The 225,603-nt window shown below is 43.6% G+C and overlaps 2 protein-coding genes across 2 annotated transcripts; one reads left to right on the top strand and one right to left on the bottom strand.

Moving 5' to 3' along the window:
- Positions 1-3,980: 3,980 nt before the first annotated feature.
- Positions 3,981-38,728, top strand: GTF2B (general transcription factor IIB). Its single transcript, XM_075002522.1, has 7 exons — positions 3,981-4,354; positions 11,344-11,450; positions 30,941-31,074; positions 35,493-35,639; positions 35,777-35,906; positions 36,592-36,873; positions 38,266-38,728. The coding sequence occupies exons 1-7, from the start codon at positions 4,338-4,340 to the stop codon at positions 38,397-38,399; spliced, it is 951 nt and encodes a 316-aa protein (XP_074858623.1). The 5' UTR covers positions 3,981-4,337; the 3' UTR covers positions 38,400-38,728.
- Positions 38,729-41,857: 3,129 nt separating this feature from the next.
- PKN2 (protein kinase N2) lies at positions 41,858-134,150 on the bottom strand. Its single transcript, XM_075003220.1, has 22 exons — positions 133,724-134,150; positions 98,705-99,005; positions 89,287-89,438; positions 79,666-79,783; positions 77,701-77,846; positions 77,390-77,603; positions 71,806-71,991; positions 71,142-71,251; positions 59,917-60,060; positions 59,697-59,772; positions 59,198-59,372; positions 58,808-58,937; positions 58,190-58,326; positions 58,034-58,106; positions 57,862-57,953; positions 52,404-52,580; positions 51,690-51,752; positions 51,267-51,343; positions 49,487-49,629; positions 47,505-47,612; positions 44,167-44,247; positions 41,858-44,086 (listed from the first exon to the last, which is right to left on the bottom strand). The coding sequence occupies exons 1-22, from the start codon at positions 133,931-133,933 to the stop codon at positions 43,883-43,885; spliced, it is 3,117 nt and encodes a 1,038-aa protein (XP_074859321.1). The 5' UTR covers positions 133,934-134,150; the 3' UTR covers positions 41,858-43,882.
- Positions 134,151-225,603: the final 91,453 nt, after the last annotated feature.

Genomic DNA, 225,603 nt, shown 5'->3' with positions numbered 1-225,603 from the left:
AGGGTGAGTGAGCTCGCGGCAGTGATGGCAACACCGCACTGCACAGTATTCTCAAAGGAGGCGGTAACCATAAGGCTGCGCTCAGCCTTTGTTCCAAAAGTCTCTTCGGAGTCCAATCTTCACGAGCCAATAGTTTTACCCTCGTTTTACCCGAAGTCTCACAGCTCCGGCAAGGAGGCACGCCTGCATCTCCTAGATGTGAGGAGGGCGTTGGCCTTCTACACAGACAGAGCTACGTCCTTCAGGAAAACGGACAGGCTTCTAGTCTCTCTTGCTCCCGGGTCAAAAGGAGAAGGTCTCTCTTCCCGGAGAATCTCAAAGCACATTGTGTCCTGTATAAAAATGTGCTTCGAACTTTGAAAGACTCCTTTGCTGGCCCCACCCAGGGCTCACTCCACCAGGGCGGTAGCAGCATCAACAGCCTTCTTCAAGGGCATCGCGTTAACAGACATCTGTAGAGCGGTGACCTGGTCATCCTATGACACCTTCGCCAAGCATTATGCCCTGCCTCGGGTATTCTAAGAGGATACCCATCTGTCGACAGCAGTCCTCTCGGGGGCAAGCTGCACATAAACCAATTACCCACCTCCTTACTTGGGTTACTGCTGGGTAGTCACCTATTGTGGAGCACCGACGGGGACCACTCGAAGAAGAAAGAGAAGTTACTCACCTGTAGTAACGATGGTTCTTCGAGATGTGTCCCCGTGGGTGCTCCACCACCCGCCCATCCTCCCCGCTTCGGATCTCTGTCTAGTGTTTTTCAGGAGCATCCAAGGCGGTTGGTCAAGGAACTGGCAGGGACCAGATTGTGCATGCGGCTGGGGGCACGCAGGGGGGCGGCCGGCGCATGCGTGATCCAGGAGAAACTGCTGGAAGATTTCCGATCTGCGGCGCCGGGCAAGCCCGACACCTATTTGTGGAGTGCCCACGGGGACACATCGCGAAGAACCATCCTTACTACAGGTGAGTAACTTCTCTTCTCTGGAAAACAGGAATGGGCTGTGCTATGAAAGTTGTTAAACTTAGGTTATTTCACGCTGAGAGGATAAGGGAATTGAGTCCTAAAGAAGAGGCTCTTATAGAGCATACTCTGTCAGCTGTATCATCGAGGTTCTGTGTGGTCTTACCAACCTCAAATTGATTTTCCTGTGGCTTTCATCCTTGTGGTCTTGCATTGTAGAGTTGGAACAAACAGACAACAGTTCTAGAAATGTTCCATGTCATGTTCTGGAATTAGAGTCAGTGCTGGCTTTCTCAGGTCTTGAGAACAATTTGGGATAGGTCTGCTCTGCAGTCAGAGGTACAATTGCAGCATGAGGCATACTCTGCTATTCCTACTACTTAACCCTTGTACTCCACATGGAGCATAGGTCATCTACAAGTTTCCTCCACTTCACTCTGTCTTGGAACAAAACTAGCTGGCTCCAGGAGTATCCCAGTTGCTGTCATTCAATCTCAGTAGACCTTCTGCATGTTGTCCATGTCTTTGTATTGCGTTTTCCTTGTGGGTTCCATGTTGGAGCTTGATGGACTATGCTACTCACGCTAACTTTAATTTGGCTAGCACAGTTAAAATAGAAATATAGCGACAGCACTGTCTTCAGCATGGGTTAGCAACATGAGCAGAGGGTTCCTGACAGATTTCCATACCCTGTGCTGATACTTGTGCCAAAGCCTGTGTCACCACATCTTTGCTAGTTGTATGTCGGCCCTTGTTGGAGTTGCACTGCAAACTGCCATTAAGCTTACTCTAAATCTGATGAAGTGGGTCTTTGCCCACTTCACGTAAAAGACAGTTACTTCCATAACTTGGTGTTCTTCGAGATGTGGTGTTCATGACCATTCAAACGTTGGTGTGCATGCATGCACATGTCCAGTTAAATGTGATGCCCCCCGCAGACCTCCTTTAACTTTTCCAGCTTTATTATGTGTCAAATGTTGGTTAGGCCACATCAGCATGACTGACCTTGGGTGCCTTGCTCAGGCACTCGGCTTGTGACCTTGGCTAAAGAAAATGGGGAAGTGTCTCAGAAAAGACAAGAAAAAAGGGAAGTAGGGGGGCCTCTTTGACTGCATGCAATAAGCATGGAGCCTGGAGGAGCAGGAGCGGTTATTAACACATGACTTAATGAATATGATAATCAAGCTAAGGCTGGTGGGTCCTCCCCATTCCACATCCCAAGTAAGGGACCAAGTGAAGTGTGTTGAAATACCACTCCCCGTTCCACATCCCATAAAAAGGACCAAGTGAAATGTGTTGTAAAATGATCAGGGTACAGACATACATAAGGGACCAAGTGAAATGTGTTGTAAAATGATTGGTGTATAGGCATACATCACCCCAGGAATTAGTGACATCAAAAATTCTGTAAAGGAGCATAACAGCAACCTCCAAGGGGGGCAGTCCCGATGCCCTGGAGAAGCTGAGTGTCGCTTGTGCCGAGCACTGATCACCTTATCCTCCCCCCAGCCTGCTCACAAGATAGATAAGAGTAGTGCACGAATACCTATCAGCATTGCGAAGAAACCTATATAAGTATAGCTCTAGCAAAATAATGCAACAGTTTATTGTTTTATCTTTGTACGTGCTCAATTGCATAAGTAAAAACTATTGCTTGTGTTAAATTTGTCTGTCTTGTTATTTGTTCGTCACCCATATCCATTCTTTTACCCAGTACCCTGACCAGTGGTCAGAGGAAAATGTACCCTTAACTGTGTATCGTGGTGTGTTATGTCTTAGTTCGTGAGCCTATAAGGGCCACTTGTAAGGCTGAGGCAAAGGTGCCCCAGGACCCCTGAAAGGGCTCTGGCCTAATGACCGGGAAGTTCTGAAAGCAAGTTGCCTCAGCTGGGAAGCATGCCCTGCTGATCCTCCGTGTTCTACAGGACAGAGTGTTGTGTGTTTGTATGTCAGTACTGACACGTGGGCTGTGGGCAGACCCACTATTGAGGCCCCTTTTTAGATAACCCCCTTTGTTTTATTAACCTTTTTCTATTAACCCCTTATTCCAACCAAACTCAGTTAGAGCACTAGACGAACCTGGGAGTCTGTGCGTGACAGTAGAACCCTACAAACTGCATGCAGTCAACTCAGTGGTGGTGTTCTATATCCGGTTTCAGATATTTGCATTAACTTGTGCACTGAACTCTGCTGGAAACTTTCATGCATACAGCAGGAGACGATTTAGAGATGGTTGATGGGGGTAGGCTTAGGGCATCCCGTAATATAGCATTAGATGGCATTAAGTGCAAGGTCTAACATATTTTGTGTGAGAGGATTGTGCGCAGGATGCTGCACAGGGTCTGTTCAGCAGAGGGCCAATGCCAGGGTGGCGTTATATGAGCCTCCCGTGCCTGCGCACCAGAAGTATTCCTGGCCCAGGAGCTCTGCTCCAGCCAAGTTAGGGGGGCGGGTCTTTCCTCCAGTCTCGCCTGCCCATCCCATGCGCTACTGCTTGGGGCGTCCTCTGCCGTGCCTGCACCCTCCAGGCCATTTAAAATGCCCTGGAGGCCCTGGCCGCCGCCATCAGCAGCGCCGCAACGCTTGCGGCTTCCGCGGCCGCGCACCTGCAGGCACATCCTCACCGCCCAGGTTGCGTGTCTCCCAATGCAGAGCCGGCTCCGAGCACCCCTGCGGCCAATAGGAACCTGGGGGGCGGTGCCTGCAGGCAACAGCACATGGCGATTCGGGCGGGGGGCGCTCAGGCAAGCGCTACAGTCCCACCTCCCCGCCCTTTGCCAACGCCAAACTCTCTCCCAGAGCCTGAACCCCTCCCCCCATTCCCTCCCAGCGCCTGAGGCGGGTGGGGGAGGAACTGGGACGGTGGTCTGGGCATCACCGGGTATTCCACAAGCGGCGGCCCGGGCGCACGCGCGCTGGGGGGAGAAGGGGCGCGGCGTCCGCAGGCCGGTCGGACTCGTTCCGGGCAGGGGCGGGGCGATCTTTGCCTGGGGAACTCGGGCGCGGGGCTACAATACTAAACGCGAGTGCCCTGGTTCCCGGCTTGGCCTGGCCGGCGGCTCCCCATAGGCGCTGGGCTGAAAGGGGAACCTGCCCCAGGCTCTGGACGCGCGGAGTGTTAGGCTCGGAGCCTGGCGGAGACCGCGCGTCGCCCGCCGGTGCCCAGCCCCTCGCATTGCTCCGAGCTTGAGGCAGCTGAACGCGAACCCTTCCGGTTTGTCCCTTTGCGCGGCCCGTACAACAGCCTGGCAGAGCCCCGCCCCACAGTGGCGGAGGAGATATAAGGGAGTGCGCTGCATGCGGCTGACCCGGCCCCGGACTGAGACAGCTGCGACTGGGACGGGACGGGAGGGAAGGAAGGAAGTGCCGAACGAACATGGCGTCTACCAGCCGGTGAGGGGAACGGGCGGCCGGAGGGTGGCGGGAGGCGATAGAGTCTCCGGCTGGAGCCCGAGCCGGGCGTGGGCGGGAGCCGGCGCTGTTAGCCAGGAGAGAAAATGGCCGCGTCTTCCTCTGCTTCAGCTCCTGGGACAGTAGCGCCGTTCCCTTCCCCCGCCAGCTGCCCGTCAGTCCCGTACCCCTTCCCCACCTCGGCCCCCTTCGCTCCTCCCAAGCCGGCTCGGCCTCGGTCCCTTTCTCCGCTCCCGCGGGGGGAGGGGGGCTTTGAGTTCCCTCTCGTAATGGGCCGCCTCCCTCCTTTCGCGGGGTAGCGATGTGCGTTCGCTCCCAAAGGCTCGGGCCCGCTGCGTGCAGCGTGTGTAGGGCGACGGGTTCTGCCCGAGCGCCCCTTTCCCGGGGGCTGGTGGCCGGGGCTGCTGCTGTCAACTTGCAGACATTGGCCTGGGAGGTCGGAGGTTTCTAAGGACGGGGGTTCGCAAACTTCAGTGCGCTCCGGCTACCTTCGGACAACAGAAATGACCGCACAGCCCCAACCTCTGCCTGCACCTGACCAGTGAAAGCGGTAATTCCCGGTGGGAGGGACACGGCCTGACTCCTGTCCTTGGGGAGGGTGGGGCTGAAACCCAGATCTTTAGCCACAGGTGGGGGCCTGCAATCTGAGTCTCTCAGCGCTGCCTGATGCCCTTGGGCTTTGGCTTCACCCCGAGGAGTGGGGCTCAGACATTGGTCCTGGAGCCCAGTAAGTTTAACACTGTTAAAAAGGTGTTGCAAAACACGTGGGGGTCCTGACCCTCAGTTTCAGAACTGCTACTGGAGGAAATTGGATGACTTGAAAATAGTGATTTTTCCAAGACATTTTTTGAGCTGAGCCCTTCTCCTTATTTAGCTTATATTTTTGGTTGTGATCCCTGGTCAGGTTTTCAGAAGCAGGAAGACACGTGAGTATTGTAGGGGCTAAGATAGCAGTAAGCACTGGGGTTAACATGGACCTGCAGGCTGGGTGGCTGCAGTGGTGCGTCAGTATGCAGGTGGCACTTCTTACCAGAGACCTTACATTCTGTGCTTGCCCCCTGAAAGTGCTTCTGTGCACATCCCACCCACAGTTAGATAATCTCTGCTTTACATTTTAATTTACATAATTGATCTTTGACTAAAGATGCGTTCTGGTCCAAAGATCTGCTAGAAATCGTATAGTCTGTTTTCACCATATTGTTTGTATATAAGTCTTGTTCAGGTTAAATCAGGCCTTTCCATGGATCTTATATTTTAATGTGAACGGAAGAGCTGCCATGTTTGCTTGTACATCCTGTTTCCTCTAAATTTTCCTAGTGAAAAGCCCCTTCCAAACTTTGTCGGGGTTACTACAGAAAGATTCGTACAGCCCCTTTCTTTTTAAAAAATATATATTTCACAGTGTTTAGTGGAACTCATTGCCATGGATGCTGTGAAGACCAAAAGTATAGATGGCTTCAAAAAGAATTACGTAAAGTAACTGGGGGTGGTTCTATCAATGGCTATTAGCCAAGAAAGGTCATGGACATAATCCTGTGCTGTGGGTGTCCCTAAAGCTCTAACTGCCCAGAAGCTAAGCCTGGGTAACTGGGTGGATCACTTGCTAATTGCCCTGTTTGTTCCCTCTGGAGCATAGGTTCCCAAAATGGGGATCGTGACCCCCTGGGGGGGATGAAGAAGAAATTCAAGGGGGGGGCATGAGGTGACCCAGCCCCCGCCCCAGTCAGTCCCTTCCACCCCAAGAAAGAGCCCACGCTGGCGTTCTCTTGCAAAAATGGAGGTAGCGCTGGCGTTCTGCAGCATGGGGAAGTTCCACAGCTGCATGCCAGAGCCAGCATCTCAGGAAGGAAGTGCACAGCTTCTTCTCCCCAAACAGCTGGTCTCTTTCCTAAAAAGCTGGCTCTGTTGCTCACCAGAAACTTCCTACCACCTGCTGCCTTCCTGGGGGACAGGGGAGGGATGGGAGACAGGGTGCCCAGACACCCACAAATACCCTGCCCAGATCCCTCCACCAGCACCCTGCCCCTTACTGCCTGGCCTGATACGTACCCCCAGCTTGCTTCTGTACCCTATATTCCACCCAGATGCTGCACCCCATCCTTACTCCACTCACTGGAAGCCCTGTCCTGCACACTGGATCCCTCAGTTTTGGATACACATGAGTGTAGAAGGGTCCCCAAACGCAGCTAACTGTGGAACCCCAGAAGATTTAATTTGGCCTGAGGCCTTGAACCTCAGTCCCACCTACCCTTCCCCCATGGGGCTGGGATGCCAGGGGAGGGAGGAGAAGGTGACCAGTCTTGTGTGGTTACTGGTGGTGGGGTTTACGTAAGGCAGCACGCTTAAGTACGTAATAGTAGTAACTAAATGTTTGTGATAACTTATCCAAGTAACTTGTATCTATTAAATTTATTCTAATCACGAAATATATTAATTAAAAAATCTATAAAAATAATTTATGGCAGTTACTAAGAAGAGGAAGTATGATGAAGAGTATATTAAGTATAGCTTCACTGTCATAGAAAAAAACAGGATTGATCATCCTCAGTGTGTAGTGTGCCACACAGTTCTCAGCAATGATTCCTTGAGACCTAGCCGTCTTTTGCAACACTTGATGAAGAACCACAGTTCTTTGACAGACAAACCGAAAGAGTGTTTTGCTGCTGAACTTCAAAATTTGAAATGCATAAAGCTGGACACTACTGGAGCTTTTCCTCAAGCATTGGCCAAAGTGGTAGAAGTATCTCAGGAACTGGCATTGCTCATCACTAATGCTACGAGAGTGCACATAATGGGAGAAACTCTTATGCGGCCTTGCTTGTTGAAAGCAGCAGATAATTGTGCTTGATGTCGAAAGCAAGACAAGACTATTGGAAATTTCACTTTCTGACAGTTTTGTGAAACGTTGCATCGATGACTTGGCGAAGATCTAAAACTTCAAGTTGTGGAGGCAGTGTTGGCTTCTTTTTTCGTGGTTCATTGTGGTGATACCACAGATGTAGCACAATGCTGTCAGTTGCTTGTCTGTTTGATTCATTAACAATGGACTTGTGAAAGAAGAATGGCTTTTTTCGAAGGAATTGCTGACCACACCAAAGGCTTCTGATGTTATGAAAATGATTGCCTTTTTTGAAGAAAATAGACTTTCACAGGAAAAACTGGTTGGTGTATGCACGGATAGGGCTCCAGTGACGCTTGGCTCTTGCTCTGGATTTGTGACATTGGTGAAAGAAAAAAATCCAGACATAATCACAACTCACTTCATGAGTCACAGACAAGCGTTGGCTGCTGAAACCCTTTCAGATGACCTATGTGACTTGTTGAATTTGGCCATCAAAGTTGTCAATTTTGTGAAGAGCAGTGCTTTAGCTGGGAGACTTTTTGCTGCTCTTTGCATGGTTTTGGGAGCGTATCATAAAACTCTTGTTTCACATGGAGGTATGATGGCTTTCCAAAGGTAACATGCTTTTGAGATTATTCAGACTGAAAGACAAAGTGGAAATATTCGTCAAGCAGCAGAAGAAAGTGTTATATCATACATTTATGGACTGAACGTTTCAACTTTCACTGGCATGCCTTGTGGACGCTTTTGAATCTTTGAACAACCTCAGTTTGAAGCTACAAGGAAACAATGCTGCGAACATTATAGTGCACCAGGATGCCAGCAGAACATTTGCAGAAAAAAAAAATCCAGCTTTGGAAACATCAAACATGAGCTCAGAAGCCTAACCTTTCGGCTTTTCCAACATTTTCATCACTTGCTGAAAATGAAGGTTTCCAAGAACTTTAAAGAGGATGTGAAGAACAAAATTGAATTCATCAGCAAGGCAGTCCAGATGAAACATCTGCTGTTTTGCAGACAACTTTTCTGGCAGCCCCATTCATAAATTATTAGTACGCAATCCATTCATTGTTGATGTCGATTCATTGCCAGAAGTATTACAAGAACAAGCACTCTCAATAAAACAAAATGATTCAAGTGTGAAAGATAATTTGAAAACTCAAGATTGGAGGAATTTTGAATAAAACATTTCCCAGTGTACTTGAAAGTTGTAGCAGTGCTACATGTTGTTTTTTCATTTTTGTCAACTTACCTCTGTGGGGAAAAAAGCTTTTCAAGTTGAGTCACATTAAAAATGAAACAAAGAAATCGCCTGGATGTTGAAATTATTTGTGTTGTACACTTTTTATCTTTCAAACCTAGGATTTCCCAACTTGTGAAGAAAATGCAGCATCATCTTTCACGTTAAACTTTTCATTTTTGCTATTTCTGATGTAAAATTACATTTTTATTAAATTTTTGGATGAAGGAAAAACTATTTGTGCTTATTTTTAATTTTAAATAAAATTTTTATACCAAGTTTTTCTGTTTATTTTAAATTTAATTGAATATTTTGTTAAAAGGGGGGTTGGATGATAGTAAAGAAAAGTGTGTGTGTGTGTGTGAGAGAGAGAGAGAGAGAGAGATTGGTGCTGCAAAATCAAAAAGGGGGCATGATGCAGAAAAGTTTGGGAAACCACTGCTCTGGAGTATCTGGTACAGGCTACTATCTTAAAAACAGGATACTGGGCTAGGTGGACCATTGGTCTGACCCAGCATGGCCGTTCTTTTGTTCAAAGTTCTTCTATTCCACACCCATTTAAATTCATTGTTAGGCAATACTCCATCATTCCCAGTTTTCCTCCTTGTCATGGTCCTGTGGTATAGGTAGGCTCCTCACATGGTCCACATTAGCAGCACTAAAAGCTACATTTGATTATTTTTTGGGTTCTTGCCACAGTTTTTCCTTTTAGACATTTATCATCAGAGATTAGTGATTGAATGGTCCTAGTGCCTGAAGTATCTTCTTTCTTCATTATGGGTGGAAAGTGTGTTCTTTCAAATCAGGACAGAAGGGTACAGTAAACCCTCAAAATGAGCGATTTCAAGGTGCACTTAACTTGCATTAACATGAGTTGAGTGCATCTCAATCCCACTCGCTCTGGCTCAACACCTCAGCCCTGCGTGGCCCTAAGCTCCTCCCACACCCCCACTCACCACCCATGCAGGGCTTCAGCTCATCACCCCTCATGCATGGCTCTGGCTCAGCCCCCCGGCCTCGGTTCAAATCCTGCTCTGGCTTACAGCCCCTGCATGTGGCTGTAGCTCAACCATCCCCCCCCCACGCGGCTCCAGCTCACCAACCCTGCCCTGGTTCAAACCCCCGGCCCCGACTAAGCGCTCAAGTATAGCTCCCACTCACCACCCTTATGCGTGGCTCTAGTTCAACTCCCCCTCTACCCCCCATTTCAAATACCTCTGCAAGGGTCCAGCTGAACTCCACCCCGCTGCAGCCCCAACCCACTGTCAGGCTTATCCCTTCCCAGCTGCCCCCACAACCCCAGGACTTACCTTTCAAAAGGAGCTCCAGGTGCACCTGCTGCTTCCCTGGCTGCAGAACGTGCATTCTGCCAGGGAAAAAGCCACACCCTGACTAGTGCGAAACTTGAGTTACACAAGGGTGCATGGGACCACAACCCTTGTGTAAATCAAAGCACTCTACTGTATGGTGAGAGACAATAGTCAATTTACTTCACTTGCTGCATGTGATCTAAAGTCAGTGGACGTTTTCGAGTGTTATTGCAACTTGTAGCAGCAGCAAAGTGAATGCCAAATTTTAGTAAATATGACAATGAATTTATCGAAGCGCTCCATTGTACAGCACTCTACCGATAGACGATCCTGTGAGAGACCTCACTTCTGCTTTGCGGCTCTGGATTCGGTTAGCTTTTTTATTTAATACGCAGTCGACCATTTGAACATGGGATGCCTATTTAAATGCTCCATATGGCAGAGTTATTGCTTACGGATCACTATCCTTTTTGTGAATCCTGAAACTATTTCTTCATAAATCTTTTTTGTTTTGTACTAAAAATGTGATGCAGCTCCAATCTGTTGAATGTATTCAATAAATGTATTGTTTTAGTTCTAAACTAATATGCTTTTATGAATCACTACTGCTTTATCTTACTAAAATTTTTAAATGTTAAGATTGCCTTACTAGAAGTTATGCTTCAATTTTATGTTATTTCAATCTAGCAAAAACTGTGGTTTCAAAAATTTTTTTAGCAAAATGATAAATTGTTGGTACAAATTGAATCTTTCTAGCCCCGCACTCTGGGGTCCTTACTGGAGCCAAACCAGAGAATTTGCTGAACCATGGGAGGTCAACATTATCTAGCAGCATTACCAGCACTTTTACTGCTTACTGGGCTCTTAAAAAAACATTTTGGGGTAAAATAAAGCTAAATAACAGCGCAGAACATTGAGAGCCAGGACTGCTGGCTGTAAGAAGCTTTGCGACTGCAGGAAACTTGGTCACACCATGGTAATTGGCTATTCAGCTAACTAAAAGCATGGCAGACCAGGATGTTTGTGTACTAGTGAGTGCCGGACTAGCGAGGTTCAGTCTGTACTTTATGAGAGTTGGTTTCTGAAACAGTAAAGAATGCACTGTTAACTAAAGGAATAGCCTAATTGGATTTTTAAAAATGGCTACCAAATGCAGGAGTGAATATTTAGATTGATATAGTTGCCACTAACATCTGGTAGGCATTTATTTAGAAGGAATGGATTTTCAGGTATACCAGTAATTTATCATATATTTTTATTATTAAAGCACCATACTCAAAGGAGGTAGCCTTGTGGATTTTAGATTACAAACTGTTTCAGAATTTTAATATATAAATCCTGTTTTAACAAATTGTGTTCTGTGCAGAAATCCCATGTAGTGCTCCACACAGTTTGCATATTGTTTGTAAATAACTCAGCTCATTTGTGCTATATGTTAAAAATAGCACTCAGTGTGGCTTGAAGTTTCCTTGCATATTGTACTTTTTGAATTGCTTTCGTCTAATGTGAAATCTTTTTCTTGAAATACACTTTGAACATAGCATTCAAAATAACGAAACAAAATCTCTCTCTCTCTTAGTTTGGATGTTCTTCCCAGAGTGACATGTCCAAATCATCCAGATTCCATTTTAGTGGAGGATTACAGAGCTGGAGACATGATTTGTCCTGAATGTGGACTAGTAGTGGGTAAGCAGTTATTCAAGTTATTGTGACGCGTACTCAAAATGGAGATCATCTAGCCGAAGAAATAATTTGCCTCTTCTCAAGGAGATGTGTGTGAAGAGTTAGTGTTTTAAGCCTTGCTGAGTAGATATTTTCCTTCAGCTTAAAAAAAGATTACCATTTAGAAGAGGCTGTGTTCTGGTGATGTATGGCACTTTCAAACAAAGGAACTGTATAAAGTTCCGTAGTTCTGCAGCGGATACTCATGTTATTGAGAATATAATCAACCACTGCTGCTTGATAGAAGGAAAGTCACTAGCTCTAAGGCAATCAGCTTGACAAGTTCAGGCTGAAAATGGGGTACTGGGACTATAAACAGCTATTTTAAATACCTCATGTTTCTCACAAGATTCAGCTGTGTCTCAATTATACATTGGAAGAAAGTTCTGTGCAGTGTTAAGCTTCTGTTTCATTTCAAGCTGGCATGCTTCATATAACATGGACACATGAAGATTTCGCTGTATTCTAGTTCATGGCCACTATAATGGTCACATACCTGTAAATTGGGGTACATATTTAACATTAAGCATAAAAAAACTGATTTCAGATGTGATCACCATCTAGTTAGAAGACCTAACCAAAGGCATTAGACTGATGTTTTCAAAATATTTTGAAAATGTCAGTACAAAGGAAAGCAGTATTTGCTGTGTTTGGTCTGAACAGTGTATATTCTAATTGAATAGTCTGTCTCCGATAGTGACCAGTATCACTTGTTAGAGAAAAGGCAAGAAATCCTGAAGGTAGTTATGGAATAATATGCTCCTAAGTAGTTTTACTGATCCCCATTTTAGGTTGGCTTCTGCCCTGAATGATGAAATTTTTTTACATTCCTTTGTGTTTTAACTTTGGTTATTCAAACAAATTCCCAGGCCCTTTTTTAAAATCCTGTGCCAGGCTTTGCCTTAGTTGATACTTTGTAACAATAATTTCCACAGGTTAATATTTTATGTTGTATGAGAAAATGTTTTATCAGTTTTGGAAGTGCCATTAGTCACTTTCAGTGATTTTTTTTTTTTTTTTTTTTTTAAATTGTTGTGAAATGTTCTGGAAATACCTAAGGTATATCTCTTGTTACCCTGTAAATTGTTATCATGTCCCTTCTTACACCTCTCTTCTGTAAGGCAAGTGAAACCACGCTCTCTTTCTGTGCCTTTTAATCATTGTCTTAGCCTGTCTCTGAATCCCCAGTATTTCATCTACATCTTTGAAAGAGAGTGACCAAGCACCTCACCATTCCAGGACAAGACATGTAACTCACTTACACAGTGTCATTCAGTTTTCCATAGTCTTATCCCATGCTTTCTGTATCATAACATTTTAATTTTTGACTGCTGTCACACATTGAGTTAAAGGTCTTTATTAATTATGCCAATGTTTCTTTCCTGAGTTACAACTAAATCAGAAATGGGGGCTGACGCACTTGCTGGGCCTTAGCTAAGGTGTGTGGGGTCTGCTCCATGCTCTCTGAAGGAGTGGGTCTGGGATCAGCCAGCCCTCAATGCGGCCCAGAGTGTACCATACTGTGCTCTCATGCCCTGCAGCGAGCCACCAAAGCCAGCTAGAGCACCCCACATGGGATCCCTGTGCTTTTTTGAATCACTGGGCCCTGAGGTAGCTGCCTTATTAACTCGTCCTGTCTGATCAGAAATAACGCTTTCAGGGAAGTGTCATAAACAGAACGTACTGAACTATCTTCTAACACAAAAAACCCCCCCTCAAATTACAGTGGAAAATATTTTAAGTCCACTGTGTATATTGACTGATCTACAGACCCTTTTAAAACATCTTTAATACTTTCATATCTCAATAAACACTGCTTTAATTAAATAGGTGTAGCTTGTTATGCTATTTCTGAAGTTTTGAGTGTAACTCTTGGCTAACTTGGTGTTGAAAAGGTTGAATAGTGTGAACTACGATGTAGCTGTTGCTTAGAATAATCCAAGAAACAAGTCACAAAATGCAATTGTAGTTGTGTAACTTTTGTTAGAGGTACGGCAGCCATCTTGTTCCTGTCTGTAGAAAAATTAGGAGTGCAGCTGACATGGTATATTTTTATTTATGAAACTGAAAGTTTCAAATTTATTAGAGTATTGAAAGATTTCCCCATGTCCAAAGTCATCCTGTACTGGCTTGTGGTTTTACAGATGTCCAGCTAAATTAACATCAGAATGTTGAAAATGACCATTCTCTGAGCTCAGGTCAGGTTCTTACCAAGTAACAAAGGCACCAAGTTTTGCAGACTGTTGGAGAAAGAAGTAGGTCTAAAGATTAAACCCGTTTCCAAAAATAGTCTTATTTTTGTGCCCTCTAGAGTCCCATTAGTAAGATGTATTTGCTTTTGGCCTGCTTTCATTTTAAATTAAATTTGAGGGTTTTTTCTTTTTAAATTCTTAAGCAACAAGTTATTTTTGTATCCAGAGATTTAACAAAACGCTATCTTAATAGAAGCTTGACTACTGGCTGAGTCATGTTGTGTGTCTGTGTTTCTGGCATGAACTTAAGTTCTCTAGGCTCCTGTTCTTGAGGAAACAGTCATCCTTTTTTCTTCACAGAGAGAGTTCTAAGCTTTCAACAGTGTTTAGATTTTTTTGTCAATTGAGTGTTTAAAGGATTTAACATGTATATTTATTGCGCAAAAAATGTACTTTGTTTTAAATTATGAATTGAATTTTTTGTTTAAAGGGGTTGGATGATTGTAAAGAAGACGTGGGGGTGTGTGAGTGTTTCAAAAATCAAAAGCGGGGCATGATGCTGACAGGTTTGAGAACCACTGTTCTGGTTTGAGTCCAAATAGCTACATCACAATTTAAATAATCCCGTAGCATGAATAAGCAGGTATAGATCAGCTGTGGGTTTTTAATTGCAGTGTAGACACACCCTCCATCATAGCTTTTCATCTGCAGTCAGTTGGCTCAAAGACAGTTGTCAGAAAGGCAAACATTTAATTGTTCTAATTAGATAAAGGTGCCATTGTAGCAACTTTTAGAGTCTTAGTCTGGGGTGTCCAATATTTGACTTGAAGGCCAGAATCTGGCCTGCGGAGCCTTTTTTCTTCGGCCTGCTTATCAGAGTGGTGCCATTTTTAAGTGGTGGCTGGGTGGCTCTGAGTCATGTGGCTCTTTAAGGAGCTATTTGTGGCTCCCATCTGTGCCACGGCTCCACCTCTGGCTCATGAACAGCATGGTGGGGAAGCTCCCAGCACTCTGCCATGCTGAAAGAATCCAGCTCTGGCAGTGGCCACAGTGGATGGGGTGTTGCCAGTAGCCCAAGGCTTTGTTGGGGCTCTGGTGGTGGCCCTGTGGGGGGCAGAGTTTTCCTGGCCACCAAAGGCCAGGGAGCAGAGCTCCAGAGGGGCTAGGAGAATCTGACAGCCCCAGGGCTGAGAGCTGGTAGCCCCATACAATGAAACCTGGCAGTCCCAGGGCAGAAGAAGCCTGGGAGCCGTCATGGGATGGTAGCACGTGGAGCTCCTGGCTAAGTTAATCCTAGACTGGGGGCGCAGTTTGGTGATGGGAGGGGAGGGGAGGGTTAAGCCTGGGGGTGGTTTGAGGCTGCCAGGTGTTTAAGGCTGGGGGGCGGTTTGGGGCTATTTTGTGTTTGGCCTCTAGAATATTTAAAAAAAATTGCTGTGTAGCCTCTGATGGGGGAGAAAAAGGTTGGACGCTCCTGTCTTAGGCTTCGTGTTAAGGAAACTAGCATTCCCATTAACTGATATTGTGAGTTAAAAATTGTGGTGATTTTCCTAATCTTGATCAATTTTTAATTCTTACATTTCAGTGCCTGTTCCCATTGCACAGTTATTCAGTTTGCCATAAAGAAGAGAAAAATGTAGTAATTTAATACCTTTCTCCTAGTTCTGTAATAGAATTAAATTAGAAATGACGCGAGATGAGTGTTGAAAGTGTCGGTTATAGTGAGGTCCTTAACTGGCAAGTTCTTCATGCCAGCTCTCTAAAGAAGCATCATTGCTCAGGTGGACGGAAGACACCAGAGTCCAGTTAAAATTAATCATCTTTGCTTTCTCCTATTTGAACCCGTACGCTGAGTGGAACATAGGTCATCTACACGTCTTCTCCACTTCACTCTGTCTTGGGACAAAACTTCTACCTTCTCTGTATCACCTCTGAAGGAAGGTGCTGTTTTTTTTTCCTGTGACCTAAATATCATTACTTTCCCTTTTTAAACTTACCCGGTTGGTTCATTAGACGTAATCATAGAAGAGTAGGACTGGAAGGGACCTCGAGAGGCCATCAAGTCCAACCCCCTGCCCCCATGGCAGGACCAAGCACTTTCTAGACCATCCCTGAAAGCCATCTATCTAACCTGTTCTTAAATATCTCCAGTGATGGAGATTCTACCACCTCCCTTGGCAATTCGTTCCAGTGTTTGATCACTCTGACAGTTAGGAACTTTTTCCTAATGTCCAACCTGAACCTCCCCTGCTGCAATTTAAGTCCATTGCCTCTTGTTCTATCCTCAGAGGCAAGGAAGAACAGGTTCCCTCCCTCTGCCTTATGACACCCTTTTAGATACCTGAAAACTGCTATCATGTCTTCCCCCTCAATCTTCTCTTTTCCAAACTAAACAAGCCCAATTTTTTCAGCCTTTCTTCATAGGTCATGTTCTCTAGACCTTTGATCATTCTCGTTGCTCTCCTCTGGACCCTCTCCAATTTCTCCACATCCTTTCCGAACTGCGGTGCCCAGAACTGGACACAATACTCCAGCTGAGGCCTAACCAGCTCAGAGTAGAGCGGGAGAATGACTTCTCGTGTTTTGTTCACAACACACTTGTTTATGCATCCTAGAATCATGTTTGCTTTTTTTGCAACAGCATCACACTGTTGACTCATGTTTAACTTGTGGTCCACTATAACCCCTAGATCCCTTTCTGCTGTACTCATTCCTAGGCAGTCCTTTCCCATTCTGTATGTGTGACACTGATTGTTCCTTCCTAAGTGGAGCACTTTGCATTTGTCCTTATTAAACTTCATCCTGTTTACCTCAGCCCATTTCTCCAGTTTATCCAGATCCTTTTGAATTATGACCCTATCCTCCAAAGAAGTTGCAACCCCTCCCAGCTTGGTATCCTCTGCAAACTTAATATGTATACTTTCTATGTCAATATCTAAATTGTTAATGAAGATATTGAACAGAACTGGTCCTAAAACAGACCCCTGTGGAACCCCACTAGTTATACTTTTCCAGCAGGATCGAAAGCCATTAATAACTACTATCTGGGTATGGCTATCCAGCCAGTTGTTCACCCACCTTATAGTAGCCCCATCTAAGTTGTATTTGAGTAGTTTATTGATAAGTATATTATGTGAGACCGTGTCAAATGCTTTACTGAAGTCTAGGTATATCACATCCACCGCTTCTCCCTTATCCACAAGGCTCATTATTCTATCAAAGAAAGCTATTAGATTGGTTTGACATGATCTGTTTTTAACAAAACCATGCTGGCCGTTCCCCATCACCTTACCACCTTCCAATTGCTTGCAGATAAGTTCTTTAATGACCTGCTCCATTATCTTTCCTGGCACAGAAGTTAAGCTGACTGGCCTGTAGTTTCCCGGGTTATTCTTGTTCCCCTTTTTATAAATGGGCACTATATTTGCCCTTTTCCAGTCTTCTGGAATCTCTCCCGTCTCCCATGATTTTCCAAAAATGATTGCTCAAGGCTCAGATACCTCTTCTATCAGCTCTTTGAGGATTCTAGGATGCATTTCATCAGGCCCTGGTGATTTGCAGGCATCTAATTTTTCTAAGTAAATTTTAATTTGTTCTTTTCGTATTTCAACTTCTAAACCTACCCCTTTTTCACTAGCATTCTTTGTCGCGCATTCCTTCAGATTTCTCAGTGAAGACCGAAACAGAGAAATCATTAAACATCTCTGCCATTTCCAAATTCCCTGTTACTGTTTCTCCCTCGTCACTGACCAATGGTCCTACCCTCTCCTTGGTCTTCCTCTTGTTACCAATGTATTTGTAAAAAGCCTTCTTGTTTCCCTTTATGCTTGTAGCTAGCTTGAGCTCATTGTGTGCCTTAGCCTTTCTAATCTTGCTCCTGCACGCTCGTGTTTGCCTATATTCATCCTTTGTAATTTGTCCTAGTTTCCATTTCTTATACGATTCCTTTTTTTAGTTTGAGATCATGCAAAATCTCGTGGTTAAGCCAAGGCAGTCTTTTGCCATGTTTTCTATCTTTCCTACGCAGCGGGATAGCTTGCTTTTGGGCCTTTAGTCCTAGTGTTATAGTCCCTAATAGCTTCAGCTGTCATCATTATGCTTGATATACAATTCATGTCTTCCTTGAATTCATCACACCAGCTTATCCTTTTTTTAACAACTGCAACGAACGTGCAAGGCCAAAAGACAGAAGGCGAAAAGAATTTCCTTGTTTAGCCTCTTTGGATAAAGGAGGAGAAAAGTCTTATTCTTCAAGTAGTAACATAGATTCCTGAGGCATTTAACCTGGTTCCAAAGCTTCAGAGTTGAGAACTGCGCATATAAATTGGAGGTGTGTATTAATAGCTATATCGGGTCAGTTTAGGCTCTACTATTTTGTGCAGTTTTCACTTGTGTAGGTTTTCTGCTTTCATATGATCTGTAAGTGGCTTATTGTCTTCATTTAGATGATTTCTATGCTTTTAATCTTGGGTTTGATTAACATTAGCACATCTTTTTTGCATGAAATATAACAAATCTGTAGCACTACAGGACTTCATGGTCATAGTTTCAAAGACGGTCTGATAGAATTCAGATCCTCGTGTGTGGAACTCAGGTCCCTATACTAAGAGAGAAGGAAAACTCTTTTAGCTATTGGCGATATAATCTGTGCATGAGAAGCATTTGAGCAAATATGATTTTTGTTTAGTAGAAGGCAGTTATAAGCACTTCACTTGGATGTTCATTGAATGGGTGTTACACCACATGAAAAATCTGTTCTTCTACAAGTGTCCCCGTGGGTGCTCCACAATAGGTGTCGGGCTCGCCCCAGCGCCACAGATCGGAAACTTTCCAGCAGTTTCTCCCGGACCGCGCATGCGCCGGTGTGCGCCGCTCCCTTGCGCGCCCCCGGCCACGTGCGCGATCCGGTCCCCGCCATTCCTTTTTAACCGCCATTGGCTGCAGACGGAATCCGCTCAGGCTGCGGCCAGAGTCAGCGTAGTTAGAGTTTTTAGTTTAGACTGTTGATTTCTTTTCTTGCAAAAAAAAATATATATAGAAAGTTTTAGTGAAAGAGAGAGAGGAGCGGAGACAACGCGGGGCCGTGAAGGCCTGTAGGCCTCCTGCCGCGGCAGGCTGGGGTCCATGAGAGGGGAACAGGCACAGAGACAGTGCTAAGTACCCTATTAACAGCTCAAAAGACTCGCCGCAATGTCCTCTTCAGGATTCAAAAAGTGTGAGTCCTGCCGCGAAGCTATGCCGGCCTCTGATGGGCATAGTCAATGCATTAGGTGCCTGGGGGAATCACACGTTACCCAGAAGTGTTCCTTTTGTGCAAAGCTCACAGCCAGAGCCAGAAAGGATAGAGAAATGTGGCTGAAAATGCTGTTTGATAAGGCCCTCCAGCCAGATGTGCTGGAGAGGCCTCAATCGGAGGGGACCCACAGGGCTCCATAAAAGGAAGGCGGCTTCCCTCACCCCCTCGGTGCAGAAACGGAGGAAGCTCTCTCCAGCCCAATCCCTGCCGGCGGTCACAGTGAGCGGGACGGGCGTAGCACATAGCCCCCAGCCTCATACTCAGACAAGCGGCTGCGCACATGGCAGAGGCTGAGCCTCCGATTACTAAACAGCCAGCACGCACAGCCTTCAGAGCGGCAGCCAGGCAAGCGCCGGAACCGGTGGCACAGATCTCCACGGTGCCAACGGTGCAGGGCCAACAGGCACACAGCCTGCAGGCACCGGAGGAGGCTGTCCGCGCGGCACCGACAGCGGGGCCGAGATCCCCGGCACGGGAGGGGGCGGTGCCAGCCCCACAGGGGAGGGGAAAGGCAGCAGCAAAAACCCGGCACCGCAGCCCTTCTCCGGACAGGGCTGCAGTGCTCCTTTCAACAAGCCCTCCCCTTATGCTGCGCATGCCAACCAGAAGGCATGGGTCTCCTCCAGCCTACCCAGAGCCGCCTCCTCCGTTCCTCCAACCAGCGTCACCGTGGCTCGGGCCACCTTCGCCTTTTCTGGGATTGGATCCCCTGGAGTACGATCACAAACCAGTTTCACCGTCTCAGTCATCAAGAAGATCTCACTCTCCCAGACATCGGGGGTATGCACCTCGAGAGTGGTCCAGGTCTCCATCCCAGGAACCGTGCCCGTGCTGCCATGGTCGCCCTTACCATGCTGGGCATAGACAGCACAGGCATACACCCAGGGGCAGGTCCCCCTCGACCGTCCAATACCCCCACGGGCACTCACGGACGGGGTCGGAAACACAGTGGTCTCGGGGGAGTTGATATTGGAACCCCGAGATTTTCCCTCGCAAGCCTCTATCGAGAGGGTGCACCACCGACAGCAGGACCCTGAGAGTTCGAGGGAGGCTTACCCTAGTGGTTCCTCCTTGTCCTCCCCCGACGAGGCTACGGCACCCAGGGATGTTGCTCCCCCGGACGACCTCAAACAGTTTCAGGAGCTGTTTAAAAGGGTGGCTTTCACGCAAGGCATCGAAACAGCAGAGGTGCAGGAGAAGCACCACAAGCTCCTCAAAAATCTGAGACCTCTGGCCTCATCCAAAATTGCTGTTCCGCTCGACGAAGCAATCATGGAGTCAGCCACCACCATATGGCAGACCCCGGCTTCCACTCCACCCATAAACAAGAGATCGGATAAGAAATACTTCGTCCCGGCGAAGGGCATGGAGTTTCTGTTTAGTCACCCACAACCAAATTCACTGGTGGTAGAATTGTCTCAGCAGAGATCAAAGACTTCCCAGTACAAAGCAGGGGGCACAGACAGAGATGCCAAGAAGCTAGAGCTATTCGGCAGGAAGGTATACTCCTCCTCTACACTGCTGTTGAGAATGGCAAATTATGCAGCACATCTAGCAAACCATAATTTCGACAATTACTCCAGGCTTACTTCTCTCATGGATTCGCTTCCGGAAGATAAGAAGCCAGTGCCGAAGGCCATCGTGCAAGAGGGCTATGCAGCTTCGAGGACGGGAGTCCAGATCGCCCTGGACGTGGTGGGACACGGTGGCACGCTCAACGGCTATGGCAGTGGTCATGGGCAGGGAATCCTGGCTTCAGACTTCGGGTATCCCGAGGGATCTGCAGGTGAAAATTGTTGATCTCCCCTTCGACACGCAGAAGCTGTTTGCAGAGTCAACCGATTCAGTCCTTCATTCCAGTAAGGACTCAAGAGCTACGCTCAGAACCCTGGGTATTTATACCCCTCCATACAGAAAGGAAAAAGTATTACCCTCAACAAAGGCGATACCCGTACCAACCTCAGCGTGCTCAGTACCAACGGGGCTACGACCAAGGGCGACATCAACAGCAGCAACAGTATAGAGCTCCTAGGCAACATTCGCAACAGAGCCGTGCATCCTCGGGGCAGGCCCAAAGGCAACAAGTTTGACGGACAGGTCGAGGGCTGCACTATTACCACCATCGCGCAATGCCACCCCCAGCTAATGTTCCATCATCGCCTCCGACCGTTCCACTCACAATGGCAAAAGATCACCACAGACAAATGGGTACTGGAGATCATAGCCACGGGTTACACGATCCCCTTCCAGTCGCTCCCACCGCCGAAACCTCCGCCCAGGCCTCATCTCAGGGATGCTTCCCACGAGGCGAAACTCAAGCAGGAGGTGGACCATCTTATGTTCATAGGGGCGGTGGAAAGAGTGCCGGAGCGACTCCAGGGGAAAGGGTTTTATTCACGATACTTCCTCACAGAGAAGAAAACAGGAGGCTGGAGGCCCATCTTAGATCTTCGAGGGCTCAACAGGTACTTGCGCAAACAATGTTTTCGGATGATCACAGTCGCCTCTATACTCACGGCACTGGATGATGGAGATTGGTTTGCAGCCCTCGACTTGCAAGATGCGTATTTTCATATAACGATCCACCTGGCACACGGACGCTTTCTCCGTTTTATGGTCGGCAAAGAACATTTCCAATACAAGGTCCTTCCGTTCGGCCTCTCCTCAGCCCCCAGAGTCTTTACCAAAACCCTGGCAGTGGTGTCAGCCTACCTGCACAGACCGGGTATTTATATTCCCATATCTGGACGACTGCCTACTGAAAGGGGCCTCGAAGGCAGAGGTACTATGCATGATACGCGTCACAGCGAACACGTTTTCGTCGCTGGGCCTGGTCATCAACCTCGCGAAGTCCAAAGACTGACCCCACACAAGACATAGAGTTCATAGGGGCTCGTATAAACTCTATTACAGCAAGGGTCTATCTACCCGACGCTCGCTTTCGCACCATCGGTCATTACATACAGCCCCATGGTGCTGGTCTTAACGTGCTTGCAGCTGCTAGGCCACATGGCAGCGGCAACGTTTGTGGTGCAGAACGCCAGATTGCATATGCGCAGCCTGCAACATTGGCTGGCAAGCGTCTACAAGCCGGCGTCCCACACTGTCCGTAGGGTGGTGTCGCCCACGACAGAGGTGCGCAGATCCTTGCAATGGTGGGTAAACCCCAAGAACATGCTAACGGGTACCCTTTCACCAACCACAAATCTCTATTTTTCTTACTACCGATGCTTCCCACATAGGGTGGGGAGCACACATCGACGACAAGGTGACGCAAGGACTGTGGTCCCCTACGGAACAGTCACTGCACATAAATATACTGGAGCTCAGAGCAGTGTTCAACGCCTGCAAACACTTTCGAGACCACATACAAGGCAAAGTAGTCGGGATCAATACAGACAATACCTCCACCATGTTTTATATAAATCGACAAGGAGGAGCTCGATCCCGTGCCCTATGTGCAGAAGCAGTCCGGCTGTGGAACTGGTGCATCGCCAACAATATAACGTTGAAAGCCTCGTACTTACCAGGGGCTCACAATGTGAAAGCAGATCAGCTGAGCAGGTGCTTTGCACTCACGCACGAATGGCAGATCCGCTCCGATCTGCTACGACCGATCTTTCATACATGGGGGTTTCCCCAGATAGACCTGTTCGCCACTCAGCACAACAGAAGTGCCCCCAGTACTGCTCCAGGGCAGGATTGGGGCGGTGGTCCCTGGGGGACGCATTTGCGATTTCGTGGAAGGGCCCCTTGCTTTACATGTTTCCCCCCCACAGTGCTCATCCACAAGGTCTTGCAGAAAGCCAGAAGGGAGAGAGCCCGCATGATCCTAGTAGTCCCAACGTGGGATCGACAGCAATGGTTCCACTTGCTTCTGCGCATGTCGGACTGCCCACCACTTCCCCTTCCAGTGGCGCTGGACCTGCTCACGCAGGCCCAGGGGTCCATAGTGCACCCACACCCTCAAGGCCTGCACCTACAAGCATGGCTAATCCATGGCTCAGCTCCCCAGAGAGTACATGTACAGAGGGAGTACAACAAGTCCTGGAGAGTAGCCTAAGGACCTCCACCAGGAAGACTTACAAGCAGAAATGGACTCGATTCACTGCATGGTGTTCTGCCAAGCAGTTAGCTCCCCTTGATGTTCCTATACCTGTAATACTAGAATACTTACTGGACCTCAAAAGAGGCGGGCTCTCCCTATCCTCGCTAAAGGTCCATCTCGCCGCTATATCGGCTTTTCGGCATGAAGAGGAAGGGCCCACGGTGTTTGCCTATCCTATTGTTACCAGGTTCCTGAAGGGGCTGGTAAACCTGTACCCCCCTCAGAAACCACTTCCACTATCGTGGAACTTGGACCTGGTGCTCAGCGCGCTAACGGGCCCACCTTTTGAACCCTTAGCCCCAATTCCCCTACGTCTACTTACGATAAAAACGACCTTCCTTCTTGCAATCACGTCAGCTCTCAGGGTGAGCGAGCTCGCAGCAGTTATGGCAACGCCGCCCTGCACAGTATCCTCAAAGGAGGCGGTAACCTTACGGCTGCACCCAGCCTTTGTTCCGAAAGTTTCTTCAGAGTTCCACCTTAACGAACCTATAGTTTTATCCTCGTTTTACCCGAAGCCTCACAGCTCCGACAAGGAGGCACGCCTACATCTCCTGGACGTGAGGAGGGCGTTGGCCTTCTACATAGACAGAACTAAGTCCTTCCGGAAAACAGACAGGCTTCTAGTCTCTCTTGCTCCCAGGTCGAAAGGGGAGGGTCTCTCTTCACAGAGAATCTCAAAGCACATTGTGTCCTGTATAAAAATGTGCTACAAACTTCAAAAGACTCCTTTGCTGGCCCCGCCGAGGACCAACTCCACCAGGGCGGTGGCGGCGTCAACAGCCTTTTTCAAGGGCATCGCATTAAAAGACATCTGTAGAGCGGCGACCTGGTCATCCTATGACACCTTCGCCAAACATTATGCTCTGCACTGGGTATTTGAAGAGGATACTCATCTGTCGACAGCTGTCCTTTCAAGGGCAAGCTGCACGTAAACTTAGTACCCACCTCCTTACTTGGGTTACTGCTGGGTAGTCACCTATTGTGGAGCACCCACGGGGACACTTGTAGAAGAAAGAGAAGTTACTCACTGTAGTAACGATGGTTCTTCGAGATGTGTCCCCGTGGGTGCTCCACCACCCGCCCATCCTCCCTGCTTCGGATCTCTGTTTAGTGTTTTTCAGGAGCATCCAAGGCGGTTGGTCAAGGAACTGGCGGGGACCGGATCGCGCACGTGGCCGGGGGCACGCAAGGGAGCGGCGCGCGCCGGCACATGCGCGGTCCAGGAGAAACTGCTGGAAAGTTTCCGATCTGCGGCGCCGGGCGAGCCCGACGCCTATTGTGGAGCACCCACGGGGACACATCTCGAAGAACCATCATCACTACGGTGAGTAACTTCTCTTTTCCCTTTAAAGAGTTCCTTGTCAAAACTGCAGACATCAAAAATATGAAAAGCGCCATTTTGGTATGTAATATTTTACTTAGCGGTGATGGAGAACTGAATGTTAGTGATCAACTATTGACTCTTAGGATTTTAACCAAAGATTTTTTTCCTGGCCAAACCATTAACAAAGGAAGGGTTCCTTGGCAAAAATGCATAATTGAAAACTGAATTTCTGCATCTGTCACGGAACTGTGCATTCATTATGAAGAACAATGGTGCTTCTGAACATACTAAACAAAGTTAATCTTTTCATGAGTGTGTGGCCATTAGGATTTGGAACTAGCAATCCCTTTTGGTGTAGGCACTTTGGTCGTCATTTCAGAAATATTTAATGTTTAAAGTCTGATAACTGAAAGGGGAAAAAGACTGGTTTTCCCCAACTTAAAAGAAGTTGGAATTATCACAGAATGAGTGCCAAATAGTTTTTTGATTCCAGGTTACACTGTGTGTGACAGAAGGGAAATAAGGCTTAAAGTGGAAATCTGGAGAGACTACCGGCAGGGGACATGGGGTCTCCATAGCTTTGTTCTTTTTAATTTAAAATTTCTGTGTCATTTAATATTTTGAAGACTTGCCTGATGAGAGTGAATCAGGAGTCATTTTTAACATACTCACTCCTGAAAGAAATGGAGTCTAATAGCTTGACATGTGTATGTCCCAAATGTCTGAGTGTGGATAAAATAGTTTTAACATATGGGGGGTTGTTTTAATAAAAATTAAATGCATGTTTGTAAAATCGATTTAAAACTAAATTTGAAATTTAGAACACACTGTTCAGGCCTAAACGTACTATCATCTGTTAAAATTTAATTTGAATAAAAACAATTAAGCAATACATTTGTTCCAAAGTGTTTAGAGAGTCAAGCCACTGAATACAACTTACTGGCTAAGCACTTGCGACTAGATTAAAGTGCAAAACTAGCTATTGATGGCAATAGACTCCTCTGTAGCTGTGTAGAGAGAGCATGGAGAGAGAATTTGTTTATTCTATTTAATGACTAGGTCATTCAAATCTGAGAAAATCAGGAATTAAAAAGTTAGGGAGGTTTGTTCCCATCTGCAGCTAAAAGCGGTGTGAGAATGAGATCATCTGTCTGTTTTTAAAATCTTGAAAGACATAATGGCCAGATATGATCAGTTCAGTTAATTAATACTTTGAACACACATGAGTTTTCCTTCACTAATAAAACAGTAGATGCTGCTTTTGCACACTCATAATGGAATTCCACATTTCCATCCAAAAAAAGCTTGACACAGATCCCAGGTAAAAATTAATCAGCTTGTAATTAACAAATGCATCCTTTAATGTTTTCTGATATAATAAAAAATATGTGGAAAATTTGTATTAAGCTACATAATCACATAATATATCTATAATAGTTTATTTTTCTAGCTGCCAAAAGGTACCAGATTTAGTGTAAAAACTATTTTCAGTTTCAGATTAACCTGTTTTAATGGTTACCAACCAATAAGAATTAATCTTCCTTTAGAAAGGTAAAGTACAAATGCAAACTGTATTTAAGTTAACTGTTAATCAAGGTTTCCTGCTTGATTTAAATAACTGTTAAAATCTCAGTGAAATAGTTTTTAAAAAAAAAAAAGCAGCTGTTTCAGGATGGAATGACTTAAAATGAAACCTATTTATTATATATATGTACAATGTGCTTGTATATTTCTAAAAGTATTTTAGGTTTTGAATATGTAAAGTTGTATTTTTAGAGGTAATCATTTTGCACATTTGAAATTACTGAAGTTTCTAATTGATCTTTCAGTGATGTTAGTTACTGTTGGTAGAGCCTGTATTAACAGGGACTACCAATTAACATGCTTGCTCTAAAGGAGTGCCATCATGTAAAAGATTACCATAATCTATATTGATGTGTTCTGAAAGTACTGGTTGGCTTTTTTTTTTCACTTTATGCATTGTTCCTGATGCTGCAAGGTTATTTAAAAAAAACAAAACACCCAATTTCAGTGATCACTAGATGGCAGCACATTCCTTAACCTTAGGAACAAAAATTAACTGTTAACTGAATTTTAAAATGGGTCTGTACTCTATTTACAGTGTTCATGTACAGTAGAACAGTAAATTTTACTGATAATTAAACACACTTGTAAGACCAAAGTTCTGAAGTCCATAACACCTAATTTCTGATGAAAATTTATAGCTAATCTTAAAGCACGTAAAAAGTGAATATGCACCTGAAAACAGATTATAGTATTTCCATGAAAGGAAATTTTAGGGACGATTTCAAGGTGCAATATGACTAATAAACTGCAAATCTATTATTATGCATTCTAATTTGAATCCTGGCAATCCTTATTTTGTTTAAACATCTCCAGCTTTTTGTATGCTAAATAAGATTTCAGAAAGTTTGCCAAGTGGAAAACAATCAATAAACATGCATACCATTTCATATAAGGTGTTGTAAATAGAGCGTACATTGTAAACTAGTTGATAGTGTTCCTTTAATATGTATACTTGCAGATAAAATGTTTCCAACACTATGTTTTGTTGCCACAAGATTAGTTCCTTCATTGAGAAGTCATATTTGCTCTGTTTGTTAGAACACAGTATACATGTTTTATGTAATGGTTAAACATTTCTTAAACAAATCCTAAAGAAATGTGAACTGGCATTTTAACTTTAGATGCTGATTGAAAAGGATGCTAGATTTCCTTTAGAATTTCCTGGAGTATATTTGTCAATTGCAGAAAAGGCACATGTTGGTTTGAAGTCTTCTGTTTTGAATTCTACTAAATGAGCTTTTTGTATGTTGGGTAACATCAGCTCACTGTCTGTATTTCTCTAATTATCTTCAACAATATCTTAGACAATACTTTTAAAAAGTAGCCTCATACTGAAGATCTGTTTTACAGAATGGAGAAAAGGAAATGTTCAGGTGAACAGTGTATTCACATATCCTGTGAGATGCCTCATCAGATTAGTCTAGAAATGGCTTTTCTTGAGAATGGATCCTTATATACTGAGGATTTCCTCTGAGAACAGGGAGGAAAGTACTTAAGATTCAATTGTCTTTTCTCCAAAAATTAAATGGAGTGCCTAACAAAACTGCCTCCAACTGGCGTTGCAGAAGTGTATCTTACTGATTTGGAGATTCTGCATAAAATGGGCGACTTGGAAATAGAATTGTAGACGTATATCCTCCAACATAATGTGCACTTTCCATCTCTGCTTATGAAAAAAAATAGTAATAAATAGCTAAACCAAGTTTAAATCTTCACTATGCAGAAACTAAATTTCAAAAACACTGTTCCAAAACAGTGACTGGTATTGGTGCTTGTAATGAGGTGCCCTTTTTCAGATGCTTCCAAACAAGGAAGTCATTTTGGTTGGGATTAGACTCAGGAACTTGAGCTCAGTATTTGGACACATACCTCAGCCTTGAAAATTCAGTTATTCTAAGATGTGTTGCTCTACACTGTTTTTATTCAACATGCATTAAAACTTTGAAGTTGTCTGTTTTTATCATTAATTCATTCAAGGGTCATGCTTAATTTTGTGGGCCTAAGTCTTGTATTTAAAATAGGCTTTGTTCATTTACAAAATGTTTTTAGTGACTTGTTGCACTTAGATTGGTAATTACTTGTAAGAGTATGTATTTTTCTTACTAATGTAAAATGTAAGAAACATTTGCATAGTGTATCTAAATATGTATAATACCTTTTTATATTCAGTGGTTTGTGTCCGTTAATTCTTTCTCATTTCATTGGCATAGTAGTGTTGATCTTCTGTTTTGAATATTTGGTAAATGAAGGCAGTGATATAATACTTTTTTCATTAGCATAGGAATGGCTCATAATTCACAAGAGGCAGATCTTTGAGTGAGTCATTTACGCCATTCCCATTCGTGTGGAAAATTTATTACATCATTGCCCTGTACTCAGTATTCTATTTATACCTTGCCAATACTTTAAGTACATGTTGCTTTTTTTAGATTCTGTAAACGGAATTGGCGGGGCGGGGAAGGAGGTTTGTCTTGAAGTTATTACAAGGCAATAGAAGGAGCGCTACTTAAATATTTACACAGTTCAGGAGCCAGAGGAACATGCTGTCTGCCACTTTGAATTTTGGGGTGCGTGGGGGGGAGTGAGATTTGTGTAGTGGAAGGAATGGATATCTGCTTTCCTTGCACCACGCGTGATATATTCTCTCACCCTTCTACTGTACTTTTGAATGCAGTGCTGGTTCATGCTGATGCTTTTATACTCTTTGGTTTATTTTAAAGCAATTAAGCATCAAGGTAATGCATAAATATGAATATAGTTGAAAGCTATCTGTTGGGTTGAACTCCTTCATAGGCATATGGTGTGTTGGTGAGAAAAAATCTCGGAAAAAGTGTTTAGCTTAATACACTGCAGACGTGCTCCTCAGTCTACGTGAAAAAAAGTTCTTTGCAGAATCTGTGAATTTTGCAGTTGCATACAGTGTTTCTTCCCTCTAATCTTTTGCCATCCATATGCAGAATAATTTTTTGTGCATGGAGAAGTTTGTGAATGTGCTCCACTAGAAATAAAATATCTAGCTGTGTGTGCTCTGCTAATCATCTTGGTGGCATTTGAATCTCTCCTGAGTAGCTGCAGAAGTGCACAGGCAACCAGTGTTGCCTGTAACATCTATATCCACTGTTCATATATTTTTTTTTTTCAAAAAGTCTCTGTGAGGGACGGTTATGCTTCATAATTTGGCTAACTAATATAACCTCAGTGTCTTTCTCACTATTTATTATGGTTATTACCATTCTATTTGGATCCTTGCCTAATGACAAAATTATATTTCCTTATGCAACTCTTGATAACAGCCCTGCTTTCAAGGGTCCTGAGCTCTGTTCATCAGGGCTACTTCTACGCGGGCAGCCTATCTCAACAGAGACATCGCTGTCAATGGAGAAACCTCGGCAGTACATCTGTTGACTGATTGCATCCACACATAAAAGTGGCTCGAAAGAGCGAGCCGCTGTGTGGACAGAGAGCAGCCGGACTGCCCTGCCCTCTCATTGACAGAACAGATGGCTGGAAGCTCTCCAAACAGGGCTGCTTGGGGAACTGGAAGCCCCCTCTGTTGACAGAGGTGTCTACGTGGGCACTCAGTCGACAAAACACTGTTGACAGGTGTTACATCTGATTGGTGAGAGGTATAACGCTGCGGGCTGAACAGCTGAGTTCTGTAGGCAAACTCTCGACAGCACGCTTCAACTGTGTAGACGCTCAGCGAGTTTTGTCAGAGGCTGCCCATGTAGACATAGCCCCAAAGTAAAAAAATCTCAGATTCCAATTTTTACCAAGTAGGTTTCCATAATTTATCATACAGTCCCACTGATGTATTCTAGATAATAATTAGCACTGCCTCAGGGCAAGGGGCTCGACTAGATGATCTGTTAAGTTTTCTTCCATTCCTACAGTTTGATTCTATTCATATTTTTGCAGAATGTCCCTTGACTTGGACATCAGTGTAGTTTGGAAGGACAGTGTTCTAGAATCTTTCCTCAGATGTAGTTGTTTGCTAGGTGCAGTGTTACTGCATCAACTCAATTATAATCTTAAAACAGAAGAATGAGAACTGTGCTACTTTATACCAGGTCTTATTGGGGTATATCTGATGAACTTCTCCTTTCTTATCTACTGGTGTTTTCAAATGTGGCTATGTGAAAACTAGTCCAGGAGGTGTTTGTGACAGGCCAGTGTGGAGCAACAGCAGTGGGAAAAGGGGGCAAGCGTGATGTTCCTCAAGCTACTGCCATTTGCTCCCTTAACATAGTATGTTTATAGAAACCTCAGAGTGCATCTGAGGCAGACAGTCCAGTTACAGAACGTGGCTTTGGCTTCTTTCTTCTTAGTCTGAATTAACAATGATAAAGCGCAGTAATTTAATAATTAAGAGGAAAAAGGTGACTTAAGCATATATAAATGTTCATATATGCATGCCATGTGATGCTGGCAGATGTTAGATTACGCAGGGTTAGAGTGGGTCAGGACTTAGGTGAGAGAATAGTAAGGAACATAACTAACTGCTGCAGGAAGTGGTGCTGATGTAGTAGATGGCGCACTTTCAAGCTAGGATCAATGCTTTAGAAAGCCCTCAGGCAATAGTATGCTTCTGGAGCAGACTTCTTGAAGCTCAGATTTTAATTCCTTTTGTCCATTAAAAGTCTCATGGCACTCTGTAGCAGTAGGAAGGTTAATCTGTGTAGCCTGGCTAAATTCCTAATTAGATAATTAAATTCCTCCTGCCCCCACCTTTTTAAAAAAAAACAACAAAACCTGCCCATCTTGTGTTTTGCAGAGTTAAACAGCTACTGCGCACTATCCCAGAGAAGTCACCCACCATTGGAATATGATTCCTAGTTATAGCTAATAGCTCAGAGGTGTGCAGAGCAAGGCTTAATGTTAGCAAACTCCTGTGAGGTGGTAATATGTTGTAATAATGCAGATCGTTACTTTTTATGAATTTAGGTGACCGGGTCATTGATGTAGGGTCAGAGTGGAGAACTTTCAGCAATGATAAAGCCACAAAAGACCCCTCTCGAGTCGGAGATACCCAGAATCCTCTCTTGAGTGATGGGGATTTGACTACAATGATTGGCAAGGTAATATTTGTAAAAACAAAATTTTATTAAACATGTTACAGTTGCATGTTAAGTACATATTTATATGGCAACAGGAAACCTATGAAGAGAATTGAATGTCAAAAATGTTGGTACGGTAAACTCTTTCTTTGATATCCGGCATTCTATCATCCAGAACTCTCAAATAACCAGCATTTTAACTATAAGTAAATTTTAGTTACATTTTCCATAAATACAGTATAGTGAAAGTAAATGCAAATACAGTATAAGTTTATAGTGCACAATACTACTGTTGGTAACTAAAGTATTCTGCATACATTTTTGTTTGTTTCTCAGTATCTAATCTTGGTTTTTCTCTAGTTTTATGCACTAGGTATACCTCTCTATTATCCAGAATATTTGAATATCCAGCAATCTCCTGGTCTTGGGGCTGCCTGATATGAGAGTTTACTGTATGAACTGGTTTGATCACAGTAACTCCTTGTTCTAGTTAGAAACTTGTGAAATGTATTAAGTGTTCTGGAGGAACTAACAATGTGGAAAATTTTTCATTGTGTAAAATGGGATTTCACAGTGTAAGATGCTCTTTGGGTCATGAAGCAGAGAAGATTTTTGTTTACAATGTCAAATACACAGCTTCTATGTGGGCCGTGCAATTTTGTCAAACTGGTACTAACTCTCCCTCTAACTTGTTCTTATAATTCTACACTTGTACAACACAGTAGGAAAATTATACACTAAACCAGTCATATATAACATACATTACAAAAACAAATGCTGTTGGTATAGTCAAGAACTAGGAAAGAATTCCGAATTTGTATTTTTAATAGTTAGACCAAAACCGATAGGTCACGTTCCTGATGAACATGTATGCTATTTTTCTTCTCATTATGAAGACTAATTTGGTACAGAATCTCTCATGAAATACAGCCTAGTTTGAATACAGAATTAATCTGATGCCTATAAGTTGTTAGGATTTTTTAAATGCATTTCAAATGTGAAAAAGTCTAAATCAGTATGATTCCTTAGGGTTATATAGTCATTTTTCCAACTGCTTTTCCCTTAGCAACAGCAATGGAAAGACAATGTAAGTAGCCTTGCAACACTGTCAGTGACCTTCACGTCTTACTTACAAAGGTTCGATTAGTCCAGTATGACGTCTTAATACCCACTTCTCCATACAGAAACTAGTTGCCAAATCTGGACCATGACCATTAGTTTCAGTTCAAGATACTTTTTTTTTTTTTTTTTTTTTTTTTTCCAAAAAAGCTAATACTTAATGGTGTGATGGGTGAGCAGCTTACTAGGAAAGATTTGCCATAAAAGGTTGAATTGGGAAAATAATTTTTTATTTTTGATCAACAATCAGTTGTGATTATCGTTACTAAAGAAAACCTAAGCTGTAAAAACCTAACAACTTCTGTAGCTCAAGCTTGGAATCTGAGTCCAGAGAGAAAGTTAATTCCAGGCTCTTGTCACAGGAGTGGTGTCTTACAGTGATAACGTCAGTGCTACAGAATCCAAGAGCACCTCGGATGAGGGGTGGTTGGTCCACTAATTTCTCTTGTATGGCTCATAGAAAATAGTTCTGCCCTGAGTCTGTAGTTTCCTCAGATGTTTGAGTTGCAGATGTTTCTTGATTGACTCCTAAGATACCTAAACATCAGAAACAAAGGGTAGTAAGTTTCTTCTTGAACATGAGAAGATAAAATTCCTATTTTTTTATTATTTCTGCCTTGTTGTGAACAGAATACACTTGTTTTCTCCCTGGAGTGATAGTTTTGCTTAAGCATTCAAAGATCTCTGTGAGGAAGTTGTGTGCCACCTGCAAAGGTGTTAGCAAGGGGAGATTGCTAACCATTAAGGAAAACCTGCACTTTTGTCCATAATTTAAAGTAGTGCTAGTTCTTTTCTTTGGGAGTCATCTCATTTCAGTGTGAAAGGAGTTAATGGTGAAGGGGACTCATCGCACAGACATACAAAGTCAAAATGTACTGAATGTTCTGCAATGAAATTTGCAATAACAACTGGTTTTCAGGAGTTTTCTTAGTAGTGAGAGTTTGGCATTGTGATGTAGAGATGGTAAAAACAGGCACTAGGTGCAACATTTTGGATTTGTGCAACTAAACCACTGTTCTTCCCTGACATTCTGTATGAACTGTGCACATTGAAATAAATGGCTCCCATTTGAAGATGGAAAGTTTTGACTGCTTCTTAAAATGTCCCAAATAAGTATTCATCTGCTACACATCTAAGCACAGTTGCTTCTTAAGAGTCATTCAGAATAAGCTGTGTGACACCAGAGATACTAGTTAACTTAAGAAGAATTAAGTAGTCCTTTTTCTTTTATTTAGAAAGCAGTTGTTCTTGCTTAAGTCATATAATTTAATGTGAGGAGATACTGTTGACAAAAGTGCTATTTTCAGTTTGCTTTAAGTCCTTTAGTTATTGAAACCACCTCTATTGGGGAGGAATGATACATTTTTCACAATGAAAAGCACCTTACCCCTCTATAACTTAGAGACATTGTGGGGAAATGCACACAGGGAGTTTGTATTGACATAGCAGTTGAGTGATTGGGTTGTCTTAATCTTAAAACCTCAGAATATTTTTTGGGGTGAGGATGGGAAGGAATCCATAGGTTTTTTTTTTTCAGACATAGCCATTTAGTTTCTGAATATGGGCAGCACACACCTCTGCTAATCAAGCAGCGATCCAAGCATGCCACAGATTGGATTTGGATCAGTCAGTGTGAATTGATTCAGCATTTGACTTTTTCCCACATTTTTGTGTTAGCTATCATTGGAACAATTTTTCTCCATCCTAGCTTTTTTTTTAAAACAAACAAACAAAAAAACAAAAACTTCATTTTTCTAAATCACCATTCAGCCAAAAAATGAACTGCAACACAGACAGAATGAGACTCGGACATTGGTTTGGTTGGCTTAACAGTGTCCTTGGGCTTTAGCAATTAAAATGGACACATCTACTGTTACAGTTCAGGAGTACAGCCTGTGTGTTGGTTGCACCTAATGGTATTATTAGGTTCTGGTCTGGCTGTGGTCTGAAGAAGTGGGTCTGTCCCACGAAAGCTCACCTAATAAACTATTTTGCTAGTCTTTAAAGTGCTACTTGTCTGCTTTTTGTTTTGCTAATGGTATAATGGATGTTTTGTGTAAGGTATCCGCACATGCTCACAAAGGTGTCGGCCAGTGATTAACCTGAGGTGATGCCTTTTCGGGGGCGGGGGCGGTGCGAGACATGCAGGATTTTTTTAGAAGGTAAATCATTGAAAACACAAATTGAACACAGGCACATAAGTACAACTACTTTTTCATCAAACCTATGTATTTAATGTTATACATTTAATGATTATTGTAATATACAAACAGTTTTTTTATAGTTGAGCTAATTTTAGTGAAATTCTTGCTACAAATACTATGTACTGCCATGTTGCAGGGTATTTCCTGATGCATGCACATATGACGTGGCAGCGCAGCAGCTTTGTTTGAATTCAGTTAGCTGTTAACTGTTAGCGTGTTGGTTAGTTTACTTCCACGCTAAAACTTTGCAGCATCTCTGGGTAGTACTTGTGTATTTTTGTATGCCTACTGTACTATTTGTGGTGAGTAATAACAAAAAATTATATAAATCCTTAATAGCATTTAAAAGTATATATGCCCCCTCATTTCCATTTTTGATAAGGGTGCAAGAACATGTTTTGAGAACCAAAGGGGTGCAGGCTGCAGTAAAGGTTAAGAACCCCTGGTCTAGTCTTAATAATATATTATTAGCAGAGGCTCTAACAACTTTTTCTAGTCTACAATGAATCAGTGGTGGTGTCAACCTTCAGTGGTAAGTTTGACATAAGTTAATTTGTCCTTTTAAACCAATGTCTGTGTTTCCTTTTAGATTGAGGTAATTTTGTCAAGATCACCTGATAATCCCTCTCACAAATTCTTATTTTTCCTGGGGAAAAACTGATTTACAGTTTATATAACCTTCCTGTGAAGAATGCTGGTACAGGCTGAACCAGTCTAATTTGGGACTCCCTGGACCAGAGCTGGGAGCAGGGGTTAGCTGGGAGTCTGGGAACAGAGTTGGGCTGGCAGCTGGGGGCAGGGGGGGAGAGTTCACTCACTGAGGGAGGGGAAAGAGAACCTGAGGGTAGAAACAGAGGTGCCAGTGTTGACCTCCCCTGGTCTGTCAAACTTCCCTTGTTCAGGCCTGGTCAGCTCCTGAGGGTGCTGGACCAGGGAGGTCCAACCTGTAGTATAGATAGTACAGGTGCTATTTGGAATACTATGAGATTTGCACTTGTTTGTCATTATTCCAACCAAAAGACTTGAATTAGAATTCTATAAACTTGGAAAATTTGTGCTTGAAATATGAAGTATGAAATCAAATTCAAGTTTTAACAATAAAATCCTACTTTACAGGGCACAGGTGCAGCAAGTTTTGATGAATTTGGAAATTCAAAGTACCAGAATCGCAGGACCATGAGCAGCTCTGATCGAGCAATGATGAATGCTTTTAGAGAAATTACTAACATGGCAGACAGAATCAACCTTCCCAGAAATATAGTTGTACGTTCACGTCTACCTTCCTTTAAATTGTTCTGGCATTGACTTAGTTAGCATAATATAATGAGCACATGAATTTTTGATATTGCTGCTAATTAAATGGCCTAGAGTTAATTAAATTTAGTCTTCTTGCTTTGAAGGATCGAACAAATAATTTATTCAAGCAAGTGTATGAGCAGAAGAGCCTAAAGGGAAGAAGTAATGATGCCATTGCTTCCGCTTGTCTCTATATAGCCTGTAGACAAGAGGGTGTTCCTAGAACATTTAAAGGTAAGCTTTCAGATATGCAGATTAAATGTATCAAAATAAACATCTTGAGCTGGTATTGCAGTAGTTTATTGTTAGTATCTAGAAATGGGGCTGAAGTGAATAACCTAATTTCAGCAGCAGCCTACATTTGATTTGCCTACTTTAATCACTTAATAGTACTAATTAGGATTTTTCTATATGCAGCCCCTTACCCTTAAATGGACAATTGGGCTTAGACATCTTGGGAGTTAATTGCATTAAGGGTATTCCTGAGTTACTATTTAAATTCCTCAGAATATGAAATCTGAATACCACTAGTGGTTTCCAAAAGGAGTTGCCTCATGATATGAGCATTGCAGGGGGTGGTCCATCTAAATTTGAACCAAACGGTTTGGACAAGCATGTTGTTTTTCTGCCTGTTCTGAATGCAGCAGTTTTTTTGTGCATCACATTCTCCTCTGAGAACAGGGTCAGTGATTATTTGCAGAACGCTAATCATGGATTTGCATGATTTCAAAATTGCCTGTTAACGTTAATACTTGTACCACATTTTAAATTTAGTGTTAACTGTTGATGGAGGTGGTTTGCTTATTGTGACAATTGTTTTATAGTGAGGGGCTGAAAAATACCTCTTACAGGCAAATTTACTTGCTTGAGTTGGAAAACAGACATGGCTAAGCTTACATATATTTTTTTCTGTGTTTAGAAATATGTGCAGTGTCCAGGATTTCAAAAAAAGAAATAGGTCGGTGTTTTAAACTTATTTTGAAAGCTCTAGAAACCAGTGTGGATTTGATCACAACTGGAGATTTCATGTCAAGATTTTGTTCAAATCTGGGTCTTCCTAAACAAGTACAGATGGCAGCAACACACATAGCCCGTAAAGCAGTAGAATTAGACTTGGTTCCTGGGAGGAGTCCGATCTCTGTAGCAGCTGCAGCTATTTATATGGCATCACAAGCCTCAGCAGAGAAAAGGACCCAAAAAGGTAAAATCTTCAGTCCATCTTTCCTACATTACTTCCTGTTGGAATACTGAATAAACTTTAGAGCAAAAAACAGTGTATTTCACTGAAGTCTGAGGGCTTCATCAGTCACCAGTTCATGGGTGGACAATGTGAGACCCATAGTAAACTGGCACTTCTCTCATGAAGCTTGAAATACAAAAGTTAGGCACCATTTAGGGGAGCTCCCCAAATGGACTTCCCATTTGTATAGTTTAATGATCAGACTGTTTAAAGATTATGCTAGTTTGAGTGGCTAGCCCATTTGCCCAAGCAAGAATTTTTTTACACTTACATCCTACATTTTTAAATATGCAGAATGTAAACTTGGCACTGGTTATAAATCATTCTGGCAGCTGGGAAGGGCTGGAGAATGCATCTTGGCTGTACTGTTTCCTCTATCCCAAATCATCTGTTCTCTTCTGGAACTTCGAGAGGATGGCACTTGGCTGGTCCTAAGGCACCCTGGGATTCCTTGGGGAGCTAAAATAGCTTTGCACAAGGAAGCCTTTGCAGAACCAGAATCTTGCCTTTGGTATACACTGTGCTCTGTTAAGAGCAGTGAAGTTGTAAACAAAGAGCGCAGATTTGAGATTCTGAAATATCTTTAGATTATGAATATTCCTAATTTAGAACTAACCATTAGGTGTAATAAAACTGCAATTGGAGTTATTAATAGGTTGTAGAGTCCTACAGTTCAGAACTGAGTTTTCAGAACTGAAATGGAGTTGGTGCAAGGCCAGTTCCTAGTAAGAGCTTTCTTGGGTAAAGAAATCTCAGCGTGTTTCTCTGACCCTTTGTTGGCCTAAAACTCTTCATCCCCACCCTGCATGCCTGCAAATCTTTCTTCAGCTCTGCCACAGTTCCTGTATCTGCCACTGCCTATGCTCCAGCTCTGCCTTCATCTCTCACCTTGACTTGCACAACTTGTGATCTTTTCAGACACTCTAGAATGCAGCTTGTTTTTCATATATGTACAGATTTTAACAGTTCCCAGAACTTTATGTTGTGATAAAGTTCCAAATTATCATCCTTGTTTGTTGTTTTTTTTTTTTTTTTAAATCATGTGAATTAATTCCTGGTTATCTCAAATGGTTTCCTTCCCTTACTTCCTCTGCTTGTCTTAACACTAGCTGAGTCTCTGCTCTTCTGTATTGAACAGTTTCTCTTTATCTTTTACAGTCATTTCAGATTTCAGCCTAAAAAAGTGTTGTCTTCCACACCTTTACCTCCATTTGCTTTTGTATTTAACTCTTAATTGTTGTTGTTTTAAATGCATAATTCAAACTTGTAAGTCATTTTGTTCAAGTGTTTTGAGTAAAACAAAGCAAGAGGACTATTATTCCATACTTAATTTGCTTCTGTTCATTTTCCTAGAAATAGGAGATATTGCTGGTGTTGCTGATGTTACAATCCGACAATCTTATAGACTTATCTATCCACGAGCTCCAGATCTCTTCCCAGCAGACTTCAAATTTGACACCCCTGTGGACAAACTTCCCCAGCTGTAAAATTTGCAAAGGTTGCATTTAAATTCTAAAGAACATTTGATTTTTTTTGCCTATAATAAAGGATGTACAAAGTGTTGCTACTGAGCCTTGATATTGTGGAACTGGAGAAGGATCTGAAAATCAAACTGCTGGCATACAACACACATTCCAATGGTAAACAGTAAGTGTGTGGCATTTTGTATGTATATATTAGTGGAAGTAAATATTTAATGACTGGAACAAGTTAAATTTCATATTATACTTTAGCTTTCTTTTGTAGAGAATCTAGTAAAATGTATTTTGGAAAACAGCTTAAATTATGTAATTCCCAAATAAACTTTTCCAAAACATTTGAGATGTATATTTTGCTAGACAAGAAAACTTAACAATCTGGCAGATCTTCATCATAATATGGACCCTGTTGCAAGGATATTTTCACATTCACTTTCTTGGCAATTTTTAATCTCCAGTGTAGCTTTAATATTTGTAGTTTACAGTATGGTAGATTTAATCCAAGAGCAAACAGTTGCCCAAAAGCAGCTTGAATATTTGTACAACTGCTGCTGAAGGTTTCTGAACTGGTTATGAAAAGATTAGTCATTGTTGGCACAGCCTTCTTGATTCTCAATGAGGTCTCACCCTCTCTGCGAATTTCATTTAACTATGAAGAAACTGACAGAAACAAAGACTGACTTATTTGAATTCTTGGCAACTTTGTGACATCTGGCATTCCACAAAAGATAAAGTATTTCAAAATACTGATACTGACTTATCACTTTATATTGTTTGTCTAGACAATAGTTATTTTGACACTGATGCATTTCTAAATTAGCACCTACTATTTGAAATGAAAGTCCAGGTACTGAGGAGTTAAGCCAGAAGTTTGTCTCCCCTCCCCCAGACTAACTGCGTCCAACAGTGGATGCCTCTTGACAGTGTCCCTTTGTGTTGAAAGCAACAAATGTACTTTGGGTTTGAGCTAATTTTGCATCACAGGTGCAAGATTTACTTTAATTATCAAAATGAACAGCTGAGGGGGTCAGGCTGTTACACATCTGGTCTTAATCCATCTGAAGGGGGGCTCTGTGCCCAGTGCTAACATTATTAATTGTCAGTACTGCTGTTTTTCTTCCTGCTTGTTTTAATCCCTTTCTCTCACTGAAGACTATTTAAATGCGGCAGCTCTACATTTTTTTCTTCTCTGAAACACTGCAGTACTTCCGGTGCCACTGGAGCCCTGACTAAAAGTTCCCATTGCATAGGAGTAAAAGGTAATCTCCCCAGTATCTTCACCCAGTAGTTTGGATAAATTGCATTCAAGCATCAATTCTCCCTCAATTGTCCAATAGGTAATAATCTTCCTCTAAACTACTGTTGTGCTGTCAGTTCGTTGCCTGAGGAAAACCAAGGCCTTTCCCTTGAAGGTCAACCTCTACAGTGCTAAACAATTAAGGTTCTGAACATGTTGATTTGTGTTGTGCCCTGTATCTTCGCAGAACATGTATTGTGCTTGAGCTAAAAGATTCACTGTACCCTAATGTACAATTTTTAAAACCCCTGAGGACTGAAGGTGATGTCTGAGGGGGATGGACCTGTTCAAACTAGAAGTATTAGAGGGGGTGTCACCCTTCAAAGTAATCAATTTTAATTTCAGACCCAAAAAAAACTGTTATAAAATTTGTGAATGAGGGATATGTTGTCCTGTAAGCTGAGCATTGGACAGCCACACAGGAGAGATTTAAATGCTACTCAGCTGATTAACAGGTGGCCTGATAAAAGAATGGAGCCCAGAGGGAAGAAAAAGATTGCTGTAGTGGTAGTTAAGCAACTAAAATGATGGAACAGTTTGAAGGGGACTGAGCTAAGGTAAAGCAGAACAGGTTGATTGACTTATTTCTTCACCTCTAGAGTGCAGAAGAGAAGTGGTAAGATTAATCTGAAGCCTTTGTATGAATTTTAATAACTAAAGCAAAGTGGTTCAGTTGCTCTCCTTTTTATACTTCAGCTTAGTCTTATGTATTCCTATTTAGCTAAAAATCTAGTGCAAAGATGTCTTACCCTTACCTGTATGCCCTGCCATATACAGCAAAAGCACAGAGGGAAGGGAGTTTATGCCACACACAAGCCTATTTTCTGAAAAACTAAGGGTAATGTTTAGTAAAATAGGAAATATAGTGGAATAATCGTCTAGCTTAATGTCACAGGTGCTGCAGAAGAAGTTGTTTTCTGAAGTAAGAGATACTTCAGGTGTTCTAGAGATGGGAAGCTTGAAAGATTACTTTCCTATTCAGGAAAAGGGGATGCATTTAGAAGAGCTGTCCAGGGGAGTCTCTGAGAGAGATCACACAAGTGTCCAAGGCACAAGAAGCTGAAACTGGTGCCTCACTTGTGGTGGTATTTTTTTAGACCCTGATATCTCAAAACTAAGGGAGTAAGTGGGTTAGCTGTAGTTTTTATTCCACTTTGCCCTGGGGATTGTATGCAAGTATCAGTTTCAGCTTAGGTACTGATGTCCAATAAAAGCTCTTACTGCACCTTGGTATTTGTGAAAAATTATTCATCACCCTGTGTTCCATACCTCATCCTCTTGTTCAGAGGTTTGTTTGTTTTTTTTAAAAAGAGCAGCCTGCCCCTCTTCTCCTGAATGGCCCTATAGTAATTCAGAATACACCCTTTTACTGGCCAGTGCATGCCATTACATTTACAGCATCCTTTCCTATAGCAGTTGTGGGCAACCTAGTGCTTAGTAGTACTCAGCAACATCCTAATATAACCTTAAATTCCTGTGAAAGTAGGGACATGCTGGATTGAGTGATGCTGAAGAATGGTCCCAACTATTTTATGGATGGTGGAACTGGTCACTTTAAAAAAACCAAACATTCCCTCCTACCTTCTCACTGAATAAAGGAAATAAGATTTCTAGTCATCAAGCTAACCTATTCTTGTCTCAGGAAAGGGGAAGGGGCTCTTTAGGTTCAGCATGTTGCCCATGCTCAGAAGACTCAGTCCACCTTATAGAGCAGTAGCAAAGGAGGCACCTGTTCAGGAAAGACAGCCTTGCATCATGGGATGTATCCGCTAAGTGAGTACTGGGGCAGGGTTTCTCTACAGTAGCACGGTCTTTGTACTAATTACAATGTGACATTGCTACAAGTTATTAAAATAAACGGTAAAATTTGGCTTTGCTTAATCAGAAATTAGCCATATGAACACTAATTCTTAGCTTCTTGCCTGTTAACACTGATAAGTGAAAGATGGGAGAAAGGTATACAATTTTTTTAAGGTTATTAAACAGTGTTCTTAGCCTCCCTAGGACCAGTGTAAAAGCAGCAGATGACAGATTATACCAAAAAAAAAAACCCCACACCCCAGAGTTAAGTAACCCTTCTCTTATGATTAAATATAAAAACAGAGGCATGTAGGGGGGGGAAGTCAGTCATGACCCAACCAGTAAAATCATCCTTAGACACCAATTACAAACTATTTAAACTTTAATTTGTGATATTAATGACTGCAAAACACTTTGAATTACATTATTAAAGGCACATTTGATTTTAATGCATAGTGTACCATTCTAAAATATCCTAATTTCCTTACAAAGTGCTTGAGCAGCCACATACAGATAAAGTATAGCAAAATATTTACAATCTAGAGTTTAAAATCTTAATTTGCCTAAAAATTTTAAAAAACTACAGAGATAAAATTAGTGCTCTTTCAGCTTAACTGTGTGAACATACCCTGCCCTAATTTTTTTTAGTGATTTACTCATGGAAACAATTCTGTACAAGATGTAGTTACAAAAAGTATTTCTCAGGGTGCTTTTTAAAATGCTAAGCATCCTCCTTTAGACACTTTACTATACATACATGTGGGAGCCCAAAATGATAAACAAGACTGTACCTCAAAAGTATTTAGTGTTCAAATTTAAGTCTCTCCTCTGCCCCCTCAATCAGCATCTTGCAACCAGTTAGTGTATTATTCTCACTTTAAGACCTTCATTTAATAAACCACAACATGACTTCTATGTATTTTCTTTCCCTCAGCTTTTTTAGTGTTTTAATGAGCAGTCATTTAAATATTCACTTTGCACAAGTAACACCTAGGTATTCCACCATTCCATTCCTCAGATAAACATGGCTTAAATGTTTACATTTTATTTGGAATGTTTGATTCCAAGATCTGCACTCATTTGACTTTTCCAACAATGTGCTCCAAGGGCCCGGATGAACCTACAAGACTAAGCATGCAATCAAATGCAAATGTTGTTAGTAAATTAAAACACTGGACAGTTGTTTTCCACTGGTACCTGTTCACATATAGAACACTGACCACCAAAAATAAATTTCTAAAGGTGGTCAGAAGCACACACAGTATTTTCACTTTTGAGGTACAGTTTAGTGTTGAGGTTTATAAAATATACACTTATCAAAATATTTATACATTCGTTACAACCATATTGCTTTTACCCTTAGTAATGGCCAATCTACGTTCTGGAATTCAGTGGCCCAAATTGTATACAAATGATGTGTTCACATAGCCACTGTGCAAAATCAATGAAGTGGTACAATTAAATTACACACCTACAACTAAGAATGCATTACAACCTCCAAATATACATGTTCACAGCATGTATACATAATCTTTTTCTACAGCTATGATAATACAGTAGACAGGATGAACTAGATAGCTAAATATGGTCTGGTTAACTTGATCTGTCCATTCAAGTGGTGGAAAAGAGTTTTGATTTCAACAGTATAGAAGCAGATGGACCTGAACACACACTATGTGTGGTTAAGACTGAACTGACATTCTTCATATCTGCTGGATTTTTTTCCCCAAGGCAACAACTGGTTGGCAAGTGGCTTTGGTAAATGTTCAGGACCTGGTCTTGTTTTTATGGAAGCACTTCTACTGATATCTCCCAAAGGCAAGGCATCTAACACTTTCTAATAAATACCATAAAAAATTTACAAAACAAGGCATTCATACTTAATTTCCATGATTTTAAAACAAGCTGAAAGTGTGCATAAGTCTAAAATTAAACTTTTGGACATTTAGTATTTTTAAAAAAACTGACCCTTTGCCTTCTCTAGAGAGAATCATTCTGCATGAATGTCAATAGCACCCTAAACTTCAATTTTAACATGGCTGAATAAAGTTTTCAAGGGTTCTCAATCCAGCTCCATCCTCTTTTCCCTTATTTAAGGCATGTATTTTACAATGTTATCTGCTGTAGAAGTAAAATTTACAGTACAGATACAAGTGTGCCCATGTGTGAGAGCTTAACAGGGCCTGCATTCACCCACTCAGCTTAGACTCCATAGAACTGCTTTCCAGTGCTCTGATGAGGAGGCCACTCTTAAGCATATAAAAACAGTACTTTAAGGAATCTTCATGTGATTAAAAATCAGAAGCTACAGGTGGCACAGAGAGCAAACCAAGGGCCATTCTTCTGAGAGCTGTTCTTGTGAGCCAGTTAACTATGATTTCACAGTGTCTAGAAATTAACACCAATCAGCAATGTAGTCAAAATCTCTGAATGTTTCCTGCTCTTCTTCTGAAAGTATCCTTGGTTCCCGAGGTGGAGTGAGAATAGGTGCTTCTGAGGTAAATTCATCATCAAAATTACTAACATCTTCTCTTCCTCTAATGGTAGGTACAAAAGGGGGCTTCATCTTCTTTGCCAGCAAAGCATTCCAATCTATTAGCTGTAAAACAATTAATTTGTAGGTTAGTTCCTGCCCCTGAGGATTAAAGTTTTTATAAACTGCCACAGCTTGATACCCACCCGAAAGAAGTGATGCTTTTTTACATCCTCAGCATCTTTCTCACCAGCTCCAAGGCGCCGCTCTGGATTTCTTCGTAGCAGCTATCAAAACATTTTGAAGAGCTTAGCATTCAGAATTGAGGGGAAAAATATATATAGAACATGTAACTAGGGCTACAGACCAAAGGAGCGAAGAGACTGTTTACTGGAAAAGCAGCATTCACATACGCTATCGCTGTGGAAATGGCTAGGTAGCGGAGCACTTTCGAATTGTGCTTAGTTTCTGTATAAATTGTACAATGTATGTAAGCTTGTCGTCTTTCCCCTCATTTAACCTGGGAGAGAAAGTGGTTCATTACAGCATCCACCTTTCCCACCTCCCTATGCCCAATTTCACAGCCCTCAGTTTTGTCACAGAAGATTGAAAACTACTTAATGCTTTGTTACAAAATGACATTTTAAAGAAATGAGCTATTCCCAGTCAACGTTTTTTTCAAATCAACAAGGATAACTGATTTGAAACTTCACCAAGGAAAGTGTTAGATTCCCCATTTTGATTCTGGAAAGACACCTAATTGCGATTTAAAGACATAAGAAGGTGCACTAGTTCAACTAGAAGTTATTGGGCTTGACAAAGGAATTCTTAGGTGAAGTCCTAAGGCCTGCGTTATTCAGGAAGTTGACTAAATTATCACAATGGTCCTTTCTGGCTTTAAAATCTATGAAGGACTGGGAACTTCTTGGATGTATGTTATTGCCCTAACATGGCAGGAGAGTAGCCAAGCCTCCTGGGAATGTCACTGTCTGGTTTAGATGGAAGGGATGAAGTACCCAGTTTCAGCTTAAAAGATCTTGCAATGTCATCTTAAATAGTCATCTTCGTTTACTGCTCTGTTGGGCTGGAGTTCTCTTATTACAAGATTATCTGAGTGGGTTCATTTTAAATCTCTAGTACAGTTGGATAAGATTTAAATTGAGAAGTAGTTTTAGGTTTAGTCTTATGACTCTGTCCAGTACACTTTATCTAGCACTTGAAACATTTTCACTGAAAGATTTAAAGGAACAAAGCTTATTCATCAGATAATTGACAGGTGCTTTTCAGCTGGTGCACACTTTTCACCTTTAAGATTAAACAATTTTTCTAACACGTATCTTCTGTCCCACTTAAGCAGTGAAATAATTTAGCATCTCAGAAGGAAGTTAAATAACCCAGTTCACCAGAGGGGGTGATCTAATGACCTAAGTGTTCTGTTTGAAACATGCAAATGCATGAGGGGGGGACAGGGGGAGTTCCTTAACGGTTTGCCCTGGTGTTTCCATCCACATTTCTTATGTTATTGGAAAACAGACTCTCAGTTTAGCAGGCGGCTGCACCCATTACCCCCAGGTATTTCATTTATGCTGTACAATTGTGCCTGCTCTCCCATTCTTACCCACTCTACACATTGCGTCAAAAGTCTCTTCTCATATCTCCAACCCTTGATGTAATGAAATGTGAAAATCCTGAAGTCTCTTCTTAGCAGAGAACATTCATGTGGTAGTAGGATCTCTACATTGCAGCCTTATTTTGAAATAAACTATACTGGAAGAGCTATTCTAGAATAGTTTATTTCAAAATAACATTGCTACAAACAAATGCCTTTCAAAATAGCACTCAGCTATTTTGAAATACAGCATCTACACACACAGACTATGGCAAAATACAGCCATTGGATGCAGGATGGCTTATTTGAAAACAGGTTCTATTCCCTATCTGAACAGCACCTATAATGAAATGGTTCTCAGTCCCGCTGGAAAAGTATAACAAGTGGGGGCTCCACAGGGGTCTGTTTTAGGACCGGTTCTGTTCAATATCATCTTCAACGGTTTAGATACTGGCATAGAAAGTACGCTTATTATGTTTGCAGATGATACCAAGCTGGGAGGGATTGCAGCTGCTTTGGAGGATAGGGTCATATTTCAAAATGATCTAGATAAATTGGAGAAATGGTCTGAGGTAAAAACAGGATGAAGTTTAATAAGGACAAATGCAAAGTGCTCCACTTGGGAAGGAACAATCAGTTTCACACATACAGAATGGGGAGAGACTGTCTAAGAATGACTACAGCAGAAAGGGATCTAGGGATTATAGTGGACCACAAGCTAAATATGACTCAGTGTGATGCTGTTGTAAAATAAGCAAACACGATTCTGTGATGTATGAACAGGTGTGTTGTGAACAAGACACGAGAAGTCATTCTTCCGCTCTACTCTGCACTGGTTAGGCCTCAGCTGGAGTATTGTGTCCAGTTCTGGGCACCACAGTGCAAGAAAGATGTGGAGAAATTAGACAGGGTCCAGAAAAGAGTGACAAGAATGATTAAAGGTCTAGAGAATGTGACCTATGAAGGAAGGCTGAAAGAACTGGGCTTGTTTAGTTTGGAAAAGAGAAGATTGAGGGGGAAGACATGATAGCGGTTTTCAGGTACCAAAGAGGGTGTCATAAGGAGGAATACGAAAACTTGTTCTATCCTCAGAGGCCAAAAAGAACAAGAGGCAATGGACTTAAACTGCAGCAAGGGAGGTTTAGGTTGGACATTAGGAAAAAGTTCCTAACTGTCAGGGTGGTCACACAGTGGAATAAATTGCCAAGGGAGGTTGTGGAATCTCCATCACTGGAGATATTTAAAAACAGGTTAGACAGATATCTATCAGGGATGGTTTAGACAGTACTTGGGCCTGCCATTAGGGCAGGGGGCTGGACTTGATGGCCTCTCGAGGTCCCTTCCAGTCCCAGTACTCCGATATAGCTATTTCAAAATAGGCACTATTCCTCACCGAATGAAGTTTTCTAATACTGAAATAAGCCAACCACTATTGTGAAATTATTTCAAAATAGTGGTTGTGTTGTGTAGACACTAGGATAGTTATTTAATGGCTTATTTCATAGCAACTTTGCTGTGTAGACCTACACGTACTGAGCTATGGCTGAAAGGTGTTTTGTTACAAAATGAACCTGAAGAATTTCCCTTTGGATATGGATGAGAGAGAATGGCTGTAGAAAAATTTGGGACAGTGCTGAGAGATCAACAAAGAGTTTTGAACAATTATAAAAATATAATGCAAGTATAAACAAATAATCGAATTAAAAGTTTTTTTTTTTTTTTTTTTACTTGCCACAGAATGTAAACAGTCAAACACTTAATTTTCCATTTTAGACCAATAGTGATTTTAAAAAGTAGAATTAGTGAAGCAGTTCTGAAACTCATCTGCTAAAAATGTCAAATGTTACACAGGCACTTAAATTTCCCTCTTTACAGAAAACAGAATAATTAAATAACAAAGCCTTGAAAGTATTTTACTGTTTACTACAACCTTACCCTTCTCATTATAGAGATGGCTTCAGTAGAAAGAAACCGTGGATATCTTACTTCATCATTTACAATACTGTCAAAAACCTCTTCTTCATCATCTCCAGGGAAGGGTGACTATGAAAGTAGTTTGGGAAGGGGGGTGGGGGGGGGGACAGAAAAACAGATCTCATTTTTGGAAGCTACATTTTAAAAATCAGAATAGTGTTTATAAATAAACTAAAGCACGTTGTTGCTGTATTTAAGGAAGACAAAAAAAGAGCAAATAGTTTATTTCACTTTCAGCTGCCAGTTTAGAATTAGATGTCTTAAAATATCAAATTATTTTCCCTCTCTCTGTAATAACTAATGTAGCTTTCTACAGAGGAAAATGAGAATACTTTGTATAGACAGACAAGGTAGGCCACAAGATATTGTCTTAATCATTTTTAAATGTTTGGTTTTTCTGTGCACTGTAGCATAAATAATCAGCTACCTAGTGTGGTAAAGCATTTATTAGTACTTGTTTTGGGTGGCTGTCACTCCAAGGTAATGTGGACAAGATCACTTTAAGTGCAGTCCGGGATATACCTCAAAGTCCTGTCCCTATGCCGCCCCTTCTCTACGGCTTGGCCCTGCTCCATCCACCCCCTCTCCTCACTCATTTGCGCCAGTCTGGGCCATGGTCTTGGGGTTGCAGGCTCTGGTCTTCAGCTGAGGGCTTTGGAGTGTGGGTTGGGCTCAGCTCAGGGGATTGGGGTGCAAGTGGGGGAGTTCAGGATGTAGGCTCAGAGGGAGTCTGTGAGCTCTGTCTGGACTCTCCTTACCTCAGACAGCTCCCCTACAGGCGTGCAGTGGAGCTAAGGCACGCTTACCTTCACCCCGCACCACTCCTGAATGTAGCTGGCATGTTCTGCAGCAGTTCCTCGGGGGGGGGGAAGGGGCAGGTGACTATGCGCTGCCCCCCATCCCCATGTACCACTTCCACACCTCCCACTGGCCTGGCTCTCTGCTGCTGGCCAATGGGAGCTGCAGGGGCAGTGCATGCAAGCAGGAGCAGCCTGTGGAGACCCCCTACTTCACTTCCCTCAGGGGTGTGCCAGCCTTTAGGAGTTGCACAGAGCCAGGGCAGGGGGAGTCTGACTTGCTCGGATGTGCTGCTGGATTGTTAGTGATCAAGCTCCTGTGGTGGTTGTAGGAGCTTCCAAGAGACTTGCGGCCAGTGCTTTGCACATGGAGGGAAAGATTTGTTTTGTGCACCACCCATAGAAACTGACAGTTTCTCTAAATTATCATAAAGATAATTAGTTCAGCCACAACAGGTTGGGCATTTCAGAACTCACTACTAAACAAATTTTAAGCAGAAGAGAAATAAAAATTGTTAAGTACACACACCAGTCAAAACACCCGAAAATAATGTGTTGAAAGAAGTACCACCACCCCGAGGCAGGAGCTAACTGATTCACACTGCCTCTAAGTGTGCTGAGCCATTCAGACAGGGGAGCTTGCTCCTTCCATCCCAGGCCCTGTTGTGTTTCTCTCCCCCACTCACTTCTGTGGAGATGAGATATGGTGTGGAGGGAGCAGACACCCTGACATCAGCATCCCCATCTCTGCCTGCCATACCCTGCACAGCAGCAGGCGCGGCGGGGGGAGAGCTGAAGTGCTGGCACTTGATAGCCTCCTGGTCAAACCAGTGAGGATTATCTGTTAGAAGCTCCAAGATCAACCAGTCGATCCTGCTCTACAGCATTTTTTCCCCCTTGTTAAAGCATACTACCCTTAAAGCTACAACTTCAAGTTTTCTTATTAAGCTACCCCATAAAAATCCATATTAAATATAAGATAAGGAACCAGGTCTTTGTGATATAATAGTTGTAAGATTAAAAACTGTTAGTTTAGAACTGGAGATACCAAGCTTATTTTTGTAATCATGCTAATTTTTTAAAACTTGCTTATCTCCTCTCCTTAGATGTCTAATTTTTTTTTTTTTGCTATAAAACTGTGCTTACCTCTCCAACCAACATCTCATAGATGAGTACACCAAGACCCCACCAGTCCACAGCTCTTGTGTAGGACGTTTCTGTCAACACCTCTGGTGCAAGAAATTCTGGAGTGCCACAGAATGTGCTTGTTCTATCTCCAAATCCCATTCCTGCGGGGGGGGGAGGGGGGAGAATGATTTTCATAAGGAACAAGCTGTATTCTTACTACTTCCCTTCCAAGTAAACAACGGTTTGTCAATAATATTCTTCAAAGCAACTATGTAAAGGAAAAAAAGATTGTTGTGCTCCACCTTTGTGCTGACAACTTCAACAAATGAGCTCTGTTTACAACTGATCATGCCCCCATTTGCCACCTGTGCAAACACCACCTTAACCCTGAGCATCACACTGGATTCTCTTTCTGTAGATGACAACCAGCCGTGATAGTTCTGCAAGCCAAATTAGGCCCACAGATAGACCTTGGTCTTCACACTGAAGATAATGTATTTGGAGATGTGCAAAAAGAGAGAAACACCCTAAACAATTATTTTAGCACACAAGAAGAAACAAAACTGTGTCAATCTCAGCACTACAACCAAAGAAGATAACAGAAGTAAAAAAAAGAAGCATGCTTATTTCTGACACTCCAAGGTGCAAATAAAATTGATATATACAGGAGTGAAGCTATTGAGTAAGGTTTCATTCTACTTAATCATTGTTCTGCTCCGCAAAATTCTTTAAATTATTAGGGTTTCTTCTACCACATTCTTACCTATGACCTCAGTCAGAGTCTTACACAGGATTTAGATGAAAGTACACGAAGTATGTAAATAAGACAACAAAACACATCTCTATTTAAGCGGCCATGATTATTATTAGCGTCACCATCATGATAGAGGCCCTAGCCATCTATAGACCAGGCCCCCATTTCGACAACTGTTTTCTGTTGCCCCAAGCCTAACGGCACTACTGTAGACATTACTGTCAGCCAGTGGGATTGTGAAAGTGTATTACCCTTTAAGGGACAGAACAGAGCTGACAGCTTTGGGATAAACTAGGAAGCTCTGCGACTTCCTGCAGCTGCACTATTTAAACACAGGGAAATTGCAAGGAACAGAAGCCATGCTGGCTGCAGTGGGTGGTGCTTTCTTTCTCCAGTACTTGGAGAGAAAGTTAAGTGACTCAAAGACATTGGTATGGACTGTAAGTTGGGGAGTTTTGAATAATGGTCCCGAGGAACTCTTGGTGGTGATGATTGCTGCCTGAAACCTGATTAAAATGTGTCATGGCATTTGGTTAACATACATTTTTGCCTTGGGTGGTTAAAGTGCATCTACTGCTGCTCTGCTTGGGGAAATTAAGGTACACTTCTCCGCAACACTATACTGGACCCCATGGGGTCATGCACGTATTGCCAATACTTTTAGAGCAGAGGTGTCCAATATGTGGCCTGCAGGCCAGAATCTGGCCAGCGGAGCTGGCAGCCGTGCCATTCTGAAAGTTGGTTGGGCTGCTCTGAGTTGCATATGGCTCTTTAAAGAGCCATTTGTGGCTCCTGCCACTCACTCCTCCTGCTCCCTGCCCTGCCAAGCTGAAAGGATTTAATTGGTTTAATGGCCAGCAGGAGGCATCCTGTCAATTAAAGTGAGTCATTATTTCAGCATGGCAGTGCAAAGAAGTGCATGTGCTGCAGGTGGGGGAGGGAGATCCCCTAGATAATTTTCTATGACAACAGACACAGCAGTTAAGCATTCCTACAGATAACAGTTATATGTACTCACTGAAAATCATTAAAAAACGTAGTTACCTTCTTTGCAAAGGCCAAAGTCGGCTATTTTCACAAAGCCTTCTGTATCCAACAATAAGTTATCCAACTTCAAATCTCTAAAAAACCATATTTGAAAGTAAAATGGAATTACTGTAACACCTACAGGGGTTCTCAATGACAATCATTCACACTAAGGTACAAAAGCCATTTAAAAATAAAAGCAGTGCAATGCCCCTCTTAAAGTTTAGCTGTCCCTTTCTTGATTTTAGACATCTATCAATAACTTAGGGCTTCCATTCACAAGTATGTCAGAACAAACATTTTCTGTTAGCATAGAAATAAATACACTTTAAATAGAACAATATTGCTTTAGACAAGGAAATTAGGGTAGAGCTGAAGAAAACAGCATTGAGAAGGAGAAATTGTTAAAATAGCAGTTTTGTGAAAGTATCTATTACTTACCTATAAACTATTTTGTGCTCATGTAAATACTGGAGCCCAAGAACCACACATGCTGCATAAAACCTGTTTGAATTAAATAAAGCTAAAATTTCAGTGCATTTTAGTACTCTTTAGTTAATCAATGTTTTTATTAATAGCCTTCTGCAAAGTTAAGATGGTCTACATAAAGGAACATCTATTAATAGAATTTTTAATATGTGATACACATGGAACTTTATAAAATAAGTTGAAGCTTTAAAATTTACCAGGTACAACTTCTGAGAAAAGTGGCCTGAACCAGTAACATATTTTGTCTGCCAATATTGTAGTTTCCTATAGCACCCACTGCTGAGGCATCCAAACAGTGCCCACAGAGACTGGTACTTATACCTCATTTAACTTCATCTACCTTTTTAAACAAACTACCAATTCTTCAAAACACCATTTAAAATATTAAAATATTATATTTAAGGCAACTTTTACTTATAATATAAGCTTGCATTAATGACAGCTTACAAAATATTCTGAACATTCTAACCAAAATTGAATATTTATTTTCTCTAACCAAACTGGACTAAATGTATTTTAACAAGACTTCTTCACTCCATTTATTACTGTACTAAATAAAGTGATGCAATACAAAACCATGCAAAGGTAAGAAAACTTGAACACACATTTTTTTTTTCAGCTCACTCAAACAGCAAAAATAGTATAATTAAAAGTGTGAACACTTACACTGCTCTTGGTTCAGAAAATACATCAGTATGAATGTGCATCATTAGGTCTCCACCAGCAGCATATTCCATTACAAAACACACATGATCTTTGGTTTGGAAACAAGCAAAAAGGTTCACCAAAAAGGGATGCCGTACACTATTCACAGTTTCAAAAATTCGCTTTTCACACATAAGGCTGCCAACAGAAAATATTTTTATAGCAAAATTTAATACTGAATGTTATATTACAAATTTCAACACCAAGTATAGTACAATTAGTTAAGACCTCCCTCTAGCATCCCTCAAAACACTTTCAAAATACCTAACCTTTTTCTGATTTGATATTCTTTAAAGACTATTATCCTGCATTGTATTTTGATGTTTTAACTATACAACTCTACTGATGTCTCAAGAAACTCTACTATGAGAGCTCATCCAATACAAATTCCATTTCTGTCTAGTCTCACAGGATGTGTCTAGATTCATTCTGGCTGCTGGCAGCATGATGCAAATGAGGGTTCATGAAATTGCTGCTCATTTGCGTATTCACACAGCTCATTTGCAGTAGGAAACAAGTAGTATAGACATGGTTCTGCTGGCAAAAAAACCCTCTATCACCAGCTCTTTATCCCTGAAAAAAGTCAGTGCTAAGAGGCTTGTGACAGAAGGGATTTTTGCCAGCAGAACCACGTCTACACTATTTGTTCTCTGTTGCGAATATGTAAATGTGTGTGTCTACTTTTGCAATTTCATGAACCTTCATTTGCATCATGCTCTCAGCAGCTGGACTAAACCTATACATAGACATAATATTTAAACAAGTGGTAAAACAATTCCAGTGTATTAGATACGTGTACAGATTTTGGGAACAAACAGTCAAAGTATGACTTCCGAGATTTGCTATGAAAACCAGTCCATAAATGTATAGCCTTGTAATTCAGTTGTATGTCTTGTTTTGCATATCCTAACCACACATGCACATATTCTCTCAGTGCAAAGCACCACAGACTCAAATCACAGTGACAAGTAAATGCACACAAGTCACTGGCCAGCAATCTTCCTCCATGTTTTGCAGTCTTCACGTAGCCTTGAGCAGCATAGCATACTGTATGCCATCCAGCCAACTACACAGTTGAGAAACACTATGGGCACCTTTTGCCTCGGCACGTGTCTCTGCAAATTTTATTCAGCAATCTTCCTCCACTCATCCACCCTACGTGTCCTGCAAAACAACTTTTCTTTGTCTAATCATCTCAATGATATCTATCATCACACCAATTATGATTGTAAATCTGGGTGACTGTCTCCTTGCTAGTCATGTACAAAGTTGCAATAATGTGCACTAATCCCCTATAATATTGAATTCAAAGGCAGAAAGCTTCTTAATCTCCTGTTTCCTTAAACTCTATGTTTCCCACACATATAATATGCAGAAGACAAGAATCTGCACTAATTTGGTTTTACACTTCATGGGTATACCTTTACTCCTCCAACTGCGGCCAAGTGCCACTACAGCCATAGTTGTGAATTCAGTTGTATGTCAGATCTATGTAGTTTTTAGCACCCCCTAAAAACACACTACACAGGCATTTGAAGTGCTCAATGTACTTTAATGGGACCTCAGATTTGGGCAGGAATATTTTCACCTTTTCAAACAGATGTTACCATCGTCTTGGAATGTGATACCTTTAGCTCTAACATTTGTTTCCACTGCCACTTTCACCTCTTCTTGTGACAATCCAATTGGCTCAATACTACTGGTGAAACACAGATGACTAATTTTTTATTTTTAATCCACCAACAGACACATCTCCTCTCAGTGGCTTTACTAATATTTCTTCAAGATAAAGGTTGAAGAGGTGTCACGATAGCCAACACCTATAACCGGCACCAATCCTCGAGTCAAACCAACTACTTTGCTTCATGTTCCACAAACATATAAGACATCATGCTTTCCTGGAGGTTTATCTTCAGCCTTATTATATTTTCACCAGTTCTGACCAGACATAGAATTTGCCCAATTGGTTTGCCACATATGCTGTCAAAGACCTTAAAATAAAAAGTCCATTATTTTCCAGCGCTTTCTCACGTAGCACATGCAGGTACAATGGAATATTTGCTCCAAGGTACCTGTTTTGGGTCTGAGCACCCTCATTCTTCAGGTAGAAAGTTTTCTACCTTGGCTGCAATTCTCTTCAGGGTGATATACAGCAGTATTTTTTTTTTTTTTTTTTTTTTTTTTGCTAGAGTGTGTCAATGACAGTTCATCAAAACAGTTGAGTCTCTCCTTTTATGAGCAGGAACCATCAAGGTCTGTGTCCAACTCTTGGGGCATCTTTCAGACTCCAAAATCACAGTGATAACCTTATGGTATGCCAGGATCTCTCTCCTCCACAGTTGTTTAATTCTGCTTGTACTTGTGCGCTATGCATTCCAGAGGCTTCGCTGTTTTTCACTATCTACACCACATCCTCAGCTTTTTCACGTGTAGGTGCACCGAAGCTATATCTACACTAGACAAAGTAAACTGACTGCAGATACGCAACTAGCAATGGCAACTGAGTAGCTAGAATCAACATATCTGCGTTCAGCTTACTTGGCCATCCCTACTGAAGTGGGCAGATGGGAGAATTTCTCCCATCAACCTCTCTCACGTCTCTCAAAGAGTACAGGGGTTGTTTGCGACCCATGAGAGTCAATTTCATGCCTCCCTACCAGATGTGCAAAATCAAACCCCAGATGATAAACCCTGAGTGGGTCCATCTTCTGGGCTAGCCTAGCCTAGACATAGCCTAACATAAGTTGAGCTTTCTTGTATAGATCCCTTCTGAATCTCGATTTCCAATTTATAATTTGTTTAACTTGTACTAAAGAATTCTTGGCAATATCCACCTCAAGTATCGGGTGAAGATATTTTTCCTGCCAAGAATTCTTCCACAAAAGAGCTTTACTGATTTGATAGGCCTTTCTTGTAGCATCTGCCACTAAAGGATTCTGTATATAGATGTACTGTTCTCCAAGCCAGGTTTCTTGTGACACTTGAATTGGTGATGAAGTGAATCTTTTGCCACATTAAACATTAGATAGGAAATATTGCTCTCATTGGTTTTTCTTTTTTTCTCTTACCCTGTGTATACACATGCCCCTTCCTTTGAAAGGGGCATGTTAATGAGCATGTTTGCAAGATGCTAATGAGGTGCTGCAATGAATATGCAGCACCTCTTTAGCATAACGGTGGCCACAGCAACTTGAAGGTGTGGCTTTTCGAATTGCATGCTGCCCGTGGAGATGGGACCTTCCGAAAGGATCCCCCCCACTTTTCGAAAGCCCTTCTTCCGATCACCAGGAAGAAGGGCTTTCGAAAACTGGGGTGGGGGGCTGTGTTCTTTTGGAAGGTCCCGTCTCCACAGGTGGCGTGTGATTTGAAAAGCCACACCTTTGAATCGCTGCAGCCGCCATTATGCTTAAGAGCTGCTGCATATTCATTGCAGCGCCTCATTAGCATCTTTCGAACCCGCTCATTAACATGCCCCTTTTGAAAGGAAGGGGCAAGTGTAGACCCAGCCTTAGTTTCTTTTCATGATCCCACAATTCAATAACCTCTGGTGATTTAGCTTTCATCTTCTGGATTTGAATTCCTGGGGAAACGTCTGTGGTCTCTAATGAAGCAGGAAATGCTGCATTCTGTCTGATGAATGCTACCAAAGCAGGTGTCATTTTTTTATTATCTTCCTGAATTCCACATATTTTGTGAACTTTCACTTTCCCAATATTGTAACAGACTCTGAAGATACTTGTTTCAGGAAGACCTGAAGAAGAGCGCTGTATAGCTTGAAAGCTTGTCTCTTTCACCAACAGAAGTTGGTCTAAAAAATTTATCACCCTATCTCTACGAATACACAGATCAGCTTTGGCAGAGAACTGCCAGTGTAATGCACCAGTTGGTTTATGACATTCTAGAACCTCAACATGTATGTATGTATGTATGTAACAGTTAATTCCCCACTTTTTGTATATTATATGAGAGACTTCTAAAACTCCACAGCTGGGGCCACATGGTATGGAGAGTTCAGTCACCTACTGAACTAACTCCTTGAAGTTGGACAGAAATCCCCAGTTTGTATTTAAAAAGCAGGAATGTCCTCAAGTACATCCCCAACCTTTGCCAAAAGTTTCAGACTATTATGCTGCATGTACAACCATCTCCTTTTGAAGGCCCAAGGGGTAAATATCAGGGGAATCCATGCCGACTCAAAACCACATTATCAAATTTCTTAGAGCTACATATAAACGATTAAGTCAAAGTGACTGTCCCTCCGAACAACCTCAACTCAGTATTCCAAGAACTGATAGAAGCTCCCCTTCATCCCCTACACTCTACTCACATTTTTTCATCTCTAAAACAGAGAGTGGCTGTAATTACTGTATACTGTTTACAACAAGCCTGGAGCATGCTGGAAGTTTTGTCCATCAAAGAAGTTTTCACACATTTCAAAACATAGATGTCCAATGTTTCCAAGTAACTCAGGAATTAATATTTAAGTTTTGAGAGTATTTTCAAATTTTACTATAAACCTCAACATTGCAATAGAATGCGATCACATCATTTATTTTGAAATAGGAAAATAATTTGCAGATCCAGTAAAACTGTGGTTTAGTTAGCGGTCCTAAGAAAGGAATGAGTTTCTAAAGTTCATGAGTTTATTACATTGCCTGTACTAAAGAAATAGCTGACCCTTGATTTTAGCTATATTTCTTGTTCTACTAGATTTTATTCTTCTCAAGGTCATCTTTGTTTCTTGGGCTCTGAAATTACAGGCTTTTTAAAAACATAGGAGTAATGACCTGGAATTCAGGGCTTTTTTAACGGATCATTTGGATGCTTGGTCAATAACAACAATGAAAGTAACATTCCTCAGGAAGGTAAACTCAAGAAATCCTATCACAGTGGTCCATCCCACTATTTTGTGTTCTCACTCAAAAACAGAGATTAGTTACACTCAGAAGGAAGAAGATGTACAGCATAACATGAAAGCCTCTACAGGAACTGATTGTATGTTATGTTTCCCTTTACCTGCCAATATAAACATAAACTTAATTGTTCTTGACTGATGATAAAACTCATGGAACTCAAACTGCAGCTCAAAATTTTGGGGAGTACAGGCACTTTGAAGCAGCGCAGGGGAGAATTAACCTAATGAAGTGCTGCATATTCACTGCAGCACTTCATTAGTAATCTTCCATCACCCTGATTAACATGCCCCCTTCAAAGTTGGGAGCAAGTGTGGACAAGCCCCTAGTGAATTAAAAACAACTGAACTAAGAAATGCCTTACATGAGAATTTCTCTGCTAAATGTAACCTGAACTCTCACTCTGGACTCAGTAATATTACTTCATTCAAATCTAGGATAATTTACAACCAATCAGAATTTTCTACAGGAGAAAAAGCATACATGTATTTTTTTTTTAAACTGACCTGTCTACTTCATCACGAGCAACAATGTCTCCTTTCTTTAATGCTTTAATAGCAAACATCTCATTTGTGTTTTTGTATTCAGCCAGCAGCACCTAAAGGAGAAGATAAGTGATTTATTCAAACAGGTGAGGTTTTGTTCTTTGAATACAATTGTAGTCCTTAAAAAGTTTACCTTTCCAAAATGTCCTCTACCCAGTACAGCACAACACCTAAAATCTTGCAGACTAAACTGAAATCTTTGCATTCTGTAAAAGAGCAATAAATATAAAAAGTTACAGAAAACTTCAAGTTGGGTTAACAGAACAGTCAAAAACAGTTATTTTTTTACCTTCTATCTTCTGGCTCTCGTATATTGGTACCCTTTATATCTGTATGTGGAATTTCCGGCTCACAAATTACTTCAGGTTGGAGTTTTGGAACAGCTCTCTCTCTCTCATTTTCAAAATCAAAAGTATTTTCTGCATCCTGTGAATATTTAGAAGAAATAGAAATCTGGAGATTTAGGAAATCAGGCCGCTGAAGAACCAAGAAATATATTGTATTTAAGAAAAATGAAGTGAAAAATAAAATATAGATTAGTCTGAAATGCTATTTTACTGATAGCCCCTGTTAAATACTATTCTTTGAAAGATATTCCACCCTTTGTGAATACTATTACACACACTTTGCTCTCAATTGCAGCAGTGTGGTTTTTTGGGCATATAAAAGCAACCAACAGGAAAACAGTATGACAAACACTAAAAAAACCACAGAGACCAATCATCATAACCAGTATGAAAACAGACCACGTGCAATTATGTACAATTTCAGACACACAAATTGTAGTGTTTGCTGTATAAAATAAAAGGAAATAAATTCATTTTAATTACACGATGTTGTAACATAAATATTTGATTAAAAATATGACATGCTATGCAACACATTATGACTAGTTTAAATGTCCTGCCTGAATGGGTATATCCGGTGCCTTTATTTCAGATGAAGATTCACATATTTCTCCAAGGGACGATGCACGGGGTGGAGCAGGCGGAGGTTCAGGTTCAAGTTCAAAGTCCAATTTAGTTACAGGAGAATCACTTACATAAAAACAAAACACGGAACAATGAAGACTGTTTTATTAACATTAAAAAAACCTTAAAAATGGTTTAATATGTTATTAGAAAAATCTTATCTTCCCTTTAAAAAAAAAAACGCCAGCAAAATAGATGTCCAATTAGAAAATGTCAAGGTTTTAAATTTCAGACTACATAAGGAAGTTTTTTCATTTACATGAGTAAATAAGACTTGCACTATTACTTTTGTATGTAAATTTGGCTTCAAAAATTAGACAGTTTACCTCGCTGGCTGTGCTAGTTCAGGAATGCACGTATCAACCACTGGCACTGTAGCAGGCACAGGAGCTTGAGGACTGAAGGTACCAGAATGATTTACTGTAGGAATCGCTCTTCTCACCAGCCTTCCCCAAGTGGCAATATTAATATTCATTTGAGGAGCTCTGAGAAATGTTTTGCCTGTAGATATTGTGAATAAAGAAAACAGAGTGCAAGTAATTTCTTTACGTATTACCAAAAGCTATAATTAAAATTCATCAGCTTATAATTTATGGGGAACAAAGTGAATTTGTCATATTCTTTAGCAATTTTCAACTATTCACGATTAAATGCTAGTTGCACAATAAAGGATTCTAAACAAAGATTTTTGAATGTGATATTAAGGATTTAACTATCAGCAACTTAATTTGCAATCACATTTTAGGACTCTGTATATTAAAACATGGCAAAGCTGTACTAAATTTTAGCTTTATAATTTAATTTTAATGCCTAATAAATTGTTACCTTGTTGTTTTGAAAAAATTTTCTTTTGTCTCTGGAGTTTTGGTCTTCTTTCAATAACTGGATTAAAAAATGTAACCTGCAGTTCAGATAATTTGTATATTACAATTCCAATTCCAGAATATAATACATTCTTAAGAGTTTATTAAAAGTCATTTAAAATATTCTGCAATCTAATTATTTCAAATGTGGTTGACTTTTTGCCTCAAGTAAGTGCTCTTACCTCTGCAAACAGAGTACCCTGTGGTTCAAGATACAGACACATGCCATGTCGCTGGTTGTCTAAGAAATCTTCTAACCTCAGAAACTTCACTGCACACAGAGACCGCCAATCACGCCAATAAACTGAAATTTCTAATTCACGTGACTGCAATAGCAAACAAACAAAAAGACAAATTACTTTCTAGTTGCCTCTGTGAAGTCACATTTGTGAAGTCATAGTCCAGGGCTGAGATGGTGATCTTTATACAAAAGTTGGAGCTATAAGAGCATGCTCACATTAGGATGACGTAATAAGTACAGTCTATATAAGGGAGTGCACTCTTCCATCCCGACATACCTCTGTTTCTCCTTCTTAGCCTCTGGGGCAGAGGTAAAACTGGGTGCACAGTATGACTGTAAGGGCAGCTCTTGAATAACAGTTACCATTAAACAACATCCTTTGCTTTTTAGTGTGTCTGTGCACTCCCACTTGTGGATGGTTAGCAAGCAGCATCTGCATCAGAAGATGGTGGGTCAGGAGATTTTGGCAGAAATGGACTGCTCTATCACCTGGCCGGACTGAGCACTGGACTGCAATGCCAAGGCCTTTTTTTTTAAAATATTAAACACTGCTCATTCACCAATACTTACCAAAGCCAAATGGGAAGAAGGGGCTTTCGAAGTCTGGGGGTCCTTTCAAAAGACTCCCGCCTACACCAGCAGCATGCGTTTCGATAGCAGCAGTTTCAAAATGCGCGCAGTCAACATTATGCTAATGAGGCACTGCATATGCATGACAGCCCCTCATTAGCATCTGCCGAAGTGGCTCATTAGCATCCTCCTTTCAAAAGGCGGGTGCTAGTGTAGCTGTGGCCTCTATGTTACTGATTTGCAAATCTTTGCAGCAGGCATCTGCCTCAGACAAGCTACAAAAGAAAGGTGTCACCCTACAGAGCATCTTCAAGCCAAGAGGCCCTGGCTACCTGGCAAAGGAGTAATAATACTCCATATACCTTTTAATCTAACCTAAAAAAAATTGTTTATTAATAGGTTTCCCCTTTCTTCTGATGTAAAGAATCTGAATTTTGCAGAAAGTTTAATCCTCTCAACGTAGTAGCACACTACTCTTTTTGTGTGATAAGGGATGCAAATTACACTTGCCTAGTGAAAATAGGATCTAGGGAAGAAAACAGAGCGCACCATCACCTTTCTCGTGGTGAGCCAGGAGTGGTTAGGGACAGCAGGAAGGCCAATGACTTGGTCAAGATGCAGTCCCCATGTGACAGCTCAAAGCCTGTCTTGAGCCACTGGCACAGCATTGCTGCACGCAAAGCTCAGTGAATGTCAGCGGGGGGTGGAAGTGGGGAATTCTAGGGGTCCATGGGCAGAAGTGCTGGTTATGCTGTCTCAAAAGATTGGGATCAGTGACACCAGTTGGAAACCACCTTCCATGATGCTTGGGGTGCCAGTTTAATAACACTGTGTAAGTCCCCATAAATCCTGAGGATGGACCGAGAGGAAGAAAAAGAGGAAGCACTCGGCTTCTGAAAAGGAGCCTAAGGAGAAGAGGAGACTATCTTTTTCCTTCTAATCCACTGTTGCACGCATCCCTTTTAGGGATTCCTTACCTATCTTGTCGATGCCCTTGGCACCACAACCCTCCATGTAAGGCCCTGGTGCCAAATGAGCTGGATGATGATCAATGATGCCTATATCTCAACATTGTCAACTTTCCCTCTAGTTACAAGTGGCGTCTGTCAAAGCTTTTGGCTATGCCTCTGCTGCCTGACTCTACAGACCTATATTCCTTGCTGGTATACCTCCCTTCCGCAGAAGATTGCCAGTCGCTCAGTCTCCTGTGATTTGCTCCAGAAAGCCTGTTTGGCTTTATTTACTGGAAGCCCTACATTCCTTGAAAGAGGGCACTCTTCATATCATGACAACATTGCTTGATAGCACCAAACAGGGCTGGCACCCACTTTGGCACAGGCAGTCACACTGACATGGATACCTTTCCTCTCAAAGGAGCAGGCTGTTTTCCCAGGCTTTGCCTCACCTCTGGCACCACTGCCTGTGAAGACCAACATGTCTGAGCTGGAATAGCTCTGAGCAGCAAATGTCAGCGCCAGCATCTCTGCTGCCTCAAGAAGAGTGGCATATTTATGGTGACTGGGAAGAAGCTCCTTCAGGGACAGTGGAGGAGACTCATTAAGAAACTACACCAACTGTGCATCCCCAGATGGAAGGATAAATTGGGACTTTGTTCCCCAGGAGCAAAGATGGACAAAGGAAGTTTTAAGAGCTGATAGGGAGAATGGCTGACACCCTAATTTCACATGGCTGATGCCCTAATTTCAGACAAGGATTTCAGCACCAGATGAAGATGATTCCCTTTTTGATGTCATGGATCAACAGACAAAAGACAATGTCTATTCTTCATGACTCCTCAATCCAGCAAAGGAAATTTGGCTCTCTGTCCTCAGACCCTGTATTAAAATGAGCTACATAAAGTTACACAGACTCAGGTAAAAAGTAAAGCCTCAATAACATTAATGGACAAAAAGGAAGAGTAAGGAAATGGGAAGCATTCAGTCCTGTTCTAGGCTTGTTTCCTAAGAATTACATACAAGATAAAGTTTTTCTGAAACCTTCCGAGTTTCCACATATGCAAAAGAGAAGTTACTCACCTGTGTAGTAACGATGGTTCTTCGAGATGTGTCCCCGTGGGTGCTCCACCGTAGGTGTCGGGCTCGCCCCGGCACCGCAGCTCGGAAATTCTTCAGCAGTCTCCGTCGGGTCGTGCATGCGCCGATGCGCGTCAGCTCTTCGCGCACTTACGGTCACGTGCGCGATCCGGTCCCTGCCAGTTCCTGATCAACCGCTCCGGACGTCTCTGAAAAACACAAACAGAGCTCCGAAGTGGGGAGGAACGGGTGGGTAATGGAGCACCCACGGGGACACATCTCGAAGAACCATCGTTACTACACAGGTGAGTAACTTCTCTTTCTTCGAGTGGTCCCCGTGGGTGCTCCACCGTATGTGACTACCCAGCAGTAACCCGCCCCCCCCGAAAAAGGAGGTGGGTACCCGATTTATGCGCAGCTTGCCCTTGAAAGGACTGCTGCCGACACGCATGTAAACTCATCAAGCATCCTGTGCATGGCGTAGTGCTTGGCGAAGGTGTCATAGGAAGACCACGTCGCCGCTCTGCAGATGTGTCTCAGCGCGATTCCCTTGAAGAAGGCCGTCGACACCGCCATCGCCCTAGTGGAGTGGGCCCTGGGTGGAACTGGCAGAGGAGTCTTGCGAAGCTCGTAACACAGTCTTATGCATGACACGATGTGATTTGAAATCCTCTGCGAAGATAGTGCTTCCCCTTTTGACCTGGATGCAATGGACACCAGGAGTCTGTCCGTTTTCCGGAAAAATTTAGTTCTTATCGATGTAGAAAGCCAGTGCCCTTCTTACGTCCAGTAAGTGCAACCGTGCCTCTTCGCTCGAGTTGTGAGGCTTAGGGTAGAACGAGGGCAATACTATTGGTTCGTTGATATGAAAATCTGAAGAGACCTTTGGAACGAGGCTGGGTGCAAACGTAAGACCACCGCCTCCTTTGACAATATTGTGCAGGGTGGTGTGGACATTATGGCTGTGAGCTCGCTCACTCTGCGAGCTGACGTGATTGCCAGGAGGAAGGTCGTTTTAATGGTAAGTAGTCGAAGGGGGACCGTAGCCAATGGTTCAAAGGGCGGTCCCGAGAGCGTGTGTAGAACTAAGTCTAAACTCCATGACGGCGGTATTGGTTTCCGAGGGGGGTACAGATTTACCAACCCCTTTAGGAAGCGTGAGACAACAGGATGGGCAAATATGGTTGATCCATCCTCTTTATGTCGAAAAGCTGATATAGCCGCCAGATGAACCTTTAAAGAGGATAGAGAGAGTCCCTTTTGTTTGAGTTGTAGCAGGTAGTCCAGAATCATAGGTATAGTGGTGTCCCGAGGTGTCAGTTGCTTGGAAGAGCACCAATCAGAAAAACGCGACCATTTGTGTTGATAAGTCTTTCTGGTGGAAGTCCGCCAACTACATTCCAGGACTTGCTGCACTCCCTATGAGCATGTAGTCTCTAGGGCACCGAGCCACGGATTAACCATGCTTGTAGCCGGAGTCTTTGCGGGTGCGGGTGCAGTATTGACCCCCAAGCCTGTGTGAGAATGTCCAGCACTGTTGGTAGGGGAAACGGCCGATGCTGTGCCATGCATAGAAGCAATGGGAACCATTGTTGCTGATCCCAGGTCGGGACTATGAGTATCATGCGTGCTCTCTCCCTTTTGGCTTTCTCCAAGACCTTGTGTATGAGTGTTGTGGGAGGAAACGCATAAAGTAGAGGGCCCTTCCATGGGATCATGAAGGCGTCCCCCAAAGACCCCTGTCCCATGCCCACTCTGGAGCAGTATCGGGGACATTTCTTGTTGTCGCGAGTGGCGAACAAGTCGATTTGGGGAAAACCCCATCTGCGGAACACTTGGTGAAGCACGTCTGAACGGATCTGCCACTCGTGTGTGGGTGCAAAGTGTCTGCTGAGTTGGTCCGCCTTTACGTTGTGGACACCCGGTAAGTATGAAGCTTTTATGGTTATATTGTTGGCAATGCACCAGTTCCACAGTTGGACCGCCTCCGCACAGAGTGTACGAGACCTGGCCCCCACCTGTCGGTTTATATAAAACATAGTGGTGTTGTCGGTATTTACGCCGACTATTTTTCCGCGCAGATAATTCCGAAAATGCCTGCATGCATTGAACACTGCTCTGAGTTCTAATATGTTTATATGCAGTGTCTTCTCTGCGGGGGACCATAAACCTTGAGTGGTTTTGTTGTCCATGTGTGCCCCCCATCCCGTATGGGAAGCATCTGCTGTAATGAAAACAGTAATTTGTGGTTGGTGGAAGGGCACCCCTGTTAGTAGATTCTTGGGGTCTACCCACCATGTTCGTGACCTTCGTGCCTCCGTTGTGAGTGACACCATCTTGTGAACGGTATGGATTGATGGTTTGTATACGGTTGCCAACCAATGCTGTAATCCTTGCATGTGCAGCCTGGCGTTTTGTACCACAAACATGGTGGTCGCCATATGCCCCAGTAGTTGTAAGCACGTTAGGACTGAGACAGTGGGGCTGTATGTTATTAGTTGTACTAGAGACTCGATGGCGCGAAAACGGGCATCGGGCAAATATACCCTTGACATGACAGAATCTATCCGAGCCCCTATAAATTCTACATTTTGCGTGGGGTCAGCCTTTGACTTTGAGAAGTTGATGATGAGGCCCAGTGAGGTAAATGTGTTTGTGGTAATGTGTATCATCCGTAATACCTCTGCCTGGGAAGCTCCCTTTAGCAGGCAATCGTCCAGGTACGGGAAGATGAAAACGCCCTGTCTGTGCAGGTATGCTGACACGACCGCTAGGGTCTTGGTGAAGACTCTGGGCGCTGAAGAGAGGCCGAATGGAAGGACTCTGTACTGAAAATGATCTGTGCCGACAATAAACTGGAGGAAGCGCCTGTGCGCTGGATGAATTGCGATATGAAAATACGCATCCTGTAAGTCGAGGGCTGCAAACCAATCTCCGTCGTCTAATGCCGTGATTACTGAAGCCATCGTAGTCATCTTGAAGTGCTGTTTGCGCAGATATTGGTTGAGTGCCTGTAGATCCAAAATGGGTCTCCACCCTCCTGTCTTCTTGTCTGTCAGGAAGTACCTGGAGTAGAAACCTTTGCCTTGAAATTGCTCCAGTACTCTCTCCACTGCCCCTATGAGTAGGAGGTGGTCTACCTCCTGCCTTAGTTCTGGTAGGTGAGAGGGGTATCTGAGAAGGGGTGCAGTGGGAGGATTTGGTGGAGGTAATGATTGGAAGGGGATCGTATATCCTGTGTTTATAATCTCCAATACCCACTCGTCCGAAGTGATGCTTTTCCATTGTGGGTAGAATGGCTTGAGTCGGTGATGGAACATGTACTGAGATTGGCACTGAGATACGGTCTTGGTTTCGCGACCCTCGACGTACCCGTCAAACCTGCTGTCTTATATTTTGCCCTGAGGAGGCGTTGCCTTGTTGAGGTCAACGTCTAGGGGCCTTGTAATGTGGCTGTTGATGACGTCCCTGATCATACCCCTGTTGAAAATGGGTACGTTGCGGTTGGTAAGCATAATGGCGTTGTTGAGGATAAAACTTTTTCCTTCTGTATGGTGGGGTGTATATCCCCAAAGTCTGAAGTGTCGCTCTGGAGTCTTTACTAGAGTGTAAGACTGAGTCGGTTGATTCAGCAAATAATTTCATTTTGTCAAAGGGAAGGTCTGCTATTTTTACTTGTAGTTCCTTGGGAATGCCGGAGGTGTGGAGCCATGACTCCCTGCGCATTACAACCACAGTGGCTACGGCACGAGCCACTGTGTCCGCTACATCTAATGCGATCTGGACGCCTGCTCGAGAAGCCGCGTAGCCTTCCTGTACAATTGCCTTAAGGATCGGCTTCTTATCCTCCGGGAGGAAGTCCATGAGGGCGGTAAGTTTGGAGTAGTTGTCGAAATTGTGGTTCGACAAATGGGCAGCATCGTTAGCCATGCGAAGCAACAGGGTAGATGATGAGTAGGCCTTTCTGCCGAGGAGATCCAGTTGCTTCATATCCTTGTCCAGTCCCCCAGATTTATACTGGGATGTTTTGGATATATGTTGAGAGGATTCGACCACTAGCGAATTTGGCTGTGGATGACTAAACAAGAATTCCATACCTTTAGCAGGGACGAAGTACTTTTTGTCTGCCCTTTTGTTGGGAGGAGGAGCGGAGGCTGGAGTTTGCCATATGTTAATGGGTGCCTCCAAAATTGCATCGTCCAATGGTATAGCTATTTTTAGAAGAGGACGGGGGCCTGAGGTTTTTAAGAAGCTTGTGGTGCTTTTCCTGCACTTCCACCACCTGAATGTCCTGAGATTGAGCTACCCTTTTGAACAGCTCCTGGAATTGTTTTAGGTCATCTGTGGGGGAAATGTCCTCAGGAACCACCGCTTCGTCTGGAGAGGATGAGGAGGCATCACTGTGGTATCTCTCCTCCAGTTCCTCAGGATCCTGGCTGTATTCATATGGTTGCCCTTTTGAAGCTTTGAGGTGAGGCTCAAAAATCTTTTGATCCAGCCTCTGATTGGGAAACTGGCGGTGTTCCCCCAGGTGGAAGCTGTGCACTGTGGCGTTGAGGAGGAGTTGACGGAGATCTATGATGAGATGCAGACCTCCTATGTTGATGTCCCGTATAATGGTGGCGGTCATAGCAACAGGGACAGGGTCCCAGTGAGGGGGACCTGGACCACAACCCAAAGATGTAAGGGTGATGCAAGGAATGCCATGACCGTCGAGATGACAGCAACGTATGGGGAGAGCCTCTGTGAGAATACTCATAGGGGTCTCTGCTAGATGATGGTGAGAAGCGTGCAACTTCATGAGATGGACTTTGGAGAAAGGGAGATGGACGTCCGTGGCAGGCTGAAGGTGTTGCTGCTCGTCGAATCTCCGGTGGGGATCACGGCGATAATGGCAGCGCAATTACCTCAGGGGAGGGACTGCGGTGCCAGGTCTTTGCTTTAGCTTTTGCTCTTTCAGGCATCACTGGTGGTCTGATCGATGCCGGAGGGCTCGGCACCGTAGCGGGTGCCATGCTAGTTTCCGCTGCCCCCGGTGCCATTGGTCCCGGTGCCGTCGTTCCCAGTGCCGCTCGGGGTGCTTCGCTCGGCCCCGTAGGGCTTCGTGCCGAGTGTTGCTCTGGTGCCGTCGGAGCCGAAACTTTTGGTGCCGCAGTAGCCGGTGCCGGTCTGTCCAGTGCCTGCACGGCCCTCGGTGCCATTTCCTTAAGAACCGTGGGCCCCTGCGTGGGTGCACACACCACGGCTTTCTCAGCAGAAGAAGCCAACGTGCCCGGGCCCTTTGTTTCGCTCGTCCCGCTCCCAGAGGTAATGGGCAGGGATTGAGCTGGAGAAGCTTTTCTCTTCTTCTGCACAGAGGAGGTCAAAGAGGCAGCCTTCCTCTTGTGCAATCCTGAAGAGCCCTCCTTATGGGGCTTCTCTGATGAGGCAGGTTGAAGTGCTTTGTCAAACAGCAGCATTTTTAGCCTCATCTCTCTATCTTTCCTAGCTCTATTCGTTAATTTAGAACAATGGGAGCACTTCTGGGGAACGTGGGTCTTCTCTAGGCACCAGATGCATCTGCTGTAGCCATCCGAAGCAGGCATGGCCTCCCGGCAAGATTCACACTTCTTAAAACCGGGGGACAACATTGTTAGAATTTAACTCTGAGTCCTTAAGTGCTAACAGCACACTTAACAGTCTATTTGCCAAACAATAGCAACTGTTGGCCTTTGAAGGCTTGACAAAACTAGCGGGCCCACCCGGAGGCGGCCGCTCCAATGCTTAAAACAGTCTTGTACTTCTAAAACCAACTATAAACGTGGTAAACTAATACTATAATAACTATATAACTGCTAACTATTATTATTATAACTATTAACACCAATAAAATGAGTTTATCTGTCTCGGGCATTGGAGCCGGAGAGGATTCCATCTGCAGCCGTTGGCGGTTGAGAAGGAACTGGCGGGACCGGATCGCACACGTGACCGTAAGCGCGCGAAGAGCCGACGTGCATCGGCGCATGTGCGACCCGATGGAGACTGCTGAAGAATTTCCGAGCTGCAGCGCCGGGGTGAGCCCGACACCTACGGTGGAGCACCCACGGGGACCACTCGAAGAAGAACAATGGTTACCTGCCTTCTGTAACTCTAGTTCTTTGAGATGTGCTGCTCATGTCCATTCCAATGGGAGGGGGGGGGGGGGTGTGTGCCGTGCACACAACTGGAGAATTTTCCCTTAACAATACGTGTCAGATCAGCTGTTCAGCCTCCCGCAGGGTACCTTTAAGGTGTGGTATATGGGATACTGCTGCCCTGCCCCACTCTCTCAGTTCCTTCTTGCCCAACTATTGTGACGTGGGGCGTGGGGAAGATTGGGACTGAACATGAAGAACACATCTTGACGAACAAGTTTCAGAAGGTAGGTAATCTTATTCTTTGAGTGATTGCTCATGTGCATTCCAACAGGTGACTCACCAGCAGCCGATGTGACGGTGTGGATGGATGACCAATGTGCCTACCCTACAGATGTACTGGATAGGGACCCGCACGAGGAATGTTGCAGGAGAAAAATGGACTGTTATTGTCAGTGCCAGGACTTCAGTGAGGTCGTAACAGACCCTGATACAGGATGTAATCCATGATGAGAAGTGTTCAGCTGATTTACGAAATGGTTGGGAGTCTGCAGAAAGGAGGTTCCCCCCACCATGAGCTAATGGCTTGCTGATTAGCTACCCTCAGTTGCAGACCCTGTTATGAAGAAGGCCTTGTAACCAAGGAGGTCTAGCTTTTTGGTCCTTCAATTTGGGCAGAGATCCAAGTTGCCCTCACTGCTCCTTGGGGTTCACCCACCGTCACTGACGGGTGAAGATCGATGCTGGCACATCCCATGGGCTCTGGTACTGATCAGACTCCTGGCACTGCCTAGACACTGAGGACTTCTCTAGAGTCTGGTGAGCAGTCAGATGCTCGTCATGGAGGAGCAGAGGCCAAGTGTGCCAGGGAACAAGATCCTGGTGATAGCAAGCAGCGCCAGCCCACTTGCCTTGCAGGCAATGCTGAGAAGGCTGCTAGGGATGGGTTCCATTGAAGGCCGTGCCAGTGGTGGGTCCTGAACTGGCGCCAACTGTTTCCAGGCCAACTCCTGTCTAGCAGGGGATGGCATAGTCATGGCAACAAGGTCCCTGGTGTGCCCAAAGATATCAGGAGTGGAGGGAAGATCCAATTACTCTGCTGATTCCACCTAACCAGGAGAGATGAGAAGCACCAGACTTGGTAAACCCCATGGTGGGGCTGGAGCCAATGGAAATGCCCAATCTTACAGGGCACCCTCCTACTGTCCTTATGAGGACACCTGCCGTGAAATCATCTGTCTGTCCTCTTCTTCACACGCAGCATCAGGGAGAGGAAGAATGATTTGAGCCTGAATCCATCTGCAGTGAGCAGCAGTGCCAGTGATCCTTCAAGGCCTTCTTATGTGGCATGAGAGGGCCTGCACTAAGGCCAGTGTGCTGCCCACTCCTGGAGCCAATACAGACTCTGGTGTGAATTGATGACAAAGAGCTGCCCCATAAGTAGGTAATGGTGTTGCTCCTTTTTAGTGCAAAGCCTAAAGGTTGTACAAATATGCCACTTGCCCTTCTGAGGGCCCTCACCAAGGCACTTAAGGCAGGAAGAATGTAGTTCACTCTTAGGCATAGATTTTCTGCAGTCCTCACATGCTTGAAACTCCTGAGACCAAGGCATGCCCCACCAAGGGAACTGGAAGGTGGTGGGGGAAACCCTTCTAGTAAGCAACTGAACTAGTCTAATAACTAGGCTAAACAATAGACACCAAAAAGCATGCAATGCAAGAGGCTGAAGAGCTCCAATGGCTGTCACGGAAGTAAGAAGGAACTGAGAAGCAGGGGGAGGGGTGGTAGCAGCAGTCTTCCCTCTAATATTGCTATGTGCACCAACTCGTGTGGATGTGTGCCACCAACAGAAACACACACAGCCCACTATGGTGGTTGTGGGTGCTCTGCTAATCAGCTGGGCAGTAGCTGAATCAATCCTGGGCAGCTGCCCAAGAGCTCAGTTTACAGGGAACACTGGTTAGCAGTGTCTTATCTACCATGCCTTGAAGGCGCCACACAAGGGGGCTCCACAGGGTACCACTAAAGGGAAAAATTCTCCATCAGTAATGTATGTAGTGTGCACGTGCACATGCACCCACTCCTATTAGGAGGCACAAGAGCAATCACTTGAAGAACACCTGCATTACAATCTCAGACATGCCAAACAAAATTGTCAGACTTGTTCAGTTTTCCCAAACTGTGTAAAATCTAACCAAAACATTCATTATGTGGGGCTAGGATGAGACTAAATATTTTTCACAAGTAGATTTAAGCTATATCAGAACTGAGAGTGCTTGAACATTAATGTTATTTAACACTTCATACTGCTTCGCTGAAGAACAGAAATACATACATACATGGAATCTGACAAAACAAAACAAAAACGACCTGACCGAGAGGAGTAAGAAATTAATCTATGAGAAACTGACTGACTATCTCCATCAATGGGAACAGCACAGTATCCTTACCCTGTCTAGTTCCAGAGTAAACTTCTGGTCCCATGACTGATTGGAAATAGGTTTCCAGCTAGTCTGACCAACCACAGTGTTGTCCAGCTTCAGTACAGCACAGACTTCATCTGTAAGTAAGTTACACAAACTCAGCTTAAAAGTCTAAGAGGATTTTCCACAAAACAAAACAAAAAAACCCTTCAGCATTAATGCCTAATTTAAAAAAATAGCATTTTGTTCACATGAGCTGATTAAATTTAGCATTATGAATTTCTGATCCATCGCCAGACGAAGAACTAGAGTATTTTTAAAATCTGAAATCAATTTCTTAGTTAAAAAAGCCACAGTATTCACATTAAAAACAAAACAGCCCTTCTCTCAAAAACGTGTATGCAGTTAGTAAATCTGATGAAGTTTTGAAACCTCTTACTCTCTTCCCTTCCTTCATTTTCTTTTACAAAATCATCAGCCCCACCAAATATCCCTCCTAACTCTTCAGTAAGATTTAAAACAATGTAGTTATTTTTACTGGGATCCTTCTTACTGAGGACTATGCCTAACAGTACAAGTAGAGATTGATGAGGTTTAGCTTATCACGTTTTACACTGCAGATTTTTTTTTAAACAATTAATTTTTTCTGAGAGTATAATTTGGACGGTTTAAAAAATAAAAGGATACTAACTGGACAAGTCATCTGTTTTCAGAAGGTTTCGGCTACTCCCACTTTTACTTTTGCTTGTTCTGCTCATGAAAGATGATCTGGCTTCACTTGGACTCCAGCCAGGCAGAGTAATTGAAGTGGCTTTTGATCGACCTGGGACATTTTCCAGAATATCTTGGCAGCCCATGAGCCTTACTTCTAAAGTACCTGAAACAAGTTAAAACCATTGCTTTTGTCACATGCTAAGTTCTTATGTGTATACACTACAATGACTAGTGAATGATTTCATACTAGAAACTTACATCCTGATATATACAGAGCTTACCGAGTAATAAAATGCACCGATATATGCTTCAGTTAAGTGATGAAAGACTCAAGATAAATAAAACTTAGTTTTTAAGGTGCTACCAGACTGCAGGATCTGAACAGAAGGACTATCTTAATCATTTAGTCTGACCTACCGCACATCACAGGCCACAGAACCTCATCCACCCACTCCTGGAACAGACTCGTATCCTCTCACTGAGTCCTTAAATCATGTTTTAAAGATTTCAAGTTATACAGACTCCATCATTTAAACCTAACCTAGTTTAAGCTTGTTAGTGACCCAGGCACCCACACACACACTTTCAGCCACCCAATATGGCAGTCAGCGAGACCCTGGGCATTAGGACAAGACCTAGACATTGAGAAGAGAATTCTACGTATTTATTCAGAGCCCTCACAATTTAGTACCTCAACCCCAAAGACTGGTGATTTTTGCTACGAGCACTTGCAGATCAGATGTGCGCCATTGTACGCAACCCAATCATACCCTCCCCTCCCCCTTTACTTTATCAGACTCAGTCTTGAAGCTACTTAAGTTTTTTGCCCCCACTGCTCAGGGAGTGTGTGTCCAATTACATGAGACATGTCAGCATTTAATGCATTATTTCATGTTTGATACAATAAAAACATTTTTTCTTTATATTAAGATTTAGATTCTTGTAGCGTATCAAAGGATATCATTAACTAATAAGCATATTAGCCTGAAAAGTTAACTATATTTGAATTACACTAGTCTAAATAAATGCTGAAACTAGGGGTACTGCCTTGAAGTAGTTTCCATTACATGCAGGGCTTATAGCTTTATTCAAGGGCTCTCAGCACCCCTGCCATGTAAATTGTTCCAGCAGCCCTGCTACTCTGCAGCCTTCCACCTGCAGCTGCCAAGAACAGGAACTCTTTCATATCCGACAGCCCCGGAACCGAGAGGTTACTGGATATTCTGGACAACAGAGAGGTATACCTAGCAGTGCATAACACTACAGAAAAACAAGATTAGATATTAAGAAACAAAATGTATGCAGAGTACTTTATTTACCAATACCAATAGTATTGTTCACTGTACACATATGGTAATTGCTGTATCTATTTGTATTTACTTGCACTATACTGTACTTAAGGAAAATGAATCTAAAATTTACTTACGGTTAAAATGCTGGTTATGTGAAAGTTCCGGATGATAGAATACTGGATATGAGAGAGTTTACTGTAATGTGGTATTTGGTAAGCATCTGTGCTTAAGTACCCTGCTTTATTTTGTCTGTTCTGAATGGCTGTGCATAAGAAGAGCTTCTCAGCACTCTGCCCAGGCTTTTACTAGGATGCTCAGCTTTTAAAAGCATAGTCCCCAGTACCACAAAGAGCTAGTGGTACTTGTCTCCCCCTCAGCACACTGATAGCAACCAACCAGTGATGTCACATCCTCTTGAGGCTGACATACCATTGTCTGGGAGCAAATAAACCCCAACAAACTGTCCACTTAACCAAGTCATGTTGTTTGGAAACATTCTGACTGTTTGGGAAATGAACAAATATCCTACTACATGAGTATGCTCCTGTAGTGATCAAAACATATGCATGGTCATTCACAGCCCTAATGTTGTAGCTTCCTTTAAAAAACAAAAAGGAACCATTCAATACCCTTTGCACTTCAGTGTCTTGCATTTTAAAAATGTTTTTGTGAAGACATCAGCTTTCAGATAAAAGCTGGGGCGAGTCATCCAAAAAAAAAAAAAAAAAAAAACCCCACCAGCCCACAAGACAGCAACCGCTAATGCCTAGCCCAGGCCACAAAGGATGACATTTCAACTCTGTAAGAGATGAAATGGGCATCTTAAAAACTTAACCTGACACCAAAATGAGTCAGCAAAAGAACCCAAAATCTCATTATTACACTTTAGTAAGCATAACATTCACTATTTAAAAATACAGAACAAAAATAAAAAGCCCACAAACTCTGGTCTGAGCAGAACAGTACTGCTGATGAATGTTAGATGAAGTGATGATGGTGAAAAGTTTTGGTATTCAGCCAATTTAAGCCAAGTAAATCTTTCACTTTTCCAATAGCTCCATTAAGAGCTCTGGTTCTGAGCTATTAAGCAATTTTACAAGCACATTCTTATTGATTTTTATATTAAAGATGTGCCCCTACATATCAAGATAGTTTCATTAATTATCAATAAGCAATATCTAAACATTAATTATTTTGCTACCTGTTTTGAGACAAGATTATAAATCAAAAGTAAAATGATTTTTCAAATCAAGGGTCAAGACATTAATTATTCACAGACACTGATATCATAAGTGCTATAGTAAAAATTCCTAGTGAAATCACACTAATTTGGAAATAGACTTTGCTGAGTCTATAAAAAACTCCACACAGATAGCAGGAGGAATTTGTAGAACTTTATATCTCCTCTTTTTGTCCAGCTGCTATATTTTTATTTGCTCTATATGTAAGACAAAAAGAATCATTCCAAGTGGTCATTAACACAGCCTGGCACACAAAGAAAAGTTTGTTGTTGCCTTTTTTTCAAAAAACAAGTTCAACAACAGAGCCATGCCTACTGGTGCCCCATGGAGGCCACCACCGGTAGCCCCCCGAGGGATGTGGGGGGAGAAGCTGAAGCTGTTCAGTAAAAGGCTTTTCCAACTCTCCCAGACCAGATGCCATTTACTATAGTGATGTCTAGTCCAGGAGAGTTGGCAACATGAAATAGGACTGGGAGGGAGGCATGGGCTAGATGAGCAGCAGTCAGACGCTCCACTGGCCTGAGAGAAACAGTGCTTTTAAAAGGAAAGCGACATCTCTACAGACACCTGCTGCACCACTGCCCCCTGCTCAGCCCTCCAGCCTGCAAGAGCCACTTGCCTCTGCCTGGTCAGTTGGGGTGGACGTTGAGATGCGGGGAGCAGGAAGGGAGGGGGTCGGCCAGAGCCCATGGGCAGTATTCAGCTGCACAGGGCTCCATGAAATTTGGGGCCATTTGGGGCCCCAAATTTCATGGTGCCCTACATGACTGCGTGTTTTGCCTAATTGGTAGGGACAACCTTGCTCTTAAGGCCAAACTTCGTCCTCAGATGCACCCAGATAGTCCCTCTGTCAGAAAAACAGAATTTGACTTCCTGTATTTTAGACTTTTGGTAACAAACTTCCTCTGGTACAGTTCAGCTTACCAGTTAAAAGTCAAGTCATGTTGGGGGAAAACAGCTACACTAGTATTTCTAATTTGGTACAGGTTGCACTTCTCAGGTACAGAACACTCAGGGCCTGAGTGGTCCCAAACAAGGGAAGGTCTCTGCTCCCTGGCATTGCCAACCCCTGCTGCCGGCTCCCCAGCCTCTGACACGGCTCTGGCTTCCAGCCACTGGAGCACACTGATGCTTCAGGAGCTCCCCAGCTCTGGTGTTCACTGGCTTCCTTCTCCAGCTGCGGCTGACCAGCCCTGGCCAGGGAACTCGGCTGGTGCCCATTCTTTCACCGGGAGTCTCTGGTCCAGCAACATCTATAATCTTCCTGGGCCATGGATGTTGCCAGATCAGAGTGTCCTGGATTTCAGAGGACGAACCTATGGTTTAATAATTTGACAAGCTCGACATAATATGAATACAGTTTTATTCAAGACATGATTTAAGTAAATGAAGTACAACCTAGAGGGCTGTATTTGAGATCTTCATTAAAAACATACCAGATTGAAACGTCTTTCCTTTATGAGGTTCCACAATTCACGATGAACAGCATCTCTGAGACACTGATTAACTAGTCTTGACTTTCATAACCCACTATTTAGACAATTTCTCCTGTGAATACTAACACAATTCCTCATATGTAACCTAGGAAAGCCGTTAGCACAAATAAATTGGGAACTTAATATTTTGTGCATTTCCATTACAGAACATTTGAAGTGTTCTCTTCCTTTAAAAAAGTACTGAAGCTATTTATAAACATATATCTTGCCTTCCAGAGAGCCAGTGTGACCCAGTGGATAAGGTACAAGGCTGGGAGGAGACCAGGGCTCTTTTCCCCTTTCTGCCACTGACCTGGTGTGTAACTTCTCTGTCAAACGCGGACAATCATACTTATCCACCTTTATAATGCACTTGATAATCTGAAGATGAAAAGTAGTAGCACTATTCTAGAGCAGGGATGGGCAATAATTTTTGACAGCGGGGGGACGCCAAGATTTTGAAAACTGGTCAAGGGCCGCACTCTTCCATGATACTAACAGAGAATGTGTGCAGCCTGGGATGCAGGTTGGGTACAGAAGGGAGCTTGGGGCAAGAGACTGGAGTACAGCAGGGGGCATGCGGTCTGGGATGGCGTTTGGATGAAGGAGGCAGTTATGACCTGGGGCAGGGGACCGGGTGCGACTTAAGGCAGGAGAGGGTTTTGACCTGGGTTAGCAGACTAGAGTGCAGAGTCTGTGAAGGGGTATGGGGGTAGGGGAGGTAGAGGGGTTGGTTATGTGGGGTAAGGTGACAGGAAGTGCAGGGAGAGGCAGCTGGGGTGCCAGAAGCAGGCTCTGGCCAGGAGACTTTCCTGGGCAACTCCGGGCCTGCAGCCCAGCAAGTTTTGTTGACAGGTTTCCTGTCTGCCCAGCCATGGCAGAAGCCATGGGCCTCTGAATAGCTGTAGGCCTAAGGGGAGGGGGAGGGGTTTTTCCACTCATACCTTGTGCTTCAAAACAGACAGCTCCCATTGGCCAGAAACCAGCCAATGGGATTATGAAGGGGGCAGAAGCAGCACGAGGCCTCCTCCCCCCACTCCCCTTTGGGTTCACAGCTGCTCTAAAGACAAATAGGGCCCTGAAGCCACTTTTCTGAGTAGTGTGCAGGGGCAGGGTAAGATTCCCCGCTGAATCTGCAAGCCAGATCCAGTGACTTGGCAGGCTGGATCCAGCCCACAGGCCGTATTTTGTCCAACCCAGTTCTAGGAGATCTACCTAAAGACCCATTTTTCTCTTAACTGAAGTTTGTACACATCAAATTTATTTAAGAAACCTCATAACCACTTGTAGTTGCACCCTTATAGGCATTCTATCAACTACTACAAATAAAAAAATAAAATAAATTATGTAACACCTTTACTAGATCAATCAATTTTTTTACTGTGTGTGTTTTGGTCAGATATTCTACAATTACTTTGTCTAACAGAAGTATGTAAGAAGAAGGTATTTCCACATTACTTTTACAAACAAAATAGAATAATATATGGATGAATCACATGAGTTTTCAAGTAAGTTTGAACAAAATGAGTAACAAATTATACAAAACCACATACCTGTTAAAGCTGCTGGTTTGGATAGTGTACTATACTGGTTCTGTGTAGAAATTATACTTTGACGTGGACTGAGTGTTGGTGAAGAGACCAATGAAAGCTCCTCTATAATAATACTGCTTTTGGGATGGTTTTTAGGAAGTTCATTCAATCTTTGTTCTAATGAATACTTTAAGAGGTCCAACTTCTGACTGGATTCATTAAATCTTGCTTGAGCCTTATTTGATGTAAATTAAAAAAGATTTTTAGAACGATCAACATTCTTCAAACAAAGTATTTAAAATAAAATTCCATAAAATATATTTAAAAGTTACTTCTGAAAGTGCTTTCCTGTCGGTAACTTTTCCAGAGCCAAGCAATTTCATCACGTTCTTTGCACCTTCTGCTACTGCATATTCTATCCTAAAATGATGGCGCAGCTCTTCCATTCGAAGCTCAAGTGGGCTTATCACAGGTTTTGCTACAAAACAAACAACATTTAATCTTCATTTGAATACCATCTATGGGTTTTGTTCCTAATATTTAGCAATTACAATAAGAATTTTACAGCAGAGGAAAAACAGATGCAGCTTTGTTAGACTGGAAAAGTAGATCATATCCACGTGTTATAGAAGCAACAATGAAATTCAAATTAACAGAAGTAAATAATTACGTTCTGAATTTGATAAACCCATTAGAGTGATACAAATCAAAGCACTAAACTTACTAGCTAGAGAATACAGAAGGCAGTGGTCCTCTCCAGGGAGATTAAGAGACAAAAACCTTTGCCACAAACTAAGTCTCCCACACAGTCCTATCTACTGGATGGAATAAGCTTTTGAGTTTCTCTTACAGATTTCTGCCTTTGAGCCAAAATTGCAGGCTTCATCTTTCATATCAGTCTCTGACAAGATGATGTCTGATTGATTTAAAGCTCTAATTGCTGCTTTATTCCACATCACACTTAGGCCTTCAAGCTGCTGCAAGAATGGGGTGTGAGAAGTCTCACACCATGACTTTCCAAAATTGTTTTTGATCAGAAACTCTAGAGTCTCCTTCTGCTGGTACACCCCAAACAGCTTCAGAGAATTTCTTGACAGTTTGACAACAGTAACAATGTGACCAGAGCTGTGTTACTGAGGTGTATGGTGGTGTTGTATACCATCGTGTTGTTTTTGGGACACTACAGAGAGAGAGGGTTAAGTAATATCCTGAATAAGAACTGTGTACTTAAAAGCTTCTCTCTCCCCCTCACCAACAGAACTTAGTTGGGCCAGTAAAATACATTACGTTACCCACCTTCATTCTCAGTATGATTGATGTATTACTAAAGCTGTTTGGCAAATCTAAGCACCACAATGGAGCTACTGCAGTCCTGTCTGTATACCAACAAGATAACACTGCATTGGTTTAAATTCAGTAGGTTCTCTTTGCTACCATAAGATTTAGAAACGTAGTTTGACAAAATGAGATCTTCAGTTTCATTAATTTACAACACTTCCCAGTAAAAAAGGCTTCCAACTTATCACTAGCAAATTTGTATTTCAGTAATTCATAAGATACTATATGCAAGGTTTAAACACTAGAGAGATATACCATTATCCTTGTAATTTAAAATTTTCAGAGCCTTCAACTTCTCTGTAAAATTTCGCTGTGTACTGAAAAATAGCAGACAGGTTCTCATAGTCTGCAAAGGAACTTTCCAAAGACCACACAACTCAATTCTGAAATGTTGTGCTTGAGCAATGATGTGGTCTGAGATAATTTTGTGCTTTGGTTTGTAAAAATTCATTTATTCCCTAGCCTAAAATTTCCAGATGTTGGTCCAAATCCTGCTACCTTACTCTCTTGCATGTTCTCATTAGAACTTGGTCGTTAATCTAAACTGAACTTCTTTTGAAAAATTAAAAATCTGAAAATTTCTGAAAGGAGTTACTATCTACACACAGCAGCTATTTTCACCACAGCCATGGAGAAAAAAAAATTAAGAACATATGAAATGCATTAAAGAAAAGCCAAAATTGAAAAGATGAGGTCTGAAAAAAAGAGTAATGGCAAAGCAAACCAGAAGCTATGAATAAGGGAAATCACTTTTTCTTTAGCAAAATCATAGTCAGGTCTGAAAATGCAGTGTGACATCTTTAATATTCTCTACTATTTAAAGTTCACTAAAAACAAAGCCCGTCTTCTATCTGACCTCCTGTCTACCAAAAATTTCCTGTAGTCATAAATACATTAGTACATCCCTATGTAAAAGTCTAACATTAGTAAGCACATTTCTGTCTTCTCTACTTCATCACCATTATCAAAAGCCAATTCATTGGTCTGGACTGCCTGAAGAATCTGCATCCTTATGACTTCTATTTTCGTCTTGCTGTCCTGGAGCATCTGTTGAGCTGTAGCAAGAAGTTTTCGATCCTATTAAAAAAGAAGGAAGTTTTAAAACAAACACACACACACACACACACACACACAAGACGACAAAGTGAAGAAGAAATCCAGTTAGCAGCTACTGGTACCTGTTCTCAAAGCATGAAATACTTGAGGTTTGCAAAGTAGATCAACTAGGGCCTCCTATCAAATTCACAGTCCATTTTGGTTAATTACACAACCAAAGAGTGTAAAAAATTGTTCAATTTCACGTTTTCACATATTTACATCTGAAATTTCATGGTACTGTAACTGTGGAGAAGTGGTTCGGGGGGGGCGCCCATCACAAAGCAGTTGTAGGGCATGATCATGGGATGGCAGCCCTCACTTCTTCGCAGCCCTCAGAGCTCGAGGAGGTTTCCAGAGATGGAGATGGGTAACAAGCAGCCGTGCAAGGGAAGATAAGCTCTGTCCCTCCCCAGCCCAGCCGCTGGAGCCCAGTTAACCGTATGACCCAAGAGCTGGGGTGCCCCAGCTCTATCCATCTCCTGCCTGCCAACAGCTGAATATCACAGGAAAGGTCTGAGTTCCTGGTCTGTGATGTTTTTCATGACTGTGAATTTGGTAGGGCCCTACAGACCAAATAATATAACAGACCATTTCACCAAACTACTCTAGGACATTTATGAAAAGTAAATGAGGGTGGTGATGTATTTTTATTTCATGCTAGATAAACCAGGAATGGTTTAGAACATTAAATTTGTAAGAGCATAGCTCTATCTACCTGGCTAATCTTTTTTTACCTTATTACTATAGATTTCTATTTTATTTATTGGTAACACTTCTACAAGTGGATGCTTCTCCCCATTTTTTTCATATAGTACACACATAACTAAACAATTCTCACCATAAGGTAGTAGGGCAGCTAGTGACACTCAGCTTTGAACTAGCAGCCCTTCTGCCTTGAATGAAGGGCTGCCAGGCTAAATTTCAGTGAGTGATACTGCAACCCAGTGAATGGTACCATAGAATCAAGAAGGTCTGCAGACCAGAGGAAAATTCCCCTTTCACTACCCATGCTGGGAGGCACTACTCCCATCAGTGTTATGAACGGTGTATAATGTGCATACAGCTCACAGCACCACAGCTCCTATGTGAGAGAAAATGCAGGTGATCTATGATAAGAGACATCATGTATTTTGAACAAAAAGGTACAAACCCAGCCTCAGAGTCAGAACTGAGCGCTTGTTGTAACATACATTGTGCTTAGATATTTTAATGCCTGAATCTCAATGAATGTAGTATGCTTCAGAGCACCCACATCAGCCCTGAAGGGGTTAAGATGATCCACAAGAGGAAAATTAACCTTCATAAACTGCACATTGAAGGAGGCCCAGGGATTACTCATGGATGATGAAGTCCAGCTCAGGGAGAACTAGGTAAGGAATGCAAGGAGGAAATTTGAAGTGGCAGGGAGCTGCCGTGGGAGCTGAGAGGCAGGGAGAAGGAAAGCTAGAGGTTTAATAAGCCTTGGGATCCTACCCTTGGAAGAAAGGCCAAACCAAGGAGTTGTGAAGAAGGAAAACCTGAAAAAGCAGCAGCAGAAGCAGCCCAGAGACTGCAGACCTTAGCAATTACTGATCATAAGGCCCCTGGGATAGAACCCTGTGTCGCAGGAAGCTCTGGATTCCACTGCTACGCATTGGCAGGACTGTTGGTTCATTGAGACTAACATCCCATACAGGGAGACCACATAATGACCCAGTAGGAGGGCTGAGTGCCAAGAAAGAACACAATGTTCTATGAAGAGAGACCACAACAGTGACTCAGGCCAGGTCTACACTGAACCTTAAAGTTGACAGTAGATATGCAATTGTAGAATTGACTTATCTACAGTCGACTTACCTGGCCATCCTCACAGAGGGAGGTTGATGAAAGAGTTTCTCCCACTGACGTCCCTTACTACTCCATGATAGTGAGGAGTAGTCAACTGTTGATCAGATAGTTTGATTTCACACATTCCCTACTTGATGCGGGAAACTGAATCCTGAAAGATGGACCCGCTCAGGTTGATCAACCTGACCAGGCTGATCATCTCTGGGTAGTGAAGACATACCCCGAGTTACAGAAACCCATTATGATAATTGCTGAACTACTGAGATGAGAGATTAAGCCATGTGATGTCTCAGGTGATTAATTTCCTCAGACACCCATGGAAAGAAAATAAGCCTTTCAAAAGGATATTGTGCACTAGCAATAAGTCACAAATACATACATTACTGACGAACATGGGACATGCTGCGAAGCACACTGTTGGTGGCTTTCCCAGTTTTGGTGTGTCTTATTACTATTAGAAGGCTGCTTTTTAATATTTAAAAGTAAGGGAAAGGGTTTGGTGGGAGACCCTTAGTTGTGCTCATTAACTAGAAATGCTGGTTAATAAACACTACTATGTCTACTTGGCTTTGCAGAGACTTGGCCTGTGTCTACATGACAAAAATAACTTCAAAGTTGCTTACTTCGAAGCACTACGTCGAAGTAAGCAGCTTCAAAGTTGAGTGTCTACACACATCCCCTACTTCGAAGTTAAACTTGGAAGTAGGGAACTACTCCCTTCCAGGGAATGTAGTAAGGACTTCAAAGATGGGCTTCCTACTTAACTTTGAAGTAAGGGAAAATGTGTGCAGACTCTCCGCTGGCTACTTTGAAGTAGTGCCTAACTTGGAAGTTAACTTCAAAGTTAGCTCCTAGTGTAGACACACCCTTGGTGGGACAATGCACATGGCTGGAATACTGGCATAGAAGGGTACAGCTTGACAGATGGGGAACAGAGGAGGATATATATTGCCTTATATATGGAAAATGTACACACAGTTCAGGCTGAGATGGAAATAGACTACTTGAAAGTCTCTGGGTAGGTTAAAAGGAATTTAAAAAAACCAGAAGAGTGATGTCATGGTAGAGATTTATTACAGACCACCCAACCAGGAAAAAGGAGGAGAACGAGACTTTTTTTTTTTTTTTTTTTAAATTAAAAAAAATTTATCCAGAGCATAGGACTTGGTGGTGATGGGGGACTTCAGCCACTCAAGCATCTGTTGGGAAAATAACACAGCAGGGCACAGACTATCCAACAATGTCTTTAAATGTATTAGAGACAATTTTTATTTCTTGAGGTGGAGAAAGTTACTTGGGGAGAATCCATTCTAGATTTGATTTTGATAAACAGTGAGGAACTGGTTAACAATTTCAAAGTGAAAGGCAGTATGGGCGAAAGTGATCATGAAATCAGAGTTCATGATTCTAAGTAAATGTAAAAGGGAAAACAGCACAATAAAGATAATGGATTTCAAGAAGGACAGCTGCAGAAAATTCAGGAAGCTTGTATTCACAGAAAGCAAATCTAAGAGGAAAAAATAGTTCAAGAGAGTTGGCAGCTTTTCAAAGACATAGTACTAGGGGCACAAGCACAAACTAACCTACAACAGTAAACTCTCTCATATCGGGCATTCTATCATCCAGAACTTTCAAATAACTGGCATTTTAACAATAAGTAAATTTTAGTTACTTTTCCATAAGTACAATATAGTGAAAGTAAACACAAATAAATACAGCACAAGTTTACAGTGTACTTGTGTACATAATACTCCTGTTGTTGGTAAATAAAATACTCTGCATACATTTGTTTGTTTCTTAATATCTACTCTTGTTTTTCTTTAGTTTTATGCATTGCTACATATACCTCTCTATTATCCAGAATATTTGAATATCCAGCACCATCCTGGTCCTGGAGCTGACAGATATGAAGGAGTTTACCGTACATAGGAAAGACAGGAAGTTTGACAAGGGATAACCCTGGTTTGTGATATGAATGCAGTTATTAGTGGCTCAATTTTGCAGATATGGATTTTGTATCCCAATTTTTCATCCAGAACCCTGCAGGATTTGCTGACATCAGCTTTATACCTGAGAGTACCCACACCTGCTGATGTGGATGCAGATCTCTGCAGTTCATTTCTGCAGATACGGATGTGCATACGGACACAAATTTTGTATCCACACAGGACTATTATTGGAGATTTTTAAGGGCTGGTTAGACAAATACCTGTCAAAGTTCATCTAGGTAATACTTAATTCTGCCTTGAGTGTATGGGAATGACAAGAAGATCCATTGAGGTCCCCTGCAGTCCTAAGATTACTTCCAATCAAATAGAATTGGAGTAATATGGAAAGGATGATATAGTCTGTTTTTTGAGCAGCTTGAGCACTACTAACTGCTTTTCAAAGACCTGATGGATCACTGGGAGGAGGCTGAAATTGCTAGTCCTCCCTTCAGCACTCTACTGCCCTGCCCTCCCCACACAATCCCAGCTGTGTCACTTGCAGGTACTTGGATTCTTTTAAATTTTTTATTTGATACACTAACCAACATCCACATCTTTATGTTTGTATGCTAAAGCAGTTCAGCTGTTTAAGTCACACCTGAGAGCTATGCAGCAGACAAAAATGGATACACAACATTTCATTTTAAGTTTGTTGCAAAAAACACTGGGGATAGTGCTTCAGAAGAAGCACTGTCCCTTTGCTAACCCAGCCACCACATATGAAACTGGACTGATTTAAACATTTATCAATTGGCAAGTAAATTATACAGTGATTGATTATAATTGCCCGCTTCAGCTACAGGCCACTCTGCCCCCATATGCCACATGGGTACTGTGCACAAAGTCTCTTTCATACATACACAATGGTATGAATCGAAACAGGAAATGGCTGTGTACACAATATAACTGTGGCTTAGGTACTGAACCCCAGCTCGGAGTGCAATTAAATGCCCCGTTTCACAAAGACAAGCCCAAAGTTTATCCTTCCTCTTTCCCTCTTGATTTAATCAGCCCATCAAATCCTCCCATGCTGCTCAACAGAGGACAATTTCTGATTAGAAGAATTAGATGCTTTTAGAGATTTGGCAAAAATACTGCATCTAATTCTACTTCTATAGCTTATCAAAAACTCAAAATTTCCATGAAAACATAGATGACAAATTTCAAAACAAAACCAAATCCTAATTTTATTCTGATTGTTGAAAAATAATAATTCCATTCATCACTTTTTTTAAAAAAATTCTTCTACTTCTCTCTCCCCAACCACTATTCTATTGAAAAAGGACAGGAAAAGCCAAAAAAGACATGAAAAAAAGCCAACCCGCAATGAAAAAAAAATAAAGGTTTTGAAAAGCAAACAAAACTAATGTTTTAATTTAACACAGAACAAAAATTTGCGTCTAATATTTTTCCTTACATAAAATTTTAAACGTATTTTAGGAAACAGTTGAATTACAATTAAACTTCATTGATTTAACTGAATGAAAATGCATGTTTTATAACATGCAAAGTTGGTAAAAATTAATCAACTATAATTTTAAGTTATTGAAGATAATGGATGTAAATATTTTAACTTTTGACACAAAAGGGACCTTACAGCACTATCAAAACCAAAGAAATCCAATTCAGCTGATCATAATACATAAATGTCTGAAGTTATAACTTAGATAGATATTCATAGAACATTATCAAAGTAGCCTAAAAGAAACTGACTGTCAGAAGGCAGAATAGAAACATTTATGAAAGGCTACACTGGTACATTTCTGATGATGTTTAAGGCTAAGATTTTGTCATGGATATTTTTAGCAAAAGTCACTAACAATAAAGTAAAAGTTCATGGCAGCTTGTAACCTGTGCCTGATTTCTACTGAAAACATCAATGCTACTCTGGGAAGCAGCTAGGCAGATCCAGGGCTCTCCCACCACCTACAAGGGTTTGTTTGGAGCTGCAGGGTTCCCCCGATGCCCCTGGTGGCAGGGAGCTGCAGAGTACCCTCCCTGTTGCCTATGGTGGCTCAGAACTTGGTGACCACGTTGCCTTGAGATGTAGGGATACCTCACACCTCCCTGCCACTGTAGGAAGCAGCAGGATCCTGCAGCTTCCAATTAGTGGGGCTGAAACGACAGAGGGAGCTGAACAGTCATGGATTCCCTAACTTCCACAATCTCTGTGATGAAATTATAGCCTTAATCATGATCTAGTGAGATCATCTGAATATTTAGAGTACCCAAAGCTGAGCTAGAAAGATTGGTCACATGATCTCACAAGGCTATAAATGACCTGGAAGTCAGGGAACAAGATATAAGCAGGTAGATGGCCAACAACCTAAGCCTGTATGGACTTTGGTCAATGGTACACTTTTTGGCAGCTCTTCCAGTGGCCTCATCACTATTTCTTGCTCAATCTAACAAAACAAACCAGCAGTCATGTTGCACTTTAAAGACTCTTCAGAAGTGGGTCTGTCCCACAAAAGCTCGTCACCTAATAAATTATTTTGTTAGTTTTTAAAAGTGCTATGTGACTGCTGGTTTGTTTTGTTAGAATAAAGACTAACACAGCTACCTCTCTGTTACTTGCTCAATATAGTACTTCACAAGTGGAAGACAGAGACGTTTTGGATGAGAACCCCAAAGCACAAGCCAACTATAGATGCCTTCAGAAACTAAGAATTAACCCAATAATAGAATGTTTTGTGTCGGAAATGAAATCGGTTTTGAATTTGGCACGCCAGTTTCACTGACCGGGCCCTTATTCTCGAGTTATGAGGCAAAAGAGAGGCATTTTATCTACCATCTGCATACCATTCATTATTTTATATGCTCTTAGTATATTCTGTTATCATTTTCTGCAGGTACAGCTGGAGAATCAATGCACTTCCCCATCAATGGGCATTCCATTCATTCACTCAGTTACATTCAAAACAGGTACCACAAGGAAGGCTGTAGTAAGAGTTCTTACATAAGAAAGCATTATTTTTGGTGCTGTCTGATTTTGCTCATTTGCATACCGAGACTTTTTATATCCATGAACAAATAAATATTTCCATGTTTTGTTTCAAAAAGCCTAGAACAAATATACATCATAAAAATGTTAACTATGTCAACCATAAAATTTAACAGAACCCATTTAGTTTTCTTGAACACGTTTTTTCTTGAACATCTTTTGATTCTACTACCTATGTGTATTATATATACAAATTCACATCTATAATTTATTTAGCTCTGTTGTAACTGTCTGAAAGATTTCAGAACTACTACTATATAGAATATGGTGGCACAGCTACAAAAAATGACTTAAGTTTTCTCTTTAGCTTTCTTTCAAGAATAATCAGAGAAATCACCCTTCAATATTAATACAGATATATACAAAGATAAATAAGACTCATAAAATCATGATAGTTTCCCTATAAAATGAGAGGAAAAGACTAGAAGTTTGTCTTTGTTAAAGAATCTTACTGTTAACTAAAACTGATGTATGGATGTATGTCACATATGTGTATGAAAGACAGACATTCTGCTTGAGTGGCATGAACACTAAAGCATGGCATGGTCAAATAATCTTAAAACAATGGATTAAATGATGCCCCACTCTAATGTGCACAAGAATGTCCATACTAGGTCAGACCAGTGGCCCATCTAGCTCAGAATCCAATCTTCTGACAGAAGCCACTGCCCGATGTTTCAGAAAGAAGAAACAGCAATTTTGAATGATCCATCCCTTAGTGCAGCGGTTAGCAACCCCCAGCACAGGCGCCAAGAGTAGCATGAGAGCAGATTTTCACTGGCACACAACAGAGCTCAGTCCCACCCCTCCTATCTCATGCAGCTGGGAGCTTCCTCAAAGCCATGCTGCCTGTGGATTAACAAAAGACTAACACGACCAAACATCACCTGAACTTGGTAAAGCTCTGCATTTTAATTCATTAATGAAGCTGTTGTAAGTAGGACTATTAGTTATTTTTAAAAAGTATCACCAACAGAGGTCAAAAGGTTGGATTTCAGCACTCTGCATCAGAAAGGCAGCTGACCCCTGCTCTAGTGCCTAGGCTCAGCTTCTTGCAATAAGCTTAGAGCCACCCTTTGCTGCCCTCAAGCATGAGGTCACATCCCTTACCATCTTTACTAATAGCTATTGATAGACCAATGCTCAATAAAGTAAGCAAATTGTTTTTTGAACAGGTGCTCTTCTGCCTTCACAACATCCTCTAGCAATGAGTTCCACAGGCTGATTGCATTACATGAATAAGTACTTCTGACTGATTGTTTTCAACATACCGACTAGTAATTTCATTGAGTGACCTCTGGTTTATGTTATGTGAAGGACTAAATAATACTTTCCTATTCACTTTCTTGATAGCGTTTGTGATTTTATAGACATCAAATCCTTCTAGACTGAACAGTCCCAGAGTTTTTACTCTCCCCATATGGAAGCTACTCCATACCACTGATCATTTTTTGTTACCTTTCTCTGTGCTTTTTCCAATTTTACTATCTCTTTTTTGGAGATGGGACAACCATAACTGCATGCTCTATTTAAGGTGTCTGTATACCATAGAGTTAGAGTGTGACATTTTGATGTTTTCCTGTTTCATTATCTCTCCCTTTCTGAATAGTTCCAAACATTGGTAGTTCTTTTTGTTGTTGTTTTTCCCCACAATTGAGCAGATGTTTTCAGAAAACTATCCACAATGACTTCAAGCTCTCTGAGGTGTAACAGCTAATTTAGATCACAATTTTATCTGTATAGTTGAGCTTATGTTTTCCAGCATGTAATACTCTGAATTTAGCAACACTGAATTTCATGTACCCAGTCACCCAGTTTTACAAGATACCTTTGTAACTCAGTTTTGGACTAAACTATCTTGAACCATTCTGCATCATTTGTACATTTTCCCATTTAATTTTTAAGTATGTTAAATATAACATGTTCCATTACAGAGCTATTGGGAACCCTTCTATTCATCTCTCCCCCCTGTGAAAGCTGATCATTCATTCCTACTCTTCGTTTCCATTCCTTTAATCAGATTCTGATCCACCAAGCATCCTCCCTCTTTTCCAACGACCACCTCCTTTGCTTACAAGCCTTTGATAAGGGTCCTTGTCATAGACTTTCAGAAAAAGTCCAAGTACACTTCATCTGCCTTGTCCATATGTTTGCTGACCCTCCCAGAATATGCTAATAGATGCAAGAGACATGATTTCTTTTTGTAAAAGCCATAACACCCAGAATAAGTATCACAAAGTCCTATATGTCACACCATGCAGAACACTAAACAGCATGCCCTGCTTTTTAAAGTGAATCACGATGAATTGAAACTTAATAGGTGCTAGATTTCATAAACTGGATTGGTCTTTGCCCACAAAAACTTATGCTCCAAATTGTCTGTTAGTCTATACGGTGCCACAGGACTTCTTGTTGTTTTTGGATTTATTGTATAGGTTGATACCCATGGGGATAAAATTGATGAAAACTAAACTACTACCAGTGAACACCTTCAGTGGGATAAAACCACACGTTAGCAGTGAAGAGCGTAACATTAACTGTCTCACTTTATTTCATGAAACTATACAGTCACATAGAACTTAACACATCATTCATATAGTCAAACTACACAATTTTCATATTTTTGGTTATTTCATTGCTCTTTAAGTATTCCAAAGCCTTACCTTTGAAGAGCCATTTGAATACATTTGTATCATATTCTCTGCTCCTTGCTTTACCTTCAGTTCTATATCCAATTGCTTTTTTAAAACCATTAATCTGTTGTTAGTAGAAAAACGAGGGTCACTGTTTGGCGTATCAGGTGTTTTGGGACATTCTGTGAATTAAAATAAGATGTAATTTTCATAACAAACCAATAAAGCTTATTCTAATACACGTCAAGTGTTTAATAAAGAAAAAATTTAGCATTTAAATATTAAAATTGTGCAGAGATACTACGTGACAATATTGCAAACACGCTATACTGCAAAAAGCTCAGTGATTCCTGCACATACGCTAATACACATGAATCACTGAGTGGGCTGGTAAAAGGTACCTCCCTCCCTTTGTTTATTTGTCCCCATGGAGACTGTCTTTTTTCAGATGTCTAACCTTTAAAGTGCAAAGTGCAGTTTACCATTAAGCTTTCCCAAACCCAGCAATCCAACTTTAAACTTGAAAAAGAAGAAAAGATTTCTGGATGACCATATTATTCAAAAGTGATTCATATGGACAAAAAAACAAACAGTCATATTAAATACATTACATCTCTTTATTTCAACCATTAGAAACATCATGGGTGCAGTTTACAGCAACATAAACTGATAACATGAATTCTCCTTACAGTGTATGTACACACACACTCTCTCTCGGTCTGCTGAGTGATTGCTGATTCCAGAGAACTAATGGAACAACAGGTATCCGGATAATTAAGTGAGCAGCCACAATACTGAGAAAGGTATGATTTGGGAAAGGTAAATAATATATTCTTGTCTAGAAATTCTGTGTTAGTCCCTTATTCCTTTTAATTTTAACAGAATTTGCTGCAGCTTTTGTTAACCAAGTTACACAGTCATCAATAAGTTCCAGGACTGCCATCTACTTCCTTTTCTAGATTAGAAGCATGTGAATCACTGGTACAAATTCCATCTGGAGTACAAACTATTAACCTCTTTCCATTCAGAGAATCAGTGTTCACTTGATTATTTCCTGTTGCTTAACCAATTTTTAATCCCCCGGAAGAGTCTGTCCTTCAACCTGTGGCTAATAGGGCCCCTACTGAAAGCTTTCTGAAAAGACAAGTAAAAAAAATACATTTCTTCCTTTTAAGCAGAAAAAAATTGAGAGAAGCACTATCAGAGAAACTGTCTTGGTTTTTTCCCTTAGAAGGTTATATATAACTGAGTGCTACGAAATTCTATTCTTATTTTAAATTTTTCAATTAATTTCCTTCAAACTAAAGTGAGACTTACCAATCAACATCAGAACTTTACTTGTTTTTTCTCTCTGTATGTGTACATAATATACAGATGCACTACATACAGCAAATTCCAGATTTCAAAATGCCAGTTGTTTTTTTAGCATCTGTTATTTCAATTGGTTCTACCAAACTTGTCTTCAACACTTGGGTGAGCAAACTTTTGACATAAGGGTCCAATTTTCATCTCAGTCATTTACAGGTGCCCCCAACCTGCCTAATGTAATCCAAATAACGGAAATTTCAGTTATGTTCATATGAAAAAAAAAAAACCACTTTCAGCATCTAGCCCAGTATCCTGTCTTTCAATAGTGGTCAATGTCAGATGTCCCAGAGGGAGTGGACAGAACAGGTAATCATCAAGTGATCCCTCTCCTATGATCTGTTTCCAGCCTCTGGCAAACAGAGACCAAGGACACCATTCCTACACATCCTGGCTAACAGCTACTGATGGACCTAACCTCCACAAATTCATCTAGTCCTTTCCTGAACCCTGTTGAAGTCCCAATCTTCACACCATGCTCTAGGAAAGAGTTTCACAGGCATACCATGCACTGTATGAAGAAAAACTTACTTTTGTTAGTCTTAAACCTGCTACCCATTAATTTCGTTTAGTGACATCTAGTTCGTATATTATGGGAATAAATAACTTTCCTGACTCACTTTTTGCATACTGGTCTTGATTTTACAGACCTCTATTACATTCCTCTCTCCTCTCTCCAAATTAGTATATTATTTCCTAAGATGAAGAGTCCCAGTCTTTTCAACCTTTCATCATATGGCACCTGTTCCAAGCTGCTAATATTTTTGTTGCCCTGTTCTGAACCATTTCCAGTGCCAATGTATCTTTTTTGAGATGAGGTGACCACATTTGTACAGTTTTCAAGATATGGGCGTACCATGAATTTATATAGAGGCAGTAAAATATTCTCTATCGCATTTTTAATGATTGCTAACGTTGTTTTTGAACTTCTCTGTTGTCTTCTGAATAGTCTCAGAGCTTCCGCCTTCACTGCTCTTGTTTTGCTGCTGTTGATGGCTGCTTTTCTGTCCTTTCGTTCCTTCACTTTTCTCAGAACCCAACCCGCATTCCACTCTTGCCCCCAGCTTTTCCTGCGCGATTCTGCTACCTCCTCAGTGTGCCGCATCCTCACCCCCCCACCCCATCTTATGAATGATGTGAAACAAACAGCTATTCATGCCATGTGAGAGGTACAAGTAGGAGGTGGGGGGCATTGATTTGCAGGACCTGCTGGTGGGTGGGAGGTACAGGGGAAGGGGCTGCCCAGTTGGTGCTCAGCACTTACTTTTCCTCACTGGCTGATCCAGCCCTGAAGTGCCCACAAAGTCAGTGCCTATGATAATATATTGACTGAGATTCTTCTTTTAAGTTCTCCCATATGTAACTAACATCCCTGGGTGGCCAAAACATCCATGACTCTCCTCTCCCACTGATTAACCTTTCTCTCACTGCCTGAACAGATGTATCTGAGCTGCAGAGGGAAGTGACTGAATATTTAAGCAGCATCTCTTTGTTTCCCCACAGAAGACATTTTCAGTGAGGAAGGAAAGGGAATCTGCAAAGGTAGAAGGGGACATTTTGTGCCACAGTAGAAAGAACCTCTCCCTGAAGTCCTGAGTTACTGTTCTATGTAAATTCCAGTGTTACGAAAAAGGAAATAGGAAAGCAAAGTACTAAGGTAACTTGAGAAACATTTCTACACACATGCACAGGCAATTACAAAAAATAAACATGCCTTGTAATGGGGTACAGTGGCCCTTCCGTGACTCAGAGACAAAGGAAGCCTCCCAGAGGCCTTGGTGAGCAGGCCTAGAGCACCCACACCCCATCCTGCAGCGAGTGACACCTGTGGTAGGAAGTGCCAGAGGTGGAGTCTGGGGCTCATTAAAAGGACAGTCTCAGAGCTGATCGGAGGCTGCTGGCTGGGCTCCTGAAAATAGGAGCCAAAGAGCCGAGGCCAGACTGGCCAGAGCAGTCGGCCAGCCGCTCTGACCAAACCCCAGAGGCACAGCCAGGCCTACCACTGGCCCACTACCCTGACTTCCAGACCTATTGGGGCCCCTCTGGCTTGCTGCGAGCTCCAGGATCAAGACCCACCTGAGCTTGCAAGCCTACCAGCTGCCAACTACCACAAGAGCCAGGACCTGCCAGTTGCCCGCCACCCAGAGGTCCAGGACCTGCCCAAGCTTAGTCTTCCCTCCTGGCCACTTGGGCATGCACGTGTCATTGGGGCAGTGGGCTGACCTGCCTGTGACTATGTATCTGGAGGACACTGCCCTACTTGATCTCTGGGAGGACTTGGAGTGGGACCCTGTGCCAAATGAAGCAGAGATAGGAAGAAGCCTAGGGAATGCTCTACCAGAGCCCATGTTTCAGCCTGGATTCCCACTGACCAGCCTCCAGCATGAGGTGTGGTTAGGGCCCCCAGCTGGGGTGCAGTGGAGTGGGTGGCCTGTGCTCCCCTCCCCCTGGAGAGGTAGCCCCTTGCCTCTCCAAACGTATACTGCCTTGGTGGTGTGCCTGCTACTCTATCCTGAGCAAGAGGGAAACCACAGCTATTGTTGGACTATTCAGCAATGTTGCAAGGGACTGAATCTCATTAACTGCTGCCCCACCCTGACCCAGGCCAGGGTTCATACACTGTTGTACTTACTCAGCCCTCCTGCAAGGTGCTGGGCCTCAGTAACTGCTCCCCTGCCTTGCCCCAGGCTTATAAACTTTGCCACCCAACCCTGACATAAGGTGCTGAGCTTCTTGACTGCTGCCCTGCCCTGCCCTAGGGCCAAGGCTTAAAAGCCTGTGCAGCTCAGCCCTGACAGAAGGCACTAAGCTTACTGGATGTAAGATTTTAGCAGGGTGCCGTGCCCTTTCCAGACCCTCGGGGGCAAACCTCCTGGCACAGCCTGCTACACACCTATTTTAGATTAGAATCAACCATTCAGATTTTCAGTACTAATGGCCACCAAACATTCAGTCTTGTTTGACAATGAAACAATCATATTTAATACAGTCTAATACTTTGTCTTTTAATAGTACCACATTGACTTATCTACACTTCAGCCTCTCACTTTGAATAAGGCAACATTCTGAAAGGAGATCTAGATACAAGGTCTTCTTCTGAAACAAGGCTAGATTCCCCAGCAACTACATAACAAAGGAATAGAACTTTTTTATGTTGTGGCAAAAACTTTTAACTTTGAAACACCAGAGAAATTGTGCTGAACCAAGTGGTAGATTCAATAGCACAGCTTTTTGAGTAACCTGTGCTTAATGACTGAGGTTTAATTCCAACTCTTCATCTAGTACTCCTCTTGAAGTGGTTGCTGACAATTTCTTATGGCATTAAGACGTGTGTCTACAACACCAAAACAAATTTTATAATTCATATACATTTCTCTAAATTAGATTTATTGGTGATTTCATTTGTAACAGTTATGGCAAGTATTTACATGTGTAAAAAATAAAGTATATACCTGATGTTCATAAAAACATGGCTTCAGCTGGATGCTGTTGCAGAATAAGAGTCCACAGTAACATTTGCACAGCATCTTCCTTTAAATCGTAAAGTGCTTCACAAAGATTATCTTTATACCCATTTTATGGATAACAAAACATGCAAAGATGTAAATGACTCTTCCACTGACTTGCTATGGTAATTTAGGAGAGAAAGAACGAACCCAGGCTCTCCAAATTTGCAGTCCCAGCCATAACAATTGGATCACACTGCACTTACATACTGCGTAGTCTTCTCTATATCTTTTTATTGACATGCCCTAATTCTGACACACAAAAACCCAGCTTTTATTCCTAAACAGGACTGTGAAACTTGTCTAGAATTCTGGACCCAGCAAGTCGAGGAGAGGTTGTCATTATTGCTGTCCGCAAACACGACTGAAGATCCAAAGAGGCCATGGACCAGAGCAAATGCTATTTTCACAGCAGTTCTTCTCTCAAATCCAGCCAGATACCATGTCCCCAAGATTTAGGGCATCTTCTCCCATATTTTGAAATGTAGGGAACAAATGTCCACCAAATGCATTGCCACTGGGCAGGAAAAAGTTATAATCTGTAGTCTCATCTATAAACTAAGCAATTACTGGGATATCCCTACCACCTGTGTTGGGTGGGATGTCTTGACAATCTCTAGCAAATGATTATTGTAGATTACAGTGGCTCAAGATTTTGTGCTACGAATAAGTTTCCATATAACCATGCAGTCTAACATGTACTAACAACAGGAGAGTTTTACCATCTAATAGAATTTGGCAGGCATTCCCAACAACCTCAAGGATTATGAATATTTGGGTTGGTACTGAGCATCTTTAAAGAGGCCAGATGTGAAAGTGGACAATTCACATTCCCTAAAACTCCAATAAGAACACATCTGATCAAGGATAAAGAGTGAGTCAACTCTTCGAATATGAAAATATGGTGATCTTCATGGTCTGACTACTTCCCCTTAGATTTTAAAGCTCAGACATCTGAGCCTTTCAAATAAAGATTACTAGTTTAATTTTGTGGACAGATGCTCACCACACAAAAGTTTATGATCAAAGCCAAAAGTTTTACCATTAACCCAGCATCCCATTGAGATCAATGATGGGCAACCTAGGTTAGTGAGTGGGCTGCATGAGTCACTCTCCAACTCAGCAGGCTTCTAGGTAGTCATAAGAGTTTTCTGGGATATGACAGTTTTGCTAACTGTCCTGGTGTATCTAGAAATTGTGGGCTGTGTTGACTGAACCACAGCAGTGCTTTGACTGGACACAGAGGGAGGGCATGGCTCTCATAGTCTATGCTTTGTGTAATCAAAACATACCTCACTTCACATATCCTTGTTTTACAAGCGTGTCATGTGTGATACCTGTAGAAAAAAAACTGAGGACCGAAACCAGCAAAATGAGTGCATGGGCAACCATAAACAAAATGAGTCATGGCCCACAATAGATAAAGCCCTGCAAAAACCGTGGCTATCCATTTTGTCCACAGGTCTCCATGGCTCATTTTTGCAGATATGGAAGCGGATAAAAATATTGTATCTAGAACCCAGCAAATTTGCAGACATCTGCTTTGTAACTGCAGGTATCCACATCTATGGATGTACACATGGATACAGATATAAGGCTCTTAAACACAGAACCTCGATGGGCCTCATCTGACCCACCACCGATTTAGTCCACGTGCATTCACTATCAAAAGAGGTTGTATCAGTATATCCAAAATCTCAGTATTGAGGAAGGCAGGAAATTTATGGATAGTAAATTTTTCCTGCAAATTAACAGCTATGTTAATGCAGAAAAAGCTCAGAGAGAAAATAAATTTAAATTACAAGGACAAATGGTGTACAAGAAAAACAAACATCTCAGTGTTATAACAAACTTCTTCTTCAAATGATCAGTTTAAAACATTCCTAAAGTTTCTGGTCTTCAGGCAGATTGTGAAATATGTTCTGTTAAAGAATTTAAGGCTTCCATAGGAATAACTGATATGAATTAGAGCTATTAATAAGACGACAACATATAAATTCAACACAAGAAACTTGGTTTTCATTCCCTCCCTCCTCAAAGAGACTTAACTGTGCACACATACCCCTAGATGAAAGGAATTTGTGTAATTGTCAAAATAGCAAAGTGATAATATAATTTGATAGGACAGCACTGAAATAATAACTGAAATAATAGAAGAAAGACCATAAAAGCTTTGTATGGACTTGACTTAGCAGCAATTTGACAAAAATCAGAAATAGCATTGAGTGAATAGTGAGATTAAACACCACATAAAAGCAAACACCTATTAGTCTTGCGGGGACAGTACGCTGAAAGTAACTTCAGAGCAGCAGCCACCTGAAGATACAGTCTCCCTTCTGTCCGTGTTGGAAAAGAGTCATCTGCTCTTGTATGGAAGATGAAGTGGACCAAAAGGTTTTGGGAACTGCCAGTAAGCAAGAATGATGGGGTGACCTTTTCAGGGAGAAATGAAAAGAAGAATCATGCTCCTTCCTCTATTTCTTCTCATGTAGCTCATGAGTTACACTGTCCTTTCTGATGGTCAGTTACACCTCGTGAATCATACAGTAGTAAACATAATTGGTGAACTTCTCATGGTAGAGCTGTATACACATTCTTCCCCAGGTCCTGTAGAAGATACTTACTATTTACTTACTGAAAGCTATTTGGTCCTAGAGAAGCTGCAACTAAGTCCAAACTAGCAGGCAGAGTGCCAAGAGAGAAACCAAGGGCATGGCGTGACAAAAGGACTGGTCCCACTTTGTTTAGTGCTGTTGCTCTTGGATATGAAAAACACCTCCCCCAGACCTTGTTGAACAGCAGCAAAGAAGCAGAAAAAATAAAAAGGAAGACCTTCTGAATTCAAAACATACTATTTAAATGGAGCACTATCAAAACCTTTTGAAAACTGAGTGTGCGCGCCCTTCAAATAAATACCATTGCAGAGGAAGACCTCTGGGAGCTGACTTGTGTACAGCATCCAAAAAAATGACAACCCAATCCTGGATGCGATTCTAGAGTAATTCTTCCTGGGGAAAAATAGCCCTGTAAATCTCAAAATCGTGACCCTTTTTTAAAAAAAGGGTTTCACTTGCGAGAGAGCGTGAGATGTGACAAATATCTCCCCTCACCCACACCACTATTTAAAAAAGCCTCAATTTATGTTTGTACAGCTTTTTAAATAAGAGTCCACCTGCAGCCTAGGTGTCTCCTATTTCTTCACATCAGCAACTTTAGTCCCTTGGAATGCTCTGTTACTCGACTGTTGCAAGTCTTAATTCATGAGAAAAATTATGTACCAGTTTTTATAATATATTCAACATGTAGAAGACATTCATAAAATGCACAAAATGTACACATTTACATTTCATCTGAAAGCATACTTGTAACCACCCTATAGCAATCCCTCTACCGCACAAGTTCAAAATAGTCTTCCTCCTGCCTTCTTTGGTCAGAGTGTAATTGGCAGGAAGACCAATGACAAAATGCATAGAATTCTGTGCAAGCCAAACAAGAGTAACAGCATTTTGGCAGCACACGATGCTGCAAGATACCATGAGTTACTGACTTCACTTGCCAGCCATATTCCCTCTAATATGCACTGATGCATATGCGAGGGTACTCTGCTAAATAGCTGGACGGCATCGGAACCTTGCTTAAGTTGTTACACAAGTTCAAACTTACAGCGAACACTGCCTGCCAGTATTTTTCATAATACTCACCATACCCTTTACTGTAAAACAAGATTGATATGATGTTCTTATTCTGTTGCCCAAACTTCTCAGAGTTGACTGTCACTTAACAGACACTATCAATGGCCTATGTATATTTTTTCTGAAACTGACGTTAGCAACATTTTAATGTCAAATCACCATTCCGTCCTTATCCCAGTCGTTTAACAGTACTAAAAAAAGCTACTAACTATTTACTTGGAAAAATATCAAAATTAGTACCAACTCTCTGCACTTGGACAGAAATTCAAGTTAGAGTATAATGTAGTTTAAAACATTTAATGGCAGTCTCCACATATGGAAAATCCTTAAGTGTTATTCAGCTGATTATGCTATACAGCCATTTTACTGTAAATTAGCCATTGAGCAGTTAACTAAACCATACATCAGTAAAAAAAGGCTAGTATTTTAGTTTCAAAACTATTAAGGCAAGACTTTCTCTAACTTTTTTTTACAGAGTAAATCACTAATATCCCTCATACAGCACTGGCCCACACATTTGCGGTCACATAACATCCTTTCTGGAAAGTACATGGAAAAGCATTATTAGAAAATTATTTTTGTAATTCTGACAGGCTTCTTAAACATTTTAATAAGTGGAAATAACTGCAAGGACCACGACTAGCCTGTAGTCTCCAGAACACCAGCAAATGCTCTGAAGTACCAGTGATCTGCAGAATTACAGTTTGGAAGTTACTTCAATAATCCAAAGTATTCCAATAATTATCTGAGTCAAATATAAATGTATGAGGGCAATTCGTTAAACCCACTTATAAAAGCAACTATTTTACAATAAATCTATGTAAACAAAGGTACAAATATCTAAGCTATGAGAAACAAATTAATAATTTTAGACTAATATTTTACCTGTAACATCTTCTGGATCTGTTACAACAATGTGCGCATTTAATTCCTGTAATTTATGATGCAATTCTTCCAATTTTTTGTTTGACTTTTTCAAAATGTTGTCCACGTAAGCCAAGTTTTTTTTATCTGTTGTGACTTTTCTCAGATTCTCTGCTCCTTCTTTGATTTTAAGTTCCTTCCTTATTTCACGTTTGATTTGGTCCTTTATTTCATCCAACTTCTGTTGTACCATTGTATCAGAGAAGTCCAATTTTTGGCCAATGCTTATGTTTTCAGAAACAAGAAGACCTCGGGCATCACCCTATAGCAAAAAACAAAAGCATAATCAGAGGTTAACTTCTTTTGTGACTACAAATACTGGGTTTACATCGAGACACAGTTGGCCCACCAACAGGACAAACTGGGATGGCTGCCCTAGACCCTGTACTTTTGGGGTTCCCTGCAGTAGCTGCCCACAATGGACTTACGGGTGTGAGGGATGGGGGGCGTTATCGTGGACCAAGGATCAGGCAGCAGATACAGCAAGGGTCACCTCGTCTCCCTTCCACCCTCACCACATGGGTGGCAGAAGTGGCAGCCTGCCCAGCCCTGCTGCACTATGCCACCCTCCCAACCTGCTGCGCCTTGCTTCTCTGCAGAGGTGAGAAGTGGAGTGCTCCTCTGGTTCCAGCTGCCTGAGGAGAAGTGAAGTGCAACGGGCTGTCGGGGTTATCCCCACCCTTGCTCTGGTTTATTTATACCTGGCCCTGCAGATTTCCAAGACCAGCATCTGATGAAGTGAGTCTGTGCTCACGAAAGCTCATGCTCAAAACTTTTCTGTTAGTCTATAAGGTGCCACAGGACCCTTCATTGCTGTTAACATTTTATGTTTGCTGAAGTTATGCTTTCCAAGCCACAAATTTAAGCTTAGTGACACCTTTACTATGCTTACTTTTTAACATGAGGAGACAAATACCTCTGGATTTGTCATGCATATACACCTTGCCTTACAGCCATACTGTTTTTCTTTTCCCAGATGTGTTTCAGTATACTAGGTCAATCTAAGTAATTACACTTAAGTCTTACAGTTACTAGCAAAGAAGAATTCCTACACATTGATCTAGAAGTTCAGTACTCAACTGATTCAAAACTTTTTTTAAACAGACTAACCCTTTCACAGGCTTAAAGGAATACGTCAGTGTTTACAGCAGGGGCGGCCAAGCTGTGGCTCTCGAACCGCATACAGCTCTTTGATCAATGAAATGAGGCTTCTGCCTGGAGCTGCACACCTGGACTGCTCATTGCCACTCACCATGCGCCCCAGCTCCTGGAGGGAGAAGTGTGTGGTGGTGGCTCTAATGAGTCCCAGGCATTGAGTTAGAGAGTCGGGGCAGAGGGGAGGCTGAGGGGCTCTGAGTGGTGCAGTTGGTTATAACAGGAGGACTGGGTATGCCTGGCTATGGGAAAGGGGCATTATGTTAGAGCAGGGAGGCCTAGCTCTGGGGGATGGGCGAGGGGGAGTGCATTGGGTTAGAGCAGGGAGGCTGGGGATGGCCTGGCTCTGGGGGAGGTTTCCTGTATCTCCCTACAGAGCCTCAGTGTCCATCACAAGGAGGCTCAGGGTGAATATGCAGGAGAAGCTGACACTGATAAAGACATTCTGAAAGTCTCAGCAGCATTTACACCTGAAGTGGTGTACCCACAAGGAAACTACTCTGAAAAGAAACACACAATATTTCAATCCGTAGCCAGACTGGAATTTTGTTGACATAGTAAGCCCTCAAAGATCACAAACAAAATAATGCTACTTTAAGAACTAACACAGAAAATCACAGATCTAGCTATTTTACTGCCATGGCTTAATGGGCTCAGCCTCAGGTAAGCTGCTGGCTTAAAAACTGACTATTTAAAACACTGACAGTAGGCCTTCAGTCTCACATACCAGGCAAAAGCTTTTCAGGTATGCTTACTGAAAGTAATAGCACTCTTGGTATTGTGATGGGGTCAGGCCAGATCGCTACAAGAAAGTTATAGATACATTAGTCTGAAATTAAACAAGTCCCTGTTTCTCTGGTAACCAAACAAGGTTCACCCCAGTTTAATTAAGACACCTAGGCTGCCTCTACACTACAAGATAAATTCGAATTTAAGGCAGTTAGCTCAATTTTACCAGGTGACTATCTTCACTGAAAATACCATTAGCTCGATTCACGGAGCACTAATCTCAAGATTTCAAAATCACACAGCTACCTGGATGGCTATAGCATCAAGCTGTAATTCAGACGTTCAATTAAAGGCCAGTGTGGAAGCGCCACGTCCTAAAAAAAATTGAATTTATTAGCCTCCATAGGCGTCTCCTGCCTATGTCACAAAGCTGTGCATGCGGCTCACAACTCCCCGCTACTAGCCAAAGCTGGGAAACTGACCAGGCTGCTGGACGCCTTTGGTGGGGGTCAGGCACCCCTGGGCTGGCACCCACCCAAGAGGCACCCTTGGCCGCCTGCAACCAGGCACCCCCAGCCAATGGGTTCCAGCAGCTTTTCCACCAGGGTGGGTGGGTCTGTCTGTCTAAGAGTGTTTTTTGGGGGGGGTTGTTTTCAGGAGGTTGGTTTTCTGGAAGAAGTTGGCATGGGACTGGGGTTGGGGGAGCCTGTGGAGAGGCAGAGTAAACCCTCACATTTAAGGGACTATGGGGAAGAACAGACAGCCCTATTACTCCATTAAATGGAGGATTTACTGTACTAGCAGAAGCTGGGAAATTGGCCAGGGCTGCTGCACTGTCAGCTTCCTGGGTCCCCTGAGCTGCAGGGGGAACATCCCCAGAAGTCCAAGGGAGACAAACCCCTCATGAATGAGAAACTGAGCTAAGAAATCTAATCTGTTGCCTCCACCTCCAGAGAGGCTACTGGAGACAGATTTTTCCACCCCCATTTCCCCATACTATGCCAATGATTAGGGTGGCTTAATCAGATTATGGCTTGTCCCTGAATTAAAGGGGTTAGACTGAGAGCTGTCATGAGGTTCTGAGGTGAACATTTAGGCTGGGAGTTGCCACCTTCCCCAGACACGGGGAGAGAATACTCATCCTACCACTACTCAGAAGCACAGGACCTACTATGTGAAATCAGCAGCTGTCACAGTATGCCTTCTAGTATTGCTGTATTTTATAGCCGTTATTGGGTCTACAAGTGTGTGGAGAACTGATTACTGACACCAACCTATGAAACTCAAATTCCTAACCCCTTTCTCAGTTACTTTTCAACCAAGCAATCCATTCTTGAGCAAAATGAATTTACTATCTAACCTGCAACTTAAGAATGCTTGAGGCAAAAAACCTCTCTAACTGGTGCAAGATGGAAACTTTATGCCATTTCCTCTGCTTGAATTGAAGGTATCAGGGTATCATCGCTGCTTACCTTTGCTTGGTTGCAATTTCCATTTAAAATGAGATTCTGCAATTTCCATCTGCTAGCAGGAAAGGATAGCCCTACAGTCCTGGATTCCTACAGAAGAATGTTGTAGCAATATTTTTGATCACGTGATATATGTGCAACATTTTACTCAGTTTATATACCATAAGGAACATGGAGTTATAAATTATTTCTGAACTAGCTGCAACAGGTGGAGACAAGAAGAGTTTTCCAGTCTGATATGTTCGAAGCCTTTAGTTTGCACAAAAATAACATCTTAGTCTATTCACAAGGTGTTGCTTAGAGCAGTGTTTCTCAAATGTGCCCACACTCAACTACCACAGATTTTTCTTGCCTCCACAGCCTTTGGGGGGGGGGGGGGGGAAGACGCACAGGAGTGCCCTCGTACCCCAGGGCTGCCCTTCCCCCCATGAAACCATAACTGCCAGAGGAGCGTCAGCTGATGAGTTCTCCACCTCCCTACGCAGTAGTATCCAGGCTCTTGGTTTCACCCCTGGAATGGCAGGCAGCAGGTTCTGATCCTGCAGCCAGGGATGGAATCCAGCCACAGGGCTTGGGTTCAACTCACCACTGCCCTAAGTCCCTGCTGTCACTTCAGGTGCACAAGCTTGGTATTCATATCTTATAGAGTGAAAAGATCAATTATCATAAAATGTGTAGAAACACGCTCTAGAGCATGTAGTTCTTTAGCACTTTAAAGCCGTGTTTCCTAATTTTATTTGGACACAGAACCCCTTTAAACGCAAAAGAATTTTGCGGAACCCCATTCCCACGCTCTGCCCCCTGACAACCCCCGCCCCCTCCAAGCTTTACCCACCTCAGCTCTCACTCCCCCAAATCCACCCCCTATCTCCAAGCTTTATCCCCAACCCTGAAAGTCTGCCCCAGCTGCAGGCTCACCACCTCTAAGCCAAAAACTTGCCCCCTCCTTCCCCAGGCTTATACACTCTCAGCTTCAAGCCCCCTCTCCCCCAGCCCCAGGCTTAACCCCTCAGTCCCAAACCTGCCCCAACGCCCGGGATTAACTTGCCTCAGCCCCAAACTGGCTCCCAGGACTAACCCATCTGTAACACTGGGTGAGAAGCCTATGGTGGGCAGCCACTTGTGCCCAATAGAAGGCAGGCTGGCATGGAGGTGTTCCACTGGCGGGGATGAGCTAGGCCTGAAGGATGTGGCCACTTGGGTACTGAGGGGCTCTCTATGGCTCCCAGTCCTGCTACCGTTGAAATAATGGAACTAAATTCAGTTAGTTTAAATGGCCAGATCCCTTCTGCTGTCCTGCTGGACATTAAACCAATTAAATTTAGTTCTGCTCTTTCAGCAGCTGCAGGACAGGCAGCCACAGAGGACTCAGATATTGTAATGGAATTTTCTTGTGGAACCCTTATTTTCACTTTTGAGGAACCCAGGGTTCTGCGGAACACCATTTGGGAAACGCTGCTTTAAAGCACACTGTAAGGTTGTGTATGCTTCAGATATTATGTATCTTTAAATCCCTGTAACTGAGAGAACATCTGCCAATCCTATAATATTTTATTTAGGATATACTCTTCCATTACAAAAGAGAAATCACTAATTATTCAAAATTAAAGATGCAGCAAACAACAGCAGGAAAAAAATTTCAGTCCTGTTTCTAGAGCTGTACTTTACAAAAAAAATTGCATATCTTTCAAACAGTATCAAACAACAGGCACAGCCACATTCATTTCTGCCCTACAAAAATGGTGAACGGAAATTAATATTTTCCAAATGGAGAAGAGTGTAGGGGAAAATTTACAAATTTCTCACTTTAAAAAAAAAATCAAATTGTACCTAAATGGGTATCTCCAGAACATTGTACACTTAGGTTCAAATATCAGTTCTGGAAATTGCATTTAAAATCTTCACTAGATAGATTTAAGTATTCACTGATTTTCCATTCCCCTTCTCCCACGTCTGGTCATTCTTTCGGCTGCCCTTATTGTACCGAAGTTTATAAGAATCAAAATGTCAGTCAGTTATGATATCTATTATAATTATTTTATTTGTTGACTATTCTCACAGTGTAGATACCTTTAACAAAATAAAATAATTATAATGGCAGATACCATAACTGACTGACATTTTACACTCATGTAGAAATGTTTCTATTTCAATAATATACCATAATTAGAGGATATTCTCAACAACTAAGCTTACATCTCCAGCTTCCACTCCAGCATTAACTCCATACATTTGGCTGTATTCATCCCCGATGTGATGGAGTGGGGGGAGTGCATGTGTGAGTCAGGCTGGATGTCTGAGGCAAGCAGCAGCTCCCAGTGGCTAAGGATGACCCTGGGGCTACAACTGGCAGGTAACACCTCGGCCTGAACAAAGAGGAGGGAGGAGCTGAGCTGGGTTTTGAATCGGGGGCGGCAGTTAGAGGCTAGGAAAAGGGAGAGCTGGAAGGCAGCCAGCCTGAGCAGGGGGAAACCTACACCCCAGAGGGGCACCCCTCGGGGTCTTCTCCCCAGGACGGGTTGGAAGGACTGTCTCTGGCTGCTGTACTGTCGCTTTTGTGAGAAACTGGGCTTTTGTTGCCTAATAAACCTTCTGTTGTACCTGGCAGGAGTGACTCTCACTCAGCAGCGGACGGGGTGCAGTGCAGGGGGACCCCTGAACCCCATCACACTGGTGTCAGAAGTGGGATGCACTGCACCCACGGATGAGCTCCCAGCAGTGGCTGACTGAGCACAAGAGAAGGAAGGAAGGAGTCTCACAAGAGCCAGAGGGGGAACAGAGCCATTCCTGCAGCTGCTGCTGGTGAGTGGATACCCCGGGAGATAGCGGGGAGATGGATTATACCCGACTCCTGAAGGCAGAGTTAGCAGGGCTGTGCAGAGAGAGGGGCCTGACCGTGGGGAAGGCGACCAAGTCTCAGCTGATTGCCCAGCTGGAAGAGAATGACCGATCTAGGGGGGCAGAGCCTGTCCCGGCAGAAAGTGGCTGGTCAGCCTCGGGAAGCGTTTCAGATTCTCCGACAGGAGCAGGGGCTCGACGCCGTCAGACACACGCGGTACCCGCCAGGTCGCGCTCAGCTAGCGGTGGTCCATCGCGGGCAGAGTCCCCCGCCGCAGAGCTGCGACGGCTGGAACTCGAGGTGAAATTAAAGGAACTGGAAGCCCAGGAACGGCAGAGGGAACACGAGCACCAGAAACGGCAGAGGGAACACGAGCGCCAGAAACGGGAAAGAGAGCGTGAGCACGAGCGCCAGCTACAAGAGAGACAGCGGGAGGAGAGAGAGAGCGAGAGCGGGAAGAGAAAGAACGAGAACGGAAGGAGAGCGAGCGAGAGCGGGAGCCTGAGCAAACCATGGCAGAGGCGAGACGCCAAGAGGCCCCAGCTGCGGTAAGCGGGGAGAGGGCCAGACGGCTCGGGGTGGCCAGTCACTTGGAGACGCGTGTGCTGGCCCAGTGTCAGGACCCAAGGGACATGGACGAGTTCCTTACCGCCTTTGAGCGAGCCTGTGAGTTGCATGAGGTTCCCCCAGATGAGTGGCTCCGACACCTCACCCCCTTGCTGGGCCAGAAGGCCGCAGCGATGCTCAGCCAGCTGGAGGGGCTGCAGCCTGGGGACTATGAACAGTTCAAACATGCCCTGCTGCATAAGTTCGGGCTGACTCCGGAGATGTACAAAAAGAAGTTCCAGGAAGCGCAGAAGAGGCCAGAGGAAACCCATGTAGATACAACCGCCCGCCTGAAGCAATACTACCAGAAGTGGGCGTTCGGAATGGGAGTCCAGTCCGTAGAGGACCTGATTGAGCTGGCGGTCGTGAAGCGATTCTACAAGATGTGCACACCTGACCTGAGGGTGTGGCTCGTGGACCGGAAGCCAGGGGACTCACATGATGCAGGGAAACTGGCAGATGACTTCACAAACAGCCAGGCCAGGTTTGAAAGTGAGCCCCACAAAGAGAGGGAGTCCCGGAGAGACCGAGAATCTCAGAGAGACCGGTCCCTAACTGTACGACAGAGGGGACCACCTCTTGGGCAAGCCCAGGAAAGAGGGGCCAGCCACCCACCCCCCAGAGAGCCAAACAGAGCTCGGACAGAGCAGCCGGCCCGAGGGACACAACAAGACCCAGGCTGTTATCGCTGTGGGCGAAAGGGGCATAGAGCAGCCCAGTGCCCCAGGCTCCCAGACAGGTTGAGCAGTCCGGGGGGTCATGGAGTCAACTGGGTGGGGTCCCAGAAGCCAGAGGGGCTGGCGGCCAAGGCAGGTGGTGCTGACAATGGGCACTCGGATTGGGCCGAGTCCGCCCCACAGACCAGCTCCTCAGGGGGACCAAATGCTTAGAGGTCAGTTTACAGAGTGGGGGCGGCACTACCTCTGTGGAGCAAGTGTCTCAAACACCTCGAAGTAGACGGGAAAAAGGTCACGGGGTTCTGGGACACAGGCGCTGAAGTGACGCTGGCCCGACCCGGGGTGGTGGCACCGGGCTGCATGATACCCAATTCCCACCTGACGATAACAGGAATTGATGGGACCCCTTTCAAGGTGCCCATGGCGAGGGTGCACCTGAAATGGGGGAAGAAGGAAGGCCCCAAGGAAGTGGGCGTGCACAGCCATTTGCCGGCAGATGTACTGATGGGGGCTGACCTGGAGAACTGGCAAGGTGAACGCCCTCGTGCCCTGGTCCTGACCCGTAGCCGAAGAAAACAAGGGGTGCGCTCCCCAGATTCAGGGGTACAGGCCCAGCCAAAGTCACAGGAGCCACAGGGGCCAACCCTGAGAGAAAGGGGGCCCCCAAAAACCAGATCTCACAGGCCAGGGGTGCTGGAGCCAGGCAGGGATGGGGAAGTAGCATCCGCCCCTGCCCCAGCGGAAGAATTCCAGGCAGAGCAGCAGAGAGACCCCTCCTTGCAGAAGCTGAGGGAACTGGCCAGTCTCAACCCAGCTCCACAGCTGGGGGAGGGCTGCAGGGAGAGATTCCTGTGGGAAAAAGGATTCCTGTACCGGGAGTGGGCTCCCAGATGCAAAGCGGAGCCATGGAAGGTCCAGAGGCAACTGGTGGTCCCCCAAAAGTACCGGCGCAGGTTGCTGTACCTAGCCCATGATGTCCCGCTCGCAGGACACCAGGGGATCCACCGCACCAGGAGAAGGTTGTTACAGAACTTTTTCTGGCCAGGGATCTTTGCAGCTGTCCGTCTGTATTGCCTGTCCTGCGATCCCTGCCAGAGGGTGGGGAAGACCCGGGACAAGGGGAAAGCTGCCCTGAGGCCACTGCCCATCATAGAGGAGCCTTTCCAGAAAGTGGCTATAGACATAGTGGGCCCCTTCAGCAAGGCAACGTGTTCGGGGAAGAAATATATTTTGGTAGTGGTAGATTTTGCCACGCGATACCCAGAAGCTGTGGCCTTGACCTCTACCGACGCTGACACCGTGGCGGATGCACTGCTGTCCATTTTCAGCAGAGTGGGGTTCCCCAAGGAGGTCCTCACAGATCAGGGGTCCAACTTCATGTCGGCCCTACTACAAAGCTTGTGGGACAAGTGTAGGGTCTGGCACACCTGGGCCACAGCCTACCACCCGCAGACCAATGGGCTGGTGGAGAGGTTCAATGGGACTCTGAAGCAGATGCTGAGAACCTTCATGAATCAATAACCCCATGACTGGGACAAGTACTTACCCCACCTGCTGTTTGCATACAGGGAGGTGCCCCAGGAATCCATGGGGTTCTCCCCGTTTGAGCTGCTGTATGGAAGGAGGGTACGGGGACCCTTGGACTTGCTCAGAGAAGAGTGGGAGGGGACGGCCTCTCCTGAAGGGGAGTCAGTGGTACAGTATGTACGGACCTTCTGGGAAAAACTCACCGAGCTCATGGGCCTGGCCAGGGAGAACCTCTCCATGGCCCAAAGGAAGCAAAAGGTCTGGTATGACCGTAATGCCAGGGCCCGAGCCTATGCCACCGGGGATCAAGTGATGGTCCTTGTACCTGTGCGGCGGAACAAGCTGCAAGCGGCCTGGGATGGGCCCTTCAAGGTTGTCAAACAGCTAAATGACGTGAATTATGTGGTGGAACTGTCAAACCGGGCCCACAGCCACCGGGTCTATCATGTGAACATGATGAAACCTTACTGGGACAGACAGAACTTGGTGCTGGCTGTGTGCAGACACTGGGAGGGGCAGGGGGATGATCCCTTGGTGGATTTACTCACAAGGAGTGGAGCCAGCTCCTTGCTGGAGTCTATTCCCCTCTCAGACCAGCTGACCCCTGCCCAGCAGACGGAGATCAAGGAGGTGCTGCATTCGCATCAACAGCTGTTGTCGGACAGACCCGGACGCACTGACCTGGCTGTCCACCGAATAGAGACAGGTACCCACGCCCCTATCAAGTGTGTGCCATTCAGAGCCACAGGGAGGACAGCTCAGGACATAGAGGGGGAGGTTGAAGACATGCTGGCTCTGGGGGTGATCCAACCCTCGTCCAGCCCCTGGGCCTCCCCCGTGGTGTTAGTCCCTAAAAAAGATGGGTCTGTTCGGTTTTGTGTGGACTATCGCAAGCTTAACGCCATCACTGTATCGGATGCCTACCCCATGCCCAGGCCTGATGACCTTTTAGACAAGCTGGGGGGAGCCCGTTACCTCACCCCCACAGACCTCACCAAGGGGTACTGGCAAGTGCCATTAGACCAAGATGCCCGGCTCAAGTCGGCTTTCATCACCCCCGTGGGGCTCTACGAGTTCCTGGTCCTGCCCTTTGGCCTCAAGAGGGCACCCGCTACCTTCCAGCGTCTGGTGGACCAGCTACTGAAAGGGATGGAGAGCTTTGCCCTGGCTTACATGGACGACATTTGCATCTTCAGCCAGACGTGGGAGGACCACGTGTGCCAAGTCAAGCAGGTGCTGGACCAACTCCAGAAGGCTGGTCTGACTATCAAGGCAGGGAAGTGCAAGGTGGGAATGGCTGAGGTGACCTACCTGGGCCACAAGGTGGGCAGCGGCTGCTTAAAGCCAGAGCCAGCTAAAGTGGAGGCTGTCAGAGATTGGCCAACACCCCAGACTAATAAACAGGTCCAGGCCTTCATTGGGATGGCGGGGTACTACCGGAGGTTTGTGCCCCACTTTAGCTCCATCGCAGCCCCCCTCACAGAGCTATGTAAAAAGGGAAAGCCTGACAAGGTGGTCTGGACCGAGCAGTGCCAAGAGGCCCTCTGCACGCTGAAGGAGGCTCTAGTCAGGGCCCCAGTGCTGGCAAATCCAGACTTCAACAAGCCCTTCCTGGTGTTCACCAATGCCTCAGACGTGGGGCTGGGGGCGGTGCTAATGCAAGTGAATGACAAAGGGGAGAAACACCCCATCGTGTACCTGAGTAAGAAGCTGCTGCCCCGGGAGCAGAACTACGCAGCTATAGAGAAGGAATGTCTGGCCATGGTGTGGGCGCTGGGGAAGCTGCAGCCATACCTGTTTGGACGGCGTTTCACCGTGTACACCGATCACTCACCCCTGACCTGGCTGCATCACATGAAAGGGGCCAATGCCAAGCTCCTGCGGTGGAGTCTGCTCCTGCAGGACTACGACATGGAGGTGGTCCACGTCAAGGGGAACAACAACACCATAGCCGATGCCCTGTCACGCAAGGAGGGCCCCGAACTTCCCCAGGTCACTGGCTAAGTGACCCCGCTCAGTTCGGTCTGGAAGGGGGGAGAGATGTGATGGAGTGGGGGGAGGCATGTGTGAGTCAGGCTGGATGTCTGAGGCAAGCAGCAGCTCCCAGTGGCTAAGGATGACCCTGGGGCTACAACTGGCAGGTAACACCTCGGCCTGAACAAAGAGGAGGGAGGAGCTGAGCTGGGTTTTGAATCGGGGGCGGCAGTTAGAGGCTAGGAAAAGGGAGAGCTGGAAGGCAGCCAGCCTGAGCAGGGGGAAACCTACACCCCAGAGGGGCACCCCTCGGGGTCTTCTCCCCAGGACGGGTTGGAAGGACTGTCTCTGGCTGCTGTGCTGTCGCTTCTGTGAGAAACTGGGCTTCTGTTGCCTAATAAACCTTCTGTTGTACCTGCTGAGTGAGAGTCACTCCTGCCAGCGGACGGGGTGCAGTGCAGGGGGACCCCTGAACCCCATCACACCCAGTTACTCCAGTTCTGGTTAGCAGTAAACCAGGGCAGGACCCTGAACACCAGATGGCCTTAAAGTGCAAAGGAGTACCAGCCAAAAATGGCCCCACTCTACATTTCAGAGTTTTTTCACCATAAGTTTTCAGCCTTAATTTGAGGTTGAAGCCTTCTGCGAGAGAATGTACATTATTTTCTTCATGTTATAGTTCAGTAACATTTGTTAATGCTAACAGTAATGTCATACTAGTAGCCCAGAATATCTCCAGTTGAGTATATATTTCCAGTACACATCCAAATGCTTTAATATGTGCTCTTCTCTATAAGGAAGATATTCTAACATTTTTATCATGCAAGTACTGTCCACTGGAAAACATTTCTGTCCTTTGGAAACAGATATACAACATTAGATTACTGCTGAAGGTGTTTCAAGCCATGTGAGGGGAACATGGACAGAGCCAATTTTATACAATGTATAACTTACACTAGGGACTAAATTTGGCCCAGGCAATTTTTATGGTTTCCCAATTTGCATTATGTAACCTACTTTCAAATTCCCAATAGATTTCAATATCACTTACTGATTACCAGTATCTTCTTAAAATATGGTATTATTAATTTAAATATAACTTGTCATCTATATAATTTTTATTTGAGCATTCATGATTTAGGCGTTAGAAACATATTTCTACTTATACATGTAGAAACAACCGTCTACTCGTTTCCCCTCCCCAAGGGACAGATAACATATCTCATCAATTACTATTTAATATTTTTAAATAGCACATGAATTAAATTGTTAAAGAAGCAGTACTAGAGACTATTAAGTTATTTAATTTAAAACAATTTGCCATTACAGAATGCTTTTACATGCAATTCTTACTTCACCTACAGTACATACACCTTTTTACTGCTTACTTTTCATATAAAATATTTTCATAACTTTGTATAACATACAGAGTATACTCTCCATGATCCAAGATACCACAAATCTAAGTCTGTAGGAGAAAACTGAATGTACTCTATTATGAGTTATGGCAAGTGACAGTATGAAAAGATTTTCAGAAGGTAAAAAGAGCAGAAAATGGGAGGGCACCTAGCTGCCCTTTGTACCACTAAAATCTTCCCCCCAGATTGGCAAGTGTATTGAGTGAATGTTGTGGTACAAGTCTGAGAGTCAACTTGCTTGTCCATCTTTAGCTTTTTCTCTTGACCATGTGACATTTAGTGACATGTTGCACTAAAGCAGGCCTTTGCATTTTAAATTTCTGCTTATAACAATTTGTTTAATTAAGTAGGAGGAAATGAACACTAAAACACACTGATGAGTTCACCCATCAAAAACATGAGCTTCCTTGATAATTTATATTTTTATATGCATTAAATTGAAATTAGGCTCTCCTTAATTAGGACAAGGATTGTCCATTTTACCCAGGTACAAATCGTTACAAGGAGGTTAATAATGCATTTATAGATGAACACGGTATTAGAAGTGGTCACCTCAAAAATCTATGACTGTTCGTTCAACGTTACACATTAAACTACGGTTTGATAACTGACTTAATTATTGGGAAGTCTGTAAAAAGGACAGTTTTTTTATACATTTTATCTCATTTAAAAAAAAATCACAAACTATTGAAGCCTCAGCTAGAAGACAAGAGATCTAATAACCTAACCAAATGTCATACCAATGGTAAACTACAGAAATTAAACTAATACACCAGTAGCTTAATAGAAATCTGAAGTATCCCCAGTATGTGAAGCTATATTTTTGTTAAATGTTTAGGTGTCTTCAAAATTAACTTTGCTTATGAGAAAGTGATGCTTTACTACATTTTAAATAAGTTATTTTTAACCAAGTATATAATTAGCCAAAGAGCTCAGAGTCTACATTCCACTCCAATTGTGCCATCAGGGTTTAACAGCCAACCATTTTAAGCCCATTATAAATGTGGCAATCATATCAGCGATAAAAAAACAACACCACTTCTGTTTTATGAGGCAATGGGCCAAGTGGCTACAAAGCTGATCTCAGTTAAAGAATTACATTTTTGCTTTCTAGGACAGTGTTTTACCAGGGGTTGAAAAAAGTTGCAGACATCTAATAGGTGCCAATAAAGGATAGGTGAGTTCCTCAGTCAAGTTCAGTGGCAGCACACTGCTCAAAACAATGTTCTTACACACACTAGATATGTAAAAGGGATCTACGCTTGGATTTGCACTTTGGCATTATCCTTCTACTCTACCCTTCACAGCAGCTTTATTTAATGTGCCTATGAAATGATCTGTTAAGAGGCAAAAATCCACGCAATACCCTAACTTGCTGAGAATACTGCCGTCTTCCTTTCCAGCTACTGGGGTGTGGAGGCAACGCCTCCTTTATTTCTTCTATCAAGGAAGATTACAGTGAGATTACTTTTCAAGAACAGATTCTGGAACATTTGATAAAACAGCTTTGTTTGCAGAGGTATCAACATTAATTCACTACATAGTAAAATAATTAAGGAGAACCACACCCCCATTTTACAGTACTCTGGAAATGCTTCATCAGCTCAGGTGACAGAAGAAAATGCACTCAACCAGAAACAACAGTATTTGACAAAATCTTTCCAGTACGTTACTGATATACATTCTGATACGTGGGGATCTCTTCTGTGATCTCTCTCTTTATTTCTTCGGCCCTGGAGCAAGGTAGCTCCTCAGAGGCCTTGGTGGGTAGGCCCAGAGCACCTGTGCCCTGCCTCACAGAATGTGACAATTGGGTCAAGAAGTGCTAAAGGTGGCACCTGGGTCTCATTAAAAGGGAGCCTCCAAGCTGAGCAGAGGCCTCTGGCTGGGCTCCTGAAAGTAGGAGCCAAAGAACCTGTACCAGGCTGACCAGAGCAGTCGGCCAGCCACTCTGAAAAGCCCAGAGGTGCAGCTGGACCTGCCGCTAGCTCACCACCCAGATCTACTGGGGCCCTCTGGCTCTCTGCGAGCCTCAGACTCAGAGGCCCAGGACCTGCCCAAGCCTACAGTCCTGCCTCCAGCCCACTACCCAGCGATGTGGTCATGTCAGAGAGGCCAGACTGCTCATGGCTACGTACGCGGAAGACTCAGCGTGGGACCCCTCACTGATTGAGGTAGAGGCAGGAAGCAGCCTGGTGAATGTGCTGCCCAAGCCCACGCTGGTGTGTTTCAGCCTGGATCCCCACTAACTGTCCTCTGGTGCATGCTGCTGTTAGGGTCCCGGGCTGGACTGCAATGAAGTGGGAGGGCCTGCACCCCCCATCCTCTGGAGAGGTAGCCCCTTGCCTCTCCCAACCCACACTGCCTTGGTGGTGTGCATGCCACTCTACCCTGTGCCAGGTAAGCCACTGGTGTACTGTTTGCTTGTTCAGCCCTGTTAAAAGGGAGCTGAGCCTTCCACAGACTTCTGCCACACCTTGCTCCAGGTCATACAACTTATATACTGTTTGTGAGATCAGCCCTGATGTAAGGTGCTGAGCTCTACTGACTGCTGCCCTGCCCTAGGGCCAGCACTCAGCCCTGCTGGAAGGTGCTGAACTTACAGATCATTTTGGGCGAGTGGCATGACCTTGCCCACCACGGAGGGGGCCGAACCCCTGGCACAGATTGCTACACATCTTTTCAAAGAAGTAAAAACCTCTCATTGACTCCTAATCCCCATCTCTATCTTTCTAGCTCTTTTAACACCTAAGAAGATTGTAGGGAAGGGAAGACCCTTCCTCAATTCTAATGAATGTTAGTCCATCTGTCAATGAAAGGACAGTACTCGGGACAGATGTGTTTGTATAAAAATCTAAACAGGGACATCTGAAAATTAGGGATGCCCTCTCAGATGCTTCAGTAATAGAGACAATGGTTGCTACAGAAAAGGCAGTGGGGGTTAGGAAACGTGAAGGAACAGATGCTACTGGATGCATTATACAGAGCCTGTAATAAAAGATTTAGACTTTTAAAGTACAAATAATCTGCTTCCCAGTTCTGGGTGGGAGTTAGTACCTTTTAAAGCCCTTGTATCTGTGTTGGTCTGCAGTACGCTCCTGAAATTGTCCTGTTCTCAAAATGATCCCGACATTTTAGACCAGCATTGGGCAGTAAGATGGACACAATTCACCAGGGTTAGTCCCTAGTGGACTACTGGCGCTGTATTTACCTAGGTCTCTGCAGATACAGGTGCTTAAGCTGTGACTGTGGATTGCTGTTCCTGGCCAATGGGAGCTGCAGAAAGTATTGGGAACCAGGAAATCTTTCCTGCAGCTGCTTTTGGCCAGGAACGGCCACCTGCAGCCAACAGGAAATGCAAATGCCCGTACCTGTGGACATGCATGTAAATACAGTGGCAGCAGCCTGCCGGAGTAACCCTGGCTAACTGCATCCAGCCCATGGGTTAGTGGCTGCTCAGGGCTGTTTTAATGTTGATCATGAGGCTCTCCAGGCTCTGGTGGAAAAACCCAGAATTTTACTGAAAGTGCATTTGGAAAAGATATTAGACAAATTCCATTCCTTGTGTAAGTTCTCCCAGGACACAAGACAGATGTACCAGCTCAGATTTTAAAAGGGTCTGTCATCTCCTTTTGATGTAATCTTTTGAGAGGGGGATCTCAACTTCTCTTGACTGACCCACCTTATTGTGTTCACTTGGGTCAGTTCTTGGACTTTCACTTTCAATTAAGTCTGCTAGACCTTTAGTTTTCGAGCTTGCAATCTCCTGGCCGTTTTGTGGAGGCAGACTGGTGCAAGACTGTTGGCCCTTCTCAGTCTCCTTTCTCTCTATATATTCTCCACTTAATAGCAAGTCCTGTTTTCTCCATCATTTGCAGCTGTGGGCTCTTGATTTCATGATGGGCAGTCTCAGCAGCTACACAGCAATGTGCTCACTGCTTGCAAACAGGAGGAACTCTCCTCACCCTTCTGTGTATGCTCACTATGTGGGTTGCAGATTCCATTACAGGATTCCAATTACTTTGCAATGCCTTCAAAACTGGAAGTTAACCTTGATGTCAAGGGATTCCCCAACACAGACTTGGTGACCTGGTACTTTTCTATGGAGGTCCCACCTTGTGCTCCATAAATGGAGTTGGGGGAAGGGGGGGAAAGGAGGGAAAATGTGTCCCAAAAGTTAGGATCCTTAATGATTTGATTTTCTAGGAAACTGAACAGACATCCTCTCCCTACAAAGTTTTGATTTTGTTTATAATTGTGCTTAACCCTTTGAATTACATCTGCCTAAATCTAGTCTACAGATAAGCTCAAAACACTAAGTATGAATTTCCCAATTAATCTCAGAAAGGTGGTAAGCTAAGGAGCATACAAACCACCTTTCACTCAAGCCACCTAAAAAGGGGGATAGTTATCCGAAGATCTGAACACTTTACTGAGAGTTGTGTTTCATTTTGGTGTAAAAAAATGAGATGAGCTTCATGTTATATGACCACTTTCTTGCACTTCACTGATAAAATCTCTTGTAGCAGGCTCTCATGGACCTGAAACAAGGATGGAGACTTGATTTTACTGAAAATTGGGAACAGCTGGCAGAAGAAAACATCCATCTACAGACATGTCAAACTGATCTGAACTGCAGCCCTCAGATCTGTAACGGCCTGATCCACTTCTTACTTGTGCACTTTATTACAACTTCTCCCAACTTCAGTCACCGCCCCAGAGCAATATCAACCTTGAGTGTTTGACTGGGAAGGGGGCAGCTTCATCTAACTTGACCCCAAACAGCCAATGAAGCAATGAAAGTAGCCACAGTTCTCCTCATTGCATATACTGTGTCTACGCTACCAACTAGGGGTGTGAGTCCCTGCTCATATACATGTATTTGTGCTAGTTCTCATTGAAAGTATAAAAAGCAGCGTTACCACAGTAACAGAGGTAACAGCAGTAGAGGAATGCTTTACCATCCTTTTAAGGATCACTATCACAAACTTTCTCCACTGCAGTACAGGTAACAACCCTCAGGATCTGGAGAGCTGGAACAGTAACATCCTCAAAGGTTCTGAAACTCAGTTACACCTCATCTTGCCAAACTCTTATTGTGGTGATTTAAGGACATATCTTCCATCACCACCACACACTAGGATAAATCAAATAGCTAGGGAAAGTTTGAGTCAATTGCTCAAATCAGCAAAATCACTTTAACGGGAGTTGCTGCTCCAACCTCTGAATGTACTGTAGAGAACAAAATCAGCAAAATTCATGACAAGAATGTTAGAATGGCCATACTATGTCAGACCAATGGTCCGTCTACCCTGGTATTCTGTCACTGTCCTGCAACAGTCCCATTGCCAGTTGCTTCAGTGGGAAAGAAAAGAACAGGTAATCATCAAACAATCAATCTCTGATACCAATATTCCCTCTAATCTTTTCCAGTCATATGTGACTCTTTTCTGTCCATGTGTGAAACACAGTTATTTGCACACAGAGGCACCACCCCACTACTAAAAACCCACCAGTGGGCACTCTGCTAATCAGCTGTGTGGCATCTGAATCTTTCCTGAGCAGCTGCACAGGCAGTGCCTGTCCCCTACTCCCAGATTCTGGAAAACAGAGCCAAGAGACACTCTGGAGAATACAGAAATCCTTTGATTTATGCAGAAGTTGAATCCAGGGCAACCTCAGCATAAATTGAATTTTGAGTAAACTGGGGGAGGGTTGGGGAGATCCCTGGAATTCCCCTGGAAGGGTGAGCAGGCAGCTCGGAGAAGGGGGGCACCTCGCAGCCCCCAGTTTCTCCCAGCTGGGGGGCACACAGCTGCTTGCGGCACATTTTTTTTCCCCCAGCTGGAGAAACTGCTCCACAAGCAGCTGTACCCGCAACCCAACTCTCCCAGCTGAGGGAGCCAGGGGCAGGGGGTGGTTTCAATTTGCACTTAATTGACGTTAATGCGAGGTAAAGGCAAATCGTAATCATGCTTCGAGGGTTTACTGTAGTTTTGCATCCCTGCCTACCCTGGCTAGTAGCCATTGATGAGCTTATCCCTCAATGAACATACCCCATTCTTTTCCGAACCCTTTTACAGCCATGGCCTTCACACCATCCTCCGGCAGAGCTCTGCAGGTTGACTGTGAGTTTTGTGAAGAATAGTTTCTGACCTAATTTGGATGAACCAATTGACCTCACCTGTGTCATGGAGCTCTGGTTCAATGTAACTTCTAATCCTGACCTCGCACAGCTAGTAACCACCAGTGGACACTTTCCATATCATAAACCAAGACAGACCCTAAAATGGATTGGGGGTAGGGAGGCAGAAGGAGAGATCAGCAGTACTACTCCCCTAACACACCAGATGCAGAAGCTTCTCCACCCAGAAACGCAAATTGGAGAACATCTACGTGTTCTTTGAAGTGAGGAACAAAAGGAGCACAGGACTCCTAACAGCAAATAGACATTCAGAAGGAAAAATCTCAGCTCCTCCAAGCAACTTGGAGAGTGCTGCTCACTAAGGAGACGGAATCCCTCAGATTCCCAGTACTCTGATCTGAGCTTCCCTAAACAAAGGGTACAAGAGTACTTTTGCTCATGGCCTATGCAGACGCTATGAGAGCGCCCATTCAGTAGAACAGACACTGAATCTCACAGTCAACCTAGAAATGGACATTGGAGATGTATGTCCTAGTCTAACCTCTACCTCATCCAGGAAAAAAAAAAAACAGAGCCTTACTGCCTTCCCACCAGAACAACACAAATGGCAGTGAACTCTTCAGATTTGCAACTCACTCTAGAAGAATAAGTCACCCAAATACTGAAAGACAAACTACCAATGAATTGGTCCATCAGCACAAGCACTGCATGCCCACCATCGTAAGGCTTTAGTCTCATGCCAGCAACTCCTTTCATGCTGACCTAGATCATCTTACTTCAGATGAACAACAGAAACCAAATCACACAGGAAGAAAGATGAAGCCACCAACAGCAACAAAAACATTCCAAATCCATCTGCTAACTGAACAAATATTTTTACAGTGGAGTATGGGATGCAAAAGAGCCTTCTACGGCTCTGCAATCAACACAGCAGAATCAGCTGTGAACGGGCTAATTAACCTAGGCCGACTCAAACAGACCACTGTGAAGGGTAATCTGTATACTTTGCTGATGAATACAACTAGAACTAATTGGCAGAGAAAATCCCATTCCTGAGCAGATCGTATTCTACATTCTGCAATCCCTACTAAGTTTCTCCCCACCACACAGGCCAAAGTGAAGAAGCCCTAACAAAATATCACAACAGTGAGTCAACCAGACCTAGAGCCATCATGGTTGGTGAAAATCAACCAAAAACAACTATGTCCACTATTAATGGAATTCATCAATGCCTACTTCAGAGTACTCCTGCCAAACTCCGTGGAGGGAAAAAAACAAAACAAAACAAAAAAAAAACAACACAGTTTCATTAAGAAAAGCTATCGCTCAATCCTGAAGATTTCAACTGCCATGTATCTCCAACCTCTGATTTGTTGTGTTCACTGCATGGAAGAAGACATGTGGCATGTGCTTTAACTGGCCTGCAACTTTATTAGTCAGGTTACAGTTAAAGTTCCCATTATGAAATAGTCCAGCACAAATCACTTGCTCCCCACTGATGTTTGCCACTTCTGGGGGGCTCCCATTGTAGGCAGGACTCAATACCGCCAGGGTCTCTGGGAGCCTCCAGCCACTCTCTAGCAGCTTTCCTCCTTTCAACGTTTGAGGAGAGAAGAGGCCTCTATCTCCAGCCAATATCATTGTCAAATGCATTGGCATTGTGGTTCCATGGGTTAGTGCCATGGCCCATGGTTCACATTTGTCCCCAGGAGTAAAGATGTTACCTTTTCGGATCTGGGGCTTAAATCAGTGAGTTCTTGCACTGTGAACCTGACACAAGGAGGTGCCAGTATCAGCTTGACTGCATCCATTCTATCATTCATGGGCCACCTAGGAGTTCAGCCAACAAAATACTGAGGTCACTCAGAAGCAAAGGCTGTACATATAGAGAGGATAAAGTAAACTTCACTGATACATCTCAGCCACACTCTAGGCTGATAAACAAATCCCCTCCAGAATATAACCATGTGGATACCTTTAGACTGGCCTCCCTCTGCACCCTATGCACATTTACATGGACGAATTGCTGTCTGCCAAACTCCATGGGCCAGAATCTCCAATCAGACTATCTCAGCATCAGGAAACATGTCCCTCAGCACTCCAATCTCTTGCTTAGTGTTCCAAATCAGACAACCTAAGACAGGTTTCAGACTGTTATCCTCTAGGCGAATAAAGATATTCGACATATCCTCATCAGGCACAATCCCATGCACAAGAGGCATGACTTGGTCCCATCAATGTCCTATCTGCCATGCAAATATAAAACAATATTCAAAATTAAGCCCAGCAGCAAGCCTCTTCCTAAATCATCTGCTCTCTTGCAAGCTCAGTGTACAATGCTGTGCCCACAAATTCATATCCCCAGCCTAAGGAGTGCTAGGATACATTTTGTATTATAGACATGGAGAAGTATGCCGCTAACACCCTATGGACCTGCAAAGTGACTAGCTTCCTGATATTCTTCTGTGCCCCAGAAACCGGGGCCCAATGTTCCAGCTCCCAGTGGGCCACAAATCTTTCACAGGTGTCTAGATAATGCATAGACCACCAGTAAAAGTCCACACCATATAAGTGATTAATTATAGTGAGACTACGAACTGCCAAATTTGGAGTTCTGGTATAGACCAGGCCTTGAATGCCTGGAACTCCATAAACACTGTTGTATAAGTGGTGCAAAGTGCAATTTGGTCACAGATACTGCTTCTAGTAACTAAGATGTCAGAGGGCTGCTGGCATCTGTGCACTTATTTGGCCTTCTGCGTTAGCATCCTCAATCAGCTCATGCAAATTCTTGGTTGCTAGAAACCAGCAAAAAGGGAGTGTCCCTGAGCACAGAATCCTATTATGGTTTCAAATCACATCCCAAATTCCACGAGAACTCAGGCCTACTCCAGGAGCCCTATGGCATCTGGAAATTTCACAGGACCCATCCTTTTTAGCCCTCTCATTGTGGGAGTCACCAAACCTCCTGGCCTTCTTCTTAACAATGCAGAGGTAGTTGTAATTACTAAGCTCCAACAACTTGCAATATTGTAGATAATTTACAATAAGTATTCAGAGCCAACCACAGTACAGAGACAGTGCTGGGGCACTCAGAGACAACTTCCTTCTGGCCACAGACAGAGGCAACATCCCCATAGTGGTGGATTTCTTCTGACTTTTGACAAAGTAAAACCAACAGATACTGCTAACTTGTGTATTTAACATAATATGAGGAAATGGCACAGCGTAAGAGTAGCCACAGTCACTGCTCCAGCAGAGACCAGAACTGACGATTAGTAGCTGATTTTCTTCTTCAAAGGCCTTCATCTGCTAAGACGCATAGTTTGAATATCTATCTCCTCTTCTCATCAATATCTATACGCGACCACTGGGAAAAGACAATTATGCCAAAGGCTCAGCTGTCAACAATATACTGACAGCACTCAACTATGTCTCACACATTAATGTTGTAACGTGTGCCATTAATTTAGATGTCACCATGCCCACTAAAAGCCCATTCTTGGATGAAAAAATCTGACCAAAGCTGAAGCCACACAAATCCCACGTTGATGCTGGTTGGAAAGGGAGAAGTGGGGGAGAAAAGCAAGAATACTTTGAACACCTAGCAGGAACGCAGTCCTCCTCCTTACATGAAGGCATACAAACCTCATTCATCGAAGTAGGGAAGAGCCATGGAATTCTGTGTGACTCCTCATTGAAAATGGATGATCAGGTAGCGCAGCTGGTGTCAGTATTTAAACCCTGTTTTTCCAGCCCCCGCCGCCCCCCGATCACTAAGAAACTTCACCCCTTCTCCTGAAAGAGGACCTGGCCAGAGATTCACATATCTGTCATTTCCAGACTAGACTGCTGTAATTTACTGTATCTAAAACTGCAATGAAGACAATGCACAAAATGCTAATATAAAAATGTTGTTGCATGTCTCCTCCATTGTCTAGGAAGCCACAGCACATCAAGCCCAAGCTCCAGTCCCAACAATGGCTCACAGAACATTTCCAATGTCAACTGAAGATTTAAGCTTCAAAGCAATTAATGGATCAAGCCCCTGAAATAGTTAAAAAAAAAATTATTTAACATCTGCCAAAACAGTCTACGTGCCAAGGCAAATCAAAGCCCAGCATGAACTGCATGAATGCTGGAGACAGTATTTTTGAGTAAGGGGATCTAACTATTGAACAAACTTCCAGAAGAAATTAGGCAAATCTAGATTCTGACCAACTTTGGAAAATGATGCAGAACATTCCCCTTTCAATAAGTCTTTAACACTACTTTTAAGAATGATTTCCATAACAATTACCTCTGCCTCAAAAATATTTTTGCAACAAATTTAAAAAAATCCTCCTTCAGTCAAAGCATATACCCCAAAAAGGGAGAACCACCAAATACTCCATACAGTTCAACAGACTTTGCAACTGCTATTGATTTTATGTGGAAGGTACTCAGATATACAGTAATGGTTGGTGAGATAAAAACAACCACAAGATCTTAGTTTGGTGTGTCTTTTGTTTAGGTTGCTTTACTCCACAGTGCTGAGTCAAAGAAGCACAGCATATTGCCATAGCTGGGATTACATTACCAGTTTGGTCCCTTTCTCAAGGAATGGTGTACTGAGAGTGCATTGCTGGTCTAGCTTTTTATATCAGGCCCCACTTCTCCCTCCAATTAGCAGGGCCACTCTGCTTGTCTAATCTAATCCATACTAACAGAAATTTCCGTTGTGTTCCTATATTTAAAAAAAAAAAAAAAAAAAAGAACACTTTCAGCAGATGTAAGAAAATAGGTATGTAGAATACAAAATCTTCATTGGTGTATAAATGTGAATAAACATACTGCTTTTACGTAACATTTTAATATTTTTAATGAGATAGATGAGCCTGACACCCAGCAGCCAATCATGCTGCACCTCTCTTTATGAAATTTCATGTCCCGTCAAGTGGGCCTGTGCTCCACTTTGCTCACCCGGTCTAGCTTCTGAGGAAGACACCTCTGTCACTACGTAGCAAAACAATTAGCTGATTATACCAACGGTATTAAGTGGTTTCCTTCTCCACAAATGTTTGGCATGAAAAAGAGCCTTGTATGTTGAAGTGGAAATACTAAATGGGAAAAATTAGGACTCAGGTTATATAACTGCCCAAGCATGATATACTTCAAATACGATCCAGACTTAATTTATGCCAAGTATTTGGCATACAGTTTATATGCATCTGGACTGGCTATGCATCTTTGTTCTTAATTTACATACTTTTTTCTCTTTTCCCCAATCATGATGATCAGCGAAATTTAGGAATAAACATATTTAATATTAAAATTAAACTACCACTGTCTCTCTTTTAAAACAGTGCCAAAACTGTAACCTTCCTGAAAGACACTCAGGATAAAAGGACTGGTCACATTTGATTAACTTAATGAACAGTGTCAGCAATAAAAATGAAGAAACTGTTTTCTTGATGAACTATGATTGCAAACAAAGTTTTAATCATTCTGAAACTGTGAAGCATTAGAAGTGATCAGTCTTTGATTTAAAAAACCATTAATTTCATATTAGCTTATTTATTACCAATAAATCCAAATATTGAAGAAAACATGTCTCCATTAAAGGACATTGCAGAGTCCTAAATGGGCAACAGCTCAAGAATGCTAAAGCAGTAGTCAGGCACGTACAATTTACAGTACTCCACTTTTTCAGTGCTGCTATCTTTAGAACATCCCTAAAACCGCTGCTGATTTAAAGATCATCCAGTAATTATAGAAGTCAAGTAATAAAACATATAAAGTACTTTACAGGTTCTAGATTTTAAAAAGAAATGTGCTCGAGAAAAAGTCAAGAGGCATGCTTCAGTAATTTAATGCATTTCCCTACTCCTCACTACACAAAACACCTTCATGTTTTTAAGTTAGGCAGTCAGCAACGTCTTTTACCAATTACTGTATCCTTGCAATTCTAGAATATAAGTCTTTTTTCCCCATAAAGGAAATATGTTCAATTTACTTAGCCTTTTCCTTCTAATATCAATCTCAGATCCAGCATCACTATGAAAAATAATAATCTTGTCATACCTTATATACACACACATACATAGAGAAATCTTTCCCAGAAACAGGTCAATGGACAACATTTTTAATGCTTCCAATTAAATTAAAAATTAACACAGCACAAGTAAAACCACTGAAAAGCATTGTTTTAAATACAGAGCTTATAAAACCATAAGCATAGGCCAGACTGCAGATTTGCACTGTTCTTTAAGTTTTCTAAGAAACTTCCTGATAGTATCAGGTTTATAAAACCTAAAACCAGTCGATAAACTACTGTTATACACATTGTAAATTGAGAATCTGCAATTTAACACTAAGGGCATATGACCACAACGCTTACCAAAACTTTTTGAAATAATATATTATTTTTACTGAGAAAGGAAAAGCCTTCCTTTTGTGGTGGCTTGAAGAATTGATATTACCTAGAGCAAGGGTGGTGAACCCCCAGCCTGTGGTCTTGGGGCCAGATCCCAAGACTGCAGCCAATCAGAGCAGTGGAGAGCAGTGCCTGGGGGCTAAAGTGGGAGAAAGCTGAGCCATGTACATCCCAGGGCCGCTGCAAAGGTGAGTACACCCCCATTTCCCAGACAGCTCCAGCACCCCTCCCACCCAGACCCTATGCCTCCAGACAGCTCCAGCACCCCTCCCATCCAGACCCCCCTCCCCCTTACAGATCTCTCGCCCCACCTTGATCCCTCCCTCCCAGACCCTGCATCCAAGCCCTCTACCACTTCCTGCCCAGACCCCCTTCCAGTCCCCTCCTGCACCCTCCCTCCCAGACCACCTCCTGCACCCTCCCTCCCACCATGACACCACAGCTCTGGCCCCCATACAGTCAGGGACCACATTAGTGAAGAAGTTTTATTAGTTTTTGGGGTTATTTATTGCTTCTCATTTCTGTGGCCCCTGACTGATTCGTCCACAGGTCAGCGACCTCCAACCCAAGAAGGTTTCCCAGCCCTGTCCTAGAGGATAGGGTACAGTGGTGACACCAAGGAATTTTTACTCTCATTGTCCAACAATATTCCATGTGACTTAATTTCTCCATCTGTAAATTGGGGTTAAGATTATTACTAACCCACTTCATGGGGATGTTATGTGGATTATTTCTGTAAAACACAAAAAGCATCATTTTGCACTGCTTACCTGAAGGAGACTTCTAGCTAAAGACCATAAACCAAGAAATCTTATTTGCAAAACTCTAATAGTATCACTGATCACAATCACGACAAGTAAAAAAAGAATAAGGACCGTTTGGAGCAGGGGAAGAAACACAATATTTTGCCAAATAGAAGCCAATAAAACAAAAACTTGGAAACCATATTTCAACATACAGATTTACTTGATATTATCAAGGCAATTCTGTACCCATATGGCAGGGAGTTTTGACCAGGTCAGGCCAGGCATCTAAAAGCATAAACAACCAGTACCATGGGATTATCCAAGAAAGCTCTAATCATGACCTTATACTCACTAATGCCATCACTGAGCATACTCTATTGAAGACATGAAATCCAGGATTATTTGCCTTCTTTAGTCAACTATTTTAATTATTCGTTATTCAGTAACTGATAAGACCGTGCTTTCATATTCAGCTGTAAAACAACTTATTAGCTCGTACATACTTCTATATGCTCTTTATTGGACAGCCATGTTACCTAAGTTACAAGAATAGTCAGGCCTGGAAGCACGGGGGCGGGGGAGGGGGGAAATGGGGACGACAAACTATACACTTTAAAGGTTTATATTGAAAGAGTTCTTAGGTCCTAAACATCCATCCCAAAGTCTGGCAATAGTACCACTTTCCAAATGCAAAAAGTGTGATATTCATCTTTTCTGCTTCAATAGTGGAGTCACACTTTGTTCTCACTCAATGTAAAGTTCATTGTTAAAAGTTTCATTAATACAGTTTTAAGGTTGCCCAGTGCTACTTCTTGAACTGCTCAATCTGGTCCCAAAACATTATTTCACATCTGTTTTGCCAGAACCTGCAAGGTGGTTTTAACACAAACCTCTGAAAACCTGGACATACAGAATTATCGTAATACTTCCCACACCAGACCACACCTCCCGTCCTTTACCCTCATATAAATTTAACTCTCTCTCCGCCACTGGAAATAGACACTGGGATTATGCCCAGCACAACTTTTCCTCAAGAAACCCTACAAATTTCTGTGTTGTGCCCACCATGCCATCATGCCTCATCAAACACTCAAGACTCCCTCTGCGTATAGGTGCAGTAAGTGATCAGAAATGCTATCCTAAAGATGTGCAACCGCAGCTAGAGTTTTTTCCAGAGAAGCCCTTTATCTGGAGTGCACTTTTCAAGGGACCCAATTAGGTGAGATAGGGAAATACTGCCTCTTTTTACCAATGGGGACCTGAGGCACAGAGAAACTAAATTACTTGCCCAAAGTCACAGCCTGAAGTAATGAAATATAGGGATCTAGACCAGCCTCGCACCATAACCATTGGACCATCCTTTCTCCCTTAGTCAAACCTCTCCACCATTCAAGCTACCAGCTCTACCCTCCTGACCTCCCCATTCCCAAAGTACACTTGAAGAGACAATGGAGAAGAATAAAAGTGGTGATACACTGAGAAATAGGTTTTGAAACTGGAGACAGGAAGGCTGGGGTGGAGAAAATGGAGCTTCCATGTCCCTATGCCAAGTTCAGGCCTATTTGTTAGGAAAGGGGGACGGAAGTGTCCTTCACTTTCACCTGGAGCAAAACAAGATTCTTCAGCCCCTCAAAGGAAAACACATGAGGTGTAATGGCAGTAATCTGCCAAGGACAGGCCTTTGACTCACCGTATATGGTTGTTGCTCAGATTCAGCAACACTCTTCAGGATCTTCCCCTAAACTATCCACTGACTGACACTAGGCATGCTGTTATGCACTCTTACCACAGACCAGAAGTCTCAGGGCATACATTCAGATCATAGCGTGGATACCACACATGCCAGTTTGTGGATCTAGAATGAATGCAAAACTTTCAAAATAACCTCTTCGACATTGGGCAAGCAGTACTAGATGCTAGCAGAGACCAAATTGAAATCAGGTATCCTGTAGGGGTGAGGAAAAGGGAAGGGGGGGAAAAAAAAAATCAGTGCAACAGTCTGAGCCATAGGAACAAGCAAGCCAAAAAATGTATAGAAATGTTTACTAACAGGGCTTTTTCCCTTACACTGGACTATATACCTGGAACCAGTAGATAAAATCATCCCAAACTTATCTCAAAAAACCTAATCTGGGACTTACTAAAGCACAGAAATTTTCCAGACAACCTGCGTATTCATGTGAATTTTACAGATGTTAATGGTTAATTGGTTAACCAGTAAACCTTAAGTGGACAGGGTGCTGTGGGCAGGAGTTGCTCCAGCTCAGCTGGAGCAGCCCTTGTCTGTGGCAGGCTATGATGGGGTTCAGGGGTCCCCAAGCTCTGCAACCCATCTGCAGGCAGGAGTGACTCTCACTCAGCAGGAGAACAGTGGGTTTATTATCCGACAGTACACAGCATCTTACAGAAGAGTCAGTATAGCAGGCAGAAACAGCCAGTCCAATCCATGTTGGCAAGAGGAGGCCAGCCCCCCAGAGCTGGGGCCTTGCCCCCCTCCTTCGCCTCTCTCTCCCGCCCCAGCCCAGACTAACTGCTTTCCAACTTTCAGTTCCAATTCAAACCCCTCAGACTCCACCTCCTCCTTTGTCTACAGTCCAGAGGCGTCACCTGGTCGCCTCAGTTACCCTCAGTAGGAGCCCCACACCCTGAGACACCCACACACACTACACATCATACGGGCCAAGGGAGCAGTGCACCCAGGTTGGCCAGAGAAGCCCCGATCTGTGGTGGCCCAGAGTGTGCCATGGGCAGGGCACTGCAGCTTGGCCAAAGCAGTTCTCATCTGCAGCAGGCCTGGCCCAGGAGTGCTTCAGATTAGGGTGCTCTTGTCTGGCCACAGCAGCCCCCCTCTGGGGAAGGGGAGGAGGTGCTGCCGCCCAGTCAGGCTGGAGCGACCTGCCTGCTCCAGCCATTTCCCCCCATCCCTCCCATTTAAATCAGCTACCTGTTTAAAACTTACCTCTCAATATACCTTTATGCCTGTTTGCATGTAAATCATTTTGTCCAGCTCAGACAAATGTCTGCCATGAGTTTCGATGCCTACTTCCTTTGTTAATTCAACACACTGTCATACAGCAGGCTACCTCAACTGTATTAGAAACTAAGCCCACTATTCCCAAAAGAGGAAACACGCAGGCAGTAGTAATTAAACCTTCAACACCATTCAAATGTCTTATGAATGTTCTGCAGGAAATGTCTCTCCAGACGAAAGTCCTCGTTAGTCTCTAGTCTCATTCAGGCACTTTACCTAAAAAGAGCAACGGAACTACCAAGTGCACCAGTAGTTTTGGTGATTGTTAAAAATTAGACTGAGACCACCGTATACAGCCCACAACTCTTAGGCACTATGTACCCAGTGCAGATGTAAACTGAAGTTTTAGGCCCAGATTGAGCAATCCATCCCCATTAATCAAAAACACTTATGCATGGGCTTATATGCTTTGATGAACTGGGGATTTAGACACGAGATTACCTATTCCCTTATTAAACTGTTGAGCCAGCCCAACCTTAGCATAAACTGAAGGTACAATTAGTGTTTAGAAGAAATTCTACTAGGATATTTTGAATTCTATCATAATGGATACCAAATATCACATTAGACAAAACTGCTCAGGTGAAGGAGGTATTATACATATTGGCTCTGGTTACACTACAGAGCTCCATCAACAGAAGTCACCGTCAGAAGGGATTTCCCAGCAAAACTTCTGTCGACAGAGTGTAGCCACGTGCAAAAGCCAATCAGAAGAGTGCTCCACTACATCAACAGAACAGCCATACTGCCTGACCCCTCTCAACAAAATAGGCACCAAAAAGCGTATCAACTAGGGCTGCCCACTGTTGTGGATGCCCTGTCTGTCCAGAGAGAGGTCCCCAGGGGCATTTACACAGCCTTTTTTGGTCAACAGAATCTGTTGACAGCAGTGTTATGCCTCAAAGCTTTGAGGCAGAATGCTGCTGGCAAAAGAAAGTCCTTTTTTTTCCTAGAGATACTGTTGACTAATCCTATTTTGTGTGCACACACCACAAGTTTTGGTGACAAAACTGGGGTTTTGATGGTGAAACTTGCTAGTTGAACCACAGCCTTTGCAAATACATATTTATGTCCTTATTGTCCATCATCATGGAACTGGACGCTGAACAATTAAAGCTACACTCATGGATCAGATGACCCACAAAAAACCAACTGTCACTGAGTAAAAGAAAAGGCAGTCAAAATTGTAGTGTTAACAGGTCAACTGACAGGACAGCCATTCAGAAGGTGCCTCAAAACTAACATATCAAAAAAACTAAATATTTAAGGATTTTGTCCCATTAAGAGCTTTTCCAGTTTTTAAACAAGTTTAGAAAGAATCAAATATTAAACATGCGCAGTAAACTATACCTTACACCCACAAAAGCAGAGAAATGTAGAGTTAGAACAGAATGCCTCTCTAAACCCCCCATGTTATGGAGACAGTATTCAAGGATTTGAGAAATACTGGACAACTCTACAGGTACTTCTATACATATGACACAAAAAGATGACCAAGAGCAATATCAGCACTAGCTATGAGATTTTTTGTTTTAAGAAAATATAAATTTTTCTTTATTCTGCTAGGTCCTTAGACATACTCCAGAAAAAGGCATTTGCAAATAAAGTTATTTGGCTAACTATACTTGTTGATATTTAAGACCCAAGTCAGAAAAAGCATGAGTAATTTACTAATTTGAGCAGCACAATTTGAAGAAAATGGAACATCAGACTAGACTATGCCCTATAGTATTGGTGGAATTAGGTCCTAATTCTTTGCCACTCAATTTAAATTAAAAAACTGCTGCCAATGATATACTAAGTTTGTTATTTTGCATTAAACACTAATTGCTGCTTGGGGTGAAATTCTGAATGAAAATTTAATTATTTAAACATGTTCTACACTATCAGTATATTTTTTAAAACATACTAGTTAAAGTTGTGTGATAGATAAATATTATAGAAGCTAGAAAATGTCACAAAAGCAAGTTTTGCATAAGCTTTCAGTAATTGCCCTACCTCTAAATTTACTGCTACACCTGTTCATGTAGCACAACAGGAAAGAGTTATAATTCTTGATTTATACTCACTTCCTGATCCCTATCACCCTACAGAAGTATCTGAATTATGTGACATTAATGGCTCATCTACACCAGTCCCCTCCTTCGAAGGGCCCAATCGGTGAATAGCAATGAGGTGCTGCGCTGTACATGCAGCATCTCATTAGCTTAATTCTCGCCAAGGAAGCTTCGACGTTACTAACTTCGAAGCATAGCCAAGCAATGTAGCCATGGGCACTTGGAAGTACCTGCACAACTTTGAAATCCGCACAGTGAGAATTATGCTAATAAGGTGTTGCATGAGCAACACAGCACCTCATTGCTATTCACTGATCAGGCTCGTTTACACGCCCCCTTCAAAGGAGGTGGTTAGCATAGACGAGCAGGAAAGGGTATAAAGATCACTCAATCATTGGTATCTTTGTTGGCTTATCAGAGGACACTGCCAAATAGAACCTATTATGAAAGACCACCAAACCCATTTCATGTATTTTCATTCAATAACGACTGATCTGTATTTTTGACCTTTTAACAAATCTGAACTTGCAACCTAGATACAAGTACGAGAATTTTCCATATAATTAATAATTCTGTGAACAATCCAGTATTTTTTTGTATTTTACTGATAAAGAATATTCGAGGTATCAACTGAGATCTATTTTCTAACTTATGTGGAAACCAAAACAAATTAAGTTTAATTACTTTAAAAACAATTAATCAGACATACAGTCCAACCTTGTGTTTCTTATATAAAAATGTCAAGTTAGCAATAGTTTTGTAAGTCAAGTTCATTTTGAAACATGCATATTTGCCACAATAGCTGCTGCATCAGTTACTGTAACAGTATATCAAGACTTTCCCTATTTTCACCTTATCATGACCACCATGTTTTGTCATGACTGTGGTTCTATTCAACTAAACTAGAGACTTTGAGCAAATACATAGACTATAACTACGTTTAGTGTTTTCTCATTTGTCAATACCTTACCCACCTTTCAGAATCTCAACCTACAGCGATTAAAATACAGTGAAATGTGTCTTTTGAAAACAAAAGGATATTAAAAATGGTCTTTGAGGACCAAAAGAAATTACAGTGGAAACTGAATGAGACATTCAGAGTTGTCAGTAGATGGGACTTTCAACTTGAAAACTGTCAATTTCACAAAAATGAGTTAGAAACAATTCTAGGACACCTGCTGCCAAGTTTTCTTGCAAAAAGGCCCACATGCATAAAAGAAGACTATCTTGACTACACAGGGGAAACTGAGTAGGGAAAGTTCTGTTGTATGCAAAAAGTTTAAGTGAAAACAAAATATCCTAAATCACTTCAATTACAATAGCCTTAGATGACACATGTAGGTAAAATATATGTCAGTGCACTGAAGCTAGGTGAGCCCAACTGTGCACCCCTATTGTGAGCAACAGTTAAGTGCCTCATACTGGGAACCACCTGAAATAAACACTTCAAAGAAGTGTATTAAATCATGCACATTAAGTCTTATTTTAAAAATAGTAAATTGTCAACTCAAAATTCTGATAAGCAATTTTTTCCAGAAAAAAGTGGAAAACCAATAAATCATAGTATTAATTAATATAAATTTGTATTTTATACCCTCCTTTCCTAATCCATGCCCCTAAAAAATAAATGACAAATTTATAGAAAGGACCCATAATATCAGAGTGGCCAATTTTGCTGAAGTTAAGTTTCACTTGGATTTCCTTGTTAAGATTTTAAGTTTTCTTGTATTAACAGCTACTTTTACATTTATTACTACAAGCAGCGTAGAAAATACAGAAGATACATGATTTGTTCCACTCTGCGTCTTTCCACAAACAATGTTGTTATTTTCTACTGCGTTCTGAGAAATATTTCTAAACAAATTCCATTTTGCCTTCATTCATATTCAGTTTTTTGTATATGTAACATTGTGACAAACATTTAATTAAAGTACTGTTCTCCCACCAGGCTGTTTCAAAAGGTCACACAATTCGGGTATCAGCAATATCATGTATGTATTAAAATGCTCAGTTTATGAAAGGTCAGCATAAATTTTCTATATAAAGTCATTAACCAACAATTGATGTTTTACATTTGAACTAGGGCCTTGCCTACAGTCTTGCACTCACAGGAGGATTGTGGGCCAAATCTGGACTGCCGGATGCTTTTGAATGGACCACAAAACCTTTGTATTTACTTATTATTGTTAATGCTGTGTGCAAAACATTTCTCTGGGGTCTCTGACTATACCACCTGCCCTGCAGTAAGTAAATAAAAGTATGCTCAATATTCACTGAACATTCTTCATCTTACACACTTAGAAGTAGAGCCCTGCAAAAATGAGTTGTGGATATCTGCTGATATAAACCGGATATCCGCAAAGATATAAAATTTGCAGATGGAGCCACAAAAGTGAGCCATGGATGTGGATACTCTTGGATTTGCAGGGCTCTACTTAGCAATAAGCATGCACATACTGTAAATATCACTAAGCTTTTAAAAATTACATACAAATTAAAGTAAAGGTCTTCCTTTGAGGCACCTTTTGTTCATTTCCACTTAAATTACACATTTTCCACTAACAGACCTTTTCCTTAATTTACTAACCTGAAAGTCATATTCAGAATTGCATCTTTGACCTACAAAAAATGTAACCTCTCATTTTACATAGCTTTAGCAAAATTATGAAGTCTAAACAGAGCCTTAGGGGAGCAGGGAATTAGAGTTACCAAAATCCATTCCCTGAGAAATAACCGAACATGCAGTACAGGTATATCAAGTCTACTAAAGATCTCTTTATATAATCTTACAATTCTCTAGTATCAAAACAAAAAGCAGTGAAGTAGCACTTTAAAGACTAGCAAAATAGTTTATTAGGTGAGCTTTCGTGGGACAGAACCACTTCTTCAGACCATAGCCAGACCAGAACAGACTCAGAACAGATTCTGGTCTGGCTATGGTCTGAAGAAGTGGGTCTGTCCCATGAAAGCTCACCTAATAAACTATTTTGCTAGTCTTTAAAGTGCTACTTCACTGCTTTTTGTTTTGATAGTGTATAGACTAGCACAGCTTACTCTCTGTTACAATTCTCTAGTATGTTTTGGCTGTAACAGTTACACTGTTTGTAGTCTAAGCTCCATACTTACACAAGTTATGAAAACTGGCCTGATTTCAGAGAAGCTTGGAAATCACAAACAGCTGCATTTTCATAACATTCTACAAGTTACTACTCTAAAATTCAAAACTAAAGAAAGGAGCTCCCTGAATGCACTGGACATTTCTACCTAACTTTTCTGCATGGTTTACAAGTCCAAAGCCTACATACAAGAAAAGTTGAATCCGGTATGATAATCAAGCACTTCAATAAGAATAAAAACACACGCACACCCCTTTCCCCTAGAAGAATGGAATTAGATGTGAGTATTTCTTCTGGAGAGTGCACTTGCAAACAGACAGCTGAAAAAGCTGTTCCACTCACACTCTCTCTGCTGTGCACAGGGTGCCCAGAACTGACGAATCAATTACGTACACTTCCCTCAATGAACCGACTCGGGTGTTTGTAAACATACTTGCTGTGCACCCCAGGGGCTGAAGTGAGCAGGAAGGAAAACAGGACTGCATCACCCGCAGCACATGCAAGAGAAGGAACCTCACTTCTTGCACTGGGACTTCAGGGGGGTTATCGGTTCGCCAGATGGAGACGAGGTTGGGAGAGCCCGATTCAGCTCTCTCCCAAACAACCTGCCCAGAGGGGCACGCTTCCTGAGTCACTCCGGGCATTAATCCGACCAGGGAGGGAGGAAGGGAAGCGGCTCTGGCCAAGAAGATTATCCTCCGGGCAGCGCGCGCTAAGCAGGAGCCCAGCCTGGGCTGGGGGCCTGGCGGAGGGGAAGGCGGCTGCTCCAGCATCCCCCCTCGCAGGGGAGGGGAGAAAGGAGCCCGACGCGGGCGGGGCGGAGGAACGTGTCGGGAATGGGGTGGGGTCCACCCCTCAGCCCGCAATGAACCGGCCTGGGACTGGGGAGGATCTCTCAGCATCCAGCCTGCGGCGCCAACCACCGCGGGGACGGGCCTGAAGGAGAAGGAGGCTGGTTGTCCTGGCGCCGGGGCTAGGACCAGAACGGGGCCCGGCCCGGAGCCAGGACACGAGCAGGATCCCCCGCGGCGGCCCGAGACCGGGCGCTGAGCGGCCGCGGCCCCAGCCCCGCTTACCTGGAGGTCGGTGAGGAGAATCTCCCTCTCCGCCGTGTTGGACGCCATTGCGCTCTGGTTTGAACTCCGCACCTGGACGCTGCCGCCGCGGAGGGCGGGCGGGAGGGAGGCGGGTCTGGAGCCGGGACTGCTCAGGGGGAGGGGGCGCTGAGCGCTCAGCCGGGGCGGGAGGCCGGGGGATCCAGGCGGGGCAAGAACCCCCCCTCTCATGGGGGTCGGCACGGGCGCTGCGCGCGCGCCTTAGCTCCGCTTCCCCGGCCCTGGCTCCTCCTGACTCGGCCCTGGCAGCCCTCAGCCGCCGCCTCCACCGCCGCTGGCTGGGGCCGCCCGCCCCGGCTGTCGCACCCTTTGGCTGTCACCCTGTCGCAAACGCGTTCGCTGCTTTGCGGCTCCGCGCGGGCACGTGATGGTGGGCGGTGCCGGTTCGTGGGGCGCGAACCCCACAACTTTCCGGGCGGGCGAAGCGCGCACGGGCCGAGTGGCGGGAGCAGCCGCTCAGAGCGGTCGGGGCGCCACCCCCCGCCGTCGCTGGGAAGCGCTGACGGAGGAAGGCGGTTCCGCACCCGCCCTTTGCCGACCCATTGTGAGCCTGTGTTAGGGGAGAGAACCCTGGGCCTGTGAATTCCCAGGTCCTGGATTCCTGTTACTGCGTAAAACTCCGATTTCTTGCAGTATTATAGATTTATAATCTTCCTTGTGAAAGAGAAAAGCTTGGCAGGTAAAGCCCAAACATCAGCTAATCCAATAGAACAACTCTTCACCCTCATTAGTTTTATCATGATTTCGGGATGCCTGACTCAGGATTTTTGCCTACTTGGATTTGGCAATACAATATGCAACCATTGCCAAGAAGGCAGCTGTGGGGCAGGTAAATACTATCTGTGCTACAGACATCAGCCTTTGTGCGTGGATTTGGGCTGGAGGCGCATATGTGCGACATTTGGAGATTAGCCTCGCCACTTTTTGTCATTGCATTCTCTGGTCAGAATGATTTTCATCTGCAAATCCCTGCCTGATACTAAGGCCTTATCTACAGCCAACACAAAGTTGCTCCAGTTTACCTGCAATTGTGATTTGAAACTAGGGCTGCTTCTGCATTTTCAATGAGGCAATTCAGAGCAGGCTAATGAGGCACTAACATGCATATTCAGCATCTCATTAGGATAATGGCCACTGTGTGAATTTCAAAATACAGACTTCAAATTGCAGATTGACAGTGAAGATGGGGGCAGCTTCGAAATAAGCACCCCACTTCAACATTCCCTTACTCCCAAAACTAGATTGGAGTAAGGGAATGTCGAAGTAGGGCGCTTATTTAGAAGCCGCCCCCATCTACACTGTCAATCTGAAATTCAAAGGCTGTGCTTCAAAATTTGTGTGGCCACCAGTATGCTAATGAGGCACTGAATATGCATATCAGCACTTCATTAGCCTGCTTCAAATTGCCTCATTACAATCCCGCCTCCAATGGGAGTGAGAGTGTAGAAGCAGCCTAAGTTAGTTAAACTGGTGCCAGGCCAAATGTATATATTGGCTTACATTGTTTAGCTTCGAGCACAACAAGAAGTGAGCATAGCAGCTCAGTTTAGACTGATAATACCATTTATGCACTATACTTTCAGGGATCATTTCTATAGTGTGCAACTAGTGGAAGTGTGTCCACACAGATAAGTACTTGTTTAGAATTGTTACAATCAGATTTAGGTAGTTGAAACAGTGCAATTTATGTGTATAGACAAGATTTAAGTGTAACTTGTATGTGCTAGAACTGGAATTTATGTTTTCACAGATATAAAAAAAATCAATATATTACAAATTACTATTTCCAGTCTGGGCTTGCCAGCAGAGATTGTCTAGAACAGCTTGCGTGTACTCATTCTACAGCTACTGAGCAACAAGGAAGCAGCAACACTTCTAAGCAGAAGCTGTCATGCAGTGCAAAAATAATTATATATGCACATGCAGACTGTCTCTCCTGTATAAAAACAAAGCTGTCAAAATAGTTTTACAGTACTGTAATTATATCAATCTGTACCTATATTTCAGGGTATCTTTATGTAAATGAAGCTTAGTTATTTATAACTCAGCATAGTTACTTAAACCTGAATCTTGCAAACACACATGCTTAACTTTTCACATGCAAGTAGTCTTGTTGAAGCCAGTGTCGTACAAAAATTACAATAATCTCCTAAAAATGATTGTAGAGAGGACAGAATAAGGTTTACTCTACAATTTCATAACTAGTCATCTTTATTTTATTGTTAGGGTCCTGGTGGTAGTCATCCAGAAAGTTTTGGGTAATAATAACAGCTTTGCCATGGGAACTTATTTTGTTGTACACTGTTTTCATATAATGGACTGAGAAAGGACAGGTACATCAACTTCTTGCCTTATAGCACCAAATTTAGGGTAGATACTTCATATAAGTCTACTTCAGGCTGTTCTAAGTTGCACTAGGAGGTTGACTCAGTCTGTACAGGGGAGCAAAAACGTGATTTAAAATCATCTTTGCATCCCCTTCTTGAGTTATAAATATGCAGCGGCTCAGCATCTTGGCCACTTTTTATCTACTGTGCAGTTAAAAAAGCTATTGAATTAACTTAAACAGGTGATTGTAGTTTTGTGGGGTAAAGGATGAGAAAGATTAAAATAATCCTGCCCTAGATTAATTTAATTTATTTAGAATACAGAAGGGAATCATGGTGTGGCTTTAACAAATCATAGGTTGAATTGAGTTCTCTTTTTAAGAGACAGTTTTTCTGTGTGTGCTAGCGTCCACATGTTTACTCTTACTACCTTGAAAACTAGTAAGCATCATCTGGGCTGAGGGGAAGGATGCCATATGGTTTCAGAGCTACAGTATCTTCCTCCAGAATATCTAAAAGAGCTATTAAAGTATGTTTCTGGCTCCATAAATTGATACACATCTGTGATTCATGCCAAACAGACTGATTTGCACATACAATTTTAGAATAACAAGCAGTCTTTTAGCACCATAGAGACTAACAGATTTATTAGGTCATGCGCTTTTGTGAGTAAGATCTACTTCTTCAGATGAAAAATGGATTAGAACTTTCAGAATACTGTATCTAAAGCTTGGGTCATTGCACTGGGATGACCATCTGAATGGAATTGAGCTCACATGACAGTCACTTGGAGGGCTAAGGCAGGGGTATTCAGTAGGCAAGCCATGGGTCAAATCCAGACTGCCAGATGCTTTTGAACAGACTCCAAAGTCTTTATTTACTCACTATTATAATCTTCATTATTACTGGGTTTTTAAAATTATTTTCTCTGGAGTCTAACTATATCTTGATCAAGAAATCTGGAGTGTGACAAAAAATAATTGACTGCTGCAGCTTGGGGGAAGAAGCAGTCATCCTGCAGCCCAGCACTGTTCAAGGGCTAGGAGTTTAAGTCCTCTACTTTGCAAATACCTGAAAGTGTGTGTTTATGCAGGCATTCAGCTTGGGGTGAGGAGCTGAAAAGAGAGTTCTTTTGGTGTTTGTGCCTTAACTGTAGATAGTATGATTGAGGAGTTTTAGAGCAGATTTTTTGAAGTGTTCTAAGACCCACATGCATAAAGAGATTGTCTTGAAAATGGGTATGAAAGACCAGGAACTGCAGTAAACTTTGTGGTCCAAGTTTAAAGTCATTTTTGGTCAAGCAGTTCCCAAGATACAGCCTTTCACAGACATGCACACTGTCCTCATAAATTCATTGAACACTAGAACAGGAAGGGACCTCGAGATGTAATCAAATCCAGGCCCCTGCCCTCAAGACAGGACCAAGTACCATCTAAACCATCCCTGGTAGAGGTCTATCTAACTTGCTCTTAATTAACTCCAGTGGTGGAGAGTCCACAACCTCCCTAGACAATTTATTCCAATGTTTAACCACCCTGACAGTTGGAAAAGTTTTCATCGTGTCCAACTTAAACCTCCCTTGCTACAGTTTAAGCCAATTGCTTCTTGTGCTGTCCTCAGAGGCTAAGAAGAACAATTTTTCTCCCCTCCCCTTGTAACACTCTTTTAGGAACTTGTAAACCACTAGCATGTCCCCTTTCAGTCTTCTCTTTTCTGAACTAAAGAAACCCAATTATTTCCATCTTCCCTCTTCACTCATGTTGTCTAGAGAAACTACAGCATCTGCTCAAGACCGTCCCTATAAAAACAGAGGAACAGATTTATACAGACAACCCCCTTGAACCCAAACCAGGTTTATTTTACCTGCTACCCAAGATCCATAAATCTGGAAATCCCTTACGCCCCATCATCTCAGGCATTGGCACCCTCACCACAGGATTGTCTGGATATGTGGACTCTCTACTTAGACCCTATGCTACCAGCACCCCCAGCTTTCTTCGAGATACCACCGACTTCCTCAGGAAACTACAGTCCATTGGTGACCTTCCTGAAAACAACATCCTGGCTACTGTGGATGTAGAGGCCCTTTATACGAATATCCCACATGAAGATGAACTCCAAGCTGTTAGGAACATTATTCCTGATGAGACCGAGGCACAAATGGTGGCAGAGCTTTGTGACTTTGTCCTCACCCACAACTATTTCAGATTTGGGGACAAATTATACCTTCAAATCAGTGGCACTGCTATGGGCAACCGCATGTCCCCACAGTATGCCAACATTTTTATGGCTGACCTGGAACAATGCTTTCTCAGTTCTCATCCCCTAGCGCCCCTCCTCTACCTGCGCTACATTGATGACATCTTCATCATCTGGATCACTGGGAAGGAGGTTCTTGAAGAGTTCCACCATGATTTCAACAGTTTTCACCCCACCATAAACCTTTGCCTGGACAAATCCACACAAGAAATTCACTTCCTGGACACTGCTGTGCAAATAAGCAACGGTCACATAAATACCACCCTTTACTGAAAACCCAGAGACCGCTGTGCTTATCTACACGCCTCCAGCTTCCATCCAGGGCATACTACATGATCCATTGTTTACAGCCAGGCACTAAGGTACAACCGTATTTGCTCTGATCCATCAGACAGAGACAAACATCTACAAGACCTTTACCAAGATTTCCTCTAATTACAATACCCACCTTAGGAAGTGAGGAAACAGATTGATAGAGCCAGACAGGTACCCAGAAACCACCTGCTACAAGACAGGCCTCGCAAGGAAAACAAGAGAACACCATTGGCCATCACATACAGCCCCCACCTAAGGCCTCTCCAGTGCATCATCAGTGATCTGCAACCCATCCTGAACAATGATCTTTCACAGACCCTGGGAAGCAGGCCTGTCCTCACTTGTAGACAGCCTGCCAACCTTAAACAAATCCTCACCAGCCACTACAAATCACAAACCAGTGACTCTAGGCCTGGAACCAGCCCCTGCAACAGTTCTCACTGCCAGCTCTGCTCACATATCTACACCAGTGACATCATCACAGGACCTAACACCAACTATGCCATCAGGGGCTGCTTTACCTGCACATCTACTAATATAATATATGTCATCATGTGCCAGCAATGCCCCACTGCAATTTACATTGGCCAAACTGGACAGTCTCTCTGTAAAAGAATAAATGGACATAAATCAGACATCAGGAATGGTAATGTACAGAAGCCTGTGGGGGAACACTTCAATCTCCCTGGACACTCAGTGGCAGATTTAAGGGTGACAGTTCTGAAACAAAAAAATTTCAAAAATCAAATGGAGAGAGAAATCAAATCTCTGAGCTGCAATTTATTTGCAAATTTAACTCCATTAACCATGAATTAAACAGAGACTGGGAGTGGCTTGCAGCTTACAAAGGCAGTTTCTCTGCTCTGGGTGCTAATATCTCCCCATTAGACTGTGTCAATGGCTCACATCCCCCTGCCTGATCTGACTTGTTTTTACCTCTTTTGATAAGTGCTGTTGATACTGGGCCATTTCCACCTTGCTGAATAGACCTTGTCAGCTCTGGCCCTCCCTCTTACCGGGACCCCAGTCTTTAAATACCACTCTGAAACCCGCCCCCGCACTCATGCATCTGATGAAGCAGGTCTTTGCCCATGAAAGCTTATGCTCCAAAAGATCTGTTAGTCTATAAGGTGCCACAAGACTTCTTGTTGTTCTTAAACATTCTTGTTGTTCTTCTCTGGACCTTCTCCAATTTCTCCACCTCCTTCTTGAAATGTGGTGCCCAAAACTTGACACAATATTCCAAATGAGGCCTAATCAGCACAGAGTAGGGCGGAAGAATGACTTCTCGTGTCTTGCTCACAATACTCCTATTAATGCAGCCCAGAATCATTTTTGTTTTTTTTAGCAACAGCATCTCACTGTTGACTCATATTTAGTTTGTGGTCCAGTATGACTCCTAAATCCCTTTCCGTAGTGCTCCTTCCTAGACAGTCACTTCCCATTCTGTATGTATGAAGCTGAGTGTTCCTTCCTTAGTGGATTTCTGTGCATTTGTCCTTCTTAAACTTCATCCTGTTTACCTCAGACTTTTTCTCCAGTTTGTCCGAATCATTTTGAATTCTGACCCTATCCTCCAAAGCAGTTGCAACCCCTCCCAGCTTGGTATCATCTGCAAACTGATTAAGTGTACTCTCTATGCCAATATTTGAATGGTTGATGAAGATGCTGAACAAAACCAGTCCGAAAACAGACCCCTGCGGAACCCCACTTGTTATACTTTTCCAGCAGGATTGAGAACCATTTCATCATAGGTGCTGTTCAGATTGGGAATAGAGCCTATTTTCAAATAAGCCATCGTGCATCCAATGTCTGTATTTTGAAATAGGCTCTGTGTGTGTAGATGCTGTATTTTGAATTTTGAATTGTATCATTTTAAATTCTGACCCAATCCTCCAAAGCAGTTGCAACCCCTCCCAGCTTGGTATCATCTACAGACTAAGTGTACTCTCTATGCCAATATCTAAATAATCGATGAAGATGCTGAACAGAAGTGGTCCGAAAACAGATCCCTGTGGCACCCCACTTGTTAAACCCTTCCAGCATGATTGTGAATTGTTGATAATTACTCTCTGAGAATAATTTACAGCCAATTATGCACCCACATTATAGAAGCCGCATCTAAATTGTATTTGCCCAGTTTGTTAATAAGAAGATCATGTGAGACTGTATCAAATGCTTACTAAAGTCTAGGTATACCACGTCCATTTGTTCTCTCTTATCCACAAGACTTTGTATCCTATCAACGAAAGCTATCAGATTGATTCGGCATGATTTGTCCCTTACAAATCCATGCTGGCTGTTACCTATCACCTTACTTTCTTTCAGATGATTGCTGATGAATTCCTTAATTACTTACTGCATTATCTTTCCTCACTGGTCTGTAATTTCCTCGGTTGCATAAAATGAGCTGCATTGGCCAGGAATCAAATGCTGAACCATTATATACTACATTTGATTTGTAGAGTATATTGAAAAATAAAATAAATCTGCTTGCATAAGGATATTTTATTGAAAACTGGTCTGACAGTAGAGGCTGGGGTATAAAAATTACACCAGAGAGGCCCACTAAATTCCATCAAGATTCACTGTAGGTTGAACCTCCCAACTCTGGAACTCTCTGGTCTGGCAACATCTGTGGTCTGGCAGGGTCACAGATGTTACTGGAATAGAGAGCCCTAGCCAGGAGGCTAGTAGAAGGAGGTCTAGTGGGAGCCAGTGATGGGGAATGGGTTGGAGTACAGTGATGGTGGAGGCTGACAGCCCTGTGCAGGGGAGGCCAGTGAGGGTGGCACCGTGTCTGGGGCAAAAACCAGCCTCTGTGAGCTGGCAGCTGGGACTGTGTTTGGCAGCTCATCTGGGGCTGGGCCAGTAGCTGGTTTAGCATCAGCCCAGTAGGGGTCTGGAACCAGGCTGCAGAAAAGAGAGCTGCCAGGGCTAAAAGTGAGGAGGCCAGAGGCAGGGGGCCAGTGGGGCAAAGAGCTGGTGGCAGGGAGTGGCAGCAGGTGAGGGCAGGGGTGCAGGAATGGGACCTTCCTTTGTTCAGAAAATGCCCTCATTCAGGACTAGTCAGGTCCTAAGGCTGCTAGATGAGGGAGCTGTAACCTGTACCATCATTTCCTCAGAAAACAGGGGACATTCGCTGCCATAAAACTTTGTTAACAAAGAGGTTTCTCAAACCCTTTCAAGATTTGGAATATGAGTAAGCTATAACCTCTATGTGGATTTGATGCTGGGGACTTTACCTTAACTCTTCTATTTCCTGGAGTTGACAGGTGATGCTGCAACCAAAGACATCTTCCTGACCCATCTATTGTCTACTGTAACAAAAGCTACCATTTTCTGTGTTGTATCCAACACAATGAAAGGGCTATCATTTTAATCTTTACATAATGTTTTGCTTCTTTTGGAGGCTGCCGGATTCAAAGTCTTTTTTCCTTCAGATTTCATTCCCCCAACTTACTTGAGAAGCTGGCTGGTCTGAGGAGCCAGCGTTTAAAGGCTATCAGCTGGAGCATGCTCAATGGATGTGGAAAAATGGGATGGTGAGTGCTGACTCAACGCTGTAACAAGATCATATTTTTATCCTCTTTGTTAGTTCTTCCTCCTAATTTTTCCTTCTGTTAATGGAAGCATGAGACAAAAGTTGGAAAATACAGTATTTTTTCTTATTCTGTTTTCCATTGTGGGAACCAGAGGCTAATAAAGCTGTGCCCTAAAGTTAATTGTATTCAGGGATGAAAGCTAGTCAGGGTGGGCTGAAGAGTAATGTGATTCTTTGGCTTTCTTCTGTACTATGAAATAATAAGAAAACATGATATTAACAAGCATTCAGGATCTTAAAAAAATCTCAGAGATGTTGTGGTCTAAAAAAGGCTCATTCGAATAAACATTGTGCAGTGAAACTCGAAGTGAAGGATAATGTAGCTGTTTCCCCCCCCCGGTAAAATTCTCTTTTTCTTTAAAATTCTTATAGGTATTATGAGAAAAATGGGATTTTTAGGAGGAATTTGAATGAAGATGAAGATGCTGATTTGTTGAACTGGTTTGTGGGGCAGGTTTCTCAGACTTCATGTCACCATTATCCTCTTCTGACAACTATACAACTCCAGGAGGCAGGACTGAAGTCTGAGTCAGCCTGAGCCTAATGACCCAGGATATGAAGGCCAAAGCCCAATCCCCACTGCCCTATGGCCAGGAGGTGGGGTCAGGGTATAGGGACAGGAGAGAAAACAAGCCCAAGACCTTCATCCCCAGTCAGAGGGCCTGTAACCTGAGCCCTGCCACCCAAGGCTGAAGGCCTGACCCCAGGCCCCATCAAGTTAGCCAGTTCTGTCGACCCACTTTGGGGTCATACTGGTATAGGGAATTCCATACCAAAGGGGTCATTGAGAGATGCATAAGTGGATTATGGAGGCTGTCATTGATGACGCAGAGGATGGAGTTAGGTCATGGAATAAAATGGAGATGTTAGCACTAACACTGCTAAGTAAGGGGTATTTGGATTGTTTGACTTTTGTCTGTTCTTAAACTATTCTGTTACTTTTATTCATAAAACCAAATCGTAATTGTCTATGACTGGAGCAACCCTGCTGTGCCCAGGGCTGCTGCAGATGGGGGCTGCTCCACCCTGGCTGGAGCACCCCTGCCTATGGCATGCTGGAGAGTGGGGCAGCTCTGGCTGTGCTGGAGTGCCCCCCAGTTCATGGAAGTGCTGTGGACAGGGAAGCTCCACCTGGGTCCCCAGTGCGCTGCTGGTGGTGGTGCTCCAGACCGGACAGAGCAGCCTCTGTCCCTGTTATGCCCTGTAATTGGTTAACTGATTAACCCGTTAACTGTGATTTTACATCCCTAGCACCCAACAACCCGTTGGAGAAAATCAAAACATTATTTCAAAAAGTGTTGGCCTCTCCAGCTGACTTCTTAAGAAGGGTCACATGCCTACTGGATTATACTGAGCTTGTACGAGAGACACCAAAACCAAGTGGAAAACTATGCTGAATCACAACACTTGGCTGGTTCTGAAGGCTTCAATGATTATCCAATCCAAGGAAGGCCCCAGATACTGAGGATTTGAATATAACTCAGACAGAAATCACATGTATTGTTTCCAGCCTATTTTGGGGAAAACAAAACGTGAGTACCTCAGAATAGTCAGATGGTGCTGAAACTTTTTGGAAAAAAAACTACACATGCAAATACTGGGTGGGGTGATTAACTGGCACAAAAGTAGGTGGCAGTAGGGGAAGAGCGGTTTGGTTCTAAAGATGAGAATAAATTTGTGGTGGGGGAGAGAAGAGCAACTGGGGTCACACGTGAGGGGAAGAGAGGAGGTGTTGGAGTGTGTGAGGGGTATCAAAGGAAGTTGAGAGTTTAAAGGTGGGAGGGGAGAAATCAGCCCTGAATTCTCCCCATCAGTGTGTTCTGGGATCTTGGCGAGCCCTGCACCCCTGTAGAGATCTGAGTTCCTCTCACTGTCATTTATGGCCGTGTCTACACGTGCCCCAAACTTCGAAATGGCCGTGCAAATGGCCATTTTGAAGTTTACTAATGAAGCGCTGAAATGCATATTCAGCGCTTCATTAGCATGCGGGTGGCCGCGGCACTTCGAAATTGACGCGCCTAGCCGCCGCGCGTCTCATCCAGACGGGGCTCCTTTTCAAAAGGATGCTGCCTACTTCGAAGTCCCCTTATTCCCATCAGCTCATGGGAATAAGGGGACTTCGAAGTAGGCGGCGTCCTTTCGAAAAGGAGCCCCGTCTGGACGAGATGCGCGGCGGCGAGGCGCGTCAATTTCGAAGTGCCGCGGCCGCCCGCATGCTAATGAAGCGCTGAATATGCATTTCAGCGCTTCATTAGTAAACTTCGAAATGGCCATTTGCGTGGCCATTTCGAAGTTTGGGGCACGTGTAGATGTAGCCTATATGTTCTTGGGGCCATTGTTTCTCTTGGGTGTCTGAGCCCCTCTCCCTGCTCTCCATAGCCGTGTCTACACGTGCACGCTACTTCGAAGTAGCGGCACTAACTTCGAAATAGCGCCCGTCACGGCTACACGCGCCGGGCGCTATTTCGAAGTTAACTTCGACGTTAGGTGGCGAGACGTCGAAGTCGCTAACCCCATGAGGGGATAGGAATAGCGCCCTACTTCGACGTTCAATGTCGAAGTAGGGACCGTGTAGTTGTTGCGCGTCCCGCAACTTCAAAATAGCGGGGTCCGCCATGGCGGCCATCAGCTGAGGGGTTGAGAGATGCTCTCTCTCCAGCCCCTGCGGGGCTCTATGGTCACCGTGGGCAGCAGCCCTTAGCCCAGGGCTTCTGGCTGCTGCTGCGGCAGCTGGGGATCCATGCTGCAGGCACAGGGTCTGCAACCAGTTGTCGGCTCTGTGTATCTTGTGTTGTTTAGTGCAACTGTGTCTGGGAGGGGCCCTTTAAGGGAGTGGCTTGCTGTTGAGTCCGCCCTGTGACCCTGTCTGCAGCTGTGCCTGGCACCCTTATTTCGATGTGTGCTACTTTGGCGTGTAGACGTTCCCTCGCAGCGCCTATTTCGATGTGGTGCCGCGCAACGTCGAAGTTGAACATCGACGTTGCCAGCCCTGGAGGACGTGTAGACGTTACTCATCGAAATAGCCTATTTTGATGTTGCTACATCTAAATAAGCTATTTCGATGTTGGCTTCACGTGTAGACGTAGCCCATGTGAGCTGGGATCTGGAATGAGGGGACTGAAGATAGCAAATTTAAACATCTGAAATTCCCCTTCCCCCAGCATTAAGATCTATATCACCATTGTGTTAAGATTCATATCACTGAAAGCTAAAGGGAGCTGGCCAGAGTGTGTGTGGAAGGGACTGGCTGGCTGAAGCAGAAGTCACAGCTAGAGCTGGGTGGGGCAGTGAGGGGCCCATCTCAATATGCAGCTTGGGCTCTACAGCCAAGGAAGCATGTGCTCCTCTAGTTAGCTGCTTCCTGTGCTATGGCTGTACTGAACACGGGACAGGAGGCAGCAAGGAGCATCTTCTCATGTGTTAATAGCTTCAACTTCACCTGCCAATGGCTTAACATGATCGGGGGATGGACACTGCAGAATCACAAAGCAACCCCGTGGTCTAGTGGAAGAATCACTGGCCTGTTGGGTGCTTGGACAAGGCATTTCAACTCTTTCCTCAGTTTTCCCATGTGTAAAATTGGGATAAGGATGTACATTGCTTTGAGAGTTACTGTTGAAAAGCACTATATGAAGCCCGAAGCCCAAGTCTTTTGATTATTGCATAGCCACAGCACCATATCAATGACATAACTGGTGTAATGGGGTCAGATGCTCTTGTATTTAGAGGTGGTCTGCCTCTGTTTCCCCCTTCTTCTGGGCTTTTTAAAGAATTTCCACACAGTCCAAAGGGAATTAAACATTCCCCATCTGGGATCTAAATTATTCAGCCCTCATGGCCACTAACCTTCCTGGCTGCAAACCCAATTCAGTGTCTCCTTGTAATCCACAATAGCAGCATTTTTGAAAATAGAACTCAAACTTACCAGCTTCCTCCATTTTCAGTTAGCCACAGTCTCTACTCCACAAAGGTCTTTCTTTCTGCCTCCCAGTACCTCAGGTTTCCTTTTCCATAGGCCTTCCCCATTGAACTTCCTGACTTTCAAGTATTGCCACAGTTCTCTCTAAAGCAGGGCTCATTCTTGTAATTAGTGTTAGCTGGCCCCAGCCCTCCAGCCATAATGGAGGCAAATCATGGTGTTACAGACCACTAATTCCTACTAACAGGTGTTTACTTTTTTGTTTAAAAAAGCAGGAGATTAAATAGCGAAAACATTGTTAATACCAAATTAATGTTGCCTCATGATAGGTGGTGCCCTTCCAAAACACAGAGGTCAGAAAAACTCAGGCTTCTGTAAACCAGGAAATATAGTTCTTGTTGAGCAATGCCTCCCAACACCCAAACCACCCATATTCTGTCTTTTCACCATATGGACAGAGGCTACTTGCATTTGTCCTACTTTCAAAAGCTGAGTGTACACTCTGAGGCTACGTCTAAAATTTAGGCTTCGGTTGGGAGACCAGAGGCCTCTTGGCGGAAGCCTGTTGTGTCAGGAGCAGAGGAAGACAGGGACGTCTCAGCAGAGGGGGTTTTCCCAACATTTCCCTGTGGATGGGCCAAATGTAGAGAAAGCCTGTCCTAACAGAACTGTTGGCAAGAGATATGCAAATATGATGCACAAGTTGCATATATTTTGCCGACAGTTCTTGGCAATTTATCTAGCCTGACAGAATACCACATCTGTAAAAGGTAGAACTACCTCAGCTGTACCGTTTTAAAATCCCTTCACGTTTGCATATAGGATACCATCTCAGCCTATACTTGCCTCTACCCTTCATTAAAGCAACAAACTGCTCTCACAGCACACCTTGCTGCTGGAAGCGTCAATGGCAAGGCACAAGTGGTCAACTCTTGACGCAGCCTGTATTGAAATGGTGCAGCTTGGAACTTCAAGGTACCTATGCACCTCTTTCCTTTGAGAAGGCACGTGGGCGAGGAGGGTGAGATAGAACTCAGATCAGAATCTCCTCAGATCACAGTCACAGTGATTTTAAGATGCTACAGTTTTGTCCCCACCATTCAGTACAGCTGCATCTAATACAGTGAGCACAGATGGAGAGCATTCAGATGATTTCCAGGAGATCTTGCCAGCTCCAGGGGAGCACAGTTAAGGATTCATGGACATTTATTTTAACTCAGTATTTCCCATTTGTCAGATGTTTGAATTTTGCTGAATTCAGCCATTATATGCCCTCACAGCCATCCGGATCCATCCAGGTTTTCCAGATAGATAACCACTTTCTCTGCATATGCTCAGTATAATCTATTAAGGGGTGAATAGGTACACATGCCTTCTCAAGAACCTAGCTGGAGAAGCAAAATCTTTGAAATACTGTGTCAACTAGATTTCCTTCGAAGGGCTGGTGGGTGCCAGTGCCCATAGATCTCAGGTTTTTGAGACCCCTGTGGTATGATCTGAGCCCTGGTTTGAGCAAAAAATGTTTTGAAAATCTGTCAATTTAAAGAAAAGTTACATTTTCCAATGCTGTATGTTAGGAACTCTTGGTGAAATAGTCCCAAATGGGGTACACTAACAGAACCCCATGCCCCAATGGGTTTGCCAAATAGCAAGGCAATCCAAACAACCATACAGATTTTAGAGTACTTGGAAGAGCTGAACTTTAAACTGAAGCAGAGGGGTAGCCAGCCGTGTTAGTCTGTACTCCAGCAAAACAAAGCAGCATAAATGTAGCACTTCAAAGACGAACAAAATGATTTATTTGGTGATGAGCTGTCGTGGGACAGATCCACTTCTTCAGATCAATTGAATAAATCATTTTGTTCGTCTTTAAAGTGCTACATTTCTGCTGCTTTGTTTTAAACTGGAAGCTGATCTTAACATTAACTGTGGCAGAGCTGTTGCTCTGTTATAATAAACTTAGCCATCAGTGCTGCAAATGAATGTACTGGCACTTGTGCAGTGTTTCAGGGAAGTCAGTGGACTTGCATGCAGGCACAGGGATTTATGCTAGTTCATCTATTGCAGGATCAGGTTCCTAGTGTGGCCTGACTCAAGCCATTCCCACGCAGCTGCTGTACCAGTCAAAAGATGCTTCAGCTGTCAAGTCTTGGAATGCAACAAACACTCATAAATATGTTACAGTCCAGTCTTCTGAGATGACAAAAATAGCACTATTCTCTCTTTTTAATGAATGCATGATGATTGAGTTCAGATTGTATTACTCAGGCATATTAGGGGATGAGGGTCTTTTTTTGTACTTATATTTTTGAAGTACACTGTGTGTGGCAGGTAACTAGGACTCTAAAGTTTTAGGTAATTTAAAGACTATGCCAAGTAGCAGAATCTATCTAAACAGACATTTTGCTTCCTAAAGATTGTTAAATAGTCTGAAGAGTAATTTGATGAGAAATTATGATGGACCCGGTTCTGCAACAGATTCTGTAGCCCCAATAGGTTTCAGTGGGTCTCTGTCTGTGTGCACGTGTGGAGATCGGGGTTTGTTTCTGGAACTGAAAGATCGGGGTTTGTTTCTGTGAGGAATTATTACTTGGATTGTTTGAATTTAAGATGACAGTTATTTCAGGTTAACTGTTTTTAATACTGCTACACCTAAGTACACTGAAACTTCCTTAATCAAGGTGTTTGTGATCTGGGACCATCCATGATTCAGACCCCTGTGTGACTGGAGTGCCATGATAATAAATACAAAATAAATTTAAAGACAGCGCAACAAAACAAAAAGTATACATACACATATACTGTACTGTGTAGCACAAATTTAACTTGTAAACATGAGAAATGTCAGAGTACTGTTTTACAGTTAGGCTGTGTCTACACTACAAAAATAATTTTGAAGTTGCTTACTTTGAAGTAAAACTTCGAAACAGAGCATCTACACACACCCTACTTTGAAGTTAAACTTCGAAGTAGGGCACTACTCCATTCCCAGGAATGGAGTGACGACTTTGAAGTTGGGACCATGTGTGTAGACTCTCTGCTGGCTACTTCGCTGTCGTGCCTAGTTTCAAAGTTAACTTCAAAGTTCGTTTCTAGTGTAGATGCACCCTCAGTGTTTTTCTTCTTAATTACCTACATTTGATAATAAAAACAAAATCACAGTTTAAATACAGTACATTAAGAATTTATTTTATGACGTTACATATGTACAGTACTCTATAATGGTTTGTACGTGTGAAAGCTTTAGTAATAGACTTCTATTACCCTTCATGGTGAGCACCCATGGGCTGGAAAATTCCATAATCCGGCATAGTTTATATCCCAAGATTGAAACATGGGATATACCCATTTCATACACATCTCCTCATTCCCAGAAAGAGTAAGGACTTCAAAGTTGGGTTCTCTACTTCAAAGTTAACTTCGAAGTAAGGGAAAATGTGTGCAGACTCTCTGCTGGCTACTTTGAAGTAGTGCCTAACTTCTAAGTTAACTTTAAAGTTCCTCGTATAGACACACCCCCATAGTCCTATTGACTTGAACTCAATTTGATTATAGGATTGAATCTTTATGTATTAGGCTGCAATCCTTCAATGAGTTCTGCACAGATGGATCCTTGTTCTTATGCACTTGGTTCATTATAGCACAGGGTTTAAGTTTTCTGAGAGTCTTATTACTAGACACATAGATTCATCCAAGTAACATACCTGTACTTTTCCTGGTCTCAATTGTTTCATTGTTTCTTTAATCACAACTGGATCACTTCCCCAAATCCTCTCATATTAGAACAAATGGTGGCTGATTCAAAGACTGTAGTTCAGATAGCTTTCATCATCCAAATGAGATAAGCTCCCAACCAGATGTATTCAAGAAATTAAAATTCAAGCTGTGTTATCTTGTATGAAGAGATCTACATTTCTGAAACAGTTTTGACAGCTGTGACTTAGGATTACCATCAGGATGGATGTTTCATCTGTTAACTTGAAATTGGGGCTCAGATGCTTTTGAAGAGGTTTCAAATGCTTCCTTATCCTGTACTGTATGGCACTTTATAGGTTGTATAAACATAAAATCATTTTACAAAGATCAGAAATAAAGAGTTTGAGCTATATTGTGGCTTTTGAGCCGTGACTTGCACTGCAGTAAGGGGAAATGGGTAGCACAGCTGTGAAAGTCATTCTAGCTGATCCTGAGGAGCACATACAAGAGCAGGACCTATACTACCGTTCCAGCAGGCATATAGCAGAACCATGACTGATTTTCCAAAGAGGATTAAAGATATGTAATATATGGAAAGATACTTTTAGAGCAAAAAGGAAATGAGGAAATGGGCAAAATCAGAAGTTCTAATCAGGATAATTTAACTAGCTGTAGCAAACTGAATTTTCTTCACAGTGTTCACAAACATTCTCCCTTACTGTTCAAGTAAATCTGTAAAATTTCAGGTACCACTAAGAAGGCAGAGTATAAGATGGAACAACTATAGTTTTAATAATGGAAGCTGGCAGCAAACTTAACCATGGAGAAGTTACTACCTATCTGTATCTATTCTGTGCCATTATTACAGGATTGGCTTCTGAATGTGTTAATCGTGCTGATATAACAAAATATAGTATTGAGCAAACTCACTCAAAGTTTTAAATATGATTGATTTGAAGACTGAATTCTTAAAACTAATAAACCCCAAAACATCGAACAAGTACTTTGTTGTATTCTGAACATTTTATCCAGTTGAAGTATGATGATTGGCTAAACTGGATGAGTTTTCTTTCCCTCTTTGAAATTCACTGCTTTTTTTTGGAAAATGAAATTTCAGGCATCTCCTGGAGTAATAAACCAAGTAACTTCTTGTTCTTTAATGTTCTTGCCCCTTTCAATTGTTAAGCAAATTAAGAGATTTTATATAGTAACTCATCTAAATTTTCTTCCATCAGCCACCTTGTGCTGCCTCACTACACCTATTAGTTTTCCAGATTGTTGTCTTCTTACAATTCTCTTGCCAGTATGTTTCTGTGAATGTATAGTAGCTATTCAAAATAAAGTGTTTGCAGATAGTGTCTGATTTTTTTCAAATTTTATTTTACTCTGGAGCTGCTTTCAGATTTCATAACAGTAAAGCAACCTGTGTGTTCTCAGACTGGAATTTCTTTTAGCTATTTTACAAAAATGTAACAATAAGTATAGAATGGAGCTTCACATTATTCTGCTGCAAGACCTGCTGATTGCATTCAGTCAACTTGTTTCTCCTTTGGAAGATAAATGAAGGCAGCAGCTACCAAAGAATCCACGAAAAAATGTTTCAGAGCCCTGATCTGTTTTCTGTATCTACACTATCAAAGAGCAGCCAATCATAGGCACAGAGAGGCAGTATTAGTGGAGAAGGCTGAGATATTTCTGGTGGGTATTAGAAATGTGTTGACCTGGATTTTCTCCACATTCATTCTCCTTAGCACTTGCTGTGAAGTCGATGTCTTATCTTTGATGAAGGCAGCTCTTATACAAGTACTAGAGATTTCTATAAATGGTGAAATGTCTTATTCAGTATACTATTGTTCTCTCTTATCTTATATCCCCCCTCTCTTGATGGAAATTACCTGGACTGGTAAAGTGAGGCATGTAAATGAAAGGTAATAACTTACAACTTCAGTATTAATGCTTTTTCATATTTTTAGTTTTCATCAATTCTACACACTGTGAATAGGCCAATTTTGAACTGCAATTTTCTTAAGGACTATTTGATTGAGGTAGAAGGGCTTAGCTTAATTGGAGCTCAGCTTAATGTGGTCATAATGGTGATAAAGATGGCAGGGACACATCCATTATGTGTCCTCAATATCTTTAAGACCGTGAAATAATACTGGCTGGAAAAATTTACAATTACCTAGGAGTTCATAAGCAGCCAGACGTTTATTTCTTTGTTACTGTATTTTTCACGATCAATGTATTTTATTAGAGGACTATAACACATGTACTATGGACACTAAAGGATATACGTCATAATGCACCCAAACAAAGCAACATATCTACTGTTTATTTTTGTACCTGCCCTATACTAATTTAAAACTGTATTTCCCCTATCACTGCACATTTTTCTCATTGCATATAGGGTGTGATCAGTTGTGTGGTCATTGACTGCAAGAGAGTTTACCTGCCCCAACATAGCTGTCCTCAAAATGTGATAGATAATCATATTAGGAGATACACATCTCATAGAGCTGGAAGGTCATTGAATGTAGTCTCTGCCCTCATGGTAGGGCCAAGCACCATCCCTAACAGATATTTTTGTTTTTAATCTATTTGCCCCCAGACCCCTAAATGGCCTCCTCAAGAGCTGAGCTCACAACTCTGGGTTTAGCAGGCCAGAGCTCAAACCACTGAGCTATCCCTTCAGCCTTGCTGCTCTTGATAGTTCAGTAATTAGTTAAACATTTTTTCACTGAATTCATTGCCTATTTATAACAAAAATCATACAATTATGAATACTTCAGGAGCATCATATAAAACTCCAAGCAAAGCAACAAGAGATAAAGGTGAAATGGAGATTGGTGAAGAGGCTCGCTCTTGAATATGTGGGTGCTGGCAGCAGGACTTCTCTCTGGGTTGCACTTAACTTTGCAATTTGCTTCCCTTCTTTGTTTGAATGAACTGGAAACAGTTGGCCCTCAGAACAGATTACAAGACCTACCTAATCTCTAAGGTGTTTTGGAGAGAGACATATTTTGAAATGACACTGTGTGTGAAAGCCGTGAGATGGTGTTGTTTAATTTATGTATTGGTACACAGTGGTCACTATCAGACATTTTATGCATAACTTCTTTTATCTAGTAAAGTATAATAATTAATATGTGGTATGTAACTATGATATTCGTCCAACTTTTGTTCTCAGATACATCCCTGAAAAGTTACTTGTTCTTAAAGTTAAACATGTGCCTGCAGCACTGCAGTCAGTTTTGCCTCTTGCAGCCCTCCTGGTGACCACTTTCTGAGTTGCAGGGACCAATCCCAGCCAGTCTCTCTCTCAGACTCCCACTCTGGGCCCTTTTGTGAGTCAGCTCTTCTGTCAACTCATCCAACAGTCTATTTCATTCTTAGGGTTCAGCTATAAACAAAATACCCTTCACCCTCCCAGGCTGGACTCCAGAATAAAAGTCTTGGGTTTGACTTCAGTTCTGTCTTTGTAGGTTTTAGCTCTCTATCACCTCTCTATCACAGAGACCTATCTCCCCATGACCGGTCTTCCTTCAGTCCACTTATGTCTTAGCTCTGATGTAATTAGTTACCTACTTGAGTGCATATTACGACTAATTTGGTCCTTTTGCTTTGCCTTTCAGGTACATGGGGTTAGGCCTTGTCACATACCCTCTATTTTAAGGCAATTCCATCAGAGTTAATTCTGACTTGACCAGGACTGTCCCCAGGGGAGAGCGGTAATCTGTGAGGGGGTGGCACAATTTGAGAGGCCCTGCTGCAGTGCATACGAGGAGAGGCGAAGAAGAAAAGAGAAGCAAAAACTGCCCCCATACCTCTCCAGCAGCTACCAACACCTGCCCCTTCTATGGTAAGACCTGCAGTTCCAGAATCAGACTGATCAGCCATCAGTGGCTCACAAATGGGGGTGGGGGGTGACATGAAGTTGTCCTACTTGTTATCGAGTGACTGCCAAGAGAAGAAGGACTTTGAATTACTGCTCTGAGCCTTACAATCTTAAAGCTCTTCTTCCAAGTACCAGGGCGAACAAATGTCATTTGTCAGGAGCACATCTTTATGGTGTTCTTTCCAGTATTTGTTGTCTTACCCAGCGTTTCCTCAGCTAAACTATCTTGGAGATGCTGGATTTGTGTACCCTCCTCTGCTGGTCGAAATTCCTGTGGTTACCTTTGGCTAGTGGCAGGTCACTGTCTACAGACAGGTGGGCTTCTCTCTTCTACTCATTCAGGACATCTGTCTCCCACCAAACCTCGCCCAGTTTATTTCATCTTGCTCAGGGGCGTGCTGTTGGCTTCTGGAGATTTAGGCCCCATTGTTACATAGTTTTGTGTTTCACAGAGCAAGTAGTGTTCATTCAAGTTGCTGATTTTTTTCATATACCTAGTCTAGGATTTTACAAACTAATTCATATTCTTACTTTACAGCCTCCTCTATTATTTTCTGCTGTAAGGCTTTCTCCTCTTCCACCCTTTGGTCTGCCTCACGCAGCTGTGTTTTCAGAGCTTACAACAGATGACAGTTACAGTCCTGCTACAGTCTCTTACCATCCTGACTCCTTAGCTTGCTCATCCAACCTTTTAGTCCTTACCTCTGCTGTCCGACAGATCCATGTCTTTCTGCGTACGCATGAAAAGTGCACTGGCAAATGCTGTTTAGTCTCACTGTTGGGCAACTACTTCCCTAAACTAGCATCTGCCTGCACCCACAGACAATCAGTCTTCTCATTTCCATCCAGCATTGTATCAGTTACTTGGTAGGTCATAGTGTAACTTCTATCAAAGCCACAGACTGTGCTGTCGTAGGAGTCCAAATAGACAGATTCCATGAATGGACATTCCTTTCTTATATGAACCTGTTGGCCATGCCAGAAATATACGGTGGGGTGCTCCTCTCTGTTACTGGTATCTGCTGAGACACTATGATGTTCATAAGTACAAAATTGTCTGAGAATTTCACTCTGTGCATATCCCCCTGATCATCCCTCTGTCACCTTGCTTCCCTTGGAATAGCTCTCATTTGAGCATTCAGTATTGTCATCTTCCAAATAGGCCTCTGTCCTTGATATTGCCTCACCAGTAGAGGTTGACTGAAACCTCCTGAACTGGGCTCCAACAGGCAAGACAGGCAATGAATTGTTCTAGGGCTATAACAAGTTAGCATTGGGTTGCAACTACAGGGGGTCCTCAATATACATTGGGGATGGGGACTATAAAGTTGCAACCTAAAGTGAAACAATGGATAATGAGGAATTTTCTCTCTTAAGAAATAATATAAATAGAGGGGGACAAAGACTGAGAGTATAAATTTTGCCTATGTGACCATTTAAATGTACCAATCACTTACCATACCATACATTTAAAGCATTTTAAGCATCCTTTAAAAAAATGATCCTAACCAAAAATGCATTTTAAAACTATTTTTATCCTATGTGCAGTATGAGATGGAGACGAGTCACAGAGGATGCTGGGAGGATATGTTAATTTTCCATTTTCTAAATGACATAACACATTAAGTGCAAGGACTTTTTATGTTATCTTCCTCAAAGTTTCAAAGGAGTAAGTGCAAAACAACTTATATTAGAGTGACTTATATCAAGGACTGATTGTATGACACTGACAGATCTTGTAAACATTGTGCTGTTGCTCTGGCCTATACCCTTGGTTATATGCTACTGGGATCAGTCCAAGTCTATCTAGAACAGTCTCTTTAAAATTTTGTAGGACTATGCCTTCTTGTCCAATAAAGCACAATAGATCCATCTGAGCTTCTCCCAAAAGGAAAGAGGCCACTCAAGTGGCCCAAAAGGATTTGGCCTATCCTGCAATGATCAGTACCTTTTTGTACAGAAACACCTCATGGTCATCTCCTGGGCCCAGTTTTGCCAGGCAGGGTCCTGGTCCACACTCTTTACCCAAAATTGCCGTACTCCTGGGGATGTGCTTTTCTAGGCGTCACAGGAAGTGTTCTTACTGAGCTTCTTAAGCTTCTTGGGGCTGTTGCTGCTGCCATTTCAATAGGTGCAACAAGAGATCATGCATCAGCTCCTCTTGGGCTGCCAGTGCACAGAACATCCCTTCCCTCTCTCCAAAAGAAAAGAGTATTTAAAAGAAACGAGCCTGTCTCTCACTATTAGGGTAATTTGAATCTCCCGCACTCTCTTGGCTTGATTCCAGACGCAAAGACCTTCTGCCCCTCCTGGGCTTGACTTTAATTCCCTTACCCTTGTAGGCCCACATTCAGGATTCTTTTCCTTCAGATAAACTTATTTCCTCTGCACTTACCCATCAGTGAGTACCTGCAGTTTACTTATATATATGTCATAACTCCATCTCCTCTCTAGGAGACCATAGTTAATCCTTTTCCCCCATGTAGGGGCAGAACATGAAAAATTGGGTCCTTTCCCCTTGCCTTTCAGGTGTTGGGGTTAAGTCCCATTACAGGGTCTTACACTGCTGTCAATCAAAATTAACTCCACTGAAGTCAATAGTCCTACTCAAATGTAAAACCATCATACATGATATGAGAACCAGGCTCATTTGGTCTGGTATGATATTACCAGATGCATCACTCTAAGGGCTCGTCTACCTTTACCCCAACTTCGAAGTGCTGCGGTGAATACACAGCACTTCATTAGGCTAATTCTCCCCCACGGCAACTTTAAGTCTCGAACTTCAAAGTGTCGGCATATGTGTAGCCCCGGACACTTCAAAGGGCCTGCGCTACTTCCAAGTGCCTTTGCTCCTCAAAATTTTGGACAGTAAAGGCGCTTAGATGTAACACGGGCACTTTGAAGTGCCCGTGACTACATGCATGCCGGCACTTTGAAGTTTGACACTTCGAAGTTGCCGCAGGGGAGAATTAGCCTAATGAAGTGCTGTGTATTCACTGTGGCACTTCATTAGTAATCTCCCATTGCCCTGATTAACATGCCTCCTTCAAGGATGGGGGCAAGTGTAGACCCAGCCTAAATGTCTAGTAAAATTTTTTCTTTAAAATGTTTAGCTCTCAAACTTCAGGCCTGCTACCTAAATGGCAAAATTCTCATTGGCTTTAATCATAGCAGGATAGAACTCCAGCAAATAGATTTCTCTCACTAACAAGTTAATTTGATTTAAAATATGCAGCTTGACTTCCAGCAGAGCTGCAAGCATTCAGTATTTGTGAAGATCAGGCTATTACTTTTTTGTCCTGGTCAATTTTAAAAAATGCCCCCAAGTGCTGACATTTGTATGCTGTGCCAGGCTGCACTAATTTTAATACTTATAAAACATCTTAGAGCTGGTATTTTAACAGAAACTCTAAAAAGCCTTTATTTCCAACTTTTCTATAATATCAAAGAAATATAGAATTACTCACCTATATACATAAGCTAATTTCTTCTCGTTTTCCTGTTCAGTAAGGACAGAGTGTTTCCAAATGTCTTGTAACGCGAAAGGAGCAAGTTGGAAACTATTGTACTAAGGCGATGTTTTAGTTTAAATCTGAGAATCTAAAAGATTTTCTTTGTAAATGTTAATATTAAAATTGAACTGCTCCATCTAGTGGTAAATTATTATAACTGATAATTTTATTCTAGTTGGTGTTTAGTCTTGTTAAAAATTAGACCGATCCTTCTATTCTTCTTTGTGCAACTCATCCCACTGACGATCATGGGACTACACATGGAAGAAAGGACAGGGCATCCTGCCCTCTTTTAATTCCACAGGATTTTACATTTTTCTTTAATGGAAGCAAAACTGGAACCTGTGCTCTTCATTTTATTTTGTTCCCTGGAAGTAAAGAGACTTAGCTTTGTAAATAATTAGATATTTGATCAGTATCTCAATGCCACTCTTTTTTGTAAAGAAGATTCAAAATTCAGTTTAAAAGATTGGAGTTCAGGGGTATATATTTGAAATACAATGCCAGATGACATTCTGCTGCTGAATGATTCTGTTCTAAATGAAACTTATTAATATTACATTTTTTTATCAGTGAAATGTGGTTAATGTTTGTGGTATTTCTGTTAATTTCAGCACATGTTGGCTTCATCAGTTAGAATTCTTACACCAGTGTACAAACAAACCATAGGTGGTAGAGGAAATCCAGATTGGCTGATCAAAGAAAAGGAGAGATGTATTAGAGGCAAAGACTTCGAAATCCAGGTTTCAGTCTTGAATTCAGATTGGTCCCTGGTAACGTTTGGAGGACATTTGGATGAAATGGCAAGCAGCTCCTTAATAGATACTTAATTTCCTTCCTGACAGCTGACGTGATCCCACATGCTGCTAGCTGCAATAGTTCACATGTTCAAAGGTGCAGGATCAGAGAGAGCTGAAGCTACAGTACTTGTCTGTTCTTTTCTCAGAAAGCATTCAGTTCAAGCAAAGACTATAAGGAAGAACAAACACGGCAACATGTAGTCAGCAACTAAGGCTCCAAGCAGCTTGTAGCCTTCTAGAGGGGGATTAAAAATATTTAAAAAGAAAAAGAAAAAAAGAGGGAAAATATCAAGAAAAGTGCAAATTAGAAGAGGCAGAAAAGGACAGAATGGGAGAAGGAGAGAATGTTGCCTACAGTAAACTTACCAGAATGAGATCACTGCCTATCATTCTGACTAATATTGTCTTATTGTTTCCTGACTCTCTCTCTATCTATCTGTTGTCTCTTATCTTAATGGATTGTAGTATCATTAGGGACAGGGACTGTTTGTTGTGTTTTTGTACAGCACCTAGCACACTGTGGCCTGGTCCAGGAATAGGAGTCCTAAGTGTTACTGTAATACAAATGAGTGGAAAAAATGTTTATGGTGATAGCTTTTCTTGGGGATGTGGCAAGGGACACATGGAGGTAACCATCTGCCAGTCTGTCTCATGAAAGGGTCAAACAAAAAGAGCTTGGCAACTGTTGCTCAGGAATTCTTTAACAGGTCAACTTCAGTTTTTAAAAACTTTCTCACATAAGGGTGTAAGAGCCACACATGGTTCAGTTCTGGATAGTTTCCAATTTAACCAACTTTCTGCTGAACAGACATGTGTCTGACACTCTACCCACATTATCTACATTTTGCAGCTGGCTCTTATCTTTGTAAACCATGAATCAAAAATTTGGAAGCAGATTAAGCTAAATATATAGAAAAAAAGACATTCTTATTCCATAATAAGAGTGCGGCACAGAGAGTTATACTGGCAGAGCTCTTCTGATATAATATCACAAGAATACCTATGTCAGTAAATTACTCCGTGTAGAAAAGCTTTTTGTTTCTCAGCCATCTAGCTTACTCGTTTCATGCATCAATTATCATCAGACAAATGTCACTAATAATCTTCATACACAGGAAATAGAAGGCTTGTGCCAAGGCTATTTCAGTTCTCCAGTGTTTCTGAGCTAATGTGTACCTCGTGCCATTTCATGAACCTGAATCTTGTCTTCTACATAGTATTTTCTCTTGCAGATTCATAGAAACTGCTGTGGTGGAAGGGGTTTGTGATGGCAAGCAGCTGGAGCTGTAAACGGGACATAGCTGGGAAAAAGAGTATTCTAAGATAACTCTTTATTTGTTAACATTATATTTCTTGCACTTTGGCTTTTTGGAACATATGTTTTCCCAAGACTTAAATTCAGCTGTTGCCCACCAGAACAGAACTCTGGTAAATATCTTCAAACCGATAGGAGCACTGGCACCTCTTGTGGGGCAGAAGCCCAGAGCCCTGAAGTGAAAGTAAGTTCGAGGCTCTGAGAAATGATTTCTGAGAGTTTAAGCTGTCCTGTATTTCTCGGAGAAAGAGACATGAAGAGACCAGGGTACAGCGTACTAGCTGATACCGGATAAAAATATACAAAGGGAGAGGGAAGGTGGAATGGTAAGAAAGGCAATGATGTGGAAGTGACATACAGGGCTTGTCTACACTAGCGCCCTCCTTTGAAGGGGGCGTGTAAATGAGCCCAATTGGAGAAAAGCAATGAGGTGCTGCACTGCATATGCAGCACCTTATTAGCATATTTCCCACCACGTGAACTTCGAAGTTGTGAACTTTGAAGAGGCAGCAAGCAGTGTAGCTGCCAGCACTTCGAAGTACTTGCACAACTTCGAAGTTCCCTTACTTCCAAAAGGATTAAGATCTGTGAATTGTGTTTGGATGTTGGAAGAGGGAAAGGAGCTTGTTGCACAGATGTAGAGCAGGGGTGAGGAAGGCGTGGGGCATGACATTTAATAAGGAGGGGTGCAGCACAATAGGTGGCTGAGTCTCAGGCTCATCCATCCATTACAAATGTTGACATATGCTACTGTTTTTATGGATGCGTATTCACTTTTATATACCGATTAATAAAGTTTTTACATTCTACATGGTTATTTTCTTACACGTGCCAAAAGTTTGTTTTTTTTTCAGATGAACATAACTGATGTTTTGTTTGGTTTGGATGACATTAGACAGGTTGTGGGAGGTGGGGACAGCTGCTTATTGCAGAGATGAAATGTGGGGCCTGATGTAAAAAGCTTGCTCACCCCTGATGTAGAGTATGGCTATGCATTTATATCTTGTCATGGTTGGATGTTCAGGAGAGTGAGGAGGCTCATGTCATCTTACCTGGTGATTTTCTTTTGACTTCAATGGTTGCATTCATTTGAGAATGTGCTTGGATTATCTTAGCCATTACCTAACAGCATTGTTGTGTGAGAATTGTGAAGGAATACCTGGGTCATGATCTTAAATGAGTAGGGTCCGGTTCTCACATGAGAATGCCGAAGTCCTAGAACCCTGAAATTCACTATCAATCATTTTCTAAAACTCCTGATTGATAGGAGAGGTCCCTGAGGACTACCCAGGAGTAAATGGTAGGACCCATGTCTGTAAATGGTAAATGAATAGGGTTTGAGAAGATGGGAGGAGGTGAAAGGCATGAAGAGAATTATGTACCAATCAGTGCAACTTCAATTTCAGGAAAGACTTAAAATGAGTAATTAGAGAGTCAATCTGTGGCCAAATGAAAAGAAACTGCGTGATAAATAACAGCCAGCATGAGTTTGTTCAATCAGTCATGTCAAACTAAGAATCAATCATGTCAAACTAACCTAATTTCCCTCTTTGATAAGATAACTAATTGAGTAGCTAAAGAGAATGTTGTAGATATCACATACCTGGAGTCTGGAAAGGTATCAGATGTAGTAGCATATGGTGCTGTAATAGGGAAATTGGAGAGTTGTGTGATAGATGGGACTATAATAGGATGGATTAATTTGGCCCTTAAGCCTCTCTTTAAAATAGAAATGCAAATAATTATATCCAAGATAAGTGTATGTCTTATTCATGGGGTGCTGCAACCTCAGAATGCTACATTGATGGCTTCAGACATCTGGGAATCAGGAGAATAGATCAATTGTTTCTATTATAAATTATCTCATGTTTTGTTTATTGGGTCTTACCCAATCTGGACACAGTGGTGCTCTACTAAAAACAGTCTCAATTAATTTATCAACTTCAAGAGGGGCAGGAGTGGCTCCCATAAGCCAGGTCATTCCTGCCTCACCCCACATCAATAATGGGCTCATAGGGGCATTTATACAGTGAAATAAAAAATGACTCTTGGACCCTCCCAGGTTCTAGCCTGACTCTAAATGTCTATAGTGCAGTTTTGCAACCTCGCAAGCCTGAGTCACTCGACACAGGTTGGGTGTGGTGTTTCTTTGTTGTGTAGACATGCCTGCAAAAGCCAATCAAGCTACTTGTGTGAGTAAAGCCAGGGGTGTCACTTGTTTTGGGCTGGGCAGGCAGTTGGTTTCCCAGGTACTGGTTTGCTTGCTCCCCTCCCAGTTTTCATAGCTTCTCACGAGATGGAACTGTGCTGTCTTTCTGGGGTTGCAGGGCAGGGGAAGTTGCTGGCCAGAGCTCATATTCACCATGTTGATAGTTCTGCCCACCTCTCTCCATCAGCTGGACAAGAAAGTGCTGGGTCAGAGCTGAGCATGGAGCAAGCCCCAAACCCTGCCCCAGACCAGCCGTCAGCATCCACCTCATCCCTGGCCTATTGGCAGTAGTAATGGAAGGTCTGGGAAAATCTGAGGCCAACCCAGGTTATAACACCACTCACTGAAAATTTAGCCTGGTTGGCCCTCGAGCAGAAAAGGAGTTCTGCTGGGTCAGAGGTGGTGCTATTTATGTATATGTGGGAACGGCTCTTTGGATCCTCCTACCTCCAGCACCCGTGCTTGTTGATCAACCCTCCATCCTGCAGTTCCTGGGATAGGACGCATCCCTGCCTCTCATCCCCAAGATGAGACTAGCCCACTAACCCCTATGAGCAGCCATAGCCTCATCAGGGACGTGGAAGTAAGGATGTTGTCCCAACTTTGTGCACACAAGAATTTTTCCAAAATGATGCTTCCGAATAAGGTTGACAGGATGTTGCCCTGTATGAAAGTGTTTTTATTTTTTTTAAGCACCGGTGTACTTTTGCAAAAGTATTAAAGAAGAATGTTTGTTTTTTGTTTAAAATACTGGACTGAGCTTTTTAGTTCCCATTGTGCCACAGGCTTTTTTTGTGACTTTGGGTAGACCACTTAATCTCAGTACCTCAGTTCCTCTTAAAATTGAGATAGTACTTCTTTTCCTCCTGCCCTTTATTTTAATTATGTACTTAAACTGTAATTTTTCCAAGAGTGAGACTCTTACTGGCTCTGTGTCTGTAAAGATTTCAGTGCAATGAAGCCTGATATCACTTGGAGCCTTCTCTTAATGGTTTTAAGATAAATAAATCAAATAACAATGATATCAAATTTGTGACTAATGAATTCTGGTTTCATATTTGATTTTTATTTTTTGTTCTCTGATGTGAAGTAGTTGCATATTTCAGTGATTTTAGTATGTTTTCCACAGATATTATCAGGTGTTTCCTTCCTGTTATCTTTGACTCTAGCTCTCACATATTATCTTTCAGCATGGTACAGGTGTTGTGACAGTCTAGAAGTCTGGCTTGTTCTTTAAAGAAATAGTCTGTTTTCACACCTCAGTTCACCAGGATCGTTTTCTTTCTTGAGTACTGGCTTCATCCTGCATACCAAGTTTGAGAGTAGTGAGACACAGATGTGCTATAAACCTCATAAAATAGTGGCTTTAAGTAGAAATGCTGACGAACATTTAACTCAGGTGGCACTAGTGTTTACTGCTGCAATATCTGGAAATACTACTCAGGAGGAAAATGTAATTTTTAAAGTAGAACTTCTTATTCCTTTTTAATTAGAAATTTATGTCTAACCAAAGATGTTATGCATTTTTAGTTGTGCACAAAAGGCCTTTAAAAATAAAAATGGAATATGCCTAAGTTAACAGCAGAAGATTCAATTTATTTTTAAATGCAATTGTTTTAGCACATTTCTATGGGTTTTTAAAATTTAACGACTGTTCAACCCAAGCCAAAATCAGCAGTAACAAAATGGTATATCATGATGTTTTGAAAACTCCATAGCCAGCTAGTGTACAGTTAGACATTAGTGCAGAGGTAGAATTTAATCATCTCCAGAACATAAGAACTCCATTCACAGGAGGTGCTACTAATTGGTAGCACACATGCGCTTCTGTTCAATGTATATAAGAAAAGTGGGACTTGCATATGGTTGCAAAGAGCTAGTAATGTAGCAACAAATTTGACCTCAAGTTAATAACATTCCAGGCTTGTGTAACTAAGGGCCGAGTCCAAATACTCTTAGTAGACAGAACAGCACGAAATAGCACGAATCTCATGGACTGTGTCTTTTCAAAAAATAATTCTCCCTTTAAATAGGCAAGGTGACTCACTGCAGTCAACACTAAATCCTGTCATGTTTGCTGAATCATGTCTTTCTGCAGCAGTCCTTGAAGCGCCTCTTTGTGATGGGCCTATAGATTCATTCGGAGACATATTGACATTAACCCCTTGTGTTCAGGGGTCTGCTTATATGCAGTAGTGTGCAGGATCAGAGCCTCAGTGTTCAGCTCTCCCAAGCTGCACTTGTATTCAGTACTGTCAGGAAATAGAAGAAAAGTAAGATGTTAAGTTTAAGCTTGGCATCACTGAACTCCTCAATCACCCATTAGACTGCTCTGAAAATTTTGTCAAGAGACAGCAGCTTGTCTATATAACATATTAATCATTTTTTGTAGTCTATACAATATTCTACTTCAAGATATCCTCAGGAGCAGGTACAATAACTATTTGAAGAGGGCAAAGTTTAAAAAAAAACAACAAAAAAGAGGGCACCTTATAAGATGCTCCAAGGATGAACTCTGTAACAAAAAGTGAATTCCAGAATTGAGGGCCTTCTATTGAAAATGCTCTGCTACCAGCTCCAGGATATGTAAATCTCAGACATTTTATCTGTTCTTATCTGTATCTCACCCTTCAGATTGTCACCTTGTCATGGTGAGTGGGTTTGTGTGTTCCAGTGAACCAAAGAGTGATGCCAGAGGGAGTCTCATACTCCCAGAAGAATCACCAGTGGCAGCAAGGTCAATTGGGAGAGTCTAGATGAAGAGCAATCCTAAAAGTCCTCCACGGTGGAACAGGTGGAGGATAGCAAGGGTAATGCTACAACAGGTGTGAAGGCGGATGACAGATGCAGCAGACAGGAGACTCCCAGTCATTGTGGATGCCATGCCATCAGAACTGAGTCTTCTATCTGTCAAGAACTATGTGGTGGCTGCAGTGCAACAGTCCTCCCACATTAAAAATGTTACTCACAGGCATCTTCCTCTGCATACTACTCTCCTAAACTCAACTCCCATGGTGACTGGTGAATTGTGACAGGAGCAGGATTGTGACATCTGGAAGCTTTTAGTCATGGACCAGCACGTAGGCAATAGATGTATGTGTCATTCGTCCCGTTTCAAGGACTAAAGTGGTAGAATGGTCCACCTGCTGCATCAATGATTGAGCAGCCCTATTTAGGATCTACTCTGCTCACCCCACTTGGGGAGGGGACTAGAAAAGGGGCCCTAAACACAGTCCACTTCAACCCCCCGACTACATCACGTCTACATGGTCAAAATCAAACAGTAAACTTTGGAACATGGACTATTTGGGCTCTAATTGACAGCTCAGACAATGAGTAATGTGAAAGACATACTGCAGTTATCCCTCATGAGCTGCGACAATTCAACATTGATATAGCTGCCCTGGCAGAAACGTGTAAACGAAACAAATGAAAACTCAGAGAAGAAGGCAGAGTGTACACATTTTTCTGGAAAGGAACCCCACAGGAAGAAAAAAAAATTCATGGAGTAGGATTTGCCGTCAAAAATGAATTGACAAAGATCCCATCTGAAGTCCCTGTTGGTATCGATGAGCATGCTTGAAGCTTGCAAAATCCAATAGGCAACTGTCATCAATGACATGAATGAGAAGTTCTACACCCAGCTGGACACAGTCTTAGAAGACATCTCCAAATTAAAAAACAAATTTATTCTCTTGGGGGATTTCAATGCCAGGGTCAGACGAGACGGAGACCTCTGGCAGAGTACCATTGGGAAAGAAGGAGTTGGCAACAGCAACTCCAATGGAGTGCTGCTCCTTACAAAATGTGTGGAACACAAGCTTGTCATCACAAGCACCCTTTTCTGCCAGAAAAACAAATTTAAGACTTCATGGCAACATCCTCGATTGGAGCACTGGCATCTCATATACTACATCATCGTCCGTGCTCACTAGCGGTGTGATGTCCTTCTCACATGTTCAATGACACATACAATGACTAGTGCTGATGACTGCTGGACTGATTACCACCTTATTCCTAACAGTGGCAGTTAGGAATGTCACCAATGGAGAAATCAGAGGAAACAGATCCAATGAGAGATCAACGTACAAGACTTGAAGGATCCCATTAGACAAAGTGACTTCCAGATAGCGCTTCAAAGGAAGCTGCTTACAGTACATCCTGAAGATGTGGAAGAACACTGGTGTCAATTGAAAAATGCCATCATTGGAGCCAGTGGTGGATTGTGAAGACATGAGAACTTCAGCATCTTGCAGACATCAACAATACAAGAGGTTTCTTCAGTGCTACCAAAGCTGTTTGTGGACCAAGAAACCATGAATCAATCCCTTGAGATCAAAGGATGGTGTCCAACTCTTGAAAGACAATGAAGCCATTGCTTCTCACTAGAGGAAGCACTATAATGAGCTCTTAAACTGCCCCTCCACCATGGTTCTAGAATCCCTTGGCTAAATCCCCCAGTAACCACCTAGGGATCTTGCAACATTTCCTACCCTGAGTGAAGTCCAAGCTGTCATCGAAGTGAGGAAATGCAACAAGACAATCAGACTGGATGGAATCCTCACTGAAGTCCTCTAAGAAGGCAGGCTAGAGCTCCACAAACAACTCCACCTCCTGATTCACAAAATCTGGGATTGGGAGCAGATGCTGCAAGATTTTGGAGAAACACTGATCGTCAGTCTCTTCAAGAAGGGCAACAAGTCCAGCTGTGGAAACTACCATGGCATCTCCCTCCTGGCAATGGCAGGGAAAATCTTAGCTTGTCTGAGCTGTACAAGTCCTGCTTTTGCCTGTTTGAGACAAAGGGTCTTCAAGAACTGGGACATCTATGCCAAGACAAAGCTCCTTGTATAGCGTGCAGTGATTGTTCCAAAGCTACTGTGCACATGTGGAACCTGGACAACATACAAGTGTCATTTGAAGGCACTTGAACAATATCATCAACGCTGCCTCAGGAGAGTCCTAAATATCTCTTGGGAGGACAGATGCACGAACACTAGTGTTCTGGAAGAGTCAAACATGACCACCATTGAAGCCATTATCATTCATCAACAACTTCATTGGACTGGTCACATGGTTCGAATGTCTGATCAGTGCCTCCCAAAACAGATTCTGTTTTCTGAGTTGGAGGAAGGACAAAGGAGCATTGGGGGCCAGCAGAAGCAATATAAGGACATGCTGAAGGTACGTGGAAAAAGTACAGCATCGGTGTCAACAATTGTGAGACCCTTGCCCAAGACTTTTCCCCAGTGGAGAACAGTAATCCATAAGGGGGTGGGCAGTTTGAGAGATCCTGCCACAGAGTAGACGAGGAGAGGCGAAGAAGAAGAAAAGAGTGTCAAGAAGTGCTCCACACCCCTCCAACAGCTACCAGCTCCTGCCCCTTCTATGATAAGATCTGCCTTTCCAGAATTGGACTGATCAGCCATCAATGGACTCACAAATAGGAGGATGATGTGAAGACATCCTACTTGTTATTGAGTGACCGCCAAGAGAGATCTGTTCTTAGTTGTTGTAATGGTACCTTATTACACGATTATTTACATAAGATGGGATTTTCAAAACTACTTAGTGTTGGACTAATTTTACTGACACTGAAGTTAATGGAAATCTAGTCATTGGCTCCAGTAGGAACAGTTAGGTCTATATCGAGTGTTTTGAGAAACTCATTTCTAATATCTCTTACATATCTATAACTTGCCAGCTCATAGCACAATGCATTAACAAGATATTTTTAAAAACTTCTGTTTGGTTTTGCTTAAATAACATTTGGCTATTTGCCTTTCTACTTCTTGAATAACATTATGTCCTTTCATATAGTTATTGCAAAAGCACAAAAGTGGATAATAATTATACCAACATCTTCTCATAGCAAATTTAAAAATGAAAAAGCAAGAGAGAGACAGAGAGAGAGAGATTGAAGTAGCTCAAATACATAGTGTTTTAGGCTCAAGTTCTGAAGCCTGTTTATCTTTCACTTAGATCTCTGGCTCCAGAATTCAAGGTGGGAATTCAACTCCCATTGCCATAAAATCTCTTTATTTTTTGATCATTTAGCTATTAAAGGACTATCTTGTTTTAACCCTTTGATAGGTGTCTTTCCCAGCATCTGTCCTGGCTAACTGTAATTTTAAACTTGGGAAAGATAATATGCCTTGTGTTGAAGTTTTGCTCTGACTGGAGCAGACTGGCTTATACACTTACACCCGTAAACAAGTTAACACTTAACTGTATGTTCAGATGTTGTTACCTAGCTTTTTGTCCTGAGATGGTGACACATCCTCACAATCTTCCCTTTATTTTTTCAACTTGTGTTGTTGGGAGATAGATATTTTTTGCTTACTGATTCACTTTGTCTTTCATATTAAGCTGAGTAACCTCACTCCTTCTTTCAGTCACTAATGCAGAAGGATATAACTGAATTCTACAGTCCAAAATATTCATTTAATAAATATTGAAAAGCACTCAGTAAAGAGTTTGTTAATTGCGAGTGCTGGCTGAGCAGCCCTGAGTGCTGAAGTCCTTGCTTTATCTACACAAGAGGTACAACATAGGTAATGTTTGCACAAGCTTCCCCATTGCTGTGCCATGTCTGCACATTCTCCTGGATGACAGGATAGGCAGGCAAGAGTATAAGTTAGTTCCTGTGCCCATTTCATCCTTATTTTCGCTAAGGAGACTTCCATGAACGATGTAACTTAGTGGCCATGTCTACACGTGCTGGCTACTTCGAAGTAGCGGCGCCAACTTCGAAATAGCGCCCGTCACGGCTACACGTGTTGGGCGCTATTTCGAAGTTGACATCGACGTAAGGCGGCGAGACGTCAAAGTCGCTACCCCCATCAGGAGATGGGAATAGTGCCCTACTTCGATGTTGAACGTCGAAGTAGGGAACGTGTAGTCGTTGCACGTCCCGCAACATCGAAATAGCGGGGTCCGCCATGGTGGCCATCAGCTGAGGGGTTGAGAGACGCTCTGCCCAGCCCCTGAGCTCGATGGTCGCCGCGTGCAGCGGCCCCTTAAAGCTCCCCACCCCCTGCCTTCCTGTGCAGGAAGCTGAGAGAGCGTGCAGGCGGCAGCCCAGCCACGCGGACAGCCTGCATGCTCTTCTGCAGCCAGAAAAACCCCCCAGCACAGCGATGGCCACCCCCCAGCCCACTAAGCACCCCCAGGGCACCCCCCCAAGGGGAGCCAGGGCTCCCAGGCTGGCAGCCAGGCTGGGAAGCATCAGCGGGGCCCCTCTTGGATGGAGGCCGAGCTTCGGGACCTGCTGGGGCTCTGGAGTGAGGAGGAGGTGCTCCAGGTAATAGGGAGAAAGAGGCGGAACGCGGATGCGTTTGCTCGGCTGGCCGAGGGCCTGGCCGCCCGGGGTGACCCTGCCCGCACTCCGGATCATGTACGCAGTAAAGTGAAGGAGCTGTGGCAGGGTTACGCCCAGGCCCAGGATGCGGCTGGCCGATCTGGGGCCGCCCCCGTCACTTGTCTCTTTTACAGGGAGCTCAGGGACATCCTGGGCCCCCGGGACACCTCCTCCCCTCTGGCCACACTTGATACATCGGCCGACGAGCCCCATCAGGCCCCGGAGGTGGAGTCCGCCCTGGAGGTAAGCCCCGCACCCCGGGGGCCCCCCCAGGAGCCCACCCCTGGGGCACCGGAGGAGGAGGAGGGGGAGTCCTCCTCGAGTGACGTGGGGCTGCACATTGTCATGCCCTCGAGGAGCTCCAGCCGGTCCTCTGCCCACCGGGTGTCTCCTGACCGTGGGAGCAGACCATCAGGTATGTACCCCCACAGGGTTGAGGGGCGGGGGGAACAGATATGACCAGGGCCCTCCACATGCCCAGATGACCATGGCCCCAAGGACAGCAGTGGCATGTCCCTCAGAAGAGTGCATCAGCCCCTACCCCCCAGCACAACAGTGCCATGCCCCGTCCCCGGGGCTGGGGGGAGCGGAACCTCTAGGGTTCCCCCGGGGGAGGGGATGGGACACCCATCATCATCAGCAGCAGCATCTCCCGGGGACATGGATGGGGAACCAGCAGCAGAGGGGTGGGGGGAAAAGGGCCACGGCTCAGGGCCCACACTAACGGCTGTCTCCACTCTTCTTACCCCCCTGTGTTCTGCAGCTGCACCATTGGAAGGACCGGAGAGCGCCGGCGAGGTGTCAGTGGTCCTGGAGAGCCCACCGGGGCCATCACTCCAGGCCAGCCCCTTGGCGGAGGACCAACCAGCCCCACGGTGGGGACGACGGCGGAGCCAGCACCACCACCGGATGGCGATGGACCCCCAGCTGCTGGCCATCCATCGTTGGCAGCTGGAGGTCGCCGAGCAGCGGCTGCAGGTGGAGGAGCGGCGCCTCCAACTCCAAGAGCGGGCGCTGGCCTGGCGCCAGGAGGTATGGGGGGCCTTTATGCGGACATTAGAGCGCATAGCGGACTACCTGGGCCCCCATGCCGCACCGGCCGCCGCTCTGCCCACCCTGCCCGCTCCACCCGCCACTCCACCTGCAGCTCCACCCGCTGCTCCATCCGCCGTCGCACCACCACCCACCACTGAGGGCCCTTCCGCCGAGGGGGACCTGGGGCCAGCTGACACCCGCCGGCCTTATCTCCCGGTCTGCCCGGCCCCCAGCCAGGGCTGAGGCTAAGGCGCGGATCACGGCCGCCCACCCCCAGCGCTGGACATTAGGGGGTGTGGGGCCCAGGACGTGGCCCCCCCCTTGCCCCTTTGTATATATTCCCCTCAGTTTTATGTTTGTTTGTAAATAGTTTCTATTAGACCCCTGTTGTTATATTGTTGTTGTTATGGATGCTGATACCTGCCCCCCCATGTACATAGTTCTCCCCTTCCTTGTCTTCCCCTTTTTTTCTTTCATCTTATTGGAGTTATAATATATATGTATATGTAATATTTATTTGGCCTGTAAATAGTTAGTCAAGAGATTAATAATAAGGAGAGTTCAACAGAGATCTTGTTTTACAAACAAATGTCTGTTTTTATTTATTTTCAGGAAAGGTCGGGGGGTGTGCTCTTGGGTGCTCCGTGGTGTGGGCGTAGGGGCAGGGAGTGTTGTGCAGGATGGGGGGGTGCAGTGGGGGGCCTGCCAGCATTCACCCCGCGGCCTCATCAAAATGGGCCCGCAGGGCCTCCTGGACCCGGGTCCCTTCGGGGTCCACCTGGTGACTGGGGGCGGCGGGTGGCTGCTCATCGGCCCTGCCAGCCTCCACAGCCCAGCCCTGAAAGAAGGCCTCCCCCTTGCTCTCGACGAGTTTGTGGAGGGTGCTGCACGTGCCCACAACCTGGGGGATGTTGGTGAGGGATGTTGGTGAGGCCCGCATCCAGGCTGGTGAGGAGGCACCACCAGCGCCCTTTGAGGTGCCCAAATGTGTGCTCCACCACCTGGCACGCGTGGTTCAGGCGCAGGTTGAAGCGCTCCTGGCTGGCTGACAGGTGGCCCGTGTAAGGGTGCATGAGCCAGGGCCGGAGGGGGTATGCCGCATCTGCGATGACGCAGAGGGGCATGGTGGTGTCCCCCACAGGGATCTCCCGCTGGGGGATGTAGGTCCCCGCCTCCAGCCGGTGGCACAGGCCCAAGTTCCGGAATACCCGGGCGTCGTGAGTGCTGCCAGGCCAGCCCACATATATGTCCAGGAAGCGGCCCTGGCTGTCCACCAAGGCCTGGAGGACCACTGAGTGGTAGCCCTTTCTGTTTAAGTAGCGTCCTCCACTGTGCTCTGGGGCACGGATGGGGATGTGGGTCCCATCCAGAGCCCTGAAGCAATTGGGGAAGCCCAGGGTGGCAAAGTCCACGATGGCGGCATCCGGGTCCCCAAGCCTCACGAGCCTGTGGAGGAGCAGGGCGTTGATGGCGTGGACGACCTGCAGGGGAAGCACATGGGAGAGCACCAATGAGGGGTGTGCAGGGTGTGTGTGGCCCTCCCCTGCCAGGGCCCCCCTCCCCTGCCAGGGCTGCCTCCCCCTCCCCCCGTGGGTCCTCTTACCTCCACGACGACAGCCCCGACGGTGGCCTCGCCGACGCCAAACTGCTGGCCCACGGATCGGTGGCTGTCTGGAGTGGCCAGTTTCCAGACAGCGATGCCGACCTGTTTCTCCACAGTGAGGGCACACCGCATGAAGGTGTCCTGGTGCCTCAGTGCGGGGGTGAGCCACTGGCATAGCTCCAGAAACGTCTGCCGGCTCATGCGAAAGTTCTGGAGCCAGCAGTCGTCGTCCCACTCTCTGAGCACCAGCCGCTCCCACCAGTCGGTGCTGGTGGGGTAGCTCCACAGCCAGCGGCGTATGAGGCGGGGGCGCGGGGTGCTGCAGGGTTGGGGGTTGTGTCCTCCTCCCCTGCAGGCAGCTCCTCCTCTGTGGCAAGGATGTGCTCAGCTGCCTCCTGCATGGCATGGAGCAGGGCAAGCACTGCTCCTACAGGGGCGGCTGGGTGGACCTCTGGCTGCTGCTGCGGCTGCTGCTGGGGGTCCATGCCTGCGTCGCTCGAGGTGTGCGTGCCTATGGCTCTGCAGACCGCGTGCTGTGCAGGCTGCGTGTGTCTGGGAGGGGCCCTTTAAGGGAGCGGCTTGCTGTTGCCCCGGAAGCGCTAGTCCGCCCTGTGACCCTGTCTGCAGCTGTTCCTGGCACCCTTATTTTAATGTGTGCTACTTAGGCGTGTAGACGTTCCCTCGCAGCGCCTATTTCGATGTGGTGCTGCCCAACATTGACGTTGAACGTCGACGGCACCAGCCCTGGAGGATGTGTAGACGTTATTCATTGAAATAGCCTATTTCGATGTCGCTACATCGAAATAAGCTATTTCGATGTAGCGTGCACATGTAGACGTAGCCACTGTGAGCTATAATGCTGGCTTTTGGAGTCAGTAGGGAATTTGTATCACAAGGGAACATATTACATAATGCCGTCCATGTAAGGGTCTCAATTCTGCAGTCCTTATTCAGGCAAAACTCTCATTGAATGAAAATAAGGGAGTTCAGTATCAGCCTTTTTTATTTGCTTCAGTTCAGTAATTGTTTACTTTTTCCTCCAGCATTTTGGGAAACAAGGAATGGATTATAAGAAGACACTTAGATTACAGAAAGATGCATCGTCTGTAGCTTTTGTAGTCTTGTGAAAAAGACATCTGCAGTCCAAATAGCAAGTGTGAGGTGATTGTGCATGAAGTAAATCCAAACTTCAACTAGTCTTTCATTCTGAAGATCACTTTGAACAATATTTAGATAACTTCTCCTAATGGAAGCCTCTTTATAAGCTTGACCCATATAGTTTTGTCAAATCCAAGGTCAGATAGACATCCACGACTATGTTTAATTTGAGCTTTTGTAACAACAAACCTTACATTTATTAACACTTTCTTAGTAAAAGATATTAACTACAGTTTTATTTTATACGCTAACAATTTTTTTGGATCAATTATACGAAATAAGGAACTATTGTCTATTTGTTTTGAAATCTGTTCATTCTGAATTGATTATTGTACTCTAAGTATCTGCAATTGTTTGGTCCAGTCGCTTTTTTGTTTTTTAGTCTCTGAACAATTAAATGAAGCATCTTTAAACTTTTGATTGATGTTGCCATCTTGTAATGTTATTGTGTTTCAGCATATATTCAAAGTGAGGCAATAATTTTCACTTTATTTTCAGGTTTTTCTAACAGATTATTCCAAATCCATTAATTTCACTCAAATTCATTTTTTGTATTTGAAGAGGAAATAATTTGCTGTACTGCTGATAAGGTTTTGGGGTCATATTATGCTGATGTGTATTTCTATCATATACTCTACTACTGTCCATGATCCTGATACCAGGCACTCAAAAAGAGCAAAATCTTCTCTTGAAAGTCATGTAATTTTGGTGCATTCTATAACCTCCATATTAGTTTTCCATTGCTTGCTACAGACTAATGTTTAAAGACCCTGTGTTGCACCACTGACATCAATGAGAGTAAGTTTGGACCATACATATATATACTTTTTAAGAACATTAATACATATTGTACTTCCCTCGTCCAGCATCCTTGGGACCTGAGTGGGCTTGAATAAGGGGATTTGCTGGAACAGGAGAAGTCAGGCCCTCAGGCTGCCTGGAGAGGGGGTCCATTCCTGCAGGGCTTTCCCCGCTGGGCTGCTAGGCTCCCCAACCCTGGCAGGGTTCCCCACTGTGGGGCTCCTGGCAGGGCTCCTCACCAGGGCTGGGCTCCCCACAGTGGGGTTCCCCACTCCAGCTGGGCTTCCTGTAGTGGAGCTCCCCCACCTGGCTCCCTGCCTAGGGGTTTCCCTTTGGGCTCCCCAGAGCAGGTTGCCAGCTGTTCCTCCTCCCTCGGGCCTGCATAACTGGAGCTCTCTGGTCCAGGTGCTCTCTGGTCAAGCGCCATCCATTGTGCTGCCAGACAAGAGATGTTGCTGGACGAGAGAGTTTCAACCTGTAGAGTGCAACAGTGCTTGAATAGGTTCCACTACAAAAAGTGACTGAAAGGAAATGACATTGTGAGCTTCCATATTCATTCTGCCCTCCCGGTCTTCCATATATTTGTAGTGTTTTTGTAGCTGTGTCCATCCCCAGATATGACAGAGATGAGATTAGTGAAGTGATGTATTTAGTGGACCAATTTCTGAGGTGGAAAGTACAAGCCTTTGAGATTGAAAAAGGGCCTCAGGAAGCTGTCGTATGCCATGCCCTCAGTTTGCAGGCAAAAGGCATTTTCCTGTGTTCCATATGTGCACACTCAGCTGAGGATATGACTGCATATGGAAAGGACCCAGTAAATGTTTCACAAAATTTACAATCTTTCGAGAAGTGCTTGTTGTGAACTTTTCTTTCAAATTACACGCAAATTAGAATTATGCATCATTTAAAGTTGACTAAAAATTGAACCAGTAATATGATTGCACTGGCATTAGCTATTCACTGGAAGCCCTATATTATGCACCCATTTAAAAACAGACTGAGGGGAACAAAGGAATCCTGCCCTCCGTGGGTTTGGAAGCACTGTCTCCTCAGATCACAGGAGAATCAGAACTGCAGTGCAGCCAAAATACAGGGCCAGAAATCAGCTACAGATACCAGCCATCTGCAGGAGCCCTGGCCCTTAACCCTGCAAATGTGTTGAAGGACTTTATACTTCTCTCAGGAACCCCCTCCAGTCATGGCAGCAGGGCTGGCTCCTGGCCATGCAGCCATTGCCAAGTGGCCACCATCTGCACTCTCTGACCCTTTCTGATGGGGCCCACAGAGCGTGAAGGATGAGTTAATGTTGCTTCACACAGCATTAATGAATCAATTATTTTTGATGCAGACTTTTGCCTACGTTAGAGTGGGGGGATACATGGCCCTGAAGGTGGGTGTGTCCTGGTTTCTCCGCCATCTCTCACCATACTCCCTATTATGCTGATTTGAATGGGTGATGAGAAACATCCTCCATTTTCCATCCTCACAGCAGTCAATGCTTTTGGTCCTTCCCAGTGAACACTGCACCACTGGGGAAGGGAGAGGCCCAGCTGTGTACTGTTATGCTGTACATAAACAGTGTCTTTATTTCTGTTTTGTGTGGGATATCTTAAAATTTTGATCTGAAAATTATGTGGTAAATATTCTACTAGTTTTGTCGCTCTTGTCTTCCATGTGAAATATGCTGATAGCTGAAAGGGACACTGTCAAATTAAGATCTAGATTCAGGAAAGCATTTGAGTACAACCTTAACTTTAAGCCTCAGCTTAAGTCCCATAGAAATCCCACTGACTTCAAGAGAAATTAAACACATTTTTAAATGTGTCTGTTCTTAGGAGATAGTAAGTTTTCACTGGACTTTTAAGAGGGCAGAGGCCAGTGCACCTGTGACTAGCCAACTGTCTCCTGTCCTCAGGTAGGCTTAAGGTGCAGGTGCCAGCTACCAGAGACTCAGAAGGAGACAGGAAAGAGCAGCTGGAGCTGGCAGCTGAGTTGCTTGAGTGAGTGAGTGAGTTGCCTGGGAGACCAGGTAGGGATCTGAGTTTGTATGAGAACTCACCAAAGCTGGGAAGCCTGGGTAAATGGAAGTTTCAGGCAGTGGCCATGGTAAAAGGGGAAGATCCAGCTGAGCCAGGGGAAGGACTAAAAGCAAGAGGGTTTCTGTAGGAGGATGGATCACCTGAGCAGGGGAAGGACTCACCTGCAGGGAATCCTGGGAAGGGGAATGCTGAAAGAGGGGGAGCCTTTGAGGTGGAGACCTGAGTGAAAGGGTTGTGAGAAGAGCCGAGGCACAAAGGCTTAGTCCTGGAGGGACACTCCGTCAAAAGGGATAGGATGCCCAGGCAAGTGGGGATTTGAACCCAGTTGGGAGTCCTTTAATGGGAGACCTCACTTAGGGCTAAGTATCAGAGGGGTGGCCAAGTTAGTCTGTATCTTCAAAAACAACAAGAAGTCCTGTGGCACCTTATAGACTAACAAATTTTGGAGCATAAGCTTTTGTGGGCAAAGACCCGCTTCGTCAGATGCATGAGTAGAGGTTCCAGGGGAGGGTCTAAATATATAGGCTCATGAAAAGGAAGGAGTCCCAGTCAAGTGGAGGGCCAGAGTTGACAAGGTCAGTCAGTCATTATGACCAATTAATTACTGGCCTGGTGTATATGACTAAGCCCAGAGGAAGGCTTTGTACTGGGCACTGAGCAATTAGGTTAATTTCATGGGTGGGAGAAAGGGGAAACTGAGGCAGGCATGCCTTCTGTGCTGTGGTCTGCTCCAGGAGGGCACTCCTGGGGCAGGAGGATCCCTATGACAGATGCTTTCCTCAATCAGGTCTAAATTTGGCCCAAAATCTTAGATATTGTGACAGAGTTCTGAGATAAAAACCTAGACAACTAGGGGTGTTTCCAGTGTAAATATTCCAGTGAAAACAGTTGTTTTTAAAATAAATATCCCTGTGGCCTGTTTGAAACTCAATGTTCTGCACTGAAAACTTGTAAGTGAAACTGACCATAAAAACAGGAAACTAGCTGCATTAATATTTATCATCTAACTTGCAAAATATAAATAAAGCAGAGGCAAGTAAAGTGAACTTTTCCAATTATGCGCTTTAAATAAGGAATTGGCATTATTAGCCATACAGGCAAATACGTTGTTTCTAACACAATTGCTAAACTGTGCTACATTAATTCTTTTTATGTGTTTATTGCTGAGCCTTCTAGTTGCATCACTTGCATATCCCAGGCTTTATTATATAGCTCTAATTTTCCAGTATTTTTTTTTATTCGGAACCACCACAGTTTGTGAGGAAGGGAATAACATCCTCTTTCTTGCTTGCTTGATGTTAAAAATTACCAAGTGAATATTTCTTTGATATCATGAATTTAGAATGATAAGACCCCAAATACTGCTCTTCATTTTGTAAAGAGTTAAAGAATAATTCAGCATATTCCTTTTCCTACAATTAAGTGTATAAAATCTGTCATTTTACCACAGCCAACTGAAAAAAACTCAACCCTGATTGATGTCTTTTCACAGAAAAATGTAGAAAGAACTATTTTTTCCAGAACTAGATTCAAACAGGAACTGATCCTGCAAACCCTTACTCCTGTGACCATTCCTTTTGCAAACAACCATTTCTCATGAGTTGTGCCATTGGCTTCAGGGAGACTGCTTGAATGCATGCCAACGCATGTATAAGTTTGGCCCAACAGGAGCTAATACAACTCCTTTTTAAAATCAATGGAGTTTGGATCAGGCCCATAGTAAGTCCTGATTTAAGTTGCATTTTATTAGAGCTGTTTGAAAATGTGTTTGTCACAAAGGGGATGGTCAACAAAAGCAATTGTTCAGACTTCAGTTCAGTGAGAAAATTAAATAGCGTACTGCATAGCAATGAAGTGCTATAGGCAAAGGAACCTGGGTACGAGTCTGATCCCATACTATGGAGTGCATACAGATAAGTTTGCCCCACTTCAGCAGCCCATGCTGGTTATCAGTGGGATCAAACTCTCAAAATTGCTCAGGGCCAGATGTTGACATGCTCACTATTGGAGTAGACTTTCAGAGTTTCCCATGGTGACACTAATGGCTAGGTATTCAAATGAGTTCAACAGGCAGTGTGCTAAGAGGTTTTGAAAACATAGGTCCAAGTATGGGTGCTGAACAGGCCCATTGATAGAAGAGGAGTCCTGGGGCTTGTGCCATTCAAAGGAGCCTGGGGCTCCTGTGTGCTTCTGCTGCTGGTACTGTGGCAGCAGCAGCAGCCTGAGCCTAAATTACTGCTTGAGTGCCATGCTGGCTGTCCTGGCCTCACCCCTTCTGGGAGTGTGGAGCCATTCTCCTTCCACCTTGTCCAGAAGCCCATGGACCCTAGTGCTGAACTGTTAATTCTGTCCATAATAGATACTTCTAGTAAACTAGATTTAATGCTGCTTCATGCAATCTTAATGTTCCCTTACTCTGCGTACCTAGACTACTGTTCTTATTGGCCGTGTCTACACTAGCCAAAAGCTTCGAAATGGCCATGCAAATGGCCATTTCAAAGTTTACTAATGAAGCGCTGAAATACATATTCAGTGCCTCATTAGCATGTGGGTGGCTGCGGTGCTTTGAAATTGACATGGCTCGCCACCGCGCGGCTCATCCCGATGAGGCTCCTTTTCGAAAGGACCCCGCCAGCTTCGAAGTCCCCTTATTCCCATCTGCTCATAGGAATAAGGGGACTTCGAAGTAGCTGGGGTCCTTTCGAAAAGGAGCCCCGTCGGGATGAGCCGCGCGGTGGTGAGCCGCATCAATTTCGAAGTGCCACAGCTCCCCGCATGCTAATGAGGCGCTGAATATGTATTTCAGTGCTTCATTAGTAAACTTCGAAATGGCCATTTGCATGGCCATTTCGAAGTTTGGGGCTAGTGTAGACATAGCCCCTGTGATCTGTTCCTTTGATAGGCACTGTGCCCCATAGGGGAGCTTAGTTTGTCTTCTTTCAGGTTTTTTGTGGGCTGTTTTAGAGCTGTGGATGTGCCATAGCTTTTCAGTGGAAGAAGGAGTTTATGTATGAGGGTAGAGGAACAGTGACTAAGCCTCAAGAAAAGTAGCAGCTCTACACAAAAGACCATAATTAGTTTCTATAAGCCAAAGCCAGCTCATATTGGAATCATGGCAAAACTCCTTTGGCTTCATTGGAACCAGAACTTGGCAATGCAGCTGTGCACTTTCCTGTTTTTATGCTAAAGTTATTATAATGGAGTAGAATTAATGTCATAACAATAGGCTTAACTCTGGCTCCTAGCACCAGCCCCGTGTTTGTCATCATAGAACCCCACCCTGTCTCAACCAGCCAAGTTAGCACAGCCTTTCCTGGGGATCTCCAGAAGATGTGGGTAGCAGTAGCAGGTGCAACATCCAGTTCCCTATGAGGCCAACTACTGATTGCTGCAAGTAGACAGCCATGGCTCTGACCCTTTTACAGTGCCTTATTTTTGCTCCAGGGGCTGTCAGCAAGAAATAGTTCCTGCACTCAGGACTGTAGTGATCCGGCTGTGAGCTGGGACTGATCACTAGTATGAAAATCATTCTTGTATTCTTAGTCCAAAAGGGACCACTGTAGTCATCTCGTCTGACTTTGTGTATTTAATGAGCAGTTTGTAGGATTGTTGATGGGCTGGAGAAACAGACAATCAAGGGATGAAGGAAGCTTCCTTGAGTGCTCCCACTTATCTGCGATGGTGAAATAATGTCAAATCATAGATTTAGGTTCTTCTTTTACTGGGACTGGTTTTTTTTATGAAGTTTGTAGGGCTTATTTTCAGATGAGGATCCTACAACCATGTGTAGGAACTTACCTCATCCTATTGTAAAAAGGATGGACCCTGGTTGTTGGCAGGTGGGATTGAACCTATGATATTAGGAGCTAAAAGTCACCCAGCTGTCAGCAGAGCAGACTTCACTCTCCCTTGTCAGTGGTCTCAGTGCCTCTGGGTTACATCTTTCCTTCAGCTGGGGAAGTGTGTCCCAACCTTAGAGGCTTCCCAGCAACTCATCCTGTATGAGCCCCCACTTGTAACACGAGCAAATGCTGGTCATCATCAGGTGGAATTGACCCTGTGACATTAGGGGCTAAAGCCATGTGCCTGTACAGCATGGGCTCAAAGTCAATTTGCAGTCCGCAAAGGCTCTAGAGCCATACACCACCACTCCTCCTTGCCAGTGGTCTTAGTGCCTTTGGGTTACACTGTTAGGAAAGAATAAAATTACTGTTTGCAAAGTTGGTTAACCAATTGATCGGCTGTATAAGACTTAAAAGGTTATCAGGGTTTATAATGTTACAGCCTGACCCTGGAACACTTAAATAATACCAATGAAGTCAAACTGTTTTCTTCCTCTACACGGCAATTCAGCCAGAACTAAGCAGAGAATCCATAATTGTTTTAAGTCTGAGGCTGCTTCTGTACTCACCCCCTCTCGTCGGAGGTGGCATGGTAATGAGGCAATTTGAAGCAGGCTAATGAGGCACTAACATGCATATTCAGCACCTCATTAACATAATGGCAGCCACATGAATTATGAAGTGCAGATTTCAAATTACAGATTGACAGTGTAGATGGGGGCAGCTTTAAAATAAGCACCCTACTTCGACATTCCCTTACTCCGATCTAGTTTTGTGGGAGTTTCGAAGCTTCCTGCATCTACACTGTCACTGTGCAATTGGAAGTCTGCACTTTGAAATTCACCCAGCTGCTATTATACTAATGAGGCGTTGAGTATGCACAGTAACGCCTCATTAGCCTGCTTCAAATTGCCTCATTACCATGCCACCTCCGACAGGAGGGGGCGAGTGTAGAAGCAGCCTGTATCTTATATATGTCCCTCCACCTTTGTACTGAGATATTCCTTTTCCATTTGAATTCTTAATTTTTAAACTATATTCTTATCTTTATCATTGTGTTAGTAACTGGAAAACAATTTCTGAGATCGCCTTATGTTAACTACTTGGAACAGACGTTTGTTCTGGAACAGAAGGGGGAAGGAGAGTGAGAGAGCTGCACAACCACGCTACAAAATGTGCAGGAACATAGCTATCAGCAAAGTGGGAAATACAGACAGGCTTTGATTCTAAGGAAAGCAACTTCCACAAGGAAGCAGTAATCCATAATGACTCATGTGTCTTTCAATTCCTCCTGCTACCTCCATCTACAAATGTTCATCTCCAGACAATGGGTCTCCATCAAATGCTGGAAGCTTCACATGCTCAAGTGACATGCATGGCCTGAGTATCTTCCAGTCTATTTACTTCTTTTTTTTACACAGAGTATCTTCATTATTTGAACAGAGCTGTGTCAAACATCTTTCCAGCCAGTATTTACTGTATTTGCATCAAGGCTTTGAAGAGCCCAACACTGGTATGTTGACATGCTTCTTGAAGATTAACTTTAGGTCCATCCTTATTCACCATTAAAAGGAGCGCAGCCTGCCATATTGAAGACGTCAAGTCAAATTCTCCATTAATGGAGAGCCTAGTGGATGGCCCTAATAGTGGGAAATCCATCCATAGTGGGATTGGGTGTTGTGACACTGCATACTGCCTCCAATATTCCCTTTACCAAGGAAAGTTCATAGGTACGAGCATAGATTCCTGAGGGGCAGGCTACTGGCTGGAGGGGGAAGTGGCTGTGGGAAGTGACATGATAATTCAGAACATCTTGTCTCTGAGAATAAATTATAGCTTCTTTGGACCAAGAAAAACGCCAGGTGGGGTGTGGGAAGGCCAAGCAGTAGTTGATGCAGAAAGACTTACCTCTGCAGAGGTGGGCCTTGTCATAGGACAGGGAGATAACTACCTTGTTGGCTAAGAACTGGTTGCACCTTCCCTGCCAGGATTCTCTGGTCCAGCAGGATGATGGATGTTCCTGGAGCTGAAAGCCCCAGTCCATGAGGCTAGTAGAAGGAGGGCCAGTGGCTCAGAGCTCAGTAATGGGGTGGGGGGAAGTGCGGGGAGGCATCAGCCTTGTGCATAGGAAACCTGGTGGGGCTTGTGTCCCCAGGGCCAGTATCCACAGGGCCAACAGCATTCCAGCATCTGGGGCCAGAGCTGGCATCCATGGGGCTGGGACTGGAGCTAGGGCCATGTCCGGGACTCAACAGGGGCCAGAGCCCAGACAGGGAGCTAAGGAGACTGGGGCCAGGGGGTTATGGGGGATGAAAGCAGAGCCAGCTTCAGAGAAGTGTGGCAGGTTAGGGAGCTGGAGGCAGGGGATGTCCCCAATCCATCAAAGTCCCTTATTCAGGACTGGCCAGGTCCTGAGGGTGCCAGACCAGGGAGATGTAAACTGTATTGTCAAGCCCAAACATTCAAAAGTCACGACTGCGGCCCTCTCCTTTACCCTGCCTCCAATCTGAATGGCTTAAATTAATCAGATTCTTTAAAAAGATCATTTGCTTTCTGTCTTAGGCTGTTAGACTGCACTCAAGTCATGTTTTCAAACTATTCTTCACAACTGTGAGAAACAGGATTTTCTTAAAAATGAGGTGAATATTTTTAGTCTTTGTTTTTTAATAAATCCTGCCAGTAATGAAAATATTTAAACTTGTAAACCTTTTAAGTGTGTGTGAGCCTTAATTTCTTTTCCTCATCTAGTTCACTGTGTCGGTTTTCTTTTCTTTTCTTTTTTTAAGAGGCTGAGGCTGCGTCTACACTACAGTTCTGTTTTGAAAGAATGTCTTTCGAAAGAGAACATTGAAAGATGCTCTTTTGAAACAGAACGTCCACACACACCAGCGGGGGTCAAAGGTCGGTCCCTTCTTTCGAAGGGCCCCTAGCACAATTTCGAAAGAGAGCGTCCACACATGCCAGCTCGCTCCTTCAAAAGAGCAGGGGCAGGAAGTACTACAGGCAGGGTTGCTTGGTGGATGAGCACTTCTGGGGCCGCCATCTGCCATCCCCTTAAAGGGCCCCCCTTCAGACCTCAGCCTGCACATGCGAAGGGCCAGCAACCCTGTCCCCAGGCAGAGCGAGAGAGAGAGCAAGCGAGAGCAAGAGGCATCGGAGGTAGCATCCTGGTCCCCCATGGATCCTGAGCAGCAACCCCCCCTTCATTGCAGCCGTGGCCAGCGCCCTGGCTGCAGTCCTGGCTGCTGTGCTGCAGCGGCTCTGGGTGCCCACCATGGTAGCCACCCTTCTGGAAGCCATCCTCAGGGTGCAATGCCCCCAGCCAGTCCCCGAGTCATCTGCCGCCTGTGGAGCTTCCCCACAAGCAGCGACTGGTGGGACCGACTGGTGCTGGAGGACTGGGGTGACGACTGGTGGCTACAGAACTTCCGGATGACCAAGGGGACATTCTTGGAGCTGTGCCACTGGCTCGCCCCAGTCCTCCAGCACCAGGACACACACCTGAGGCTGGTGCTCCCCCTGCACAAAAGGGTGGCCACTGCCCTATGGAAGCTGGCCACCCCAGACAGTTACTGATCCGTCGGCCACTAGTTCGGGGTCAGCAAGGCCACCGTCAGGGCTGTCCTCATCGAAGTAAGCTTTGCCCAGCTCACACCTAGACTGCTTGTGGGGGGAGGTTGGGTAGCCTGGCAATGGGCACCATCGGGAGAAGGGTGGGCACCCAGGGCCACGGGCAGGGATGGGGATGGGCATGGGCAGGCACCCCAGGGCCAGGGCCAGGGATGGGGACAGGTACGGGTGGGCACCCTGGGACCGGGGTGGGGATGGGGACAGGCACGGGTGGGCAAGCCGCACCCCACCCCACACTCACAAGCATGCCTCCCTATGCCCTGCAGGTCATCCGGGCAATCTACAAGGTGCTCCTGAGGCAGCTAGTTTGCCTCGGGGACCTGGACGATGCCATCCAGGGATTCCAGGAGCTGGTCTTCTCCAACTGCTTTGGGGCCCTGGATGGCACCCACATCGCCATCCAGTCCCTGGGGCACAGCCGCGGGGCCTACGTGAACTGCAAGGGCTACCACTCGGTGGTCCTGCAGGCCCTGGTCGACGCCAGCAGCCGGTTCCAGGACATCTACGTCGGCTGGTCAGGCCGCGCCCACGACGCAAGGGTCTTCAGAAACTCGGGGCTGGGATGTCGTATGGCCAAGGGGACCTTCATCCCCTGGCGGGAGCTCCCCATCAGGAACACAACGATGCTGCCCTGCATCGTGTCTGATGCAGCCTACCCCCTGCAGGCCTGGCTGATGCAGCTATACACTGGGCACACTCAGCCGAGTCAGGACCTTTTCGATGAGCAGCTGAACCACACCCAGAATGCTGTGGAGCGGGCGTTTGGCTGCTTCAGGGGGCATTTTAGATGCCTCTGCACCAGGCTGGAAGTGGGCCTCCCCAACGTCACGGTGGCGGCTGGGATCTGCTGCGCCCTGCATAACCTGGTGGAGGCGAAATGCGAGCCTATATGCAGAGGTGAGCTGCCAAGGCGGGACACAGGTACAAACAGCCACCTACTGCTTCATGCTACTGGGTCCAGCAGGACGGTGTGCGTGTAAGGGAGGCCCTGCACCAGGCCTTTGAGTGGGTGCCACGGTAACCCTCCTGCACCTCCTCCCCCCTGCACCCTGCACACGCGCACACACACCTACCAGCACCCACGCAAGGGGGACGCAGGGTAAACCATAAAAATAAACATTTACTATAACGAAAAACTTGCCCCTCGTTATTCAGGGGGACCTATTTACACATTTCGTGAGAGGGAGAATGGGGAGAACTATATACAGGTGTGGGGAGAACTATTTACATGGGAGTCGGGAAGGTGAATGAGGAGAACTGTTTACATGGGAGCGGAGAGGGTGGACGGGGGCCAGGGTTGGGGGGCTTCACCCCTCCAGGGGGCTCAAGAGCCAGCAGCTCTGTTGCCCGCACCTGCCCCTTCCTCCCCGGGTCCGGGGGTCCAGCCAGGTCTGGGCTGGGGCCAGCGGCACAGGGAGGTAGGGGCACGGCATGGGGGGAGGGGGGAGCCGGGACCATGGCCTCCACCTGGCCAGCCCTGGCTGGCAGCCTGTGGGCCAGGCAGATGAGTCTGGCCAGGGGGAAGTGGGGAGGGATCAGGGCCTCCAGGTTGGCCTCCTCAGTAGGGGCATGGGGGGGCAGGGGGATGGGGGATTGGGGTGGGGGAGAAACCGCTGGGAGGGAGGGAGGGATGCACTGGCGAGGGGGGCGTGGAGGACGCTGGAGGGGCAATGGGGTGTGTGGGTGCGGGACTGACTCACGATGGAGCAGCGGCAGGGTCCAGGTGGCCGACCACGGCCTGGGTGAGGGCATCCAAATTGGACCCCACCCGGTCCCAGGCCTGCCGCTCCATGGCAAGTCACTCCCACACGACACCCATCAGCTCCCTCAGGGCGGCTGTGTGGGCCGTGTCCCCTGCCTCCTCCTCCCCGGCCTGGTGACGCCAACGGAGGGACCGGCGACGGGCCTGTGCTGGCCCTGTCCGAGGCCTGTGCTGCTCCCCTTTGCCCTCGATGGTGGGGCTCCCTGGGCCCATCGCGGGGTTGGTCTGGCTGCTGGAGCTGTGGAGACAAAAGGGGAGAGGAACAGGCCATTAGTCCCATTGAGGGACCCCCTGAACCCACCCCCCATCCCGCCCACCCCACCCCAGTGGTCCTGCAGGGACCACATCTGGGGTTCCTGGTCTGGTTGTGGGAGCGCTGACTCTCCTCTGGTTCCCTCGGTCCCTCTGCAGCCCGGCAGCCCATGGTACTGTCTGGCCTGCATGGTGCTGGGTGCCATACATCAGCCCTGTGCAGCCGGGCTGGCGGGGCTATCTGGCCTGCCCGTGCCCTGGGGGTGATGTCCCTGCGGGTGGGCTGCAGCCACCCTGGGAGGGACTGCACGCACCATCCCCTGACCCCACATCCACCTGCGTGCATGGTACATACCTGTGGGTCCCTCCAGGAACTTGAGCAAGGCATGGTCAGAGGGGGCCGGGCTGGATGGGCCCAAGGAGACGTCGATGACGAGGGCTCCCTCATTCGAGCCCTTGTCATCACTGGTGTCCTGGATCCTTTGGGGGCACCTGCAGGTGGCCAGTGGTCTGGGCCAGTCCTCCCCCTCAGTCGGGGGTTGGCGGTGTCGACATACACAGCTGGGGGTCGCACCTCCTTGAGCCCAAGGAGGCGGTCCAGTTCTTGATAGTAGGGGAAGCTGGTGGGCGTTGCTCCTGACTGCCTGGCTGTGTCCCAAGCCTGACAGTACGCCTGCTGGAGCTCCTTGACCTTGGACCTCACCTGGTCCGGGTGGGGTGACCCTGGCCAGTGAGGCCCTTGGCCAAGCACTCGAAAGTGGGTGTGTTTTGGCACCGGATCCCCGTCTGCTGCAGGACCTCCTCATCTTCCCACAGGGCGAGGAGGTCCTGCAGCTCGGCCTCTGTCCAGAAGGGGGCCTGATGTTTGGGGGGCTGGCTCCCCTCCTGGGAGGGCTCCCCCCGGTTCCTGGATGGCCCCTGAGATGGGTGGGGGTCCTGGCTGCTGGCCATGGTGCTGGAGGTGCTGCGGCTTTCTCCGGGGCGTTGCGGCTGGGAGCTGTGCAGGTGGCAGCATGCGCTCCCTGCTGCCTGCATACTCTCAGCTTCCTGCCTGAGGGCTTCTGGGAGCCTGTGTGCTCAGAGGTGGCCAGACACTGGAGCCATAGAGCTCTGCTTGCGCTGTGAGTGGCGCCACCGCCTGCCAGCTGATCACGGCCATGGAGGACCCGCTCTTTCGAAAGAGTGGGTCACGGAGCGTCTACACTTGCTCTCTTTTGAAATTGTCTTTTGAAAGAGGGCGCTTTTCCCATCCTGGGAGCAGAGGATCAACTTTGAAAGAACCTCAACTTCGAAAGAACAGGGGGGTTCTTTCGAAGTTAAATTCAAAAGAGAACCATGTCAGTGTAGATGCTCCACAGCTTCTTTCAAAAGAACTTGGTCTTCCGATCCTAATTTTGAATGTATTTGCTAGTGTAGACGCACCCTGAATGTGTAACAGGTAACAATTCTTCTTTACCTCATAGGGGTTTTATAATAAGTGATTGTGATGCTGTTGGATGCCAGAGTGATGGGAGATGAGTTAGTAGACAATAAATACTTACAAAGAAAAAATAGCATGAGACTTTCTCCAGTTTTGTTTCAGAGACTGGCTCTGTTTTCTCAACATTGCTCTTTCCAGCTAATGCTCTATGTGCAGCCCAAGCTATAACTATTAGCCGAGTGCCCCCTAGTTGCAAATCATTTTCAGAACAAGAATAACTTTTAATAATTATAAAGGATTGTGGGAGTAAATCCCAGTCTCTAAATACCAAATTTACAAGCTTTTGTTGAATACAGTGGAATTGCATCTGGGATGAATTTGGCTCAATATCTTTATTCTTTTGTTCTTGTGTCCTAATTTGCTGTTCATTTAAGCAGGTTGGTTCAGGTATAACTGTTTCGTTTGTGTGCACGGTGAGCTTGGTGGATTAGTTTGGAGTCCTGTTAAAAATTTTGCTACAAAATCACAAATATACATATTTCAGAACAGAACAGCTGATGGCTCTATTTTCCATTGCTTATCTAGCAGAATTTCAACTCATTGCTTTGTTTTTCACCTGTCATGCCAGTGACAGCACCATCTAATATAACAAAAGGGTTCTGGCATTTATGTTGTAAGTACCAGTGAGTGAACTGTTTGTAGTACATGAAGGACCAGATCAGGTCCTTTTCCTTTGCCTTGAATTGAACCAAAGTGATCTTAAAGTTCACATTAAAAAGAAATATTTCCCCCTGCACAACAATAAAACCACAGTTTTATTTCATGGAATACAAAAAGTGAGTACAGTCTGTGCATGTGAGTAGGAAAGTGCAATTTATCCTATGTCTGCTTCTCTCCTTGCAGATTGCTTTGTGCACCTCTGGATAAGTGCAGGATTTTCATATGTCACCACTCCCCAAAAACAGTCAGAATTCTGCTCCCTATCTGCTTCGAAACAAGGGCATTTTCCTTTTCTCGATAAGCCTCATTTTAACCTTCACGATTAGAATGAGTGACACGTTAGCCTTCGCACCACTCTGTGTGTTTTGAAGTCCTGTCATTGTACCACCTCTGAGCCAATACAAATTGCTGATTTCCCCAAAACATCACAAGCTTTACCAGACAGGCTATAAAATAAGTCAACACAGAAAATTTACTGAGATCAGTCCATAGTTGCCGAAGCTTTGGCATGTATAGGACATGAATCACGCACTCGCAGCTAGCAATGGAGATTCTTGTCTTCATTCAGGGGTATAAGAATAATTTTACTAAGGAGGGGGCCCTTTCTTCCTTGCCCTGCACCTAGTTTCACAAGCACTGCCTTCCTGCTCCCTATACCCAGCACCGAGCGCTTACTCAGGGAAGCGATCAGGTTGAAGAATACCATCCCCACCAGGGGCAGGCAGACCTGCGAGCCCCTGATCCGATCTTTCAAAAGGGAGCAGAACTGCCATTCACATTTATCTGGGCCAAATTGCCAAGTCCAGTCAGGAGCCACAGGAGAGAGGCTGGGCCCCCTTTCCATTGTGCCCCTAACTTCATGCAGGAGGAGTGATATGAGTGTAAGGTTAAATTGTACTCCAAGTGAAACATATCACAGTGTGATTCACAGATGGTTGCTGAGCTATGTATTGATTCTAATTGCTACTGGAACACTGGAAAAGTGATGTTTAGAGGGAAAATACCCCTCTACTCATGTAATCGTTCCATACTCTTCCTTAGTAATAGTAAAAGCTAAATGCTACAGTAAACTCTTTCATATCCGCCATTCTATCATCCAGAACTCTCAAATAACCGGCATTTTCACCATAAGTAAATTTTAGTTACGTTTTCCGTAAGTACTGTAAAGAGAAAGTAAATACAGCAAATACAGTATAAGTTTATAGTGTACAGTACTACTGTTGTTAGTAAATAAAGTACTCTGCATACATTTTTGTTTGTTTCTTGATATCTGATTTTGCTTTTCTTTAGTTTTATGCATTGCTAGGTATACCTCTCTATTATCCAGAATATTTGAATACCTGGCAACCTCCCAGTCCCAGGGAGGCCAGCTATGAAAGAGTTTACTCTACTGTGCTTCTACACATGTTGTAGTCACATGTCCAGTGTAGATTTACCTTAAGTCTGAATTTGGCCCTTTATTATTAAGGGAGCCTTTCCACAATGGTTGCTAATTTAAGAGATTTTATGTGAGCATATCATACTAAATATTCATACAATAGTCTTATTGAAGGAGGCTTCAGATATCAAAAACCAAAATTTGCTAATTAAGATTTGTCAGAAATACAGGACACTGGTCTATAGATGTGTAGCCTAAGACTTTTTTTAAAAGGTCCAATTTGATGCCCTGTATAGGGGAAAGACTATGTACAGCTGTTTGTCTGGTGTCTAACTAAACTAAGACATTTTATCACCCCCAATGGTTCTTTTTGAAAACAAGTTCAGCTCTGACTTGATGTAAACACTTTTCAAAAGTGTTTGACAAAATCACTTCGGCTCATCGCTCTTGATGCTGTTGAAGTTGTATTACAACACCATATTTCTCCATGATTCCAGATTATTGAGTTTCATTTATTAGAATTATTTCAAAAGAGAATCCTCCCCTGCAGAAAAGTAGGTGAGTTCGGTATGTTGGCATTAGAAATTGTCATTTATACTGACGCGCACAGTGTCACATATCAGTCTTTACTGGGGGAAAAGAAACAACTCTGTGCTGTGCTTGTAGGAGATGTCATTTAATCAGTCAGGCCAGTTAATAACTGTTGCTGTTTTTTTTTTTTATTTGTCAAGGGCTCAATATTTTTTCAACATGGGATCTTCACTGCGCTTTAAATGGCAGTTTATAATTAATGGTACTTGAGTGTTTCTCTTTTCCCAAAAATTCATACAGCATTCTTAGTTACAATTTATACATGATTTTAAAATATAATTAGCATTCATCTTGCTGAGATATATGCAAATTTGGAAATAAATATGCAAACATATAAAATGCTGTTGACTTAAGTAGTCCTTAACATTTTTGATGAAATCAGTACTTTATTCATATTTTGCACACAATTTTGAGTGCCTGTTGGCTCAGTAGTTCTCAGACTTGTGGACCATTTTTGAAGACTAAAATCATGTCTACACTATCACCTAGTGAACATATCTTATGTGATGCAAGGGGTTAAATAAACCACCTCCTGGAGCAATGTAAGTTGTCCTTGTATAAGCACGCATGTGCACTGTGCTGTGTTGATGGGAGAGCTTCTTCCACCAATGTAACATCTGCTGTTCACTGAAGTGAATTTCTTACGTCAACAAAGAGCGACTTCAGCAATTGTACTTTAGTAACACAGCTGCATTGGTACAGCAGTGCCACTACAATATTGTAGGAATAAACATGGCCTAAGTTTCTTCAGAAATCTCTCCTCCGAGCCTTCCAATCCCACGTTTTCACTTTGGCAACTAGGGACCGATCCAGATTCCTTTAAGTAAATGAGAATCTTTCCAATGCACTAGTGGGAGCTGGATTTGCCCCCTAGAAAGTTTGGGTGCGTGAAAAAATGACTTTAACACAATATTGTGCTCAAATCTGTAAAAGGTTTCACTTTAATATGGTCATTCCAATAGATATGCTCCAAGTTCATGTCTCTATAGCTTATTTCCTGTCCTTGGGGGAACTTTAGTATCTAGTACTTTGTACTGTCACATTATCACTCACTACTCTAATCACTCCTTGTCACTGTGCTATTTGATTCTTCCGTTAGCTAACTCTTCAATTCAGTAGTCCATAAATTTGATCTTTGAGAAAATTGGATGCACCCCAGGCAGATGTAATAAAGTGTACCTTGAGGTCACCACAGAGAGTCCAGAGATGTTCTTGGCTATTTGTATTTTAATTAGTGGGAGAGAAGAAAATCTGAAAATTTTAACAGTCCTAGTCATGGCTACCAGTACAGAAGCAAGTACTACTGCACAGAATGCTCTGGACAGTATGGGTGTGCTCTGTTAGCTACCAGTGACCCCCTATATTGACATTCATTAGGGTAAAATTCAGCCTTCTAATAAGAGCTGAAAAGAGAGAGACATGAGAGAAGTCCAAGGACTGGTTTCCATGGTGGCCAATAATTGCAATAGTAGGCAATCTGTAATAAGAGGCTCCACTCTGCCCTTCTTCAGTCTCAAGCTTGCTTTGAGTTTACATTAGCTCTGAACTACTGTGAGAACACAGCTGCCAGGCTGGGGTTGCAGAGAGGGAAGTGGAGGCCAGCAGTCTGTTCAAGCACCCAATTGATGAATCCTTTTACATCTCAATTTAGGTAGTTGAGAGTATACCGGGCAGGCGTTGGCTCAGTTTGGAGGCACTTGAATATACACACCTGCACATATGAAGAGAGGATGAAGGTGGGAGTGGGGACAGGGGAAGGTATTGCATCTAAAATAAAATATGCCAGAGAAAATGGGAGGTTTGTTTTTAAGTCTGAATACCCAGAAAATGAAGCTATTCCTTGTTGTCCCATGGATGGTCCCAGGAAGACTTCCAAGTACATATCAGTGAAGCTTTACTAGCCAGCGTTTCATCTGTGAGATTTGATTACAGTCCAATATGATATAGCTGCAAGTGGTAAATCACTTAGGACTGGTTCCTCCAAACTCTACTTAATGTGAAGAGGCTCATTAAAGTCAATGGTGGTAATTGTGTGAGTACAGGTGTACATGATCAAACCTCCAAGCTGTTTCACTACAAACTCAGATCCTGAATTTGCTCCTAGTTTTACACTACTGCAATAATAACCAGAATTTAGCTTAACATAGATTTGTTAATAGAGATAATTTGCAGCAAGTGTGACATCAGCATGTCCGTAGTCTGCTTAGATCACTATAAAGGCTATTTGAACTACATATTGTGTCTGTGAGGGCTGTAGAGATTCCTGTGTCTTTGAAGGTGCAAAATAACCAATCAAAAAGCTACTTCATTGCATGTGGCACTATAATTTTAATTGATGATTTGTTCATTTGCTGCTACAGGTATAGTAAGTAAAAACCATACAGCTTTTTTCCTAGTTAGTTTCCACAATGTAGCTTACAACTTGATGAAACCAAAAAAGGCATGCATTTAGCAAAATAGAAAAAGGGTATTTTGAGTTATACACAACCCTCCCTGTCTTTCTGCCAAATAACTCAGGTCTGTAAAGAGCACGCTTGCTCACTCAGTTGCATATGCCTTTTATTCTTTCAGCATATTTTAGGGACATTTTCATAGCATTTTGTTTCTGTAGGATAGATTTCATTTCAGCTGATTGCCCAATCCACTTTTCAGTCTATCGTAATTGTTTTTTTAATTTGTCTCAGATGGATTTATGACAATCTGAAAATTAACAATGGCCCCTTAATTGCACTGGGCTCTGTGATTCACAAAGCCCACACTTGACTGATACTCTGCTCCTCACACTTGTATCTAGACAATCCATTACATTTTAATCCATGATGAAATGGTGAAATGTGGTTACATCAAATCACTTTTTCCTGGGCATTCCATCACTTGGAAAGCAATCATAGGCTTTTCCATAGGCTGATATATTGACAAGAACATGAAAAAAAAACAAAATATGAAAATCTGATTTCTGATTGTGCTATAAATTGAGATTATTTCCTTAGGCTTGCCGCAGAACTTGCCAGCTGGAATTTATATTCTGGCTGTTAGGAAATATTAGGAGCCAGAATGATAATTAGCTCACTTCTATTGAAGTACGCTCTCCACAGCTCTGTGAATTTTTTTCCAGGTTCTGTGCTATTCCTGAAGAACAATATTCACCTCAGTGGAGGAGCATGCATCAGATCCTTGATATCGCTTAATACCCTTATGGGGCACCTCCGAGGAAAAAGAAAATGACTGTCTTGGGGCCTCTGCATCTCCTGTGTGGTATGTAATGTTTTATCTGTCTTCCTCTTTCTCTGTACCTTCCCCACAAAGGGCAGTGATGGAAATGGATCAGACAAAGAACCACAACTACAGAGGCCTTAAATATTCTTTGCAATGGTGCATGAATTGCTCGGGATCAGATGGAAGAGTTCTAAATAATTATTTTTTAAAGAAACACTGGGATTGGTTTGTGAACAAGAACTGATCTTAAAAGACATTAATTACAAGAGTATCATGATTTGTATTATGACAGCACCTATTTTTGTTTATAATACAGATATGCCCAGAGTACTCATCTGAAATAATGGGTCCCATTTGAGTAGGAATTGTGCATATTGCATATGTCTACACTGTACCAAGAGGTGTACACTTCATCATAGGTAGACATCTTTGCTCTGGCTCTCACCAAGCTAATGTGCTAAAAATAGAAATATGGCTTCCACAGCTGGGTATCCATCCTGAGATGACCCCACTGGAAACCCTATATAGGTGGCTACTCTGTACTGCCACTCATGCTGATTCTGCTATTTCTAGTGTGTTGGCTTGATAAGAGCTAATGTAGGTACATCTACTACAGTTGAAAATCACTCCTTCTGCTGCAGGGTAGACATTCTTTGCTCTGAAAAGCTTACAGTCTAGGAAAGAACATAAGAATGGCCATTACTGGGTCAGACCAAAAGTCCATCTAGCCCAGCATCCTGTCTACTGACAGTGGCCAGTGCCAGGTGCCCCAAAGAAGGTGAACCGAAGACAATGATCAAACAGACAATAAAACGAACAGAAATGGCAAAACAAAGGAATGACATGGCTTGCCAGTCACATCATAGTGCAGGGGCAGCACTGAGATCAAAACCCAGCTCCCCCGATTCCCAGTTCAACACATGACTCATGCAGCCCTCTGTATAATCACCCCACACTTTGTTATGGTGATGGGAAAATATGGTTAAATAGTTTGGCTGAAAAGCTCTCAGACTGTATCCATGGACTTGGTACTTCAGACTATAAATAATCTATGTGGTGTGTTTGGTCATCGAAGTTATGTGCTATAATCTCACACCAAATCAAACTCAGCTTTTATTTGTGAAAAGATTCATGGGTCAGGTTTCCATCTTTTGGTTGCAAGTGCCTACGGTTATTTTTGCCCTCCCTCTGACAGGTTACTTCATGCCACTCTTATATATACAGGACTGTTCTCTGCTTTTATGTCACCCCTCTCTTCAAAATTAATAAGATTTTTGTATGACAAAGGCTACGTCTACACGAGCCCCAAACTTCAAAATGGCCACGCAAATGGCCATTTCGAAGTTTTACTAATGAAGCGCTGAAATGCATATTCAGCGGTTCATTAGCATGCGGGCGGCCGCGGCACTTCGAAATTGCTGCTGCGCGTCTCGTCCAGACAGGGCTCCTTTCCGAAAAGAATACAGCATATCAACCCTCAGCTCCTGAAGTAATGCAGGAATTTTCCCAGGATCCACTGTCTGAAGATCCCTCCTTGCCTGAAGATCCCAAGGGGATTCCTTGCTCCCTCATATTAACTCAGTTTGTATTAATTCCCCTTCCTTTTTGATTGACTATCCTAGAACAGGAGAGACTCAGAACTGACCTGGCTGAAAGGCCAAGGAAGAGGCGCCCCATGCAGAGGTGAGGCAACTAGTGGCAGCAGAAGACACCAGTAGAGAGAACTGCCAGGCCTTTCTTGGCCCTGAGTTGATGCCAGCTTTTTTCAGGCTGCTGTTTCTCTGGTGCAAACTACCCCACCCATGGGCGATTAAATAAGATCCCGTTGGCAACCGCTGCTGTTGCTCAGATGGAAAATTAATATTAGGAAAGTCCTGAATATATTTTAGGTGTGCTTTTAATACAGTGTGGAGGTTCATGCTGTCTGATAAGTGATTGATATTTAGCATCAATAAGTGTTGCCTTTATCTCTTTTATGGACTAATAAATCATTTCCTTAATATAACAAATTATAAGTAAAAAAGATTCTATCTTATCCACTTCATTCTGCATAACCATTGCTTCCAAACTGTTAATAATCTAGTGGCCCAAATTTATCCCTGTGGCAGCTCCAGTGACTACAGTAGAGTTACACCAACGATGAATTTGTACCCTTAATTTTAAATCTAGTGATTGAGTAAAAAACCTGCTTAAATCCCGTTCTGTCTTATCCTTGTGTCCTAGTCCCATTTGCATATAAGCTGATTTCCCTTCTCTAAATTTAATTTGTTAGAGCTTGGCCCTCAGCAACAACAACAAAAAGTAATTGCATCCAGTACTGGGCAATGGTACCAACACAGCATGTGCTATAAAAGATGCTTCACACAAATTTGCAAAATGTAGTCATTAGTAGCTTTCTGCCTGGTAACACAAATGCCAGGGCACAAAAAATGTGGTGGGCTACTGCATGGGCATGTGACATATCTTGTAATACATGTACAGTGGATCCTACTGTAATGGCCAGCTATTAGCAACAGCGACCTGATCTAATTAGAATGGTATGTTAAATAAGTAACAATTAGAGTCACCTTAAAGAAGAAGGATGCTTGTGTGGGTAAGACATTTGATTGTGACTCAGAGGAGTGGGGTCCAATTTTCTGCTCTGTGACCATGAAGAAGACATGTGACTGCACTGTACATCGGTTTCCCATGTGTAAAATTCTTCATTTTTTTTTGCTTTCTGTACTGATTTAGCATGTAACATCTTCAGGGCATGTATTTCCTTTTCTTATGTACCCTCATAGCACGTAGCATAGCAGGGCTCCAGTATGAGTGAGATCTCTTTGTGTCTCCCTCAACATGATGGATTATTATGATATGAGTTTTTGATGTGGATTTGTATAACCCCATCATCCAGAGACAACTCAAAAATTATACCCTCTCCAACCATCCTAACCACCTCTCCTTACTCTGAGTTTTCAGTACCCTGGAACTTCACTTCATTGCCCCCTCTGAGATACCCTAATATACCCTTGCAACAGAGTCTTCCCAAGATACTGTCCGGTTCTCACTCTCCAAGAGGTCCCCTTCTCATTTTAAAAATTAGTTTGCTCTTTCATGACACACCTAAGATGCATATTATTAAAGCAGTTATCAGTAGACCTCAAAGCACTCTGCACAGGAGGTTTGTATCATTAGTTCTGTTTTATGCTTGGGATCACTGACTGATGTGCTCATGGTCATCCAGCGCTCTAGCAAGTAGGTCATACCATATTAGCCACAGTGTCATTGAATAGCTATGGCTATAGACCACACAATGGCTATGAGACCATATACAGAATATCTTGTCCCAATCAGTGTCTTCTTTTCTCTGAGACTCTGCCTTCAATGCAGCTCAAACAGTAAGAGTAGCCATTTAGGGATGTTGCCACGTTTTACTGATGAACTGGAACATTATGATGGATGCAAAATCCAAGCTTATTTAACCGCCCTCCGAGGAGATCCAACTCTCTGCCAAGTATCACCAAGGAATACTCTGAATCCTACAAAGATGTATTTCCTTCATGCTCTATGCTGTCATCCTGCCTTTCATTTGGGGTAGAAAGGGAAGTCTTGAAGAAAGAAGTATCACTTCTCTTTAGGCTTCGGGGTCTCCTTCTTTCCCTTTTTGAAGAGCCCTGCACTTTTGGAGCTGATCTGGAAGTGACTTAGAAGACCAGACTCCAGTTGCTCCCTTCCTAACATAACTGCTCTACAGAGATCAAGTTAGCTCAGATTAATGGGTTTGGTCACTGCATTTCAGGACATGTTGGTGAGCAAATTGTCCAAAAGGCTTATTTCCCCATTTCTTTCACTATGGCTGTGTCTACACTAGCCCCAAACTTCGAAATGGCCATGTAAATGGCCATTTTGAAGTTTACTAATGAAGCGCTGAAATACATATTCAGTGCCTCATTAGCATGCGGGCGGCCACGGCACTTTGAAATTGATGTAGCTCGCTGTCGCGCGGCTCGTCCCAACGGGGCTCCTTTTCGAAAGGACCCTGCCTACTTTGAAGTCCCCTTATTCCCATCAGCTCATGGGAATAAGGGGACTTTGAAGTAGGCGGGGTCCTTTTGAAAAGTAGCCCCATTGGGATGAGCTGCGCGGCGGCGAGCCATGTCAATTTCGAAGTGCTGCGGCCGCCCGCATGCTAATGAGGCGCTGAATATGTATTTCAGCACTTCATTAGTAAACTTCAAAATGGCCATTTACATGGCCATTTCGAAGTTTGGGGCTACTGTAGACACGGCCCATATGTTTTGGGAGCCTATCTCCTCCGGGCCCATTCCCCCAGGAATCTTTAAAGTTCCATGTCCTGCACTGTAAAATTCAGGACCTTCTGGATCAGAGAACTATCACCTTCATCCCACCAGATGGTAGGGATCAGAAATTTTGTTCACAGTACTTCTTCCAAGATGCACTTCTAGCCGGTCTTCAGTAGGGGTAGTGAATACTCAGCATCCGTCATGATGCAGGCAGCACCTGCAGCAGGGGTTGGGAACTGCCAGATCTGGTTGCCATAATTAAAAATGTTAGATAATGCCAATTGCTCATGTGACAGTACTCAAGATAAACATATAGTGAATTTTACTTAAATTCTGATTGTCTGAATAAACTGGATAAAAGCTGTTTATTCAAACCAAATCTATTTTGTGTACAGCTGAAGTTATCAATTATGGTACATACAAAATCTTTTTTTTGGGACAGCTTCCATGGCTCTCCTTTGCTTCTGCACCCTTATACAGTCCACTTCTTCATTTCAGAAAGTTTTTCACATCCCACAGTGTCTCTGCTCTCACAATTTAACAACAGCTAAAACAATTTGCTATGGCTACACTAGTGAGTTTTACTGAGAAAGCCCTGGTTTTGTTGACAAAGCTGATGGAATGTCCACACACAAAAGTTGCATCTACACTAGAGAGTTTTGTAGCCAAAACTGGGGTTTTGTTAACAAAACTTGTGGAGTGTCTACACAAAAAATGCGTTTTGTCGACAGAAATGGTTGACAAAAAAGCGGTGTAGACACCCCAGGGGCCCTTTTGCTGACAGAGCAGATCAAAAAATTGAACCACTTTTATGTGTAGATGCGATCTGTTGACGGAAAGCTGCAGGGATGAGACAGTAACTTCTGTAGACAGATGCTGCTCGTGTACACATAACAAAAATGCATGCAGTTTGTCAACGAATCTCAGCCCTTTCACCGGCAGCGTTCTGCCTCTCAGCCATGAGGCATAACGCTGCTGTCAACAGATTTTGTTGACAAAAATATCTGTGTGGATGCTGCGGGGGGGTGGGGGGTGCTTCTCGCAACAGACAGGGCATCCGGAACAATGGGCAGCCCTGTCTGCTGTGCGTCCACGTACCTATTTTGTCAAGAGAGCAGTCGGGCAGTCTGGTCGCTCTGTTGACAGAGTGGAACTCTCTTCTGATTGGGTTTTGTGTATGGCTGCAAAGTTTTGTTGGGAAATCTCTTCTGACAGTGACTTCTGTTGACAGATTGCTGTAGTGTAACAATAGCCATTATGTATATTTATGTAATATTTGCTTTTTTTAAAGGATCATTCTACCTGACACAGAGTGCCAAGTTTCAGCCCAGAGGGAATTTCATCACTAAAGACTAAGACAAACCCCTGAATGTAAGAATTGTAAATGGAAAGATTAATAGAAATTTTTGTATTTGCCAAGTAGGCTTTGAGGGGCAGTGGCCACCAGAGGTGCCCATGTTAACTCTGCTCTTCAGAATACTGTGGGAATGGGTTGAAGCAAAGCAGAATTACAGGGTCTCCATCAGAATGATTGTACCTCTGGTAGATTTGCAAAGTTCCATGGTTATCTGAAACACAACTGTACAATCATGGATGGAAATACTTTCCCTCTAAACATGCAGACTAAATGCAGGTTGGCTTCTTTTAGTGCAAGTGAACAGCTAACTTTAAACTAATGTCTTTGCTTATTTTCTGGATTGGGATGCTCACAAATCAAAGATAACCAGTGTGTGTACATGCACACTCAGACAATGTACATCTTGAGCTACAATTTATTGACCTCAGAATTTCAAATATTGAATATTGCTGAGATTTAAACTTTAACTATTGCTCAGACCCAAACAGAACTGTGTTGCATTTTGAAGATGATGCATCCCAGTGCAGATGGTAATGAATCTGAAAACTCATTGGTTACAATACATTACATTTAATGGTTACCTTGCATTTCTGAACCTGTCTCTGCATTTAGGTGTTCACAAAAATAGGTAAATCAACACTTGATCAAAATGCTCACCTTGCTAGCGGGGGTGTGGCTGTGATTTGGGCTAAGAGCTGGAGAGACAGGGGAGAGGTGCCTTTGGTGGAGAGTCTGAGGTTTTTCTCTTTTCTCATCCCCTCCCCACCCCCACCCCTTCCACTTCCTTGTTTTCCAGGGTATGGGGAAGAGAAGTAAGATATTAAATGCTGTATCCTGGCTCGGGATCCTGTCCTACCCACCAGTGCTACCTCTAGGTGATAGATGATTGGCTCTTTCCTGGAGGAGCTGAAGCAGGTGGTAAATGTCTTGCGGTGCCTGTTTACATGAGAAGCCATTCTAGGCTTCTTCTTTCAACCCTACTTCTAAGCTACTAGGCTGGATCTTCTACATTGCTGGAGGAAAGGCTGCTCACCAGTTTTGGGACCTAGAAAGGATTTTTTTTTCCCCTCATGGTAAAATTTGGACAGATGTATAGGTTTTCCTCCTTCCATCCGAAATCCTGACTGTCTAGCTGTGTGTGTGTGGGGGGGCACAACTGTCACAACTTTGTCAGGTTTCAGAGTACTTGGTGAGTTAAGAAGCATTGAATTAGAGGTCCCTATATGCTAGTGGATTGTTTAGATATTGGTCTTGGGTAAAGTAACTCACGGTAAGAATTATGCCTCCGCGTCTTGTGCAGCATGTGTCATCCCTCATCTCATTCTTGGAGCAGGGAAGGAGGTTGGTTCAGGCCTCCAGCTTAGTTTCCTAGATAGGCCTGAGATTGTAGGAGGGGCACAGCCCTCCCTCACTCTCTGGTATGGCATACCCAGGGCTACTGATGCCAGTTTTGGTCTGTATGGGAATAACCTTGGTGGGTAGTTTGTGGACATTGTGTCATTTGGGTAACTGTTTTAAATACAATTCAATATTCACTACATGATGACTTGGTCACTGTTTCCATGTCTACATCAACACGCCACCCCTGTGTGTATACAAAATTTGTATCTGCATCCACAAAAATGATCTGTGGATAGTCATAGCCACATATGCGGATATTGGCAGCTATAAAGCAGATATCTGCAAATCTGCAGGCTTCTGCACATAAAGGACTATATACACTCTTTGCTTTGATTCCAGTAACATATGGGCCAGATCCTTTCCTGATGTTAATTTTCATATTTCTATAGGTTTCACTGGAGCTATTCTGATTTAAGTCAATGGACGAGCTAACATATGACAGAAGTATGTTGACTTCTGTTTGTGGTGAGGGTATTCATTGGAAAATGAAGTTAAAATTGCTTTTAAAAGACTGGTGGGAATCAGAGGGAGACACTAGCCTTTAATTATGTTGTGGAACAAGCTCCAAGGATATCTGCTGACGGATTTCAGCAATGAGATTGGTGAAGACCTGTTGGACAACTATTTTGTCCCTTTAATATATGCATTGTAATTAGATCACATCATAATTGTTGTTCATTATGGGATCATAAGGCTTTATACTAAAAAAGACATTGGTCTCAAAGGTCAACCAAAGGAAGACAAAATTAACAAACCGACGCTTAGACAGGAAAGAGATGGGTAATTAAACGAAATTGTTGTTATGATAAGCAAGGAACAAGACTCTTACAATTATGTATTTTGTGGCAAATGAGGTCTGGGTAGGCTAATACACATTACATTAAATATTATGATTAATAGTAATAATGTTTTTTTACTGTTTGTGCTTACCCAAGACTAGAAATAATAACTGGCTTTCAATGATAGTAACATTTGACTAACCTTCCATGATTACTGAAATGGTTATTTTAAAATGTAAATTAATTATATTACACTATGACTAAGAAATATATCTTGTAAACACACAGGTTCAGCTGGAGTGGCATATACCGCCAAGAAGACTGGGAGTCTTTCTCTTAACATCAAAGTGGGGAGGTGGGGAGAAAAGAACTCCATAGACCCATTAACGGTAATCAGGATGAGTATTTTTCTACAATCTGCCCCATGTTGAACCAGCTGTCATATTTAAAAGAACCATTTCTGGTAGCAGATGCGGAAATGACATTTCATCACTAGAAAGTCTGATGCACTGAGACTGAAATTTCATTTCAGAAGTACTGTTCAGTGGAGCATGTGTATATGAAAATGCTGTGGGGCTGATGGTCTGTGTGTATTACATGATGCATACATCCCTAATTCACCTTTTGCACATGTTTTATTTACACTGGTGTATACTTGCTGATTATAGTTAATGAGTTATTCACCCTGTTTGTCTTTGATATAATCCTAAATATGTTCATAAAACTCAGATCATGTTGCCCACAAAATCCAATCAGCTTAGAGTTCTTTTGCGAGGTGCTGAACATTTCACCCAGTGCAGATGGTAAAGATAATGTTTAATAAAGAGTTGGAAGATTAGCTGTAATAGAAACAAGCTGAAAGAAAGGAATAATTTTGTTTCCTATGAAACGCCATGACTTTTCATGTACCTAAAGACTGCTTAAAATGATATTGAATCTGCTCCTTTTGGTCAGTTTGTCCTAACATTGACCCTGTTTATAATGTCAGCTGTTGTACTAGCATGTATTATTTCACTGTTTTTGAATAACTCAGAAGAAGGCTTCTGTAGTCTGCTGCAATGAATAGTAAAACTAATTTTTAAATGAATAAATACGTAGGAAGATGACAGGCTTCTGCTAAATATGTTTATATTGAACTACTGATAGCTCATACTGAGGTTTACAAGGCAATTTATACAGGTCATCTTTAACATAAATACATTTTAAATGGTAACTGTCATAATGTTTACTGCTGAGCTTTGGATTTCCCTTAATATTCAGAAGCTAAATAAAAACTACATCAGGGCCTATCATTTTAACAAGGTTCCAGTCTTGTTTTGGGAAAATTGACATAAAATATGACACAAAGTCAAATAACCACTGCAGATATTGCACACATAAAGTATCTGCCATGAAGTTTGAATTGTCTTTGAGAAAGCTAAATCAAGGGATTAATGAACTAAATCTCATAGAAGTTTGTGGTTTGGAATAAGGTATTCTGGGGTGTAAGTTGAGGCTTGATAGGTCATTTTCTCGCATTTCATCGAAGTTCAAGTTGCAGTTGAGGAGGTCTGACGCAAAGTTTTCCAGCCATTGACACAATAGAAAGACTCTGATAGATAGCTGAATACAATGCCTTTTGAGCTGGACCTTTAATTCCTATTTAAGGCTATTGAGTGCATACACATGTGCTCAGGGGAACAGGTACTAGAATGTCTGCTGGAGAGGGGAAGTGCAAAGTTGTCTTTGGAAAGGCAAGGTTACACACCCAGGGTGTGTCTACACGGGCACAAATCTTCAAAATAGCCATGCTAATGGCCATTTCGAAGATTACTAATGAGGCACTGAATTGAATATTCAGTGCCTCATTAGCATTAGGGAGCTTCCGGCTGTGGCACTTCGAAAGTGCTGCTTTCAAAGGCGCGCAGCTTGGCACGGCTAGATAGGGGTTCTTTTCGAAAGGACCCTGCACCTCTCAAAATCCCCTTATCCCGCTCACTGATCGGAATAAGGGGATTTCGAAAGGTGCAGGGTCATTTCGAAAAGGACCCCCATGTAGCTGCGCCAAGCCATGCACTTTCGAAAGCAGCGCTGCAGCCGTAAACGTCCTAATGCTAATGAGGCGCTGAATATTCAATTCAGCGCCTCATTAGTAATCTTCAAAACATGGCTATTTCAAAGATTTGTACCCATGTAGACACAGCCCCAGGGTCGTTCAGTAGGTTAGGACTGAAATCCAAACTGGGGAGTTATTTCCATTTTACATAGCTTAACTGTAGGGAGAGGAACTTATTTTGATTTGTTTATGCTTTCAGAAAAAGACCATGTTGATCATGATTCCTGGCTCTTTACCCACCTGAGTTGTGTGTACACTTGCATTCCTCTTTCAAAAGAGGCATGCAAATGAAGGAAATCAAAAATGCAAACAAGGCACTGATTTACATATCTGGCATATCATTTGCATAATCTCTTTTCGTAAGACCTTTCAAAAGAAGGTAGGCAGTGCAGATGGGGCTTTTTCGAAAATAAACTCTGTCTTCGAAAGAACCCTTCTTCCTGAAACAAAATAGGAAGAAAGGTTCTTGCGATGATGGGCTTTGCTTTCGAAAGAGCCCCGTCTACACTGCTTTCTTCCTTTCTAAATAAGCTCTTTTGAAAGACGTTATGCAAATGAGACAGCAGATATGTAAATCCATGCCTCATTTGGATTTTTGATTTCCCTCATTTGCATGCCTCTTTTGGAAGAGGAATGCAAGAGTAAACGCAGCTCTACTGTCTCATCCCAGCAGCTTTCAGAATCAGATACACAATTCAGTTGTACCAGAATTGTTAGGGTTGATATAAATCATACAAAATCTACCTTCATGCTGCATCAACCTCAGTACATTGACCAATGCTGAAAGCCACTTAGGAAAGTTTTTGTTTGTTTTTTTACTACATCACTGAAACAGGCCAAATATGTCAGCGGCAGACAAATGTAAGAGTAGACATGTACACAATTAGGTCAATACAAGACAGCTTAGGTAGACTTAATTTTAGAGTTTAGACCAGGCCTTAGTGTGACTGAGAGTCAGGGCCCTGGCCTTTGGTATCTCTGAATGTAATGCTTTACTTCATGTAATTTACATGGTCTAATTATAGAGTTGGAGCCTTTCTGCATTTTATTCAAAACTCTCCTCCGCTGATGTTTAAAAAGGGTGTGTGGGCATAATTGCAGTGGAAATTGAAGTGGCTGGAGAAATGCTTTGTTTTTTAATATTCAGATTGGCTATAAATTGGGTGTATGAGTTATGGGCAGTAATTCATGGATGGTATGGTGTCCCCCTGTTTGTTGGCCACTACCTTTAATATTGTGGTTGAGAGTAGGCTGTAAAGGAGCTGTATCTTAGCTCAGGGGTTTGAGCATTGGCCTCCTAAACATAGAGTTGTGAGTTCAATCCCTTTAAGAGGCTGTCTGGGGGTAAATAGATCTTAAAAAGGAAGAATCTGTGAGGGATGGTGCTTAGTCCTGCCCAGAAGGTAGGGGACTGGACTTGATGAACTCTCAAGGTCCCTTCCAGTCTATGAGCTATGATGTGCATGTATATCTTTATCTTCATGGGGCAGAGTTGGGAGGTGTTATACCTCAGACCTATGCCTCATACGATTCCTAGAGCTCGCAGCCTGCAGGGGAATGCGTGCCCCGGCAACCTCAACATGTTCTTCCCTAGTGGCCATCTGTATTGGCTCATCTAGATGGAGGTAGGGCAAAAGCCTCATTTTCTCCTTGCCTGTTCGAAGTTGCCAGTTGTCTGTGGGTAGATGGGAGCATCAGGACTGCAGCTGTGCTTGCCTGTGTGCACTTGAATGCACTACTGTGCCCACTTTTCTAACCCTGTGGGGGCCAAGTACAATTTGTCCTCAGTTATGTTTTATTGCATCTCAATATGATTTGATTTAAGCCTTTTCTTCTTAGCATAACGATTTGTGCTGCTTTCCTCAGCAAGCGCCCCTCCCTCATATTCATCTATGTGGAATTTGTAGGGAATAAAAGCTAAAATATTTGTAAAGCTGTGAATGATGTTTAATTAGAGGTTCTCACCCCTGTGAATAGCTAGCAATTGAAGGAAAGCGTCGACATTTTAAAAAGCAAGTTAAAAAAATTATGTGGAAAATGTCCATTTACTTTTGTGTGCAAATGATTCACCCAGCAGCTGAACCACCGTATTTCAGTCTTGGCTGGCTTTTTTTTTATTCTCCCCCCTGTGCATTCTGATATAACTACAGAACCCTGCCATGTTACTGTGGTAGGTTTTAACCTGCTGTAGCTATGGCTGAGAAAATTTAATCAAAAATAAAATGGGGGATGGGGGAAGAAATGATATTGCTAATCTGGATCCCATTGGTTCCTCTGCTATTACCAGAATTATCTCCAGGGATGAACTAGAAGAGCTTGCCGTTGCAAAAGAGGTACCTGTGTTTCCTTGCCTTAAATATTGCCTCAGCCAGTGTGCCTCAGCGGTGGTCTAGACAAAGGACTATGCACGTGTCAAGAGATGAATGAGTTTCTGTTCTATTCAGTTGGCCTTTTGGCTTAGGCTGCTTCAGAGTAGCAAACTATTGCCCTTCTTTCTTCTTTTAAAAGGAATATTTAGTAAGTGAACAACTTTGTGCCATGAGTATTTCAGTACAATTCCCATAAAACGTCTGTAAAATGAACTGAGAGTTGGTGAAAGTTTTCAATGTATATGATCTCTCAGATCAAGGAGGAGCCTCTAGAGAAGACTACCACAGGAATGGCAAAAGAGGAAATGGGCCACAAAGTCTCAGAGATTAATAAAATACACCAGACACGTAACACAGGGGCGCGAATGGGAGTGGGGCTATAGGTCATAACTGAAAAATGCCACAGGGGGGATAGTAAGCAGAGACAATGACCACTGTTTTTAGAAGGTACCAAAAGGGTCAGGGAATGTTTCTCATTAGAACCCTGGCCAGATATTGAATGTATCAAGCCTAGGAATGCAGCCCCAGAGAACCCCTCTGTCCTGATTCCTTGTCCCGGACAGTTGGATGGCCACACTAACCCCTGCCAGATGAAATCTCTGGATTTTGTGGGGCCAGGAATAGACTAGTTAGAAATGAAGTCCATGGGAAAATGTGCAGCTAGCAGCACAGCAGAAGGCTCTAGAAGGTCTTGCTTGATATATTGCTCTCCAGAATCTGAGCTTTCTTCTTCTTGTTCTAAAAGAAGACATGTTTGTAATCCTTACATTTGCAACATAACCTGGAAAAAAGTGAAATAGAGATTGAAATATTTTTTTCAGTGACTTATGTGAAATGAGTGGGTGATCTCAACCCATTCCCTCCTGGAGAAGTATTTAAATAATAATAATTACTATCCCTGTTGACAGTCTTAGCAGAAAGGCCAACAATTGTATAGGAATGGAAACTCCTGCATCTCTTGATACATGTACATAGTCCTTTATCTAGGTCATAGCTGAGGAACATTGACTGGGTGGGAAAGCTTAAAATGCTTCTCACCAACATGTACCTATTATATGGAGAGAGGGAAACAGTGCTTTTTTTGTGCTAGTACTTGCTGGTACTGAACACTGGTACCCCAGCAGCCCCAGCCATGGGATTGGCAGGGGAGGCAGGAGAGCGGGTAAGCAGGGAGCTGGCTGACAACTGATTCCTCTTTTATTTTTTTTAACAAAAAAGGCACTGAAGGAAAGGATTCTAATCTCCTTCTCTCAATCCAGCACCTTTCTCTACTGCTTGAAGCTACCAGCTATGTAATCCTTTCCTTCCCTCTCTGGGACATATAAGAAAAGCTGCCAATAGTGAAAGAGTTTCCATGTAATGCACATTGATGGGGATGAGTGCCTTCCATTGAACAGCAAATGAATCTGCATGAAAACTTGTGAATGCATGCAGAAAATATTAAATCTCTCATTTCGTTTTAGCTATGACCATTGCTAGTTACGAAGAATGCTCACTAAGTTTTTTGCGTTTAGTGACTCCCTATCCGTATTATAATTCAGAAGTGCAGCGTTTGCTTGCTTTGGCTTTCAAAGAATCAGGACCCAATCTTTTAAGACAACTCAGGTCTTCTAAATTTCATCTGCAAGTGTTTGCACGTGAAAAGCCTGTGTTTGCCTTCATAATATTGCAGATGGCAATTTTGGAACAATCTTTTAAAAAACTCAAGTATCAGAGGAGTGGCTGTGTTAGTCTGCATCTGCAAAAACAACCCACCTCTGGAATCTGTGCTACATGCATCTGACTAAGTGAGCCCATGAAAGGTTATGCTCCAAAAAATCTGTTAGTCTATAAGGTGCCACAGGACTTCTTGTTGTTCTCGAAGGTACAGACTAACACAGCTACCTCTCTGATACTCTGAGAGACACACTCTCCAAAGGGAGACCCTCCATCTTGACAAAACTTGAAAATGTGATAGGATATTTAAAAAAAGTCTAATGATTTAATTGGCATTGTTTTTCTTATAATCTCTACTGAGCAACCTTTAAAGATGTAAGTCCTGCTTTCCAAGTAATCAAATCATTTTGCAATTGAATTCCAGACAGTCTTTACAAATGAGGGGGTCTGGTGGAGTAATAGTAATTTACTCTTGCACAAAATAAATATGTAATATTTGTGATTCTCCTTTGCAAACTTCTCTTTTTCTTCAGATCTGTACTGTTTGAAGCTATGTAAATAGGAATGAAGTGCTAATAAGAAACTTGCTAGAACTGTGGAGCAACCAACTACCCACACTGCATTCCCTGCTTAACATGACAATAGCTACATCTACACTAGAGAGGTTTGTCGACAAAACTTGTGGAACATCCACACTAAAAATGTGTTCTCTTGACAGAACTCGGTACTTTTGTCACCAGCCTTCTGCCTTTCTCCCCTGAGGCAGAACACCTTTCTCGACAGAATCTGCTGATCAAAAAAAGAAGAAAAAACAAAAAGCATGGATGCTCCGGGGACCCTCTTTTGTCAGACAGGACCTCCAGGTCACCAAGCAACCCTGTCTGCTGTGTTTCCAGTTGTCCATTCTGTCGAGAGAGTGGCTGGGCACTCTGGCCACTCTCTGTCGACAGATCTGTTTTCATGCATTCATGCAATCTGTCAACAGAAATTTTCTCAGGAGATACCTTCCAACAGTAACTTCTGTCAACAGATCGCTGTAGTGTAGGCATAGACAAAGTCTTTGTATCGCAAAGCCTCATCCGAGCAGCTCTGTTTACATCAAGAGGATTGTGAGAATGAGAAATGTGAACAAGTTTTGGCCATTTGTAAATATATGTTCAGTACTGATTACAAATGTTGGCTTTTTCAACACTAATTTGCTAGGTTGTATTTTTACTTGTGAATATCTGCCCACATTTGCAAAGGAGAAGTGTTGAAGACTAGATGTGCGTGTCTTTTGTTTTCCACTGCGTATTTTCCTGCTTGCCTGAAGTGGAGAGCACTTTTGTAGGCACTGATTTAACCTGGGAGAAATGCCAGCCTGTCTGGCCTGGATAGAACTACTGTTCTCTAAAAACACAAGGTGACTTGTAGCTATTCTACATATAAAGAAAAAGTGGGGAAAATTATACTCATGGAGCTAATAGAAAACCATGTGTGCCAATCCTGTCTACCCATAGCTGCTGCCCCCATCTTGCTGTTGGATTGGGAATGAAGGACCCAGCTCAGGTCCTGAGGTTACTTGGGCTGCCAAGCAGGGATTATTGACTGATAGCGGTAGTTTTGTAAATTTCAAAGGGAGGTGCACAAACCCAATGTTGAATGGAGCAATTCCAAGTTTTGCTCCTCCAATCATGCCATTTAGATGGCATATTTTATTCATTCTTTTCCTTATCTGAAATCTGATCAGAAGAGCTTTCAAGGAATGGTTAGTAGGAGATGGGGAGTGCTTGCTGTCTACAAGAGGAATGGGTTTTACTTTTGTTCATGGAACTTTAATGGCCGAACTCCCTGATGGGAAATGGAATATCATTCTTACCTTTTTCCAGGATCCTGTAGATTTTCTCCACTGACTTTTCTGGTTCCTATATGTGGGAGAGAAGATGGAGAACGGAAATAAACCATTAACCAACACTTGTGTTTCACTTCTAAATGGCTACAGTGCTCAGTTTTTCTAGCCCTTTCCCAAAGTAGAAAGGAAAAGGACCTGTTTTAGTATTATTAATGTGCCTGTTAGATCAGGTGTGGGGGCACAGGAGAATGAGAAACCTGAGCGAAGCAGTTGGTATACAGCTTTTTCAAAGCTGAAAAGAGTATGGCCTGACAAAGGAAGTAGGGAGCAAGGGGGAAGGAAGGATGGAGAGAGAGAGAGAGAGAGAGAGAGAGAGAGTGGGTGTGTTTTTTACCTCTTCCCTTTTGCTATTTTGTTTCTCAGTTCATGACTGAGATATAAGCAGTTATCCCTCCCACAGCTGAATTTGTCTGTCACTTCCTGACAAGTGGCAACCAATGGGTCCCAGCTTGTCCAGTTGTGGCTAATTTGACAAGTCACAGGTGCAGCAATAACTCAGCCAGCAGGATCTGAGTCAGTGTGAATATTCTTTAGCATAAAGGACCTGCAGCTACAGCCTGCGGCTCGCATCAGGCAGGGCTGCAGTGAGGTCCTGGAGGATGGTTGGATTAAGTCTCCATAAGAGCCTCAGGAGCTGAACGCACAGCTTGGCAGCACTTTGAATAGAAATAAGGCACGTTACCTAGTTTTGTTTTCAGCAAATGCTCTTTGTATTGTTGGTGAATGTTCTCCCCAGGAAAGTTTTCACGATCATTGCAGGGCATTGTGGGATGGCTTCTGAAAGACACAGCAGTCACTGTAAGCAACAGTGTCTGTGCTGGCATGGTGTTGATCTAATGATAGGGTGACATATTTCCCTATTAATGAATATGGGACACCTGGCCAGTTGGGGAAGAAGGGGAGCAAAGTGCCATTTGACCTTGACCTCAAGCTCAAAAAGGGGGCCTCAGATTTAGATACTTGTTAAGGTTTTTGGCATTTGATAGGCCAGAAAAGCATTTGTCAAATAAAAAAGCATTCCAATTCCATCTCTCTTTTTAGAGCTTTATTTATTTTCATGTATCATCTCTTTTTTTATTTGTATTATGATGAGGGCCCTCAAAAGCTGGGAGTGGCCCAGGACTCCGAATGTAGGAGAAGCCCTGCTCCCAACATGCTTTAAAAGCTCCAGGGCCCTGCAGGGCAGGGTGGGCCATGAGGGTCTGGGCTGAGGGGAGTCTCAGGTATAGGTGTACTGTGACTTCTGTTTTGGGGCAGGGCCCAGCAGGCTCAAGCCAGCTCCATAAGGCATGACCAGGGAGGCAGTGCCACCCCCAGCCCATTCGCGCCAGCAGGCCACCCAGCCTGGCTTGGGTGTGGGGGTAGGGGAGGCTCATCTCAAAAAGTCTGAAAACAGCTCAGGAGACAGAGAAGGGTAGCTCAGGGTGTGGAAAGAGGAGCGGCCAGGGGCTGCATGTTGGCAGGAGCTAGCTAGGGGCTGTGTGCAGGGAGCTCAGGGGTCAGGAAAGGACAGCTAGGGCCTGGGTGCATATAGGCAGCTAGCTCAGGCTGCAGGCAGGAGTAGCTTAGGATGCAGGCAAGAGATAGCTCAGGGGACAGGCAGAAGGTAGCTTGGGGCTATATGTGGCCGAGAGGTAGCTCAGGGCATAGAGAGGGGGAAACTAGGGGCTGTGTGGGGGTAGGGGGTAGCCCAGGATGCAGCGAAAAGGGAGCTAGAGGCTGTGGGCAGGCAGCGGGTGGCTCAGGCTGCAGGCAGCAAGTAGCTAAGGGCTGTGGGCAGGCAGGCGTCGCTAGAGATTGTGTGTGGGTAGGGACAGCCTGGGGGCAGGGACAGGGTAACTAGAGTCTGTGTACCAGGAGGGCTCCCCTGCAGCCCCTGCTCCCTGAGGGCTCTGCCAGGTACAGAGCAGGGTCCCCCACCCCTGCAGCTCTTACTGGCTATGTGAGAAAGCGGGGCTGGGAGTTGGCCAGAGGCAGGGAGAGGAGGAGTCTCTGGGACTGTCCTGCACTTTTACTTTCAGGGGGGTTTTTTTGGGGTGGGGGGGAGCACTGGGGTTGCCAGGGCTCAGGCATTCAGTCCTGCAGCTCCCGGGTTCATTGGCAGGAGACAGGGGCTTCAGCCTGGGGGAGGAGCATGCTGGGGCCTGGGAGTCCAGCCTGGAGGATGGGAAGAAATGGTGCACTGGGGAGCAGGTCTTCAGCCTGTGGAAATAGGCACACTGGGGATCAGGGCTTCAGCCCTAAGTTCCCGTCCTCAGCCCCACAGAGTCACCAACTTGGGCATTCAGCCCTGCAACTCTCAGCTTCAATGGGAGGCAGAGAGGTACCAGGCATCACAGCCCCACAGCCTGACAGGGCTGCAGACTCCATTCCCACCGCCTCTCTGCTGAGACATGCTGCTTTAGGGTGCACATGGGGAGGGGTGACAAATACACCCTATACCCGAACCCTCAGTCACACACACGCAGCCTCTCCACTGGTTTTAGTAACAGGGAGGAAGCCATGCTAGTCTATATACTATCAAAACAAAAAAGCATTGATCGCTATACTTACCTACACACTTCTAGCTTCCATCCTGCACGCATAACTAGATCCATTGTTTACAGTCAAGACCTTAGGTACAATCGCATTTGCTCTGATCCTACTGACAGAGACCAAAAACTATAAGATCTGTACTGAATATTCATAAACCTGAATTACCCACCAAGAGAAGTAAAAAAAACAAATCGACAAGGTCAGACAAATACCCCGAGACCAGCTACTCCAAGATAGGCCCAAAAAAGCCAAGAACAGAACACCACTGGTCATCACCTACAGCCCCCAACCCAAACCATTGCACCGCATTATTAAAGACCTACAACCTACACTTAATCAGGATGCCACACTCCAGAAGGCCGTAGGTGACAGGCCTGTTCTCTCCTACAGACAACCTCCCAACCTTATGAGGATTCTCATCCACAACCACAGTCTATACTGCAGGACCACCAGTCCTGGAACTTTTCCTTGCAACAAAGCCCACTGCCAGCTTTGTCCACATATCTATTCTGGAGGTACCATCACTTGACCTAACCAGGTTATTCACAGAATCACGGGCACATTCCCATGTTCCTCAACTAACATCATATATGCTATCATGTGCCAACAATGCGCAGATGCTTTGTATATTGGACAGACTTCAAACTCTCTTAGACAAAGAGTTAATGGGCACAAAACAGACATAAAAACACTCCTGATCCACAAACCTGTCAGCCAGCATTTTAATGGAGTGGGCCATTCCGTTAATGACTTAAAAGTCTGCGTCTTACTGAAGAGGAATTTTCACAGCACTTTTGAAAGAGAGGCTGCTGAACTCTCTTTTATATTCAAATTTGACACATTAACACAGGGATGGGAATTTCTGGGTCATTATAGGGGCTCATTTGCATACTTGGCTTAATCCAATTCTTGACTGCCCCACCCCCTTCTGCCCCCTACTCTCTGATATGCTCACCTTGATAATTTTTTTTCTGATTTGTCCACCTTGATTACTATTTTTGGTTCTCTGTGCCTTAAATATTGAGTCTGTTCTGGTCTGGCTATGGTCTGAAGAAGTGGGTCTGTCCCACAAAAGCTCACCTAATAAATTATTTTGTTAGTCGTTAAAATGCTACCTGACTGCTTTTTTGTTTTCCACTGGTTTTGTGTATCTGCCTCTGAGCCCTGCCTGATGGTGCCACCTGCTGGCCACTGCCTGCCTGGCAGTCTCCTGCCCCCCACAACAAAAGACTGCTGCAGCTGCACTAAGAGGGCTGACCAGGAGGGAGAGGGCAGGAACTGAAAATACAGGACAAATGGCTTTTTTTAAAAAAAAAAAAACAAAACACTCGGGGGACAGTTGCCTTAAATACAGGACAGACCTGGCCGAAAGGGGAGGGACAGTCACCCTATCTAGTGATGATGACCTAAGCACTACATCTGTCATGGAGGTAGAGTTATTAAGTTGTGTAGTGGACCAATTATGTCTGCAGAAGCAACATTTTAGTGTAGACGCTTATGGAGTTAGGTCAGCGTAAGCTGCCCTGTGTCGACCTCACACTGTAGTATAGACTACAACTTAGTGATGTTCACATCCCATCCCATAGCTGACGTTCAGCTACGATGTGTATGTGTGTGTGTGCGCATGCACTTAACATTGAGCTAAATTTTACTCTTGCATGGGTGCATCTACACTAGGAACTAACTTCAAAGTTACCTTCAAAGTTAGGCACTACATTGAAGTAGCCAGCAGAGAGTCTACACACATTTTCCCTTACTTCAAAGTAGGGAGCCCAACTTCGAAGTGCCCTACTTCAAAATTTAACTTCACAGTAGGGTGTTTGTAGATGCTCAATTTTACAGTTGCTTATTTGGAAGTTGTACTTCGAAGTAAGCCACTTTGAAGTTATTTTTGTAGTGTAGACACAGCCCATGAGTTTAAGTCTGGAATCATTCAGCTAAACTGACTTGCAAGTCTTTAAAATAATCAGAGGCAATGTTCTGGATTTACGTTAGGTCAAATGGGAGCAGAATTTAGCTTGCTCTTTGTTGAAAAGCACCTACTACCGCTGGCCTGCTTTTGCTATCAGAAAAGTAGAATGTGAAATATTATTAGGTAGTTTGCTTTAACTGCATTGTGTTGCTTTTTGTCAGAACTAAATAGAAAGCCATTGAGGTAACTGGGAGCCATAAACAAAACAATACATTCAACCATAAAACTATATCTACAGAATATATAACCCCATCATTTTTTATTGTCTTCCTAATGAAGTGATCATAATGGGGAGATGTGCATTGGGATGATCAACAATTTGTGGATTTTGTGGCAAGAGAACCAACCAGTATTCTATGATGTTCAAGGGTAAATGTGGATTTCCTTTAGATAAACATCGGAGAAAAGAAATAGGAACAATTGATTCTTTCCCCACACTTCCTTACTCACCCTGCTAATCTAACTCAAAAGGAATAATCATGAAAACCAACATGTAATGTATAGCCAGGGCTCTCTGTATTCCGTGACAAGGTCTTCTTGTTTCTGCAGCTGACAGAGAACTCTGTGGCAGCTTCAGATAAACCGAGAGGCATGGTTTGGGGATGCAGGGTGACTTTGAAATAACAAATGTTGTCCATTTGCATGTAAGTGTAACAGTGTTCATTCTCAAGGCCACTTTGCCTCCTCTGTCTGCAGAGAATGATACATGAAAGGGAAACAGGATGAGCAAAGAACAGACCTGGAAGTAGCAAGAGGTTGGGAAAGAGGGGCAGATGAAGCAGGCAAGTGAAGGCCGGGGGGAAATCACGGTTTGTTGCCTTTTGAAACCTGTTAGGCCCTGGCTAGCTTGAGGGAGCGAGAAAGGAGTGAAGAGCAGACACAGTGACATATAACTGTGAGGAAAAAGACACTGTAAAAGATGAAGGAGGTAGCTAGAAAAGGGAAAGAGGAGTAATGACAGCATGATTTGAATGGGGGTAAATGCATTAAAAGATAGACAGGAGTTGAGGGCAATGGCATCCTGTCTCTGAAGAGATGACTCACATGCTAATAATGCACAGGTTGGAAAGGATACAAGCCTGTCTATTTTGGCTATCTTTAATTTATATTAAACAAGTCAGCAGTCATGTAGCACTTTGAAGACTAATAAAATGACTTATTTGGCGAAGAGCTTTCACGGGCCAGACCCACGAAAGCTCATCACTGATTAAATCATTTTGTTAGTCTTTAAAGTGCGACGTGACTGTTGTTTTGTTTTGTTAGAATACAGACTAACACGGCTACTTGTCTGTTACTATTTAATTTCTGTTGTAGATCATGTTTCAAATAGCGTAAGGAACATGAAATTTAATTGGATAAGAGACAACATTTGTGGTTTGAGTGATAAACTTCTGAGTATGACCTAAATTCTTCAGTAACTGGATTTCTTGAAAATACTTGGCTCCGCTCTCGTACCCAGCTAGTCAATCTATTTGTTTCCATTTGTGCTATTTATAAAACAGTTACTTAAAGGCTCAGATGAAAAATAGGTTGTAAAATTAAATTAAATGCGACGCTTTGTAGTCTCTTTCCCTCCTGTTTCCCATTGTAATTTTTTAATTGTAACTGTCATGTTCCAGTATAGCTGTAATACCTTGTAAACATGTACAATATCTGTATTTTTGGAAGGCCATCTGGTTCAAGGTTAAGTCAAGATAAAGTCAACACTTGCTTGAGTTGAAACAGGTTTATCTGAACTGCGGTATAACCCACCCTATTGCTGAACCGCATTATCTGATTTTGATAATGTATATCAGCGGACAGGCTTTTTGTTGGGCTTCATCTTTGCCATTATGACTTCAAAAGGTGGGTGCAATGAAGCATAGATAAATATCTAATGATTCAAAAGAGGCTTGGAACTAATTTTGCTAGATCATTTTAAAGTACAGGAAGTCTTTAGGAGGTTTTCATGCACTGCTACAGACAGCTAAACACCTTATTCTGGAGTAAAAATAAACATTCAGACATTTTTTGTCAGTAAAAGGAAGTGTAATCTTCTTAAAACTTCTATCTTTCTGAGAATTTAGAATGTGTAGTCCTTTGACAACAGGCAGTGCCACTGTTTTATTGTGTTTTATTCTATTATAGACGATCAAAATTAGGATCTTTGTTTCTTAAGATGCCATTAGCTGTTGCCCCCAAGAAACAACTAATTGTAGTGTCATACATCATCAGGTGGGGAAATCAGCAGAAGGAAAAGATAAAGGTTGAAGAGACAACTAGATCTTTAATAAACAACTAAGCAAGCAAACAACAGAAAACCTTCGAGAAGAAAGGGGAAGGAGGCCAGTTTTGAACCAAATTGATTTCTATGAATGCTGGCATGGAGCAGTTCCAGTCCGGTTTACACTTCACCTAAGGCACTAAACTGTGAGATGATAGGCCAGAAGCTGAATATTTCATCCAATTTCAATGTTAAAGCAAAATTGCTTCCATTCTGGAATGTTACTGGCTTTCTATAATAACAGCTAACACTTCCCCTCTCCTATATTTCCCACCCTGAAAAGGACAGTTAGGATTGAGTATGAAATAATGCCCAATGGCCAGTGAGTTTTCTACAGCTCAGTGGCCAAAGGATAATTTGTTTTCCTTGCATACGCCATTGGACCTTCTAGGAAACAAAACTGATTGTAAGGGGGGCTAACTCAAGAGCAGCCCCAACATTTCTACTTGTACAGCCAGCAAGTGCACCATCATTTAGGGCCATTTTGCAGAGAGCCACAGTCTGAATTTGGAGATGGATAGGTTTATGCAGAACTTTAGGTAACAACTCAAGGCAAAAAATAAGAGTCAAATTAGGAAGATGCATATGTGGAGGATGTGAGAGACCACTGAAGGCTTGAATGTTTGTGAGGCTTATATAAGAACTGGAAATTCATAGAATCCTGAAGCTATGTGTAAATATTAACTTTGTGTCTGAAGACCATTTCTCAGACCTCCACAAACAGGATTCTTATGTTCTGAATGGAATAATTGAGAGCAGACCAGAATCAGTTCTTGAGAGATTTAGAGGCTCTATTCATACAGTGTTTCATTAGGTTTCTACTCTGTCTGGTGGCTCTTCACATTCTACTCTTCCTTGCTTCAGTTTGTAAATTTTCATTGTAAAGAGAACTTAGCACAAATGGATTAATTTGAAGGGGGTCTTCTTCCAGGAGTGATTCTTCTTCAACAGGCTTTTACTGTATCCTGCCTATACTAGATACAGAGAATGGTTTGGGAATGGTCATGCCACCAAAATAGATTTGGGGGCGGGGGGGAATGCTAAAGCATTGGCATTCGGAAATATTTGTTAATTAAATAAGGGTCCTTCATAGTAACATGCTTGAGGCAACAGCAAGCTATCTGCCAATCAGTGATACTTGGATTTGACATACGCACCTCTTTATTATTATGCCAAAATTTCCAGAAGAGAGGGTTAGCAGCAGAGCAGGATCACTTTTTGAACTTCTGGTCCAATTCAAAGCAAAGCCATTTATTCCTAACAGTTTAAGATCATACTGTGTGAATTTGTCCACCCAGGCCTGCTAATACTCCACAGCATCTCTTCCTTGTTTTTTCCCATATCACTTCATTAACATGCCAGAAAACAAACTTTTTGTGATAGATTTGCACCAGATTCAGCCTTGCACTCTCTCTTGGTGGGAACTTCACCCACTGTAACTTAGAAGATACAAAAATAATGAGCAGGCATCCACAATATAAATATCTTTCAAAATCATGGCCCCTAGATTGTTATTTCTGTACTTATTCCTTAAAGTTGTACTCATGTTTTAGATCATGTCTATTTAAAAATGACACCTTCTTACTCAATGGATCTGTTACTTTGTACAGTCATAGTGATCTCTTCTGACTTGAGTTACAAAACTTCAAGCCATTAATATTGATTTACTTCTCTTAGTCCTGCAAAAATCACTCAGGTAGGAGAAAACGAGCTAAATTCTATTCACACTAGTGCACCCAAGCTCCTGAAGAACTGTGCGTGGGTCAAAAGCTTGTCTTTCAACAACACAAGTTGGTCTAGTCAAAGATATTATCTCACCCACATTGTCTCTTTAGTGTCCTGGACCCAACCTGGGTACAACACTGCACGCAACCACTGTTTAGTCAGTTAAACCTGTGTAACTCCATTGAAGACAAAGGAGATGTACATATGTGACTAAGGGTAGAATTTGGTGTGCAGAGAAGGGATGCTGGAACAGGTGAGAGTCAGGGGCCCACGTTTTTTTTGTCTGTAAGAGAGAGCAGCTGGGAGGGTTTGGGGGAAAGAAGTGGCACAGAAGTAGTGCCTTGAGGGAAGAAGCAGTGTGGTGGCAGGGTCTTGGGGGAAAGGGTTGTGTATGGACTTGCAGAGAAGCGGCAGTGCAAGGGTGGGCGCTCAGAGGAAATGGGTGGTATCAGGTCAGGGCCTCATGGGGCAGTATGATGCAGAGGTAGGGCCATGGTTTGTGCACGTGAGGGCTCCCCCCGCTTTTGGGGGTCTTTCACCTGGGCTACTGTAGTGTTTATTACTGTTAGTTGTGTTGGATTCAAAGTTGTGTTTGTAGAGATGGCAGTTACTTTAAAAATCGCTTTATTTGTAAACAAATATCTGAGATGCAAGACATGTTGAAACCTATAATGCTTTCTATAGTCACTTTTCAAAGTGAAATCATAGTAAAAGCAGCTACTGCTCTCTTTGTATTTTCAGGTTTATTATCATCACTGTTGAGGCTCCCTTGTCCCTTGTTTAGGTTTTTTAAGAGTACATAACAGTAAAGAAGCATGTTGTAAACCGGAGATGACTATGTATAGTGCAACTGCATTTCCTTTTTCTGAAACGAGACAACACCGTCTAAATGGGGAAGAAAATCTGTCTGCAGATCTTGCCATAATAGGCTTTTCCTTCAAGAACTGTAGCACACTTTTTCTGCCACTTCAGAAATGCCACAAGAAAAAGCCTCTTTCATTGTAATTTGGAAGAATATGGAAGATCCCAGAGCGCACAAAGATCAGCTTGAAGGTTTGAACTAAAGAGGTTCAGTTTGGGAGGGATGGTGAGTGGGTTGGATTAGGTCCCTGCCAGCAAGGCATTATAATTGTGCTGCCTGGATTTTCAAAGGAGATAAATGGAGTTAGGCATCCAAGTCCATATGTAACTCCCAATCACTGTTCATATAGGCTATGTCGAGATGGCAGGCTCTATTTCGTGATATGGTGGTATCCTGAAATAGCTGTCCATGTCTATGCAACACGTCGGTTGTCTCAAAACAGTTTTCAAGATAATGGGCATGCTATTCCAGCATGAGGCATACAAGGATGCCTCCAAATAGCACTTTATTTTAGCATGTGGTGCCATTTAACCAGCAGTAGACCACTGACTTACGGGTAGGTTGAAATCCTGGGAAACATACTTAATTAAAATTTTGCCTAAGCTGGGACCAGATTGTGGGGAGGGCTGCCACCTTCAGGTCCCCTGGTCCTGCCTGGCTCCCAGCTGCCCGCCACTCACAGGAGCCAGGAAACTGACAGGTGCAGCAGAGCTGGTCAGTTTCACGGCTCCTGCAAGCAGAGGCCCTAGCTCCCCCAGCTGGGAGAAGCCAGGCAGCAGGCACACGCTGCTCCAGCCTGGCCCCAGCTCTCTCAGCTGGGGAAAGCCAAGCAGAAGCCATGCTGCCACACTGGTCCAGCCCTGACTCCCTCAGCTGGGGGAAGCCAGGCAGCAGTCACACATTGCACCAGTCTGGCCTCAGCTCCCCCAGATGTGGGGAAGCCATGCAGCAGGCATGTGCCATGACAGTCTCTCCCCAGCTGGGGGAGGCCAAGCAGCAGCCGTGTCACCGTGCCAGTCCAGCCCCGGCTCCCCCAGCTGGAGGAAGCCAGGCAGCAGCCAAGCACCGCACCAGTCTGGAGCATGCTGGCTCCAGCCCCCACGGAACTGCTGGGGCTGGGGGAATCTCTGGTTTCAAAGGGGCTGAAATCCAGCTGGCAGTGGCTCCTTGGGGCTGGAGCTGGCCAAGTGCTGCTGTCTGCCAGCCACCATCCTCCTTAATGCCTGGGGATTCCCCAGCCAACAGCTCCCCCGGGGTCCCCCTCAACGCACATTAAAGTCGAGTTCACATATCTCGGGGTCTACTGTACTTCAAAATCCACTCGAAATAAGCAAATTGCACAGTTTATTTTGAGGTTAAGGCACTGTTCAGACATAGCCATGGGGACTGATCCTGCAGTCATTCCAGTGTCATAGATTGTGATCCTGCATGTACATATAATTGTAAGCATGTAATGCCAGAGATTTCAGAAGCACTACTTAAGCCTGAAGTTAAGCACATTTGTATTTGCAGAATCAGAGCCACACGTGACATTCTCATTTATTTCCATGGGAGTTTTGCCTGAGGGAAGGTTGGACCCATATTAGGAGATTCACTGTTTGACACTGCTTCTGTATTGTATTGACTAGTCAAAAGATGAGTCAAGGACCAGAGCTGTCCTTAGGGCACAGCAAGTCAGGGCAAACACTGTGTGCCCCATGCTTTGGGGGATTCCCATGTGTTGGTGCAGCAGTCCTGGAAGTGATAGATTCATCACTTTTTCTCCAGATCCTGCACTTCCCCCTCTCACCCTCCCTGCAGGGATGTCCCTTTCAAGGACACAGCACAATCACATAGTTTTCCTTAAATGAGTCACAGAAGTGGACTTCCTTGGTGATAAATTTCTTTGGTTGTATGGGTTTAAGTTTGCCCTCTAAAATCATTGTAACATAGATTTTAAAATATTGTTTTGACTTGTTTGTTGATGAAAAATATTTCCAAGGACAGTGCTTTGTTGCTCTTCTCTCATAAAATACAGAGGAAGTGTAGTTAGTAGCAATCTTATTGAATGTCATTTTGTCACATTACCCATAGTACATAGTACTGCTTTTAGATTTTTTTCTCCACCAAGAGAAAAGAACTGAAATCAGCAGTGCAACTATTTCCTCATTTATGTCCAATTCTCCATTGCTATATTATGTGGCAAAGTATAAGTGCTATTAGGTAACCTTTAGCTCACTTAAGTAAGTACTTTTTTCAGTATACTACTTTGCTGTTTGTAATATAAATAACGGAACAAATCCCATTGGTATCCATGGTGCAAACATTCCATTCACTTTCAAAAGATTTTACATATTAAAATGCATAGTAAAACTGATGATTGCCAACGTGGTCAGAATTGTACTCTAATCATGGGCAAGAAGTACCAGTCAAAATCCGATGACGTGACTGTGACTCACTTTCAGGAGGCTGTTTCCGATGTCACATTAGTGAAAATCATGAGTAACTCACTGAAGTCAAGAGTTAGGGCTGGGTGGAGGTACTGTGCAATCAGGATGACTCTTTTTCAACCGAATGTTAATTTTATCGAATATTGTTCTAGCTACATAAAAATCTGGTGGAAATGTATGCTGCAAGGGTACTATTAATATCTAGGTGATTTTTTAACAGTACTTAATTAGGCTACATCTATGCTGCAAGCTGGAGGCCTGATTCCCAGCTTGTGTACACATACTTGCATTAGTTCTCATCAAGGAAGCGTGACAATTATTAGTAGCACAGCTGTGCTAACATGACTATACTGTTATTCATGCTCATGCTAAGTTACTGAGAGCAAGTGCAAGCATGTGTGTGCAAGTTAGGCAGGACATCCCCAGCTCGTAGTGTAGCTGTAGCCTATATGGACATGAAGCCAGATTCTTCAGTCCATCTTTGTGTAAGATGAAGTGTTTTACCACTAAAGACTGCTTGTGGTTGGAGATACTACTTCTGATATGAGTATAGTTTTGTGATTGGCGTGGATGGCAGGGTGTGAAGAAAAGCTCAGGAGGCCTGATATCTACGTCACAAGTGAGACACTGTGTAATTTGTTTGTTCATTGTGTTGAAATAAATAGAGGCTGATCAAACCCAGCTTTGTACTGGACTAAGCGTGACTCCAGACTGAAGCCTGGCTGCTTTAGTCAGAGGAGGTAAATGTCATAGCATATGTTTTGTTTTAAAATATTTCACGTTTTTTTTTTACTTTACTGAAAGTCCAGTATTTTCTGAAACACAACCTCTGTCTGGGTTTCTGTGAAGAGGTAAATATATCACCGAGCCAATTTCTGTAACAGATTCCAGGTCATCACCCGTGTTCCCTCTATTTTTTTCCATCCATGGGCAGAATAAATTTTATTATGGGCACCAAGGCACGTGCAGATGTTCCCCACTAATAGAAACACATTTTGCCAGCTGTGGGCAGCTGTGGGTGCTCCCCTAATCAGGTGGGTGGAAGATTAATCTCTCCTAGGTGGCTGCCCAAGCGCTCAGCCTACAGGGAACTCTGGTCATCCCATATTGTACTGTATCCAAAGGTACCAGCCCACATAAAAGATAAGCATATAGTAAAAAGACGATTCTCACATCTTGTTGCTGTAGGAAATCACCTGAAATATCATTATGACCCTTCTTTTTTGATATTTAAGACAAAAAATAGGTATGATGTGTAGTGGGAGATGTGTGTCTCAGCCTCAGACTTATCTGCAGTCGACTACCATGTCTTTCTACATGAGGGAAGATTGATGGGAGAGTTTCTCCTTTCAACCTTCCTTATTCCTTGCCTCTCACGAAGAGCACAGGAGTCTACTTTGACCCCTGAGAATGTCAATTTGGCTGTGCATGAAATCCAACCCCAGATGATCAACTCTGAGCGGGTCAGTCTTTTGCAGTAGAGTAGATGTAGCCCTAGAAAGGTCACCTCAGTATGTGACAATAGAATTCATTCTTGTATCTCTTCACACCTTGGCTTTTCTGAATGTGGCGGTTAGAGTACCACTTGGACATCTGTCTAATAAGCCTACTGACTTGCTTCATATAGGCCACAAATAAACAGTCTATAGAAATAATGACTTTTGGTCACTATTTATATATGACTGGAAACACAGAGGTGGAAAACTTTTTGTACCTAATTTTCAATTTCTTGAGCCACAGAATTACCCCTCAGGAGAAGAGTTTATTCTTTGTTTAATTTAGCCACCAAAGGCCAAGGTCATTACAATCATTTGAGCAAGGCTGGCTGTGTCCAGGAGAAGGCACTGATATATATATCTCACATAAGCTAAACTGTGTGCCATGCTGTAATTATGTCACTCTGAAGATATTACAGAGACAAAATGGGAGATGTGGTGTGTTTTAGTGGAGCAGCTTCTGTTCGTGAGAAAGCAAGCTTGTCTCTCACATCAACAGAAATTGGTCCAATAAAAGATATTGCCTCACCTACCTTGTCTCACATAAGCCAAGTGTATGACAACTGCAAAAGGAATCCAATATTGAACACTTAAGCAAAAATTGATAGAATTTCTGTGTAATGGGAAATACTGTCCATCCTCAGAAACACAAGCTATAATTTGGTAAGGCAGTCTAGAAGTGTCCCTTTGACACATTTTGTCCTTTTTTTCTAGAGATTACATTACACAGTAATGTCCTAGAAGAAGTTATACTCATTTTGGCTGATCATAGTACTGTGTTATCTTTCATCTCGGGTATAGGAGACAGCAGCAACTTCTCTCAAGTTAAATTTAGAGGAAAGTATATCTACTTTGTCCTCCAGGGTGGTTATGGATGGTTGCAATCATATTGTCCTGTTTGGAATACTCTTACTCCAGCAGCTCAGGAACAGAAACATCTCTTGTTCTCAGCAGTTGGTTGAGGAGAGCAAGACAGCACTAGATGAGATGTTTGGAAAACTTCAATAGGTAAGAATAATCTAGTCCATCCCTATTGCTTGTGCTTGTTATAAAATATGTACAACTGCCATAGCAAGATTGACTGCATTCCAAAGTTTCAAATCAAATGCTTACTTGCTAACTATGAGCGAACACATCAGAAGAAGGAAAAGAGAAACAAAGCACCTCCATGCCCAAGTACAGAAGTTGCAGGAACACAGTAGAGATGCAAGTCATTTACTTGCCTTGTCTTGATTCTACATCTTGCTGAACTTTTTCTTTGGTCCATTTTCTGTTCAGTGGAGAAAATTTGTGTTTGCACAAAATGTGTTCTCAGCAGGCCATTTTTCCCTGACGTTTGAGTCCGAAGTCAAGTCACAACTCTTGCTCACATCTGACATCACACTTTGTGGCTTTGGAAAGAACGGGGATATAGGGTATGTCTACAATAAAAAAAATTAGGTCGTATTTATTTAACTTTTGCCTCTGATTTTACAAAGTCGATGACGCTTCATTCTATGATGCTTGGAAGAGTAGGATGTGGAACTTGGTGAGGAGGATAAGTGGTTCGTCATTGGGTGCATGTGACTCTAAGGTCTCACTGCCTTTCCTGAACCCCAAACAGATGTCTCAACATGTCTGTCTGCTTCCCTAAAAGCTGCACCATCTCATCCTGTGTGTTTAGGTTCATGTTCCCCTGAATGCTCTCCTGTCCTCTTGCCCAGTGCACATGTTCTCCAGCATTGAGCTGGTCCTTGTCAGTCTTGGAGGAACGCATGTGTCTTCCCTAGTTCTCTTTTCCTGCCTGCTAATCTGGACAGCCCCTTTGCTGGTGTGGAGGATGTGCCATGGACTAGGTTCCAGGTACAATAATATAAAGGACAAGGGTAGCGTTACAGAACATACATTGTTAAAAACACATGGTTAACTCTTGCACTGAATGAAACACTTCAGAGTAGTAAACATATTGCCTAAGGTGCAAGGTCAAATTTTGTCTTTTAGAAGTGCCTAGAACAAGGTATAACTCAAGGCAAAGGGCTGGGCAATGCAAAATTCAGTTTGCAGCCAGGGATGGTAATCCCACAAGAAAGGGAGGGAGGGTCTTTTGGAGCTGCTTTTTAGATATCTGTGGCTGATGGCTTCAAACTGTTGTACTGCCCCCAACTCCCACAGCAACTTGGATGGTCCTTGAAGACAGGAACCAGCATCCCTCCCCTCAGAAGCAAAGTGTTTGTTAATCTGCTTGTTTTTGTCAAGCAGCAGTATGAAATTTGGAATGCCTCAAATCTCTAAAGAGAGACGAGCTTTGTACAGGTGGTGTGACATCAGCCCCTTCCTGAGCATGTGGGATGATCTCTAATGAGTGAAAACAGGGCACACCTGAGGACATTTTTCTTGGGGATCAGTAACAACAAAAGTGCATTACTTAAAGGGTAGCACTTGTGAAACCTCCCCCCAATTTCACCTAAATAGCCATGTGCAATATCACTCTTGAGGCTAAGAGAGGCAGAAAGGGAGTGGATGCTGCAGGCATCTGGGCACAGACCTAGACTTTTTGCTGCTGTGCTGTATGCAACAACTGTGCACTCACCATAGGTGCCTTCTTTGTCATCATAGTCTGGAAAGGAGAGGTCCTGGGAGGGGATTGGTTCCAGAGTTTGGAAAAGGTCCTGGTGTCAGGGAGGAGGGATCCTCCACTTGCCTGTTGTGTATTCTCTTCCTCCTCTTCCTCATCTGCAATGTCCTTGTTGTCCGAAGCCACCTGCGGCTCCTGGGAGACATCCACAGAGATGTTTTGAGGTACTGGTGGGGGTCCCTGCCTATAACGGTATCCACCTGCTTGTAGAAGCATCGTGTCTGTGGCTCAGAACCCAAGCAATTGTTCACATTCCTTGTCTTCTCGTATGCTTGTCTGAGCTCCTTTATTACACACAGCACTGCTGTGCACCCTGGTATAGCCTGTGTCCCCCATGTCCTGTGTGATTCTGGTGTTTCTTCTGCTGGTTCAGAGCTCTGCCTGCATGGGCTCTTCTCCCCACACAGCAATCACATCCAGTGTCTTCTGTATGTTCCATGCTGTAGCATGTTTGTGGCTCTGGGCATGTACACGATCAGTTGTGGTGATCCCTCTGTGTGGATTAAACAGAAGATGATAATTGAAATGTTCCCAGGGCTTTTCTGGTATACCTGGCTGAAATGCAGTGGAGTTGAAATTGCTCTCCAAAGTAGTCACACTGGAGCACTGTGGGACATCTGGAAATCAATGCCTTTGAATTATATAGCACTATGTTTAAACTACCCCAAAAGTTGACCCTGGAAGGTGACAAGTGTCAGAGTCTCTCAAGGAGGTGGAGTACAGGAATCAATTCTAAAAGCACTTTAGATTGGCAGAAGGCTTGATAATGTGGACAGATTCATTACGAAATTGATCTAACATGTCTTATTTCAACCACAGTGTAGACCAGGCCATAGGTTTTTTTTTTTTGATTGACAAAGTTGAAAAGTAGGGGTTTGACAGAGGAAAAAATGGACAAAAAGGTTAAGCAGCTTTTCCAAGGTTGCAAAGCCAGGCTTAAGATTTTATGCATCACAACTTCCAGTCAACTGTGCTAACCTCTCAAATTCAGCATTAAGACTTGACTATAATGACAAGTGAGAGGTGAAGCAAGCATGTCTGAAAGGATAAAACTCTTACCTACTATATTTTTGAGAACATTTGTGCATCTGTCTGTGTCTATCTATGAATCTGTTTGTTCACAAACTCCTTCCCTACATGGTAAGACCTAGGACCATCAAATTTGGTAAGCAACTTCCTCTTGTCATAACTTAAAGGCAGGTCAGGGTTGGTTGTGCCAGTAAAACAGGATGTGCCTAGAATGGGATTGTTTCCAGAACACAGAAAACACATTTGTACTACAGCATGAGCATGGGGCACAGCTGCACTAGTAACACAATAGCTGGCTGGTGGAAGGGCTCTGAATGTTGCCAGCCACTGGCTATGTGTGAGGTTCCTGTGCTGGTGCTGAGCATACTTGCTGTCCCTTTCTGTGCTGTCCCCCAAGCCCTGCAGTGGCACAATCCACTCC

This window comes from Carettochelys insculpta, chromosome 9 (genome assembly GCF_033958435.1).
Source record: "Carettochelys insculpta isolate YL-2023 chromosome 9, ASM3395843v1, whole genome shotgun sequence".
Lineage (NCBI taxonomy): Eukaryota > Metazoa > Chordata > Testudines > Carettochelyidae > Carettochelys > Carettochelys insculpta.
Note: the sequence above shows the minus strand (reverse complement) of the source record. Positions and strands in the feature narration are given on the sequence as shown.

Bases quoted from the DNA above. Each gene is read 5' to 3' on its own strand.
- PKN2 (XM_075003220.1), bottom strand. From the start codon at position 133,933: ATGAGAGGGGGGGTTCTTGCCCCGCCTGGATCCCCCGGCCTCCCGCCC. The intron at 99,006-133,723 runs GTAAGCGGGGCT...TTTTTGCTATAG, and splicing joins TTCTCCTCACCGACCTCCAG to GGTGATGCCCGAGGTCTTCT. The intron at 58,938-59,197 runs GTAAACTGTCTA...TTTTTATGTAAG, and splicing joins GAACTAGCACAGCCAGCGAG to TGATTCTCCTGTAACTAAAT.
- GTF2B (XM_075002522.1), top strand. The intron at 11,451-30,940 runs GTAAGCAGTTAT...TTATGAATTTAG, and splicing joins TGAATGTGGACTAGTAGTGG to GTGACCGGGTCATTGATGTA. The intron at 35,640-35,776 runs GTACGTTCACGT...CTTGCTTTGAAG, and splicing joins ACCTTCCCAGAAATATAGTT to GATCGAACAAATAATTTATT.